The sequence below is a fragment of the Stegodyphus dumicola genome, chromosome 4 (genome assembly GCF_044657685.1).
Source record: "Stegodyphus dumicola isolate Sdum_Otavi_A_Nest chromosome 4, ASM4465768v1".
NCBI lineage: Eukaryota > Metazoa > Arthropoda > Arachnida > Araneae > Eresidae > Stegodyphus > Stegodyphus dumicola.
The window spans coordinates 113,528,898-113,817,255 of record NC_140771.1 but is presented as its reverse complement, the minus strand read 5'-3'; positions in this window follow the sequence as shown (position 1 = coordinate 113,817,255).

Here is a 288,358-nt window from a genome sequence, read left to right as displayed (position 1 = left end):
TACACCTCCAACTTCAAGGTGGTACAACAAATGTTTATCCATGTGTTAATAATAATGATGATGATGTAAGAAATGTTCCAACCTGTAAATCTCGGACTACAAATCCAAAGGAATTAGTTTCTCAGTCTAACATTTATGTGAAAAATGCTATTTCTAATACTGTCGATAACAAAGGGTATAACTTGGAAAAATTGTTAAATGATTATTCATCTGTGTTTTCTAAAAATAAGTATGATGTAGGAATAATTAATATTGAACCTCAACGAATTAATTTAAATTCTGATTTGCCTGTATCATTAAGACCTTATAGAACATCCCCTATGGAAGAAGAGGAAATTAAGACCCAAATTGATCAATTATTACAAGCAGGTATAATTAAAGAAAGTTGTAGCCCATATTCGTCCCCCGTGACTTTAGTACTTAAACGTGAGGAAGGTAAGAAAACTAGATTGTGTATAGATTATCGAAAATTGAATTCCCTAGCTAAAACAGATGCAAACCCTCTTCCTCGCACTGACACTTTGTTAGACAAATTAAATAAAGCAAAAGTATTTTCTACAATTGATTTGAGATCTGGTTTCTGGCATATCCCGATTCAACCTGCAGATACTGAGAAATTAGATTTTTGCACGAATTTTGGATTATTCGAATGGCTAAGACTCCCTTTTGGTTTCAAAAATGCTCCTGCAATTTTTAACAGAACAATTAGACGAATATTAACAAAAAATAAAATTAATTTCGCTTGCAGTTACTTTGATGATATCATCGTTTACTCTTCCTCTGAGAAGGAACATTTGGAACATTTAAAAATTTTATTTGAGGTGTTTAAAGAGGAGCATATTAAATTGAATCGAAACAAGTGTGTGTTCGCCAGAGATCAGATCACATTTCTTGGCTATGAAATAAAAAATGGTAGAATAATTCCCGATAACCATAATATAGAAGTTATTAAGAAACTTAAAAACCCCAGTAACACCAAAGAGTTACAAAGAGTTTTGGGAAGTGTGAATGTGTATCATAGATTCATTCCGAATTATGCAACTATTAGAGCTCCATTAAACAGACTCTTGAAAAAAGATGTCAAGTGGGAATGGGATGACCAATGTCAAAAAGCTTTCGACGAAATGAAAAGAATACTGATTTCCAAACCTGTTTTACAATTGTATGATTCCAGTAGGCCATGTCATACTTTTGTTGACGCTTCTCAAACTGCTGTTGGAGCTGTTTTGAAACAACCAGATGAAAATGATGTCCTTCACCCTGTATCATATCATTCCCGAACTTTAAGAAATTATGAGAAAAATTATACGATTACTGAGTTAGAATGTTTGGCCATAGTAGATGCCCTAGACAAATTATATTACTATCTGCATGGACAAAAATTTGTTATACATACGGACCATGCGGCCCTCGTTTGGCTCAAAAATGTTAAAAATTTAAAAGGTAAACTCTTCCGTTGGTCACTCAAACTAAGTATGTTCAATTATGAAGTAAAGTATCAGAAGGGCTCTACCAATATTGAAGCTGACATGCTTTCTAGACATCCTGTTTCACAGCACCTCCAACATTATGTACATTTACTTGATAGAAATGAAATAATCCAACAACAAAAAACTGATAATGTCTGCGGAAAAAATTACCAAGAGATAAATGATATGATGGTAATTAAGAAAAAGAAATTTTATAAAAATGTAGTACCTAAATCTTTAAGATTAAAATTGTTGAATAAAACCCATGAAAATTTTGGTCACCCGGGAGTTCAAATTATACTTAACTTAATCACCCCTCAATATTATTGGCCTCATATTGTAAGGATCTTAAGTTTTACTAACGTTTATTTTATTTTAAATCTTTACTATCACTTCTTATTTTCTACTTCCGGCCAGAATTATAAGCGTTAAGGATTTTATGCAAAGTTTGTCTGGCGAACGCCAAGTATTTAAGTGTGGCCTTTTTTGCCAAGCAAAAGAGAGGAAGCAGTGAGTTCGAAGCAGGCCGCTTACCTTAGAAGTTACGCAGTTGCTATTTGCCTTCCAGGCCAGAGGTTTTAATCCTCTTGATAAATTAAACGTATTGTAGTGTTCACAGTCTCTCTGCTACATACGCTTCCTGTTATTATAAGGCCAATCTTACACGTGTATTATTCTAAAGTTAGAGTTTAGTTTTATTTTGATATCTTTTACGTTAGACCCCGAGTGGAGGGTCATTGTATTCCGAAGTGCGGAAGTCATTGTATATAAAGAAAAATAAAGGGTTTTGTATACCCTTCGTCTGTATCCTGTCTACTTACTACAATTAGTGAACATAGCTTTTAGTAAGCTCTCTGTTCTTAGTCAAGTCCTTGTATGTTTCCGAAGAACGTTAGAAGAAACATTGAACCTGATAGTGGCGCCCAACGAAGAAGAATAACCATGGCCGAGTTTCAAGAAGAACCTGTGCTGCCTGCAGAAACGGCTCAGAATCCAGAAATGCCAGCTGCAGCCCTGGAAGGATTTGGGTACATCGTCCAGACCATGCGCGCTTCGATGAAACCAGAAGCAACATTTAATGGAAACTCACCGGTAACCAGTTTTTTGGAAAAATTGGATGACCACTTCATGCTCTACCCCGTGCACGAGTTTCAAAAAGTTACCTTAGCTACCAGCGCTTTGAGGGGCCAAGCGCTTAACTGGTTCAAATGTATCGGCAGAAGTCTCTTGGGTCAAGCAGGAAGTCCCACCTATACTTACGAAAATTTCAAGACTGCCCTACTAAAAGCCTTCCCTGTTGTAAGGGATCGTGCGAAATTAGAAACGGAAATTTTTAGCATATATCAACAAAGAATCGAAAACCTCTCGAGCTTAATTTTAAGAAAAATTCACGTTTTCAAGCTCTTGTATGGAAACCGTCCGGATCCTGAAATAATTCAAGTGATTTTGCCGAGGTTACTACCCCAAGTGCAAGGCATTATTGAATTGAGAAATCCGACTACACTGGAAAAGTTATTTGAGCTTGCAATCCAGTTTGAAAGTAGAAGAACGGCGGACGTCGAAAGAAGACGCCAGTATCAACAGCGAAACCAATTTGGTACGCCAAGACTACAGCAAACTCAAGCATACGGCTACGGAGAAAAAGCGAATCAGTGGGCAAGGAAACCCGAGCATTCAAAAACAGCCGGCGAACGTCGACAGTTCAATAGCAACCCAGGAAAAAAGTCTCAAGGCCAGGGGAAAAAGAAGGAAAGCACGGAAAGGAAAAATAATTTAAACTAAAACAGATTTCTGCTGACGAGAGGGTGCGAAAATCCGAAGGCCACGAAAATCCCTCTTCCTACAAGTTAAATACAGTAATGGTGAAAAATTTGACTCTTCCGAAGATTGAAGTCTTGGTGAATAATATCCCGGCCACCGCACTCCTGGATACCGGCGCGCAGTGTTCCTGTGTGGCAGAAGTCTTTTTTAGAAAGTATTTTCGCAAATACCGCATATATAATGCGGATAATACGACAGTATTAGCGGCGCAAGGAAAAGAATGTAAGTGCGTAGGTAAAGTACCTTTATATATCAAGGACGAACAAGTAAAGGTGATGTTTTTTATAGTAAAGAATTTGCAAGCACATTTAATCCTAGGAATAGACTTTCTTTCAGACGCACAAGCTACACTGGATTTTAATGAAGCGTCCCTTAGGCTGACAATGAAACCAGTGCGTGTAGAAAAGGTTGAACCGCCAAGGTTAAATCTTGACCACCTGCCTAATGACGAGCAAGATAGAATCCGACAAGTGGTAAGTGAATTTGCTTCCTTATTTAGTGATATTCCAGGATTTACTCAGGTTACTAACCATAGTATTGACACCGGAGATGCATTGCCAGTTCGTCAAAAACCATACCGGTATGATAAGAATAAGGAAAAAATTATAGAATGGCATATTACCGATATGCTACGTAAAAAGATCATAACGCCCATCTCAAGTAGTTATGCTAGCCCGGTGGTTTTATGTAAGAAAAATAATGATTATCCTTTGGAGCATCCAAAAAGGTGGAGATTCGCTATTGATTACCGTAAATTAAATTCCATAACGAAATATCCGGTATATCCGTTACCGATCATAGAAGAAATTTTAAGGAACATAAAATCAACCAAATTTATGACGACTTTAGACTTAACGAATGGTTATTTTCAAATAGGGGTCAGGCCTGAGGACGTGCCTAAGACTGCTTTTATAACCAAGTCTGGCACTTATGCATTTTTGCGTATGCCGTTTGGCCTTTCTGGGGCCCCAGCAACATTTCAGCGATGCATGGACATTGTGTTAAGACCTGTTCTTGGAAAGTCCACATTTATCTATTTAGACGATATCATTATTACTAGTGATAATCTAGACCAACATGTACAGGATTTAAGACAGGTGTTTTCTTCATTAAATGAGGCCGGTCTAAAAGTTAATGTCGAAAAGTGCAAATTTGCAGCCCTGAATTAAAATATTTAGGTTACAAAATATTGCAAAAAGGGATCGAGACAGATGAATCAAAAATAATCGCTGTACAAAAGTATCCGACTCCAAACACGGCAAAGAAGCTCTCTTCTTTTCTAGGACTTTGTTCATATTATAGGTCCTTTATAAAAGATTTTGCGGCTATCGCTGAGCCATTGTTAAAATTAAAAAGGAAAAAGGCAAGATTCTCGTGGACGGCCGAAGCCAATAGTGCTTTCGAAAAATTAAAACAAGCATTAACGCAAGCCCCTGTGTTGAAATTTCCTGAAAAGGATGAAAATTTAGAAATTTCAGCGGATGCTTCGGATTATGCGGTAGGAGCGGTACTTTCGCAAAATCAGCAGCCCGTGGCATTTTTTAGCCGAACTTTAAATCAAACACAAAGAAACTATTCCGCGACCGAGAGAGAGGCACTTGCAGTTCTGTTAGCAGTGCAAAAGTTCCGAGTCTATTTTGGAAAGGCGCCGATAACAGTATATTCTGATCATGCGGCGGTAACTAGATTGTACTCAGGGAAAAATTTATCCCCAAGGTTAATAAGATGGGCACTCAAGCTGCAAGAATATAATCTGGTAATCAAGCATACCCCCGGAAAGGAAAATATCGTAGCAGATGCCCTATCACGAATTAAATTAGACGAACAGGGTAATACCGTAAAAGTTGCAATGCTTACAGCGTGTACAATAAATTCCCGAGAAACTGTAATAGCCGAACTGGGTAAGGATCCTGAGTTTGGAAGTATTTATGAGTATTTGAAGGATCCTGAAAATTTTAGCCACCAAGATATTGTGGCGATAAGAAATAGGGCGGCCCATTACGAACTAATAGATGGTCTATTATTTTATACAAAAACTACGAATTCCAACAACGAATTTCGACCTGTTATCCCAGCTAGTCTTAGATTAAATATCCTGCAAAAGCTCCATGACAGCCCTTTAGCTTCTCATGCTGGTATTCGAAAAACTATCCAACGCGTACGCGAGGCAGTCTACTTTCCTGAACTGCAAAAGTTAACAAGGGCGTATGTCCAGTCCTGCCCAACATGTCAAGCCGTTAATTATATTAATTTCCGCCCGGCCGGGTTTCTAAATAGTATTAAATCCGAATTTCCAAATGAAATAATTGGCATCGATTTATTGGGCCCTTTCCCAATAAGTCAGTTAAATAAAAGTCGCTATCTCCTTGTTATGGTTGATCATTTTAGTAAATGGACCGAAATTGTTCCCTTAAAACGAGCCTCCGCGAAATTAGTTACTGATTCTATTTTAAATAAATATATTTTAAAATACGGGGCGCCCCTAAAAGTTATATCGGATAATGGTCCTCAATTTGTAAGTAATATATTTGAAGACATGTGCCAAAAACTGGGCATACGTCATTTAAAAATGGTCCCGTATCGGCCGCAATCAAATATAGCGGAACGGGTCAACAGAAATATAGTGAAAATTATTATCCGTAGTTATGTTAAGAATTTTCATAAAAGCTGGGATAACTATGTCAATGAATTTGCTTTCGCCCTTAGGACCGCAAAACATGATTCAACGGGAAAAACTCCTGCTGAGTTATTTCTAGGCAGAAAGATTATAACACCGTTAGATAAACTATTTTATGTGCAACAAAGAGCCCCAGAATTTAAAATTGGTGATATAGAAAAACTAATAAAAGAAGCAAAAAAGAATACGGAAGTAGCACAAAGAAAACAGAAATTATATTATGACTTGAAACGACGGGGAGTAACTTATAAAGTAGGGGATGAAGTTTTAAAAATTAAGCATTCACTTTCTTCAGCACCAGAAGATAAAACTGCCAAATTTTTTCCACGATTTGAAGGACCATATGTTATAGAAAAAATAACTCACGCTGTTGTAGTGTTAAAGGCCAGAAATGGTGAAACCTGTTCCGCAAATATTGATCAAATTAAGCCCTACTTCGATCGTAATAAAATGCAAATCTTTTCAGATCTTTTGCAGGATCCGGCACGGCAGACACCGCAGGTACAAGTTCCAAAGGTGGGAAAACGACAAGTACAAGGGCAAGCCAATGAGAGACAGAAGCAAGTGAAAAGAAAATTGCCCCGCGGAAAAATTGAAGGTAAAAAGAAAAAGAATTCGTTCCACCGTCCAGAAAACAGAGTTCACGAACACCCCCAGAATGAAGAAGGGAGAAGGACGACGTATGTGAAGAGGACCAGGAGAAAGGACGGCAACTATAACCCGGCTTTAAAACGGAAGATCGACTCATCCGACAGAACTCTCCGCAGCAAAAGTCGCCGAACTGCGGAAGGGCCATCAGCGGCGGAGGAAAAAGTACAAGAAAAATTTGAACGGCCAACAACGAGGTCCAAGCAGGATCACGACAGAAGTTTCCCGGTTCCACCAAGACCAGCTGCCTTTAAACGACCAAGACCACAAGCAGAGGAGAAAAGGAAGGTGTTCAAGGGTGGCCGTACTGGTGAAAAACGGAAGCTTCCAGAGGAAAGCACTGAAGGGCGAGCCCGTACAAGAAGGAGGATAAACCAGGCTAATATCTGCAGTACCTTTAAAGACTGGGCCCAGAAAAGGATGTCCGAATATTACAAAGATAAGTAAAATTTTATGTTACTTTGCAAACTTAAGTTAATCTTTCATTCTTACTGCAAGTGGCAGATTTCAAGAAGTTTTACCTCATGCGAGGTCTACCTTTATCGCCAAAAGGGCGAGAAATGAGTTGTGACCGATTTTCTTATGTTTTTCAATTACTCGCGCGTAAAACTAAAGTTGATGTATAATAGCGTTGTGTAAAAACTTAAATATTGTAAAAACTTATTGTATAAATTTTATTTAAAACATTCTAGCAAGAAAGAAGTTTTAGTGTGAAAGACGTTTTAAAATGTAGTATTATTTCAATGTAGAAAGAATTGGCACTTGCTTTGAAAAGAATAGAAGTTAACAATTTACTACTAATGTACGTTTTCAAATGTGTAAAATTAACGGCATGTTGATATGTTCTGTTATTTTAAATGTTAAGAAATACCGTGATATGGTAAAAGTGAAAGTAATGTTAAAAATTTGTTATTCGTGTGACTGTAAAGATTAAATCATGGCGAATATGTGGTAAAGGTTGAATGATATAGTTAGGCTCTCTGACGCTACACTTTAGAGTTAGCCACTTTTAGAATAGTACCTCAAGGTTTAGAGTTGAAAGTAGGGTGTGTTAAGAGGTCTCGTTATGTTGAATTTTAACACGTTAGTGTTTTGATTGTAGGAGGAAGTGTGGCACACGTAGACAGAAACACATTCGTGTTTGGTGTTCTTTTACAACACATGTCAGAGAGCACGGGGAGAGATAATTAAAATAGTCATGAATGAAATAAGAAGGTTAAGAGAAGTATATTCTATATGTTATTTGCAATGTCATTCTGTAACATTTCATTAAACTAGTTTTCCTTCCAGATCTCTGGAAGGAACCAGAATTGAATAAAGCTCCTGTTTAGATGCAGTACAGATGAAAAAAAAAAGATTGTTTTATATCCTGGGAGCTGATATTGTAACAAATTTCTTTCTTTTAAATTTTTCTAGTTTCTAGCGAAGCATTTTTTTGTAAAAGGTTGGCCTCGCGTTAGATTCTAGAGCTAAAAGTTTTCAACAAGGTCGTTTTAGACCTCAGTTTCAAACTAATTAACTCTGGCGGGAAGTATGTAAGGATCTTAAGTTTTACTAACGTTTATTTTATTTTAAATCTTTACTATCACTTCTTATTTTCTACTTCCGGCCAGAATTATAAGCGTTAAGGATTTTATGCAAAGTTTGTCTGGCGAACGCCAAGTATTTAAGTGTGGCCTTTTTTGCCAAGCAAAAGAGAGGAAGCAGTGAGTTCGAAGCAGGCCGCTTACCTTAGAAGTTACGCAGTTGCTATTTGCCTTCCAGGCCAGAGGTTTTAATCCTCTTGATAAATTAAACGTATTGTAGTGTTCACAGTCTCTGTGCTACATACGCTTCCTGTTATTATAAGGCCAATCTTACACGTGTATTCTTCTAAAGTTAAATTAGAGTTTAGTTTTATTTTGATATCTTTTACGTTAGACCCCGAGTGGAGGGTCATTGTATTCCGAAGTGCGGAAGTCATTGTATATAAAGAAAAATAAAGGGTTTTGTATACCCTTCGTCTGTATCCTGTCTACTTACTACAATTAGTGAACATAGCTTTTAGTAAGCTCTCTGTTCTTAGTCAGGTCCTTGTATGTTTCCGAAGAAGGTTAGAAGAAACATTGAACCTGATAATATTAGCGAAGATATTGGAATTTTGTTAAACATTGTCATACTTGTAAACTTAATAAAAAGAAAAAACAGAAAAAATTTGGTCTTATGCAAGACGTACCCCCAAGCGACAAACCTTTCGAATGTCTCTCTATTGACACTGTGGGAGGATTTAATTATTATAATTCTACAAAAAAATATTTGCATATAGTTATTGACCATGCAACAAGATATGTCTGGGCTTTTCCGTCTAAAAGTGTAACTTCAGAAACCTATGCCAATTGTCTAAAACAAATATTTCAAATACAAGTCGCCGAAAAAATTCTGAGTGACAGGAATGCAGCTTTCACTTCCTCTAGATTCAAAAAATTTCTTAAAAAGCATAATGTTAAACAACTTTTAACTTCATCTCACCATCCCCAGACAAATGGTAAAGTAGAAAGAGTAAATCAATCAATAGTAAGTCGACTAAAATGTAAAGTAAATTCTTCTTCTAAAAATGTACCATGGACTAAAGTGCTAGAGCAAGTTGTTATCGAATATAACAACTCCCCTCATACGATAACTAAGTTCACCCCAGCATACTTACTATTTGGTAACCTCCCTTTTGGATCTCCAATTGACCAAAATAAATACCCTTCCTTAAATGAAGCAAGGGCTTTAGCAAAGAAAAGAACTATCGAATACCACCGAAAGAATAAAACTAGATATGACATCAGATTTTCAGAATCTAAATTTCAACCTGGAGATTTTGTCTTTTACGAGGAATTTGAATACCCAAATACTAGAAAATTGACTTCACCCTATTCAGGCCCTTATCAGATTATGAATAAATTATCTGAAGTTAATTATGAAATCGACAGGGAAAATTTTTACACGAAGAAACCAACTGAGATTGTACATGCGCCAAATTTAAGGTTCTATTATCCACCCGAAAACTTTAAATTACATCATGAATAAATCAAAATTTATAAATCAATAAACTATCCATAACCCTTCTTTTAATTTTCATCCTGTTGTCCCCCTTAATAGTTGATTTATCTCTCAGTGTCTGAAAAGTTTGTCTGCCCTTTTCTTTTACTGGGCTCCTTCAAACTTGAGTTTCAGGTTCAATGCACTTTCCGTGTGGGAAACACTCAATTGAGGCTATACTACAAGTAGAGTACTATACCCTCACATTTCCTTGAGCTCATATTTTCCTATGTTTGTGTTATAAATTGTAGCAACAGTTGAAAAAGTTAAATTTCAGTTGTTGAAACTTCTGAATTTCATTTTATGTTTCTGCAGCATCGTGTACCAAAAGACTGGTATGGATATTGGAAGTTAAATTTTGTTTTGTTATCATTAATAAGAGAAAAATAGAGTTACGAAATATGTTAAAAACCTAGCAAAATGTGTATTTTCAACAAGAGTATAAGAGCTCTAGTATCGTGACATAAAAACTCAAATGTTTTCAGTGCCAATGCTGATCCATAATTCCAGCGCTAATTAAATGATCCGGAGATCTCCAAAGACCAGTAAAAGACTGAAGATGAGCCTGAATGGCAACTCTAATGATTGTACGGACTCATACACAAACTGTGAATGGCATGCCCTAAGATATAAACTTACAAATTCAGTTATATTACTATTTCCTATTGCCGCGTAGCTAACCAGCAATATGTTATTAGTGCTTTATTTGTTCTGCACTTAGTTACTATATTATAATTTCATTAATCATTTATTATATTTTATATACTGTATTAATTATATTCAAATATTTTATGTCATATTTTATATAACATTTTGTGTGCCTTGAGGTAAATCCAATAAGTTTTCCTACTCACTTAATTTCCTAATAACTAAATTTTCTGCTCTCACTATGTGGACTGTCTTGGGTCGACGGCCGCGACTGCAAGCCTTTTCAGATGGGGGGGGGGATAATCCATTCTGTTGATATACATATATATATATTTCTGAAATGTAATTTCTCATACATTATTTGTTTTGTGCAGCCGGGGCAACAGGAATGAGACAAATTTTGGAATATAAAGTGGTAGGTTTATTTTAGCATCAATCTCACAAACGTTCTCCTCGTACCTTGAGCAGAAGCCCTACTTATACATATATGTGCGTCACGAGGCTCCTCCAATCAGCGACATTAATTGAAATCACGAGGTGACGCTATCTTCTCATCAGGAGTGTTCTTAAGTACTTTATGTAATATGACAGATTTATGAGTTTCACGATTTGGCGGGCGCCAACAGGTTAATATATTTTATACTAAAGAAAGGATTTCGCCAAAATTTAGGAACAGGGATGCAATTTAGGTAGAGAATCGCCAACACATTATTAAGCAATATTAATAGAATTTAATTTAATCAATTGATTTAAAAATATCATTACAGATTATCCCCCCATCTGAAAAGGCTTGCAGTCGCGGCCGTCGACCCAAGACAGTACAGATAGTGAGAGCAGAAAATTTAGTTATTAGGAAATTAAGTGAGTAGGAAAACTGATTGAATTTACCTCAAGGCACACAAAATGTTTACATAAAATATGACATAAAATATTTGAATATAATTAATACAGTTATAACGTTGCGCCACTCCAACTTGCACGCAACCAAGAGGTGACTGTGAAAGCTTGTATAAAAGATAGAGCCTTGTGAAGGGTTTAAGTCCCTTTTTATTCAACGTAATAAATTACAATTGCGTTTTCTTGACGCTTACAAACTGTGCCAACTTGGCAGTCAAATAAAAATAATAACCTGAAAAGAAAGTAAAGACAAGATTCTAACTACGAGGCTCTCTAAAATAACTAACTCACCGTGTTTTCCAATACCGCTGCTAATTCAGCAGACTTGAAGCTCACTGGAACGATTACCACTACTTCCCGCCAAGCACATAGGCCACAACGCGGGGTTCTTCAATTCTCGCTAACTACCTCCGCGCTCGCTAAGTAAGAATATCACACAGCGAACTCGTTTCCTTGGTATTTAACTCATACTACTTCCGCTGATAATTTGAATCCTTGCGCGTTCTACTCAAAATTTACATATTCTGGCATTGGCAGTTCCAGGGGAAAGTAAGGCTTGACAGGAAAGATAGTTTAAACTTAAAATAAATGTTAGTTAAAAGAAATATAAACCCTACATTTGCCGCTGCCAGAATTTGGAAAACTTGGAAGCAGGTCCTACAAACGACCTGTTGTAAGTTTATCTAATTCTGAACTAACTGGCGAGAACCTCGTTTACACAAAAAAAAAAAAAAATCTAATGTAACAATTATACTAAAATTCTGTTGCTCGTTACAAAGCTTTCTTCTTACAGCAACTTTTCCTGGACTTCATCAATCAATCTTGGTCTTTCCTTCCAGCATCTGGAAGGAATAAGTATCAGTATCTTTCTACATACATTATAATTTACACTTTCTTGACACAATAAATTTTTGTTTTTAAACGATTCGTTTTTCTTAGTTATTGCTTACTTCACATTCATTCAATTTTTCAAGCATTAATTTAACTTTACCCTGGCTCTCCACCGTGTGTGGTGTCAAACGGGAATATTCGTGTTTTAGTCTTACAACACTTCCCCTAACCCTCATGATTTGTTAGAATTCAACGACCAAATAGACACACCTTACTCGACATTCTACAACTCAATGAGCTACTTTAATAGTCTTAAAAATTCAAATGTAGGTGGAGAACCCTACAAAACACATTCATTCTAACTTCCCCCTCATTCATCTTTAAACATGCAGGCTTTCGCTCTAAAGCATGACTTTACACTTTAATACTTAAATTTTGACTTCATTCCTTTTAAGCATTAACTTTTAGCATCTACATTTTTATGCTTCTAGACTAAATTCTACTTTTACATAACCTTCAAGTATTTACATACATTTACAAATTTTTAATACATATGCTTTTTACAATTTACCATAAAATGAATAAGAGAAAATAAATTTTTACTTTACTCATTCTTCGCCAATCTGGCGGCACTGAAAGTAAAATTCTTATTAATACAAGAATACGAAGTTATTTTTATCTCCGGCCAAATTTTGGCTTTAACATAACAGAATTAGTCTTTCGACCAACAGAAAATGCTTGTTTTTAGCTTTTACACTTAAAGAAAATAATACTTTTGCCTTAGCTAAATAAAGTAAAACAAAACTAAGTCTCAACCGAGACATATTGACTTTCGTCAAAACATAGAACTTCGTACTTATGCATAACATTTCGGAACAAAAGAGAAAAATATTTATAGAAGGTTTTAACTTATCTTTGAGTTTTCGATGCTTGAAACTCCGTCATCCGTTTTTGGCAAAATTGATCCCAAGTTAGAGGTTTCATGGATGTCAATCTTCTCCTTAATGATCTCCGAGTGTCGTCCACGTTGCTCTTTCTTTTGCGTCCTCTACATGCTGGCCTCTTGACGGAGTAATCGTCTGGTTGTTGGTCTTTGCGTTTCTGCCTGGGACGGCTGGTCTTGACGTCCTCCGGTCTGGAGTCCTTCTTGAATTTCTTCTGTTCGTCGTATTTTTGTGCCTCCTGCTGGCGTTTCAGTTTCCGGAACGTCGGCCTTGCTGGCACCTGACTCTGTGGCCGTGTGCGCGTTCTCCTTGATGTGTAATTTCTCCTGCCATCTTTTGTAGGCGGTGTTTTTCTCTTTACCACGGTTTCTTTACCCGGTTCATCTGTATTTTTGTTTTTCTTAAACGGAGTTTGAAAATCATTTTTTCTTTTTTGATACCGACGTCCGGGTTGTAGAAGAACTAGGTCTCTCTTCAGTTCTCTGTTTCTTGGGTGGTGGAATAGTTGTTGTAGTGTTTGAACCTTCTACTTCGTTTAGACTTGAGTCCTGCAAGAAACTTTTAAGGATTTCAAAATCATTTGGATTATAGTATTTTTTCACCTGGTCGGGACTTGCTTTACAGATTTCCCCTCTGTCGTTCTTAAGATATAATACTACCCCTTTGATTTCCTGAATTACATAGGGGCCTTCAAACTTTGGAGCTAGCTTTGCCATAAAATTGTCTGAGGCACTTGATAAAGAAAATTTCCGCTTCAATACTTTATCCCCAACTTTAAAATCTGCTTCACGGCGTTTTCTATCATAATAAAGTTTCTGCCTATTTCTTGCCGTATCCGAGGTTTTAAGCGCCTGATCAATCAACTTTTACACATCTTGTTGTTTAAACTCCTGCTCTCTTTGTTGCACAAAGAATAATTTATCTAAAGGCGTAATTAACTTTCTGCCTAAAAATAATTCTGCTGGAGTTTTTCCCGTAGTATCATGATGTGCCTTTCTTAAAGCATAAGCTAATTCATTTATGTAGCCATCCCAGCGCTTGTGATGTGTGCTCACGTAACTGCGAATTATTTTTACTATGTTCTTATTAACTCTTTCTGCTATGTTAGCCTGTGGTCTATACGGAACCATTTTGATATGGCGTATGCCAAGTCCATTGCATATGTTTTCAAATATTTGACTAATGAATTGTTTTCCGTTATCGCTAATAACTTTTATCGGTGCACCGTATTTTAAAATGTATCTGTGTAAGAATGCATCTGCGACTGTTTTGGCTGACGCGCGTTTAAGTGGAACAATTTCTATCCATTTTGAAAAATGATCTACTATTACTAAAAGAAAACGATTTTTATTTAACTCGCTCTGGGGGAAGGGACCAAGGAGATCTATGCCTAAAATTTCATTCGGAAATGTAGCGCGAATGCTATTTAAGTACCCGGCTGGGCTGTAATTAATATCATTTATTAACTGACATTGATTGCAGGACCTGACATACGCCGTTACTATTTTGTATAATTGCGGGAAATATACCGCCTCGCGTACCCTTTTTAAGTCTTTCTGACCCCTAAATGACCCGCTGTTTTCGCGTCGTGTATTTCCTTCAAAATGCTTAATCGAAGCGAGGCTGGGATGACTGGCTTATACTCAAGATTTTCGTTTGTTGTTTTCGTATAGAATAATAAATTATCTATTATTTCATAGTTTTTTGCTCTATTTCTTATCGCATCGATATCTGTATGCTCAAAGCTTTCGGGGTCTTTCAAATAAGTATAGATATTTCCAAATTCAGGATCAGCTTTCAGTTCAGTAATAACCGTATCTCTAGAATCTAAAATTTTTGAAGTCAACACAGCGCATTTAAGTTCATTTCCTTCGTCGTCCAGTTTTATACGAGAAAGTGCGTCAGCTACATTGTTTTCCTTACCCGGTTTATATTTTATTGTGATATTATATTCTTGGAGTTTTAAAGCCCATTTTATTAACCTGGGCGTTAGGTTTTTTCCCGAGTAAAGTCTACCAACAGCCGCATGATCCGAAAAGACTGTTACTGGCGATTTGCCGAAATAAACTCGAAATTTTTGTACAGCCATTAATACGGCTAATGTTTCTCTTTCTGTAGCTGTATAATTCCTTTGTTTCTGATTCAATGTTTTACTAAAAAATGCCAGCGGATGGTTATTTTGCATAAGAACCGCCCCCACCGCATAGTCTGACGCATCTGCTGCAATTTCCAGGTTTTCGTCCCCCTCAGAGAATTTTAAAACAGGGGCATTAATAAGCGCTTCTTTTAATCTTTCAAAAGCTGTGTTAGCTTCCGCTGTCCACGTAAATTTACTCTTTTTTCTTTTGATTACTAAGAGTGGTTCAACAATATTAGCGAAATCTTTTATGAAAGATCGATAGTAAGAACATAATCCAAGGAAAGACGAAAGTTTCTTGGCGGTGTTGGGCGGTGGGAAATTCTTAATAGCTTTTATTTTTGAATCTTGCGTTTCTATACCCTTTTGCGAAATTTTATAACCGAGATATTTAAGTTCTTTAGTTGCGAACTTGCATTTTGAGGCGTTAATTGTAAGACCGGCCTCTTTTAATAATTTAAAAACTTGTTCGAGGTCATTAATGTGTTGTTCCAACGTACTACTCGTTATAATTATATCATCTAGATAAATTAAAGTTGATTTTCCTAGGACAGGCTTTAGAACAATGTCCATAGCTCTGTGGAATGTTGATGGGGCCCCACACAACCCAAAGGGCATGCGTAAAAATGCATAAGTGCCCGATTTTGTTATAAACGCGGTTTTGTGTATATCTTCGGGTCTCATAGCTATTTGATAGTAGCCAGACGTTAAGTCCAAAGTAGACATATATCTTGTCGATTTGATCTGTCTAATGATCTCGTCTATAACCGGCAAAGGGTAAACTGGAAATTTAGTAATGCTATTTAGTTTTCTGTAATCGATAGCAAACCTCCAAGCCCTTTTATCCGAAGGAGGAAACTCGTTCTTTTTCCTACATAGTACGACTGGACTCGCGTACTCACTATTTATGGGCGTTATTATTTTATTCTTTAACATCTCCTGAATATGTTCTTCGATGATTAGGTCTTTTTGTTTATCATAAGGATACGGTTTAGTCCTACAAGGTTTTTCGGCATTTAATTGAATCTTATGAGTCACGATTTGGCAGTTTCCTGGTTTTTCTGAAAACAAATGAGAAAAATTACTCACCACTTGCTGTATTGCTTTACTTTCCTGGTCATTCAGATGGCTAAGGTCCACTTCAGGTGTCTCCACAGGTTCCACCACCCTCTGGTCCATCTCCAACACCACGGAACTATCTTGAAAATTTAATTTGGCCCTCGCGGCCCTTAGAAAGTCCATACCTAAAATAAGAGAGTGTTGCAGGTGTTTCACCACAAAAATTAATACTTTGAGATTTTCCTCTTTTACCTGTAAGTTTAATGATAATTTCCCGATGCAGTGACATGTTTTTCCTTGCGCTGCTATAATTTCCGTATTTCTGGTTTTAAATAGTCGTACCCTATAAAAATTCTTTTTGAAGAAATTTTCACTCATAAAATTTCCTTCTGCTCCTGTATCGATGAGGGCTTCTACTGGTACATCGACAACCAGGACTTGTATAATTGGTAGCTGTGAGTTTTTTACGATGACCGTATTTAAATGTCTATTTGAGGGTTTTTTTAAAACTTCCGGAGTCTGGACCCTCCCTTTCACAGGCCCCTCTACTCGTTTAAAGCTTTCCTTTCAATCTGTGCCTTCTGGGTACGCGGATGTTTATTTTCGAATTTTCTTTTTGGGCCTTGACCTTCGAGTTTCGATGCGTTAGCTTGATATTTCTTTCCCCCATATGAGCGATTTCCATTTCTGGTTTCCTCCTTCCTTCGGGTATGTTGAGAATATGTTTCCCCTCTCGCTTTTTCCGCTATTCTGCGATTTTGAAACTTCACCGCCAATTCGAAAAGTTCCTGAAATGTGCTTGGCTTTCTGATTTCAAAGTAGTCTTGGACAGCGGGTAACAATCTTGGTAATATTATTTCAGTTATCTCCGCATCTGGTTTTTTCCCATACAGCATATCCGTTAGCTTGATTTTTCGTAAAATAAAGTCCGTCAATTGTGCTGTATCCCGTTGATAGAAACTATATAGTTCGGCTTCCAGCCGTGCGCGATCTTTCACTATGGGGAAGGCCTTTACTAACGATTTTTTGAAATTTTCAAATGTATACGTTGGGCTTCCAAATTCAGCTAGAAGAAATTTGCCTATATTTTTCCACCATAGCGCGGCCTGTCCTCTTAGTGCTGATGTGGCGATGGCAACTTTTTGTCTTTCAGGCACAGGGTAGAGCTGAAAGTGGTTTTCTAGACCTTCGAGAAATACCGCCACCGAATTTTTTCCGTCGAAATAGACGTTTGGCTTGATTGATGCTCTCAAAGTCTGGACCAGGTATCCAAATCCTTCTAACTGAGTTGTCATTTCTTGGTGTTGTCCAGCGGCTTCCATCCAGTTTTCGGCCATTTCAGTTCGATAAGTGTTCGGGCGCCAAAATAACGTTGCGCGCCTCCAACTTGCACGCAACCAAGAGGTGACTGTGAAAGCTTGTATAAAAGATAGAGCCTTGTGAAGGGTTTAAGTCCCTTTTTATTCAACGTAATAAATTACAATTGCGTCCTCTTGACGCTTACAAACTGTGCCAACTTGGCAGTCAAATAAAAATAATAACCTGAAAAGAAAGTAAAGACAAGATTCTAACTACGAGGCTCTCTAAAATAACTAACTCACCGCGTTTTCCAATACCGCTGCTAATTCAGCAGACTTGAAGCTCACTGGAACGATTACCACTACTTCCCGCCAAGCACATAGGCCGCAACGCGGGGTTCTTCAATTCTCGCTAACTACCTCCGCGCTCGCTAAGTAAGAATATCACACAGCGAACTCGTTTCCTTGCTATTTAACTCATACTACTTCCGCTGATAATTTGAATCCTTGCGCGTTCTACTCAAAATTTACATATTCTGGCATTGGCAGTTCCAGGGGAAAGTAACGCTTGACAGGAAAGATAGTTTAAACTTAAAATAAATGTTAGCTAAAATAAATATAAACCCTACACAGTATATAAAATATAATAAATGATTAATTAGATTATAATATAGTAACTAAGTGCAGAACAAATAAAGCACTAATAACATATTGCTGGTTAGCTACGCGGCAATAGGAAATAGTAATATAACTGAATTTGTAAGTTTATATCTTAGGGCATGCCATTCACAGTTTGTGTATGAGTCCGTACAATCATTAGAGTTGTCATTCAGGCTCATCTTCAGTCTTTTACTGGTCTTTGGAGATCTCCGGATCATTTAATTAGCGCTAGAATTATGGATTAGCATTGGCACTGAAAACATTTGAGTTTTTATGTCACGATACTAGAGCTCTTATACTCTTGTTGAAAATACACATTTTGCTAGGTTTTTAACATATTTCGTCACTCTATTTTTCTCTTATTAATGATAACAAAACAAAATTTAACTTCCAATATCCATACCAGTTTTTGTACACGATGCTGCAGAAACATAAAATGAAATTCAGAAGTTTCAACAACTGAAATTTAACTTTTTCAACTGTTGCTACAATTTATAACACAAACATAGGAAAACATGAGCTCAAGGAAATGTGAGGGTATAGTACTCTACTTGTAGTATAGCCTCAATTGAGTGTTTCCCACACGGAAAGTGCATTGAACCTGAAACTCAAGTTTGAAGGAGCCCAGTAAAAGAAAAGGCCAGACAAACTTTGCAGGCACTGAGAGATAAATCAACTATTTAGGGGGACAACAGGATGAAAACTAAAAGAAGGGTTATGGATAGTTTATTGATTTATAAATTTTGATTTATTCATGATGTAATTTAAAGTTCTCGGGTGGATAATAGAACCTTAATTTTGACGCATGTACAATCTCAGTTGGTTTCTTCGTGTGAAAATTTTCCCTGTCGATTTCATAATTAACTTCAGATAATTTATTCATAATCTGATAAGGGCCTGAATAGGGTGAAGTCAATTTTCTAGTATTTGGGTATTCAAATTCCTCGTAAAAGACAAAATCTCCAGGTTGAAATTTAGATTCTGAAAATCTGATGTCATATCTAGTTTTATTCTTTCGGTGGTATTCGATAGTTCTTTTCTTTGCTAAAGCCCTTGCTTCATTTAAGGAAGGGTATTTATTTTGATCAATTGGAGATTCAAAAGGGAGGTTACCAAATAGTACGTATGCTGGGGTGAAGTTTGTTACCGTATGAGGGGAGTTGTTATATTCGATAACAACTTGCTCTTGCTCTAGCACTTTAGTCCATGGTACTTTTTTAGAAGAAGAATTTACTTTACATTTTAGTCGACTTACTATTGATTGATTTACTCTTTCTACTTTACCATTTGTCTGGGGATGGTGAGATGAAGTTAAAAGTTGTTTAACATTATGCTTTTTAAGAAATTTTTTAAATCTAGAGGAAGTGAAGGCTGCATTCCTGTCACTCAGAATTTTTTCGGTGACTTGTATTTGAAATATTTGTTTTAGACAATTGGCATAGGTTTCTGAAGTTACACTTTTAGAGGGAAACGCCCAGACATATCTTGTTGCATGGTCAATAACTATATGTAAATATTTTTTGTAGAATTATAATAATTAAATCCTCCCACAGTGTCAATAGAGAGACATTCGAAAAGTTTGTCGGTTGGGCGTACGTCTTGCATAAGACCAAATTTTTTCTGTTTTTTCCTTTTATTAAGTTGACAAGTATGACAATGTTTAACAAAATTTTCAATATCTTCGCTAATATGAGGCCAATAATATTGAGGGGTGATTAAGTTAAGCATAATTTGAACTCCCGGGTGACCAAAATTTTCATGGGTTTTATTCAACAATTTTAATCTTAAAGATTTAGGTACTAGAATTTTATAAAAATTCTTTATCTTAATTACCATCATATCATTTATCTAAATGAGTTTTGTTAAAGTACTCAAGCCATGAATTTATATCCATATCATTCTGCGCGTCAAAGGGAATTATACTTGTTTCAGGTTCAGCGCTAGCTGCCCTTAATGAATCATCAGGATCAGAGATGTTTTCCTTAGCCATTATTCTCTTAATAATACTTTCATAAATAAAACTATAATAATACTTTCATAAATAAAACTAACTCAAAATAATACTCTTTAAATTTTCCCAAAACGATATTAAAACCAAAATACATCCTTTAAATACCAAATTTAAAATACATTTATACCAAAATAATACTTTTTAGAATTTTCAAAATAAAAACACTATTATTAAATCAGTAATTATAATTCAATAATAATAATATCATTTGCATCGCCAATGTTTTTACTAGTTGCTTCTGTTTGACTTATTGCGACGAGAATAAGAGTGATGAAATCGACACAAAAATACACATTTTTGTGCACTCTTGATTAGATTTTCGCAAAACACGATCAATAACCACACAAGCACAAAGCTCTCGAGAGCAACACAGAACGGCGTAGACATAGGGAAAGATTTCCATCCTCAAAAGTAGGTCAACGGTAAGAGCACATTTGATGAACGACGAAATTTCGATGGAAACACAGATCACATATCACAGGAGCAGAAGGATGCTTCTCTGGACGTAAAATAAGCTGCAGAATACCAGAATACAAGTAAGAGAAGGATGATTCTCTTGAAGCAAAAACGCCTAGAGAAAAATGTAGAAACATAGAAGTCGCACAGGGGAAAATTCATCTTAAGTGCGTAACATTTTATCCGTATAATCCTTGGGGTATCTTCTTTTTTAGATAATCCCTTTGAAGGTGGTATCCTACCGGCTTTCTGAAATGGCTTGAGTACTTTAACAAAACTCATTTAGATAAAGATGAAACGTGGAAGCTTAATAATGTAGCTCGATATCTAAAAGGTAATACACTTAGCGTATATGTCAAGAACTGCCATAAAATTACTAAATATGTGGAATTAGTCCAAATTTTAAAGGAAAATTTTTTCGACCCCACTTTAACTACGTTTGGTGATTTTGCCAATTATAAGTACAATCATAAAGAGGACATAACGCAATATTTTCGCAAAAAATTAGATATTGGTAAAAAATTAAATCTAACTCATGAAATGATCTTGGAGGGTCTGACGGATGGCCTTCCTACAGAATTAAAATCCTTAATGACGATCAACGCACCCTCTGACCCCATCTCTTGGCTTACTCATGTCCATAAGCTTATTAAGATTAGAGAAAATAAACAAATCAAAAGTGCACCTCCCAGATTTGTTACTCCGATTGAGAACAGTCCCCAAGATTACAATCGATTTAACAGAAGTAGAATTTCAGCTACTGTGAGACAAGATTCTCCTAGACCCAACAATTTCCAACGTTGATACATATACATATATATATATATATGTAGAATTTGACTTAATTCACAGCATGAGAGCACGAAGTAATATTTAAATGTTTATTTAATATAAAGAAATAAAATAATTAAGAAAAGTATATAAAGATGAAGTTAACGGTATGCAGGATTAACATAAGTCCTTTTAAGGCATAACATCAAGTTAATAACTCTTGAAGACGTGTGAGCCGTCTGCTCACGTCTGCCCTCCACTCTCGACCAGGTCTCAGCGCTGTCTGGGATGATTCTTACTGCGCTGGGTGATGCTGTACTGATGACGTCATAATCGTGGTATTCTAATTCAGCATTGGGCGTTGATGACTCCCACAGCTTCGGCCAGCCTGAAGAGGCATCGTCCTCGATGTCTGTTGAATGGACATCACTATCATGTACCTGCAAAGAGAATAAAAAAAAAACAAAAAAAGAAAGAAAAAAAAGTATCAGGTCCTTAGGCTTTGAGCTGATACAAGCATTAAATCAATTTGACCATGGCTTCATATGGTCGGCCGCAGTAGATGTCAAATTTGGTCCTTCATGGCATCCTACTTTCTCGACTTCATATCTATCATTTAATCGAACAGCTATGATTTTATACGGTCCATGAAACTTAGGTCGTAGTTTCAAACCAGTCCCATATTGAGTTCTCTGATTGGCTACCAAGTCGCCAATCTTGTATAGTTTCTGTTTCTTACGTTTCTTGTTAAATTGTTTTCGATTCTCTTCTTGAATCCTCAAAATGTTGTTTTTCGCATCTTCTCTCATTTCATCACGTTCTTGCATCAATTGCTTTAAATATTCTTCATTCAATATTTCACTAATTCTCAAATCTTCTTTATTCTTCATTTTCGTGCCTATGAGAAGCTCAAACGGTGAATATTTTGTACTTCTCGTAGTTGTACTGTTGATTATCCTCTGGACATCTGGAATATACTTAAACCATTTCGTTGAATCTTCATGTGATAATTTTGACAAAACAGGAATCAAAATTCTAAGAATTCGCTCAATTTGTCCGTTACCTCTTGGAATACCGGTAGTAATTTTGACATGTTCTATTCCTTCTTCAGTACAATAAGCTAAAAATTCTTTCGATGTAAAGACACTACCTTGATCTGAAATGATTCTGGCTGGATTTCCAAATACAGTCTGTTGTTGCTTCAATTTTGAAATAACTTCTTGCGTAGTTGGTGATTTCACTGGATAGAACCAAGTAAATTTCGTAAAAGCGTCGACAACAGTTAGAATGTGTTGGTATCTCTTGTTCGTCGATGGAAGAGGTCCAATAAAGTCGATATGATACGTACTCAAGGGAACGTTTTCTTTTGGTACAGGATGAAGAAATCCTTCTGCTTTTCCTTGCTTCTTGTTGTACAGTATACATTCTATACAGTTAGCAATTACTTTTTCAACTTTACATTTCAGTCTGGGAATATAGAATTCTTGCTCTACAGCATTCACAGTTTTATCTACAGCAAAGTGACCTTTTTTATGTACCTTCTGTATGATTTCATTCTGTAAGGATTCTGGCACTACTAGAAGATCTTTACCATTTTCAAATTTGTACAAAATATCATTTCTCACGAAGAATCCATTTTCTTCTCCCTTCTCAACTAAATTCTTGATTAATTTCACATGTTCATCTTCATTCTGTTGTTGAGCTAACCGAATCTTCTCAGTTACATCGGATGTGTATGATGTTAAAATTAAAGCATTTCTACTTAAAGCATCAGCATGTTTCATTTGGCTTCCTGAACGATGTACAATTTCGTAATCGAATTCTTCAATAAACATTGCCCATCTTGCAATTTTAGGAGTTAAATCTTTCTTATCTAAAGTTTTCTGAAATGCGCTACAATCAGTTACAATTTTGAATTTAGTCCCTAACAAATAGTTTCGAAATTTCTTCAGAGCTTCTATTACTGCAAGGGCTTCTAATTCGTAACTACAGAGTTTCTCTTGCTGCGGTGAAGTCTTCTTACTAATATACTGGATTGGGTGATAATTACCATCATCAGACAATTGGAGTAATACCGCACCAAAGCCTTGACTACTAGCATCAGTATGAAGTTCTAATGGATATCCTTGCCTAAATATGTGTAGAACAGGTGCCTGAGAGAGAATTTCTTTTAATCTGCAAAAAGCTTCCTGTTGTTCGGAATCGAACTTAAAACCAATACCTTTTCTAAGTAAGTCACTAAGAGGTTTAGCTATTTTAGCATACTGAGGAATGAATTTACGAAAATATCCCGTTAGTCCTAAAAAGCTTTGTAGTTGTTTACAGTTACGCTGTTGTGGAAAGTTTCGAACAGCAACAGTTTTGGAAGGTGATGGTCGAATAGTTCCGTTTTCAATTACATGTCCCAAAAATTCAATTTTACGTTTTAAGAATTGGCACTTTTTGAAATTTATTTGTAATCCATACTCCGAAGCAGTTTTGAATACTCTTTCTAATTTGTCTAAACATTCAACTTCATCATTAGCCGGTATGACTATATCATCCATATAAATAATTAGTACACCTTCATTTAACAAGTCACGAAATACTGAATAAATGTACCTTTGAAAAACATTTGGACTAATACATAAACCAAAAGGAGCTTTACGAAATTCGTAGATACCATTATGTGTTACAAATGCGGTATATTTGGTGCAATTTTCGTCTATGTCTACATGGAAAAAGCCATTTCTCAAATCTAGTGTCGTGAAGACTTTTGACTGTTCTAAGCGATCAAGTACTTCCGAAATTAAAGGCAGTGGAAATTTGTCTTTAATAATCTTCTTATTCAATTTCCGATAATCTATACATAAACGTTTCGAATTATTACGCTTGTTACACAAAACAATAGGCGCCGAATAATTAGAATTGCTAGGCTTTATTATGCCCTCTTTTAACCATTCCTTAATTTGATCGTCAACAATTTTTTGTTCCGCGAAAGACATGTATCTTCTATTTTGACAGACAGGAATATCATCGCATAAATTTATTTGCATCTTGAAGTCAGATTGTCTATTTTTCCGTGGTTGGTACGAATTAATTAAATTACACAGTCTTTCTTTATGTTCTGCATTCGAAATATGCGATAAATCAATCTCGTTAACAGAAATAGCATTCACCAGATGTGAAAGGTAATTAAACGTCGAGCTACTTCCGCTTTCGGGACTTTTGTTTACATTAACAGGGACGCCAGACGATCGCGAAGGATCATAAACATTCTTCAATGAGACAGCAATATTCAAATTTCCCATAACGCAACGAACGTTAGAATTTCGAGATGACTCAGCAGTTATCAAGTTTACATTACTTTTATTCCGATGAGAAATTATTTGAAGGCCATTCTCAGTAAAAGAGAAGTTAAACTGATTCAATACATCTAAACCTAATACAATTTGATTACATAATGACTTAACAACATAAATTTTCGTACGCAGTGAAAAACTATCAATTGAAATATCAGAAATAAAAAAGCCGATAGGGTACGTTTGTTTTGATTCAATTCCGTTTAACGTGATATCGCTACAATTTAAATTAGGAGAACCAATCTGCTTGTATAACTCTACGCTGCATATCGTTACATCTGAACCAGTGTCAACTAAACTATCAACTAAATGATTATTTATCTCTACAGTCTTCATAATTCTATCCTTGTCACAAATTAGTTGTAATAAAGCTGCTTGAAGTGTCTCGGTGGTCTGATCTGGACAGTCCGTTGAATAATGCCCGAACTTCTTAGATTTTATACATTTTACACATTTTACACCCTTTGATTTGTTTACACAATGCTTAGAATAATGCCCAAATTCCTAGCAATTAAAACATTTGACCTTATTAACGTTACATTGATTTCGGTTTGATGACGAAAGCTTACTTCTATCTTTAACTTGAGTGTCTACTTTCGGTTTCGGATTTTTAAACTTATCATTGTCCGATCTCATTTTATCATAAATTTTAAGCCTTTGTTTAAATTCAGATATTGTTTCGCAACCATATAGTATAGTTTTCCTCACTACAGAATCGGGAATACCATCAATAACATATTTAATTAACGAAGCATCTTCAATGTTACCTCGCGAACACATTTCTTTCATTTTCAAAAAATACTCATCTAAAGATTCATTAGGCATCAATTTACGTTTACATAACATTTCATGCAACTCAGCAGAATTAAAAGCTTTACCATATTCAGATTTCAAAAGCTTTTTTAACTTACACCAATCATTAACTTTAGGTTCACTCTGAATAAATAGTTTCGCTTTACCTTTTAATGATCTTTTAGCAAAAACTAATTTATGCAAATCACTCAATTTCAAAGAGTTTATAACATCTTCAAATTCATCAATCCATTTATCAACATTTTCATATGCATTACCAGAAAAAGGATTAACAATACTTTCAATATCAGAAAAACTAAGATGAGGTTTAAAATGATCTTGAATTGGAAGCTGCATAGTGTTGTTTACTTGAGATTCGTTAAAACCAGGATTGTCTCTTTGATTATCATCAAGCATTACTTCAGAAAATTTATTAATAGTTTCATCTTCAATATCACTATTTTCTTCATGCAAAATATTTTCAAATAATACAGATAAATCACATAGGAAAGAGACAATTCGGGTTACGACTTCCGTTTTTGAACCTTCTGAATTTATGCACAGTACATTGCAAATTTTAATTAACTCATTCAAAGTAAAACTATTCTGCACTGTATCTATTTTCTTATTAAATTCTTCGGAATCTGGTTTAAATATAAAGCCAGAAAATTCACGTAATCTTTTCCGGTTATTTCGATCTCCATCAGTATTAAAAATAAGCTTATGCAAACTTTTGATTTCAGAACTTTTACTGTTCTTTAAAGCTGCTTCCAATTCTGGAATTTCTACTAACTTCATATTGGAAAGAAAGTTTTGTACTCACCCGACAGATGATCATCGTCAATTGGGTAATCCACACTTTATACGAGTAATCCAACAAATCGAATAACTTGTGACAACAGTTCACTCAGTTCACAGTTCAAAGCACAGTTCTACTACTCGCACATTTTGGAATTCGAGGCCCCACGGTTGGTCGCCATATTTTTTTGTAGAATTTGACTTAATTCACAGCATGAGAGCACGAAGTAATATTTAAATGTTTATTTAATATAAAGAAATAAAATAATTAAGAAAAGTATATAAAGATGAAGTTAACGGTATGCAGGATTAACATAAGTCCTTTTAAGGCATAACATCAAGTTAATAACTCTTGAAGACGTGTGATCCGTCTGCTCACGTCTGCCCTCCACTCTCGACCAGGTCTCAGCGCTGTCTGGGATGATTCTTACTGCGCTGGGTGATGCTGTACTGATGACGTCATAATCCTGGTATTCTAATTCAGCATTGGACGTTGATGACTCCCACACACATATATATATATATACCTAATATCTCTTTATACATTATATATAAAGATGTTAGAGGCTCGATAAACAAAATCATTCTTTAAAAGGGGTTGATGCAAGACAATTCGGAATCACTGTTCTAGAATGAAATATGTTTACAGTGTTAATTCTTCTTTCCTTAAATTAATATTTAAAGCTCAGTTTAAGTTAATTTTTTATGTGTTTATGTAAAGCTTTGAATAAACGCAATAGTTATGTATCAGTTTTATAGGTACGTTGTTACTAGTTTTTATTATATTTTACAGAACTTTGAACACGTTTTAGTTAGTGATGACTTTTTTTATACTTGTTTTCTGCACAGAAAATTCTGACCTCTCTTTTACTTTAGTTAGATTTCAATCATTGTTGCCTTCGTTTACTATTGAAAAGTAGCATTTCGAGTTTGATCTTATTTTATTTTCATTTTTTGTACGAGTAATATTCCTTCAGCTAGCTCATGTTACTTTTAAAGGACAATTTATCGTCACTGCTTTAACGGTTAAATAAGCAAACTTTGAAATGAATTCTTTCTGAAATTTGATTTACTAAATACTATTTAGAAGTCGCCAAACAAACCAAATAAACTACTGTATTGTAGTGTGATATATTGTGAATTAGAATCATGGTCTTGTTTACAATATACAACTGACAGTCATAACAGATCTGTTTCAGTTTTACTATTTTTAAACAATGATTAAAAACTAGAGGAGAAGGAAAAAAGTAAGATATTTAAGGCAAGAGCACTCTTTCAGTCCAAAACGTCTAGAATCTCACTTCACAAACAAAGATATAACAAAGATATAAACAAGGAATTGTTAGTCGTCATTGATAATATGACCAGATTCATTCGATTGTATGCTGTGAAAAACACATCTTCGAAGAACGTACTGAAATCATTGATGAGTTTCATAGAAGAATTTGGATTACCAGATCGTATAATATCAGATCGAGGTTCTTGTTTTACTTCAAAGGAATTTCAAAATTTTTGCAAGGAAAAAGGAATTCTTCATACATTAAATTCAACCTCCCACCCACAAGGGAATGGCATGGTCGAGAGATGGAACAGAACAATTTTATCAACAATAGTAACATCAATGAAAAGTAACGATCAAAAGGATTGGGACAAAAGAATTAAAGAAGTTGAGAGAAACTTGAATAACACAATCAATAAAACTATTGGGAAAACACCATTTGAAATACTTCATGGATATGTACCACGATTTCAAGATGGAGTTTTGAGATTACTTGCTGATGAAGAAGCAGAAGTTTGGAAGGAACCGGAAAAACTACAAAAAGAAGCTAGAGAAAAGATTGTTAGAGAACAAGGAAAAATGAAAACTTATTATAACAACAAGAAATCGGGATCTCTATCATTTGAGCAAGGAGAAATAGTAGTAGTTAAAAGAAATTCAAAATTTACACCAGGAGAACCAACCAAAACTCAACCTAAGTATCGTGGTCCAATGGTTGTGACAGAAGTACTTCCGGGCGACACTTATAGAATATCACAACTAGAAGAAGCCTGCGATGGTCGCTTTTGTTATGTAGAAAAATTATCTGATAGCGTTATAAAAATTAGGTGAATGATTTTATGATTTATGGAAATCTTAATTTTTATTTGATTATGAATTATTTATTTTAAGGCTTTAATTTTGGGGAAAGACAGATGCTTCTGGGAATATTATTTAGTTTAAAAGAGTATTATTTATTTTCCTCTATTTGTAAATCTTGTACAAACTTTTATTCATTGTGAAAGAAGCAGGGAAAGGGAGGCAATTTTCGCCAAGTCATGATTTCGCGCGCTTTAGAATGTTCGAGAAAGAATTTTCATTGTTAGTTGACCTTAAGAGAGGAAAGTACGTGACGGAAAGGTCAAAGGTTGTCTTTCAATGTAAGTCATTCAGGTTTTGGCGATTGAGGGTCCGGTTGTTGGCTAAGTGAAGAAGGGCGCGCATGCGCGATCACCCTTATTTCCGCATTCTGGAGTTGAAAACGAAGATTTTGCCATAATTAAGGGGGCGATAAGTGAAGCCATAGTGGAAGTTCGTTTTGTGAAGGAGACGAAGGAAATTCGAGTTGGATACACACTCACTTTTGGCTGACTCTCGGACTGACTCGCTGATTTTTGGGCTTGCTGGACAAAATGTAAGTGACTCCGAGAGGTGTTTTCCGGCGGGGAGCGGCAAATATGCTCCCCGGCCGCGTTTGGTTAAGAGGCGAGACACACTTACTCTTGACCGGAGAAAGGAAAAGATTTAGTCGGCATCGAGCAGTGCTTCCGGCGGGGAGCGGCAATTATGCTCCCCGGCCGCGGGTTTTCTCAAAATGCGAAGAAAAAAAAAACTGTTGAGCGAATAACAAAAAAATTAACAGAGACTTGGGTCTCTATCTGTATCGGCAAAAGTCAGGACGATGTCCTCTGAACTCCGACTTGAAAACAGAAGGAATTATGTCACCTTAGTCAACTGGAAGCCTGCGTTAGCCGTTCTCTAAAATGCCTAGCTTAATTGTCTACGTTTTCCTTGGTGGAGCTGAGAGTCTGGGCAGACAGCCGTGCGGTGTAAGCTGTTCTCTTGCTTCCAGTGGGAATAATTTGCTTCTATGGAAAACAGTAGCAGGCGTAAGATTTGACGGTATAGCTGATGTAATTTATTGTCGTGCCGTTCGAGTTTCTGGCTTGCGGATTTGCCAAGTGACGTAAGGATAGAGCTAAGATATGAGCTCTCCTCCTCTTCAAGATGTCCACTACAGATGAGTTTTTTTTTTTTTTTTGTTGTTTTTTGTTTGAACTTTAAATCCTCTCATTTCATCATAACACTGGTGCCGTGACCTCTGCTTAGTGGGGGATCGGATCGAGAATTGAATTTGGATTTTGAATTTACCTATTTTGTGTAATTTACTTTTTAAGGAGGGAGCTAAATTTTATGTGCTAGGATTAATTAGAGTTTTTTTGATTTGTGTTTGCTTATTTGTTGATACGAGAGTGATAAAGTTTGAAAATGTGTGTGAATTTCAGGAATTTTGGACTTTAACGTTAGGCACACAGAATTGAACTTTAAAGTTAGGAAAAATATATATTTTTAATGTAGGAGAATAGATACTGTATATTTTTACTGTAGAAAATCCTTGAGTGTTTTCTGGATGTATACTTTTGATTTCTGATTTCTGATACAAGATGGAAAATGAATTATTTCACGATAATCCTATGCTATTTGTGTATCCTTGTAACAAGTTTCGAGTGCTTGTCTTTAAAAACTGGACTCATTTTTTGAGCACTTCTAAGAGAAAGAGATTAAAGACTCTAATTATTTTACTGAATGAGACAAGCCATAGCTATGCGTAGCTAGAAATTTTTTTTTGTGTTTTTGCTACTTATTTAACCTAGAATCTTGTGAAATGTGTAATTGTGAGGGGTAACGTTAGAGAAATTTTGATTTTTTTGAATTAATTGAATAATATTTTGTGAAATGTATGTAATGTTTTCATGATTATCTAGTTTACCAAGTATCTTATTATTTATTTGATTACATTGTTTTGATATGATTCCAGTATATTGTGTAATGTGTTAGAAAATTTAATTTAGTATTGAGCAATGAATTTTATAAGTTCTGAAGGCATAATAATACAAATGAATGAGTTAAAAACAAAATTGAAGGTTGTTTTGCAATTGCAAAATTCTGTTTTAAAGTGAACATGGGTTAGATTTGAATTTTTGCCTGAGATCAGCAATAGTGATGTTTGGTTATTTAATTTTTTTGTATTGCATTCATCAGCTTGAGTGAAGTTCTAATTAGTTTAATGACTCAGAGTAATTGAGATTAGTTATCTTCTGAGTTTTAAGTTTGTGAAAAGTTGTCAGGTGAGAATTGTTTAAACAGTAGAAATTTAGTCTTGTGAATTGTAGAAAGTGAATTTTAATGAGAATTTTGTGACAACGGGAATTTGTTTTGTGAAAATGTTTGAAATAAGTTTGAGAAGATTAGTTACTTATGCTCTGTACTCATGTGTGGGAATTTTCTGTTGATTACAAGTAGTTAGTCTTGAATTTACTAGTGAATCGTAATAGATTTGATTTGAGTTATTGAATTTTCTTTCTTGGTTGGACTTGTTGCTGATTTTGGGGTTAATTCTTGTTTTGGCTTAAGTTTTGTATTTGAATTGGTAGTATCAAGATAGTTGTATCAGGTTTTGTTTTGTTTCTGGTGGTTTCTGCCAAGGTCCGTAAAATGTAAGTTCTCTGATGTTTAGTTTCTGTGGAAGAATTGAGATTTCTGTGGTCATAGGAAAATAGTAGAATTTGAGTTATGGATTTCATTTGTGTGATTTTTAGGGATTTTTTGAATTATGAGTTATGAGTATTTTTTTTAGTTTAGCACTTTTGAGAACTTTGCATTTGTTGCTTGCAGTTAGGTCTTGCGTGAAGTTGTAATGTCCTGAAAGCTCGTTTTCTTGTAAATACTTGCACTTCATGGTGGCACTTGACCTCTTACACCGGGGGGCAAACAGGAACTTGTTATCTGAGAAATCTATTGTTGTATCTCTCATTGTGTTGGTTCAGGATTGTAACGTTTCGGTCAGCGCACTTTTCTTTCCGAGATAAGAGATCTTATGTTCTCTTTCAACGTGTCTGGAGGTTTGCTTGATACGTAAAGTTTGAGTCTGTCATTTATAATACAGCGCTTTTCTCAGCTTACATGGACGCGGTAAAGAGTTACTTTGTTTCTTTTGTTTGGGTGGAGGTGTGCTGAAAGCTATTGCTTAGGTTACTATACAACGTTTTGAAAAAGTCTGATGCAGAATAGATCTCAGTTTTTGCCTAAATTGGGGGTTTGTTTTGAACACTTTTTTTGATTTGTGATATTTTATTTAGTGTTCTAGTAACGTGCTTCAGTCCAGCTTTGATTGATTTCTTTGACTAGTTGAATTTTTTTTTTTGTGGACCTAATGAATTTTTAGAATTACTGAAGTTTTTTTTTTGTTGTCTTACTAAGGGGACTAAAATATGGTGTTGTTACTCACTAGTGTTTACCGTGAGGTTTGAAATTTGTAGCGACACTTCACTCTTGCTGGTTGATTTTTTTTTGGCTTGATTTGAATTACAGTGAAATATTTTTGACTTGATATGGTTCAACGTAATGATTATGTGTGTATTTGTTTAGGTATTGCAGTTTAATTTTTTTTTTTTTTTTTTTTTGTTTAAGTGTCACGGATTTCATTGCTCATTTGAATTATGTGCGAAATTTTTACAGTTTAATTGTATTTTCATTTTATGTGTATATGTGTATCTTGGTAGTATATAGTTTGACTTTTTCAGTTTGACCAAACGTTATTTTGTATATGCATTAGGTTGTATTATTATTATTATTTTTTGTGTGTGTATTGGATAAAATTCTAATTGGTATTTGCACAGCGTATTCGTTATGCTATTTTCGGAATTGATTTTGGTTGAATTGAATTTTTGGACAATCACGTTTTCCTTCTTTCTGATCTTTGTGTGGGGTATTTTCGGCTGGTTCCGAGGTTCCTTGTGTTGTAACGTTCCTTTCTTTTCTAATGCTTGGCCCTGATCAGGCCGCTTCTGTTCTTAGACGTGACTGTTTGGGATTCAATCTTAGAAGTTATTCAATTTCGTAGTACTTAGGGGTCTTTACTCCTTATTTGAATACGTTCATGTGACATATTTTATTTGGAATTGTTTGAATTATTAGTGTGTTTTCTTTTCTCAGGAATGTATTTTATGTATCTGCGGCGCGTTAATTATCGTATTTTTATTTGTTTCATTTTTTTTTTTTTTTTTTGGTGTGAACAATTAGATTAGATTATTTCTTTCTTCGGGTGTGTGTATCCGAACACATTCAGTGGCTTATCTATCGTAAGGGAAAATTGAAAGATAGTCTTCTTCAACTTTGAAAGAGTGATTGTTCTTCCTTGGTCGAAGGTGAGACGTAGGAGGGTGAAATCTGGGTTCTTTTAAGGTCAAGTTCCTCTACTAAGGAGTATTGTGGTGCTGAGTTCACATTCCGGGGTTGGTTGCTTTCATTTTCTCGCGTTGAAGGCTGCAGGGGGGAGTTGTTAACACAATGATTTCTAACGACAGGGTTTTCCCTCGCTTGCATTGACAACTCCGTACTCATTTAATGTACTCCATGATTGTGCTCAGCAGAAATTGTCACAATAGTAGAATGTGTTCGACCTCAGGTGAAATTGTTTACATTAATGGACTGAAGAGGAATGAATAGATAAATAAACGTTCAGAATGGTGGCCACACAGAGACTGCAACACTAGTGTGATGTAATGAACTGAAAAAAAAAAAAAAAGAAATTCTTTTTGTCATTATTGATTGATCTTAGACATATTTTGTTTGTGATTAACGCCTTATTTTTATTTTTATTTTTGTATGTGTTCTGAGTATTTCTAGGTTTGATTAAGTGATTTAATTGATGTTTTTGATTAATTGTTTTTGATGATCTTCCTTGAGTATTTTAATTAGTAATTGCTTTGATTAATCTTGTTGTTTTACTTGCACATTTTGGACTTAAAATTTAATGTGTCAGTAACGTCACTGTTACCAAGGAGTCGTGTGAAATATTGTTACATTATGTTATCCTTTAGCCTTATTGCACAGTATGAGTCATGGTATTTCAAGAAGTGTCTGTCTGCTAAATTTTGGTAAACCAAAATTTAATTCCTTACGGGGAAAGGAATGTTATGTAGAGAAATTACCGGATAGCGTTATAAAAATTAGGTGAATGATTTTATGATTTATGGAAATTTAAATTTTATTTTGATTCTGAATTATTTAATTTAAGGCTTTAATTTTGGGGAAAAACAGATGCTTCTGCAAATATTATTTAGTTTAAAAGAGTATTATTTATTTTCCTCTATCTGTAAATCTTGTACAAACTTTTATTCATTGTGAAAGAAGCAGGGAAAGGGAGGCAATTTTCGCCAAGTCATGATTTCGCGCGCTTTAGAATGTTCGAGAAAGAATTTTCATTGTTAGTTGACCTTAAGAGAGGAAAGTACGTGACGGAAAGGTCAAAGGTTGCTGCTTGTCTTTCAATGTAAGTCATTCAGGTTTTGGCGATTCAGGGTCCGGTTGTTGGCTAAGTGAAGAAGGACGCGCATGCGCGATCACCCTTTTTTTCCGCATTCTGGAGTTGAAAACGAAGATTTTGCCATAATTAAGGGGGCGATAAGTGAAGCCATAGTGGGAGCCCGTTTGGTGAAGGAGAAGAAGGAAATTTGAGTTGGACACACTTACTTTTGGCTGACTCTCGGACTGACTCGCTGATTTTTGGGCTTGCTGGACAAAATGTAAGTGACTCCGAGAGGTGTTTTCCGGCGGGGAGCGGCAAATATGCTCCCCGGCCGCGTTTTGGTTAAGAGGCGAGACTCTCTTACACATTTTACTCTGGACACATTTACTCTGGACACACTTACTCTTGACTCGCTTAGGCACTCACTGCTTGGATTCGCTGACTTTCGGGTTTGACGGACTTGTTGACGGAGACTGAGAAAAAACTTGTGGGTGTTGCGAAGGAGAAAGGAAAAGATTTAGTCGGCATCGAGCAGTGCTTCCGGCGGGGAGCGGCAATTATGCTCCCCGGCCGCGGGTTTTCTCAAAAATGGGAAGAAAAAAAAAAAACTGTTGAGTGAATAACAAAACAAAATTAACAGAGACTTGGGTCTCTATCTGTATCGGCAAAAGTCAGGACGATGTCCTCTGAACTCCGACTTGAAAACAGAAGGAATTATGTCACCTTAGTCAACTGGAAGCCTGCGTTAGCCGTTCTCTAAAATGCCTAGCTTAATTGTCTACGTTTTCCTTGGTGGAGCTGAGAGTCTGGGCAGACAGCCGTGCGGTGTAAGCTGTTCTCTTGCTTCCAGTGGGAATAATTTGCTTCTATGGAAAACAGTAGCAGGCGTAAGATTTGACGGTATAGCTGATGTAATTTATTGTCGTGCCGTTCGAGTCTCTGTCTTGCGAATTTGCCAAGTGACGTAAGGATAGAGCTAAGATATGAGCTCTCCTCCACTTCAAGATGTCCACTCAAGATAAGTATTATTTTTTTTGGTGTGTTGGAACTTTAGGCAAGTTTTTCCAAAAACGTCCTTAGCAGTAAAAACCACGTCGAATCTAAAATTTAACTCTCAGGCCATAAATTGTTTCCCTTTCCTTTTCTTTTAAATCACCAGACAAACCTTAAGTTTTTTATGAATTTAAATGAACAGACTCTCAGATGAGGTTAAGACTTTTCTTATTGTGTTGTAATTGAATAAACTGATATTTAATCTGGAACCTCTTACAGTATGTTTTCTTTATATATTTAATATGAACTTTTCCTTTATATCTTGTATATATTTTATGTTTTCGATCCTCTCACGGCGCGGTCCCGGAATGCATTTTTTTCACAACGCAAAAATGCTGTACACGTTTCACTATACGATCACTTCCTTTAACGGCAAATAGTTTCATATTTAACATTTAACAATATAGGAATTTCAGATATAACATGGTACCTAGAAGTAAAACTATTTAACCATGGGTCGAAACAAAATTACTTTATAATAATTTTGCCACATAAAAAGACTTACTCCCTTTAAAGTCTTTAACAGTTTAGTGTTTCGTTTTAATTATAGATTTTTAATATGTGAGAATTGTAGTTGGTTTAACGAGAGTTCCTGATTAAAAAATATCTAAACTGTGAAAAAAATATGGATTCATTTTATTCAAATGTAAATGAAACCCAGCCTAATTTATGGAAATTTTATAAAGTAAATAATATTCTAGTTTTCTATTATGTGCATTATTAGAATTTTTTTTTTCCAAACTGTAATTTTTTTAATTGCTTAGTAAATGATAAAAGGCAAATTTTTTAAAATACTATAATAATGTTCACATGAATTATACATTATACTGAGTGCATTTTTAAGATGACCTTTGAACAATTCTTTAAAACTTTTTCAGAAATAAATGCTTCTTTGAATTACAATTATTTTATAATAGAATTACTTTATAATGAGTTTAGGATATATTATTGGAATCCATCTTTTAAGAGTTAAATAGAATTTTTCTTCCATACTATTCTCATCGATTACAAATCTCATGAACAAAACAATGGTTTTGTTGAAGGTAAGTGTTGACAAAGCTTACATATATTATTTTTTGCCTAAATAATGATAACAGAAACACATCAATATACGTACATATATGTGTCGAAATAACGTTTTTAATTAATATCATGTCAAATTTATAAGTTAAATTGAACTTAAAATTAGAATTTATGGTCGAACTAAATAATACAATTCAATTCAATTCAAACAAATAGACACAATGAAAATGTCCAATTTCTTCCTTTGCTTCAGAGCTCAGCAATGATCGAGCGGTATGTTTCTGATGTTTGTCTGGAATCAAATCGGTATGTTTGTCTGGAATCAAATCCAGAGAGAACTCTAGTAGTTCTTTCTGGATTTGATTCCAGACAGGCTGGCTGCGTGGGCGTTTTTCCTTAGAATGTCCTCCATGAAGACATCCCTCCTCTTAATTGATAGCCTTTTTGATCTTTGTGGAATCGAATGAACCAAACTTGTAGAGAAATTAGATATTTTTTGGAAGCAGGAATGATGAAAAATTAGCCTGGAATCGAACCGCTGACCTCTGGAATACACGCCCAGCGTTCAGACTACCACACTACGAAGGTATGCCAACGGGAGAAATCTTATACAGTTTATGATTGACTCTGATGGGATAGTTCATTTAAGTTAATCTTAAATTATATATATAAATGACCTCTGGAATACGCGCCCAGGATGCAGACCATTACCCCACGAAGGCGGGAGAAATACATTATATCTATTATACTCTATACCTTATAGAGCTTCTTTGCGAGTGCACAATATAGAGAAATACTAAATTGCATAAGCTGTTATACAGCTTAGACATCTGTTGTCAAAATCTGTCTTTCAAAGTAATATTATTCATGGTAATAACATGTAAGGTATCCTAAGATTTGAACATATTATATTTAGAATCCAAACGTTTAAACCCTAAATTACGGACGCGGAATTTGCTTTGTAGAAAACTGTACAATTTACTGACGCTATTACACTCATGCCCATAAATTAAGGATAATGCAAAATCAGGCAAAAAAAGAGTTAAAAGCATAACAAATTTGACTTATTTGTAAAGCTTATTTATTAAACAAAAGGTAAAGAGCAAAAAAATATGCTATATGTTTGATATTATTAAAAACATTAGCGATTTTTTTCTCCCTGGAGAAAATTACAAAAAAAAAACCTATTTACAAAAAACCAATATTACATGCTTGGTATGATTGTTAATACATTGTATGTCTACCAGATGATGCAATACAGTCCGTACAACGCCTAGGCATGCTGAATATCAAATTATCGATCTGATCTTGGGGGATATTACACCACTCAAAAAGCAATGCTCTCTGAAGTTCCGGTAGACATGTAGGAGGAGGTTGACGCGCTGCAACGTGTCGGCCAAGCATGTCCCCACGTGCTCTACTGGATCCAAGACCAGTGAGAATGCTGGCTAGTCCATACGGGTGATATCCTCCGATTGAAGGCATTCGCTTACGATGTTGCATGGTGAGGAAGGGCGTTGTCATCCATAAACACAAATTGTGCGCCCATGGCGCCCTGAAACAAACCAATGTTGTTCCAGAATGACGTCCCGATAGATCTGGCTTGTCACGGTTCCAGTTTGAACATGCAGATCAGTTCTGGAACCCAGAATAATTCCACCCCAAACGAGCACTTCTGCACCACCGTAACGGTGTCGTTCAATGATGTTTTCTTGGTAGTAACGGGCACCTGGAGCTCTACATATGAACGTCCGGCGAGAATCAGACTGCAAGCTAAACCTAGATGTGTCGGAAAACATCACACAAACCCACTGTTGCGGTGTCCACAATGCATGCTCTCTACTCCAGGCTAACCGCAGGCGACAGTGAGTTGCAGTAAGTGGAACTCATCTGACAGGTCTACGAGCATAGAGACCAATCTGCCCTAAGCGTCTGTACACGGTCTGCATTGAAATTATCGTACCAGTGGCTGAAGACATTACCATCATCTTGGAATCGTTGCCAAAGCCTGGAGATGATACTCTGGGCAATTCCAAGTTCGTCTGATACTTCCAGTTGGGTACGCCCACATTCCAGACGGCCGATAATTCTACCACGTAAAAAATCATCCAAATGCGTCCTTTGTGTCATAACTATTCGGTTATTACACTGAAATGCTTATAAAGCGCCTAAACAATTTTACTTCTTTGCCTGTATTCCTTATATATCACTCTCTTACACTCTCATCATTCTGACGTACCATCGGTGTCATCTGGTTATTTCCTGAAATTTGCATATGATTCTTGAAGATGTGTGTAGTGATTTTACAGGTGATATATTTATTTTAGAGTTCGATTTCCACGTGACTCCGAATTTTCCTTAATTTATGGACATGAGTGTAAATAGACAATATTGATTTGGTGTTAGGCAATGGAATTTGACGCATATTCTATGCATGCAGTCATGATTTAACACTTAATGAATGCCTGATTTATAATATCGATAATCCGTCGAATATTTGCTTAATTAGTCATTTTTTTGCAATGTGTTTCTTTTCAGCTACCTGTTTCTGATAACGTACCAGGAATCACTCAGTATCTCAAAAAATAGTGACATTTTATGAAGAATATCATAACCGAATTGAAACAGTTTTAATGTAACATTTATTTTTAATCTATGCTAGTTTTGGTCTCTTCTGAAACAGATAGTTAAAGAACTTTTATATTATTGCCTGTCTTAACTATTGCATAGCAAACTGCGAATACAAAACATAAGAAACAATAATTTGGTATTCATTTCAAAGAAAAACAGAATACTTCACAAATTAAACTACAATCTAAGGTTAAATTATAGCTAATGTGAAAGTTCAAGTTAGAGTACTCTCTTACTTCTAATTAGTTCAGGAGTTCAAATGAAATTGTTCACCATTTGTAAAGTGACTCTAGAATCAGTATGATTGGCAATAGCATTATATAAAATAGTCTGTTATCATCATTACTCGGTGAAGGGAAACCGTTGTTCAAGTCCTTCTAAGCATTCTAAAATGCAGTACAAGAGATCAATCAGACGTTATCATGAGTAGTGCCAGAATTGTATAGGGCTTGTTACTCTCCTGAATGATTTCATCTGGCACGAATTCATTAATTCAGTTGTCCATTTCTCCCTCTACAGTGTTTTCATGGAAGCTTTGAGCTAATAGATGCTTCCAAACTACTTCTGATTTATCAATGTGTTTAAACTTAACATCCTGTAAATAATTGTTCGTGGTGCAAAGTGATAGATTAACTCGTTTTTATGCTGACATGAAGTTTCTTTCCTTGAGGATAAAAAATTTATGAAGCATGGTTATTTAAGATTAATTACGAAGTTAAGAGCAAACAATAAAAATTCTTATTACTTAAATTTCTATACTAAAATACTATATTATTAATTACTGTCAAGTTCATTTTTATTTATAAAAGATAGCAGATCTGCTAGAAGAAGAAACATTGAGCGTACTAGAATTTTCCGATTCCATATCTATCTCGAGATAACTTCTAGTTACTTGTTCTCATTTTAAAACTAATATCTCTGTTAAGCTGTAGTTACTTAATTTTAGTTGCGTATCCTAATTTAATCTATCTGTGTAAAAGGATGCATTTGTAAAGGGTTTTCTCAGAAAAATTAGTATGTGTTATATGGATCAAGAGGACGTTTTGATCTCACGAATATGGCTTGTTAATATTAATTTTCTAGTATGTCATTGAAACAAAAGAAAAGACAAGTGATGAGCCTTACTTTCTGCGTGTGTTCACCTAAATACAACGAAAGATCACTAAACAAGACTTCAACAAAAATTAGGGTTAGCGGAGCTAGAGAACTCTAATTCACTGACGATGTTTCTTGCAAACTTTTAATTCAGAAGGCGTGATGTTAAAAATAAACAAAGGCAGTCTTGTTCTCAAAGTCAAACTCAGGATCACATTAATGTCATCTTAATATGCTAATCATCGAGCACACGACCACTTTTTAAAGTATTTTATGTTAATTAACATGTTATTAAGATTTAAACTTTTACTATAACTTCTTCTTCCCCGTAGTCCTAGCCAAGATGAAAATTATTTCGTAGAATAGTTAAACTGAGGGTTTTGAATGTTTTAGTGTTAGAGCTTTCGGCAGTGCTGCCTACAGTTAACGTTATACCACCCTGGCGCAATTGAAAATCCCGGCTTTAACTATTTCTCTAACCGACGTTAATATGTGCCATTGAAATATTAAGCCAGATTAAGTAGACCATTTTCTGTAATCACTCACTACGTTACCTTGAGTTGAAACTTCGAATTTTGTGTATTGAAAAATCGCAAGTTGAAGCGTTTTGAGCGTAAACACAGATGGTGCCTTTTGTTTAAACAAGGGCTTAGTTACAATTCCGAGGAAGCGATAACTCGCTTGTCAGTCTAATAAGGCTGTAGGGTTTTTCTTATTTTGCATATCAAATTTGTTTTAAGTGTGATACCTATTCTAAACTGTTCAACTTCCCCTCACATTCTCTTGCCAAGATGTAAACTTAAAATTAAGTGAAGTGCTTATTTAAACGGGTGAATATATGTTGCTAGCCAAGCGCACGTTTCGGTGTTATTTCGCTGTTACGTGAGTAAGCCTTTTGGCCCTATCAGATTTAGCCTCATGCCAGTTAGGTTCTTGTATGTCCACCTCCTTAAGCGTAACTTAAGTGCTATCCTGCACTATTTATTTCAGGTTTGACTTACATTATACTCTACGTTTAGTTTCCACCGCAAGTTGACGGTGTTTTTGTAACGCACGAAGCCCCGTGTCTTTCTGTTAACTATTTTGAATTAATAAAGGGTTATTTTTACCCTTCGTCTGAGACAGTAGTTTTTTCACGCCTGTACGAGAACTCGCCAGGTCGTTATAGGGTCTGTTCTAGTTTATGTGGAACAAGAGAGAAAGACTCAATAGAGTCACAGATTTTTATTTAATTTTCTACGAACTAGGACTAGTTCAACCGCTGGAAAGAAAGGCAGAGGTTTAAAACAGATTTTCCTAAAGCTAGCACTAGGCCTTTGGTCAAACGTTGTTTCAATCTGCTTTTTTATTCACTAAAGTGAGAGATTGGCAGCGTTATGCAATGCGAGATTTAACAAATTTCATCAAAGTCCTGTAGAAAACGTATTGCAATCCAAACATTAGCAAGAAATAATTTTAAATTTTACTCCTTAATTGAGTGAAGTGAATAATGTTCGTTAACAATATTATTAACTGTCAGTAGCGAATTAAATAAAAAAATATTATCAGGAATCTGCTAAGTTTTTAAATCGAAGAGTCATTATGAATATATTGAGATAATCGGTTATGAGGAATTTTCAGACCATTATTGTTTACTTTATTTTTCGCCCTAGAGGACCAAGAATATTGTCCTTGAATTGCTGAAGTATGCAAATCGATTTAAGATCTGAAGATTAACAGAATTTTTTATTATAAGCATGTGGATTTTTCGATATCTACATCATTGCGGATGATAGAATTTTCAGTATTTAGTTTTTTTGACACAGTACATGAAAAGAGTAGCATGATCTTGTGAAATTATATTGTCATTCATTTTTATAAATCCTAAGCCTGATTTTTAGATTCCTTGTCCTAAATGCTTTTAGTTAAAAAATCTGCAATTTTTTCTCTAAGCTTGTTAATAACCGTACTAGAACGACGATATCGGTTTTCAAATGTTTCAACTCTTCGAAGTTTTGGATGGTTTAGATGAAACTTTTACCACTGAAGTGGAAGATGATAGATAATTCTTTATATTGAACATTAATTGATATTACAAGGTATTTCTCCCGCCTTCTTAGCATGCCTTCGTAGTGTAGTGGTCAGCACGCTGGGAGCGTATTCCAGAGGTCATTTTTCATCTCTCTTGCATCGAAATAACCTAATGTCTGTACAGTGGCGCCCTAACTAAAAGGTGGTAAATGATGATTCTTCAGCACCAGGATTTGGCGATTGGGTTCCCTAAATCCCAAGTCGCCCTTTAAAACGGGGAGTATATAAGGCATTTCTCCCGCCTTCTTAGCATGCCTTCCTACTGTAGAGTTCAGCACGCTGGGCGCGTATTCCAGAGGTCCGTGATTTGATTCCCGGCGAAGGCATTGCTCATTTTTCATCTCTCCTGGCTCAAAAATATCTAATGTCTCTACAATATGACCAGCAAAAGTATAAGGAAGCCTATTAGAGATAGCGATACTGGTTTTCAAAGGTTTGAATTATTCGAAACTTTGGAATGTTTTAGATGAAACTTCCGCGAATGAAAAGAAATAGATTTCTCTCATTATTCAAGAATGTATATCAAAAAGTAATTTTCAATCTTTGCTGAACTGATTGTTGTTAGTTTAGAGAAAGAATCTGAATTTTCTACTGTGCTACTTTATTGCAAATTTAGATAATCGCGTGCGTTTATTCTGAACAGTTTTATTTCCACAGTTTTGTAAAAGGAATAGCAATCATATACGTCTACAACGATAGCTGTATCTGAATTCTCGTGTTATATTTTCTGTATAATGAGTAATGATATAAAACTTCCCTAAGATCACGTTTCTGTTAACCTCGACTTGCCAGATCACTCACACTAAGAAGAATACTGTCGTAAATTTTTGTAAAATCAATTTTGGCATTACTGTTATTTTTCTGTCATTTCTATTTATCTAATCATTGTTATAATTGTGATGCAGTGTTAATGCTGCAACGTTTTGGTGTCGAATTCCAATGAAAACTCTAATGATGGAACACTGCATGAAACTTTTATTGAACGCCCAAAAAATGGCTTAAACAATCAACAAGAGAAAAACCTATATCTAAATTCCTTTCTTTACAAATAAATTCAAATATCTCTACGAATTACGGGCGAGAGCAATACGTGGCTCTCGACCCCACATTTGAAACAATGCCAACATATTAATATTATTTTTAACACAATTAATTCAACAACTATTGAAAACGTATTCGGAAGTTACTTAATAATAATATTCATCTTATGCTCTCGAGACATCCTTGTTCATATTAATCTTCAGTTTTTTCTTCCTTTATGCGACCTTATCTACATAATATTGTGTTCTTTCTTTCTTTATTTATTTAATTTTATTCTTTATTTATTTTATTTATTTATGTGATAATTTTAGAATTTTTGTTTGTTTGTTTGTTTGTTGAATTTTCAGCCATACATTTTGAATATATTCCGGTGTATAACGCATACCTGTAATTTCAAACTACATTTGTTACTTTTTAGGTATATTCAACACATAACATGCACCGTTTTCTTTAGGAAGAAATGTGACAAATGATCTAAGATGCTTGACCTGACATGTGATAAATAGAACAATATACGCTTGAAGGGTAAATAATTTTGTAAAGAGGGTGGGTTGTATTCAATGAAGATGTGTACAAGAATGTTATTCAGAAAAGGGAATATAATTTGGAGTAAAAATTAACTTCCGACTCGAATGAATTCGTGGAATTAGGAATTAGATATTTTTTCTTTTATCATTTGAAGCTGAGGTTTTGAAGTGAGCATCAAACACTTTAATAAGTTACATTTGCTTTAGTTGAAATACGGTTTACATAGAGCTGCTTTTAGTAGTAAACATAGCTCCTGCGAAACGAAACAAACACAGTGCTGATTTCAATTGCAAAGTTATTAACTTTGAGAAAGAAAATGCAAATCGTGATACAGCCAGGATGTGTGGTGTTGGTAAAAGCTCTATACGTCAGTGGAAGAAAGATGAAATCACTATCATTTATATGCCAAAGAATAAATACACTTTGCGGAAAGGGGTAACAAAATGGACTGTTCTAGAAGACAGTTTTGCGAACTGGTTCTTAGAAAATCGCAGAATGGATTAATTGTAACAAGAAACAGATAGTGGATTTGCCTTCAATTGGGCAAAAAAGGAATGCAAATGAAAGCGAAAACTTGAAAGCAACTTTGAATTGGTGTAGTCTATTTACGGCACGGAATAATTTAGTTCCACGAAAAAAAAGAGTTTCGCAAAGTCTTCCAAAAGCTTTGGACAACAATTTGACACGTTTCCAGAAGTATATTATTGACCTTTAAAAGGCAAACATTATTTACCTTCACATATTGGAATATAGCTGAAACTCCAGTAATGTTTGGTACGATAGGAAATAAAACAATTCAGGTTAAAAGGAACAATCAAATAAAAAAAATAAAAAAAACAAGTCACAAAAATTCTCATATTGCTGTAATGTTTTCCTACTTAAAGAATGGTAAAAAAATAAAACCCATGATTATTTTTAAAAGAAAGTGGAAATGTAATTTCCAAAATGGTGTTTTCATTAATATTCACGAGGAAGAAAGAATGGACGAAAGCGGTGTAATACTCTGGGTAAAAATATTTTGCTATAGAAATGGTTGGAAGAGTGTAGTATAAACAATGAAAGATATTCCAGGTGATTAACGACATTAAAGTTTTCTTGAAATATGCATATTAATAAACCATTCACAGAAAACGTACAACGGCAGTAAAATAGATGGATATTAAAAGGTGAAAAAGAATGTACAAAAGAAGACCGAATGTGTCATGCCAGTATAGATATTAGTGAGTGAACTGATAATAAAAGCTTGGAATGAAATGAAACCTGACATCAGTTTAAAAAGCAGTATATCAACAATCTAGAGGAAAGGGAATATCCCTCTAGAACTTATTTATGGATCAGAGTAACAATGCTCGTGGAAATGAAACGGAATTTGATGATGTGCCTTGTGACATAATAGAAGACGAATAGGACGATATTTTCATGTTATCCGATAATGAAACCTTTTTAAGTTCAATAAAGTGTGTCATTTCTTTTATGTAAACAACATTTAGGTATACGTAGAAATCTAATTCTTGTGAGCTCATCTTTTCCTTACTTTTGAATCTATCATTTTTGTTTCCAGCATATAACTTAGATCCGTTAATTTGGCGCGTTGTACTCCAGAATATACGTTGAGTGTTTGTTTTTTAAACATAACTGTAGATATTTCAAGTCCATGATCATTTAAATTGCAAGCAATAAAATTCAAAGTAAACTGTGGTTTAGACTGAAACGATATTTTTCGATTTCTCACTGATTTGGGAGATTTTCTGTGAGATTTCAGGAAACACGTGATGCTTGAATCCCTACGAATGATTTTCCCCGAAGCTTTGAGAATCCCGTGTTTCTGAGAGCTAGGGCGTTTTAGTTGTTACTCAGGTCGAAGAGTAGCGGTTCAAACAGATCTTCATAAATAAATTGACTCTGTGAGTAGTTTTGGGAATTTACGATATTTCTCAGGCTCTAAAGAGGAATTGCTTAATAATCGCGTTATATTTGGGCTATTTTTAGCTATTTATTTTGTGGTATGTTATTGTATTTTCATTAGAAAATATTAATTCCTTCCTGCTCAACCAGAGTGATTATTCAAAGCACAGACTTGGACTAGAATTTTGCATCAGCACCATCAGAAAAGTTTGACCATTCGTTTTCTGCTTGAATTAAAGACATCAGTTTAATTTATTTAGATTCTCCGATTTTTTTTTTTTTTTTCAGAATTCAGCAATCAATTACTTACAGGATATCCAACTTTCAATGAAATTTCAGGCAATGACTTCAGGAAATCCTCCCAATTTGCGTAACAATGTGGCGAAGAGAAATCATTTATTTTGATGTTCTGTGTGACGTACGCGGTAAATAGCTTGCAAGAAAATAGAAAGGCACATAAAAATGAAAGCGCACTACAACAATGCAAGGTCGCCCAGGGTGGGAATCGAATGATTACACCATTATTAATGTGCAGTATCGAAAGAGGGTGTAGGGAAAAGAAATGCTCTGTTGGTGGGGGAAAATCTCGAAGCAATCTCCACACCCGGTAACTGAAGCGTAACTCGTGACAAATAACAGCGAGATGAATGAACGCAATACATGGCTGCGTCCGTCGGTTCCTTGTTCTCCGCGTCCCATTACATTATTGGCCTCAGTCAGTTAACAGAGGAATATTAATGGCCACTCCAGCTGGCTTCTTTTCTTTTTAGTAGCACGGAGACGTTGAATTGACAAGAAAGATTACTTACATCCCTCCCTACTTCTTGCTTCTCTTTTCTCGTGTTATTAGCCTTAGTGTGGAATTTTTCTGGAAGTGTTTTCATTTTCTTTTCCTCTACTTTTGTTTCTGCTTTCTGGAAATATGACAGCAGACGAAAAATGATTCTAAAGAGAAGTTAACCCCGTGAGGCATCCGCTATTTTTTTTGCTCCACTCGCTAGACTCTAGGAAGAAACGAAAATCATTCTTTGTAACTGGTGCTATGGTTACTTAATTTTTAGAACCTCGCATGGTTGCTTATTTTCTGTCAGAGATATTCTTCTCAGATGCTCTTTGAATTGATAGCTACGACACAAAATAAACTCAAATACCTGAGAATAGTTTTAGTTGAAATAACGTTTCTGTGTAACATACGTTCTGTGTAGTGAAAAGTATCAAAAACATGTTTCTAAACTAAAACAATACTGCACTCATGAATTTATCTGTAAGGCATATTGTAAATTAAATAAGACTTCTTCATTTAAGTATAAAATTCAATATTAAATCAAATTAACTATCCCATCAGAGTCAATCGCAAACTGTATAAGGTTTTTCTCCCGCCTTCTTGGTATGCCTTCGTGGTGTGGTGGTCTGCACGCTGGGCGCGTATTCCAGCGGTCCGCGGTTCGATTGCCGGCGAAAGCGTTGCTAATTTCTCATCTTGCCTCCTTCTAAAAATACCTAATGTCCTGTACCGCAGTGATTGATTGTTACTGGTGCGGGAATACGCTCTAAATTTAGATAGGATATTAAACTATATTAAGCTTAAAATCATGATAACCGCTGAAGCCGTTGATCTCCTGTGCAATGAGGATCTGTGTAATGTTGATGATAATGACTGTAGGTCCGCGCAGTTAATCACCAAGAAGTGAATTTGCTGCTCTTGTCACATAGTTTAAGCAATTAGAGACTATAATCCTAAAAAGAAATTCAAGATCTCATGATTTTTCAAATCACAATACTCTGAGAGTTCACTATATGCAGAATAGCATAGAAGATAAATAAAAGTTTGCACTTTTTTGCTCAGCTGAAAGATTTGCCATGTCACGTTGATTATAAATGCGTAATAGCGTAAACTCTCAGTGTTGGAAAGCCTCCGTTAGTGATATTTGTAACAAGGTATCTAAAAATTAAGAACGCTGGTGTAGACGCAAGATGTGCAGTAAACTTAGACACATAATTAAAATTAATTTCCGTCAAGACCGATGCCTGTCAAAATCATTGGTCACTGTTAACTTCTGACTTGGTAATTACCGTCAGGACGGTACGGCTATGAACTTGGTAAGGCGTTTGGTAATGAAGCCATGGTAGAATAACTCAGTGTAACAAATAATACCTAAAATTTCGGAAAGGCTGCACAAAAAACGTTTGTAAAATCAAAAACTGAATGAGTACAGATTCATGTATCTATTACTATTTGCACATTTTATGGTGTTCGCAAAAATGTTTTTCTCAAAATTTTACATTTTTGTCTTGAAAAATAAATTTAGTTTCAGTTGTATTTTCACTATTTTTTGTAATTATACGGTTCTAACTAACAGTAACATTCATTTTTCAAAAATAAAGATCAAGCTCACTTTTGTTTGGAAATAATTTTATAATAAAAGTAAGCAGAAATTATTTTATAATAATAGTAAGCAGACTCCTAGCAGGTAAAGTGAGGTTGTTAAACCTTTATATTTATTAAACACCTTTTTAATTAATATAGTTTTGTTTAATAAATTATGTTTATTAAAAATTAATTATGTCCAACAATTAATTAAAATTTTGTCTAAAATGTTTCTTAAATTATTACAATTTATATAATAGTAAATGAGAAACAGGAATTTCAAAGTCAGGTGTTTCAAATAGTGTATTCGTTTCATACTCCATGTTAATTTGAAGCTTCTATTAAAACTTAGTCGTATTTTCCTTTCTCAAAATATTTTTTATATTATGTAACAAATTCTTAATATTAATTTAACGCCTTATCATAAAACTGTTCCCACAGACTTCTATACTGATGAAAATTTTTGGCTGCCATAGACATACCTTTCCACCTTTATTAATAATTCCACCTTTTTCAATAAATATTTTGCTGAAATTATTGAATAAGTTTAATTTTTAAACATTATTTGATAGCTCTAAAAGATGTGGTAGTTAATTTTTCGAAAGAAAAGAGAATAATTTCTTTGATGAAGACATATAGAATATTATTCATTTTGGTTCTGGTATTTTTAACTTGCAGAAGACTTCTTAAATTTAAACCACTTTAGTCTGAATAAAACTCAGTTAACTTCAAGAGAGACGAGGTAATTTTATTTTAATCAGCAAGACAGTAGTAAAAGGACAAGACATTAGAACCTTACCAATAATGATATAAGTACAGTTCTGTGGCGCTAGTACACTGTATAAAGATGCTGAAAGAGTCAAAAATTAAACACAATTTTTCGATGCGAAGATTCTAAAAATGCGTAATTTTTGTGTAGATGAGATAGTCACCCTTTCTTAAAATATGAAAGAAACCTATCTCATGTAGTAATATGTTAAACATATATATGTATCTTTAAGGTATCACTCTGAAGTTTTAAATAAAATCATTTTAATTTAAAATTTATTTTAAAATTATTTTAAATGTTCTTTTCAAGAATATTTGTTATAATCAAACCACGAATGCTAATCAATTCGAAAACTGACCTAAACATTTTTACTTTTATCACTCTAAGCTTTTTGCTCACTACAAAATATGGTATTTCGAGGTTTGGCTGGTCAGTTTAATATTTGGCCAGGATAGAATCACTGTCCAATTTAAAACTCTTGAGCCAAAGAAAACATTCCACTTGAATAAACATAATTTTCCGGCTTTCGTCATATTAGCTGGTCACAATTAGGCATGGAGCGGCATTTAATAAATTAAATAAATTTGGATTTTTTACCATACCGTAAACGCATTTTTGAAAATCTATGGAAGCAAAATCGGTAAATATCTCAAGATTTGTTCATTTAAAAAAAATATATATATATATACATTTTAGTATTATTGTATTCGTTAGTTATGTTATTTCAAGTACTTCACAAAAAGGAAATAATTGCCAGTTTTTGGCCTGATATTAGCACAGACATGTTACTAAAATGATTGAAAATTATCATTTAAATTACACATTAATCTTTATCTGCTATAGTGTTCAGGTAAATATAAGCTTTATACTTTCTAGTAAACTTCAAGTGACACTTCAATTCATTTTCAGCCATCTCATGACATTTTCCAGAAATGCGATGCTTTCCAAAATTCACCTCCTACCGAAATCCATATCCTTCTCAATGAAGATGAACTCAAGCATTTATCATACGATAATATACGACCGGCACACTATAATCGGGAATCGCTTCTGCCATCAGTTGCATTTGTGAGGTGATATGATGAATAAGTGAATGGGACAAATGGTTCCTTAGAAGGAGATACCCACGCCTAATCACGATCTCCATTGTCACCATTCAATTGTCGCAAGATATTACTGCCAGATTTGTAGCTAATAGAACATTATGCGGTTTCATTGCCATTTGCGGTTTTCATTCTTAATTAGTATAATTAAGCATAAATTCATTCATTACGTAATGTGTAAAATTTTTCTTTCGTACTTAAGTAGGTTAGATACAGTATTTTTCATTAGACGTTTCTTTGATTGGATGTTCCAAAAGGTATGCTCTATATAGCTAATATTTCCAAAATGTTTTTACCGAAATGCATTTATCTTGGACTTGGATTGGATTATTCAATTATGGCAAAACACACGAGGGCTATCTGCCTAAAGGGACGGATGCTTTCGTAGATTATTTTCTAAGGAAAGCTGGCTCGTATACACGTTAAACATGGGGAAAACCAAGAAACCGCCCATGCAGCCAGCCTGTTTGCGGGATTCGAACCTCGGACCGAACTACCAGTGTTCACCGTCTTTACCGGTCGGCCGTTGATAGCATTTATCTTGACTAATATATTATAAGCTGACTAGAAGCAAGTATAATAAAGAAACATAATTTTATACCACATAGTATGTAAAGTCAGTGCCTTAACGTTGATCTCTATCATGATTTCTAATAATAATCTTTCATGAAAAAGCGTAGTGTACTGGTTATCGGTACTTGTAAAACCTATGCTGTTTAAAGATGCTACGCATGATTGCAATGTAGTAGAATAAAATATAACTAGACCGAGTTCTGCAATGTAAAACCCTTAACCATAATTGAAATTTATGCTTCAAGTATTTTTGGTACGTCTTTCCTATACGAAACATTCTTCCCACGACGCTTCTTTTGTATTCCCGAATGTGACTCAAAGGAGGGAAAAGAATCTCGAAAGTTTGTCTTTTAAAATATTTATTTTAAAAACTTAATTAGAAATTCTTGATTTAATAGTAAAATAACTGAATCATTACAGCCATAAATTAAACAAAAGCCGCTGGCGCGGCGAGGACGCCAAAATGCGTCTGCTTCCTCTCGCTTACAGCATCAAAACTTAGTTACACAAAGCTCTCTCTTCGTTTTGTTAAGAAACCTGGAAAGAGAATAATTAGTCCCTTATTGCCGGAAACAACACGAGGGGGTTTCCGCTGCACATTTCTTCAAAGTTCTGCTGTCCATTTTGTCTCTGAATAAAACAGGAAGTTCTCATTAAGCACCTGGAAGTCCGAGGGGTGCATATATCTAATCGTAACAACTCCTACCCTCCCCGGGGGGTGGGGGGGTTTCAGAACTCCAATTCCTAGTACCTTACCACAGCAAGTCTTAATAATAAAACTAACTAATAGTTATTAGCACTAATGCTTCTTTTTTTTTTCTCACAACGTGTGCTAAGTACCAAGGATAAACATAACAAGAACTATACCGAGGACAGTAAAAAAAAGAACATATAATCAACATAATACTGAGAAATAAACTTAATTATACATATACAAATAAAGAACGTATAATTTTCTGAAAAATGTAATATACAATATACATTCCAACTTTAACATTAATTATGTTTTTAGCCAGGCTGAAAAGGGAAACCTTGCAGATTTTTAATTTTCCGTTTGTGATAAACTATCAATGATAACCCAACACCTGGATGAGAACTACTACATTTGACTTCAAAATAAACATGTACTTCAAGTTCGCTTTCAGATCAGAAAAAACTACCATTTACATCATTTATGAAGTAGCTATATTTATCCCCTTTGACCCTTCAGTACCATGCACCAGTATAGATAATTGAGGAACTGGGATTCTACTTTCCTTGGTAAATTTACACTCTTCGGTGTCTTGGGCAATTCTCCTACGGAGTTTTTAGGCATTTGCAAACCTTCCGAGTCTGGTTGGTACGAAACGCCATTTAGCTTAACAACAGTTTCTTTTTCGTGCCGAGCCGAAAAAGAACTTAACTCGTTCACATTTCCCAAAGGGTTACTGTGATCGTGTAGCGCTAATAAGTCAAAAGATGGTTTTACAACGTCACTTTTCTTTTGTAGATCAGACAACCGCGTCTTGTCTATTAAGTAGTGTCAGATCGTTCACCTCGGTTTCAGGCAGGGCGAAATTGGCCTCCTTCATCCCTTTTGTTGGGGACGAAACTTCACCTCTTTCAATCATGGAGGTAGGAAGTAAGTCTCCTTTCCTACCTCCAAGCTTTCAATAATGGGGGGAGAATCTTCGCTTGAGGGTTTTAGTTCGCCGCGTTCAGACTCCACCGGACTTTTCTCCATTTCATTCTTTGATTGACTCGGAGCTCGAGTACCTGTTTTCGCCTGAAAGAGAAGTTTATCGTTTGATCTACTGCTAATTTTTCGGCGGCTCTGTTTTCTAACAGATAATGCTCCAATTCATTTCGAATGACCACTGTTTTTGTTGTTACTTGGCCAAAAGTTCCCTCTATTGTAACGTTTGCTAAGGGTAAAAAAATTGGGACCTCATCAAAAGGATGTTTTACCCAAACAGTCTCGCCCGTCAGCATCGAAGGAGTGAGATATTTCTTTATTCGATATACCACAAGAATAACACTTAAGTGGTCTTCTCATATCAAATTGATGCTCATTCTGATTCCGGAGATGTTCCTTTCTGTCAGAGGCATATCTATCTTCCTCTCCACACTGCTGATACTTTTGCGGATCGCTTGAATTTAAATGATTTTTATTTCCCCGTTGTGACTCAGAACTATGAACAGGAGATACCTTCTTCCGGGTTTCACGTACGTTTTCATACTTTTCTAGCATTTCTGCTAATTTATCTGGAGTCGTCATCTTCGACCATTCGTCAATAAAATGCTCCCGCACTTCGACATTTACACGACGCTTCATTTGGTCCGTTATCATGAGATCCTTTAAAAGTTGGAAATCGGTAACTTCCAAACCTGCAATCCATTCTTCAAAATAATTCCTTAATTCAAAGGCAAAATCTCTCCGAGTGGTTCGAGTGTTTTTCTGAGATTCCGTAAATTTGATACGAAATTTTTCTGGACTAAGCTTAAACCTTTTAAGCAATATCCTCTTTACGTAATCGTAGTCATAAGCCTGCTGCTCTGGTTCTCGCATAATCAGCTGAACTATGTCCTTTGGCAAAATTGTCAATAAAACCGAAACCCATTCTGATTGGTGAAAATTCGCACGTTTTGCTTGGCGCTCAAACATGACTAGATACAAACTTATGTCGTTCTCTTCCGGATCAAATTTTGGAATCATTTTTTTAAGATCGTAACGGCTTTTCTTAAGTCCATTTTCTGCATTCCCGCCAGTTACAGAGTCAATTCCGTTAGCGGCTAGTAATCTTAACTTCGATAATTCAAATTCCATTTCTTCTCTCATAATTCTATCTTGCCTCTCTGCAATTCTTTCTTGCCTTTCTTCTTCTTCTCTCCTAAGTCTTTCCTGCCTCTCTTCTTCTTATCTCCTTCCTGCCTCTCTTCTTCTTATCTCCTTCCTACCTCTCTTCTTCTTATCTCCTAATTCTTTCGTGCTCACTTTTTTCTTTCTCAAGCCTCGTTGAAGTGCTATTTTCTAAGAGGCCTTTCACTAGTTCCTCCTCATAGGATTCATTTCCCATAATCAGCTGTCTTAAATCCAATATCCTAAGTTCAGGGTTAACTTTTTCCCCTAACTCTTCACCCAAGAATTTAAGATCCTCTTTTCTAACAATGCCATTATATAAAACAAAATTATGATAACAACTAACAATGTTAGCTCCCTGACACTACATATATATAAAATTGATTTAAACAAATACCATTTTCACAAAGAGAGAGTAAAATTTAACCCTTAATTTTTTTTCACAACATATTCTATAGATCTAAACACAAATGCAAAACATTTTACACCATAATATGCACATTATGCGTTCAAAAACAAATTTGTCTACTTGAGGACTTATGATACTACAGATAATATTACCTCTTAAATGCTTTAAATTCAGTTGCGTTAAACTCAATTGCTTATGATAATACAATATACTTTCATCAAAATTTGAGGTATATTAAAATATGCATTCAAATGTTAATTATAAAAACATATATCTACATGCTCATAACTAAACATTAATATGACAACCGTTAAAATGAAAAATACTGGGGATTTCTAGCATTCCCCTTTTACTCATTGAACAGAAAAAACTTTTTCCATTCTCACACCAATAATGTTTGACACACCTTAACTGAAAATTCTAATATTTATAATATTCAAGACGTCTTAGAAATGAATGTCAGAATACCACCTATCTTTAGAACCTTCAAAGTTACAGTAATTCTTCTCCTTTACACATTCAATTATATAAGCTTAATTTGAACACAACACATTAATTTTTCAGATATCAAAAAATCTATTAACGCAGATTTAAATTCTAAAATTTATACTTCTTATTGGAATATAAAACCCAAACCGCACATTTCTTTAAACTTTGCAGAAAACAAAGTTGACTCAAAACAGTTATGTGAACTTATATACTAAATTACAGAAATAAATTAAATTACTTTACAGCCTCAATATAAAAATCCAAGGTACTTACCCGTCTGGATTGTAGACTTGAATGGTTGATGCTTGGAAACACGAATGCTGTCACAGCTTACGATTTCTCACAACTTAAGATTTTTATGGACGCTGAAGATCCAAGCACTTATATCACAACACACTACAACTTTCACAGCACTGATCACCATACACTTCACTGATTTCTCAGGCACAACGATGATCACACACGTATCACTTTTCCACTACACTATACATTCACAATGATCTGATGATCTTCGGACAAGGCTTGTCCGCACACTTCTGTACTAATTTTTCTCGAACACAACATGATCGCACAATTTATGCTGCTGAAGATGAGCTGTATTCAGGAGACTGTCGTTCCTTTTTATCTGGACTGTTGTCCGTAAACTTTTTCTTGGATTCTATCTCCCTGCTTCGAAGAGCTGTAAATCACTTTTCTGAACTGATGTTCGTAACTTTTCATGCTGCACTTCAGAACCTGGCGGTCTGTAATATCTGCAAAACACTGATGTTCGGGCAATGGCTGTCCTACAAACTTGAGATAAATTTCAGAGCCTGGTGGACTGCAATCTCTGCATGGATTTTCTCATCTGAACCGCTGCCACCATTTTAATAAAGCTGTAACGTCAGCACACCCGTGTTGGGTGCAAGAAAAGACAGGTTGTCTTTTAAAACATTTATTTATTTTAAATATTTAAAATATAAAATACAGTAGACTCTCGTTTTTACGAACTCGTAGGGACTACGAAAACAGTTCGTTAAATCGAGAGTTCGTAATTTAGAAAGGCATCGGAAATTGTTAGTATTTCACATATTAATGTTTTCGAGACAGGTTAGTGATACTATTCCATGCTTTTATTTATGTATTAGGAATTATTTTTTATAGTATTACTACTTAATAAATGATATCCATTCTATTAAACAAACAAGAAATATAAAATATTTTTTAAACGTACCTTTATTAAGTCATTCAGCAACAAAATAATCACTTATCTTTGTCTGTTTTAAAACAACAGATTGTACAATGCAAGACTCCATCTTCTCTATATTTGTTAGCATTTCACAATTATCACTGGCCTCAAAAAATCGTCTAAGTTCTGACAAGTATTCAGCAGCTTGTTTTAAAGTCGGTCTTGGTGTTACTTCATTTTCTTCTTCTTCTTCTGGATCTGAAAGTCTCATTCTCGTTGATTATGCTGCTAATAATATCGTGATCCGATATTTCCTTCGTGCAGATGACATTAGAATCCACATTTAAAAAATCCTCGAATGAAAGTTCTGGCAACTGTGGATTTCTACGGCGAAGTTCATGCATGAGAACCTCATCTTCGTCGTGAGATCTATTGTCATGGATTTCTTCAGTTACGTCTGTTTCTTTAATAAAACCTGCATGTCGAAAGGCTTTAGAAATTGTTTCATCTAAAACATCATTCCATGCACTGATTGATAAATGCATTGCACCAAGAATATCAATTTGATAAGGTTGTTCCCTTTCCAAGCCAAGGATTACTCTTTGCAAGAGCACTGTCTTATATTTTCGCTTGAAACTATTGATTATCCCCTGATCCATTGGCTGTAAAACTGCAGTTGCATTTGGTGGGAGATATTCCACATGGATTGCCTGAAGCCCAGTGACTTCCATGTGTGCAGTACAATTGTCCACGATTAGGAGAACTTTGCGCTTCTCTGCTGAAAAACGGTTATCTAAATCTCTCAACCATTTTTCGTAGATGTTGCCAGTCATCCAGGCCTTATTATTAGCATAATATGCAGCAGGAATCTTCTGAACATTTTTTAAACACCTTGGTTTCAGATATTTTCCAATAAAGAGCAGAGGCAACTTTTGTGACCTAGTCATGTTGGCTGCAATCAAAACTGTAAGTCTCTCTTTAGCTTTATTACCTCCAACACATTTATCTCCTTTGTAAGCTAATGTTCTTTCTGGCAAAATCTTAAAAAACAAAGCCGTTTCGTCCGCATTAAAAACGTCATGCGTATTCAGAAAGAAGCAATTTCAACTTTTCTTCTTTCCATTCATTTGCTGATGACGTGTCTACTGCTGCACTTTCACCACACACTTTCCGGAAACTCAAACCATTCCGAAATTTAAATTTCTGTAACCAACCATCCGATGCTTTAAAATCTTTGATGTTTAATTTGGAAGCAAAAAAGTGTGCTTGTTCTTTAAGTACATTTCCATCAATTGGAATGTTTAAGCTTCTCATCTTTCGAAACCAAACAAGCAAAGCCCTTTCCAAATTTGGGTGTTTTGATTCTCGAAAATATTTTCGAGAGGAGGGTCCACATTCATTGTTTCCGTTTTTAGCTCCAAAGATCTTCTCTCTTCCCTTTAAAATCGTTGATAAACTATTTTTAGGAATTCCCTATTTCTGAGCAATTTGTGTCTTGCTTAATATTTTTTCGTCAACTTCTTTTAAAATCTTCTTCTTTATTTCAACCGCTAAACAAATTCATTTCTTCATTTGCGACATAGCTCTAAGAATCTTACTTAACCAAAACTGGCCCAATCTCCCTCTCGACTAACGAGACTTCACTGATTGAAAAGTCCAGATCAAATGACTATGACATTACAAAAAGCAACAACTCTCTTTTAGAAGCAACCCAAACCCCTTTAACACGAATGGTCTCACCCCCACCCAACAACATCAGGCCGATGCTCTTCTGAGAGCCTCCCACAACAAACAACACCATAAATGTGTCCTAATTCCCCCTCTTCTCCGCTCCCTCCTTCCTTACTGTACTTCTTCGAATGTTTCGCACTTGCTGCCTCAAAATAGTTGGCGATTTCATTTGACCTTCACACTTCGTCCCAATGAAACACGCAGAAGTATGAAAACTGAGTTCGTAAAAAAGAGATTTTCCTGATTTGTAGTTCGTAAATAAGAGCGCAAAATTACATTACATCTATGGGAGTGTATTCGGGACCATTCGCTAGTTCGTCAAATCGAGAGTGTTCGTAAAAAAGAGGTTCGTAAAAACGAACGTCTACTGTATTATAAATATATAAAAATATTTATTTTAAAAACTTAATTAGAAATTCTTGATTAAATAGTAAAATAACTGAATCATTACAGCCATAAATTAAACAAACGTCACTGGCGCGGCGAGGACGACAAAAAGCGTCCGCTTACTCTCGTTTACAGCATCAAAACTTAGTTACACAAAGCTCTCTCTTCGTTTTGTTAAGAAACCTGGAAAGAGAATAATTAGCCTCTTGTTGCCGGAAACCATACGAGGGGGTTTCCGCTGCACATTTCTTCAAAGTTATGGTGTCCATTTTGTCTCTGAACAAAACAGGAAGTTCTTATAAAGCACCTGGAAGTCCTAGGGGTGCATATGTCTAATTGTCACACTTTTCTATTTTCTACTACATTTTCCAAATTTTATTACAATAGTTTAAATTAAATAAGTAATTTTTTTAATATTGTTAAAATATTGATATATGGGAAGTAATATGTCTTATATATAGAAATAATGAAAACTATTGGCTATACATTTCAATAATTTGTTCATTGTCTATCAAACACTTAATTGATATTGTGTTTTATGACTAATTAGTTCAATAATTCATTATCTGTTGTCTATTATTATGTTTAATTGACTAATTAATAAATTGTTTGACTATCTGATAATTGGTATCATGCTAAATTGAGTGGTTAACTTCCTGTATCATTAACTATCGCCATACATTAAATAAAGTAGAACATGTAAACCTGAGTAATTTCGTTCATACTCTGCTATCTGCTGATTGATGATGTGTTACAGAAACTATCTGTTACTGACATCGTAAGTGTTGAACCAGCCTTTGCCGTGTGAGACCAAAAGTAAACTTTCAGTTTTGTGCACGGAAAAATCTATCTTCTGGCCCGCTGGCCGAATAGCTTGTTTTTGCGTAGAAACTGTAATTTTTTTTTTTTTTTAACTGTATTAGGTGATTTATGTTTTTCTATATCTTTAAATTTTTAATGACGGTTTTTTGTGTTTTTATTATTTTTTAACCTTGCCGCGAAGTGAGAACTGAATTAATTGAATGAAAAATACATTTCCAATGAAATTCGAGAGAATAAGTGTTCCATATTAGCAGAAAATACTGTCGCCACTCTGTTTCGGACAGAGGAGAATGCTTACGAGTAGCGCATGCGCATTAGGTAAGCAGTGCTGAATCGTCTGTGAGAAACTGTTTTTTTTTTATTTCTTTAATTTCTTTTATCCATCGTTTTATATTTATTATAGTATTTGAATAGAACATGTCGCAACGATTAGATAAGTCTTCAGATGATAGATTTTTTTTTTGCATTCTGAGTTATAAATTAAATGTTATGTAACGCTGTTAAATGAATCTAGAGCCAGAGTATCGCTATGGTAAACAAATGCAGTGAATTTTAAAAAGCGCATTTATTCTAGTGTGGTTTATGCGCTATGGACGAAGTAGATTTAATTCAATAAATTTAAATGAAATGCAGGAAAAAATACGTATAATTTAATATTCCGTACAAGGAAGTCATGTGGTATACACATCGGATTTTGTTTCTCATTATTATCTCAAGCAAAAGTAGTTTATTTATTCAGAAATATCTGATAAATATCTGATCTCATATATCAATAGCTGAATTTAGATTCAAAATAAAATGTATTTGCAAGAATACATTTTAATTCCTTGAACAATGAAGTTGCTTTCTTGTGGTTCAAGCGCCAATCAGTATAACAAAATGAATCTTCAAAAAGTTTATCGTATAAGGATTTCTTAATAATGTTTTCCATAAACTGGTAGATTTTACCTCTAGTGTATCGCATTATATATTTCTAACTCCATATAATTTTAAATTTCTAACTTAGTTTTGTGTGCTTTATCATGTGCGTTAAATACTAGGAAATGGTAATAATAAAATGCAATTTTGAAATAGATTTATAAGTATATATTTATATTTCACTTTATTCAAATGTAAATGTATTTCGTGTGGTAATTTATTTTTGAAACTTAAGTTCAGAAAACAAATGTAGAAATAAAGCCCAGAAACTTTCGAAATCATTTAGTTTTATTTAATAATACATATTTAGATGTACCAGTTGCCAACAGTAAATACTATTTTTTTCTATTTTATGATAAAATTCATTTTGAAATATTAGACTTCTGCCCAGAGTTTTCAGAACGAAAAATGTATTTATGTATTTATTTATTTAGGTATTTCCAAACTTTTTTGGGGAGAGAGGGATCGATACGATGCTGCATATAAATTCTAGTATTTTGCATGATAACGTAGCTCAGACGTATTCATAATAGTGCATCCGCGAGAAACATGAATTTATAGTGCAACTAACAAAATTAAAAGGTACATAAAATGTGTATAAAATATTTACTGTAAGAATTTCAAATTCATATTGCCTCGAAATAGAATATTGGACCTAATGTTAGGATTATTTCCTGCATCATTGCTTAAAATAAATAATTCAAAATGCGATAAAGTTTACACTGGTAAAGAAATATATGTCATCATATTCAAAGAAACAACTAATTAAGCTTTAAAAATTATTTAAATTTCATTGTAAAACAAAAAAAAAAAAATATCCCAGATTGCTTTTATTTTTTATCAGTTTTAGAAAATATAATTTTATTAAAAGCTTTTTTAAAACTTCACTATCAGTAAAAACTGAAAAGAAGAAAAAATGAGGGAAAAATGAAGAAAACCAATCTGAAATGACAGAGAAACTTCGAAGACTGTTTACAGACATGGCATTTTATTGTTTCTAATAATGACATATCTAGGATAAAAAAATTGATGCTCTGACATATGTTAGCGAAAAAGAAGAAATCACTATTTATTTTTATTTGAGACATCGATAAATCCATTTTTCAGAAAAGTAAAGCGTAAGCATTTCATTGAGGCAATCTTATAGAAAAGGCAATGACATATACAGCAACATTTATCTCGTGATATATGTGAACCTGACATAAAAATCACATACTATCATTTTTGTACTTTACAATCTTCAATGAAACATTAAGAGATCATTTTGTTAAGATCACATCCATTTATTTCCAAGTTCGATTGAAGTGCAATTAATACTGTCAATTTTTTTATGTCAATAAAATATGCCAGAAAAGCAAGCTTTTTTAAAGAAATGGAAGTTCCTATTTTTTGAATTTATATAGATATTTCACTTAAAAATAACTGTAAAAATTTCAAGATACATGTGTTTTGTTCGTCTTACCGTTTTCAGTGTAAAAAGAGTATATTTAAAATTTGTCGGCACTATAGCTCTCAGTTTGGTTAAAAAGAGCACAATGATAATTATTCCCTGCTTCATAAACTAATCGCTGAAAGGGCTGCCTATTGTACGTTTGTGTATCTTTCTTTATGTGCAATGAGTGTAAGATGCATTATACCCAACTCTACGAATACGTTTAAAAAGAAACAAATGATGTTAAATATCTTCACACTGCAACACTACTCTTAAAGCAGTTCTCATAACTGCAAAGTAATGCATGTCACTATCAACTAGCACATGATCAGTTAGGCACGTAATAAATATCTTATGTTAGTTGACAGAAAGAACATAAAAAAAAAAAAAAAAAAAAAAAAAAAAAAAAAAAAAAAAAACTTGAGACGCCTTATTGTGTCAAAACTGATGGAAAACATAAGTATTCGTTGTGCATCAACTCAAGCGATTTCATTAAGAGTAGAATATAGGATTTTCTGATTTGCACTGCATAAGATGAATACGGTTTATTTTCTACAGAAAATGACTTTTGTTCCCTTACCTACATATCCGTAAGTGCTTTATTGAAACTCACTATAATGCCTTATTGAGAATTCACTTCATTTATTCACACTGGTTTCTAATACTAATGCAACATTAAAGTGCTAAAGACGTTTTTAATATTACAAACGCTAAAATTATAATATTGAACTTTCCTTATTGTTTTAAAAAGTAACCATCGAAATTTTGCTTAAATAGAAAGTTATGTATAAAATATTTAAAACTTAAGTATGTTTTTGTTGCTATCATAATCATTTAATCACGTATAAGCATATATCTACTACATAAAATTTTATGTGCCTTTTACATTCTTATCATTTAGTGACAGTAAATAACCCATCCATAAAACGAAACTGGCATTAAGAAATTAAATTATCTTTACTCTCGTTGATTCAAAGGTATAAAGTGGCTCGAAATTAAGCTGGGTAGATGCGAGGACTACAATCATTTTATTGAACATTAACGTAAAATTCCATTATATACCATCAAAATTATAACCAACAAGAGTATGCATCTTTGGACATTTGTCACTTTTACAATTTAGAGCTATGGAATGGCTGCAGCAATATTGTATCATTTCGTCTTAGAGATTGAATGGTTTATTTCGCGTATATCTGGTGGAATAAGAAATTAAAATGTGCCACAGAGTTTGATTACTTAGCCTATTTCCTACAGAAAATTCTAGGGAAATTTATCGGCGGACAGCAAGAAGCAGATATCTCATTAATTCTTCCTGTTCTTCGGAAATGGATAGGTGGGTTGTGCCGGCCAGTTCGAATGAAACGCATCTTACAGTCTTCGAAACTGTAATACCTATTGTATTACATTATCTCAAAGATCAGTGAATGTCATCATGATAAACAATTATTTTCAAAATATTATTAAATGAGATTTTACATTCTATATCAAGGAATGTAATTGTAAGGCTCATTGGGTATTTGTTTCAGGTTTCAAAAATTTAATTACATGATGTGAATTCATTATGTATGACAAACTTCCATTTACACTTTTCTTCCTAAAATCTGAATAAGTCTCAAATGATAGGAAAATTTTCAATCCTTATATATTCATTCTGTGTAAGGAATAGAAATAAGATAAATTTAAAGAAAAGTAATCATTGTTTTTGTGTAGTTTAATTTCTCTTTTCAAGCGATGAATAATTAGTATTATAACAGTTATATACACAGAGTGCTCTGAAAATATCTGGAGAAAATGTAAAGGTTGTGTCATGATCTGCAGAAAGCCACGCATGCGCACCTGAGCCTTGACTTAATGACGTATCGAAAATTAAGCTAATTTGGGATGGTAAATTAAATAATTGCAGATACAGGCAAATAATTAACTATTTTTAAGGCTGATACTGTACTATAAATATATCATACACCGCATGGAAGTATTATTCTCACGTTAGCATTCCAGAAAATTTTAGACTCCACTTCTGAAGATGGTAAACTTAAGTCAAATCTTTCTATAACATATGCAGTGGTTTATAAGTTATGTAATGATTTACTTTTGTCATTTAGTATTCCTAAGGAGTTTACAGAGTTTGGTTTTCTTTGGTAGCATAAACTAGCATCAAACTCCTAACAGACGTGGAGCGAAATATCGTTTCGTTTGAAAAGGACTACAGAGTCTTAAAGGAAACTATTCAGAATTTAAACAAAAACGCAGGACTCGTGCTTATAAAGCAACCACTATTTGTCGCAATGAACATCAAAGCAATAACAATTTCAAATTTAAAACAAAGCTTAGATGTCAAAACCTAAACATTTGATTTAATGCGAAAACTTGATCAAAAAAAGTTGATTCACAATTTCTCATAGGTGTAACAATTAAAAATATCAGCAGCAATAACGCACAGCCAGATAATTACAAAATCAGAGCTAGTGAAACCTCGTAATGTGGCCTCGAGAATTTAAACAGACTTTCGCTTACAATTCCAAACCCTCGACTTAAATACTACCTAACCTCATTAACATTCTATTAAGGAAAAGGAAAGACGAAGTGATAGAAAATATCTAAATCATAAAATAAATGCAAAATCACTTTAACCATACATATTAAATAGAGATAAAAAATTCAAGTTTAATTTTAAATGAAAAAAACGTAAACATTATTGATGCTAGTTTGGTTGAAATGCTTTTTTATGAAACTAATTTTGAAGAAATATTTAGCCGTGATAGGGAAAAATGTTTTAATAAAATTAGAAATAATATAAGAAAATAATAGAAATTTTGCGCTGTTATATGAAAAGGTAGGTAACGATAATTTTAAATTTAACATTAAGCAAAATGGCTTTGTTTCGGATTCAACAAATAAAATATACATCTTTACAAACATGCTGGAAGTTTCTAAGGACAGAAGTAATAATTTCATTATTATTGATATTTTTATACGATAAGATTAGAAAGGGTTCTCCAGTTAATTATTCCCATGGAGAGAAGGAAGCACATTTTGGACTTGGCTCATTCTAACTTATGGGAAAGCCACCTGCGAAACAAGATCACGGTGAGATATTCTTTTCACTAGCCTGGAATCAAGAAAATTGTGAATGAATATCACAAACGTGCATTATATGTTAACGTCAAGCTAAAAAGCGTCCTTTTGATGAAGTTCCTATTACGCCAGTTATACGTCCTAACGAATATTTACATATAATCAATGTGAATATTATCACACCTGTGGAATCAAGCTCTTGGGGTTACAAATATGTGTTTTAATCTAAAATCAACATGCGATACATGCTTTATTGCTGATTTTAACACGCACTGAATCCCTCAGATGCTGCGTCAGATCAACTAACTTTATTTCGTCGTTGATTCGAGAATTTTTGAAAAAGATTGAACCTTCGAGTGAACGAGAATTTTTGAAAAAGTTCAGACGGCTTTCTAGAAAAATAGTGTTTCCAAGGGAATAAGACATCGCACCATCAACGAATTATCGAAAGGTTAGATGAAACCTATCATACATACTTATTGAGATGTCTTTAATTCTACGACTGGTTTTAGTCCGTTCTATATGTTTTGTGGAAGTCTTCCTAATGGCCCATAATATATCTTTTTAAAACACAATGTATTGGTTAAATCCTATTCTCTAATCTCAGTGACTGATTTGAGGATGAAGCTATAAAATCTGTTAAATTGCGCAGGACTTGTAGCTGTTGGCAAACAGCAAACTACCTTAACCGAATGACTCACAATAAACAATTTAAGGTCAGTAACAGAGTTATAAACTTAATCTCTGACAGCGAAACACAGTGAAAAAAAGTTTATGAAAAACAGTTTATTATGACATTTCTCTATGCATATTTATAGCATATTTTGAAATTTATTTATTTTAAAATTAATCTGCAGAAAACTTACTTCTTTTGGGTCTTTGTGTAAAATTGGTCCTAATTTGTTTTACTTTTTGTCTATATCGATCGAAATACTTGGATATTTTTAAATAAACAGTTTTGTGCTACGCGCAATAATGCATGCTTATAATATAGTAGAAAGCCCGGCGGTCATACGAAATGAGCGCTGTTCTATATATTATAAATTGTAATTAAAATGATTTGTGCAAAGGTGTCTGCTAATTCAAACTGAATTACCAAGGGCAGGCGGCGAGGACGTCTCTTTGCTTACTGCCCCACGGGTTTTTCCCTTTCTACTTGTTTAATTGCTAAGTAGAGCGCAATGAAGGAAACCACTGGAGGTAGATTTCTTAAGATCCACCGCTAGCTCAATAAATGAAGGTGATTTAAATAATAAAATGTTAATTCATATGTCAAAGATCTCTTTGTACACAACATTTCTTGTGTAGATCATTCCATCATTTTTAAGCTCGCCTTGCAGAGGACTATCCATTATTTTTAATTTTACGTCCGTTCTTTCACGACCTCTTGAACAGGCAACATAAAGTTGACCGTGTCCAAATGCAGGCTCAGGTAAAAAAGTGCCAACGCTTAAGCGTTTCGCACTGAGACTTATTGATGGGCATAGCAAAGGCAAGTTTTACAGGAAATTGTCTACATCTCAATTGAAACGGCAACCCTGCCGTTTACCGTGGCAACTTCACCCCATTGGCTAGTATAGTTACGCAAGCAACCAATAAACTATCGGCGGCAAAAAACACTTAAGCTGCATATATCAAATATATTTATTTATCTCATTTTATTTTTTTTTTTCATGGTTGCCGGTTGCATACTTCCGAATTCTATTATATATAGATGTTAAATTTATTTATTAATGTTAAATGCACGTGCTCTTGTATTTTTAATTTTTCCGGCTTAGCTTTCTCATAATATTCGTCACGCGCTGCACTGCATAAATAATACAATAAATAAATATAATAAAACAATTTACAGTTACGCAATCAACCAATAAACTATCGGCAACAAACACTTAAGCCGCAGATATATAAGATTTTCTTAAGTTTGCTTAATGAAAATAAAATTTAAAAAAATGTAACCCTGTAAGGATTTTAAACTCGGCAGCGTTAACAGAAAGATGAAAAACATTTTTAGCTATTTCATACTACCTGCCAATTTTTTCACATAATAATTTAAGCATTTTCTTAGTCAAGACTTTGAAAAACCTGTGTAACGACCCGTTTCACCTTCGCGTAATATTTGTGTTTAAATTAAGATTCCAATTATAATTAAAACATGTTATTTATAACTCCATAAGCTCTTCTTAAGATATTTACTTTAGAGGCATTAACGAATTTTTAAACTTAAGTGACATCCATTTACCTTATTTAAACTAAGCGATAATTTTCCAGTCAAAGACACATGATCCTTGTTCTTCTAAGACTCATAAAAGTGTCAGCGATTGTTTAAATGAATCAAAATTTATTATTTATTTACAGGATCGCTCTTTAGAGAATGTGCACTTAGCCTCTGACAATCAGATGGAGTTCCTGTCGTAAAACAGAGGAAAATTGATAACCCGGTTCAAAAGTCCTGATACAGGAGTAGACAGAAAATAGGAGACACAGGAATGGCCAAGGGACAACTTTTAAAAGCTGGTGGTATCATCGAACGTTGTTTATGGAAGCACTTTCATCTTCGACATTACCGTCATAACGTGCTTTCGATGTACCTTATTTTAAGCTTCTCATCCTTCAGTTCTGGCAATGACTCAAAAGGGGCGAACAGAAAAATACGCTATGTTTGTTTAGAGGTTAACACTTTTGCATATAAGCAGGAGGATTTTGTTAAAGTATTTAACTTACACACAGAGAGGGAAACAAATAACTTTTCAGTTTATCCGAGAGGAAAATGTTTATTTATAGAAAATTTCTATGATAGAGATATACATGCTATAATTTCAGTTGCTTGGAATCAAAGTATAATATAATTCTGAGATAACGGTGCCGTACTCATTTTTTATAATCAATATATGCAATATGTAAGCATAAATTGTTAAAGATTTCAAGTGTAATTATTTTCGTACTTATGATGAATATGAGAAAATTAAATTCCTGTTAGAACTGAAAATAAAATTACTATCATATTAAAATTATAAATGCTATAAATACTTGATTTATTGCATATTTAATTAGACTTCAGGGCAATCTGCGCGAGACCAGGAATATATTCGTGGAGAATTTTATGAGGAAAAATGGATGGTTTAAGCATTACACATAACTCAAAAATTAGGTCAGTGTGCAAACAAGTTTAGGTTGTTATCAGTGAAGTCACTTACACTAGCGAGCAAAAAATTAAGCCGCAAAGGGAGCAGTTGCTTTTGTGCAGATTATAAATCATTCATGTCAACCAAGTGGAAACCTTATAATATAGCAGCCTTGGAAAAACCACAGGAGCCATGCAGCCAATCCGCTCGCAATGTAATGAATCAAGGTAAAACTCCTAGTACTCTGTAGTCTTACCACTCGGCCTCTGGTGGGGTAAGTAGAACAGATATTTAAAAATAGAAATTCCATTTTTAAATATCTGTTTTACAAGAAGGAAAAATAATTTTAGTAAAAGAGATCAAAATTAACTTGCCCCTCTGTTACAGATACTCAATATACTCGTATTTATAGTTTATTAAATTTAACTTCAGTTCTGATGTTAAGACATTTTTATACGTGTATTTCATACTATATAAATCATTTTCTAGACTAAATTTATCATACTAATTCAGAAGTCAAACAACAAAAATCAGCGTTAATTTACAAAATTTTCACAGGACTAGTTTCGATGGTTTTACCGAACCATCATCTTCAGCTGCAAAACCGCAAATGAACAAGATAGGAAATAATGTTTAGATAAGATAAGAAAGCCTGGACAAGAATAAGAAAGTGGCGCCATCTGTTGGCGAAACCAGAACTAAAACATAATTTCTCTAAAAACCGAAGGCAAATTTGGATTGGAATTAGAATCGTTAACTAGAACAGAAAGATTTTTATGAATGTGAAATGCCTCTAGAAAATCCAGTTCTCCAATGGAAGATGTTTTTTGAATAATTTTGGCAGCAGAAAAATTGAAAGTGTGATTTTCGGACCAACAATGTTGCTCAACAAAAGACTTCTGTGTTTCCTTTTTTCTAACATATGCCTCATGTTCCTTGACGCGAAATTTTAAGGCTCTCTTAGCTTCAATTAGCTATAAAGTTGCACATATTTTGCAGAAATTTAACTTTCGGGTTGTTTATTCTCCCATCAATAAAATTCCGAGTTCCATACTTAAGGACCCCATTCCGGATATGAATTCCTGGGGTATTTATAGGATTCCTTGCCAGTGTGGTTTAATTTACATTGGCCAAACTAAGAGAGCCTTAAAATTTCGCGTCAAGGAACATGAGGCATATGTTAGAAAAAAGGAAACACATAAGTCTTCTGTTGCGCAACATTGTTGGTCCGAAGTTCTGGTTTCACCAACAGTTGTTGGTCCGAAACATTGTTGGTCCGAAAATCACACTTTCAATTTTTCTGCTGCCAAAATTATTCAAAAAACATCTTCCATTGGAGAACTGGATTTTCTAGAGGCATTTCACATTCATAAAAATCTTTCTGTTCTAGTTAACGATCCTAATTCCAATCCAAATTTGCCTTCGGTTTTTAGAGAAATTATGTTTTAGTTCTGGTTTCGCCAACAGATGGCGCCACTTTCTTATTCTTGTCCAGGCTTTCTTATCTTATCTAAACATTATTTCCTATCTTGTTCATTTGCGGTTTTGCAGCTGAAGATGATGGTTCGGTAAAACCATCGAAACTAGTCCTGTGAAAATTTTGTAAAATAACGCTGATTTTTGTTGTTTGACTCCTGAATTAGTATTTATTCGGCGTGTTATTGTGTCTTAATTAAATTTATCATGTCTAGACATTCCAGCTTACTGTTTCAAAACAAAAACTGATTACTGTGCGAAATAAATTGCGCTCTTTTCTATCCAGAAAATCGAAATGCAAATGACAATTTTAAAAGTGTTTTTGGATCAAAACTGTAAGTGGTTTAATATTGAACAATACATTTATTTCTCATTATGTAAAAGGAAAAATAAGTGATTAATAAGTTAAGTATTATATGAAAGAAAAACTTTTAGTCTCAACAGATTGATAATAGCTTAATTTTTATATGTGCAGGTTGGAGCAGTGAGATGTTAAAGATATATCTGAGGATTATTATGAATATGGAATTTTACACAAAGGACATGCTATGCATTGTCTGAAGATAAATGATACTGCTGATTTTAAATTTCATATGTGGAAAAGGGTAGTTACATATTATTCCATCGACTGTCAAACTTGGCTACGATCGACTTATGGAAGTTAACAGAAATCAATCTTGCGAATTGCTGAAGGAATTGACACCTCTTTTCACTTCCTTGTACGAAGTAAAAAGGAAGTATCGTAATCGCGAAAGATTTCGGGGTATCATATTTCAACTTGACATTTCAACATTTTGACCGCTATCGAATGGAATTCAACGATGTTTTTGCGTAACATCTGTACGTAAAGATAGAATTAAGGACTCTTTTTCTTAAAAAAAATATGAAACTGATTTTAAATGATGAAGGAGTAACCTCAAAACGTTGAAATTTTGTATATAGGACTGCTATAACATGCAGATAAGCACCTCCCAATTTGGTTGCAATCGGGCGCACCAAAAGTATATAAATATATGGGTATACACTTTTACTCGGTCAGTGAGCTCAGTTTCTTTATACTTATATGTTTGTGAATTGTGCATTTTTTGCTTTAAAAATGGTTGCATTGTGTTTTTCTTATCTTCCAATTATCGGTTTTATTCCTTTAGTTAACATGCATGTAACATTAGTTTACATTTGAAACTTAGCAGAATAGTGGATTTGTTGTCAATCTAGAGAAACTAAGCTTCGCAAAAACAAAGTAATGTCTTCTTTTATTATTGCGAATTAAATTATGGTTAATTTATTCTGCAATCATCATTTAAGATTTTAGCTTTTTTTTGCGTAGAAACTGTAATTTTAATTGCAGATTTTTTAAAAACTTTATTTGTGTTTTGTTGTTGTTGTTGTTTTTAACTCTACTTGGTGTTTTATGTTTTCTATATCTTTCAATTTTTAATGAAAATATTTTAAATTTTTATGCATCTTTGCCTTGCCACCAAGTGAGAACTGAATTAATTAGTAGCGCATGCGCATTAAGTAAGCGGCACTGGATTGCCTGTGTATCAGAAGCCTTTTCTAGTTTAGAATGTTACTGTTTATGTCGGCCATATTCAGCTGACTGTATTGTATCCATTAACACATCCTTTTTTCTCCGTCAAGATTCCATAATAATGAAAGTAATCCATTGTTTGCTGTTGCGTAGAAGAGTAAATTTTAATATTTTTTGTTCAGAATGCAAGGAAAAAATACTGCAATATCAGTTAATGTCTGTCCTTTTTCATGAAAGCAAAAGTGTCTTATCAAGAATCAATCGAATTCACATCGAAAGAAAGCGAGACTTTATGAGTGTTGTTATGTCCCGGTTTTTCATAACTGACTCTAACTCGGGCTGCTTGGCGAAAATTTGGCTTTCGATAACGTAATACGCTAGTACCTAAAAATGTTCAGGGACTCCTCTGGATAGGCATTAAAAGTGTACCATTTCCGGAAGTACTTTAAATGAACACTTATTTTTGAAAGAGTAACAAAAAATAAAAAATAATATATGGCAAAGAATAAACCAGATATTAATACTACAACGTTAAATAAAACTACTTATTTCGATTTTAAAAAATGTAGTTACCATAGCCGGTACGTTAAATGTATTTAAATATTTCCAGTTACTTTTCTGAGTATGCAGCGACATCTTTGATGCATTTTTCAAAATGCGAAATGAAATTAAAACTGTATTATTTGCATATTTAATGTTTTACAAATAATTTATATTTTATGAAATTCTAATATGTTCTGAAAATTTTCTAATAGCTAAAACTTTTATGGAAATACACAATTAATTATTGAACCTCTAAATTAGATGTTTTCATTTGCACTTACTAATATCAACTGAGCAATTAAACCATTTGTTTGCCGATTATGAAATCATGAGCTCAAAATAAGGTTGAAATCAAATAACTTTATAAAAGCATGAACTATGGCGCAATATATCTGCAGGTTAGAACTAAAAGTGGAAACAATTTAATATAGTATATCAATATTCAACACTTTATCTCATTTCTAATGTCTCTATATCTATTGCTGAAAGATTTAATACAGTATTTCTACCTAAAATAAATAAACAAAATTTCCATAACATGTGGCTTCACCATTGGTCAAGAGGTTCAAACCGCTAAATGCTGGTAGCGTGGTCTGGCTTCGAATATAGGCAAACGGCCTAGTTGGACAGCAGTTTCCATGGCTTACTCCATGCGTAAGGTGAATACGAGCCAGTTTTCTTAGGAAATTATCTTCGAGTACTTTATTCACGTAGCGTAACCACAATATGTAATAAATAATAAAAAAGCCTTTTGTAGAGTGACATACAAACATTATATAACTGTTAGATATATTAATTATCTGTTGTTGTTGTTGCTAATGCTCATTTGTCTGACCTTTCGCCAGAGCAAGACCACGAAATTCCTCGTGGCAAGGAGCGCAAGTTCACGCCTGTTGTTGGCAACAGCCTTGAGCACCTATGGCAGTGCGATTTATCCATGGAGGTAGGAAGTAAGATGGAGTCGCCCTAAACAAGTTTCTCCGTACCCTGCTCTGAAGCACCGGCGATCCCTACGTTGGGTCATTTACCATTGAGTTCTATGGGATTTGACGCGTTCGGGTGTAAATATTTTCTAATTACGTCGCAAATATACATATAAATGTATATATTTTCTTTTTCTACAACACTTCAGAGTCCTAAGTATGTGAAAACAACATATTTTTAAACAACATTTCATTCTGAACGGAATTAAATGCTATACTTTTAACAGGACAGTTTTCTCAGAATGGTTTAATTTGAATGAAATATTTTCACAAGTTTTCGTTAATTACATTAGAAAAAAAAAATTAAGGTAATTCAATTTTATTCGGTTAAGGTACAAAAATTAAGATCAAAGTTTATTGTATTATTGTTATTAAAATTATGCATTATTTCTTTTCTATTTATAGAGCTTCTTCCTAAAATACTTTCTTAAATATGACATGATTTTTTGGCTTCTTTTAAATCGAAAAATGTAAGTCAATTTATAATTAATGCTCTATTCGGTTCATTTTAAATTAGAGAATTATTAGGAATTAGCGAAATACTTATTTAATTAAATAGGTATTAAATAGTACTTGACTTTCTCTGAACATTTCTGAAAGGGAATAAAATAAGTTTTTTTTTTTTTTTTTTTTTTTTTTTTAAGTATTATTTAAAACTTGTAACTGAGTTATTATAAAATGTAACGGGAATAATTCTTTTAATTATACTTATCAGATTTTTTTTTTACCCTTCATTTCAACAATACATATTCCAAAACTCTTTATTACGTTCTTAAGTGCGCATCTCATAGCATTTGCTTTACAATACCTTTTAACAGATTGCTTTCCAATACGAACAATTTTTGCTTAAATAGTTTTATAACGTATTTGTCAACACGATTTCAATTTATGTTTACAATTCAATATTAAGGTTATTATATATTTAGATAACATTTATAATCATTATAAATTAGATGCATTTAATCATTAGATTTCGTCACAGTACTTTCACAGTTGTTTATAAGTGAATAAATTCTTCATTTCAAATACATTTATAAATAATTTAATGAATATTTAAGTATTTTGTCAAAGGCAGATACATGCTTTTTGCAAGCACATGCATAAATACCCATACATATTTCCTATTTATCATTTCCGGCATGTGCAAATCTTTAATTTCTGTGCATTCACTATATTTTTCGTGTAAAGTAATTTACACTAATTTAGCATACACCCGAAAGTTTTACATAAAAAATATATATGAATATAATTTAAATGAAAATTATAAGTATTATTTTTAATACCCACTCAAAGGTCAGTTTTTCTTCAAAATTCCTCCACGATGGCATCTCTCTCTATAGGCAGATAGCCCTTGCATGCGTTACTCTATTTAATAAAAACTTAATCTGACCTATGTGCCTAATTACAAATATTTTAACATACATAATTTTATATTTACATTTAGCCATCAAGTTTCAAACTTTTCAAATCTTCTAGAAAATAAATTTTGGCAGATCTCTTTTAGCAATTTTCTTAAAATCTATATTTTTGTAGTGCAACAGCTTAGAATTTTATAAAACAAATTCATAATCAAAATCGCTGTTGTTAGTTATCGAAAAATAACCAAGATGTGATTTTTGCGTAAATGTCAGTAAACTATACAAATTGCTATTATCCATCACACTATGAATGTTTCTTTCATGCGAGAGTGTCCCTTTTTCGATTTCTATGAAACTGTCGTGTGTCGAAATACTATCAGAATCTTGTCAAGCGAGCTTCTGAATGTAAACAAAGAACACCCCGTCTGGTGACCCAAGCTTCAAAGCAGTGCTTCACTTCTAGCGCGGAATGGCCCTCCTCCCTTTCCTACCTCCATGGATTTATCTCAGTTCCGTCCCCAATTTTGCTGGACAGCAACCTGAGGGTAAGCGTCCGAGGGCCTCCCACCGCTCTTCCTCTACCTCACTACCAGGCTCTCCAGAGGACTTTGGGTTCGTCGCATATTTAGAATGCCCGCATGCCGCAGGAACACTGTACATTTACACGGACACTGTACATTTACAAACATCTATTTCTCAGGGATTCGAACCCGTGCCCTTCATTACGGCAGTCAGCGATGCTAACCGCTATAACGGTTGGACGGCATTAATTATCTCAACATTATATGCATATTTTATGTTGTGTACAAATTTAGGAGATTTGTTATTTAAGATACATTTAGCTTAATGCGCTATTATATAAAAGTGTACAGAAGTACTTCCAAACCATTACTCTTTATAATCCTTTCTCATTATTATAAAAACAGTTTATGTTATGCAAAGAAGTATACATAGTAGCGAAAGCGAATCATTGCTCTCATTTAAATAGAAGGAAAAAAAACGAAAACTTAGTAAATATCTAAACAAACTATGCACACTTAACTAAATTTTAAATTTAAAGTTTACTTTCATCTACGCAATATTTAATAGTTTCCGTTTCATGATACACGTACATACAGTCCATATTCATTTTATATAAAAGAACAAGATTTCAATTAAATTCCAAAGACCTAAACTGATGTGAGAATCTGCTTAAAAGATCCACACACATGTTCTATTTCAATTGCATAACCTTCGTACATATTTGCGCATTTATTCTACTTCTCAAACTAATTTAACAGGCTGAAATTTCTGCAATATGTGCATCGATTGCAGCACTCTCTACAAATGTTTAAAGAGCTTAAAAGTAATTTAGAAATAAATGCTCCAACTGAAGTTGCTAACTTAACATTCTCCCAAGCGGTTGCATTATTCATGCAGTCTGAATATAACTCCAAGAGTGAAATTGTGACAACAACAGTTAATTTTGCATTTTCGTTAGATAAATTGCACGAAAGTGTGAAAATGAGCATATTCTACATTCACAGAAGTGAATAATGTCTCACTTATATGATTCATTGAAAAATCTGTGTAGAATTAACTACAAAATTTCATCATTGTTACTATACAATTTGCTTCAATAAGTATAGCTTTTTCTTCAGCTTTATAACATCATCACAACCTGTGGGGCTATTGAAGCAGAAAATATGGACCATACAGAAATTGGATAAGCATACTATTTTACCTAAGTTTTACATAGTCATAGGTATTAAAGTAGACATGTAACATACTTTCTGGCATATTTCCCCCCCTTTGCTTTTTAGGATGAGATTTTGAAAATATTCGTATAATGTTTGCCTTCTTCAAAGCATTCATAGAAAGATATCAAGTGAGTTTAAAATGTATTTGTTGATGCTGTAATTATCTTCGCCTTGCTGACAAAGTCAAACTCTCAAAACTGGAGAAAATCACGTACTTATAACTTTTGAATTTTATCCTAGTCTAGTACAATAATCGAACACAAACTGACTTTCAATCTAGGATTACGTCAAGTCAGCTGCACATTTACTTTCTCTAATTATTTACGAATGATTTGAGGCCTAAGGAGGAGTAGAGAAAATAATAAGCAAGGGCAAGATTCAAGCTATAGAGAAGGAGAAATAGAGATATCTTATTAGATATCGTAATGTAAAACATAAATATTCAAACCGGAATGTAGTTTTCCTTTAAAGGCATAATATTCTGATAGTTACTTGCTGTTTATCCATGACTACTTTTCATTTTTCATATTTTTACTGTAACCGTGTCCTTCAGAAATTAAATTATTTGCACAAATATGCCCTGTCGATTTTCAAACAATAAAATGATTTAAAAAATGAAAACGTACAAGAGGAAATACGGTACGAGTAGAGAAAATTCCTCTTGATTGTACTGTAAAATAAGATATATATTTTGTTAGAATTGTAGGGATTTATAAGTATTTTAAATAACCAATTTTATTTCATTTGTTATACTTTCCTATAAGCCTTGATTCCCTTAATTGGCAATGCCCGAATATTTAAATTTGGTAGCGCTCGTGAAGGAATACAAATTCTACCTTGAAAACCGAGGTTTAGAAGGAAAGAGAGAGTTAGGTTATTGCCGTTACCTCTGTTGCGTAAGCTTCTGCTCCCCGAGTTATTACGGGTTTTCGTGGCATAGCTGCTGCCACTAGTTCCGACGCGGGTTGAAGAAACGAGAATTAGCTGAGCCCTGTAGTTTAGTTCTAAGACTTGTGTATATCTTCGAATTTTTAGTTTAGTTCTGTAATTTCAGTTACCGCCCAAGAGGAGGCGTAGCGTGTTAGTGTCGAGTTGACGCACTGTAAATTTTAAAGCGTGTAATTGAAAAGGGTACTTTTAACCCTTTTTCTGTGCAGTTAATACTCTTTCAGTTCTCGCACAGGCGTTAATCAAGTGGACTCTACAGAATTAAGTAAAATAATCAAATTTTGATTGGTGCATTTTTGAATAAAATTTCATCAGTTTTGAAGACGATTATTATTTTGCGGTCGAATTTGCGGAAATCACTATACGAAGAAAGATAAATTCGTTAAAATCTGCTAATCAATTAACTAACACTATGTGGATAATTTTCTTATTTCGTGACACAGTGTATAATTACGTATCAGATATTTGTTTATATTTTTTATCAAGAAGAAAACTCCCGTTTTTTAGCGATAAATTTTAAGGCTGCTATATTTTGAATGATATACGTAAGACCACACTAACAGGAAGCGCTCTAAATTCCGCAAAATTCAAATCAATTATGAGATCGTTAAGTATTGTATAATGAACTTTTCTGATGATTGGGAAAATTACCGAAAGTTTCAGCTTGTATAGAATCCAAGATATTGTGTAAGTAATTGACAGATGGATGGTACGAAATGACAATATTGTGTCTGTGGTTATTTCCAATACTGAAATGTCTTTTATGATAGCAAAAGAAAATTTTTACACTTTATCAATAGTTGTGATATTAAATATAAATATACATCTTAGTAAAAAGGTATATGCGAATACTCACATAACAGGATTAGTCCATTTCTCTTCGAGCGTTAATTTAATAATACATAATACTTTTCTGTAGTAGGCTTTGCATCTTTATTCTCTAAACTTCTCAATAAGAGATTTAACATTGTTTTAAGTCTTTTCAGGTCCTAAGATTAATATTTATCACATCAAAGTTATACAATATGTCTTTAAAATGTGTGCTAATCAATGACAATTAATACCTTTTAGTTAAATATCTTGTCGTGTCTCCCGTAGGTATTGAGAAAGAATCACTAAGTTTCAGATTTCGCCCGTAAAGGATGGGTGAGGCTGCAGCTGATGTTAAACAATAATTAGTCTTGTAACTTTACTGTTGGTATACATCATTCACAAAACTAGCTTTCTACATTTTAAATTTAGTTTGGCGTTTATGAATTTTATTACACAGTGTATAAATCAATGCCCCTTATATATATATATATATATATATATATATATATGATATATGTTGTATATATACTTTCAATTTTCGGAATTAAACTTCCTATCTATGGGTTCACTCTTTTTAGATACTTCCACTAAAATTAATATTAGGATATAATATAATCAATATTTCTTTAGTAAATAAATTTATATATATATATATATATATATATAAATATAATATATATATATATTGTTTTACGTATGCTATCTGAATTTAAATGATGTATATATATATATATATATATACTAAATATTATTGATTATATTATCTCCTAAGTTTAATTATAGTAGAATTATCTTAAAAGAGTGAATCCATACTTAGTAAGTTCTATTTTGAAAGATGTTTTGAAGTAACTTGAATATACAACATTATATATATAAAATTATATATATACCATTATACCATGATTTGCAAATCTAAAAACAGTATTTGTCAATCCATTTTTTTTCTTGTAATTGTATGAAGTAAAAGTTATTCTAAAGAAGGATCGGAATACGTTTCACTGAAAATGAAATTCAGTTAATAGCTTAAAAAGCGTAAATTTATATAACTTAGTAAAAGTGATAGATCACAATCCTTAAAACCAAGCAGTAATCTTCAAAAGAACACTCCAAACTACAAAATTCTAACGTTTCCCTCATTAGGATACAACGATCGCCATTTAAGATGGAAAGCGTTTAGAGAAACTGTCCGTACCATCTATTTGCAAAAGAGTAATTTTAGCCGCAAACTCAATATTCAATTACCAACTCATCCACTGCACTAAATTAAACAACTCTTAGCCTTGATAAAAGCATTTCAAGGGCGATTAAAGCTATTCCGTTTCATACAAACTGAAGGAACGAATTGAAATTAATGAAAGTTCGGTAATTAACGGGTGTAAAGCACGCCATGTAGGTTGCTAATTAAACGCTGTCAAAACTTTATCAAGTTTTCCGTGATAATTATTTATTGGAATAGTTTTGTTGAATACCTTCACACAGAATGTTTAACTACTCATTATTTAATTGCAAGAGAGGACTTCAGCATAATTCAATGATAGAAACTACATATATTTCTCATTCTCATCACAAATATCTTGCATAAAACATATTATAACACATTATTTCAAATAGCCTTTTCAGCTGTTTCAGTAATTTAGTAAATGTTTTTGAAAATCAAAATTTTGTGTTATTCTCTTTGTAATTTGTAAATTTTGTAACATCCATTTTCTCATGTAATTGTATAAAGTATTTTAAAGAGGATTCGGAATAAGTTTCACCTACGAGAATATAAAAATATTTTTTATTTTCAAAACTACTTAATCTTAAATCTAAAATATGAAAAATAACACTTTCCTTCATTTTATATTTCATAATTTTAAATACGAAATTATGAAAATAAACACAATTATAAATAACATAATTTTAAATATGAAATTATAAAAAATCATAGCTTTAAAACATGAAAAATAATACTTTCTTTGATTTAATATTTTCAAATTTACCTTATCATTTTGCATAAAAATTTCCAAAATAAAGCAAAATGTTTTCAAATATACCCTCAATAATGAGTGTTCATAAATCATCTCACTTCATACAATTACATGAAAAAAATGGATTGAAAAATACTGTTTTTAGATTTGCAAATCATGGTATAATGGTATATATATATAATTTTATTATATATATAATGTTGTATATTCAAGTTACTTCAAAACATCTTTCAAAATAGAACTATAGAACTTACTAAGCATGGATTCACTCTTTTAAGATAATTCTAATAATTACTATTCTACTATTTTAATTAAACTTAGGAGATAATATAATCAATAATATTTAGTATATATATATATATATATATATATATATATAATTTAAATCAAGTAATTTAATCAGGTTGAAATATGTAAGGCTAAAATCTAGATAATGTTTCTGGCAATTCGGAAAGTGTTATCAGTATTCTATCACAGTCACTTCATTCGTACTGTTAAATAAGAGCAATTGAGTTTATTTTGTACTCCCGGTTTTAAAGCTTCAAAATGTTTTCCCTAGTTCAAGATACGTTCACGATTACTGTATAGAATCAACGATTAAACCTTTACAACAAAAGGAGCATATACTTTCAATAATGTATTAGATAAATCTTGAAATTTATCATTATCGAACTTAAAAGAGTATAAGTGTACAGGTATGACGATATTCCAAACTTCCTGGGTGGTCACATAAACGCGACATTCACAGAACACATCACAAAATGTCGCATTATCATCCAGCATACTGTCCTCGTCAGCAGTAATGAAAGCGCCTTGTGTTTCCGAATTCAGAAAAACAGAATCTCCTATTGTGGTTCAATGTAAATTTTCATCTAGCTTCAGAAAATCATTTTCAGCAAGAAATCTGTCTAAATTTATGCGGGGAACTTAACTGTATCAGCTGTTTGTATAATGCCTCGGGCAACCTCGCATATCTCTTTAGGAAGTTAAAAATGCTCTTTCTATATGGTTGAAGATGCTTAACAATGATAGTAAGTCTTTAACTACATGAAGTTTGAAAACGTTTTCGAAAGTGGCGAAAATTCATTCCATAGGGTACAATTAGGTCAGGCTCTAAGTAAATTTGATGAAAACATAACAAGCCTTCTTACAACAAAGGTGGTCATATTAGAGTCATATAACACATGATGACGACTTGCAGGCGCAGTATTTTAGGAAGAAACGAGACTTGTATCCACACTTACACTTTCAAAATGAAACATGATATTTTTCAATGAACATTTCCCAAGTTATTCAAAAGTGTGTACTGCTTTTGAAGTAACCTTATGTAGCTGTCATGAAAGATAAAGAATTGCCGTAAAGTACACTACACAGATACGCGATGAATCTCTTTTGAGAAATTAATAACATCATAAAAAAAAACAGTGCTGGCTGATGGCTTCTTTAAGTTTGATGCTAACATTAACATTATTGTTTATATTATGCTTTATAACTTTCGTTGTCATGTTACCATGACAACAATTTTATTACGTTCGTTGTCATTGTTTAAGAACTTATTAAACATTATTTCTGTTTAACATTAAGTACTTTTCTTTTTAACTTGAGTTTGCAAGGAAATAAAGATATTATACACATGCATTCCCTTGGTGTGCCTGGGAGCACACCAGTTCAGTAACTCGTGGATCTCAATACAAGTTAGCAGAAATATATGATTAGCATTTCTACTAAAGCCCATTCTGAGATATTTTTCGGAAATAAGGTGCTGAACTAATATTATAAGTAATAATTAATTGCTAGACATAGACTGACTGGCAAGAACTGTTCGCTTTCCGAAATCTCATGACTTGGAGTCGAGCATACTTATGGCTTGGAGTCGATCAGCTAATTCGAAGATCCGAAGTTCGAGTCCAAATAATGATTTTGTCAGTTTTTCCTCTAGAGTTCGCTGTAAACTTATCTTTTGTGCATTGCTATCTAATTGAGTTCTAAATATTTCTATCACAGTCTTATTGTAAGTCTTATTATTATTATATTAGTATTATTATTATTACAACTTATTGTGGGATTAATGATTTTATCTATTATCTTATTCTGCAACTTAATGTATAAAATAGCTAAGGTTTAGTTTAACTGATAGAAATTTACTTACAAAAGGAATTTATAAACTAAAACTAAAAAATGACTTTTATGGGTAATTTGGATAATTATTAAAATATTTAAAAACATTTTCCCCAAGAACTAAAATCTGGAAATACTCTAGTCGATAGTACAAACATCTAAGATCTAAGATAGTTTGCGATCAGATACATGGGTGTTTTAAACATCAATCCTAGGGAATATTAGGTTGCGAAAGGCATACATATCTTTCAGAATTCAAAATTCAGAACCAAGTAGTATGTACCATTACTCATTTACGAGCTTCTATTGAAGCAGCTGACCGATTGCCATCTCCAACCTTTTGCAGAGAACAGCCATTGATTCTCGCCTTCGAAATCTTTCGTCTGACACGATCTGAAATCTGAACTTGATGGATGAGCAGAATGTGAATTGCCAAGACTTTGCAACGGCATTTTACTTTTTTTCGATTCTTTCCTCCAACTGCCTAGTTTCATTGGCATTCATTTGCAAAAGTGTCGCTTCAATTTCGATCAGTTACTTAACGGGTTTATAAAAGATGTTCCTAGGCGGCGCTGAATATCCCTGCGGGATGCCTTCAGACGCCATGTCTGATTAATGGCAGAAAGTTGCGTTGTTTGTGCTTTAAATGCTTTCTTCTTGTATTTCTTCATTTTTGTTTCAGCAGCTGTCAGAAGTATCTTAGTTATTTATTTCGCATCTGAACTGAAGTAGAATTGTCTTAGAGTATCGAAGTTTAGGTCAACATGACGCCATTAGCATTTACTCTCATGACTTTCACAATTTATTACATTTGAGTTCTTCTGTGTAATTTTTCGCAAGTTAATTGAATTATTTTAACGCCGCTGACGAAAGCAAGTCAAGAAACAAATACTTTCTCTAACAAGTTTAGTATAATGAATTATAATATAAAATTTTGAATTGTGTTCACGACATTTATTTTAAGAGAAACGATGAATTTGTTATTTTATTTATCAGCAACGTTTAGTTACTTTCAGTTATCGTAATTATAAACTGATATATTTTTGTTCATTCAAAAAAATCTAAACATCAAAATGCGGATACCAGAAATATAAGACTGCAATAAATATAATATTCCGCTTTTCAATAATTCCACAAATTTAGATCGCGGTGTGAAAACCCATTATATTTGTGTTAAAATATTGTGCAAATGTGGATATAAAATATGATATAAATTATGAGTAAATTTACGAAGTACATTAACGTTTAAGTATTCATTGATACTAATTTCTTATAATGTATTTATAATTTAATAAATATGATTGTGTGATTTGTGCGTGATTGTAAATAATTCGCGCTTAAATCTTCAAATATTGTTTAATACTTCATGATTAGACTGTCAAATAAGGTAAACGTAAATGCAGCTGTGTGAGGGGATATTAGATTAAACGGACAATCAAGTAGAAACTAGTAGGAAAGAAGCACCAGCTAATCTGTAAGGTAAATAGTGATCGTTTCTTTAAGGGATGGATTTCTGAGTTCGATTTCTAGATAAAGTCGTGATCTACAAAGTTATACAAAACAAACCAATGATAGTTTCTTCATCTTTTCTCATGTTGAAATTGGGAAAAAACAAATTTCTAATCTTATAATATAGTGCAATTGCTAAGTTTTAAATTTAAACAGAGATATGAGTTTGATGATGAGTTCTTACGACAAAACAGTTTTGCCTTTGTGCAAATATTGCTTACAATCAGGATTAGCAGAAAGTGAAGATTTCAGCTCAGGAAAACAAATTAAGAATGTATTTCATGATATTCGTGTTTGAAAAAATAGGGATTTAATACGTGTTTCATCGCTAATCATTCCCTTTTTTTCCTAACTAATTTTATCGTCCGAAAAATGAATGAAGTTATTTCCTAGAAAGCGGTTACAGTAAAAACATAACACATGAAAAGTAGTCATAGATGAGCTACTGGTGACTGTCACAGTCTCATTTCTTTAAAATAAAACCTACATTCCAAAAAAAAAATATATATATATATATATGGTAATATTGACATTACAATATCTGACGGATATCGTAATATATTAGCGTATATTAAGATTGGATAATGGATATTATAATATAATTATTATCTTTATGAACGGAATATAATAACAGGCGATATTTGACGGTGATTGAGCCAGAGCTTCTTAGCTTCTTAAGTTCCAGGAAGGTACCCCACATGAATGAGTCTTGACAACAGAAAGGAAGATCGGAGGAGCGAAGCAGAGAGGGAACGAACAAAAGACGCGGATTCGGGAAGATCGAACACATCACCAGTAGGTGAGATTACAGTGAGCTGGAACGTAAATAAGAAATGTACGGTAAAATAACATGTTTGGAAAGTTTTTTAAGATTTAGAAAACTAGCTTAGTCCGTGTAGCTTAACCAAAATTCTGCACAAAATCGTTTCAAATCATAAATTCAACGTAAATTAAAATGTATAAAAAGCTAATGCTAATAAAAATTAAATGCTAGGAATAAAAATAAAAAGAATAAAGGAATACAATTTACAAATAACTAGCCTTCAGAGGGAAAATTTGTAGAGATAAAAACCTAGGGTGAAAATACGATATGAAATTCGATATACATATTCTCCCTACCCATGTTATTTTTTTGTATTCTGAAACTGAATATGTTTATGAACTGAAACTTTCATTAAAATAAAATTGTATATGAATGTTTTTGATACATATACGTATACACTCTTTTGCAAAAGAAAACGAAACACCAAGAAGGACTTTTGCTATTATGACGAAATTTGGTATGCAGAAACATCTTGATCGAACATGCAAATGATCAACATTTCAAGGCAAATGAACAGGAATTGCGATTAGAGCGCGCATTTCTAGTGCGCAATTCGCAAAGTATAAAAAAAGTAGCCAGAGAAGGAAAATTTATCTTTTTTTTTTTTTTTTTTTTTTTGTTGTTGTTCTTGCTGTTATTGTAATTTTGTAAAGAAGCGGCTAAAGATGTCATTACGATGATATCGAAGACCTTACAGACAATTAAACGACTGCGAACATGGTCGCATTGTAGGGTTGCGTGAAGCATGGTGGTCATACCAAGCAATAGGCCGCCACCTGCAGCGTACAGACACTGCTGTGCAAAGATGTTGGTAGCAATGGTTGCTACAAGGAAGTTGCAGACGAAATGAAGGCTCTGGAAGGCCAAGGAGCACAAATGCGAGGCAAAATAGGATGATTGTTCGCCAGGCCCGAACCGCCCCAAAGGTATCATTGTCGACTATTCAACACACTACAGCCACGTCTATACCTCCCGTGGTACCGTCCACCATCTCACGCTGCCTGTCTGAGGCGAAGTTACACTCGCAGAGGCTTTGACCCCACAACATAGGTGGAGTCGTCTGGTGTGGTGTCGCAGCCGATCATCATGGCTGCCATCAGACTGGCATCGTATAGTGTTCAGCGATGAATCCCGCTTCACTCTTGAAGCAGGTGACTACCGCGTTCGTGTCTGGAGAGGACAGGGCCAGCGGTTCCAATCAGTTTTTGTTTTACAAAAGCATACAGCTATAAACCCTGGTGTGATGATGCGGGGCTCTATACTCTTCCTTGGCCTGCAAGGTCACCAGACCTTTCCCCAATAGAGCATGTCTGGGGCATAGTATGCCGTCAGATTTGGGCAGCTCAAAATATAGCAGATTTGAAAAACCTCTACCACTCCTTGCCTCTACGAATTCAAGCATGCATTGCCGCCAGGGGTGGTTCGACTAACTACTAATTTGTTCACTCAGTGGATGATTGTGAGCCATGAACAGGTACTATGATCTTGATATTTTAATCATTTTATTATCTGTGTATGATCTATACACATATTCATTTTCATCAAAATAACCACTTCCTTCATGGTGCTTCGATTTCTTTTGCAAAAGATTGTATGTCATTCTTAATAGGTAAACTAAATGTGATCTACAAGAAGGAATAAGATTTTAGTTACTTACATACTATCGCAACCACCACTGTAGAAGTAACGAGCTTTAATGTCGCAAGTTAAAATGTTCCAAATTCTGGCAACCATGCGCATAACCTTTCTTCAGACAACAATGCTCATGACAATCTTTCACCCAAACAATGGTGTCATTTTTGCATAAGCGCTTTTTGTTGTATTCCAAGTTAAAAAAATTTTTATAGACAAATCATGATATTTTAAATTTAAAAAAAAAATTTTAATCTATTCTTGTGGAGTTTGCAGCAATTGCGAAAATTGCGGTAAAATTTCTGCAGGAATACAGAATCTTGCCAAAAAATCGCTAAAAGGGAATAATGACGACATGCCTTTTTAGATAGCCGGTACTGCCAAGGATTCCGCAATTCCAAATCTGTGCAATTCTCAGAAATTTTTAAGTGAAAAGAGATCGCTGTGAACATGGGGAGAAGAACCGCATAAAAGCACTACACAGTTATTTGACGAGGAGTGTAAGTTGTTATTTTTTTAATCTATCATATGCAATGTAACAGCTGTAATGCAAAATAGTTACGTAATAATTTGCATTAAGATTATAAACATAATTTTGTAAAAATTTAAGTTTGTATGGCAAAATGTTAATTCTCAAAAGAGTGGCATTTAAAATAATTATATGTACATTTTACAAAACAATGAAATAGCAATAGATATATATGCACAAAATGATTTTTAAATTTTATCACGAAATTATTGTGATTATTAGCAGCAAAATGTCTATCAGGAAGGCCATTAAAAGTAATAGTATAATTTCTATCACTCGATCCAAAACTCAAGTCTGTGGCTCTAACTATTTCGTGATTCTTCCTTGAGCGAATATATGATCAGTTTCGGAAAACAAAATATGCAACTCTTCATTTAATTAGAATAAAAAAAGATATTGCCGTTATTTTTTAAGTAAAGCAAAAAATCAATTTAAAAACCACAAATATCTCAATGAAATAAGAGAAAAACTACATTTAACATTAAGGGAGTTAAAAATAAGCTAAACCAGGTGAACAAAACAATTGCAAACAAAGGCACAAAGTGTAAAGTGAAAACTTCGTTCTAAGGGTAAATGTAAAAGCTGAACTATATGTGATATTTTAATGCTTTAATTATAGCCTGAAATGCTTCTGGAATACAAATGCATCATTTCAAACAAAATCAAAATATGGAAAAAGTTAAAAACATGAAAAATATGCTGTAGAAAAGCAAATACATACTTTTCAAAAATAAGTTTAAATTATGAGGTACATCTTAACTGAGCTTAAATCTGTAAACAATAAATTAAGAACATCCAATGAGGCACATAAATTCCTAATAATATAGATTTTAAAATACTTTACTGTCCTGTATATTGCTTAATTCATTAAATTTTTACGAGCTTTCAGCCAAGTGAGGCATTGACTATTTTCTGCACGTAATGGAGGAGGAGAAAAACTTTATTAAAGATTAAAGAGAAGTAGGCCAAAAATCTTCCCAAAAAATGTTTTCCTAGCACGATTCAGCAGAGTGCAGCGAAGTTTTTTTTCAAAACTGTCACGTCCATTTAGGAAGGAAACTGTTCTAAAGCTGGTTTCTTCTCATGTCCAAAACTTTGGCACTTAGTATTCGAAGTGCTCGCAATGTTTTTATCTTATATTTTTATAACATTCCCTTGTTAACCGTTGTCTGTAAACTTTTTTGATCATGTACCATAGCTAAAAGAAGTGTCAGAAATAACTCAAAGTAATACTTCTACATTCAATAAAAAATTTTAAACGTATTTTAGACATCCAGCTTTAAAAATCGAAAATATTCTTTTTTTCATATTTTCTGTTTATGATATTCAATAATAAATGTTAGTAATAAACAAGTTGTTATAAATTTATGTTAACATTGCTTTTAACAGCTGATGGTAATTTATTAGACATTCAGGTATTGTTTCAAATTTTGTATCGTCAATAAATATTTTTACAGAATTTGAAATCTTGTGGAGGTTCTAGAGATATACTTAAGGCATTAAATTTATACAGGGGCTAACCAGAAACGCGCACAATTTTTAAGAAACTGCTGCTATTTTTTAAATTATTAAGAGCGCAGAAACATACGGAAAAAAGTCAACTGCATAATCTTACTTAATTTCGCTGCTTTAAACTTCCTTTAAAAATTAGTATTTTTCTCTGTCTCGCTTTGAAAATGCTAAAAGTAATTAAGATATTATGACAATAAGCTGACATTTATTTAATTAACCGTTACTAACTAACAAATTGAAGCAATGTAATTCGATATATAATTGTTCTAACAGCTACTGCACTGGAGACATAATGCAATTATTGCATTGTTCTAACAATTTTTTCATTTCGTCAAACATTTACTGAAGGTATTGCCGAATATAAGCATGCAGAAAATGTCACGCATTATATCTGATTAGCTTTATGAGTACAATTCGAAAAAAAATCTGAAATTTCGTTTGAAATGGAATCATTTCCATAAACATTCAATACACCTTTTTCCCTCATGATTGAACGTTGCTTTATATACTGAACATACACTTAATAATACGTATAATAAAATTGTTGAGGAAAATGTAGAAAAGCTCCTAATGGTAAACTTAATTGTGAAGCATCACTTAATGAATAAATACGCAGTACTTACGCTCTTACAAACTCTGCTTGCTTAATGCGTGGTGTTACTTCAATTAAACTTTCTAAGAATGTTTATCAGCATGATGCACAAATATTTTGACAGTTGTATATAGATGGCAAATAATACACATGTGGGAAGGTACTAAAATATGCATGCCTACGAAAGGTGGAGGTAGTGTATGGATGAAGCGGCTACAATTACAGCTCAATTAAATTTACTGTACTTTAAAAGAAATCAATACATCAAGCTATTACCATCGCGGGGGTAAACACTGTTCTTCCTCTACTCGACAGAGGAGGAAGTGAATATATGACGTGTGGGTGTGGTGTATTTAATTATGGCAAAGCAAACTAGGGCTATCTGCCTCAGGGGAGGGATGCCTTCGTGGAGGACTTTCTAAGGGAAACTGGCTCGTATACACGTTACACATGGGGAAAACCACAAAAACGCCCATGCAGCCAGCCCGTTCGCGGGATTCGAACCTCAGACCGAACTACCAGTGTTCAGCGACTTTACCGCTCGGCCGCTGGTAGGCCTATGACGTGTGGGAAAAGTCTCTTCATAAGTACTGATTGCGTTCATCTGTAGAGGTTTACCACGTGCTAATCATTCTGCCATTATGGACGGAAGGTGTTTAATATCTGGATGTCACAGCAGATGAATGAAACGTAGGAAACTACTGAACTCGAGAGTCATCCAGGAATTGTTGACGCTTCTTCTACATATTGATCCTGTTATCTCTCTGATAACTTGTCGGTGCAGAACTGAAACGCAAATCTAATTCCGATTCTAGACCATAAGATGTGGTACAGATTGTTCGACGTATTAGAAATATGAGTTAGGATTGAATAGGAATGAAATCTAATAACACCACTTAGTATGACACTACATGCTAGAGCGGCATGCCTATACAAAATGAGAGTGTCGAATGCCGCTGGAAATGCTGCACAGGTGTAATGCAATTACAACACAGCAAATGACTTTTTATGCATCCTTGTTTCTTTTGTTTTATAATTAGTTTTTAGACTTGAATAAGTTATGAAAATCTTAACATTTTTCAAATGTATCCATCTGAGATAATTCATGTCTTCCTCAAAATTAATCACGGAATAGCAATGAACCGATCATGGCAATTTGAACCTTAAAGCAGGGCAAACCTTTATCCTAAGTTACAGTCAGTCACCTCGAAAACCTCTATGAATTTGAAAGAATAATACAAGTTCTTCATAAATTAGAATCCATTTATAAATATTAGGAATATTTTTCTTCTTGAAGTTTAAGAACTTTGCCGATGTAGTTTCTAATATTAACAACAGTATGGAAATACTCAAAATACGTGGAAATTCTAAAAACACAGAATACTCTAAATATATGGTGTTTATGTCGACTACAACCAATATAAAATACTCCTTTGGTTAATATTAAAACAATAACGTTAACAATGATTTTAAATAAATATTTTATGCATCAAAATATATTTATCTTATCTCTCTTCTAAGTAGTTATTCCTAATTTACAATGAGAAATGCAATACCTGAAACCTTAAAATCAACTTGCAATTATTCATTTACGCCTTTTCTGGTCTTTTCCTACAGGCACTCCTCCAAGCAAGGAGATGGAAAAGGAATTCATCTTTTCTGCTTTGTATTAAAAGCGTTTCTGATTAACTCTTTTAATTATCGATTTTTCTTCTTATTTAGAAACTGCATTTCCGTAAACTATTTTGCTCTCAAGTCTGTCGAAATCCCTCCGAGGGAATCGCTGCATAGAATAATTCTGTAAATCACATTCAGAAAATTTGTCAAAATTTCACTAAGCAAAATTTCTTTGCTCTAAATGAATAGCAGAAAAATTTTTAAAAAAGTGAATATCTTATTAATTCGGAATCCAAAAATAACAGTCTAAAAGCTAAGTAAAAGACCTTTTAAGCAATTCGAGTTTTTCTAGGGAAGAATTCATTTATGATTTAGGTTCAACAAAACTGCGGGGAAGCAGGTAGATAGTGGTTAAATGTTGTCTATGTCGCCGAAATTAAACCTATTTTTTAAAGTGACTGCTGTGTTAAATTAATTGCCCACTGCTAGAAATGAGTCAATGCAAGCCTTAAATGTAAGTAACATATACTGCATTTATTTAAAAACCTTGTTTTCAAAAGCTCCTGAAAAAAGAAACCTTTGGTCAGGAAGTAAACCGTGTTCTTTTAGTAACTCATAAATAAGGTACAGGAATACTTATCACAAAGTTGTAAACTTTCGGAATATTGTATTTCGCCTCGTCCTAATTTAAACCTAATTGATCTATTTTTCCTTTTAGAAGTACAAAGATAGGGTCTTCAGTGTTACAAAACTAGTTACTTTTAGAGAGAATTTGACATTTATCACTGACATTGATCCGTTATTCTGAGAGTAATAATTTAAAACTCTCAGTGAATTTATTAATGTGTGTTTATAAATGCTGTGAAATTTTAGAACTTTACTTTTTTTGGAAAAAATAATTAGAAATAAACTTTAAAATTTTTCACTCAGAAATCATTTCAACTTTTATGTGGGGAGAAATTTCCTTTATATTATAATAAAGTATTATATCCTTTATATTATAACTGTATCCTTTGTATTATAACTTTAAAATTTGCGTAAATTTCAAAATTTTAATGGTATTTGAATTGAACTTTATTAAAATAAGAACACCCAATAGAAAATATTAAAAAATAACTTCTGTAGGAAAAATATCAATTAACTATCGTTTCGAAAAATATCATATATGCCTCTGTGTTCCGAATAAACCTCTACGACTCTAAAGAACTTCATTCTAAAGAAATAAATACTTGCATTAACCAAAGCTAGGAATTATTCATCTCGATATTACAAATAAAACATTAAATCACACTGTTGACAGAACTATGCTTTCTGTGAACAAAAGTAACAAAAAATACAATAAGTTGAAGACTTTTGGAACTAATAGAATATGCAGTAAATCAATGTTAAGTCATAACAACAAAATTTCATTTCTTTGCGAAAGAAAGAAATATTAGTTCGAATAATATTTCTTCTTAGCAAATAAACTCCATTTTATTAAAACATCTCTGCCACCTGCTATATATTTTTAAGTGTGAAAAACAAGCTATTAATTAATACTGATAGAAATGGAAAAAGGCTTTCTGTGAGCAAATGTCCCTTATACAAGGCGAAGTGAATTATTATTTAATTCACCAAGTAACTTTACTGGATCTATGTCCAGATTATGAATTCGAAAATTTAATTCAATCCGAAATTCCATTCAAGACGAATATTTAAATTATTTTTCACACATGTCGGTTATATCACATTGGATGACCTATGTTGATTATAATACCATACACTGACCTATATTGTTTATAATAGAATAGCATTTGTATGCTTTAAGGGTATTATTATTGACAAATACAAACATCATTCTGTTGTAACTTAGAGGAGTATTCATATATTTAATAATAGTTTAATAAGCTTGTATATAATAAATGATTAACATCAGGTGGGTGGTAAGAGTGCTGAACACTGGTAGTTGAACTCGGACTCAAATTCGGGCCAACAGGCTGGCTGCAGGGAAGTGCCCATGGTTTTAACTGATGGGTAATAGGAACTAGTTTCATTTAGAAACATCTTCTACTAAGTCATTCTATGTTTTATGCAGATAGTTTCTTGTGTCTTTGCCATAATTCACATAATCCCTAGTCTTTTAGCTATAATAAATCCTAGAAATTTTAAAGTACACGAAATCCTTGATTTGTAAAAAACGTACAAATTTTGTAAAATATTTTCTGAATGGTTGAAACATATTAGGTTCCCAGCTTCTTAAAATAATCTACCAAATATTAGGAAAACTTACTCAAGTCTGAGGCAAAACAAAAATCTGTAAGTGTACCATTGAACTTTTTGTATAATCTGCGCAGAGCAAATATTACATTAAAAGAAACAAATGTGTGGGTAAATATATCTTAACTTTAAATACCATACCGAAATAACATAGTGTTATATGCGTGCGGGTTGGCAATGGATAGAAAGCATACGGAACCGATGGTAGTTTGATAAAATTTATTTTCCCAGAAGAAAAAGGTTTTTTTTACAGTACTGCGCGTGAATTATTTTCCAAAAGATCACACACACAGTTCTGGAAGTTTTCACAAAAGTGCTCGTATAGCTCTTTTTAGTATGAAAGCGCATAATCAGTACTTATGACTTCAAACTATTAAAAATGATAAAATGCTTCAATGTGTAAGTTAGCGTTCAGTCAAGAGTGATCTCAGGATACTCTCATAACTCTGGACTAAACTTCGAATTAGATCGATATTGGGATCAGCAACGTTATGTCATAAAATTTGCGAATTTCGCAATGTGTCCGACTAATTAAAACTTTTGCTCTAAAGGCGCTTCACGAAAAAATAAATTAACTGAGATTTTCAAAAGAGAACATTTAATAAATGTGGAAAGGAAGGAGAACATCTTCTCATAGGTCTGAGAGAACAAACTAGAGTCATAATGAACTGGAAAATGAGTGGAAATTCATAACACAGATGAAAACGGATGCTCTCTCCGGTCTTATATACAACGATAGAGAAACGTCCATTACCAAGAAGGTGCTAGACAAACGAAATTTATTTGTTAGGCGTGTTTATACATCTGAAAAATGATGTCTACACATATTCCAAACTAGGCGCATAAGTGTGGCGCTAGTATCGCCACTATGCAAATCAGGTTTGCTTTAAATACACATTGTAAAGTTCATGAGCGTTATTTATCGATGCGATTTGATGTAGTAAGTTGATGTTTGTCAAGAATGCCTTTAAGAAGACGAAGAATCTTTCTACAACTCAGGAAGTTTGCACGAAATCGTGTAATAGGGCTACGAGCGATATTGCAGAAAGACTTAGCAGAACTGTATCCAATGTGCATGATTGTTGGCTGCAGCTGTCAAGGTGAAGTGGTTCAAGGAGATCGGCTTCCTAGAGGCCACGTGGAACTACTGAGAGGGAAGACCATCCTGTTCAGCGTTAGATCGTGAAACATAGTACTGTGTCTGCAGCAGAAATTCGATCTGCAGTTCTCTCACTGTGACACAACGAACTGTTACGTATCGGTTACTCAAAACGCAGACGCTTTGTAGCGTGCATTCCACTGACACCAAATCTCTACCTTTGAGACGTCAGTGGTATCAAGCTAGAGCTCATTGGAGGATGAAATGGTAATCTCTTGTGTTTTCTGATGAACGCCTGTTCTACTTTGGTGCCAGTGATGGCTGTGTGTTGATTATAAAGAGGCCAGGTTAGTGCCTGGAACCAATCTGTCTGCGGCCTAGATATACTGAACTTACACCTGAAATTATGGTCCGGGGAACAATTTCGTATGACAGCGGGAGCACTCCCATGGTTACACCATGCGCCCTGACTGCAAATATATGCGCCAGTCTGGTGATTCAACCTGTTCTGCTGTCATTCATGAACAGTATTTAAGGGGGTGTTTTCCAACAGAATAACGCTCGCTCTCATACCGCCGTTGTAACCCAACAGGCTCTACAAACTGTCGACATGTTAACTTGTCTTGTTAGATCACTGGGTCTTTCTCCAATCGAGCACATCCAGCGTAATTCACAATCAGCATTAACCTCTATTGATTGACCAGGCATGGAATGTCGTCATATAAACTGACATCCTGCACCTGTACGACACAATGCACGCACGTTTCCATGCTTACATTCAAAATTCTGGCGATTACACTGGTTATTAATGTAATCCGCATTTAACACTTGAAATAGCTCTTCTTGCGCTTTCTTTAGCCTGTGGCCTTGAAAATTTAATCGGTTACATATATTCCCTGGACAAATGTAATTTCATTACTCTACAATATTTTTATATTTTTTCCCTTAAGCTGGGACTTTTTTTCCGTCAGTGTAGTTTGCTCCTCTTCCATTGAAAATTTCCAGTACCTTCGATTTCTCGAAACTTCTGGAAGGAATATACAGTTACAGTTCTGTATAGGGATCAGAAATCTATAGTAAATTTCATTTCTTGAAATTAATGAAAGGCATATACGGGGAAAGTTACACTTAAAGGCCGAATACTGTTACAGTTGCATATAAAGATCAGTTACGGTTATTTAATTACAATACCAATTACAGTTATATAGGTATAGGGCACAATATCATAAAATGGTCCCCAAATTTGGATACCTGTTAGTGATTTCTAACCAAATGTCGCAACAAAAGACAAAATTTAGTTGCCAAAACCATCGCCAGCTTGGCGTAATCTCGCTAGATTAGCGAGGTAGCTAGGTGATTCTGTAAACTTGTTTTTCTAGTGGCGCTTCGCATTTTGAGGCATTTCCTGTTTCATTACACAAGAGCTACTACTATTTACATATAATGGCTTTAAAATTATTTACATGTATGCAAAAACCGTGACACTAGCTTTGGATTTAATCAGAATATTCACAAAATATTTAATCCCAATTTTAAGGAACTTTAATGGGAAGAAAAAAAAAAACTATGGGAGTTTTAGAAAATGAATGAGATAATTTTGAGTCAACATAGTAGTCGCATTCTAAACAGCAAAAGCCCTAAGACTGTTCTTGGAAACAGTTCAAGTACAACATTTTTATTTATGATAAAACAAATTCTGCTCTCATTCCACGGACCTAAAATACACATCTAGCTAACTCAAGATTATGTTGTTGCAGGTTATTATTATTTTAATTAACCGGTTACTGTGATTTAGATTTTTACTATAACTTCTTTTTTGCGTTTCATCAAAAGAAAATAAATCAGTTAGAGAGTTTTTGTATTGTAAGAAAGAGCGTGTTTCGACCTCTCGAAGCCACTTTTGTGGGTTTCTTCAGCTCTGGTAAGATTGTAATTCTTCGGCCTTGTGTTATTGCTACCAACATTTATTGGTTAAAAAGGTGAGAAATTTTAAGCCAACTTAAAGTTAAATTGCCTAGTCTTTCACTAGTAGGTTAAGTTTTAAATTTTGAATTTGACTGTTACTTTAATTTGTTTCGTCACAAGCGGTGGCTGAGGTTGCAAGAACGAAATGTGCGTTTATATTCAAGTTTTTATTTTTATAAAAAGCTTATTTTAACCTTTTAAAGACTCTTTCGTTAACTTCAGACACATCGTTAATTAAATCTAAGCCTGCTAGGAGTTGGATACTGGTTTACCAATAAAAATCAAACTCAATATAGTTATTCACTAAAATAAACAAAATTGTTATTATCTTTATTATACAACATATTTTAATAATATAAGAACAGTAAAACTCCTGCGGCATTCTCAGAAAATGCGTTTCAGCAATTTCATGAAAGAAGAAAAAAAGCGATGTTGCTAAACAGATTTTAGCTCTAATGTTTGTATTGATAAACATGAAAGAAGTAACAGGAAATTTTGCTATTTACCCATGTTCATGTAACTATACAAATAGAAATTCCCTATAGCACTAGGGAAACGGAAAGTTCCAAAGCTACTAGACAACATTTTAGATAATTTCACTGAAGCATAAACCTTCAGAGACATCACCTGGTCTTGGTTTCTAGTTTCACGTAACTTATTTTAAGCATTTTAGCTCCGCGTAAACTGCGGTAAAAACATTTAGATCACATATATAAAATATATAAAAAATGGTTTTACTAATCCTCTAGAGTAATTTCTGAAGCCATAAAATGCTTCTTCAACTGCAAATTCCGGTAACTTCTTGAGAAGTTAAATAATTCCAGGAACTAGGGGAAAATACTGACTTAGAGCACAGACGCTCAGAAGTAAGACCAGTTTCTACGTTCTCCACGGAAATCATTTGCAACGGAAATTCTAGCCACGTATCGCATGAGTCGTCTTGAGTCGCAACAGCTGGAAGATAAGAATTTTCAGGAAGCAGAATAAAATAAAAGAAATTATGTGCCAATTGCATACTTGAAGTTTGTTTCACCAAGGGAGGAAAGAGAATTCCATAGACAGCCAAATCTTTAATCATTCTGTCCACATTTTTAGATCCATGTACTGTATTTATATGTTTATTCATTTATTCTGGGAACTTCATTGTCATTGTAACAGACGTATTCATACTTGCTAAAATTATTTTGTTTGAAATGCCACATATTTCATTTAGTGTAGCAATCGCAAAGAAATGCTAATGACTTTCGTTAGAGAGCTTTGGATCAGTCATGATCGTTTATTTGCTTAAAGCTTCAGAACTTATCAAGGTTATTTATTCTTTCTGTTGTCAATGCTATGTTTCATGATTAGTTTTATTATGGTAAAAACTGCAATTTTATACTCTTATTTTACTTCATATACTGGTGACTTTTAGTTAAAACTTACGAAACCGAGTTTTTTACTTTAAAGTTTTATTATACATATGCAGAGGCTTTCGAAATGTTAGCTCACTTCCTACAAATCTCTTATAATTTATAAGCACAAAATGTGTCGTATATTATGTAAACGTAAATTAACAAACAATTTGTAATACTAAAATAATAATAGTGACTTTCATCTTTAGAAATGCTAATATCAAGAAATCCCTAATTTTTTTTTTTTTTTTTTTTTTTTTTCATTGAGACTTTTTTTTAAAGGAATGGTTTTCTTCATTGGCTGCCTTAACACATTTCTCTACAGTATACTATACAGTCATAATACAAATAATTAGATATTAAAGATAGCAATTAAATTAAGAATATAAACAAAAGCTTTGAAAAAATAGTTTATTAAGTTTGATTACTTTTGTATTAACATTATTATTCTATTCTACAAGCATAAATAAGTTCTCAGAAACAAAATCGCAGATTCTAATTGCAAAGTGCAGTGTTAATTAATATGATTGTTACGCTTGAAGAATTACGCTTGATTGTTACGCTTGATGCAATTTTTTTAATATTTGGAAAAAAGTTGCTTAATTTAATTTTTAATTTGTTCAAAATTATTCACTCTATTTCTTGGTTTCCATTCTACTTTTACCTTTTTCTTTATTTTCTTTTTCTTTTATTCTGTTTGTGTTCTTACGTTTTTCGTACTTTATATTGCACTTATTGCATAAACAATTCAAAGATTTCGTAAGAATATTACTTATTTTGAAAGCATATTAAATAATTTGAGTATATTTCCCCCTTATATTTAATTATATATGATGTCTTACTTTAAACGTAATACAGCTTTATATCAGTAAGCAATTAATTATTAATTTTACTAAAAAACAATTTTAAAATATAGGATATCTTGATTCTGTCGAACACTGCCAGCGCATATATGACTATCGACCCCTTGATCATGACTGACTCCGTTTAAAATTTCATCGAACCCGAGGGAGCCAATAACGAGCCCACTGGGAGCCCTTGGAATATAAATTCGACAAAATGAAAGCATGATTTTCTAATGAATTTTTCAAAATTCTAACTAATATAGTTTAAATCTCAACAATCTCAACAAATAAAACTTTTTCAAATATGAACGCTTAGCGGCCTATCCACTCAACCAATCAAATTGAAATTCCAGATATTGTTTATTGACTGTGTGCGTTAGAGATTATTATGATTATAAACAATAGAACTCTCACGATTGCCATTACACTGAAAACATTTCGAAATTTTCAAATGGTACAACCCACTTTTATCCTGCGCAAATTGATCAGCGCACTGAAAAACATAAAATACAGAAAGAGAGTCTTTTATTGGAATTGCAAGCTTTCAGCGTATCCATCTGCACAGACGATAACGCATTGCATGAGGGAGATTGTTGACAGCAATGACGAACGTAACATCACAGTAAGAATCTGTACAACTTCACGTTTTATTGCGTCTTTCAGTTCTAAAAAATCTCATGGATTTGATGTGCACACCTTAGATATCAGATAACACCAAAACCAGATATCCATACGAGTAAGGCAGGGCGACTGGGTTGGAAACGAAATTACAAAGTTATGGCAGATGACTCTATCTCCAAAGTGTCGTTAAATCTCCTGCCAAACACATGTGACGACGTGTGGATGAGCACCACCTTGCATACATACAATGCAATTAACAACTTTTCGCTGCTGCAATTTTGGATTTACGTAATTCTGCAACATTGCTGTGTACCGAGCATTTGTGACAGATCATGTTTTCGAAGAAGTACGGACTGAGAACGGATATGCTTGCGATGCCACCCCACACAATCACTTTAGCTTTCGTTCACAGGCTCTGGTCCCCCATCTTGAGGATGTTCGTCAGCCTCATGAAGGCAGTTTTTTGAGTTTACGTTCCCAGTTAAGGAGAAATGTGGTTTATCCGTTCATAATATCCGCAGCGGTCACGTGTTATCTTCATAACATAAAATAAAATCGCACTGTCGAGTATGCTTCTCTAGTTTGAAACATCTGGACCTGATAAAGAAACAGCCTCAAAACAGAGCGCAAATGTTTCAAGACTGTGGTTTTCAGTACATTCAAACTACGGGCAACATTTTCTGCAGTATCCAATGGACCTGTAGTAATTGAGTTATAAGCTTCCGCCAGAACTTCAACAGGAAATGAAGGTGATCCCGGATCGTGGTCTGTCACTAGTGCAGTTTTGTTTACAAAATGATGTATAGTTTTTGAACTGTACTCAGGATCTGGTTGACTTTCGTTTTAATAACAAGGATTATCCTCACAAATATATTTATTTTATTATGCATTTATTAATCATTTTGTTGTTGTAGAGGAGCAATCTGGCTCCAAAAAAATTTTAAATTCTCAATCACAAGGCTGTAAGATCTGTTACAGCAAGTACACAAACAAAAGAATACTCAATTCAAATTACGTAGATAGAGAGTATAATGCGCTAGCAGCGCCTCCTGTCGGCAACTCTTAATCACTACTGAACAGTTTTTGCAGAACATGGGCCTCCTCTTAGCTTATGATTTCGCCGATATACGTGCACTGCTTCGGTGGAATTTTTCGCGTTCAGATAAAACAGCTTTATCAATTCACTCGTTGTAAGTTTATTTTGTTCGCACATTCAAACACCTGATTGAAGAAAACAATCTTCCCACACATCTTATTAAATGTTTTCTACAATGTTTTGCACATGATGTTTTCTGATGCTTCTATTGGCAATCACTGTGAACTATGCAAAGTGCATCCATGCACCGCCTTTTTGTGTTGTCGTTGTTCATTTATAATGTTCTGTTATGCAAATTTTGCGCTCCGGTATTTTCAGGCCATTCTTGAAATTTTTTTACTCTGGTCCTAGTGTACGGTACCAACCCATTTATGGTTTTTCAGTACTCTGACCATTTTGCGCAGGAGAAATGTGAGCGTTAAGATTCGAAAAATTCGAAATGTTTTTACTGTAACCGTAAGAGGTCTATTGTTTTAGATCAACACAACTTGTTCGCATATCTCTAAACAGCAATATCTGAAATTTTATTTCGATTGAATGAGCGCAGGCGGCTAGGGTTTCATATATCAGAAAGATTTTTTACGACCGTCTTGTATATAAGATTGGCTACTATATGATTCTGAATAACAAATCATGAAGCTGTAGCTGTGCTGTAATACGTCTAACAATATTTATTGCTAAGCAGTCCGACCAAGCTGTTATCGCCATTTTTTAAATCAGGGTAAAAATACTGTCTGATTGTTTTATCCTTTCGATCTGCTATCATAGTAATTCGTGGGTGTAGCCAAACAAAAGTCATAGATTGATGGTGTGGTGCCTGTTTAATTCTAATAGTTACTTGTATTGTCATTATGAAGATAATCATCATCTGAAACTCAATTAGTATTAAGGTATGTAGCTTAAACCTGCCACAAGAAAGAAATGCTACTTGAATTCTTTCAAAAGGAAAGTGGCTCGCATTTGATTTGCATGAGTTGAAACAAAGAACTTCCCGCTATCTCTCTCTCTTCAGCTGCTGGGAATAGAATCCGGAATAAAATAGAAAGTTTATCAACTCGAAATAATATATTATCAACTTGAACATAATAATAATGTTTTTCGAACTCAATCGTTTGTTAATCTAAATCTCTCCTCTGTTGCAGCGGATGATGAAGGTTTGTTATATTCCATAATTTTCTGGGAGACCTTCATTTTATAATATATTATATTATATATATATATATATATATATATATTATAATCTGAAATATAAGTAAAAAAGCAAAATTAAAGCCAAAATAATTTTAAAAAATATTTAAAAAGATGTGCAAACATATAAAAGATTTAATTCTCGAACTAATCTACAATATCATTTAAATCCAGAAGTATAAGCAAATCAAGTGCAAAAACAATCCATGAAAATAAATTCAATAATTTAGCAAATTAAAATTAATTCAAACATTTTTTTTTTTTTTTTTTTTTTTTTTTTTTTTTTTTTAAATTCATAAGTGAATGACTGTTGAGCAGGCAGGAGACAAACTTATCAAGGGGAAGTTGCCTCCAAACCTAACTCTCCAATCATTCAATTCGTGTTTCGTCAATGTAGGCAAGGGTAAAAGTCAAAACCAAAAGTAAAAAGTGAAGAATGTCCAAAAAGAAATACCAATAAAGTGGTACCCTTATAAATTAGCATTTAAGAATTAAAGTTCTAAAAAGAAAAAAAAATTAAAGTATTCTTTTGATAAACAAGCAAGTAAAGTCAAGTATTAAATTAAACTTTTTAAAAAAAATTAAATTTAAAAAAAATAATTTTTTATAAAAAATAATTTAGAAACCAATGTATTTTAGAACCCCTTGTCTACAGAAACCTCCCCGACACGAATATGCATATCAATAAAAATAAACTAAAAAAGAACTAGACATAATCCATACAAACCAATAAGAAACAAAAAGAACTAATTCACAATTTTTAAAAAACAAATATATAAACTTAAAATATAATTACATATCTATAAAATACTTAAATACTATATATATATATTTTAAATACTTATTACCTACTATATGAGCGTTGTAGTCTGCAAAAGTGTTTTTAAAGAGAAGTAAGTGTGTTCTTCAAATTAATTATATAGATGGCGCTTATGTAGGTAAAGTTGAGTGCCAAGCTGCTATCTTTGTAATATTAAAAATATTTTTGCAAACATTAAAATAAATAAATCTAGAAAAAATTAAATTAAATTAAAGTAAAAATTAAAAATCCTAAAAATATGCAATTCAAGTTTTAATTTTAACGATCAATTATTTAGGGAGTTAAGCCAATCAAGAGATGTAAGTTTCCTTGAAGTAAAATAGAGTAAATGGTAATGTGAATTAATAAATGTATACTGTTTGTAATGTGAAATATGTTGTCTGTTGAAAAATTGTGTAAATATTGCAATGCAAAATATTAACGTAATTAAGTAAAAATGAAATGTTTTAAAATTTAAGTTTAAAAGTAAAATTTAAAATGTCAAAAAATGTCCTAAAATTTGTATAAAACAAAGTCCTTATAAAAAAAAAAAAAAAAAAAAAAAAAAAAAAAAAAACTAGAAATTTTCCAAAAATTCCTTAAAATTTAATGAAAGTTAAATTTAATGAAAGAAAATATTGAAAGTTTAATTAACTTGATTTCAACTGGTATATCAAAACTTAACTAAATACTGGCTAAAGTATGGAAAATTAGAAGAAGATTAAATCTTCACTCAATTCGGGCTATAATTGAGACTTTTGAAAAGAGTTGGCCCTTTATTAGTAAAAGGAAATAATCCAGTATTGATTAAATATACATATTTACAAATTTATTTACAATAAAAATTTACAAGATAATTTCTCTACTCTTCTATATCCTTCATTACCCTCCAGCTAAGGTTTAAGATAATGTTATCATATGAAAAAGGAGCCAAAAAATTATAAAGTAAAGTTAATGCCTGCCTTTTTAATATATAAATTGATAAATTTTGGTGGTACTTGGTTATAAACTTGAACATTAATTAACTTTATTATTTCTTCCTTTAAATCGTCTATTTCAGTACATATATTTTTTATTCTGATTATTTGGTTATGAAACGTGTTTTCTATTACTTTTCTAGAGATATTAGAGTTCCAATTAATTAGTTTAATAGTATGAAATTGGAAATTCCTTCTTTTATCATATAATTTAATTTTGCTGTGTTTAACAATTTGCAGGTCTAGGTATTCAATAATATCTTGATTCGTATTCGTTTTATTAAGTGTTAAACTATTTGGGTAAATTTTGAATTGCTCAAAAGTAGAATTATTATTGAAGGATATAATATCATCTATGTATCTAAAAGTATGAGCAAATAGGTTTAATTCATTTTTATTTAAACTTAGTTGGAATTTATATTCAAAAGTAAAAAGAAATAGGTTACAAATTTGTCTAGAACTGTTTATTCCCATAGGAATTCCTCTAACTTGCTGAAAGATCTTATTATTGAATTTAATGTAGTTATTAAATAATGCACAATTAAATAATGCACAATTTTAATTTTGGCTTTAATTTTGCTTTTTTACTCTTATACATGTTTTTTTAAATTTAAATTTAAATTTAAATTTCATTCCTTTCAGCAATGGCACAAAGAATTATTTAATTAAATTTGTATTTATTTAATTAAATTCAATTTATTCTTATGAAACAATATATATTACATATATATATATATATGTGTGTGTGTGTGTGTGCGTAAGATAAAAATGTATGAATCAGAATTATAATATAACTATAAACATTAATTATTCCTCTCTATTCTAAAATCGTAATAACTTATCTGCATTGCGTCATTCAAATTAATCATGCGATCTTATGTAACCGTTAATACCAGATGCCTCTTGACGACCAATCACCGAATTGTAAACCAAAACTTTTCTCTTCGCGTGCTTCCATCTTTCATAACTACGCACTTCAGCTTTTGCTCTCTACTGTGCTAAGATGTAATTTCGCTGGCTTGCTTTCTATCCCAACAATATCAAAAATGTAAATCTTCTGTGGAAAGGCACGACTAGAGTGCCAAGTGATTGTGGCCACAAATATCAATTGGAAATAAAAATGGAATTAAAACTGTCTCGACTGCCAAGTTCTTTAAATACTACGCAATCAAAATTCTTCTTCAATATGGGTCTAATCACGCATCGACACTGCTCCGGCTTTTCTTTGTGCTTTTATTATGACAATTAAGTCGACAGGATAGTTTCCTGCAGCCTGAAACCTCAATGGAAAATTTAATTCAGCTCTTCAAATCATCGTTTTGTGATAAATCCAAGATAATGTGAAAGAAGTGAATCATCAAGTTTGTTTTTTCAGTGTTTAAAAAAAAATAACAGATCATTCTTCTGCTGTGGTGTTTTGCAAGTGCTTCAAAAAAATAATCACGCGTAGTGGTTACAGATTGAAAGTAATCTCTCGATAAATTGAGAAGTTCGAATGCCTAGTGAAAAAGAAATCATCAGTGAATTTACCGTTTAGGAATTAAGCATTACAGCGGGTTCAAGGTCGATCCGAGTTAGTGTTTGCAAGTATGTGCGACAGAAAATTATTTGCACTTCCGCTTTTTCAACAGCTCAAAAATTATTACATTCGTGTGAATCTAGCTCAGGAACTAAATTATTTAATGTGCTTCGGATTCTATAGTTTTCATTTCAACTTTGGTTAAAATTTCTGCAATTTGTTTTGAGAAAATCTGAAATTCTTGTTCATTAATTTTTCTAATTTTTCATAATTATGTGTGAGCAAATTAAGTAACGAATTTTAAGCTATTTAAATTATTCATAGGGAAGGATATTAAGATAAGTTTTTATGTTTTTGAAATTTTGAGAATTTTGAATATGAATTTTATAATTATTCTAAAAATAAAGGTGTAAAAAATAAGTGAAATTATTACAGATATGTAATATGAAATTATGGTAAATGCATGTTAAATTTATGGGTGATTGTACGTTAAGTATAGTGTATGTCGAGGGAGCTGGGTTCTTAAGCAGAGGCCTGTAATTACCTCTGTACAGTTGTTCCCTTAACCCTCTTCAAGTAAGATAATGTTGGAGGCTCTCATTTTATGAATGTTTGTAATTTTTTTATATTATTATTATATTTTTTTATTATGGAATGTATTAATGCAGTTCTCAAAGGCCAGTTACCTTAATGCAAGGAACGGAGGCCTTTTCAATTAACTGCCTAGGCACCCTGTGCCACCAGTGCAGAGAACACACTGGTTAGCTCAAGAGGACAGTCCTATTGATGAATATGTTTGTTTAGTATTGCGAGGCTTTCCAGTTTGGTAAAATAAGGAATTGTAGATGAAAGATAATAACGGTGAAACCATAATTTCTGAAACTGTTACTCCTAATATATTTATAGTGTTAAATTATAATTTATCAGTATAGAAATAAGTATCATAAATATTTATGTGCATTACATTTAATTATAAGTAATGATTATGTAAAAGTTTATTTTGTGATATTCTGTAATTACAAGAACCTTCCCTGAAGAATTATGATTATGTGAATTCTCAAACAAAAAGACTTTTGGACTGAAATGCTGAAAAATTCAATAGGACTCTAAAAATTAAAAATTTATTTTAAAAAAATGATATTTATAAATTATACTTTACAGGACAAAAATTTTATGATTTATTTATTTTTATTTTTTTTTTCACATTTGCTAGTGTTTTAACTCTTTCTCTTTAAAAAGGCTTCTCTGTCGCTACGCCTTTTTCTTTTTGAAGGGGGGAAATATGTAAGATAAAAATGTATGAATCAGAATTATAATATAACTATAAACATTAATTATTCCTCTCTATTCTAAAATCGTAATAACTTATCTGCATTGCGTCATTCAAATTAATCATGCGATCTTATGTAACCGTTAATACCAGATGCCTCTTGACGACCAATCACCGAATTGTAAACCAAAACTTTTCTCTTCGCGTGCTTCCATCTTTCATAACTACGCACTTCAGCTTTTGCTCTCTACTGTGTTAAGATGTAATTTCGCTGGCTTGCTTTCTACCTCAACAATATCAAAAATGTAAATCTTCTGTGGAAAGGCACGACTAGAGTGCCAAGTGATTGTGGCCACAAATATCAATTGGAAATAAAAATGGAATTAAAACTGTCTCGACTGCCAAATTCTTTAAATACTACGCAATCAAAATTCTTCTTCAATATGGGTCTAATCACGCATCGACACTGCTCCGGCTTTTCTTTGTGCTTTTATTATGACATATATATATATATATATATTATTGCATATGCATTACATGCATAACGGGATATGGATAATATTGCATGAAAAAAAAATTTCCTTAACTGCAAAACCATTATTTTCATGTTGCAATATCGTTTCCTGGTATTTGATTTTTAAATGTCTAGTTAACTGCCATTTCATTCGTTTATCTCTTGCCTCGGCTGCGTAGACTATGGTTAAATTTCAATCCGTGCAAGTTCATCCTTTAGCGACTATTGGCCATGTGAAAGAAGTATGTGTATTCCTCATACCGAAAAACTCCATCACAAGTGTCATGGAAAGACAATAAGGCTGTGCATAATTTAACAAATCTAATATATAAAAATACTGTCTTTGTTGTCACTGTTGTCATACATCACTGTTGCTTTATACATATTTCTTCGATTTCACTTTGACAAATGTTGTTATAAACATAATACAGACAATGTATTAAAATATTAAATCCCAAAGAGCATTTCTAGTCCATGTCAAACGGATTAAACTCGTGCAGTTAAGCATATTCGTAGCAATTTTTAGTTAAAAGTCTACCTGAAGATAAAAAACATTTTTATTTATTTCTTAGAGGTTTCTATAAATTTTAGAATGGATGACAAATTTTTTAGTTCAAAATAAGATCAATTATTTTGTTAAAATCTTATCCCCTTATTTATTTAATCAGTAGACCGAATCATTCGCTTCTTTATGTTAGTATAAATAAAATCCTTTCATTTGTATAAATAAAACGTATGTCGATTTACTGACGCAGGGGCAAACGGAATGCTCACAGGTAAGTACATATATTGTACAGAACACGCTTTTGGATTACTGAAGTTTATTTTTCACGTTTTAAGTGATATTTTCAGAGTATTAATTTCCAAATGTGGCCATACTTTTTATCATGAAAAATGCGGTGTCAGACCGAAGTAGTTTTAACTTACTTCTCCGTAATAAATAATTATCTGCGAGCAAACGGTCTAAAAAGGAAAATAATATCATTAGAAAAAAAAAACATGTTTAAAAAGAAACAAGGTCTTAACAGAAATGCATACCTCAGTAAATCGTAAGGAAACTAACTACTACTATGAAAACTAATTTTGTTTCCATGTGTGCGCTTCGAACGACTTATTGTTCCATCTTGAGCAACTAGGTTTAAACTTACCATTCTAGAAAATATTAAAAAATAAAAAAGTGGAATGCTTGTTTTAACAATAAGATCATATTAATTTCATAAAATGCAGTAATTACTTACTCCATTTGTTACCTAACTTCTTGCTTCACATGCGCTTATGCATTTTTAGAAACTGAATTTTTGAGAAAATGTGCATTTAATATCTCTCGCCGTCAGGTGTCATTAAAACAATATGAGTAAAGATTGTTTCTTACATTTGCATGATATTCATCATTGTAGATGTATTTTATAGTACAGTTTTAAATTCTTTCACATAAGTGTTAAAATTTATTTACAATGGAGGATATATGGGGAAGAACAAGTGCTCATTTTAAGTAAAATCAATTAGAAATGAATGAAATGTTTCGAGATTACTTGCATAAAAATTCAGAACTTAGTTTTTGCTCATCTTCGACCATACAAAGTAATGTATTTCGTAAAAATCTCGATTTTTATATGCTCCCTGTGACGTACTTCGAAATGTTGGATGGATGGAACTGCCTACTATATAGGCCAGCCGCTGCAATCTGCAGGGGACGGCCGAGAACAATTTCTATTTCCCCTTCATGTTCCGAGTTGTTAGCCACCAACTATATGGATTTATGACCATCTGTAATTGCCCCGAAAACTCTCCATTTTTATCATTTCACCCGACTCCCACTCCTCAGTAGCTCTCCTCCCATAGCTTTGATACAGTTTCCTATTGAGAGAAAATTTAATTCTCTTATCCAAATAGATGGAGGACGAGAATCATTTTTCTTATCATCGAACCTCGAACGGGATTTTTCTCCTGTTACTTTAGAGTTTTTATATCTCTGATTATTGCTTTAGCATCAAATATATATATATATATATAATACACATAGCTAGAAAAAGAAAAAAAATGAATGCAGATTTATTTTTAAAAGCGATCATAAAATTAATGATCGTTTCGCATGTGTACATAATTAAAGAGAATATATGCAATAATGTTACTGTATTAGCAAAAAATTGTGCGTTGGGATTTTTTTATGCTGTAAATGTAGTCCGTGTAGCTTCGAGCTGGCTATTGTAAGAACATAGCTCGTATATCATAAGTATTTGAAGCTCAAATATCGCAAGTACATATACATATAAGACATACGCAAAACATATAAGAAGTAAGATGTGTTCGTAAGTACGTGTTAATTTTTTTTTTTTTTTTTTTTTTTTTTTTTTTTTTTACATTTTTATTAGCTTTCAGTTTTTCCTTCAGTTCAACGATCTTCTCAAAAAAAGAATTAACGAATTAAAACATCAACAATTTTAACATATATCTTGAGAAAGTATCAATATTTACCTTCATTCTTAATGGTGTGTCATTGCTTTTAGAGGATTTTAATTTGAGAAAATTCAGCTTTTTAATCGTAGCTAGAAAAATCACAGTTTTTCCAAGTAATCACTTAAGAAAACTTTTGCTATTTTGGAATGTAATTAATGAACTGAGGTCTCTGAGGCTTTTTGCACTTAGACCGGAACCTGCTGGCATAATCTCCTGTGACTACATTCCCTGTTCAACAACTACTAGTCTTTTATTATTATTATTATTTTATTATTATTGCGCCATTATGGAGCTCTGGTTTGCCCTTAATAATGTGCTTGGTCAAGCGAATTACATGCCTTCGGAAAAAGACGAATTTCTGAAAAAGATCTGTCAAATTTTATTCTTAGATATAACACCATGAGATGTAACACTATCAAATTTTGCCCAGACTTTTCCTTTGTCCTTTATTATATACAGTGAAACCATTATCATTACTTAGGTAATACCCGAAAGGATAGTACCCTGCAGAAGTTATAGAATGACAGTTTAAAATCTGTAAAATTTCATTGTTAGTTATAACAGCATGAGATGTAACACTGCCAAGTTTTGCCCAGACTTTTTCCTTTGCCCATTATGATATATAGTGAAGCCATTATCATTACCTTAATACCCGAAAGGATATTACCCTGCAGTAGTTATAGAATGACAGTATACGCTGCACATTATCAGAAACACTAATCTCATTTCTTCTTATCTGTTTGGAATATGTCGTTTGAAAGCAGTTTTCGACACACAGTTACACTTAGTCACACACAGTAAATGTAGTATCGCGGTACACAAAGTTTCCAGGCAATTTTGAAAAAAAAAAAATAAATAATATTTAATTTAGACAACCCGACTAAAAATGCCCCATAGAAACCAGTAAAACTTTTTATGGGTACCCATAAGATTTTATGGGTTTTTATTGACTTTTTATTGATGGTGGTGTGGTTTCTGTTGGTCTCTGTGGTTTTTTTTTACTGGTTTCAAAACGACCCATAGAAACCAGTAAAACTTTCTACTGGTACCTATAGAATTTTTGATGGTCTCTATTGACTTTTACTGGTTTCTATTGATCTCTGTGGGTTTTTTTTACTGGTATCAATTGACACCCATACAACCAACATTCAATGGCAGAACTTTGTACTGGTTTGTATAGGTTTATATTGATTTTTGCTGGTTTTCTTACTGGTATCAATATAATAATAAATCTTCTGTTGGTTTATATGGGTTTGTGCTATTTTTTTATCTGACGTTAATATACTTCTTGTAAACAATAAAATTATGAAAATATGATCTCTTTAAGACCACCAGAGTAACCTGTAAACGCAGGTGGTTGTTTTAGAGAGGGTTTTTACTAAATATGTTATTTTTTTTATTTAATTTTTTTTTCGGAAACAATAACAGTAATCATATACATCACACACAACGAGGTCTCTCCAAGGCGACCAGCCGCAAATAAAAATTCATCTTTGCAAGTGGTCACCTTAAGAGAGGTGATGCTCAATACCAATAGATACTCACGTTCTCAGAGATACGTTTATCTTTTAGAGGTGGTCATCTTAGGGAGATTGCATCCACGGAATGAATCTCTCTAAGGCGACCAGACACACTTGCAGAATTTTCTTTGTGAACGGTCGCCTTACAGGGAATATTCAATACCAAAGTATACTTATGTTTTCAGAAATACTGGTTTCTTTCAGAGGCGGTCGTCTTAGGGAGGTGGTTTTTGCTACGAGTTGGTTCTCTGAATACACACACATAAGCACTTACATTTCTGATATTACAAATAAACACCGGTATCAACCAACATCTCTTTAACGCGAACAAGTTCATTCACAATCGCAAAACTTTTCTCCCTGTTAACGCTGACGTGAAGAAAAAAATTCCCCCTCCCTTTCCCACTCTCAGAAGTTTCCTAAACAAGCAATATGGCGCCGCTCTAGTTATTGTTGTGTGATGGTGGGGTTATTTTCTTCGTGGTTGTAGTAATGCAATATATTATTTATTAGGATTGACCGTATTACAAATGTTACTATGTTTTACTGTTTAGAAATTAGTAATAAATAATAAAATACCAGCACTGACTATGAATATACCACTAAAGCCATGCACGTGTAATCGTGTCTAATGTTTGAGAGAACGTTGCTGATAACTGACTATTTGTGAAATGGAGTTTCTGAGCGTGAAATTGATTTTCCATCTTTACTTTTATTCTGAAAAACAATGTGCTTAAAGACTGAAAAGTGATTATTTCAGGCTTGATAATTTGTTTCAGTGTGCAGATGCAGAAATGTAGTTTTTGCATTCTACTGAAACTGTACTTCGGAAAATTTATTTTTTTGATTACAGTTTAGAAATACTTTTTTAAAGCTTGTTCATGTAGATGCTTTATCATTTGAATATTATGTACTAATAAATTTGAGCATACCTTACTTAAAAATTATCTTGCATGATTCAATTTTGAATTTTTCGACTAATGTGATGTGGCCGAGCAAAAAGGATGTTTTTTTTATGTTTTAAAAAATGTACTAATTATATTTCGCGAGCAAAAAAGGTAAGTTTTATTAATGAAATAAACATTGAAGTATTTAATGTGTTTATTACTTATTGAATGGGGTAGACAAGACATACAAGCTTAAGGAATCTTTTTTCCACTACTAAAATTATGTGAAAATTTAGATGATCATATTAGCTTACATTGTTTTTTCTTTTTGGTCTATTTTTCTTCACAAGTATGAGACTAGAACCAAATTTTTACATTAAATATTTTGTGCTATTTTGTTAAAACACATATAATCATTTTTATGCATACTTTAATTTTCATTATTATTAGTTTGATGAAGAAAATTTCAAATGTGTTTTTCATAAATTGCTTTTGAAATAGAAGTAGATTTGTGAATAAGATTTATGTAATATTAAATGTACTAGTCTTGGGAGTATAAAAAGTGAATTATTTATTTGAAAACAATTACATTTAGTTGAAACCTCATATAGTGGTTATTTTCTTAAATGACCACCTCTGATAATGGCACATTTGTCAGGACAATAATTAAATAACAGGACTTAAAAATCATTCATAGTTTTGTCAGGCTACAGGAAACTCGCATTATCTCGAATTGTGGAGTTGATTGTTTTAGGAACGTTTTGCTGTATAATCAATTGACTTCGGTGTAGTAATTTTTACGTGGGTATGAATTTTGCAGAAGTAATTGAAAGTTTTTACGAGACATTTAAAACCAAAGCTTTTCGGATCATGAGTCTTATAAGGGCACTGTTATAGCATTGCTTTCAAATATAGTTAGAGTAATATTTAAACATTTATTTTCGGAATCACTTCCACAGGGAATCCGGTTGTTCTCTGCTGATGAAAACCCATATAAATAAATCTTCTGTACAGCCTTATACAAATTCAGTTAAAATTACTGTCATTACAATTAAGCGAATATAGCCACATTTGTTTACAAAAAGTTATTATTGCTAAATACTGCACTATATCAATTTCATTTAGCATTGTAATTTCAGAAAATGCTCAGCATGAGGTATTTTTATATTATATAATCTACTGTCAAAAACAATAGCTACCTTTTCAGTACTTTAAATTTTACTATTGAGAATTTTTATGATTCAAAATAATATTTCTATACATTATTTCAAGTATTCTTTCTACAATAGAAATCTAAATAACTTGCACCTAAAACACTGACTCAAATTTATTCCAATAATGCATCGCTTTAATTAAATTTATGTTCCCTTGAGATGATATATGAAAAACCTTGTGTAATAATAAATTATTAATATATATAGGTAAATAGTATTTTTATATATTTTTTCGGGTAAAGTGCAGAATCGCCCACTTATTTATTTGGCACTTTGTACAAAAGTAAAGGAATTGGATTTTTGTCAATTTTCTTTTGACTTTTAAAGTGAAAATAGGTTGATGTGAACATGAATAAAGTCAAAGGAGTGCACAATGGCATTTTTGTGCAATTCTGAGATGTTTTTTTAAGTGAAAATAGGTCGATGTTTACATGGATACCGAGTATGTGCAATTCTTAAAAACACGCCAAGCATTGGGCGATTCTACACTTTCCCCATTTTTCTATAGGAATTTAGTTTCATTAAATTAGTTATTTAGTATAATTATGTGTATATGAGTATATTCATACTTATTCACATAGATGGAATTTTTACAGTACGAAAGTTTATCTTTTTTACATCAAGAACTACATATACTATAAATACCCATTATGTTATAGATTTTATTTATATAAAATCTGTGGAAGATTATATAGCACTAAAAGTGAGATACGGAATAAAACATTATACGCTATGAGATATTTTCTTAATTCCCGAACTGCGCGTTGAGAATTGGTATTTGTTGAAACTTGTAAATTTTTTAAAATTCATTTTGTTACAATATAATTTATTGTATTTTGGGTACTATTAAGTTTATTATATGTTATCTTCATGTTTCATTTATCTTTTGAGAGATACAGGTAACATTCAAAGTATTGTAATAAGGGGTCGACACAGTGTTTGTATATTATTATTTCTTCACTACATTATATTCTTGGATTCATCCTTTCTTCCACGCAAAACATCTATGTGTATGCATGTCATAATAAGCTGCAGGGTGTTACTATCATCGGCAAGTGAGCTTTAAGGGGATAGCAAGTATGCTAAATTTGAACTCTATGTTAAGTTTCTAATTTGCAAGTCCCGTATTCTTTTTGCTTGCTTGTTAATAATGTTTCTCTTCCTGAAAATTTGGGTTTTTTCTAGTTTTGTTTTTTAATTTGGTTTAGTGCATTGTAGGTAACTTAAAATTTAAGCAGATGCTAGAAAGTACCATCCTTTGGCAATACATTTCTCATTAGGTATCAAATTGTTAAACAAGCTGATGTGATTAAATACAATTGTTTAATTTCCGAATTAAAGAACTGAAATACAGAAGTAATTGAAAGTATATGCAGTGAGGTACAGTACTATATGTATATATTTATAATGAAATCAATAACATATATACAGTCAAAGTAATGATTCGCAACCATCAAATGAAATGATATTATATATATATGTAATAGATTCTGTAGTCGAATACAAGCAGCTGAATCCGTAATGAACAGCAAGAATTTTGATGGCTTAGAGATGTTGAAACTCCAATCCACAATGAATAAGAAATTTGGCAGTCGAGGTAGATTTAATTCAACTTTCCTTTCAGCAAATATGTTGCAGCCACAAACAAGTTGGCACATTATTTATGCCTATTCCAAAAATTAACATTTTTGATAAATGTGTAGTAAGAAACAAGGAGCAGACAGACTGCAATCCAGCTAATACAAAGCGTAAAAAGCAAATCCGTTACGTTAAGGGTGAAATCTTAATTCAGACCGAGTTAATTTTCGTTCTCGATGCATTTTTACTCGTCTTTGATAGTTAATACTGCTGTAAAATTACTATTGGCTGTTTGAGTTTTAGTTTCTTTTACAACATCAAATTATGTAAGAGTCATATGACATGAATTAATCTCCAAATGATGCAGTGCAGAAAGATTACTGTTTTTAGAATAGAGAAGGAAAATTAATTTTACGCTGCTAATTTAATCTTTTGCATATTCCTTATTTTTCTTACATATATATATGTACATATATCATTCGATGAATGTGAATCATGACTTTGGGTATTATCTTTCTATTCATTTTATTTTCAGAATTATATAAAGGTAGTTTAAAATTTTGTAAAGAGAATTTATACAAATATTTTGTAATATGCTTATAGATATTGACGTGCATTAAGAAGGACGGGCTCGTAGGCTTCTAGATATTTTAAAATTTTTATTTATTCGCATTGAGTTTTATTTAAAATTACTTTACATGCTTTCTCCGCAATTTAGTTCTGTACATTTCATCAGTGCTAATTATGTACTTCTGCTGGTTTATGTTTTTATGGAAATTTGATTTACAGTTCTATTTTTGTGTATTGTTTTTTATAGGGATTCTGTATATGGATACCCGTTCTATGTACGATTCTATGTATGGATACTCCACTATGGTATAATGCTATTGGTTCTGTTTATGGGTTTTGTGCAGCGATTTTTCCAAGAGGTACCTTTATTGGTCTGTGGATTTTTGTGTAGTGGTTTTTACAGGATTTGGCGTATGGGTGCCTGTATAGGTGTACATGCTTTTGTTTACTGGTTTTTACAAGGCATAGACCTACGGAATATCCATTTTTTTAATGGAAATTTGGCCAATGGATATGCATATAAAGTTTTGATTTTTGGCTATGGGTTTTTACTGGGATTTTGTTTATAGTGCCTACAGTTCTACAGAGATTTGGCCTACTCGTAACCGTACAGTCGTACGGGTTTCCGTTTACAGGTTTTTTACGGGTATTTCGCCTACAGGTACCTATACAGCCGTGCAGGTTTCTTTCTATGGGTTTTTACGGGTATTCGGCCTATGGGTACCCGTACAAACGTACAGGTTTCTTTTTATGGTTTTTTACGGGTATTTGGCCTACGGATAACCGTACGGGTTTCTTTCTATGGGTTTTTACGGGGATTTGGCCTACGGGTACCCGTACAATCGTACGGGTTTCTTTCTATGGGTTTTTACGGGGATTTGGCCTACGGGTACCCATACAACCGTACGGGTTTCTTTCTATGGGTTTTTACGGGGATTTGGCCTACGGGTACCCGTACAGTTGTACGGGTTTCTGTCTGTGGGTTTTTACGGGGATTTGGCCTACTGGTACCCACAGAGCTGTACGGGTACCCGTAGGCCAATTCCCCATAAAAAAATTTTATGGGTTTCTACGGGGCATTTTTAGCAAGGAATGCTTTTGTCATAACCTAGTAGTAGATAAAATTTTGAAAATTCTTAAAAGTAATTTTAATTAATAGTGAAATATACACTTGTGTACAAATGAGAAATTGACGGTTGAAATGTATTGGATCAAAATTATAAATATTTGAAAATCTCTAATTATATTTTAATGACATAATGGGTTTCTCTTGTTTTTATAATTTCACTGAGTCTTATAATTTTTTTTCAGATATTTGCTTCTTCTTTTTTTTATTTTGTGATAAGCTCTTTCTATAAGCTCATTTTTGTCGGAAATTTTAAACTTATTACTCTGTCTTGCAAATATTCTAAACAGCTTAGATGCTTTACTAAAAGTAGATATTTCGAATACCATGTGGTAAGTCATACAGAGTCTACGGTTTTCAAATATAAGCATTATGTTTAGAATCACTGTCATGATAAAATTTATAATGCGGTAATACATCCATTTTAACTGTGTGTTTCAAATTGTGTTTTAATGTATTTCAATACATACATTTATCCATATTGTCTTTAGTAAAATATAAAATTTTGAAAGCCTTAAGCACTCTTACATTCCAGACTATCTGGCTACTTACACCGTTTTTTTACTGAAGGAGCAATACGTATTCTTCATTTGCATAGTAGTGTGTTTTTGCTAACCGCTTGATTGCATCACTCTCAAAATTATTAAATTTACATTCATCTGCAACTATAAACGAATGCCAAAAATATTTTGAATTTCTTATGTATTTTTTTTTTTTTGGACGTCTTATCCAACTGTAATCGTACCATTCAATTAGAATTATAGAGAAATGCTATTAGAAGCAAGAATGTAGAGTTCGTATGTTTGCAAGAAGGTATATTGTAGACATCTTTTAGTCGGAAAGATACGAATATACGACAAAATTGAATATAATTTACTAATTAAAATGAAATTTAAGTAAATTCTGATTCTTTTAAAGTAAAAATGGTAATAAATTACATCATTCAGTGTAAAACTTTAATTAACTTTTAAAATAAATATTCTTTAAAAATAGTAGACTAGAAAAGATGCTCAAAAGGTGGTCAAAAGGATTTTAATAATGTTATGTAGATATGAGTCGAAAAATCCATAAAGTTGAATTTTGTTATTTAAAATTACAGAAAAATGTTTAGGTGTGTGTATGTATTTAATAATGGCAAAGCACACTAGGGCCTAAGGGGAGGGATACCTTCGTGGAGGACTTTCTAAGGGAAACTTGCTCGTATACACATTACACATGGGGAAAACCACGAAAACGTCCATGCAGCCAGCCCGTTCGCGGAATTCGAACCTCGGACCAAACTACCAGTGTTCAGCGACTTTACCGCTCGGCCGCTGGCGGGTAGAGAAAAATGTTGAAAAAGGAAGTAAAGGAACTATTCTTAGAAAAGTAAAAAGTCTTCACGTCATGGGCTTATCATGACGACTTCGAATATAAAAGGCGCCTCATTAATAACAGAATAGTAATTTTAAAAAAAAATAATAAATAAAGAATAAAAAGGAAAATCCTATAAACCCTTAAAATATCCTTCTTTATCCTTGCCTTTTGGAGCTTTCAGATAAAAAAATTATACTTTTAAAACGTTTTATAGGGTGTAAACTACTCCAGATTTTTTTCATAGACTATTGATGAATTTGAAAGGAATTTCGCTTTCTTATAAAATTTTGATGAAAATTAGAATTTCTTCTTTTCGTGTTTCTATTTCAGTGTAAACTTTTTTTAATTCTGCTAATTTGATTAATAATAGTCTTTGCAATAACTTTTTTCAGATATGTTGAAGTACCAATTTATAAGCTTGCTAGTAGAAAAATTAAAATATTTTCTTTTATCAAAAAGTTTAATTTCTGTTAGATTATGAATATTTAGATTAAGATAAACTATTTCTTCTTGGTGTTTAATTGGTCTAGGTTTTAGACAGTCTGGCTAGATGTTGCAGTTTTAATGAGATTATAATTATCGAAAGTAATAATGTCATCAGTATATCTGTACGTGTGTTCATATTTACTGAAATCGTTATCAGAAAAGCCCTTTAGGAATTTGAATTCTTTAGAAAATAGAAATAAGTTACAAATATTAGTGGAATATGAACTTCCCATTGGAATTCCTTGTATCTGCAGGTAAAGAAAGTTTGAATGTTTATAATTACTGTATAGCGAAAAGTGTAGAAATTATTTCCATTTTTGTAAATCCATAATATTAGGTATTTCAGGAAAAAATTCTTTCATTTCGAAAAGGCTTTCGTAGATTTCTTTGAATGGTAGAGAAGTGTAAAGGTTTTCAAAGTCAGAGAAGTTAAAATTGTAAAAACTTTTAAAATTACTAACTTCTTCAATGATTTTCCAGCAGTACTTTTTACCGGCTTGTTCAAAAACTATATTGCAAATAGTTTTAAGTGGATGGGTAAACTATTATCAAAATTTTTCTTGAAGTTTCTGATACTTTTGGCTGTAAATCTAAATTTGACAAGACTTTTATGGTAAAATTTTGATTTGAATTTATTACGTTTATTATTATTTCACTTACGTTTTCATTATCTAAATAGATTTGTCTTTGTTTAAGGTAAACGATTATAATTAGAACTTACTTTTTGTTTTTTCTTGCTTTGGTGAGGGGCCAGAGTTTTCGGGTGAACTATTATGATTAAAATATATTGAAATGGTTCATCGGCTAATTCTGAATACAAAAAAAGCAAGGATTTTTTCGAGGGAGAGATTTCAGTTGATTTCTATGTTCCTCCTCCTGACGAAGTGGCACTGTAGTTGATTGAATTCATTTTCTATTATATTTGTTTTTCTTTAAGTTTCTTTAATTTTTGAATTGGGGTATTGCTTGTTTGAAATGTCTTGGTTTTTAACATTTTTTTAATTCTTTATTGCATTTTTAGGATTTTTTGCAATGTATGACTTATGAATTTCAATTTTCGGCCTTTGTTAAAAATCAGTTCTTAATTTTTCACTTTATATTTTCACTGATATATATATATATATATATATAACCTATATTCCATCTGCGTTTTAATTAACTAAGCAATATGGTAAAGTTACATTTCGGAAGAAACCTTAAAAATATCCAGATAACTTTCCGACGACAGCAGTGAACGGAAAGAAATCCGCCATATTTTCAAATGCCATGGCCTTCTCTTTTCACTAAGGTACCCGTCGTTATTGGACCTATTGAGGCATCAAAATAGCATTCCGTTACTTTAATTTTCGATTTGCAACCACATTCGAAGACTTTTCGAGTATAAATAATAAAGAACTTTTGACGTTATTCTACTAAGGAAAAGTATCGAGAAAAGAAGCAGTTAAGGGGGAATTCAAGCCAGGTCTTTTACCTTTAAAAGAAATAAAAAACTTCTTTGATAGAATGTTTCTATTTAAAAACTATTCCTGTTCGGTAAAATGATTGTTTGTTTTTAAATATTGTTTTTCTACCTTTGACTGTTTTGCATACTGTAAAAGCTGTTATCTTCCAATTATTTTTGTTCATAATTCAGTTGTTTCTCTTTTTGGTTAAACAATCGTAAATAAAATGACGTTTATTAACATACTGATTTCTAATATGCACAAAGTTTCATTTTAACAACCAAATTCTTACTTTCTGGAGAAATATTTGGAGATCACTATCAAGGAAATTCAGTTTCAGTTCAAGCGTTTTTTTTTTAATTAAACTAATTAATTTCGCTTGTTTCGTAGGATTCTCGAATTAATGAATGTTTAATATGCATTAGCCACTTAGAGATTCCTTTCTGAAAAACGATAAGGAACAACAAAATTGCTAACGCGACGAAAAAAAACTTACATCAGGTGCTTCGGTTACAAGCTAATGAAGCGTGCGACCTATAGGGTTTGAAAATGGAAGAGAAAAAGAAATATTAACAGTCGTTTATCTTTATTCCCATTTAACCACGGGAAGTAAAATCTGGGACAAACGAGTTATATTCATGGAAGGGTGGAGATATAATTTTTCTTCCTCAAACATAATTCATTTGTTTTTCCGGAGGAAGTTTTTGTAGTTGTTCCTGAATCATGTCTAGAAATATTACAATGAGTAACTTTATTCTAGAAAATAGTTTTTCTCCGCGTAATTAACTTAACTCCAGATACATAATAGAGTTGGGTAAAGGGAAAAAAATTACATTTTTAAACGGAACTGTACGTTTAGGGAACTGAAAATTCTTCCAATGCATATATTCGCTCCTTCCTTATAAAAAAGAAGCTTAAATTACTTTCTAAATATGTAAAAGATATTTTCTACTGTGTAAGAGAGGGAATTATTAACCGAGGCAATCTAATTTGCAACAAATAATAAATAGGGTTTCCAAAATAGAGTTCTTCAATATAATTTACCTGGAAATTGTTTTACGTGCTGAAAAAAACGAACTTTCTTAATAGTCTCGCGTGTATAAAAAAACTGCATAATCTATGCGAGAAATATGTCTTTGAGAACCATATAATTGAAGCTTGAAGCTACTTTATATTTTGAAATTACAGTAATAACTATGAAATGCTGGAAAAAATAATTTTTTGCTGTTGCCATTGGGGGTACTGTAAAGCATACCACAGTGTGACAATAGTAAATTATTTTCGTTTTCTTTTCAGTTATTTTGGTTAATTAGGGGCAAGTTATATGTATATTCCAAGAAGTGTTGTAAAAAGTAAGTACGTACAAATCCATGAATACCGGCAGTTCAATCTGGGTCTGAATCTCGGAGAACAGACTGGTTATGTGCCTATTTTCTTGGTTTTCACAAACAGTGAATAAGAACTGATTACACTATAGAGGATATCCAGCAAGAAACTCCTCCCTTAGAATATAGCCTTCGTGTGATTTGTCTGATTAAAATCAGTTATTCTGTTAGCAATTGAACGCACCGAAACATATTATGTCTACAACATTCGAAAAAAGATTACTTTTGCTACACTGAGATAGGGTCTGACTCAGGAGCCCCGAACTACTGAACGATAGTTCAACGAGACGCACCGAAAGCAACTTCGAAAAAGAGGCTTTGGTAGGTTTCTCAGCGGCGAAATACTGAGCTTTGTTAATTTCACTCAGGTATGAATAAACACTTCTTATTAGAAAAAGAAAGGTTAGCGTTAAATTAATACTGAGCGACACATTTTTACGTTCTTATTATATTGCATAAGTTTAAATCAAAGTTCGAATCTAGTTTAACAAAACGGTACCTCATTGTGAACTACAGGCCAAATGTCTGGTAAAATACCTGATAGGGGACAAAGCATATGGTGACTGGGAAAAAAGGGGAAAATGAAAGTCTAAGCAGTGGACAGAGGCTGCAATGATGCGTGGATGGAAAGTCACGTCATTCATTACAATATGCTTTGTTTACCCACGGCAATATAAAAGAATAAACAAATTCGAGAATCGCGCAAAAATAATGAGTGTAGAAAGCTATTTAACAAATAACCTAATTACATTGATTTGAAATATCAATATTTACCCATGGTTTTATGTAAAATATCAATATAAAATTCTCGTATTTTACTTTCCTGAAAATAAACATAGTATGTAGGAAACTGTACTTAGTTAGAAAGTATAAAAATCTTCAGTTCTAAATTTTACTCAAAAATATATATGTGAAACTGCTCATCTAGAATGTCATATTATTAAAAAAAATAGTGGTTGATATTCTATTAACAATCAGAAAGAAGTTTTGATTACCAATGGTAAACTTTCTAATGAATTTGATCACCTATGACAAACATTTTGTTGAAAATTTTAAGATTTAATGAAACCTCCAGAACATTGCTACAAAATATATTTTTACCCTTAATCTTAATATTCGGAGGCCAATCTTTATCCTGAGCAAAATAGGGTGCAAATGTAAAATTTTAAATTAGGCAGAATGTAGATGTTTTAGGGGAATATGTTTAAGATAAGGGAGAAAAAGGTCCTGGGGAAAATTAAGAATTGAAAAATTTTGAAATGAATTAAAAAAATAAAGAAGAGGGGCCTGTGTCTGATCATTCTTAAAAGCAGCAGCGTTATTCAAAATCGCATGCATACTAAAGTTGCTTTTTGACCTAATTTTAAATGGTTAAATAAAATCGAAAGAAGCTGCGTTGACAAATTTTTCGGACATTTGACAATTTTTATAATTTATTTTGACTTTATTTGGCGACTTTATTTCAGTTTTAAAAATATTCGATAATACTTGGATAATATTAACCGATTAATCGCTATAAGCGACATATTTTTCTTGTTTCCTTTATAAGCGGACAGGGAGTCCCTGGTAGAAGAGAGGTAAAATCGCTGATAGTTCGGTCGGGGCTCGAATTCTTGCAAATAGGCTGGCTGCAAGGCCGTTTTCGTGGTTTTTCCTATTTTTAACGTGTATACCATCTAATATCACTTAGAAAATCCTCCACGAAGGAATCCCTTCTCTTCGACATATAACCTTCTTTTGGTTTTGCCATAATCAAATAAACCAAACCAAACGGAAGGGACTTTTACAATTGGATAAAAATATCCAAATGATAACATTAATCATGATCATTTAAGCGAAGTCAAATTTGCTTGAATATTACTTACATTGAGCTGTGTAATATTTTATAGCACTACTTCTTCTCAAAGGGTTCTAATGGCAAAATGATCATACACTTTAAAATGTTTATTTGATAAATTAATGAAATGTTATCTACTTAATTATGAAGATTCTTTGAATGCAATTTCATCTACGTTAAATTATCCACGTTTTATAACTAGCTAAAAAACTAGTGTAAACTACAATGCCATTATTATTACCTTTCTTATTTTTTGCGTAATTGATTTCGGCAAAGAGATTAAGGTACTATAGGCGCTCGTTTTCCGGAATTACTTTTGAAAGGTATCTGCCTCGATATGAATTATGCATTTGTAAAACTAGACAAGATAATAATTTTCTAAAAATTTAACGTTTTAATTTTCATTTAGCAGTTTATAGGTCGCTAAGTTAGAAAATAACATGTGCAAAAACTCACTTTCAGAAAATCGAGTATATTTAATGTGTTCAGCGTTACTAAACAGATTCGATCTTCCGAAAGTGGGTATGCTTTCAGTCTATTACTATTTTTTAAAGAAGCAAAGATTTTATCCATAAAGATGACTTTTTGATAGATTATTAAGTACTATTTATTTAGTAAGCGAAAATTATTTGAATAAAAGTTTATCTGAACAAAAAGATCCCCATATTTTAGTTAAGTAAGCGGATTAGTTTAAACTATGATGCTGTTATTATTGTTTTTGTTATTTTAGACCGCGTAATTAATTATGGCAAAAGAATCAATATATATTATCGATACATAATGGGACAGCTGTCTTTTAAATGAATCACTTTATAAAGGTATCTGCCGCTTATTGAATTGCAAACGAAGGCATGTATGCAAATCTGAAGAAATCAGTCCATTCGGTTTCAGGAAACAAACACGAATCAAGCTAATATTATAGTTTGTAACCGCCTGTCTACTCATTCTTGCTCCGAACATATTAAAATGCACGAAAGGTTTGGATATGGCTTAATTTTGCAATTTACTGTCAAACCATGATCACTCCATTATTGTTTCAATTTAGTTCATTGCAAATGCAGATATTACTTTTAGCATAGCTTCCAGAACGCAGAGATAGATATAATTTTAAAATACTTCATTCATTTTTCAATGAAAATGAGCTGTCAGTACCATATTTCAACGTTGTACTAATCGGTAACACTCTGGTGATTAAAAAAACTTTATTGGGAATACAATCGCGAATGACAATTTTCATAAAAGTACTAGAAAGCCTTCACAGGAGCTTCAGATTTAGTGATACGTTGATCCGCGTGATGCCACTGAAAGAGAGTTTGTGGAGCTTTAAAAATCTGACACAAGATCACTTGCTTCAAGCGCATTTTAGAATTGTAAGACTCTCAAAATAGATTATACGGTTGAACATTCTGGTTTAGATAATAAATAAATATTTTTAAACCTTTATTTGATGAAATTTTCCATTGACTTAAACCAAAATTTAAATACATACATTCGGGAAATACATTCTTCACTTAGAAGATTTTGTTTACAGTTCATATACTCGTAAGAAATTCAAAACAAAGAGGGAAAAACACAGAATAAAAAATTTGATTAATGTCTTTGATTTCCAGGGAACGTAAACTATAAACCATTTGACAGAAAAAGGGCATTGTATACATGCAGGAATGACATTAATACATTTTGTTTCAAAGTTCATCTAATTAATCAGTTATTTTTATGTTAATTTCTGTATTTTCAACTTCTTCGTCCATCATCACCAAAGTTCAAAATGGGGTAGATTTAAATAACGAGCATTGCTTTAAATTAAATGAAATAGAGTATAAATTAAATTTACATTTAGAGAGCAATGTTTACGCAGGTATTCATTTGAGAAAAAGTTAATGCATGAAAAAATTGTGATGACCAAATTACATTCTATTTATCTTATCTTGTGCTTTCCATATGTCATAGGTTCACATACATCGTTCAGCTATCCTGTTAAATGCAAGTAAAGCCTTAATAAATCGTTTTTTAATTTATTTACATCTATTGTTCTCTTTGGAATGCAAAATTCCACGATGTAGCTACTGCAAACATCTGCAGTAATACTGTTAGATAATTCAGATGCCTCATCTGAAAAGATGTATCCTGATACGAATACTGATTATTCTTCCAATGCTTCGTTATATTTCATAATTACGTTTGAAACTAATTTTGATACATTTTACGGCCCTTGATGCAAGCAGTCATAAATTATACGTTTACATCCAACACGAGAATTATATTCATGAATGAAGCAGTCATTCTGATTTATTGCTTTATGGAATAACAAATGACAATACTAACTACCATTACCCGGCCTAACTAGATTAATATTTTTATAAAATGCAATTGACCCCATGAGGTCATCCATAGGCGTAGCAAAAGCCTTACATTATACTATGTAACTACTGCAAACATCTGCAACAATACTGTTAGATATTGAGTAAAAGTTTACCTTCAGGATATCGTTTAATTTAGATTTTATTTCACTTTTTATGAAATCCAAAAAAATGTTTTATAGTACCACTATTTATCTTTTCGAAGAATCTTTGAAAAACATTGCTAGCAAACATTTACAAGCAGATGTTTAAATGTCTCAAGGAAAACACTATCAACCTACTGAAAGCAAAGCACAGAAAATACCAAAAAAACCAAAACTTAGAAGTAAATCAGTCTTAGAAGTAAATCAGCTTCCTTTATGTTGCTTGCTATAGCATGAAATTCATGACTAGGCAGTTGGACTACAATTGAAGGTTTACAGACACCATTAAAATTTTTAATATTACGACAAACAGTACGCAGAAGGAGACTAATGATTTTTGTTTCACTGAAACTGCAACAAAAGAAAGTTTGCCTGAGTTGATGCAGTAAACTTAAAAATTAGTGTCAACAACAATGGACATGTGTTCTCTTCAATTAAGATTCAATTTTAAGGCTTTACATATGGAAAGAGACAGTAATACGCATTTCTCCTACCAAACATTAGGCGATACAGTCATTACGATCACGCAGGTGTGATGGTGCGAGAAGAAATAGTTATCTGTGGATGGACTACCTGGAAAATATTTGAGACAAAATCTTTGTTCCTACAAATATTTATAAAGATTGTTACAATAATGGCGACTGATTTTTAAGCGTATAGATCTTGTTTTCTTCCTGGATTTTCTGAAATCTCTCTTTTTTTTTAGAAATTTGTTTCGATTTGAAAGAAGCAAATATGTTAAATGCAGTCTTAAATTATAAAAGGAATTTTCCATTTTAACAAGACAGAATATGTAAAATAATATTTTAAGGTTAATTTGTAAGAACTTCTTAAATCGTTTTGGTAATTTACTACTTCCGGCTTCAATTTTAAAACCACTACCATACTTAATCTTTCTAATGTATATCATTCCTTCATTAACAGCTTCATATGCCATTTATAATAGTTCATTACACCAGGGATTCTCAACTGGTGGTACGCAAGAGAAAAATAGGTGGTATGCAAAGAGACAAAGTATTTTTAACTACTGAATTTAAAAGTCAAATACCCCAACATCCTGTTTAAGTTTTCTCTTTCACACACTTAATTTATGTGATATGAGCTTTCTTCAGAGTTAATAGCTGCTCATAGACTTTAGCAAAATAATCCGTTTTTATTTTCACAAATATTCGTTTAGCCATAAACATAATAAAATTTCATCATAAAGGATTTTTTAAAAGGTGTGATCGAAATGGATGTTGTATTTAAAAAGGAATAGAAATAAGTTCCTATAAAAAGATAACACTATCTCATTAATTCTATTAGAGTTGATCTATTTGTTAGCATGTCTACACTTTATTCGCCGACATTTCTAGGCTCGCATTGCTCTTTTAAATTAGAATAATTTTATTACGTCGATTTGCTATCTCTAACAGGAAGTATTTTGTCTTTCTGTTGTTTTGTATTAATTACTCCTCTACGTGGTTTGAGAATATTGTTGTTTGTTTTGAAAGAACTCGTAATATATTGTGCATTTAAATATTTGTGGAAAAAGTAATAAAACAAACATATATATTCTAAATAGAAAATTGTCTAGGACTGACTAAGCGAAAAAGTGATGATTCACAAGTCATGATCCAAGGACAATCTACTAGCACTAAGAATATTGAAAAGAAAAATTGTTTATATAAAATATAATTAAAATTATTTATCATTTGGGTATACTTGGAATGGAGATGAAATGGACCCTCAAGCTCAATGTGTTGTTTGCGGAATATTATCCAATCAAAATAGGAAACAATTGTTTTTTAACAGACATCTTAAATCTAAGCATGCTAATTTAAACGACAAATCTGAAAGTATTTTAAGAGGAAATTATCAGAGTTCACAAATAGTAAACAAGTAATTCAGTTTTGTTACTTAAAGAGAAGAAACTTTGGAAGCTAGTTACCCAGTAATCCTAAGAATTGACAAGAGTGGTCAGGGTCACACTATTGGAGAAAACCCTATACTACCAGCAGCTAAAAATATAGTTTTAACATTATTCAAAGAAAATGCGGCTAATGAACTTAATAATTCTCCGTTATCAAATGACACAATAATTCAACGAGTTCATGAAATGGCAAATTCATAAAAGAGACACATGTTCCAAAAATAAAACACAGTAAGTATTTCGCATTGCAGTTGCATGAAAGCACTGATAGAACAAACTTTGTTCAATTATTAGTTTAAATACGTTTTGAAGAAAGCACGAATTGCCGAAGAGTATTTATTTTGTGAATATCTTCATGATACAGCTACTGTAAATGAAATTTTCAAAGTAATTGACATTTTTATGTCTAAGAATGATATTCCTTGGAATAAATGTATTGGTGTATGAAGTGACAGAACTCAGGCCCTAAGATAGGGTGACCAGATGTCCCGCTTTTGGCGGTACAGTCCCGACTTTTAGCAATTTGTCCCGCGTCCCGCGGCGTTTTAAAAAAGTCCTGATTTTTTGGAATGAATGCACGACAAGCTAGGGAACGGCGGGAGAATACGGGTTTCGGGGGCTATGTGGCTACTTCGCCAGGATATGAGTCTTATATTATTTTTGTTAATTTTATAATGTTAAATTTTAATAATAACAAATAATTGTTGACAGCTGATTATCGAGACCTGCTTATCAAAGATCGCATTGTTGATCAGTTGTTAGAATTCGACCATTGTTTGGACCATTGTTTGGACCAAGTCCACCATTGTTTGGACTTATTAGCCTTTTTTGGTATTGGCAATTTTTTGGCATTGAGAGACAGTTACATTTTGTAACTGTCTCTCAGACCATACACATCATACTGCGTGCTAGTGCTAGTTAAACAAGTGATGTCAACTAATCAGCTATTCAGATAATTTAGGTACGTACTTTATTTCATAAAGACATAAATGTTCTTGAATTTAACAGACATTACTTTTATTATTTATATTTTATAATGGCGGCAAAAAATCTAGCGTAGGCTTTGAAAGTGACGCGTACAACTTACGTTACGGCAAATTCAGGAGAAAATAATACAAGTTAGTATTGTTATTATTTAGAAAGAAATATAGGATTAAAATTAAAATAATTTTAAAAATATAGTTACTTTATAACAAACAAATTAATTTAATTTTTAAACTAACAATAAAATATCTTCATGCAATTATGTACCTACTTACAGTGTTTTTAAGCAATATGTCTATAAATTTTTATAAATTACTTCTTTATATTTTTAAAATAAAGAACTGAGGTAGCAAATTCAAAGATGATCTAAGAAATGAATTTTCTTTTCTTAAAAAAATACATGGTAAAATGTGAGAAATGTAATGGTGAATTTTCTATTTGATCAGGCTGGAAGAATGCTATTTTAAAGAACTCGGAGACACAGAAATATAAAAGATATTTAAATACTACTGTATCTTCCCCCAAAATTAAGGAATTCTTTCGGAAAACAATTTATGGAGACGAATAAAACAAATTAGCGTTAGCAGAAGGACTTATGTCTTTTCATGATAAAAATCACGATTATTCCTTCAGATCTTGTGCATCACAACTTGTCCAAACGTTATTCAACAGAAAACTACATCAACCTACTAAAAGAATTCACTCAGATGAGAAATATGCCAAAGAATAAAATAATACTATACGTAATATTTTAATGTATTATATTTGTAAATTGCACTTATGTTGAAATAAAAAAATATATATTACAATACCATATTTACGTTTTATGAAATTTGTGTTGCTCCATATAGAGCAAATTTTTAATCAAGAATTCTCCCCCCCCCCTCAGTAAATGGTGTCCCGCTTTACCAATGTTAAAATCTTGTCACCTTACTCTAAGAGGAAATATACGGATGTTATTTCTGAATGAAATAAAGAAAGTGGCACCTGAAACTAAATTTACTCACTGCTCCATTCATCGGGAAGCTTTAGTAGCCAAAACAATCTCCAAAAACCTGTGAACCTCATTTTGAATCAAGCTGTGAAAACTGTTAATTTTATTAAAAGCCGATCTTTAAATTCAAGAATGTTTACGATTTTATATGGGCAGTGAACATGAAATGATTTTGCTGCATTCCGAAGTAAGGTGGTTATCCAGAAGGAAAATTTTAAATCGTCTGTTTGAACAGAAATTAAAAATTTCCTCTGTGATTCAAAATTTGATTTGTAAAATGTTTATTTAGTGAATTATTATTGGCACGTTTACCATATTTAGCTAATATTTTGGAAAGTTTAAATGAATAAAAATTAGGATTAGTTCATTAGTGTTAGTCCAATTAGGATTAGTGTTAATTTATTTAATATTAGAGATAAAATAATTGCACATAAAATAACTCGAGCTAATAATCCAAAAAATTGTATAATAGTAGTTTAAGCTTTTTACCACCTTTTAGAAAGTTCTCTAACCGAAAATAATTTTAAAACAATAAAAAAAAATCTGAAAACTTTCAGACTTTACATTGCGCCCAAAAGGGCGTTTTTTTAACGTTTCTATGTGTTACCTTTATTTATTAAATACCATGCTCTTCTCACTTAAACCATAAAATTCAGTTAATATCGCAAAATAATTTTAAAATGAGCATAACTTTAGAATTTCCGGTACACAGTCTCGCGCGCTGAAGGTAAAAATGTATTTTTTTTTTTTTTTTTTTTTTTTTTTTTTTTTCCCGTATAGTTTAGCCATTTCTCGCTTTGAAATCATTGAGTTTCTTAATAAAAAATTCTTTAATGTTTAACATAATACGAAATAGATAATAAAACAAATTCCAAATTAGGGCTTCCAGATACCCATATTCACTGGAAAATTACGTTAATCAAATTCTGATGGCTCTAAGTACCTTCGGTTTTTCACAATGCGAGAAATATACATACATTTATGTAAATTCTCCATTATTTAATTTCTTTAAATATAATACAGGGCTGTAATAGTTTGTGCAACTGTCTGAAAAGTGAATCAAAGCATAAAGTGAATAGACGCAAAATGATAAAACGTAATGAGATACTTTCCGCAGGAGAAGAAGAGGAAGAATTAACTTGCTTGTTTACAATAGCTGTACGTAAGTCACGTGATCTCTGATGTAATCTGCATTGTTTGGTTACAAAAGCTATATATATGTCACGTGATCAATGAGGTCATCAGAATGTATCTCATTAATAGCCCTTCTGGGCTGACAAAAGAGGAATTAACGTAACATTAAAAATCATTGTTTTTCAATGATAATTAATTCCAACATGTATTTTCCCCTGGATTATGAAAACGAAAACTGGATTAGAAATCAATTTTGCTCACAATTGCTTTGTGTACCTAAATGTTTTTCTCGTGAAGAAAAAGAACAATTGAGAGAAATTTCTATGATCGAACTCTAATTGGAGATTTCAAAAATAACGTATTTGTTATCTTCTGGCTGAAACGAAAAAAAAAAAAAATTAAAGACATTTTCAAATAAAGCTCTAAAATTTATATTGACTTTTTGCAGAACCTATTTGTGTGAACAAGGATTTTCTTCCATGTTAGATTTGAAAAATAGACATGGAACAAAATTAAAAGGGGATCCTAATTTACGGTTGAAACTAAGCGAAATAAGATCAAACATAAAGAGATTTAAACTTCTTAAACAGGGAGAAATTTCAGACTAAACTTTAATTAAAATAATTTTAAAAATATAGTTACTTTATAACAAACAAATTAATTTAATTTTTAAACTAACAATAAAATCTCTTTAAAATTAAATTATTATAGCGTAAATTTTGAAAATTAAAATGGTAATTTTGATAATTAAAATTAAGTTTTTAATCTAATATTTTTAAGCCAATAGGTTGTGCAAATGGCAATATATATTTTTTAATATCTGTATTGAGAAATTGAAAAATAATCATTGTAGTCGTGGTACTAAAGTTTTCTATTTTTGTTTAGATGGTACTTGTTAGTCAACAAATTGAAAATCGCTGCTTTACGCACTAATAGAAATATAAAGTAAGTTCTTTTATCTACTGGCTGCATAAGCAACAAGTTAAATTAAAGCGTATATAATAGGTGTTTCAATTACTAAAAGGAACACAGATAACATCTCTTAAAACCAAATAATTTCTGTACTTCAGACTTTTATTTCATGCAATTCGTAATCTCTCATACTGGGTATCATAAAAAACGTGTGTATCGTTATAGCTGTGCGCATGAGGAATGCATTGATATCGTGAATCTTTTTAATATAAAACTTGTTAAACTCACACAAAATATAACATAAAAAAAATTCGGAAATCATGATGTCGAGTTTCAGCTGCCGACTACGTATGATCAAATTCAGTGGCTCGATGTGGCCCTCGTCTTTACGTTCGGGCATAATAAAGGACTTTTTTTTCAAAACAGATTGAAAAATAGATTTAAAATGGATTCAAAAGAGATATTTTATGACATTTGTGTGTGTGTTTGTATGTATTTCGGATAACTAAAAAACGAAATTAGTTGTAGAATATTGAAATGCCTTTACCCGGGCTTAACTTTCGCAATCGTTAATCGTAGTCATATACTTCCAATTAAAGAAGCGTTTTAAATGACGAATATATTTAGGTTTTTGCTGTATCAAATTTTGAAAAAATTAATTCTATAAATTGAAATCTAACTTTTTATGTGGTCTCCCGTATCCTATACTTATATTTGGTAAGTTTTTGTTTACGAAAAAAAATAGTCTTAAGAAGTTAACTAATTAAGAAGAAAAAAAGCTTCAATGGAGAAAAATCGTATTTCGAAGCATAAAAGGATTGAAGGTTACAATTTGAGTCCCGGGACGTTTCCGTCGGACCATATACACTCCTGTCCAAAATTATGTTTACATGCATAAATTCACGGATTTCTCAGAGACTATGACTTATAATTTAATGAATTTTCGTGGAATCATACATAACATGATGACACATAAATGCAAAAGAAACAATTGAAGATCACCTCATATGATATAAAATTGTAGCATGAAACAATAAAAATGGTAATAAAGTGTGACAAAGAGAGCTAAGAAAAAAAAAAAAGGAATGATTAAGAAAAAGGATTAAGTCTTACGAATTTAATATAGAATATGATCTCCCCTGACTTGTACACACATATCACAACGTGTTTTAAGGCTAGAAATAACGTTGTTAACCACAGTTTGGGGAATTAATCTCCATTCTTCCAGCAATGCCGTCTTCAGAGCATTTACATCTCTAGGAGGAGGATGTATACGTGCAATTGCTCTTCGTAGTCCCATAAGTTCTCTATCGGGTTAAGGTCAGGAGAGTTTGGTGGCCAAGGTATTCGCTTAATGTCTTCACTTTCAAGGAATTCATCAATGAGGTTTGCTCGATGTGGACGGACATTATCATCCATAAATAAAACGTCAGGTCCATATGCACCCCTGAAAAGTCTTACATAAGGATCTAAGACCTCATTCCGATATATCTGGCCTGTCACAGATCCGCTGCTGAACAGGTGTAGGGGCGTACGTCCATCGATCATTATTCCACCCCATACCATCACACCTCCACTACCGAAACGGTTACGTTCCACAATGTTCGAGGGATCATTTCGTGTTCCTGACTCCCTCCAGATGTAAACACGTTTAGAATCACCATTTAAACTAAACCGCGACTCATCGGTAAAGAGAACATGGAACCATTGATATTCAGTCCAGTTTTGATGTTCTTTACACCAATTAAAGCGATCCCTCTTTTTCTGTGAAGACAGTAAAACACATACCCTTGGCTTTCTGGCATAAAAGCCTTTTTCATTAAGCCTTCTGTATATTGTTTGCCGTGATGCAACAGTTCCAGTGGCGGCTGCAAGCTCTGAACTTAACTGGCGAGCAGTAGCCTTTCTGTTACGACGGGCAGTTAATGCCAGATACCGATCTTCAGAAGCAGTTGTCATTCGTTTCCGACCTTGTCCAGGCCTCCTTACAACACTTCCATCATTTTGAAACTGTTTACATAGCTTAGAGACTGTCTGTCTTGAAATATTCAGACATGTGGTTGTTTCCATGATTGACTGCCCTGCTTCTCAACGGCCGATAATTCGCCACTTTACAGATTCTTCCAAATGATACTTCGAAGCCATAAAAAATCGCTTTGAGTCCCTACACACTGAAATCAAACGCTATGTTGCAGAAATTCACTCAAATATTCAGTTTGCGCAAAGCGCTTGATTCACCCTTGGATGACGTAACGCCTAGATTTGCATATCACAAACCGTTTGATTACTTTTGATTGGATAATGCTAATTAGGCTTGGTTTTCACACATTCCCTGCAAATACGGATCACATTGATTCGATATTTCATTGAATATCGTCATTTTTGGGTATGTAAAGATAATTTTGGACATGAGTGTATATTTTGCCGTATATGCAACAACAGAAGTACTGAACATTCAGTACGCTTAAAAGAAAGTTATTGGCTTCTAACTCTGGTTTCCTCTAATTGCGGTAACTAATCAAATAAGTTATGTTTTATTTTTTTTTTACTGGTGTTGTAACGGAGAAACTTTTATTCCGTTATCATATGTTTTCTTTTGCGCAATAGCGTTACATATGTTTGTAAATGCTACATCCAATAAATTATTTGTCCCATCAGCTGCCAAGTAGTTAAGATAGCTGAGCTTTGGTAATTCAAACTGAGTTTGATCCCAGGCAGTCGGTTTGATTGCATGGTCATTTTGAGCAATTTCTTCCGTGTGTAACATGACTACAAGCCATTTTCCCACATTATCTCGGTCATATAAGAATACTCTTACCCAGTTTTGTCTAGTAACAGAAAAGGTTTTTAAAATATACTTGCTCCCCTTTCTTATTTATTCAATTATTTATTTAGTAAAATTTTGATGAAAATAAATGAGCATTTACCAACCGTTATGATAATTTAAGTGTTTTAACAATCGGTAACGTCATGCCTTTCCGCAGGCCTAAATATCTTGTCTGCTCATGTTATAAAACGTAACCAATAAAGAAATACAATGCATGCAGTGCATATTGCCAGTTTTCCGTTCGCGTTTCGGTCTAAGTTATTCCATGGAATGAGCATCTTACACTCAGCAAACAATGTAACTTTTAATATATAATTTTTTATAAAGTTGTATATTAAAAGTTACGTTATTTGATAACTGTAATTTTAATATACAATCTCAAATTTGATAATCTCATATATGCAGCCGAAGGAACAGAAACAATCAGTACATATATACTTTTAAGTTAAAATATCACGCCGAATAACAATTATTCGGGGTAATAAGGCAAATTGGTAAAATCCGTTACACGTTTCATACAAAGTGCAAATTAATTCTCCGAGTACTTTAAAATATGATCCATAGAAATGATGTTTGCGTATAGAGATTTTCGGAATGAAATGCGAAAACAATTAATGAATTTCCTAAACAGTGCTTGGTTTTCTGTGAAGACTGTGATTTACATTTTATTATTTTAACTGCTTAAAATAATCTTGCCAATAAATGCTTATTTCATGTTATTTACTTGTGTGGTTAACTGCCTAATTTTAAGTTTTATGATGGCGAAACCTCCGTTAATACAGATAAGAGGAAAACTAGAGGAAAGCTTTAGAAGACATAATTAAGATCAGATCTGAACTACATTTTGTTTTTCAATAGAATTTAAAATATTTTTCGAGTTCTTCTGTTGAATTTATTCATTTGCAACAAAAGATGGTGTGGTGTATTTAATTATGGCAAAGCACACTAGGGCTATCTGCCTAAGGGGAGGGGTGCCTTCGTGGAAGCCTTTCTAAGAAAAACTGGCTCGTATACACGTTAGACATGGGGAAAACCACGATAACACCCACGCAGCCAGCCCGTTTGCGGGATTCGAACCTCGGACCGAATTACCAGTGTTAGCGACTTTACCACTCGGTCCGTTGCACAGAGAAAATCAGTACACATGTCCTTGTCTATTTCCTTTCATCTGCCCAGAAAATATGCAGCTAATAGACTTATTTTCTATTTTTGTTCAGTGTTTCGAAATCTGAGTAAAATTACTTCCCTAGTTTTGCAGAAAAATAAATTGAAGAAATGTATATCATTAGCTCTACTTTAATCTCATTTGTTATTAAGTACGTAATATTATTGCAATTTAAAGTAGTAAAATTAGTCAAGTGTGATGAATGGAAACTGTATGTACAATGATCGAATTATTTCAGGAAAACGTTGATATTGTTTTGATGTTAATTTTATTTGATGATGCTCGTTTGATACTCTTTTGATGAAGTAATATCATTTTTAACAAACACTAAAGTTAAAGGTTTTGATGATCAGTTTATGTTGATATGACGAAAGAATATTAAAAGGAAACGGAAGGTGTTTAATTAAGTAAACGAAAGATATTTAATTTTTAAGAAAAGTGTTTAATTGAAGAGTATTGTTTTGAAAACTACTATTTTGAAATGAGTATTATTTTGAAGAATTGTTTGATAAACATTTTAAACACTTACTAATTCGACTATTCTCTTAATCTTCAATACTTTCGTTTTTAACCAACAAACTCTTTTGCTCATTTCTTTTGATGCATATATTTTGAAAGCATTATAAAATATTATTTTAAGTTATTTAAAAATATTTTGATATAATATCTCGAAGGAATATATTTTCTATTCTTAAGGAATATTTTAGAATTTGTTTTAACGTACGAAATTTTGAGTGTGTCAGCGTTATAGTTATTAACATTTCTTTAAGAAGAATATTTGTGTGAAAATTTCTTAAAACTGATAAATAATGGCCACCCTTAATGATTATCCCAACACTGCACGATCATTAAAAATTGCCAGTTCACAACAAGTCAAGCTCTTACATCGTTTAAGTTTTCACACAGATGGCGATAGACAAAATCGCGCTCGAATGCGTAAATTTTTAGGATTTTCCAAAACCATTTAACTTAGAAGATACAAAGCAAAAAATAATAAAAGGATTTTCTTTCATGCATCTAATTGCTATATGTAATTTACTATACTTAGAAGTTTATACTGATATTGAGAAGTGTGCTAACACAATCCTTACGAATTTTACTGACATGTCACTATTAAAATCAGATTTGTCTGACGATAGTAAAGTTGATGACGAACTTCTGGTGGAAAGTTAAACCCCCACGCATGTCGTCGCAAAAGCGAACATTACTCAAGCACCAGATGAATCTTTCTGCAAACAAATAGAAGAGAAAACCTGTTTTGATAACTCTTCTGGAAATTGATTACTTCTAGCTAATAACGCGTACCCTCAAAGTGTTTCTTTTCAATGTTTTGGTCTCAAAGATATCGTCGACCTGATTAAATACTTTTCCTCTCGTAATAATTACAACGTTGAAACTTTTATTTCAAACATTGATATTGATGACAATTTTAATCTCTGACAATAATTTTTTTTATCAGATAACGAACCCTGTTCACCAAGTAACTTTTGTTAAGAAATGTCTAACAGGTCCAGCTTTAATGAGATCAATTCGTGGAATTGTTCATTGGGAACATTTAAAAAAAAGAACATTTGTTAGATAAATTTTCGGATAAAATTAACAGCCTTCAGTTACCTCAAATAATAGAATCTCGTGGTATGAAACTAGACGAAATTTTACAAGAATATTTTTAGCCATGAGATATCTCGCGTATAAAGGTTCTTTGGATGATTCTTCTCTGATTGAGTATATTATAAACGGTATCCTGATTCATCAAAAAATAAAATAATTTTATACGACTGTAAATCCATTCCTGAATTCAAAGGAGCAGGAAGAAAAGACTTATAATCTAAGGTAATTATTTGTCTCTGGCATTTCAGCGGATACTACAATTTTTCAAATTGCTGAATTTTTTCCAAAAGCATTATAGATAACTCTGAATTTAGCACCTGTGTATCGAATATAAGTTACATACAGCAAACAGATACAGCTGAAGCTTTTGAGGAAACAAAGAATGTTGAAATAGCTGGGACAAAATCTACTGTTTGATATTCTTTAGCTACCTCACGCCCAAAAAATGGTAAGAAAAAGGCCTGGGAGCATTAAGGAAGAAAGTTTAAAAGGACTCCAAAGAAAATTAAATTACAGACACAGTGAGATGATGAAAAAGACATGTTAGGGATTGGAGCTAACCGGAACATCCTCCGTTTACAAGAAGAAAATATACTACAGTAAAAAAACGTCGAAAACCTGCCTGTCAATACAAGCTCGGAGACCGAGTGCAATACAGCGCTTCCAGTTTGGACATGGACTGAAACTTCGTCCCAAATTCTTCCGCCGTTATGAGATAATGAAAGTCCAAGTGCTAGTAATGCTAACTTGGTAATATCTACAGAACTTGGCAGTCGAGGCAGTTTTAATTCCATTTTTATTTGCAACTGATATTTGTGGCCACAATCACTTGGCACTCTAGTCGTGCCTTTCCACAGAAGATTTACATTTTTGATATTGTTGAGATAGAAAGCAAGCCAGCGAAATTACATCTTAGCATAGTAGAGTGCAAAAGCTGAAGTGCGTAGTTGTGAAAGATGGAAGCACGGCGAAGAGAAAAGTTTTGGTTTACAATGCCAGTTTCAGTTCCCAATTATTACGTCATCAGAGCTGCGCGGGCCATAGAGTGATCTAGAAATGACGCAATGCAGAGAGGTTATTACGATTTTAGAATAGAGAGGAAGAATTAATGTTTATAGTTATATTGTAATTCTGATTCATATAATTTTATCTTACATATATATAGATATATATATACATATAACAAATTTAATCTTTTTATAAGTAACTTGAAATTTTATCTGATTAAATTAGTTTTATATATAAATGAATTTGTAAAAAATCCCTCCAAGTACGCCAATATTTTCCAAATATATATATTTTTTTTTTTTTTTTTTTTTGCAACGCATTAAACAAAGTACAGGGCATCGTTATTCATTTAACAAAACAGTATCTCGGGGATTAACAGTGAAAATGTATTCACGCTTGATTTTGAATGCGATTAAGTTACATTTACTATGCAGATTAACATTAGAGCATTTATTCCTCCTGTTTTTCTCCCTCCATTCCGTTACCCATGCTCTCTACAGCCTGATTAACATAAACCAATTTTCTCTTTCGCCCGATCTTACTCCGCATTCTGTTTGTTACACACCTTGTATAATTTCCCATTGAACAAAGTTTTCACTGTTTTTTGCTTCTACTGTTTTCTGTAGCCTTTTAGTTTATTATCGATGCTTTGTTTTTATACTTTGTCATTTTCTTTTTAACTTCTTTTCAAATATAATAATCGTTTTCAATCCTTCTTTCACAAGCTACTTTAGAGCGGAAAGAAAGAAGGTCGACTAAAGTATTTTTCTAGTTCCATCGTAATTGAAATGTCTTTAGCACCTGTTTTGCAATTAATTGTCACTGCTCCTCCAAAACTTTTAACTGATATTTTATCATTTTTCACCATTGTTAATTCCTGTTCTTTCATTTGAGTGCAACCATTAGTATTATTCGTACAAATGTAAAAGCTTTTGCTGTATGTGAATTGCGTTTTAATATTTTGTTAATAAATTGAAAATCACAAAACGACTTGCGAAAATAATATATTAAAGAAATTAAATTTAGGTTTTCACAATTTATTCCGGCCTCAGGAAAGAATTTTATTCCTAAGAAAATGTCAATAATGGCCTCAGGAAAGAATTTTATTCCTAAGAAATGTCATAATTTTAAGAATATATATTTAAACAGTTAAAAAAATATATCTGTAAAAATTGAGAAACTTCTGTGCTTTGCATTTTGAGACCTTGCCTTCGTTTAGAATTGAACTCACTACCTCACAACCCAAAGCAACTTAATTTAACAAAACTTTTGATGGGAGTATTTCTGTTTTTTTTTTTTTTTTTTTTTTTTTTTTTTCTGCTGAATACTTGAAGTATGGCGAACGAACTTGAATGAATGTCTAACATTCTGCAAAACTGTTGTAAGTGATGTATATGCTTCTTCGACAAAATACGTTTAATAACATTTCCAAAGTACTAAATGCTCCGCAATTTTTGTCACTTTTTTTAAAAATTGGAAATTCTTAGATTCTTAATTTCTCCTACATATGATAAAATAAATAAATGACAAAATATTTCATTATATGAGGTATATTCTAGTCACTCATATGGTAAATAATAGCCTTTATACTATTGTTTAGGCACAAGGCATTCAAAGGTAATGCTTAAAAGAATATTTGGTTATTTGCATCTTTCAAGTCCAAGATCTGATATTCCTTTCAATAAGGTCATTCCTCGCAATTATCTTATGTACGACTTCAAATCGGGACCCATTTTCACTAGGTCAAATCAGAGCCTTAATTTTGTACTTCGGCTTTATGAATGAGATTGTGATCGAGAGCAGCAGCTTAAATAATCTTTCACCATCATTCAATGGTACACCAGCCCTCGAGTCGATATACGCACATGGGATGGGCCTCAAACAATTGGTTTTAAACAACAGCTCACAGTGGCTGCAGCATTTCCCTCCTACGTCTGCGAAGGAAGCGAACAAAATGCTCCAAATTAAGCATAAAATATGAGCAAACTTGGCAGCTTGAATTAAAAATATATAAAATTTTTGTTCTACAAACGAAGCCTAAGGGTTATTGCCTAAGGCCTAAGTGCTAATTCACAAAATAAAGCACGCGCTATATCCAGTAAGAGTAAAGAACCAAGGTGTTATGGCTTTGGAAATATAGATCACAAATCGAACTCATGTACAATAAGAGTAAATGATTTAAGTGTAATTTTTTTGAGTCAGAGTTTACGATGGATTAAATGCTAATTCCACTAAAAAACTTTCAGTAACATACATTGCAACAGACAATCAAAAGATACCACTGGAAACGAAGAATCTACAGAGACCACCGAAGAAGAGGAGAAGTTTGAAATTCAGAAGTCAATTAGAAAAATCTAATCTAAAGACGCGGATATGGAAAGCAAGGACAGATTAAAATAAACTAAAGAAGATGACAAAAAAGAAGCTGAAAAATAAAATTCAGAAGTTCCAGAAAGAAAAACGAAAGTCTTTGATAATGAAATACCGATTTTGATGATTCCTGATTCAGACTTTTCCCGACTTTACAAATTTTTCCCGATTTGACCAAAGGACTATTCTTTTAAAGACGTGAGTTATTTTAATAAGAGTGAAGATGATATTTAAGAATGAAATGTATCAAGGAAGACGGCTTAAAAAAGACAATTTTGAGAAAACGCATTGGGATGACGGATATTGAGCGTATCTAAAAAGTACTTGGAAGACGTATCGAGACGATATTAGAAGATGCATTTATCCATACAACATCACAGAAGACGTGCTTATGAAATATATACATTCATATAGACTGTTAAAGATGAACGAAGACAAGTATTGAAGGAGACATAAAGCAGTTATTTCTGAAAATGTAAAGATAATTAGGTAAGATGGCTTAAATAACCCTTTTAAGACGACGTTTCCCTCAGTGCAAACTAAAATTCTGTTTTTATTCTATTTTGCAGATCCACAGAAGATGATGATCTTATTACTAGCTTCCATGGACGCAAGCCATCAGGAGAGACGAGCAACTGTAGGATGTCATCGTCCAATACAATCAGATGGCAATGCAAGCTGCGTGAAAGAACTCTTGGTTTTCTGGCGATTTTTTGGCAGATGCTCCGGCCATTAAGACGAAGACAACATTAAGAACAAAGACTCGTCGATGACACTACGTTCTAAGAAGCAAAACGTATATATACATATGTAAATAATCTCATCTGTTTCCATCTACGAATATAAAGTGTGTAGTAACTAAGATACAATAACACGCCGAACAAATTTTATTAATTTAGAAGTCAAACATAAAAAATCAGCGTTATATTTTCAAATTTTCACAGGACTAGTTTCGATGGTTTTACCGAACCCTCATTATTACCTGCAAAAGCACAAATGAATGAGATAAGATATAATGATTAGATAAGAAAGCCTGGGGAGGAAATAAACCACTAGCGCCATCTGTAGATGAAACCAAGATTAAACATAATTTCTTTAAAGGCTGAAGGCAAAGATGAATTGGAATTATGGTCGTTAACTAGAACAGAAAGATTTTTTTGAATGTGAAATGCTTTCAGAAAATCCAGTTTACCAATAGAAGATTTTTTTTAATAATTTTGGCAGCGCAAAAATTAAAATTGTGATTTTCGAACCAGCAATGTTGAGCAACAGAAGACTTTTGTGTTTTCTGTCCTTTTTTCTAACATATGCCTCATGTTCCTTAACGCGAATTTTTAAGGCTCTCTTAGTTTGGCCAATGTAAATTAAGCCACACCGGCAAGGAATCCTGTGAATACCTCCGGAATTCATATCCGGAATGTGGTCCTTGAGTATGGAACTCGGAATTTTATTGATGGGAGAATAATATTGATGTGTACTAACTATTCGTGTTTTCATTAGACACTCAAAGTATTTATAAAATGGACTAGTTTATTAGTCCCTAGACAACCATCCCTGAAGTATGTTCACAGAAAATAAATTAGCTGTGATCTCATATATATATATATATATATATATATATATATAAGCAAAGTAGTAATTATAATTTTTAAAAAAACCAATTTTGGTCTCCGAAGAGCCATTACATTATGACCACCCTGTTAACATGTAGGACCACATTTGGTCCTCAAAACTTCCAGCACCTGGCGTGGCATTGAATCCACAAGGTGCTGATACGTAGTCTGAGGTATTTGGTACCAAGCGCTCACCGACTGGTTCTGCAATTTTAGCACAGTGCAAGTGGATAGAGTGGCAGCACGAATTTAGTTTTCTACTCCCTGACAATTCAATCCTATTGACATGGTACATTATCCTGTTGGTAAACACTATGCCCCGCCGAAAATACTGTTGTCATGAATGGATGAACCTGGTCTGCAACGTTATTCACATAGAGCACAGACGTCAAGGATGGTTCTATCATGGGAATCATGGGCCTAATGTACTCCATGAAAACGTTTGCCTTCTCATAATACATCAGCCACCGGTTGTCTCCATCCACCTGTGCATCCGAGAGACAGGGTTTCGTTTGGAAACAGGCTCACACGCCTGTCGATGTGATGGACTAGAAAACGTGATTCGTCGGACCATTCAGCTTTCTTCCATTGTTCAATGTCCAATTCCGATTTTTGTTGGCCTATTGCAGACGCAGCTGGCGATAACGTGCCGTAAGTGCAGGGACATGCTTCGGCCTATGGCTGCGTAGCCCTTTACGCAGGAATGTACGCTGCACAGTGTATTGCGAAAAACTGCCTGGGTCGCCACTGTTGTAGTTGGTGGTGATTTCGGCTGTTGTAGCTCTTATATCATGGCGAGAAATGAGTAGAAATCTCCGCTCTTCTCTAGAATCAATGCGCCATGGAAGACATACTGCTCGCAGGTGACTTGTCGTGTTCGATATGAGCTCACAACAACTGCACGTGAAAACCCACTAAACGCGACGTTTCTGATATTGATATTCCTAGTAGCCAAGGCATAATGATTTGACCTTTATCGAAGTCTTATAAATCAGCTGCTTATCCCATTATGTCGTTGATCGCGCTATGTTTGGAAACACAATGAATGGGCGCTTTATATGCTCCAACATCAACCACGCACACGCAGTGGTTTTGTTCCCGGGCGATGGAGATGGAGGGTGATCATAATGTAATGGCTCTTAGGTATATATATAAGTATATGTGTGATGAAACCAAACTTAGAAGTTATGACGAGCAGAAATTTGATGGGCCCACCAGCGGCCGAGCGGTAAAGTCGCTGAACACTGGTAGTTCAGTCCGAGGTTCGAATCCCGCTAACGGACTGGCTGCATGGGCGTTTTCGTGGCTTTCCCCATGTGTAACGTGTATACGAGCCAGTTTCCCTTAGAAAGTCCTCCACGAAGGCATCCCTCCCCTTAGGCAGATACCCCTCGAGGCTTTGCCATAATCACACACACACACACAGAAATTTGATGGCGTAGAGGTGTTGATCCATAATGAATAGGAAACTGGAGGCGAAGGCAGATTAAATCTTCATTTTTTATTCCAGCAAACATGTTGTGGCCACAAACAAGTTGGTACATTAAATGCGCCTATTCCGAAAGATTTACATTTCAGAAAAATTTGCAATAAGACAGAAGAAGCAGACAGACTGCTGTCCAGCTAGGCCAAAGCGTAGAAAGCAAATGCGTTATGTTCAGCGTGAAATCTTAATTCAGGTTAAGTCAGTTTTGGTTCTTAATGCATTTTGTTTGAATAGTTTATATTACTGTAAAATTACTATTGGCTGCTTGAGTTTCAGTTTCATTTACATCATGAGAATTATATAAGAGTCATATGACATGGATTAATCTAGAAATGATGCAGAGCAGAAAGAGAGGTCACTATTTTTAGAATTGAGAAAAGAAATTTACATTGCTAATTTAATCTGTTACATATTCTTTATTTTTCCCACTCTTACACATATATATTATATGTGTGTGTGTGTTTCTTTTTTTTCCAATTTTTGGATACTTTTAAATTTTAAGGATGCTAGACTTAACTCCCTTTAAATGTTCTACTCTAATCAGAGCGAAATAAAATATTTCTTATTAGGACTATGAGAGGTGACAGGTGAGAGCAGGTCCGGACAACCGGACGATTTACGCTTACACAGACTAATCGGGTATCGTTCGGATCCCGCAACTGTCTGAAGCTACGCTCCGAAAACAATACAAGGGCAAGTACATGGCCATACAAGGTCAAGATATTTCTGCATGCGGCATTAAACATTTCCCTGGCTACATCGCATGTTAACACATTGCTACACTTTCTCGCTACACTATACATTTCATAGTATGCATTGCGTTGATCATTGCACTGTACTTAGGCACATTTACAACTCAATGCTACACTTAATACACTATATATTCTTTGCAACATATTACGCTGAACATTATTCTTGACAATTCAACATAGAATTTGAGCAATGTAATTGATTAAATAAGACATAACTTGATTATATAGTACATAACTTAGTTACATAAGACAAGCTTAAATAAGTAACTTGAAAAGCAAAATTGCACATTGTTATATACAGCATAATTCTTAATACAAAAAGCTTTTAAAAAACTGTTAGAAATGCACATTGAGAGAAAACAAATTACAGACTGCAAAAACATGCATTCATTACTTACTCCTGTGATTATCACATGCAAAGTACAGGTGTCTTGTTTGGCAACCCATAACAGTTTGTACAGGAAGCATAATACAGTCCATACAGGGGAATATTCATAATTGCTTTGCTTAATATCTTTCATCACGTTAACTCTACATGTGCTAGATACCTTAAATACTATACTTGCCATGCACTATACACTTCATAATATGCACGTTAACACACTGCTATATATAAATCACTCAATACACTAAAATTTACAGAATGCAGTAATATTTACATACATATAACTACTATAGTACTTACATTCTGTGCTCTTGAATACATTAAGTTGCACTACTACAGTTATAATTACTATGCTTCCTGCGGCTCAAACCATAGCTCTGCATACACTTACACATTTTAACGAGGTACTATATACAGAGTGCTTCACAATTCAATATTCATAATACTCTATACAATATTCTATTTATAAAATACACATGCTTACATTATTGCACCCATGCATTAGTGTGTTCATTACAAATATACATAATTAAACTATTTACGTTTGGATAATATTATATAATATTTACATTTGTTTTCCGTGTTCCCATCCTACTGTTACTCTGCTCACTGACTCAAGATGGGCATCTTGCAGAGGCCACTGGAAACCAGTGTACATTGATGCTCTGATTCTCTGGGAGATTGAAGTTTTTGTTGTGGACTGCATAAATCTAGTCCTAGAGCTTCAAGTTTGTTCATAATGCTTTTTTGAGCTTCTTGAGATAGGCCGGCTGCTTAATGAAAAAGAGTTTATACGCAATGTCAGTATCAAGAAGCCTCATGTGCCATTCTTCTGTAAGAGCGCAAGACGTAACGTAGTGATCAGGTGTACCTACGTCAATACAAACACAATTATTAGTTGTTGATATTCCCCTTTTATAGAAATGTTGGGGAAATGGTCCGTGGCCTGTGATGAAACGGGAAAGAAAAGGGGCTGAGATGAGTCGATTTTGGGAAACTCTATGGACAAAGTCGTGGATTCTAAGGCCTTGCGATATAGAGACCCATTCTTATTGACATTGTTGCTGAGATTTAATGCGGTAGACTCGCTTCAAGTAAGATTTGGGAAGCGGGATCTGGACATCTTGCGCACCGATATTCTTTGCAGTTTCATTTGCGAGAGTGTTTGCATCCTCATTACCCCGGTGGCCTGCGTGCGCTTTAATCCATAAAATCTGAATGTTGCAGTCATGCACATTTTCTTTGAACAGGCGTTGTATATCTGCTATGATCGGTGATAGATGGAATGGATCAAGAAGAGCGAAGATTGCTGAGTGACTATCTGAGAAAATGCATACTTCTCGGTCAACAAATTTCATAGATCTTGCTATAATCTGACGCAATGCTACTGCTTCTGCTTGGAATCCTGATATATTAATTCCAAGGTATCATTTTCATGTTTCTGAGACTTTATAATGAGATTGAGAAATAAACGTTGATTTTTGAGCCATCAGTGAACATGCTGATGGTATTTGCACCGCCTGTGTCTCTTACCCGTATTTCCTGAGACATAGAGGTATGGGCACGAATGCCCAACCTATAACTAGCGGGATGAATTTTGAGCTGAGTATTTTTGTTCTCAAAGTCTGATGGTGCAAATGTAGTAGAGACAGTTGCCTCTTGTAGCGCGACTATTGGCAAAGGAGTAAGTCCAGCTAGAACCGTTACCGCTGCTGTGGCCGTTGTCCAGTGATAGCAATGACAAAACGTCGTTAGATGATATTAAGTAAACTCAATTTCCTCGCAGTCATGGGTAGAGCCCAAATAGCTGCCCCATACAAAACTATTTTTCTACTAATGTCTTGTAAACAGTCTTGAGGATGTGGGGTCGTAATCTCCAATCTTTGCTCTACATATTTTTAATGCTAACCGCTATTCATGCAGCTTTGACACTTTGGTCTTGCAAGTGAGGAATCCAAGTGAAGTTTTCATCCAAGATGAGGCCAAAGAGTTTTAGCTCCTTGACCCTCTTGACCGTCACTCCTTTTAGCTTGATGCAAGGGTATCTTATGATAGTTTGTTTGGGATTGTGAAATATTATGTATTTAAATTTATCCTGTGATATTTTAAAGTGTTTTTCAGTGCAGAGGTTGTCAAAGAGCGAGATAAACTTGTTGCAGATTTTCTCCAATTCGTCCCTGCTGTGGCCTCGAATGACGAAAGTGGCATCATCTGGAAAGGCTACTGTCTTTCTATGCGGCGGCCAACGTGCATTCAGTATGGAATTAAATGTGACGTTCCAGAGATGTGGTCCAGCACAGGCCCCCTGTGGACAGCCTCGTTTTTGCTTTTTCTTCACTATGCCGCCATTATAGACCACGGTAAAAGTGCGGTCGCTGAGATAACTTTTAATTAGTTGTAGAAGATTAGTAGGCACGCTTGTCGCATGGAGAGCTTCAATGATGACAGGCCGCCACAGGGAGTCAAACGCACTCTGTAAATCAAGGCTGAGGACGGCCGCATGACGGTTATCTTCTTTGATATTTTGAACTTTAACAATGTCAAGAGCGTTAAGAGTGAAAATGTTCTCCCTAAAGCCAAACTGCGCCTCTGAGATGTGGCCAGTCAAAGTTAAATGATGCTTGATCCTGAGTATTGTCAGCTTTTTATAAATTTGGCGTAAAGCCGAAAGAAGACAGATGGGGCGGAAGGAAGAAGGATCTTCTTTGTCTCTTCCGGATTTCTGAAATAGGACCACTTACCACATCTTAAAGGACTTAAGAAAATATTGCAGAGAGAGGAGCTTATTGAAGTAGGTGACGATAAATTTCGGATTCGCTTTGTGCACCGCTCTAATGTTATCGTAATCTAGAGAGTCGGGAACCTGTAGCTTTTTTCTTCGGCAGATTTTGCATAATTGCATTTACTTCTGAATCGGTATAAAAATACATCATTTGGAGTGTCTGATATAAGCGAGAACTCCGGATGCAATTGCGAGTGTGTTGTGTCATCCTGATCTGAAGGAAAAACTGCATCCAGGATTCTTCTTATGGTTGCTTCCATAATACCTGACTCTCCATAGGCATGACCATGAAACGTGTGATGTGGCATCTGTTTAAAACCTTGTTGCTGGCTATTTGGTACAGAATCTCATAGGTATCTATATGATCAGTTCAGAATGTTTTTCAGCTTTCAAGTTTGGCCGGTAATATGGCCTTTTTATACTTGGCCTGCGCTTTATTATATCCTATGGATAATTATTGTTTAGCCTCCTGATCTTTTACTGCTTTCATGCGCATGCGCATAGCTCTGGTACGACTACGCTGTAGAGGTCTCTGGTACACCAGTTTGCAGCATGTAGCATTTTGTGTTTTGAGCGCAAAGGTACTGTCACAGATAATTTGGAGGTCACTGATAAAATTATTGGTCAATTCTTCCGCGACCTTGACTGTTATGGTGTCTGGCAGCTCCATTAATAATCTGTTTAGTATTGGACGCGCTATCCTAGAAAATTGAGTAGTTTTACTTCTGGCAGGCTTATAGTGCTTCATTACTAGCCTTTCATGCTGTTGGCTTATACTGTAGGTAATGTACCTATGATCTGAGTTGGTATTTGAATCCTCAACTGTCCAATTTTTTTATATTTGGGATTAGGGCTGCAGATGAGAGCTTTAAATCCGGCCACTCTTTGCCATTAACGGTTTCAAACTTCGGCAGGCATTCAGGTTCATTATGAATGGATATATCATTACTTGCCACAAAGTCTTCTATTGCACGTACTCTCAGATCCGTATGTGGATATCCCCAGATTTCAGCATGCGCATTAAAGTTCCCCGCTAGAAGATGCTGTTCGTTGTGGTAATCAGCCAGAATACTTTGTTGTAGATCTAGTGATTCAGAAATGTCTGCCGTGGGAGGGATGTAGATGTTAGTAACTAGTATTTTAAGATTTTTTGCCTCAATCGCCATTGTTACTGCATCTCTGGTAGCGTTGATGATAGTGGGTGTCCATTTTTGATTACAGCAAATAGTAGTTACCCTTGGGCCTTCTCCATCATGCGACTAGATGATGGTCCACATTAGGATCATGACAGTTAATTAGGATTATGACAGTTAAATTAACATTTATATACATGAAAAGTAGTTTGTGTGACTCTTGCATATCCTTGCTAAGAAAAATGTTTATGTAATCAAGAGCATACTAATTTCTGTGTTCCATGTTACATTTTGAGCAAATAGCAACACATTTTATTTTCTATTTTAGTTTTATTAATTTATTTACTTTTCGGATACTAGTACACTTTATATTATATGAATGTGCATATTATTTCATTTCTATACGGATACTGTTAAGTGTGAGAAAATTTAATAGTAAATTTAACAAATTTAATAGTGTAATTAAATTTGAAATATCAAACAATGATAGAAATCTATTGAAGAAATTTATTTCCATTTATGAAGTCCAAAATGTAGAATTTTGGTATAGAAGCTTACATTTATTACGTCCGTAAATGGGAAATAAATTAATAAGCAAAAAATGTTGTGGATCATTTACTTCTTTTTTCTAGAAACCTATTATTTTTTAATAACATATCTTTTTGTTGTGGATGCAATTGTATTAAATTTGCTATGGAGAAAACTAGAAATTAATACTTTTATGAACGAGGTTCTGAGCTATGTCACCTGTCATCTGACATAACTGCCTTATAATTGCATATTTTTATTTGATGATATTTACTGGAAATATTAACTTTGGCAACTTGTATTTAATTTCATTATGGTCACTGTCCAGTGTCATATAGACTTTTAGAAAAACTGTAGCTGTCATACCATAAAAAGTAATAGAATGTTAGAAATATTTAAGCAACTGCAATGAACACAAGAATAATGCATCATTCCTTATATCTCTAAACTTAGAAAATGTCATTAATCACCTCTTGGGAAATTCTATGTAGTGACATGTGGAGAACATGGTTTAGTTTAAATTCCATTATTTGAATTAATGATACACGCTATGCGGAAGACTATTTGCTTGGGGACAAGATCTTTTGCGCAGGGACGTTTCAAGCATTGTTACATATTTGCTTTACAGAGGGCGGAAATCGCGTAAACTGTGAGCAAGTTCAACCTTGCATAACGATAAAATGAGGGTGTATAAAGCTTTACTCACAAAGTAGCTACCGTAAACGAAAGCTGTTGGTTAATGATGTAAATTGTTAACGAATTCTAAATTTGAACTGAAAGTAAACTTATACTATATTTGTTTTCCAGAATATAATCTCCGTAGAATAGTTTTATCTATATTCTTAGCAAGCACTGTTTGATATAAGCCGGCTGACCAAGTAGTTCTTATCTTTAGTCAATTTGAACTTATAGTATTAGTTAACTGTTTACAATATAAAATTTTTTCAGACTTCTAAAAGATAACAAATACAGAAAACGATTTCCTTGTCAAGTGTAACAGTTGAACAATATTAAAATTTATTAATGATAAAAAGTAATCGAGAAAAGAATAGTTTAAAATTTTTTGCCAATTAGAAGTGTATTTTTTTTAAACTAACATATGTGCACTGCTTGTGGCTAATGCAGTAAGCAATGTTAGTCTGAAAGAGTATCTGTTACTAGATTAGTATATGCTGCTTACACGTTTCCCTTGATTCTTTAAAGTTGTGCATTAATTTATCAAAATATGATACTTCTTATGAAGAGCAATTTTAATATCAGTCAATGAATAATTATTTATAAAACAAGAAAACAAATCAGACATTAAAATCTTTTTCATGTTAAAAATCTAATATTGCCAAAACATTTAAACATTAAACCCAAGGAATTAAAAACAAATAAAATAAACATTTATAATACATTACAGTAATTAATTGATCTATATATGAAATACCTAACTGAATTGCTGTCAGTGTCTTACTTAAAATGTTTTCATGTCTTTCCAAAATTAATATGTTTAATTTAGCTAATTGAGTCTAACGACTGTTTACTAAGAATTAAATTGAAAAATAAATAATTGATAATCACGATAAAAGCAGTTGTTAAAACTCTCATAGCATAAATAAATATAATTCGTAAGAACCTTTTACTTCTCTCAATTAATTCTGAAATGTTCCTCGTTTCAATAAACAGAATTCTTTGAAGAATGAGACTTTTTTCTAACATACGTTAAGCATAAATTGTTCTTTAATATTAATTTTGTTTCAGTTTGTAAAAAAAGATCTTCAGTTACCAAAATATTACCAAGACTCAAATATATGTATAATCGTGTGTTTATTGCTCTTATGCAACTTGACGGAAAGACAATATGATACATATATATTATTCTTAACAGGAGGTAATGGATGGCGATACGTATGTTTTTTTAATATGAATTGTTTAGTATATGTTTCTCAATATGAATTGTTTAGTATATGTTCTCAATATGAATTGTTAAGTATATGTTTCGTAATATGAATTATTTGTTATATGTCTCTTAATATCAATTGCAAATGAATGCATTCTAAACAGCTATAAAAAACTGCATTTTCTTGTGAAATGTTGTTCTTTAACGAAAGTACAAGCATTTCAGAGTAGCGAGAATTTTGCGGTAACGGAACACGTATAGCACTGTGCAAGTCATTAAAGTGGTTTGATGGTCACATCTTTTGATAGTTTTGAAACGGCTGCCGTATTGTCTTGTGACAGAGCCTTTTAATCTGTGTTCATTGTTTCAATATAATTTGACATTAGCAAGGTATTTACTAACAGCTTCATTGTGTCCTTTTTGAGTTGTGCCTTCTTACAGCATAATATTCCATTCGTACATTTTTTGAATGCATAACTTAAATCCTACCATTCGTTTTTTGCGTTTAATTCTTCTTCCAATAAAGTTTAGTTTTATGTAATATACTTTATTTTAATTATTTTATTTTATAATTGCTTGATAGATGAAATATGTATCATTTTAGTTTATTGGCTGTTCGCAGTAGGCATAATAGTTTATTCGTCTGTATAATGACATTGTACATGACATTGTATGTTATTTGGTTAATTTATGCCATTATTATTATCGTTTTACGTAGCATTTTATCATTAGATAAAAACTCATGTTAACTTCCTTTTGTAGTTAAATTAATCACTCGTAAAATGGTTGTAAAAGACAAACATTTATTTGAAGATAAATTTGAATAACCTATACGTAACGTATTCGTAAACGTACATAACATAACAAACGTACTTACTGCATCGTACCGTTAAACATTTGAAGCGTACATCATCTGAAAGTATATATTTTTTTAAATTATAAATAGAACGACATCCAGAAATTAGCTGTAGCCATTTTCTCAAAAGATATTTTGTGTAATAACAATTAAATAATTTACAATCGTTTTTACATTCGACCATCCTGACTTTTCAATTGTCCTCAATTAATCTTATCATGCATTAAAACTACAAATAAACAACAACAAAAATATAATAATAGGTAGAAAAAAAATGAAATATAATTTCAAAAAAAATTCTATAAGTCCTATACGAAGTCTCTATAGCGCAATGGTTTGCGCACTGTTCGCTTGGGCCTTTTAAGTTCATCATCGTCTTCGTCATTATCGTCATCGTCATCATTGTCATCATCATCATTTGCTTCTGCATTTTTCCAAGATTTTAGTTGACTTACATGAGCAGTTGATGCATAAAAGTGTTAAATTGCTTAAGTTCACGCCGGGAAATAATGTTATGAATCTTACTTCACGGCACCAATGTTATATAGAAGAAAGTTTCGCCACCAAGGTTAAATAGTTTACTTCTAGGTACCAGTTATATCTGAAATTCCTATATTGTTAAATGTTAAATATGAAACTACTTGCCGTTAAAGGAAGTGATCGTATAGTGAAACGTGTACAGCATTTTTGCGTTGTGAAAAAAATGCATTCCGGGACCGCGCCGTGAGAGGATCGAAAACATAAAACATATACAAGATATAAAGGAAAAGTTCATATTAAATATATAAAGAAAACATACTGTAAGAGGTTCCAGATTAAATATCAGTTTATTCAATTACAACACAATAAGAAAGGTCTTAACCTCATCTGAGAGTCTGTTCATTTAAATTCATAAAAAACTTAAGGTTTGTCTGGTGATTTAAAAGAAAGGAAAGGGAAACAATTTATGGCCTGAGAGTTAAATTTTAGATTCGACGTTGTTTTTACTGCTAAGGACGTTTTTGGAAAAACTTGCCTAAAGTTCCAACACACCAAAAAATATAATACTTATCTTGAGTGGACATCTTGAAGTGGAGGAGAGCTCATATCTTAGCTCTATCCTTACGTCACTTGGCAAATCCGCAAGACAGAGACTCGAACGGCACGACAATAAATTACATCTGCTATACCGTCAAATCTTACGCCTGCTACTGGTTTCCATAGAAGAAAATTATTCCCACTGGAAGGAAGAGAACAGCTTACACCGCACGGCTGTCTGCCTAGACTCTCAGCTCCACCAAGGAAAACGTAGACAATTAAGCTAGGCATTTTAGAGAACGGCTAACGCAGGCTTCCAGTTGACTAAGGTGACATAATTCCTTCTGTTTTCAAGTCGGAGTTCAGAGGACATCGTCCTGACTTTTGCCGATACAGATAGAGACCCAAGTCTCTGTTAATTTTTTTGTTATTCGCTCAACAGTTTTTTTTTTCTTCGCATTTTGAGAAAACCCGCGGCCGGGGAGCATAATTGCCGCTCCCCGCCGGAAGCACTGCTCGATGCCGACTAAATCTTTTCCTTTCTCCGGTCAAGAGTAAGTGTGTCTCGCCTCTTAACCAAACGCGGCCGGGGAGCATATTTGCCGCTCCCCGCCGGAAAACACCTCTCGGAGTCACTTACATTTTGTCCAGCAAGCCCAAAAATCAGCGAGTCAGTCCGAGAGTCAGCCAAAAGTGAGTGTGTATCCAACTCGAATTACCTTCGTCTCCTTCACAAAACGGGCTTCCACTATGGCTTCACTTATCGCCCCCTTAATTATGGCAAAATCTTCGTTTTCAACTCCAGAATGCGGAAATAAGGGTGATCGCGCATGCGCGCCCTTCTTCACTTAGCCAACAACCGGACCCTCAATCGCCAAAACCTGAATGACTTACATTGAAAGACAACCTTTGACCTTTCCGTCACGTACTTTCCTCTCTTAAGGTCAACTAACAATGAAAATTCTTTCTCGAACATTCTAAAGCGCGCGAAATCATGACTTGGCGAAAATTGCCTCCCTTTCCCTGCTTCTTTCACAATGAATAAAAGTTTGTACAAGATTTACAAATAGAGGAAAATAAATAATACTCTTTTAAACTAAATAATATTCCCAGAAGCATCTGTCTTTCCCCAAAATTAAAGCCTTAAAATAAATAATTCATAATCAAATAAAAATTAAGATTTCCATAAATCATAAAATCATTCACCTAATTTTTATAACGCTATCAGATAATTTCTCTACATAACATTCCTTTCCCCTAAGGAATTAAATTTTGGTTTACCAAAATTTAGCAGACAGACACTTCTTGAAATACCATGACTCATACTGTGCAATAAGGCTAAAGGATAACATACTGTAACAATATTTCACACGACTCCTTGGTAACAGTGACGTTACTGACACATTAAATTTCAAGTCCAAAATGTGCAAGTAAAACAACAAGATTAATCAAAGCAATTACTAATTAAAATACTCAAGGAAGATCATCAAAAACAATTAATCAAAAACATCAATTAAATCACTTAATTAAACCTAGAAATACTCAGAACACATACAAAAATAAAAATGAAAATAAGGCGCTAATCACAAACAAAATATGTCTAAGATCAATCAATAAGATAATTAACGCACCGCAGATACATAAAATACATTCCTGAGAAAATAAACACACTAATAATTCAAACAATTCCAAATAAAATATGTCACATGAACGTATTCAAAAAAGGAGTAAAGACCCTCTTAAGTACTACGAAATTGAATAACTACCAGGAATGAATCCCAAACAATCACGTCTAAGAACAAAAGCGGCCTGATCAGGGCCAAGCATTAGAAAAGAAAAGAACGTTACAACACAAGGAACCTCGGAACCAGCCGAAAATACCCCACACAAAAAAATCAGAAAGAAAGAAAACGTGATTGTCCAAAAATTCAATCCAACCAAAATCAATTCCAAAAATAGCATCCAGAATACGCTGTGCAAATACCAATTAGAATTTTATCCAAGACACACAAAAATAATAGTAATAATACAACCTAATGCATATACAAAATAACGTTTGGCCAAAAATTTACAAATACTTCCAAGATACACATATACACATAAAATGAAAATACAATTAAACTGTAAAAATTTCGTACATAATTCAAATGAGCAATGAGATCAGTGATATTTAAAAAAAAATTTTTTAAACTGCAATACCTAAACCAATACACACCTAATCATTACGTTAAACCATATCAAGTCAAAAATATTTCACTGTAATTCAAATCAAGCCAAAAAAAAAATCAACCAGCAAGAGTGAAGTGTCACTAAAAAAAAATTCAAACTTCAAGATAAACACTAGTGAGTAACAACACCATATTTAAGTCCCCTTATTAAGACAACAAAAATTTCAGTAATTCTAAAAAACCCTTAAGTCCACAAAAAAAATTCAACTAGTCAAAGAAATCAATCAAAGCTGGACTGAAGCACGTTACTAGAACACTAAATAAAATATCACAAATCAAAAAAAGTGTTCAAAACAAACCCCCAATTTAGGCAAAAACTGAGATCTATTCTGCATCAGACTTTTTCAAAACGTTGTATAGTAACCTAAGTAGCAGCCTTCAGCAACACCTCCACCCAAACAATAGAAACAAAGTAACTCTTTACCGCGTCCATGTAAGCTGAGAAAAGCGCTGTATTATAAATGACAGACTCAAACTTTACGTATCAAGCAAACCCCCAGACACGTTGAAAGAGAACATAAGATCTCTTATCTCGGAAAGAAAAGTGCGCAGACTGAAACGTTACAATCCTGAACCAACACAATGAAAAAGATACAACAATAGTTTTCTCAAATAACAAGTTCCTGTTTGTCCCCGGTGTAAGAGGTCAAGTGCCACCATGAAGTGCAAGTATTTACAAGAAAACGAGCTTTCAGGACATTACAACTTCACGCAAGACCTAACTGCAAGCAACAAATGCAAAGTTCTCAAAAGTGCTAAACTAAAAAAAATACTCATAACTCATAATTCAAAAAATCCCTAAAAATCACACAAATGAAATCCATAACTCAAATTCTTCTATTTTCCTAAGACCACAGAAATCTCAATTCTTCCACAGAAACTAAACATCAGAGAACTTACATTTTACGGACCTTGGCAGAAACCACCAGAAAACAACACACAAACTTGATACAACTATCTTGATACTAATAAGTCAAACCAAAACAAGAATTGACCCCAAATTCCGCAACAAGTCCAACCAAGAAAGAAAATTCAGTACCTCAAATCACATCTATTACGATTAACTAGCAAATTCAAGACAAACTACTTGTAATCAACAGAAAATTCCCGCTCATGAGTACAGAGCAAATGTAACTAATCTTCTCAAACTTATTTCAAACATTTTCACAAAACAAATTCCCGTTGTCACAAAATTCTCATTAAAATTCACTTTCTACAATTTACAAGACTAACTCTATTTCTACTGTTTAAACAATTCTCACATGACAACTCTTCACAAACTTAAACTCAGAAGATAACTAATCCCAATAACTCTGACCCATTTAACTAATCAGAACTTCACTCAAGCTGAAGAATTCAATCCAAAAAAAATTAAATATGCAAACATCACTATTGCTGATCTCAGGCAAAAATTCAAATCTAACCCATGTTAACCTTAAAACAGAATTTGGCAATTGAAAAACAATCTACAATTTTTACTCATTCATTTGTATCATTATGCCTTCAGAACTTATAAAATTCATTGCTCAATACTAAATTAAATTTTCTAACACATTACACAATATACTGGAATCATATCAAAACAATGTAATCAAATAAATAATAAGATACTTGGTAAACTAGATAATCATGAAAACATTACATACATTTCACAAAATATTATTCAATTAATTCAAAAAAATCAAAATTTCTCTAACGTTACCCCTCACAATTACACATTTCACAAGATTCTAGGTTAAATAAGTAGCAAAAACACAAAAAAAAATTTCTAGCTACGCATAGCTATGGCTTGTCTCATTCAGTAAAATAATTAGAGTCTTTAATCTCTTTCTCTTAGAAGTGCTCAAAAAATGAGTCCAGTTTTTAAAGACAAGCACTCGAAACTTGTTACAAGGATATACAAATAGCATAGGATTATCGTGAAATAATTCATTTTCCATCTTGTATCATAAATCAGTACGTCGAAAATCAAAAATACACATCTAGAAAACACTCAAGGATTTTCAACAGTAAGAATGTACAGTACCTATTCTCCTACATTAAAAATATATATTTTTCCTAACTTTAAAGTTCAATTCTGATTGCCTAACGTTAAAGTCCTAAATTCCTGAAATTCACAAAGATTCTCAAAATTTATCCTCTTGTATTAACAACTTCATTAAAACAGTAAATTACTAAAAATAGGTAAATTCGAAATCAATTACTGATTCGATCCTTCACTAAGCAGAGGTCACAAAACCAATGTTATGTTAAATAGAGAGTTTCGAAACCATGGTTAAATAGTTTTACTTTTAGGTACCATGTTATATCTGAAATTCCTATATTGTTAAATGTTAAATATGAAACTACTTGCCGTTAAAGGTAGTAATCGTATAGTGAAACGTGTACAGCATTTTTGCGTTGTGAAAAAAAAATGCATTCCAGGACCGCGCCGTGAGAGGATCGAAAACATAAAACATATACAAGATATAAAGGAAAAGTTCATATTAAATATATAAAGAAAACATACTGTAAGAGGTTCCAGATTAAATATCAGTTTATTCAATTACAACACAATAAGAAAAGTCTTAACCTCATCTGAGAGTCTGTTCATTTAAATTCATAAAAAACTTAAGGTTTGTCTGGTGATTTAAAAGAAAAGGAAAGGGAAACAATTTATGGCCTGAGAGTTAAATTTTAGATTCGACGTGGTTTTTACTGCTAAGGACGTTTTTGGAAAAACTTGCCTAAATTTCCAACACACCAAAAAAAATAATACTTATCTTGAGTGGACATCTTGAAGTGGAGGAGAGCTCATATCTTAGCTCTATCCTTACGTCACTTGGCAAATCCGCAAGACAGAGACTCGAACGGCACGACAATAAATTACATCAGCTATACCGTCAAATCTTACGCCTGCTACTGTTTTCCATAGAAGCAAATTATTCCCACTGGAAGCAAGAGAACAGCTTACACCGCACGGCTGTCTGCCCAGACTCTCAGCTCCACCAAGGAAAACGTAGACAATTAAGCTAGGCATTTTAGAGAACGGCTAACGCAGGCTTCCAGTTGACTAAGGTGACATAATTCCTTCTGTTTTCAAGTCGGAGTTCAGAGGACATCGTCCTGACTTTTGCCGATACAGATAGAGACCCAAGTCTCTGTTAATTTTTTTTTTGTTATTCGCTCAACAGTTTTTTTTTTCTTCGCATTTTTGAGAAAACCCGCGGCCGGGGAGCATAATTGCCGCTCCCCGCCGGAAGCACTGCTCGATGCCGACTAAATCTTTTCCTTTCTCCTTCGCAACACCCACAAGTTTTTTCTCAGTCTCCGTCAACAAGTCCGTCAAACCCGAAAGTCAGCGAATCCAAGCAGTGAGTGCCTAAGCGAGTCAAGAGTAAGTGTGTCCAGAGTAAATGTGTCCAGAGTAAAATGTGTAAGAGAGTCTCGCCTCTTAACCAAAACGCGGCCGGGGAGCATATTTGCCGCTCCCCGCCGGAAAACACCTCTCGGAGTCACTTACATTTTGTCCAGCAAGCCCAAAAATCAGCGAGTCAGTCCGAGAGTCAGCCAAAAGTAAGTGTGTCCAACTCAAATTTCCTTCTTCTCCTTCACCAAACGGGCTCCCACTATGGCTTCACTTATCGCCCCCTTAATTATGGCAAAATCTTCGTTTTCAACTCCAGAATGCGGAAAAAAAGGGTGATCGCGCATGCGCGTCCTTCTTCACTTAGCCAACAACCGGACCCTGAATCTCCAAAACCTGAATGACTTACATTGAAAGACAAGCAGCAACCTTTGACCTTTCCGTCACGTACTTTCCTCTCTTAAGGTCAACTAACAATGAAAATTCTTTCTCGAACATTCTAAAGCGCGCGAAATCATGACTTGGCGAAAATTGCCTCCCTTTCCCTGCTTCTTTCACAATGAATAAAAGTTTGTACAAGATTTACAGATAGAGGAAAATAAATAATACTCTTTTAAACTAAATAATATTTGCAGAAGCATCTGTTTTTCCCCAAAATTAAAGCCTTAAATTAAATAATTCAGAATCAAAATAAAATTTAAATTTCCATAAATCATAAAATCATTCACCTAATTTTTATAACGCTATCCGGTAATTTCTCTACATAACAGAAAGGACTAAGGGTAAGATGTGTGAACTAGGAAATAAAAAATAAAATTCAACTTACCCCAAAATGACAACATTGACTCGTTGAAACAATTCACAATTTATTAGTTAGCCAGACTGTAAAAGATATATATCAAAAGATATCATATTGCCAGACATAAAACAACTAATACAAGGCGCACATGAAGCTGCTCGTGAGTAACAGACGAAGTCCAGAAGAATCCTAATTAATCCGCGAAAATAATGTCCTTACATGAATAGCATATTAAAGTTGAGTTAGCTGCATTGAAGTCACTTACATTTTTGATGAAATTAATTCAAATGCATTTCCAGTTCGGAATCTTAGACCTCAAGAACTAGCATGTGGCTGTGTAACTACTTGGAACGAACAAGAGTCCGATGAAATTTTTTGCAAAATATCTTTTCGTCACAAAATATTATCAGAAGATGGTTCTCGAAACCCTGCCTTTCAGGCAGTTAACCAAAAGAGTTCTTTTAATATGGATTTAATTCGATGGTACTCCAAAGATGAAAAATGGCTAACTCACGCAGCCAGGGAACGAGAAATCTCGGAAAAGTGAGGACTCGGCCAGGACAGCCCAGAAGGGTGTCCTACCTCGACGAACTCCAGCAGCAGAAGAGAGCGAGAAACCGGTTTCGTCCTTCAAACTCGCCTCGTGGTCAGTGCCGGTTGCAGTTAACATCTCATGTGGAGGCTTGCCTTCACACTAACGAAAGTCCTGGTGGCAAAGAACGCAATTTTACGCCTGTCGTTTCCAACAGCCTTGAGCACCGTACAAGTGACAGTGCGATTTAGCTCAGTTCCGCCCCTAATTTTGATGGAAAACTCCCCTACCATCAACCTCTTGAAAGGACCTTCAGCTGGCTGCATATTTAGAATGCCCCCATTCCGCAAGGACGCTGTACACTTACAAACATCCATGCTTTCTCCGGGATTCAAGCCCAGGCCCTTCGGCACGGCAGTCAGCGACACTAACAACTATACCGCTTGGGTGGCCTCACCTTCTATACTATTTGCTAAAGCGTGTCGTAACAAAAGTGCCGGATTTAACATATCCAAAACATACACTTTTTTTAGAAAAGTGAAAAATATTTGTTTTACATACTCACGATAGGTAAATGTTCCGACTTACGTACGAAGAATAGTATTCTCTGTGACTTGCTGTCTAACACAATCAATCTTTCGATGAAGTTCCTAATCACGTTTTCACGTATCTGCCTGTATGAGAGCGGGTAATGACACATTGAGTTCCTCTTTAAATTCTTTCGTTGTTAATCTTTATAGGACTTTTAAGTTTGGATTAGTTTTGAATTGTCCGTAATATTTTTTGAGAACAATAGCGATATTTTCTGGCTGGATGTGATTTAATGTCTGCTGTCGAACCTGGGTCTTCAAACTTCTTAAATCAATCTATGAAGAGTTGTTCCATTAGGTGCACTTTTACGTTCAAAGATTGCACGAAACTTCCTAACAGATTGTGCATAGAATTCTTTATTCTTTTAATGAGATTTTACTATCAAAACTTGCTGTTCATTTCCATAACGCTCCATTTCTAATAAGTCGCAACGAAGCTGCGAAATGTCAGGTCAGTTCAAACTCCACATTCTGAAATAGGAACATTTTCCTATTTTAAGCTTGCAAAAATACTTTTTACTGCATACTGAATATGGCGCTTTGGTTGGGACCTTTTATATTTTTTACATCAAGATATGTGAAGTAATAACTCCCCTTTTCTGCAAATCGAACTACACATATTCAAGTGCTAGATGAAGGTGCTAGCAACCATACTACAGCTAGTATTCTATTCTACAGCTAGAACAGTATTCTACTTTCCAGAACACTATTCAGTACGGAAAGAAACAGTATTTTATAATTACTACCAATATTATTTAAATAATTAGTTGAAAATTTATAAGGAATAATTCTAGATCAAATACACTACGGATAGAGAATGTATTAAGTGTTAAATTACCCAGAAAAATTAAATTACTTTTCAGGTCATATGCGCAGTTTAGTAAATTCAAATGCAGCTCACATTTACTTAGAGAAGGGGTGAACTGAACTTCATATCCCGATCATACTTCCTTTGCAAATCTATCTGATTACTTCCACAGCACAAAAGATGCTCATTCATTTGATTACTCATAGGATCACATAGGTCTTTTTTATCAAACAGTTTATGATAATTAACATTATAGATTTAAATAATAAGTCCCTGTTAATTCTAGGGAATTCTTGATTTATTCAAGGTCCAAAAAACGGCTGAGCGTAACTGAACACCAGTAATTCGATCCACTATCAGTCTCCAGGTGAGTGGATTGGCTACATGGGCGTTTTCTTGGTTTTCCCCATATGTAACGTGTATACGAGCCATTTTCCTTTAGATGCAAAAGAAGAATGTCTCCACGAAAGTATTCTTTTCTTAAGTAGAGAGCCCTCGCATACTTTAATAACATCAAAACAAATTAGACTTTATTTTTTCGGCATCTTAGTATATGAAATATAAGCATATAATCAGATGATATTCTAACTTGAACAGAATAAACGTAGGGTACTTTGCAAAGATATTGGTAGAACATATATACTAGTTAATAGAAATAGATTTATTGCTGATCGGATTTTAGAAATTGTAATTATGAATGATAAGGAAACTGCATTTTCGAAGACTACTCACACAAATAAGAATGAAAGTTTGTGTAGTTATAAAGCTAAAGCTTATTGACGGTTGCTGTAATTATCAAAATATTTTTCATAGCTTGCTCAAGCAACTGAGTTGGGGCTATTGCCAATAAACCTAATAAATATAACGTAGTGTTAGAGCCAAGGAAGACGAACAGCTCATGATGAATAGAGTGTTAATTTATGGATCTCAAAGCACCGAATTTCAAGAAATGGAAATGAAATAGTATGCTGCTGGTAAATAATATACTATATATTCCTAGGCCAGCTTAGTTTCTTTTCTATCAGTCTGTAAATCTGTATCGTGCATCTTGAGCACAAGCTCTATAAGACGAAAACTGGAATGGTAGCCAATAGAAATAGGCTAGATATTATATTATATCAGCAAGGTACATGTTTTCGAGGAAGCGGTGCCAGCACATAAATATATTTATTTGGTTTCTATTATCATTTTAGTTGTAAACTATCAGGATTGGTTAAAGACATATTTAAGTCGACCTATACTTATGTTGACTAATATCTGTATGTTGAGTTCGATATACTGCCAAGAATTTAAGACAGCATTGTTGTTATCTATAATGTTGAATATTCAAATTACATTTCTTTTCACATCCCACAGGTTACAGAGGCTTTGCGAGCATACTCAAATCATTCTCTAAATAACCAGAATTCAGCAAAACCTATGGCACTAAGGGCGTGTATTAAGTGTGAGATATATTTTTTAGTAATGTTTTCCATAACTGACGAGAAATGGTACAGCTATTAAGTTATGCCGATACAGGAACGTGGAAAACGTGCAATATCTCGCCATTTGAGCTGCGATCTCCAAATATGCGTCAAGCGTGCTTCCAGTTATACCCCGAAGTCATGCGGAAAGAAGGGAGAAACTATCTTCATAATCCACCTTTTAAAGGACGACTGGGGGTTGAGTACTCAGTCTCCAAATCCTGGTAGTGACGAATTATTATACATTATCTTTTAGTTCGCGCACCACGTGTAGAGTCACAAATTTAGAATTATTTCGATGTCAGGAAAAAAGAAACTGGCAGTGCTGTCGCCGGGATTCGAATTTCGGACATCCAGAATGCGCGTCGAGTGTGCTTTCAGTCACACCACGGAAGCATGAGAAAAGAAGGGAGAAAATACCTCATAAATTAAAATAATGTTGGAGTAACAAATGCGAAATCTGCTTTAAATTTGAGATTAAGTAGTATATTAAACAGCTAAGCTTAAATGTTAAATTCCGAAATTTAAGAACTGGAAGAATATATTTTTTTTACATAAATATGCATATTATTTTATTTAAAAAAGATACAAAATGGTGAATTATAAAGGCTGAATTTTGTCAATTAGTAATATACTTTATTAATAAGCAAACATAACTTTCAAAATGCATTTAATACAAAACTAGTCATCATATAAATATGAAGAGATTACAAGTATCAGAGTATATTTTAGTAACAATAGGCATTTTGTGTCTTTGTTAGACATGATTAAGCTTTAATGAGCTGCCGTGAAGCTTCAAGCTTCTTTCAGTTTGCGTTCATCTCGAATATCACATTTATTTCACATTTTATTATAAGATAGGGATATTAAATTGATTTATAATTAAAATTATACTGTTATATCAGAGACTTGCTACTGTTATATCAAAGACTTTCTCCATAAAATAAAAGAAAATTCCTTCCTCTACATATGTATTTAGTTCTTTAAAAGACATAGATGTAAGATTTAAAACAACACAGTAAGTATATTTATGAGGACAAAAGAAGTAGCAACATACCAAAATTGCTTTCATGCGTTTTTGAATTACGCATGAAAGCAATTTTGGTATTTCATATAAGTATAGGGTTTTACGATATCAATAAACTTATGTTAATGCTCTGCAAACCCTACTAGACGGGAAGTGAGTTATCGCTTTAGTGTGAAACGAATAGCCAAGTTTCAGAAAAGTTATTCTTAACCTTTTTATTCCATGTCTTAAACGAATAGAAAGCAGTGCTTGTACTACAGGCGAACCTTCACTATTTGCGGATATTTCAGTTAACATAAGATAACGTTAAATTCAATTGCAGGTAACGTAGTTGGAGAATGCACATATAACAGCTTAATTACCACTGTATATTCTAAACACCTCTTACTAAGGCTGAAGCAGACAGAGCTGGAGATAATAAATAACAGAAAAAAAACTGTCAGAAGCTTTTTCTCCAACCATTTAATTCCTCAGCTTAAATACCCAAAAATTAATTTGCATTTTGGGGAGGACTACGGAAAGAAGAAGTTAAAAAAGTAGAGGTTAGAAGTTAGTAAAGATTAGATTTTTATAACTAGTGAATTAACTATACTTGTTTGTGTCTTTATAATTTAAAACTGGTAACTAAATTAATTTTTATGTATTAATGATAAAGATATCTAAATGAAATTCAAATAAGAGCGGTATTCGTATTCATTAGATTTTAATTAATCTAGTTTAGGCGAATTCTTGGAGACGTCTCAAGACGTGGTGGACAGAATATACAGAACTTTGTTTTCAGGTATTTTGCACATTTTGCGACATCAAAATATTCCTTTCTGATTATATTCTTGCAAGAAATAAGTTGATTGTGAGGAAGCTTTACAATTTCTAGCTAATAAAATTTATGCTATATCTGTAAGTTATTAAGTAACTTGTAATAATTTATTTATGTCACTGTTATTTTTGAAACGTTTTATTTATTAATTTATCATTTATATCCGCTAGAATATTTTACAGAAAAAATAATTGCACATTTAGTGCAACAAGGATAGTGGTTTTCTTTTCTAAGCGGAAAAGGTTTTAGTAAATAAATGCTATATATAACTTTCGCCAATCATTCTTATCGTATAAGTGCGAAAACATTCCTAATATTATCAGTTTATTTTTTTTTACTAGAAATTCGAAGATAAAAACTAAACAACATCTCAAATTTTCGTTTCCAAGAAGTTTCGACCTTTCCTTATCTGGCCCGCAATCTTCAACCATCTGTCTCGTTTCTCAGCAGGGATCTGATCCAGCAACCTAATTTATGTAAAACATCTGAATAAACATGACTTTTCAGATTGTACCTGCGACAGCAAGTGAGGTTTGACAATTCCTCAGGAGCGTAACGTTATTTATCTTAAGTCAACCGTCAGGGGACCTAAGAATATCGGAGACTCCAGTTACATGAATAATTGATAAACGCGGGGAATTTTTTTCTGCCTCTACGGACAAGGCGATATAGAGAAGAGAATGAAATTTAGGAACTAGAAATGTACAGTCGGAGGCTTTGAACTGCTTTCCTTACTCATGCGAGGGCACGTTGTTTTTAAGGAAGCTACGTGCTCAACGAAACAGATGAAAGAAAAAGTGCCTCGGGAGTTCTACGAAAACTCTATGCCAGAGAATTCACATTTATGAAAGTTCCCGGTATATTTTCGGAGCAAATTATTATTTTTATCTCACTGCATAACATGAGTAATGTTAGCTTAATTTTGTTATGCAAGCTAAGCAAAGTTGGTGGCATTTAACTTAATTTCTAATAATAAAACTTTCAGTTAATGTATGCTGTGTATGCGTATGATAGATATTAATTTCTAAACATCTACTTCCTTGCTTGCATATATGTGTTTATGTTAGATGTAATAACTTAAAGTAAATAAGGAATTTGTGTTTTCGAAATTCTTTAAGAAATAAGCGAATAGGAATTTTGAAATTTTCCTACAGATCTACATTCTCAAGGGTTGGTGATTTGTAGTATGCTACCATATACGTAACGATTCGCTTGACTTTTCTTGAATTACTTGTTATTGAGTTTTCGTTTGCCCTTTGGTGCACCAAGAATGATCCGTGGAGGAATATATTTCATGGCTTTTTTTAGAGTCCTGCATTATATTTGAAGAAATTAAATAATGAAAAATCTGCATAAATGTATGTATATTTCTCGTATTGTGATAAAACAACGGTACATAGAGTCATCGAATTTTGAATAACGTAATCCTCCAACGAATATGAGCATGTGGAAGACCAAATTTGAAATTTGAAATTTGTTTTATGATCGATTTCTTATTTTTTAAAACTTTGACGAATTTTTGATTAACAAACTCAAGGATTTCAAAGCGAGCAATGGCAACGTTGTGCAGAAAAAACATTTTTATCTCCAGCGCGTGAGTCTCTGTATCGGAAATTCTAAAGATATGCTCGTTTTAAAACTATTTTGCGATATTGCTGTTGCACTGGATCTTATGGTTTAAGTGCGAGGAACATGATATTTAATAAAGAAAGGTAACACACAAAATGTTAAAAAACGCCCCTTTGGACGTAATTTAAAATCTGAAACATTTCAGATTTTGTTTTTATGCTTTTTTATTCACATTTCACTTCTATTTTCTTGGATAATATTTGCGTAAATTAAAAAAAATATATATATTCATAGGAAGCATAAAAGAATCCTTCTGACGTTATTAAACTATATAACATAGCATACGTAACACATATCTAACCTAATTAACAGTAAAACTTGTGTTAGTTAGTTAAAAATTCAAATATTAAACGTAAACGTTAGTTAAATGTAAAGGTATGTTGTAAGTTCATTAAGCGGTTTTCAACAAATGCAGAGTAATTTTTGCATAAGCTCGGAATGATGGGTTTATTTAACCAAAAGAATTGTTTAACTTATATCTATAATGCATACTTTATTAATTACAGTCCTAATGTAAAGACGTAATTCATCAAACACAAACAGAGTGACGTGTAGCATACAGCGAGAGAGAAACAAATTTGCTCTTAATAGGGGCAAATAACGAAATCTGTTCTCTCATTAGGTAGTTTAAAACTCATCCAACCAAAAGCAAAAGGATGAAAGTTCTAAACGTGCATTTTCAAACCGAAATTTATTTATTATACTAGGATTATTATATAGATGAAGGTATGTAAAAAATATTTGCGGTCAGTATTTGGTTCAAACATTTTTTTTGTCCTTAGGCTAAGTACGAAACTGCATTTTTATTTAACTGCGGGAAGACTACTTGAATTATTTTTATTCCATATGTGGTCGCCATGTTAACAAACGCAACCAAAACTTCCCCCAATGTTATTTAGCCAATAAATAATATTATGATAAGTATATTCCATCTACACTGTTTAAAACAGAAGACATATATCATTTCGTGTATCACATTTTTTTAGCCAATGGCGGGCATTTGCCTATTCAAAGTACTTGCTGCTCCTAAAGCCAGAAGGGGTGGCCATTTTATTGTAGAGGCACCAAATAGACGGCCGTCGTTGCCTTCAATGAAGGGACGGACAGTTACACTCATGCCTTTTCCGGGATTCGAACCCGGGCCCTTTGGTACGGCAGCAAGTTTCCCTAACTACTATACTGTTTGAATGGCTTATATATCATTTGACTACTATTCAAAGTAATAAAATTAATTTAAGCGATTTAACTTATTTTATATTTAGTAGTATTTGGATATATAGAGAGTTTTCGATTAAAATTGATGCTATATTCCTGAACCATACTGGTTTGATTATCAATAAATGAAAAGAAGAACATCAAAGAATATGCGGACTCATCGATCATCTTTTAGAAATATACTGCCACCTTTTCTGTATAAAATCTGTTTTCCTGACAAAACGTAATCAAAACAGCAACAAACGGCCTGTTATTCGCTGCACCATGTCTCTACTTCAGTTTGAAATGTAATACGTGGTAAGACAAGTGATGACCAGATGTACCACATTGTTGCTTATTCCTCTATTTTGCTAACTTCTGCATCATGTTCTATTTTTTGGGTGGACACCAGTCTTAAATTCGAACTTGAAAAAACATAAATACAATACTTAATAAATAAATAAGTAAATAAAAGATCCCTCTTAAATCTTTAAAGGAAGCTTAAAACAAATGAATCTTATCATTCTAGAAGAATCATGAACAATTTTCAAGTTTTCCCAAACTCTTGCGAGAACCAAAACTTTAGATGATATTTTTGGCCATATGTAGTTGGTTGCTAGGTAAGCAATAACTGCCAAATAATGCTTTAAATGTACATAATTTTAAATACTTAAGTTTTAGCTATGCATCTGTTTATAACTAAATTGTACCTGATGATGGGCAGTTTGTAAATGCAGGGTTAATAACACCGCATAATAAGGATTTCAGGAAGGTTAAAATATTACACAGAAGAAGTCATTCCCCTCTTTATACAGTTTGCTTTCTTATTTCTAAATTGAGTACAGAAGAAACTAAATCGCAAGTTCTGTTATAAAGATCTATAACGGTTCCAATATTTAAAATTTTTTTTTTTTTATTTTCCAAGTATAAAGCCATAAAATCAGTGTGTCTCTGTCACTTCTTATTTGAACAATAAACTACGTATTTTTACTAATTAGACAAGTTACTTAAATTTATGCCGCGGAGGGTTTATGTAAATATTCAAATAAAATCTGCATACAAGTTAATTGACAGAAGCTAAAATTTATATCCTAAGAAGTTTATCAAATAACTTTAGATGTTAGACAAACAATGGATTTAAAGCATGGGAAATTTTGAGCGATTAATCATTCTTTTGTTTATAAAAGACTAATTCGAAGAGGAAAAAAAAGGCTGTATTTTTATAAGCCAGTCATTAATTAATCTGCCATCATTATCTTCCACTATTGTTATACTTTAGGTAAGGAAAAAATACGCTTTTTTAATTTTTTTACAGAATAAACAATCATTAAGGAAATTAAAGTCGAGGTAATGTAAGTATAGTGTTACATTAAATGTTTCGTTCGTCTCCTAAAACATGATATTTAACGAAAGCGTATCCCTAAAATACCGTGGTATATCTTCTCCATCTACTTTATCTAAGTACTTCAAGAAAGGGAGTTAAAAAGAAGGTGGTATGCTGGATAAGTGCCTAGCATGATTATATTAATTATCCCTTGGAAACTGGAGGCATTTCATCGATAATATTATTCAGAAGAAAGGCAATTTATTGATCACAGCAGTGTATATTTTTGGCTTGAAATTTTCATTAATTTTCGAGATTTTTTTTTACTCTGCAATGTGCATATTCGTTAAATGATAAGGTTAGTACACGCAGTTAAAGGTTTTTAAATTCTTCTTGGATGGAAGATACTTTTCAGTGAATATCGTTTTTATTACATTTTCATCAATACAAGGAGTAACTTTTAGAGCAGTAAAATAATAAAGGTTACGAGTAATATAAAACAAATAGTTTGTTTATTCGATTTGTTAAGCATATTATACCAAAAGGTGTATCATTTTCTTGAAATTTCTGAACAACTATTTATAAAACTTCGGTTGTTGAAAATTACTCTAAAACAGTTACAAGAATAATGACTATGAGTGAGAGAAATGAACTTGAAAGAATAATAAAAATATTTATGAGAAGGAACACATTTATTAGCTTTAAATTTGATGTCCATTTATTTATCTTCAGGATTTAAATTATAAGTAGTTTTTATGTTATTAAAAAAGAAGTTCTGCACTATTCATATACATTCGAAATTTCTAGAATTGGGTTTTGATTTGTAAACATGCCTGGCAGTACGCTAGAAATTAATAAAATCTGTAAGCCCCATTTGTCAGCGATTATAGATGTCACTTTATTAAGAACATCATCTACTCAATTTTATATTCTTTTTCTTGGATAACAGAAAACAAACCAGTGCTATTTGCTTAAAAAGTAGGCCATAGTTGAGGATTTTTTAAGCCAAACTGGTTCATATTTACATTACGCATGCGAAACAGTACGTAAATCCCATGCAGCCGGACGTTTTCAGGGTTTTGGTCTCAGATCGACTCGTCAATGTTCAAACGTCTTAAAGCTTGACTGCTGCTGGGCTGTCAGTTTTAAGAAGCTGAAGTTAGTTTATTTCTCTATACTTACAGAAAAGCAACAATCAACTTTGTCAACTATTTTTCGGCACTAGAACCAGATTTGCAAATGACATTCAGTTCATCTCACAAATATTCTATAGTGTTTATATTGGCGCTCCGAGGTAATTTGTTCATTTTTACAACAATCATGTTACTACATAATCATGTTTAATAGCATGTGCTTTGTGGACTGAAACTCGTTTTGAAGCAGAAAAGTTCCTCGCAACACAGTGTAGGTAGTTCGAATTGTCCTTCAGAAGAGTCAAGGAACAAAAGCCCAACCATTAGAAAAAGAACATTATACTATTCTTCCTTCAAATGCTGCATTCTAAAAATAATAATTTCATAAATTTTGTTCATCTGGCACTTTCCATAATCCTACAGTGACATAATCCTACAGGTCTTCCCGAGAATGTGCCGGGATTCGTCATTCCACAAAACACTAAAAAATATTTCAAACTCTAGTAAAATCTAAAGCCAGGCATTTAGCCTGGCTTTAGATTTTACTAAGATATATTTTATTATTAAGAAAAAGAGTTCTATATTTTGGTGATGCTAAGAAACATTTAAAAGAAGACAAAGACATTTTAATGTAAGGAGTTCATAATCAGTGCATTGAAGGGAAAATCATGGAAACTTTACTGCAACTGCTTCATTAGCTGTGATTTGAAGCCATTTCGAGCTACCTGTGATCAACGGTTTCAATGCTTTGCCGTCGGTGGGATTGCATTTCTGAAGCTTGTAATTCGAATCAGTGTGCTATTTTAAAATGGTGCTAAGTAAATTATCGTTTTGATCACTTTTTACTTCATCTCATCTGTGACATGCATTCAGTTCTCAAACGGCATATTTATTATCTCATAAAGAATGCACTGTCCGTAGTGCGCTGAAATAATTACATCAGCCTACAATAAAATGATTTTCAGAATTTCATGTATACCGAAGTAATTTCTCAAAGATTACATTTTCATCAATTGCCTTCAGCATACACTGTCACGCCAGTCGACAAATGTACTAATTTTTGTGTGTGTGTCCGGATATTTTCTCTGATTTTTAATAATAATTAAATATATCAAATGCTTGAAATGTATTAATTAAATTTTTTTGTTTCTCCAAATTAAATTTTTCTTGAGTTCGTATTAAAATATATTAAGAAACATAAACCGTTTATTTTTCGGCAAAATTTTGTAATTAATCTTCAGCAAGAATTCAGTTTTAAATTATTTCTTTATACAGTCACGTACAGATTTAAAGAGCCTAGATTAAAACTTTTTATAGATTTAGTGATTTTTTCCCCGGCTAAAAATGTTTATATCTTTATTCTTTGATTAGATTGTTATGACCTTTACTGAATGAATAATTTTACGATTTATTAATGTTTAAAATTCTAAGATTTTTCATGAAAGTGCGACAGAATGCATATACGAGTATGTCTAAATAATAACAGATTTAAACACTGAAGCAAGATTATTCCGAATTTTCTTTCTTTTTGGCATTATTCAGCTTAACAAAGGGAATGCGAGTTTTGATTTGTCACATCTACATATACTCATGCTTTTAGACCTTAACTAAGTAATGGATATTTCTTTGTTCCTCAATTTTTTAATGCGCCTGACTATTTCAGTATTCTAATTAAGATAAGTTCGATTTCCTACGACTCGTTATGACTCGTTAGATTTAATAACCGATAGCATTACATTACGTTTATGTTTTATTACGTTACGGATTTAATTGTGTAAATTTATATATTTATTTTATATAAAATATATATTAATTATCACTTCTTAATATAGCTTGACTATAATACTTTTAAATGAAAAGAAAATGATAAAAATGCATCAAAGCCCAAGAATTAAATTTAACTCCGACTGCGTGAAACGTAAAAATTACCCTGATAAATGACCTTATTATTATCGTAGTAAAACTCGTTGAAGATTCAAAATATTTTATTTACAGAAAGTGAATATTATTGCTATTTAATGTAAAATTTTAATTTATATTCTCAATTATGCATTTTTGGGAAACAATCTTGACAAATCATTGAAATGACATATTTTAGATACATAATCCCACTTAGGTACATATAAAATTTTTCTTAGGCATAAAATCATTTTGAATTTGCATTGGTAGTTACACATTTATTTGAAAATGTTAATGAACCTATTATATTTTAAAATGCAGTATTATAGCTTGGAAAAAATATAATTCAAGAATATTTAAATTCTTAAAAAATGTAACATATTTTTAAGAAAATCATTATGACATAAAATTTAATGTTTGTTTTAAGAATGGAAATTTCGAAAAATGTAAAAAAAGGAAAAATCATTCTATTAATATATTTTCTTTTGATTTTTAACTTTTTGCAACGTAATTATATTGAAATAACAGATGTGCAGTTTCACATTCCATTTTACATTGTGGTTGACTATTGTTGAGTGGTTTCATAAATAAATGTTTCAGCGCTTCGAAGAATTATTACTTATCTTCTTATTTTGTTTTGTGCTTATTACGTGCTGCGCCCTTCGGAACCCCACGGATTTCCCGTGGAGGTTCTTCTTAAGGAAAACTGCTTCGTATCCTCGTTACACATGAGGAAAAACAAGAAACCAGTCCGTACTGAACTGCCAGTGTTCAGCTGTTCGGCCGCTGGTGGGCTATGTATTTTGTAAATATTTTAAATACCCTTATACATATTATGCTGTATCTGCATAATTCTGTGAAATTTTCTACACTTCACAAAATCACAACGAATAAGGTCTTTTGCCCCTCCAATTCACAAGTTCTACACAGACGGCATCAGTAATGCGCAACCGACAGAGGAGCATAGGAGCACTATTGCGGCAACACTCACCAATATTCTTTATGCAGTCTTTCAAGTCTTTCAAGATGACAATACATTGGACGCTTCCAATGCAGAATATCCAGCTTACTTTCTACACTCCACAACAGAAGATGACGTGTCATTCATGCAGCCTGAAGTATGCGCTGTTTTGCGCAAGCTACCGAAGAACAAAGCCCCAAGGCCTGACTCGTTAGACTACAACATCGTCAAGGCGATGCACCAGGCAAAACCAAGGTTTCTCAAAACTTTTTACAATAGGTTGCTGCAACTGTCTAATTTTCCTAATCCCTTTAAGAAAGGGCAATCAGTTAATACCTCATTAGTCTGTGTAAGCCGCCCGGGTGTCCTGATTCTGCTTTCAATTGCCAATTGCACTTCATTTCCAAAATATAGTTCTTCAAAGCATATAATTATATCCTTCCCTCCGATTTTCAAGAATTCTACACCAGCAAAAGTATTTTTGAAAGCTTCGATTCATCCATAAATATGCTCAAGTTAATGTTTCTTCAAACTGGGTTATCAGAAAAGTAGTTTTGTTGATATCAGACGTAATTCTGAACACAAATGCTTATGCATTAATACTGTTGACGTAAACAGAGATTAGAAAAATATTAAGTATGAGTTAAAAGTTATTTAAAAGAAAAGTGTTTTAATAAATTGTCTCCTTGAACAAGGGGAGTGTCTGTCTTAATTTACAAACGTCTTGTACTTCCAAAATAAACGTGTTATGGAATCAGAAAAATTAAAACTACTTTGTAAATCAAAATTGAAAAATCTTTTTTTTTAAGCTAAAATGGTCTTAATCCTCTTTAAAATGATGCGAACTTAATCGTAATCTTACTATATAAATACTTAAAATACTTTATCAGGATATATTTCCTTTTGCGAAAGCATGTGATATGTTAAATATTTTTCTAGAAAATACTTGAAATACTATGTTAGGAAATATTTCATTTTTTGAGAGCGTCTTATATGTTGAATTTTTTTCTAGAATTATATGCAATGATATAGGAGAAGAAATAAAGTATGCCCTGCAATTATGCTATTTATTTTACGAATAAGAAGCTTCCAGTCTTGCATAAAATGAATCATACACAACCCATGGCATGAAAAAAATAGATATATTTTTCATCTAGCCGGATTCTTACAGTACTTGTATAAAGATAGCCAACTTCGAAAAATCGGGAAATATACTAAGAAATGAGAAATGATGCAATAGCTCAATAATTTGAGTACCCGTATATTATTTATCTAGTTATGCTCATGAACAATTAATTAGTCTGTTAACAAAAATTTTTCACACGTTCATGTAAAAATAAGAAAGTATCTTAACTTTAAGGTGCAAAGACGAGGAGACAATTGTCTCATCTCAATTTAAGCACTGCGCCAATGCGATACATTGTCATGAGTGATTAAAAGGGAATCAGCAAATGTTATTTTGTATAATGAGTCGCAATGAAGAGTTAATAAAGCCTGGAAACCTACACATATGTTTTCCAAGAGATAGTCAAGATCAATCTCCCTTTTATGAAATAAAACGAAGAATTCATGCGACTTATATGACGATCTTTAGCATCTCTCCATAATTCGGAATCCTAAGCTTGCAGTTTTTCGCATACTTAGGGGAACTTTCACGTCCAGGCATTTTGGGCTAAACTAGTCCTCATAAAGGAAAACTAACGCGCAGTCTGCGTACGCAGGAAATAATATATGGAAACAAAACTTTGCCATATGCCTGTGGTAATTTTCAAAAAATAGGCTCATGATATATGGGTAATAAATATCATGTTTGGATGCACTTATAGACGGTCCAGTCATTTCTTCATATTTCCATATTCGAGTTCTGTCGAAAAAGTATCCGACGTTAAAAGTAGTGATCCTAGGCTGGTGACACAGTGCACAGTGGAAGAAGACAGATTAATGACGCATGCCGGAATCCTTTCCTTCCGTTTTCGAATGTGCCATTCACTGCTCGCTTTTCGCTGGCTGAGTAGCTTTCCGTGTGTTCGCCGGATTTTTTATTTCTTTGATGCTGACTGAACGAGTTGAGCAAAGGCATTGCATTAAAATTTGTCAAGAAGTCGGTGATTCTCAAATCGGAAAAGTTCGCAATTTTTATCAGGTGACCCATTAATTACTATATTACGGGGGTAGGACAAAGTAAAATGGCCGCACATCAGTGGAGATTAAACAGATGGAAGACCACAAACCGCTCGAAATGCAGCTATTGTTTAGAGGGTGAAGATAGTCGTTTGAATGTATGAGATTTGCCGAAGAAGCTGGGATCACTAAACGTTCTGCACACGCAATTTTGCATGCTCATTTGAACATGCGCAGAATGATTGCGATATTTGTGCACACGTTTCTGTCGGTAGTACAGAAAGAATTCCGTTTGGAGGTTGTATCATACCTGCTGAACGTTCCCAGCACTGATCCTGAGTTTCTTAATACACCGTGATAAGTGGAGATAGGGACGGAAATAAGAGCACAATCGTCGTAATGGAAGCATTCCGAATTTCTAAGGCCGAAAAAAACCGGCATTTGCAAATCAAAATCAAGGTGTATAGTTTCTATCTAACTGTGTTGTTCGATATCCATGACATCCAATATACCTAACTGTGTTGCTTGATATAGCTATGTTGAAATTCTAGCTGTTTGATATCCGTAAAACTGTGCATCACGAATACGCACCGGGAGGACTAACAGGGATATGACAGTACGATCAGCAAGTTTTCCGCTGCCGCCGCGATGCAGTCGGCGTGAAGGACAAGACCTGGGGGCGGTGGAAAACGAGCAGTTGTATCATGGCAAGCTCCAGCACAATCATCGCGCTTGATCGACATTTTCTTTGAGAAACATGGAATTCCAGTCCTTCACCAACCTCGCTACTTTTCAGGCATGGTTTCTTAAATTGAAGACGACATTGAAAGGATACTGATTTAACCCGGGAAGACGTGCGACACTTTTAGCTACGCGAGGACGGGCGTCGGGCTCCTTAGGCCCGAAGCGTTATTTCTTAACAAAACAAAAATAACATTGCTTGTATAATTGAAAAAAAAAAAACATTTAAATAATAAAAACGGAGTGTATAAAATGTAAAAATATACTTTTAATTTAATAAGTCTAAGAAAATTGTGTTTTAAAACTATTGTAAGACTGAAATTATTTATCATTAACAACAACAATTAAACTGATTTCGTTTTGAGCGCAAATGAAATTTAGTACTAATATATGCCATATTAAATTTTTACAGCAATAATTTCAAAAAAAAAAAACTTACATTTCACATTTGTTTTGTAAATAATCGTGCTGTGTTTACCACATACATTTTGCTCGCACATAGCGCAGCAAATTTGTGATTGACGGTCCGTTACGCCAAGACTGTACACTTTTTGCAATTTTCAACGAACTTTTCAAAGGCATATCTTATCGTAGGCAGTTTATTTATTTCCCTTCTAGAAGGGCGATTTCTTATGTCATCAAATCTCAAACATCTCATTAGAAATAAAAAATGTTTGTTAAACTATGTTCGATGAAAACTGTCAAGCACTTCCATCAGAACATTTACGTGAGAAACTTGTGGAGTCCTCCAAAATAAAGAAGACCGATAAATGCTCTGATTTCGGTAATATTTGTGTATTGAGCATCTCTCTGTCTTCCAAATTTGACGGCAATGGATTCTATATAAATGTTCGCACAATCTATTAGAACTTTTACTATTATTTTATCCATAAACAGTTGCCAAGAATTCATAGGGGAGGACACAAATTTTGCTTCACAAACATTTCCGAGCAATTTTCTCACAGTGTTGTGAGCAAGAGTTCTCACAGCAGGTCTTGGTTCTTTTTTATTCCATTTTGCCACATTATATTTGCCAAGATAACAATTCGCTGACGGACAAAGAATTACTTAATTCATTACTAGATTTATCGCTTGAGTCTAATGCCTCTTCAGAGTTCGAATGGTGATCACTAAACTGTTCTTCGCCAACTATTTCTTCTTCCTTCTTCATTAATTGTATGTTCATCAGTCGACACTTAGGCTAATAGTTTTTGTAGTCTTTTCATTTCATCGTCATAACTGAAATAGCAAGACCTTTTTGCATCTGCCTGATCTCTTTCACAACTTTAAATGACAATACGAGCGCGCGCCTCGGGGCTGGGAAGCCCGGTTACTCAGTTTCTGAAAAAAGATGAAGGGTTAAATTCTGGAAATGCTTGTGCATGACAAGTACATGACCTTAAACGCAGCTACTGAGAAGGTCGAAAAAGTTAATCAAAGGGAGAAATTTTTGTATTACGTTTTTGTAACGACCGGGCCTCGCAGGCCGACGCGCTTTCTGGCGGGTTAAGAGTAATGAAAAGATAATGCCGAGCACCACTCCCCTGAAGGGCTGTGTGTGGGGTAGCAAAGGGTCTGCCTACTTTGAAGGGAATTAGGATTTCAATCCAGTCATATAACTAATCAATTTTTCCCGTTAAAAGGTCGACTATGCTTTAGAGAGCCTTCGTACTCTTCACGACCACTTAAAATCCGTCATTCTGCTTATATTTCTAACAGTAAACCTTTTAATAATATATAATAGTTTCTAGCTGAATAAAGTAATAATACATACATTTTAATTCATGTAATCGTAGTCACTACATAAAGGTTAATATAGACGTGTCCTAAGTCATTTGAATAATGCTAAAAGCATGCAAAATTGCAGAAAGTTTTAAATATGCTCAAAAATGATGCTGAAGTGCTTTAAATGCTTAAAGGTTGCAGCCGCTCAGATTATGGAACTGCAGTTCTAGTGTTAACCAGTAACACTGTTAAGGTAACAGCTTTATGCTTTATTTTTAACAGGGAAGCCTTAAAATAATTTGAAGTAGACTGAGCTGGTGGGACAGGGAACGCGGGAAGATAAATTGTTGCTTAAGATCTGTCCTTTAAATGATGTATGAGCTTACCACGTTGATGATTTTCCTGATTATTAATATACTTATTAATTGCAATGATGTTTCACTGCCTTATTATGACTTTGAATGGATAATCACTATAATTAAAATGTTGAAATCCTATTAAGCCTTTCTCCTACTCCATTTACCTAGTAACAATTTAAAGATTTGGAAATGCTTCGTATGTAAAGGAAACATGAAAATCTGAAAATCCTTTGGCAAAAGATTCAGAGAAAAATTATAGCTAAGATATTTATTTTGAGCGATTAAAAGTAACTGCTACTTTCTTTACGCAGCTTTTTTTTACGCTGCTTTCTGCTACGCAAGATATTGCTGGTTCTTTATGAATGGGCAGAGAGAAAATTAACTATTATACCTAGAAAAGTTCGCTAAATCAAAGAGCTAATTCAAAGAGCGTTTAAAAGTCAGCAACATCTGTCAAAGCGCTTTCCATTACACTGAAATTTATGATGAACTTTGTTAAAGTAAAGGGTGCAAAAAGGACAAGATTTGAGACGAATTTCCTAACACACAGAATAGATTAAATTACGAAAGGTATCCTCAAGGGACGATGGATTAGAGCCTTTCCTTGCTTAGAAATCTACTTATCAGCTGAATCCGATTAAAACTTACATGTCGTTTATTTTTTTATATTACTTGCAAAAATTTCTTATAGAAGTAAAAAACAAAGAATTATCAAAATATTATGGATTGATCTTTGGGAATTCATAACATAAACATAAGGCATGAAGGGCAACACGCATTTAAAATTTTACTCTTGTATTTCAACCCATATTTATAACCCTACGGATCTCAAAGTAGAAATCGATAAGCAAAATGCTCTCTTTCAATTTCAGTGTTACGTTTGCTGGAGATCAGAATGCTTAATGAATTCTGCAGCGTCTATTCAATTTCAGCGTCTTCAGCAGAATTTCTCTGACCAAGGAAAAATCATTTAGGTTATTTGTTGTTTCAATGCACATGAAATATATACACACAAATATAAATAAACCACACGAAATTTTTGCGTCATAAAAACATCGAAGTACTAAATTGAATTCAATAATATATAAACTGCAGTTCTAGTATTTTGAAAAATGTGAGAAAGAAAAAGAAGACACTTTTTGGCGTATAAACTACAAATGATGGGAACGCAAAATATCACTCTCTAAAGCAGTTATTCTTTTTTAAATAGAGAACAAGAAAAACGCTTATCAGGAATACACCATATTGTTGCTCATATATAAATAAATACTAATTCCATGAGTATTTTTGAAATACGTCGGAAGAACATAGTAAACTATCACAAAATTATTTATTCGTATTTTTTATATCTGATATAATACTTTTGAAATTATTTTTTTTTTCCCTTTGAGAACATACAGACTCCCCGTGCACCGCATATTTACAACACGGGGCTTACAGAAGTAAGTTAACTAGAACATTAAAGGTTACATGTATAAATAAACATTAAAAATTACATGCATAAATAAAGCGAACAGAAGCAGAGAACAGCAGTCTGGACTTCACGAAAACAGATAAGTTCACTGGCCAAGTCACTCCGAACATTTTCAAATCGTTCTGTAAGCATAATCTAGGGCCATCAAATGTAGGGCACGAGAAAATCAAATGTTCCACATCCTGAGGAACTCTTTTTGAACATTCACATAAATTGTTTGATCGTAGATTAAAACGAAACAAATAACTTGCAAATTTACCGTGACCAGATAAAAACTGAGACACTTTAAAATTTAACGATAGGAAAGACTCGGAATTCAGTCTATGGTAAATAGAAGGAAGGAACTTTTTGGTGACTTCAGCATTACAAGATGAAATGTATTCATCATTCCACATAGCTAAAAGCTTTTTATAATGAAAGGACTTCCAATAACTCTTTGGAATGCTAATGTTGATATCAATGGGTAAATTTAAGGCATCTTTAGTTAAGAAATCAGCTCTTTCATTTCCGTAGAAACCATGATGAGCACGTACATAAGCAAAACAGATATCAATACCTCTAATTCTAAGTGAACTAACAGTTACTAGGGTTTCGATAACTAATTTATCGCAGTTGGTAATACTGTTCAAAAGTTGAAGAGAAGAAAGAGAATCAGAACAAATAAGGTACTTTGAGGATGTTTTTCCATGATCCTGGATCCATTTGACGGAAAGATAAATGCACAGAAGTTCTGCTTGAAAAACTGTGCATTCATTCCGTAAACGGTTTCTAAGAAAACAAATCACGGAATGGCCTTCAAAAAGCACAAATGCAAGGCCAACCTTGTTGTTCATCTTGCTGCCATCTGTAAAGAAAACCATATGAAAACTTATTTCAGCAGTCTCTTTATAATCGCAGAAATTTATGGGTTCTAAAGAAGCGGGATGAGGAAGATCAGTGAAGGGGACAATTCCATTAATACAGTCTTCCGAAGCATGAGTTGCCAATGGCTCAAAAATATTGTTCTTATATGCAATTTCAAAATCAATAGGCGGAACTCCTGCAAGAAAAAAAGTAGCCTCATAGCTTAAGGTTCTATAACCACTAATAATACGAAGAAGAATTCTCCGTTGAATCTTTCTTAAATTTCTTTTGTTAACCTTCTTAGCAAGAACATGTCCCCAAGCACGACAGCTGTACGAAATGAAAGGTACATTTTGACATGAGTTTCTTAACTGCTTTCACTGCTTATACATGAGTTTGTTAACATCGTAGCTTACTCCAAAAGTACTTTTGGCAATTCCGTGAAAGCCATTAATATTTTTTTCACATTTAGCAGAAGGAAATTCGATGTGCTTTTTTCATATTAATGTTTGGTCAAGACTGACACCAAGATATTTAACATTTTATACAAATTCCACCGGAGAATTATCGAGCATCAAAGAAGCAATATTTTGTTCATCAAACGTACTGGGAACAAGCATAGCTTTACTTTTTGAAGGACTGAAAGTGAGTTTATGAGAAATCGCCCAACTGGAGACAAAATCTAGAACTTCTTGTGCTCTCAAAAGAATGTTATTCAAAATCCTTCCTTGGAAAATTAATAACATTAAATTAATAAGTCGTCTGCAAACGCAATTTTTAAACAACCGTCGAGATGGCTTAAAAGATCATTTATGCTTATGTTCTAAAGAGTAGGACCGGATACAGAGCCTTGAGGACAGCCTTTTTCTAGAGAATAAACCTTAGCTTCGTTCCCAAGCTGAAGCTCAGCACTCCTCTCGTTCAAGAAGCTTTTAAGAAGGTTATAGATATTATATGGTATACCAGCATCTTTTAAAGTTTTTAAGATAGATGGACACCAAGCATTATCAAAAGCTCATTTGAAATCCAGGAAAATAAGAATCGTAGTATACTTCATTTTCTTTGCACACTGCAAGATATTACAAAGGCGAATATTGGCGTCTTCAGCGAACTTCCGAGGAGTAAATCGGAACTGAGAATCATTATAAAAGCATTTTTGTCTCAAATACCAATTTATTCTTTTAATGAAGAGAGTTTCAAGACATTTTCCAAAGTAGGCAAAAGACTAATTCATCTAATATTATCAAGATAAGGGGTTCTTGTATCTAAAGGTTTAGGAATCAAAACAACCCGAGCTCTCTTCCATTGTGTTGGAAAAACTGCTAATTGTAAACAAAGGTTGAAAAGTCTGTGTAGAAATGTGCTATCCACCGCATGAAAGTGCTGTACAATTTCATTAGAAAGAGAGTCAAGCCCAGGTGATTTGTTCTTCTTGAGATTTTTAATAACACTGTTAACTTCTGAAGTAGAGAACGGACAGTCCATAAAAGAAATATAAGGTCCATCAGACTCAGTGCGCATAGTTCTATGAGAATTTCTATCATCACGCGCATTATCTCTTGGGAAATTCTTTGTCATTATAGCAACAATTGTATCACTCAAACTCGAAGTAACACTGCCATCCGGGAGTTTAATTCCCGAAATCTCAATCCTTTTCGCAAAATTGGTCTTAACCCCCCATACTTATATATAGATTTCCAGACATTGTGAACAGTAATAGTTGAGAGAAAATTTCTCCACGACTCAAGCTTAGCATTAGCTAATTTAGCCTTATACTTATGCCGCAATTCGAAATATTTAATTTTATAAATATTTTTAAGAAGACAGTTTCTTTCTCTCTGGAATCTACGCCTAGCAGTATTTACATGCTTTCTATAACAATCAATTTCCTTAGACCACCAAGGGACCCCATTCTTCTTACTTTTCTTCATCGGAATTGAAAGTAAAGCACAATTAAAAACAACGGTAAGATGCATGATGAATTATTCTGTAGACTGAATTCCATTTTTCGGAGAAAAGACAATTTTTTTGAAAACACTTATTATTATTAGATTTCTCCTGCAAACTTTCAAATCCATATTCATTTCCTGTTGAAATTCCTATCATAAATTACATTATAAATAAAGTTTTAAATTAATTCTTTTAATGTAAAGGAAAAAGTAAAAATTTTCGTTGGCTTCCGAATTTAACCGATATTTAACAGAGAACTGAAGGAAGTAAATATATGCAGTATGAGACTTTATTTTATATCGAAGAATGTGCTGATTAAGGTTTTTGCATATATGGAGTAGAACATATATTTGACACCATCTAATATAATCATATTTGTTAATGGCTATTTTAAAATAACATTAAACAATCAGAAAATATATTTCAATATATAAATGGAAAGTGAACTGCGCATGCTCGTGCCATTGTTGTGTGTGTTTTCTTGAGCTCTGATTTTCAGCTTTATTTTGCGGTAATTAATGTGTGTAAACTATTTATTGTTTATAATTTTATTTGTGCAAGTGCTCTGTTTATATTTGTGCTATTTGTTTCAAGTTGAAAGAAGTATTGTTAATATTATGGCTCTTGCAAGATTTCAGTATAGTTAAGCCTAGCTTGACGATTTGTTTACTTCTTTGAGTAGTGCTACTAAGTAAAGGAATGCCAGGATGGACGAAGCAGACGATGATGCGTTTTATAGTGTGCTTAAATGTTGCTATGATAAACTTGAAACGGCTATTCAGTCAAAGTGTAATATGAACCAGAATATTCGTGAAGAGGCAAGGCATGCAATGTGTGAGTTAAAGTGTTTGATTACTAAGAATTTTGAACGTATTAAGTCGTTGGGTTACCGTGAAGCTTGTAGGGAAAGTCTTAAAGACATTTTCGTAAAACCAACGTATGCTAGTGCTGTGCTGCCATCTCCTGTGAACAATGTGAAACTAAATTCTTTAAGTTGTCGTCTTGTTATGTCTTCGGAAAATCGTTCGTCAGAGGATATTAAACAGATTCTTAAATTACAAATTAATCCTGTAGAGAAAAAAGTGGGTATTCTCAATCTAAAAAATATTGGAAATGGCAAGGTATTGATAGAATGCCCCTCTGAAAATGATTTATAAAGGATACAATCTGAAATTCAAGTAAAATCACCGGAATTAACTGCTTTTCCTTCCAGACGAAAGAATCCTACGATCTTAATAAAAAATGTCCCTAATGAGATACTAAGGGATGAGAATGTTCTCGATGTTTTAAAAAATCAAAATCCCGATTTTATTGCCTCTGAAAATAAATGGAGTGAATCTCGAATTCGATTTACGTTAAGGAAATTTCAAAATACGAGGCATTTAGTTGTTGAGGTGCATCCAAACATGCGTAGAGGTATTTTACAGGAATGTAGACTAAAAATTTCTTGGAGCATCTGTACTGTGGATGATTTTGTCGTGATTAATCGGTGTTTTAATTGTTTAGGATATAATCACCGTGCTAAACATTGTAGAAACCTACGCGCTTGTTATTTCTGTGCATGTGAACATGAAAGTAAAAATTGCCCACATAAGAATTTGAAAGTCTGTATCAATTGCATTAGACGCAATCAAAAAATAAAAGATGAGGAAAAAAAAAATTAAATGTAAGCCATTTGCCTTCTTCTGAAAGTTGCTCTTGTCATGAATTTATAAGAAGTCAAAATATATCAAGAACAAATTATGGATAATAGTCATGATTCTATTTTAAAATTTGTTTAAATTAATTTACATAGATGTAAGGCTGCTACTTAGCAACTTGTTTTGAATATGGAGATAAACAATGTTTCTGTTGCTTTTATTCAAGAACCTTACTGTTATCATGGTCTTCTGCCTGGCTTTCCGAGTTCCTTTAGGTTATGCTATGATTTTAACTCAGAAGTCATAAAGGCTGCTATTGTTGTTCGAGCCGGATTTCTACGTTTTTGGATTTGAGATTCATGGATTATAATATGGTGACTCTTGATATTATTTTTAAAGATACAAAATATTTCCTATTTTCATACTACTTTGAGCCCTCCCGATGTATTGAATTTGATTTGCATAAAATAAGTCGGGTCTTCCAGGCTAGGGATCTTGCAAAGCTTATTTGGGGTATGGATTCCAATAGTAAGTCTGAGTCCCTACAGTGATGCTCGAGGAAACAAGCTTGGAGACTTAACTTACGCGTGATCAATGAAGACTGCGGCCCTACCTTTTGTTCGGAACAGGGATCAAGCTATATAGATGTCACAATTATGGGAGCTGATTTGCTAGCAAATGTTACCCGCTGGTGTCTCTCGGACTGTGAATCATTGTCAGATCATGCACTGATTGAATTCGACTTATCTGTTTCTAATGCTTCTTTAATTGCTGTCAGTATATTTCTGTTTAATACAAAAAAAGCAAATTGGGGATATTTTGAAAAATATTGTACACAGTATATTTCTTTCATCATTAATGGTTTGGATTCTTGCTCGAGCACTGACTCACTTAATGTGATTGTAGATTTTATGACTTCAGTTATTTTTCGGGCATGTATTAAATCTATGCCTACTAGAAGGACTGGTAAGCGAAAAGTACCTTTGGAATTTTCATTATGGTTTGGAATTGGAAATTTCCATTATGAGAAAGAAAGTCAACGCTGCTAGACGGAGGTTCCAGAGGACTACTAGCAATGATATAAGGGACTGGTATAAGCGGAAATACCTTGATTTAAGGGGACTCATACACCTTAAACCCTTATGATCTTCGAATAGGTGACTGTTGCAAGAAATGGAATAACTTATTTATTTTAAAAGCAATTACTTCCAACCTTTTACAGCTGACTACATAATATAGCTGCTTTGGAAACTAGTAACCAGAAAGTTTGTGTTGCCACAAATATTTTTGTAATTTAGTCCTCTTTGTGACAAAATATTTCGCCATGTTTCCACCTTGCGCGCATGATATTCTAAAAATGGCTAACGGTACATACTTGAAATTGGATGGAATTTTTTATATGGGCACTATTTTCTAACTAAACCAAAAATCTGATGAATATTTTAATATTGAAAAATTTTATGGACGAAAACATTACAAATTTTTTTAATAAAATACATTTCATAAACTCAACGCAAAATAAAGTAAAACTTTAACATGAAATTTTTAGAATTTTAGGTTCACAAATGTTTCCAAATGTTATAAAAGCTATATATTAAATATGGAATTAAATTATGAAACAGAATATTTTAAACTGTGCGCGAAAGTTGGAAACTTGACGAAAAATGTTCTCACAAAGCGGATTTAATTATAAAAATATTTGTGGCAACACAAACTTTCTGATGACTATTTCAGAAAGCAGCTATATTCTGTAGTCAGCTGTAAAAAGTTGGTAGTAATTGCTTTTAAAATAAATAAGTTATCCCAATTCTTGCAACAGTCACCTATTCGAACATCTTATGGGTTTTAAGGTGTATGAGTCCCCTTAAGGAAAAAATACAATGAAATGATTATTGAGGCCAAATTAGAGTCTTGGAGGAAATTTCTTTCCGATATCAATAATGATAATGTGTGGAAAAAAATTTACACTTACGGTATTAAAAAAAAAAATTATGAGGAAGATTGAGATCTCGGGCCTTCGGCTTTCAAGCGGTAACTTTACGTCTTCCTTGGAGGAAACTATAAACTTCTTGATAAAGCATTTCCTCCTGATTGTGTGAGGCTTGATAATGACTTTCATACTCAGTGGCACTCATCTGCTCGCAGTAATTGTGCGTCTCAGATTGATCCTCTATTTTCGCAGGCCTAGGTTGATGATGTAATTCGTAATTTAAGGCTTGCCAGGTCTCCTGGGCCGGATTCTATTCCCAATGAAACAATAAGATACTTCCATCAGCTTTTTCCTGCAGTTTTTCATAGATTATTTAATATATGTTTGAATCTTGGTGCTTTTCCACGAACTTGGAAGAAGATGTGATACACAAGAAATTATTATTAATTATTCGTTATTGTGATACACAAGAAACAAACTTTTACTGTTCCACATCTTAGGTGTATCTGTCTGTGAATAATCTTAGGTGTATCTGTCTTCTTTCTTCTTTAGGTAAATGTTTTGAAAAACTAATTACTAACAGAATTACTTGGCATCTACATAAAGAAAATATTCTTAGTGCTGACCAATATGATTTCATTGCTCAAAAATATGCTGAGGATGCACTTCTGCGTCTTCGCAACATTGTGCAAAGGGGCAAGATGAGAGGTTTGTACACTATTATAATTTTTCTTGATATTGAAGGAGCTTTTGATAATGCATGGTGGCCTGCTATTCTCAATTTACTAAAACAAATGAAAATACCTCATAATGTGTTTAATGCTGTTTCTGATTTGCTGAAAGACAGGACAGTCGAGCTTTTCTTGGGTGGCACCTCAAGTGTTCGTCGACCTCAGAGAGGATGTTCACAATGCTCTGTTTCCGGTCCCAAGTTTTGGATTATTATTATGAATGATGTCTTACAGAAACTTTCTGATCTCTTCAGTTGTGAAGTCATTGCCTTTGCAGATGATTTGTTGATTTGTATTCAAGGAAAAGAAATGCAAAAAGTTTTTCGTCTCGCCCAAGATGTTTTAGACTTCATTTATCACTGGTCAATAGATTTTAAGTTAAACTTTAACCATGCAAAATCCAAGACCATGTTTATTGATAGAAAAAATACTACTTATGAAGGATATCAATTGCTTTTAAATGACAATATCCTTGAGAGGGTGAATGAAATTAAATATCTAGGTGTTTTGTTGGACAGAAAATTTAACTGGAAAAATCATATTTCCTACATTTCTAAAAAAAAAAATGTGAGAGACTTCAGCGTGGGCTGAATCTAATTGCATGTAATAGTTTTGGTGTTAAATCGAATGTTAGCGCAATTATTTATAAACAAGGCATTGTACCCTTTATTTCATATCGATGTAGAGCTTGTGGATTGGCTCTAAAAAAGAAAATTAGCTCTAAGCGCCTGCTTCGAGTTCAAAGACGAATTTTGCTGCGAGTTATAAGTGGTTACCAAACTATTAGTTACAATGCTGTTTTCTCTCTTGCCGGATTTCCACCCCTGGATTTGTTTATTCTGACCTTTATAGATTACAAGAATAGTCTTGCAAATTACTCCAATTCTCACTTTGATTGTTTATTGCCCTTGTCTGTTCTACCACATCCTTCTGTAAGACAACCAGTACGGATTCTGGATAGTATGGACACTGATGTAATTCATTCTCATTTCTGTTGCATACAGATGGTAGTAGGATTGATGATAAAGTTGGTTTTGCTTATGTTATTTTTGAAGATGATATTGAAATTGAGTGTCACCAATTTCGCATTAGAAATGAATGTACTGTATATATTTCTGAGCTTCTGTGTATTAATTTTGCAATCAAGTGGATAATTAGCCAGGATGGACGTGGTTCCAGCTACTTAATCTGTACGGATTCACTCTCTTCCCTGGAATCTCTTAAAACTTTTATGCAATAATATTATTGTTAATATACAGCAGTCTCTCGGTGATCTGGAGAAAAAGGGTATTTCAGTGCTTTTTACATTTCTCCGTGGTCATTCGGGTAATTATGGAAACGAGAGAGCTGATTGGCTTGCTAAGAATGCAACTAAGAATGATATTAATGTTGATGTAAATATTCCAAAATCTTATTTAAAAAAAAAAAAAAAAAAAAAAAAAAAAAAAACATTCTAAGCTAAAATGATTGAGCGGCGGAACTGTGATTATCCTTTAACTACTGTGACTTAAATTGTCGCATAACTATTGTGAGCGGTCTTTCAGACCGCTTCTGCTAAAAACAAAATAAGATATTGTTTTATTTTTCTTATTTGAATAAACGTTATTTAATTTCATATATTTATATTTTTCATGAAGATATAAAGCAGTTTTTATACTTATCAGTTCATTAAAATAAAATACTATATACTATGATAATAATTCCTCCGCTTACGTATCTGGATGGAAGAAGTAATTTTTAAAATTCAATTTTTTTATTTTACGTTAAAATTTCGATAAGAATGCTTTAAGAAGAATATAAAAAATTAATTTTTATTTTAAAAATTATAATTCAAGCTGCATTTTATACATGTTTTTCTACTGCATTGTAGACACACTGGTTCTTTGCATTCTATACGTTTGTAAGCTGTTTTCCTTTTTTTTTTTTTTTTTTGCTTGGTAAACAAATATAGCACGTTCTTTTTTTTAATCTAATTTATCGTCTTAGATCACAATGTTTCCTTCATCATCATTTATTCCGAAAACTCCTCTTATTGTAAGTTTGAGTTCTTTAGGTAAAAATGATGAAGTTATCCTCCGTTTCACATAAGACTACACCAACTGAATTGCTAATGAAATCTTTTTGTTTCATTTTCGGAGTCAATGGGATAAGATTTTAATAATACGAGTGCATTTAATGCACAGATATCCAAGTTTCTGAAGAATATTACCATAGGCCAATATCGGGTTCTAGGAGCAGTTGTATAGATTGAACGAAGAATAATATTGTGACTACGAGTTCGAACACCCTTGTTGGGCTCTTGAATGGACCAATTGAATTCATTGTTTCCAATAAAAAAGTCTCTTGTAGAAGGAGAACATGGATTTTCATTTTCATCGGCAGATATTTCTGAATTTGTGTCGTGGTCGCTTTCAATAATTTCATCATAGGAACTTTCATCAGAGAACTCTAAATTAGACCAATTTCGAACTATTTATTAAATTTGGTCTTGGGTAAGATATATAGAACGTTTCCTGCACGCATTTGAAGTAATTTCAAGGATATTTATAAAAAAGTGAAATATGTAACAACAACGAAAAGTGAACTTTATCGGGCCGAAATTTGAATCGTATCTGCTGTGTTCGGTCCCACAGACCACTGAGGGGGAAAATTTTTTAAAAAATAAAAGAAGAAATAGAGCTAGCCAAATGCAACTTGGTATGTGACCTTGGACAACTGTTTTAGGACGGTACTAAGAATGGCAATACCCATTAATTAATCTAAGAGGTGAAAGCATTTAATGGAAAATGAGAGACCGCTCACAGCAGTTAAAGGTTATATCTCTTCTGATAAGGGATCTGTTACAAAAACGTTCTTCCCAACTATTTTTGAAAGACTGAGTAAGGACTTGTTGCTCAATTTGAAAGTTACGCAATTTTTGTCTGGACATGGTAAGTTTAATGTTTATCTTGAACGTTTTAAGCTGACATCTTCCAATTTGTGTAATTGCAATGTTAGCGTTCAGCAAAGTGTTTTCCACCTGCTTTTTAACTAATGCAATAATGCAAGAAATCTTTTGAAATGTAGATTAAAATTAGTTGGAATTCATTGGCTGCCGAAATGTTATGATTTTGTATCTTCGACTTCGGCCTACCGAACTTTCAACGATTTTGTTGATTTTTATTTTAAACATTGTTAATGATTTCTTTATACATTTTTATACTTTTGTATTTACTTGTGTTTTTTTTATTTTTGTGTATGATTTCATTGTATTGTTGAAAACTGATGATATTACTTACAATTTTGCGTTTTTTATTTACGATTTGTAAGTATCGTGTGATACTTTGTGGTGCACCAGGATTTTTTTTTCTTTAAATAATAAAAAAAAAAGATATATATATAAACGGAATTTAGCTAATTTATTATAAAGAAACATAAAAGCATTTATTTTCAGGTCATTTTAATTTGTGAAAACCATTTATAATTGATTGTCTGCAATCGTTATGCAATGCATATATGAACATTTATAAACTGCTCCTATTCGTAGTGTTTCTAGAAAACCATGATCGACCTTGTACCTCTAATCTAAATACTCGTAAGGTATCTGATACCTCCGCGATTTCATCATTTTTATCTTCGCTAAATAATTAGCATAATAATGTGCTCAGATTTTTTTCAGAAAGCGTATGGTCAATATGGCCTTCTCTTACTGATTCAGAAAATATCCACTGATGGTGTATTTAATTATGGCAAAGCACACGAGGGCTATCTGCCTAAGGGGAGGGATGCCTTTCGTGGAGGACTTTCTAAGGGAAACTGGCTCGTATACACGTTACACATGGGGAAAACCACGAAAACGCCCATGCAGCCAGCCCGTTCGCGGGATTCGAACCTCGGACCGAACTACCAGTGTTCAGCGACTTTACCGCTCGGCCGCTGGTGGGCCAAATATCCACTGAATCTTTAAATTCCTCACAATTCACTCTAGTTGAAGACGTTACTTTAAGTTCTTCAATTTCCTCGATTTCATTATCTATTGAAAGTTTTGCTTGCTAAAAAAGGTTATTCAGGAGATTTAGTTTCTTTGACAATTTATTTGCAGTTATATCATAATATCTGTGTTCTAAAATATAACATTCATTCCCAGGCCTTATGAGTGCCCGAATGGTTACAACAGCTAAATCCTGGGAGTTCCTTCCAATGTGAATGGTTTCTGCAGGGCTGGTTTTTGTGATTTTCCAAATGCGTAACGTGAATAGAAGCCAGTTTCTCTTAGAATTCGTACACGAAGACATCCGTTTTCGTAGGCAGAAAACCATCTTGAACTATTTCATAATCAAATACGTTATCTTAAACTAACCTAAAACTCATCTGATGGTGCTAGTGTGTTTTTTTTTTTTCGATCTAATAATCCCTTGACTTCATGGCTGAACTATAGCTATGGTGTTTCTTGACAATTATATTACTTTAATATATTTAAGAGCAACGTTTACATTCTGCGCTGTTCAGTTGTCAGTAAGAAGAATGATATCATCCTTAACATCATTAGTCCATTTCAAAAATGTTTCTTAAAAAGTCATTTACATCATCCACGCTTTTGAATTATATGTTTACTGAAAATTATAAGTAGCCGCAAAACTCGTAAACCCTTTAACGCATCGGGGATTTTCTTTCTTCTTCCGATAACTAATAGTATTTGTATTTGCACATTTTGATACATCTGATGCAGTCAAAAACTGTCACATGATCATTCGATATTTTGCATGCTTTTTGCCTTTTAGCTACAAATAAATATGTATATGGAAGCAGTGCATATAAATCTGTTTAATAATAAATCTGTTCGATAATATAAATCTGTTTTTTCGGCATTATACATTTCAGGATAGCACTTCGTAAACGACTGAGGCAATTCATTTGACAATCACATTCGCACAGCAAGTAAATCAACCTCTTCTTCTTCACGATAAATACGTTTTTAGCATTTATGTTCTGTCTTTTCACTGTCGGCTAAAGCAATAATATGTTACTACAAAATAATCCAAATCTTCAGCGTTTTCTCCATACTGCGACAGTTCTTTTAATAGGCATACATTTCATGATTTCATTTCCATTTCGCTACTATTTACAAATAATAACTTCACGATTTTTAATAGTCTAGCATAAGAGGTTTAAGAAAAATGTAACTGAAGACGCTGGTCATACCGTTTGAACAATTCGACTTTATCTTAAAAAGTCAGGTCATAACGCCTTTTGATAGATAAAAATGATTAATCAGCTTAAAATAATGACAGTTTTGTGAACAAAACATTCATAAGAATATGAAGCTCAATGCAAGCAAAGAGATATTTTGGCACGAAAATGAAAGATCATTTAGAATTCCAGTCCATTAAACAGGTTATTCCAAGCGATCTTCCTAAAACTTAGAAATTCAGCTAATTTGTACACGAATGTCGTAAAAGAAAAGGAAGCTGCCTGCACACTTAATCCTACACTTCGCGTCATATTTTGCCCTTTAGTAACTTCTATAAAATATTTTGATCACATCTGGTGATTTTATTTTATATTTAACGGTTTTACTTCACTTAAAAAATTCATTTTATTATATTTTGATAGCGTTAATCAAATTGTTAATCACCATAAGCAATGTACTTTCTGTATTTTCGTATAAAAATAGACAGTGTTTCCGCAATTAGATAAATGTACTCGAATGATAAAATTAATCGCGATCACATTAAACGGCGGCTACTATACATAATGTTCCTTTTAGTCTTGCAGTAAGAATACCGCATGCAAAAGAAGCAAATACGCATAAATTGGGAATATTTCCTTTCTAACGAATCACTCGAATCTTTAAATTTTATATTTTGCATAAATATTATTATGTTGTTATGAAGAAGGATGGAGACATAAATCTCAAATGTTTCAAAGCGTACATGTGCTTGCTCCTCAATTCCGAAACTAATTTTTTAAAACTATGCCCAAGGCCATAACGGAATAAAATATTTATTTATTATTCGTTATGTTTTTTTATTGTTCGAGTGACTTCCACTGCTTGTTTTGTGTATCATTTTTCAGTATGATTCTCAAGCAATATGCAGTTTTTTGATTTGAAATTATACAACTTCATTCTCTTTATTTTGTTTTTATTTTGTTCCTTTTAATCTTTTCTCCTTCGCGCAGAAATGTTTAGCTTTTCATCCTCTCGAGTGAGCCCTCAAGCACAAAATATGACTGAAAGCTTTAGGAAAGACATTTAAACATTTTATGTTTTAGTTTTTTTTCCTCCTCTTTAATCAATACGATCTTAGAAACCTTAGTAAATTTAGTTTTTCTATTATTTGTGCTATCTAAAATACACAAAAATATATTATTTTTTAATATAAGCTATCGGAAAGGCAAAACAAATTAATCTTCTTTCAATATTTCTCTTTTTTAAACTATCCAAGATTTTTTAATTAAAAGACCATAGATCGAACAGGGATTATCTTAAATCAATAAATTTGCCTTGCGAAAGCTTATGCACATATTTCAAAACTATGAACTTTATCAATTGCAAATTTTAAAAATTCAATTTGTGTGTAAAACTGCTTAGCTTTCATCTCGAGAGAAGCATTAAAGCACAAAATAGGAATCAAACCGTTGCAGGAGACACTTTTTACATTTTTTATTTCTAATTTTATTTCAGATTTAATCAATAAGATTTTAGAAATTCAAATTATTCCCTTTATTTTGTTCAGTCTATAGACCGAGCCTTTAAAAATTGCACAAATGTGCATTTCTGGTATTGAATGAAAATTATCTTGAATTTATAATTTCCTCAAAATTTCATTTTGGATTACTTTGAAAACGTTAAGTTTATCAAGTTGAATCCTTTTAATTCTATAAATCACATTAATATAAGACAAATATAAATTTTAACAAATATTACTATTTTATTTTCATTCAGATGAAATATTTTTCGGAAAATGTGTTACGTACTTGGCTCTGAAATACTTTTGTACGAATTATCCAGAAAGTATCAACTTTCGCAATAAGAGATAATATTCTTGAGGTCCAGGTTCGAGTATTGGCGAAGGCATTACACACTTTTCCGCTCTTGTTTCAAAATAACCTAATGGCTCTTCAGTGGCGCCCGAACTGAAAGGTGGTGAACAATAATTTGTCAACGCCAGGATTTGGAGATTGGATCACCAGTCTTCCTTTAATAGGGAGTGTATACAAGGTATTTTCTCCCTCCTTCCAGCATGCCTTCATGGTGTAACGGTAGCACACTCGGCGCGTATCTTAAAAAAAAGTTAATCACTAAAGCTAACAGTGTATTGAATAAAGTCTAATGTAACAACATTGTATGGATGTGTAGTTGAAGCTGGAAGTATTCGTACACGTTTTGTTAAAATTACGAATTAAATATCTGTTTGTGAGAATAACTTGTTACGTATTGATTTATATGAGAATTTCCTTTTTTCAGCTCTAATGATAAGTATGCATACGATAGTGGATATAAGTCGTGAAATGTTTGTTCAACAAACGACCATCGTATTTCTTCCTTTAAAATACGAAATCATGTCCTTTGCAAAACTACAGAAAGGAATACCTCTCAATTTAACACATAAGCAGAAAAGAAACAAAGCTGAAAAGATAAGATAGCTGAAAGGTTAATGTCTTCAGTTCTTTTCGAAAGGCAGTTTTTACCCAAAGAAATTAGCTCGTGTATATAGTCTCTCATCGACAACAGTTTTCGGAGATTTGGTTCGATATCACTGTTTAATGTGATATTCTAATGAAGCATAATTTAAAGCTTAACATGGATCAATAAGGCAGGCACTCTCATTTTGCATTGCAGTACTAGACACAATGCCGTAAGTATGAACACAGAAAAACTTACACGAGTTACATAATACAATTCGTTCTCAAGTGCCATGATACAGAACACTTCTTGGATGAATTTATGCATTCTTTTATAAAAGACTTAATCCATGTGATGCAAAATGTCTTGTCCAAGTAAGGAGGATGCGTTGACCTCTGTAATTATAATCCTGAAAAGATAGATTCAATTTATTCAGGTTGCTATTGGTTTCAGTATGAAGCTGAATGCAAAAAAGACTTCATCGATGAGATGCTGTTTTAAAAGCATGAGATAAACCCTTAGCTTTAAAATTAACGCTTACGGCATAGGTTTTCATTGTATAACGACCTGTAAAGCAAATTTATCTATCATATTTAATTTGGTTGAAATACTTACATAAAAAACTGAAAACTTCAAAGACGAGGAAGCATTGCTTTATATTATTGACCTACATTATATATCTCTAGGTATTGCACAGAATTACCAGTTTCTGGTAATGCAGTAATGTAAATTTCAAACTTTGATTGTAAGATTTTAGGTTACTTAACCAACTAATATTTGAACCACCAAAGTCTTCTTTTCAGAGTCCTCACTAGAATGCAAATTAGTTGTCGAATACTTAAGCCAAAGGATTGAACATTTTAGCGTTAGTGCTTTTGGCCGCCTCGTAATACAATTACGTACTATCGCCAGTTCTGCGGAAGATTTATTCCGGCTTTAGTCATCTTACTAGCCGACATTTAAAAACGCACCGTTAATTATTTGAAACATATTAAGTAGAATATTGTGTGTATTCTAAGATTACGTTACCTAAAATGGAATTAAACTTCATCTAATATTATTTTAAGTACCCGCCAGTAGCAGAGTTATATTCTGTGATTTAATTATTACCTGCTGTTAATATAAAGCTGTATAAAAGGGCTATTTTAAACTTTCTAAGACTTTGTCATTTGAGTTTAGGCTAGAGCGAGAACTGGCTGGTCAGTCTAATAGGATCTGAAGGACATTGAGTTAACTTCTAACCATAATAGATTCCTAAACAATTACACGTGTTTGGTATTTATAAACCTAAGAAAAATTTTTCGTTCTGCCTTAATGGTACATAATAAGTTAAATTTGATTTTTAGAGCTAAGCAAATGTTTCAACGTATGCTTAATGTTGCTGATTCTTTTGCTAATTCTTTCGATTTCGTGAATTGCTAATTCTTTCGTTACTATACACTCTTTCGTACATTTAGAAGACGGTCCCTTAGACAAATGCGGAGAAGACTCAATTATCTCTTCGCTACTGTGAACAAATAGAGGGGAGAGTGCAAGCTGATGTTAGCTTATGCAATAGACAGGATAAGGTTTCGTCTTTAACTTTGGAACTTTTTTTTTAACTTTATTCTATTTTACTATCGTTAGTGCTGAGGCAAAAAACTGCATTCTAGATTAAAAACTCGAAAAAAAAAAGGGCCATGAAGAGCACTTTTTTTTATTTTCCAGTCGGTAAAATACCTAAGGAAAACATAAAAAATCCATTACATTGATAATTAGTAGAGTAAAAACATAGAGGTAGTTTCCTTTAACGTCCGAAAACGAAGCCGAATCCTCTGAAACGCAAAATGGCTCAAATATCTATCTGGTTTCTTCAAACGAATCCGATGAAATAAACTTTTTTGTCGTTCAACCGCAAGTTTTTGTCGAACCAAAACGAGCTTTTACTTCAGTTTTTATGTAATTAATAGCCAGGGGATAGGAAGGGCTACTTTCTTTATTGAGGTTTTCTGTTAAATTGAAACCTTATCTACGAGACTTCATTTCATTCAAAAGTTGTTTTCCTCTTTTTTCTTCTTATTATGAAGAAAGCGATTACATAAAACAACATCATCATCAACAACAAGAATAAATGTATTTTCTAATAAAATCACATCTATATATACATTTTAGAAATAAATACATGTAACATGCTAAGTGGTTTAAATATTTAATTATATTTATCCCAATAAAAGATTAGTATTTATCGCAAATGATTTTTAATTAGTGGAATGTTCTTGTAGACGTGTACTTTTCCTTTCTTTTTTTTAGTACAGAATATAAAAGATTTGAATGTAATATTACATTAATAATTAAAACTGTTTTATTATCAAGCTAATATCAGATGTATCATCTTTTAATTTAATATAAAAGATTTGAATGTAATATTACATTAATAATTAAAACTGTTTTATTATCAAGCTAATATCAGATGTATCATCTTTTAATTTAAAATCGCAAGTAAAGTAAAAATTTTCTTAATTTTCATAAGTTTTTTACTTTAGTTTGGACTTAAACTTACTATTTTATGCGAAATTAAGTTCTCTACAAAGAAGAAACAACAAAGTTTGTAATTAGTGTACTCAGAAATTATGTAAATAATAGTTACTTCACATAGTTTTTAGGAACCACAATAAGAGATGCTATATTTTTGTAATTACTTAGAAAAGCTTAAAGAAAATAAATGATATTTGAAGGAATGTCTGAAGAAATATGAAGCATTTTAATTAAAGTTGATTGTTTGTAATATAGTAGGTATTTAATACACGATCTGCCTTTATTTAAGATATGAAATTTCTTTACATATTTTAAATAAAATTTATAATATTGAAACGTTTAGAAATGAGACACCATTCTTTCATCTATAATTTTATCATTTTTTTCTTGCTTTGACAAATCCAAATTTATGGTACTTCATAAATTCATGAAGAAATCTGTAGTTTGGAATGGCAGTATTTTAGCAAAATGAATCAAAGCATTTGTTAAATTTTCTTCTTAAAAATTGTCTATCTAATCTTTACTATTGAGTTTTAAGTAAATTTCATCATTTTGCATGCTTGACATTGAATAAAGTATAAATTTTACCTTGTAGTTTATAAAAGCATTTTAAAAGAAATATAATTTATGAAGATTATATAAAACATCTTTATATACTGAGTATTGATATTACGAGCTTGACGCAAATTTACTTCTAATCTAAGCAACCTAATTGTAAGTTGTTCGTTGCGCAAATTTGTCTAAATTTACCTATTGCTGTTTTCGAAGCGTCCATTCAAACTATAGATATTTCAGCCTAATAAGAGAATGCTAACCTTTAACTTGTAAATTCCTATCTCTCACCAGCGTGATGCTACCGTTTTAAAAATTTACTGAAATATTCAGCATCAGAAAACTTTGCATACGTGAAGGTCAGGTTTTGTTGATCATTAGAAGAACAGGTATTCATATGTTGTAAAGGAGGCTAAATAAATACCGGCTGCGTGTTCTATTTAAACTCATCCTAAATTACAGTCTTGTAACGATTATAAAAAAAAATGAGAGGTAGAAAAGAACTAACAAAAAATAACTACATTTTAAACAAAACCCGAAAGTATAAAAAGAAAGTTTCATTGCTTGTGTCACAAACGTAGCATCGCAATGACACTTCCCATAACAATATTAAAATTCGTAACAATGTTGTAATAGAACCACTTCCAAGCTAGAGCGCTCTGGAATTGCTGTATGCGAGTATTTAGTTAAAATCTAGATTTTGCAAGCTAAGTGAATGATATTATTGCTTAAATATTGGAATGACATTAGAAATAAAAAATTATATTCATAGGATACAATACGTGGAAACAACAGACTACTCTTAATGCCATCGTGGTTAATGTTATAATTCGACATTGCTGTTGAAAGTCGAAGTCCCACCTATTTGCATTCTCAACTCTAAAACACGCATCATATATTGTGATCAACCAGTTTCTAAGTTTTCCCTTTTTAGTAGTTTCATTTATATTAAAATATAATCATTTTCAAAGTTTATGGTTTGTTTTAATTCTGCTTTCGGATTCTTTGGCAAGTGAGAAAGAAGTTTGAGACAAGAGCGTAATAAAATGCGCATAGAAGATGCACATAATGGCTCAAGATTCGATATTTGAAATATTGAAAAAGCTAAGGAGATATTCCAGATAACTATGGATTTCCAATTTTCCAAATATTTAGCAATTTAATATATGCAACAAAATTACTTTTAACTTATAAAGCTATTAATGGGAACGTTGATACCTTCTGCACCATTTGGGATAACAAATGCATCTTTAAAGCGAGCATATCTTTAAAATGAAGCTCGTATAGTAATACGTGTTAAAGTTTTATTTTAATTTTAAAGTAATTTATGAATTTAATCGTCAGCAGATTATTAACTTGATTAATCCCTGCTTTTCAAAATACATGAGAATAAAACTTTTAAGAAATTATTCATATACGATAATACTCATACGACCCATATTCTTTTTAATAAATGGAACGAAACGAATTAAAATAGAAATATTCAACAAAAAATAATTTAATTTTAACCTTTTTCGTATTTTATGTTCAGAAATACACATTTGTGTAATTTTTGGAGCCGCAACTAGGAGACTGAACAAAACAAATAAAATAATATGAATTTTTCTGCTTTTAATAATTAAAACTGGACTAAAAATTAGAAATAAAAAATACAGAATAGATATCTTGCAAAAGTTTGATTTGTATTTTGTATTTTATTGCTTCTCCAAATATTAAAGCTAAGCCTTTTTACATGCAAATTGCGTATTAAAAATATGCTTTTGATAAAGTTCACTTTCTTGAAATTCGTGCTTAATGGCTTCGCAAGCTAAGCATATTGATTTAATATAATTATTATTCGATCTGTTGTCTTTTTAATCAATAAAATCACGGTTGGTTAAAAAATGAGAAACGTCGAAAGAAAAGTAATTTGTTTTAACTTTTGGATAGCTTATGTTAAGAAACAATATACTTTTATATATTTTAGGTAGTATATCGTATAGAAATGATACATGAAATACAATGAGTTTCGAAGATCTTATTGACTCAAAGGGAAGAAAATATTAAGACATAAAAAATTAAAATGTCTCTCGCAAAAATTCCAGTTATATTTTGTGCTTGAGAGCTTCTTCGAGATGATGAAAAGTTAAGTTCTGCAAGAAAGGGAACAGATTAAAAGAAGGAAAAATAAAGATGAAGAGATGGAAGTTCTATAAATTCAACTCAAAAATTGCATATCGTCTTAGAGGTCACGCTGAAAAATGATGTAAAAAATAAGCAGTAGATTTCACTCAAAAAATAAATAAATAATAAGGAATAAATAAATATTTTATTTTGTTATGGCCTTAGGCATTGTTTTAAAAATCAATTTCGGAATCGAGAACATTAGAGCCAGAAAGTGTGTGCTTTTCATAAATTTGAGATATTTGATTATCTCTGTTTATTTTTATAATAATGTGATACTATCCATGCAAATTATAAATTTCAAATATTCCAGTAATTTGTCAAGAAGAAAATGATTTCAGTTTTATGTATAGCTCTTTATTTTGCATGCTGAACCCTTTCTGGATATCTAAAAATTGCATGATTGTACTTTTGACGTCACTTTGTTAAAGCGTCACTTAATGTTATCATTCGGATATAGTTAGTGAATTACCAAGTCCGTCCCATATTTATAGGAAAACTTGGAAAAACATTGTTTACGATGTTCAACAATTCGGTTAATATTGTCAAAATACTATAGAAATGAATGTATTAACTGAAGAAACGGAAGTCAAAGAGAAGGTAAAATCGCCATATGAGATCAACTATGAAATATATCTTAAAGTATACGATAATATCGCCAAACAGCTTCATTTTAATTGGGACTCGGTGCCTTTTGAATAATTTTTATTATTTAAATATTTTCATCCGATTCTTATGAATATTATTAAATTCTTTTGTTAAACAAAATAATTTTAAGCTGAAAAAGCCTGTAATGATTTTTAATTACAATTTTTTTAAGAAAATTTAAAAATTCAAATGCCTTTCTTCTCTTAAGTGTTTCAATATTTTCTTCCTAAATATTTGTATTGTTATTTGTTATAATGTTATCAATAAATATGAGGATCTATTTTACAATTAATGTATTAGTTTTTCAGAAAAAATAAAAAGCATATTTTTAGGTAAAACCTTTGAAAAAACACGATCTCAACTGCATTTTAACTTCCAATAATTTTTCTTTTCTATATTTACAAAACTCATCTTTCTATTGTGTACAATTTTAAACAATCATTAAAAATATTAAATATTTTATTCCATATTTGTCTAAGTTTTTGGACTTTAAGTAAAAGGATTCACCGAAAAACGCAAACTAAAAACATGCAGTTTACAGAATGTGAACTGTCTAAGTGGTCATTAAATCCTTTCCAATTTCTTTAAAAAATTATACTGAATTACAATATATATATATATATATTGATATATATCTATACAAAAATATAGATAACATAAAACCTATTACTATTCAGTTAGCTAATATAAATATAATTTTCAAGTTTTTATTCCAAGTCTTATTTGGCCAGAAATATTGCAAGAAAAATCATAAACTGCAAATAAAATTTCTCATTATCAGTTTTTGTTTAGTAAAACATGTTCCAAACAATTTTAATATATGAATTAATAATAATGTATTTTCTAAAATATTTACAATGAATATTAAAATATTTATAATCAAGATTTAATTTGTCGTTTATTCTTTTTTTTTTTTTTTTTTTTTTTTTGAAAAAAGCAGAATTTTAAACTTGAACAGACAAAAATATTTTATTTAAAACTGCTCAGCAGCAAATGTAATTTCTTTTCTTTTAGACATTTCTGCCATTTGCTCTCGTTTATAAACTGCATATAAAATTAATTTAAGATTATTTTAATTAATTAAATAGATTAAGGCTTGTTCCAGCTCGATTTTAAATAATACTAATAATACTAATTTAATAATTTAAATAATACTACTAATAATAAATATATTAGAAACATAATTATTCAAATATTTTCTCGCAATATGATGCTGAAAATTGATCAGCATAGACAAAAGGTAAGAAATTTAGAACACATTTTACACAAAGACCCCAAAAAGTGAGATTCAATACTAATAAATTTCAAGAAATCTAATAAATGCAAAATGAGAATTAAAGAAATATAAAATCAAAACCAAAAATAATAACTACCTCAAACATTATACCATTACCAGAAATAAATATAAAGAAGAGGAGTTCAATTAGATCTGATGTAACGTTATGAAGAGTAGGATACATGAGACTCAGTTACAATCATCTTCCCACTTGAAACCTTTGCGCTTCTATATCCAAAATAAGCTGATGAACTATTCTAAAGTTTTTAAACATAACAGTTCATTCGAAAATTTATTTCATAGGTCTTTAATTATCATTTTGGATTTATTGGATTTTTTAAAAATTTAATAGCATCGAATTTCACTCTTTTTGGTCTGTGTGTAGAATGGGTTTAAATTTCTTACATTCTCTCTCTCTCTCTCTCTCTCTCTCTCTCTCTATATATATATATATATATATATAAGTATATAAACCTGCCAGTTCAAAAGTGAAAAAAATTATTATGAATAGTATTTAAATAAATCGTTTTATACATACAAACAAAAATTGCTGATAGTTTCTGTCATACTTAATTACGTTCTTTTTTCTGTTACACTTATTTTTAATAAGTTACTGAAACAATTAAGAATAAAAAAACTGAGGAGGTGTGCCAATTAAGAGATTTTCAAAATTTTTAAACTTCTTTTTATACCGTTTATTATCGTGACATCGCTTCAAAATTTCTCTTCAGTTTAGAAAGTGCATGTTTATGAGAAAAAAATTTTAAATCTGCATTTTTGTCGATTTTGGTTTACTAAATCTTCTTAAAGTAACCATGTGCAAAGATGTCGGTTTTCTAAATTTTAGGAAGAACGCCTGGAACAACTAGTTTAATGGAGCCGATTCTAGATGAAAATGATTTTTTGGGCGAAAACATCACTTTACTTGTGTTGAGCTTCACACTTTAGTGAATGTTCTGTGCAAAAACAATTTGTTATTTTATTCTGTTTAATCATTTCTATCAGGGAGTGCAGCAAAAGACTCAATGTTTTGAGTTTAAGGGACAGTGTTGAATTGTTAAACCGCTATGATCAACTCCCGAAAACGAGTCAACAAAATGCTGCTCTTGAGTTAAATTTTTCCACCGCTGTTATGAAAGAATTAAAGAATCGGGAAAGTAATAGGGGGATCGGAAAGTAATGTCGCTTTCTTACATTAAATTCACACGAATAAATTTTAACACGTTTTTATTTTTAATCAATAATGTAATCACCCTCGTTATTAACAAACGTTCGTCATCTAGTGTGCAGATTTTCAATCCCCGAACAGATATAATCAATTGCTTTTTTAGTAAAATATCTCAAGATGGCTTTTTGGACATCATTCAAATTTTCAAATTTTTTGGCACTAAGAAAATATTGTAGGAATCGAAATAAATGGAAATACGAGTGTACGATATCGGGCGAGTATGGTGGATGATGCAGCACCTCCCATCAAAATTCATTCATTTTTCCAGTGTCCATCTTGCACAGTGCGGTCTTGCATTGTCGTGTTGCAGAATGATTCCTTTTCTATTGGCAATCGTCGGATATTTTTCGATTAAAGATTGGTTCACTCGATCCAATTGTTTACAATAAAGATCTTCATTAACAGTTTGTCCAGGCTTCAGCAATTCAAAATGAACAATTCCGCGAATACTCCACCAAACACACAGAAGCGCCTTTTTGGGATGTAAACCTTTTGTAACCTCTATTAAAACTGCCTATTGCGTTTTGGATTATCATATAGGACCCATTTTTCGTCTCCAGTAATCAAATGATCCAGAAACGGTTCTGTATGGTGCCGTTGAAGCAATGCGTTGCATGTGATAGATCGGTTGGCTTTCTTCTCTTCGGACAGATTATGGGGGAATCAAACAACTGTTTTGCTTGTTTTTCCATTCTGCTTTAAATGTTCTTGGATGGTCGAACAAGGTTGGTTAAGATTGTTTGACATGGATTTGCTTCCACTTCTGCCTTTAGCATGTTGTTGTCGACATGCGCAGAAACGACATTACTTTCCGGTCCCCATATTATTATTTGCAAATCAAATCAAAATGGGATGTAAACATGGAATGTATGGATAGAGGAAAGATCATAATGTTGAAAAAGCATTGGAGATATTATTGGACAAATGTTCGTTTAAACGATAAGGAAACAGTGATCCATTGATACTGCAAATAGGTTACTAATTCGGCATAAAATTGTCAAAGATTATTTTGTGTCTAATTAGTAACCTGTTTACAATATCGTTTACTGCCTCGGCATGCATATTTATTTAAATATTAAAGTTCAAAAGGATCAGAAGCCTAAACTATAAAGTTTAAAATTTATAAAATATAGAATAACTTTAATTTCCGGAAACAATATTAATGGGGACTTTTGCGGCAATCAAGTATTAGCGTTTTTTTTTTTTTTTTTTTGTGAAAGAAAGGCTCTGAAAGTCCACATTTAGATGTGTCTAGTTATATTTATATTAATGATTTAACTTACATTATTATTTAACAGGCGTTTTTATGAAATAATGTTTTGCAAGAAAATGTGACCTTTCATGTACCCAGAATTTTGATTTCTGGGATGTTTAAAGACTTTTATGCACATTTTTGCAATGTCCTTTTTTCAAGATAAATTTAAAATTGTATGTCAATATATTTTAGATAATTTTATACAATTAAGGATTTTATTTGGATACCAGAATTTTTCCTTGACAAATTAATTTCAGTTATACATAAATTTATGATTTTTGTACAGTAAAAAATTCCATTTAAAACAGCAGTTTAGTGTTAAACTAAGCTGATAGGCCTTGTCCTGTAATTACATTACATATAAAAAATTTACACATATTCAGTAGTAATGAGGAATCCAGGGTATTTAAAACTTGCGAAAAAATTATATTGATTTAACTGTAAGAAGAGGAAGCTTCAAATTAAATTGTAAAAAAAAATGAAAATGCTTCGTTTTTATATCTTATTAAAAGTAATCATGAAGCACTTCTGAAAATTAATTTTTGATTCCTTTTTATGTTCTAATGAAGCTCTTGCAGTTGTAAAATAATGATTTAATTAAAATAATATTCATAAAAATGCTTGGGTTTAATGAAAATCGCCTTCAATTTTTCAACTGTTTTACATTACTACACTTTAATGAAATGAAAATTATACATAATGTATTCCAGTCATCTTTAAAATTCAAATATATTTAAGAAAAAAAAAATTAGCATTTTTCAGAGGCCATTAGGTTCATCACTTAAATCTGCTGTTTATGAAAGCAAAAAGTAATAAAAATCCTGTATGCTTTCTAACATAATTGTCTCCGTTTTCGATTATAAAAATAAATATCAACCAATTATTTAATATTTATCTGCTTATTACATCGCATAATTATTTTGACGAAACCTTAGAGATTTATCAGTCCCTCATAAACATATTTATCTTTGGTCATAGATCTATAAAAATCAATAATATGTCTATGACTTATTTGTCTGCAAATCCAGGTTTTAAAAGAACCCCATTAGTATATTTATCATTGCTCATAGTTCTACAAACAGTGGTTCATTATTACTTTGTCTGCTATATCCCAGATTTCAAAAGGTTAATCAGTAGACAAATATAGTTTCATCCTACTTTTCGTGGACCATCAAACACACGTTTCGAAGACTTTTATACCAAGAGGCATTACGTTACCCTATTACCCTACTCCTCATAGACATGATGATCACTAGTTCTACAGATTTATTTAGGTTTCGAAATCAACTCATTAGCATTCTTTTGAACAGCAACTTCATGTCAACCCCATGGTAACACGGCAAAATAAATATCAATGATGTAGAATCAATAGCCTATTTTTAATCCAGGAGATGTGAAAAATGTGAAATTCCCTCATCGGGGCTCGAACTTGGAACTCTCAAATGCGTGCCGAGAGTGGTACCATTACACCACGAAGACCTGCTGGAAGGAGGGAGAAAATATATACTCCCCCCTTTTAAAGGACGACTGGGGATTAGGGGCTCAATCACCAAATCCTGGTGATGACGAATTATTGTACACCACCTTTTAGTTCGGATGCCATTTAGGTATTTTGAAGCAGGAGACATGAAAAATGTGCAATGTCCTCACCGGGACTGTAACCTGGATCTCTTGAATACGAGGCTCCATTACTCCACAAAGGCATACTGGAAAGAAGGAGAATTTTTTCTTTTTTTGATTTAGAATCAAAATGATTACCTGCGCTTCAGTTCTCTCTAGAATTTCATGAGCTACATTTTACCATCTTATGTGCAATAGTTAAGTTTTCAGAAATTTTGTAACACGAAATATTTTTAACTCAAACTTTGAATGCCACGCATCAAAATATGAGAGATTTAATACGTAAAGGATTATTGGAGTATTTAAAGAGAGTAAGATATATCGTGGGCTATTTCAAACTCAGCTCTCAAGCGTTCACTTTGGAGTTTCGATCGAAGAAACGTCCCATCTCATGGCATCAAATAGGAGAGTCCAGGATTTAATATGAATTCTTTAAGCGATTGAAGAATGTTTCTGGATTTTCTTTTCCAAAACATTTTTTTCCTAGACTGGACACACATTTTCTACGCCTGAATACAAGAAGTAAAATAAAATAAATAAAATATTCGGTGCAAATATATTGGAATTTTAGATAGTAGTGATAAAAAAAGTTAGCCGTATGCAATATTGGAACTGGGAAGTACATGAATTTAAAGCTTCGAGAGTTTTTTGTCCCTAGACTAGAAATCCATTATCAGTTCTAAAAAAAGGACTCCACAGCACAAAAGATAATATTTATCACTCCTATGCAACTGTTCTTGCAATTTTATGTATTTACAGAAATGTGTAATTATGTAATTATTAAAAAGCTGAATGTATCGCTCTTTTTCTTTTCAGTATAAGTGATTGTCTACATCAAGCGTTTCGAAGGTTTTAACTGCATTGGAATGGTGTGCTTGTATTTTAATTTTCAAGCATATCTAGTTCTAGTTATTATACTAAAAGTAAATATTCAGAATGACAATTTTTGTGCTTTTATGTTGTAGCAATTTTTCGAGAAAACAAAAATGTATCGTATAAATGTTATGTCGTTCATATTATCAATTTTTTTGTCAGCAAATATTTCCATGAATGAAATATATCGAAGATTTGATAATGCGCTATCTTTATTTTTATTTTAATATTTCTTTGATTTCCATGAAACGAAAATTGCCAGTGATTAGTCATTAAAAGTGTTCTGAGTTTGTAATTTTATCTTCTGGAAACACTCTATGAATTCTTTAACTGCTTTGGCTAAATGCTACGCATTTAAATAAAATTTAATGCAGTTTCTGTGAGTCACTGGACCATCTAGAAATATCATTTATGGCTCCAATGCTTAGTAAAAAGATTTTGGTTTTTTCTTTTTTTATTTACTTGCATTTGCAATCCCCAGATTGCGAACAACGTTTTAAAGGACATTTTATTTCGACTTTTTAATGTGTTGTTTGTGATGAGGTTTTAAGAAGAACCGATTTTTTAACATCAGTTTTCCTTAAAATGTGTATACGAAGCCCTCAATTCCTTGCAAGATAGCTCTCAAGTATTTTGCCGCAATCAGATCAACCAATAAACAAATAATTCAATTAATGGCTATTAAGGATTGCAGCTTTAATATCACAAAATATAGGACCTTTCTTTCATATTAATAAGCTTAAATTTCCGTTTATAATGTTTTGATTAATATTTCGTTTGTTAGCCGCATAACAGATGCCTTCATAGTAAATGAAAGAAGCAGAAAATATATTGCTCTTTTTATTTCATTCTTACGATAAGCACAATATGACGGATCCAAATGTTACTTTTCATGTTAGAGGCTGATGTGTTTGGTATTGTATTGCCTTAGAAATGCATTATATCTTAAAAATCTCCATTTTCAACCGTTTTCAAAGTAAACCAGTATTTTAGATTCCTTTGAACAACTTGAATATTCCTAAAACGCATATTTATTTTCCTGAGAATTAAATACAAGAATCAACTATGTTCATTCATTTTGGATGGCTGAGGCAAACTCAGATGTTCCAATAAATTCGTCTCAATGAGAAAGGTAAAATTTTTATAACTGTAATTTGAATTAATAATTTATTTTTATTTAACGTTAAATAATACTTTGCTATATTTATACTACGTCGAAATTCATTTTAGGACACTTAGGGTTATACTTAAGTTACTGCTATTAATACTTGCATAATTTGAATGAAGACGACTGATGTAGAAACGATGGAGCACAATGCCTTTTCATGGAAACACCGTTTACTTAGGGATAATTTCTGTACAGCATCTATTATACCCATTTTGGGTGTGTAATTAAACAAAATTCAATCTGAGATTTGAGCTGGTCCGTGGTATGATTTTTGCATTTTGGAAACCTCAGTTGAATCTTTTCACGAATGGCAATGGAAACTAAAAAAAAAAAAAAAAAAAAAAAGCACTAACATAGACTGAAATCTATTTAATTCTTATGTGTAGTTACGTGTACTTCTCATTCATCTCCTCGACAAAATTATTAACATGTTTATCATTCTTATTTTAAGAAAACATTAATATTATTTTTAATATAATAGTTCAGAAAGAGAGTAAAGCTATTTCAGAAATTTACAAAAGGCTTGATAGTGTAAGATAAATACACCATTAAAGTAAGAGTTTGATTTACTTGATTACATCAAAACATGCGAGGGCTATTTGCCTAGAGGGAATGATGCCTTCGTGGAGAACTTTCTAAGGGAAAGTGTCTCATGTGTACGTTACAAATGGGAAAACCACGAAAACGGCCATGCAACCAACTATTCATTCAAGGAAAAGAAACCATGTATAACTCAGGTATCAGCGACTTTGTTGTTCTGCTGCAGTTTGGTCGTAAAAATGATTGAAAAGATCGTATGTAGTGATTGCTATATTTTGCCCACAATTATCATTAGGCTACTCTTAATGTCGTGTTTTTATGACTATGCAAATCAGCTCCAAACGGTTAAAGACCACATACGTTGCTAAGATACAAGGAACACTTAAATTATTTGCTTATTTATTTACCTTTCTTTTTGTTTCAGCCACTTTCTTTAAAAGTACATAATTAAAATTTATCGCATTAGAGGCTTAAGAAACTTTTTTTGCTTTGTTTCATAAATTTTTACTTCAAATACCTTTGAGGGAAAAGCGTATGGGAAGCATCTTTGCCTTTTTCATTTAAAAAATAAATATATAATATTAAAGAAAAACTCTTCTCTCTTCGTTCGACGTTACGCGTAATCTCATTTGTTGCGAGAAAAATACAGCAGAGAGAGAGAGAGAGCCGTCAGCTATCAAAAAGCAGAAGGTATCATAAAACTCATCCGAAAAAGAACATGCTTCCCAAACACGCTGCACTTTAATGATCAAAGAAAGGAGGGGGATGCAGGAGAGAGTAATCGAAATTTGTCATTTTGATGGATATTAGGCAAAACTCAGCCCACTAATGGCTTAACTGCCTCAAGCACACCGCGAGAAAGGAAGCCGGTGGTTTATCAACTGTTTTCTGCCTCATATCACCTACACTTGGTTAACTGGGGACAGGAATAAATGTTGCGAATTTAACTTGGAGGTTGCCTCATATGAGAAAGTAAGGCATTCGATTTTCTCAAACAGTTTGCATATTTCGTATACTTCTCTGATGATGATCTCTTTCCTTTGCTTCATTTCTCGATGGAATGGGTAAGAGGAATTTACACATAGAATTTATCATATTTTAATAAGCACCTAATATGTATGAATTAAGATCCATAGATTCAAATATAATAAGCCAAAAACCTGCACAGAAAACTGGTGAAATGTTTTAAGTTCTTTAAATTTATAATTGCTCTTAGAATGGTATAAAATAGTTCACAGGGAAAAAATCCTTTTTTTCCGCAAAAGTCAAATTTTGATATGCATCTAAAGGCTAGGTGCCGGAATGAAATGAGAAAAGTACTTCAATAAGTAACTGAATTGGAATTATCCATTTCATCAAAACATTCAACCCGGAATTGAAAGTGTTTTTAAAAGCTACGTTTTGGAAAGGCGTGTGTGTGTGTGTGTGATTATGGCAAAGCCTCGAGGGCTATAAGCCTAAGAGGAGGGATGCCTTCGTGGAAGACTTTCTAAGGGAAACTGGCTCGTATACACGTTACATATGGGGAAAACCGCGAAAACGCCCATGCAGCTAGCCCGTTCGCGGGATTCGAACCTCGGACCGAACTACCAGCGTTTTGGAAAGGTACCTGCAGCATGTGTAATTTAAGGTGAAATTATCATTTTCTGCAGAGTAAGCTAATTAACCGTTTTTCATTCTATTCATGATCCTTCTCTAGGAGCTCCGATTTATGTAAGGTTTAATAAGAGTAACAGTATTATTTTAATTTGATGATCGGATGTAAGTTGAAACAGTAAAAATCTCTATGCTGCATACCAAATTTGGTCAATGATTCTTAGGTCAAAAGACAGCTTGCTAAAGATTCCACTTCAGTAAAACTTGGTGTTCTCAAACAATACAACAATTTTGTAGCTTTTTCTTAATGTTTGAATATTTTTCTATTTTCTTGGCATAAGAAAATGCCGTAAGGTAAGGAACATTCAGAAGTTGATATTTTAACATTAAAGTTTCAAATTTCTAACATCTCGCTAAAGAAATATAAACTAAGATTTGTTTATTGTTACTTGTATTTCCAACAATGCAAATTTTCGGCGATAGGTCTGTACGATAGAATACATTTCACGTATGAGTACTGTTATAAGGTATTTCTTCCGCTTTCCTGGCGTGCCTTCGTGGTGTAGTGGTTCTGCACGCTGGGCCGGTATTCCAGAGGTCCGTGGTTCGATTCCCGGCGAAGGCGATTGCTAATCTTTCATCTCGCCTGCTTCCAACAAATATCCTAATGATTTACACTGTTTTCCCATGTAATTTAAAATTGAATTCGTTGATATATTGTTGTAGATGCTAATTTCCATAGCTATTCGCTGTTCAATAATAAAGGTTCTGAGCAATTTTTCTCATTTCAAAGAATATGACTCTCTCACAGAATAATCTCAACAAAACTTCCCACTGTTGAGCTGTTGAATGGCGGTATCATAAATCAAGGCAGGATATTCAGCTTTGATCTCTAATAAAATTCATGAAACTGGTGATGATTAAATACCCAATACTGAACAAAGCTTACTGATGATACAATTGGTTCAGTAACACATAACAGACCGAGGTGATTCCCACTAAAAGCTTGTTGGAGAATAATACAGTGAATTTTCAAGTGTTTTAAACATTTAGCATCTTCACAAATCTTAAAAATGTGTCCAACTAGGCCTTTGCCCTTTCCACACATATTTTTTACACCATCAGCTGCGACACATTTTCAACTGATTCCATTGCAAATTGTATTGTGTTTTCTCGACATCCTTTTGAGGATATCCCTCGTAGTTGTTCCACGCAAACTGTTCCTAAATGCTAATTGTTCAATCACCTTGTAGAGTTGCGTGCCTCCAACCTGCACGCAACCAAGAGGTGACTGTTGAAACTGGAAAATAGACAGAGTCTTGCTAAGGGTTTAAGTCCCTTTTTATTCAACTTAAGAAATTACAATTGCGTGCTCTTGACGCTCACAAACTACGCCGACCCGGAGAATAAACCTAGATAAAAATAAGAACCTGAAAAGAAATAATAACAAGTCTCAAACTACGAGGCTCTCTAAAAGTAACTAACCTCACCGCGTTTTACAATACCGCTGCTAATTCAGCAAACTTTGAATATCACGTTGAACGAATAACAATTCTCCGAGGCAAGCACACAGGCCGAAACGCGGGGTTCTTCAATTTCTCGCTAACTACCTCCGCGCTCGTGAAGTAAGAACAGCACATCTCGAACTCGTTTCCTTTCTATTTAACTCAGAATTCTTCCGCTGATAATTTGAATCCTTGCGCGTTCTACTAAAATTTACATACTCTGGCATTGGCAGTTCCAGGGAAGAGTAAGGCTTGACAGGAAAGATAGTTTATACTTAAAATAAGTGTTAGTTAAAATAAATATAAACCCTACATTTGCCGCTGCCAGAATTTGGAAAACTTGAAAGCAGGTCCTACAAACGACCTGTTGTAAAGTTTCTATAATTCTGAACTAACTCTCAAGAGCCTCGTTTACACAAAAAAAAAAAAAAAAAAAAAATCTTATTTAACAAAATGTATACTAAATTTCTGTCGATACTTATATAAATCTCTCTTCTTAGAGCAACTTTTCCTGGACTTCACCAATCAATCTTGTTCTTTTCCTTCCAGCATCTGGAAGGAATAAGTATCAGTATCTTTCTAAATATATTATAATTTACACTTTCTTGACACTGAATAAATTTTTGTTTTTAAACGATTCGTTTTCCTTAGTTACTGCTTAATTCACATTCATTCAATTATTCAAACATTAATTTAACTTTACCCTGGCTCTCCACCATGTGTGGTGTCAAACGGGAGTATTTGTGTTTTAGTCTTACAACACTTCCCCCTAACCACAATGATTTGTTAGAATTCAACGACCAACTAGACACACCTTACTCGACATTCTACAACTCGATGAGCTACTTTAACATTCTTAAAAATTCAAGTGTAGGTGGAGAACCCTACAAAACACATTCATTCTAACTTCCCCCTCATTCATCTTTAGACATGCAGGCTTTCGCTCTAAAGCATGATTTTATCTACAGTTTAATACTTAAATTCGAATTCATTGCTTTTAAGCATTTACTTTTAGCATCTAAAATTTTATGCTTCTAGACTAAATTCTACTTTTACATAACTTTCAAGTATTTACGTATATTTACAAAATTTTAATACATATGATTTTTACAATTTACCAGAAAATGAATAAGAGAAAATAAATTTTTACTTTACTCATTCTTCGCCAAGCTGGCGGCACTGAAACTAAAGTTTTTATTAATACAAGAATACGAAGTTATTTTTATCTTCGGCCAAATTTTGGCTTTAACATAACAGAATTAGTCTTTCGACCAACAGAAAATGCTTGTTCTTAGCTTTTATACATAAAGAAAATAATACTTTTGCCTTAGCTAAATAAAGTAAAACAAAACTAAGTCTCAACCGAGACATATTGACTTTCGTCAAAACATAGAACTTCGTACTTATGCATAACATTTCGGAACAGAAGAAAAAAAATTATAGAAGATTTTAACTTATCTTTGAGTTTTCGATGATTGAAACTCCGTCATTCTTTTCTGGCAAAATTGTTCCCACGTTATAGGTTTCATGGACGTCGATCTTCTCCTTACTGACGTCCGAGTGTCGTCCACATTAGTTTTTCTTTTGCGTCCTCTGCATGCTGGCCTCTTGGCGGAGTAATCGTCGGGTTGCTGTCTTTTTCGTTTTTCTCTTGGACGGCTCGTCTTGACGTCCTCCGGCCTGGAGTTCTTCTTGAATTTCTTCTGTTGTTCCTGGTATTTTCGTTCCTCCTGCTGTCTTTTCGGTTTCCGGAACGGCGGCTTTGCTTGCACCTGACTCTCTGGCCCTGGGAGCGTTCTCCTTGAAAATTATTAGAATTTATTAGAAATTATTATTATATTAGAAAGTATTATATTAGAAATTATTATATTAGAAATTATTTTCTACTGCGATGCGTTGTAGGTGGTGTATTCCTCTTTACCAAGGTTTCTTTACGCGGTGGCTTTGCATTCTTGTTTTTCTTAAATGCTGGAGTTTGAAAGTTTTCATTTTTTCTTTTTGGTACCGTCGTCTGGGTTGTAGAAGGGCTAGGTCTCTCTTCAGTTCTCTGCTTCTTGGGTGGTGGAACAGTTGTCGTTATTTCTGGACCTTCTACTTCTTTTCGACTTGACTCCTGCAATAAACTTTTAAGGATTTCAAAATCATTTGGATTATAGTATTTTTTCACCTGGTCGGGACTTGCTTTACAGATTTCCCCTCTCTCGTTCTTAAGGTACAATACGACTCCTTTGATTTCCTGAATTACATAGGGGCCTTCAAATTCTGGACCTAACTTTGCAGTAAAATTGTCTGGGGCACTTGATAAACAAAATTTCCGCTTCAATACTTTATCCCCCAACTTTAAAATCTGCTTCACGGCGTTTTCTATCGTAATACTCTGTTTGCTTATTTCTTGCCGTATTCGAGCTTTTAAGCGCCTTATCAATAAGTTTTTGCACATCTTTCTGTTTAAACTTTTGCTCTCTTTGTTGCACAAAGAATAATTTATCTAAAGGCGTAATTAACTTTCGGCCTAAAAATAATTCTGCTGGGGTTTTTCCCGTAGTATCGTGATTTGCCGTTCTTAAAGCATAAGCTAATTCATTTATGTAGCCATCCCAGCGCTTGTGATGTGTGCTAACGTAACTGCGAATTATTTTTACGATGTTCTTATTCACTCTTTCTGCTATGTTTGCCTGTGGTCTATACGGAACCATTTTGATATGGCGTATGCCAAGTCCAGTGCATATGTTTTCAAATATTTGACTAATGAATTGTTTTCCGTTATCGCTAATGACATTTATCGGTGCACCGTATTTTAAAATCTATCTGTGTAAGAATGCATCTGCGACTGTTTTGGCTGACGCGCGTTTAAGTGGAACAATTCCTGTCCATTTCGAAAAATGATCTACTATTACTAAAAGAAAACGATTTTTATTTAACTCGCTCTGGGGGAAGGGACCAAAAAGATCTATGCCTAAAATTTCATTCGGAAATGTGGCGCGAATGCTATTTAAGTACCCGGCCGGGATGTAATTAATATCATTTATTAACTGACATTGATTGCAGGACCTGACATACGCAGTTACTATTTTGTATAATTGCGGGAAATATACCGCCTCGCGTACCCTTTTTAAAGTCTTTCTGACCCCTAAATGACCCGCTGTTTTCGCGTCGTGTAATTCCTTCAAAATGCTTAATCGAAGCGAGGCTGGGATGACTGGTTTGTACTCGAGATTTTCGTTTGTTGTTTTCGTATAAAATAATAAATTATCTATTATTTCATAGTTTTCTGCTCTACTTCTTATCGCATCGATATCTGTATCTTCAAAGCTTTCGGGGTCTTTCAAATATGCATAGATATTTCCAAATTCAGGATCATCTTTCAGTTCAGTGATAATCGTATCTCTAGAATCTAAAATTTTTGAAGTTAACACAGCGCATTTAAATTCATTTCGTTCATCGTCCAGTTTTATACGAGAAAGTGCGTCAGCTACATTATTTTCCTTACCCGGTTTATATTTTATTATTAGATTACATTCTTGGAGTTTTAAAGCCCATCTTATTAACCTGGGCGTTAGGTTTTTCCCCGACTAAAGTCTACCAACAGCCGCATGATCCGAAAATACTGTTACTGGAGCTTTGCCGAAATAAACTAGAAATTTGTGTACAGCCATTAATACGGCTAATGTTTCTCTCTCTATAGCTGTATAATTCGTTTGTGTTTGATTCAACGTTTTACTAAAAAATGTCAGAGGATGGCTATTTTACATAAGAACCGCACCCACCGCATAGTCCGACGTATCTGCTGCAATTTCCAGGTTTTCGTCCCCCTCCGGGAATTTCAAAACAGGGGCATTGATGAGCGCTTCTTTTAATCTTTCAAATGCTGTATTTGCTTCCGCTGTCCACGTAAATTTACTTCTCTTTTTTTAATTACTAAGAGTGGTTCAACAATATTAGCGAAATCTTTTATGAAAGACCGATAGTAAGAACATAACCCAAGGAAAGAAGAAAGTTTCTTGGCGGTGGAAAATTCTTGATTGCTTTTATTTTTGAATCTTGCGTTTCTATACCCTTTTGCGAAATTTTATAACGGAGATATTTAAGTTCTTTAGTTGCGAACTTGCATTTTGAGACGTTAATTGTAAGACCGGCCTCTTTTAATAATTTAAAAACTTCTTTTAGATCTTTAATGTGTTGTTCCAACGTACTACTCGTTATAATTATATCATCTAGATAGATTAAAGTTGATTTTCCTAGGACAGGCTTTAGAACAATGTCCATAGCTCTGTGGAATGTTGATGGGGCCCCACACAACCCAAAGGGCATGCGTAAAAATGCATAAGTGCCCGATTTTGTTATAAACGCGGTTTTATGTATGTCTTCGGGTCTCATAGCTATTTGATAGTAGCCAGACGTTAGGTCCAAAGTAGACATATATCTTGTCGATTTGATCTTTCTAATAATTTCCTCTATAACCTGCAAAGGGTAAACTGGGAATTTAGTAATACTATTTAGTTTTCTGTAATCGATAGCAAACCTCCAAGCCCTTTTATCCGAAGGAGGAAACTCGTTCTTTTTCCTACATAGTACGACTGGACTCGCGTACTCACTATTTATGGGCGTTATTATTTTATTCTTTAACATCTCCTGAATATGTTCTTCGATGATTAGGTCTTTTTGTTTGTCATAACGATATGGTTTAGTCCTACAAGGTTTTTCGGCAGTTAATTGTATCTGACGCGTAACTATTTTTCAACTACCAGGCTTTTCTGAAAACAAGTTAGAAATATTACTCACCACTTGCTGGATGGCTTGACTTTCATGGTCATTCAGATAGCTAAAGTCAACTCGCGGTTGCTCCACAGGTTCCACCACCCTCTGGTCCATCTCCAGCACCACAGAACTGTCTTAAAAATTCAATTTGGCCCTCGCGGCCCTTAAAAACTCCATACCTAAAATAAGAGGATTTTGCAGATGCTTGACTTCAAAAATTAATACTTTGAGGCTTTCCTCTTTTACCTGTATGTTTAATGATAATTTCCCGATGCAGTGACAGGTTTTTCCTTGCGCCGCTATAATTTCGGTATTTTTGGTTTTAAATAATGGTACCCTATAAAAATTCTTTTTGAAGAATGTTTCGCTCATAAAATTTCCTTCTGCTCGTGTATCGATGAGGGCTTCTACTGGTACATCGCCAACCAGGACTTGTATAATTGGTAGATGTGAGTTTTTTACGATGACCGTATTTAAATGTCTTTTTGAGGGTTTTTTTAAAACTTCCGGGGTCTGGACCCTCGCTTTCACAGGCCCCTCTACTCGTTTAAAGCTTTCCTTTCAACTTCTGCCTTCTGGGTACGCGGACGTTCGTTTTCGAATTTCCTTTTTGGGCCTTGACCTTCGAGGTTCGATGAGTTAGCTTGATAGCTCTTTCCCCCATAAGAGCGGTTTGCATTTCTGGTTTGCTCATTTGAAGATTTCCTTCGGGTACTTTGAGAATACGATGCCCCTCTAGCTTTTCCCGCTATTCTGCGATTTTGAAACTTCACCGCCAATTCGAAGAGCTCCTGCAATGTGCTTGGGTTTCTAATTTCGAAGTAGTCTTGAACAGCAGGTAACAATCTTGACAGGTAACAAGATTATTTCAATAATCTCCGCGTCGGGTTTCTTCCCATACAGCATATCCGTCAGCTTAATTTTTCGCAAAATAAAGTCCGTCAACTGTTCTATATCCCGTTGATAGAAACTATATAGTTCGGCTTCCAGCCTTGCTCGATCTTTCACTATGGGGAACGCCTTTACTAACGATTTTTTGAAATTTTCAAATGTATATGTCTGGTTTCCAAATTCCCCTAATAAAAATTTGCCTATATTCTTCCACCATAGCGCGGCCTGTCCTCTTAGTGCGGATGTGGCAATGGCAACTTTTTGTCTTTCAGGCACAGGGTAGAGCTGAAAGTGATTTTCTAGGCCTTCTAGAAATATCGCCACCGAATGTTTTCCGTCGAAATTGACGTTTGGCTTGATTAACGCTCTCAAATTCTGGACCAGGTGTCCAAATCCTTCCAATTGGCTTGCCATTTCTTGGTGTTGTTCCGCGGCTTCCATCCGATTTTCGGCCATTTCAGTTCGATAAGTGTTCGGGCGCCAATGTAGAGTTGCGCGCCTCCAACCTGCACGCAACCAAGAGGTGACTGTTGAAACTGGAAAATAGACAGAGTTATGCTAAGGGTTTAAGTCCCTTTTTATTCAACTTAAGAAATTACAATTGCGTGCTCTTGACGCTCACAAACTACGCCGACCCGGCGGTAAAATAAAAATAAGAACTTGAAAAGAAATAATAACAAGTCTCTAACTACGAGGCTCTCTAAAAGTAACTAACCTCACCGCGTTTTACAATACCGCTGCTAATTCAGCAAACTTTGAACATGACGTTTAACGAATAACAATTCTCCGAGGCAAGCACACAGGCCGAAACGCGGGGTTCTTCAATTTCTGGCTAACTACCTCCGCGCTCGTGAAGTAAGAACAGCACACCTCGAACTCGTTTCCTTTCTATTTAACTCAGAATACTTCAGCTGATATTTTGAATCCTTGCGCGTTCTACTAAAATTTACATACTCTGTCATTGGCAGTTACAGGGGAAAGTAAGGCTTGACAGAAAAGTTAGTGTAAACTTAAAATAAATGTTAGTTAAAATAAATATAAACCCTACAACCTCAAATTCAACATTGTCCCCTCAGATAAAAACCAGCAATTTGGCAGTATCAGTAATATCCGTATAATCATCAAGAAGAACGAAAATTATTTGAAAATTTTTGCTTCGTCTTTTAACTGACTTTTTGATGCAGCTACCAATTTCCTAAATTTTTTTTAACAGTTGTAACCATTGTTGTAACAATTGTCCAGATCCCTTCATCCGCACTTGGGAACAAAATTAAAATCACTGGCGGAGTTTAAACAGACTGATAAGCACTATCTTTAAGTAGACCAAATGCTCTGTCGGTGGAGTAAAGTAAACCTATACTAATTACTATTTCTTAATAGTATCCATTAAAAAAAACCTAATAAATGAATTCAAATGCATTTTAGAATCTCGCGAACGGGCTGGCTGTATGGGCGTTTTCGTTGTTTACCCCATGTGTAACGTGTATACGAGCCAGTTTCACTTAGAAAGTCCTCCACGAAGGCATCCCTGCCATTAGGCAGATAGCCGTAGTGTGCTTTGCTGTAACTGAATAATCCTAATTCTAATCAAAATGCATTTTATCCCCAAAAATCTTTGCATTAGGTATTTTTTAAATATCACGATGCACATCGACACATAACAGATAAATGTAATCTAAAAGTTTAGAAATAGATTCACATAAAAAATAATAAAAAAGTTCTGAATAACCCAATCATCTGTATTTTCTTTCTGGTCTGAAAAAAATTGTTAATTCTTCACCCTTTATTTATTAATCCAGTAATAAATGTTTTTAAAAAAGAACTTAATTTGATTGAATACTTGACTATTTTTATCTAAAATCACAAATTATTGGCCTAATGTTTTTGAAGGCTACATAATATTTCATGACATGGTACTTTGTACGTTAACACTATCCAATTGCGATGTAGATAGTACATCTAATCGCCTTTTATTCGATGTTCTGTGTAATACCTAATTCACTTTTATCACATCTTTCCGAACTAGCGTCATTCACTAGTTGACACTTTTTAGAGAATCCTATGAGAAAACAATAGCTAAACCACTTATCGATATCGGAAACTGATATTTGGAATTAAAGATCTTTTCCACGCAACAATTTAACAAAACTGGCTTACTTATTTTTCTATACGAAATGTTATTGTTGATTAATTACTTTACGTTTAACTGTAAGATTATACTGGAAACATGAAAAACAAATTCGCTTTACTTGTGTGAAGAATAATTTTCTTTTAAATGCATGGTATTCACATCGCGTATGTACCACATATGTCGCTGGCCAATACGATGGGTTTAATGGGTGCCGGATATAACAATATAAAGTGTTAACTAGTATAAAGCAGTTAGTGGATCACAGATGTAACCAGCGTTAGTACTGAAAAAGGCTAATGTGGTAGCAGGAGTAAAGAACATTTTACTGCAGTTTCTTCCATTACTGGTAAATTCCGCAAACTCATATTTTAAAACTAAGTTTAAGGCACAAAATATCATGATTAGTTTGAAACTTGAAATACAAAAGAGAGCATACGGAAATGGTGGCGTTGCTTGACTGAAACGATTGCTATTTTCATGGTATAAGAATATTATATTGAATGGTATTCATATATAAGAATGGTTATGATGATGTTTGCCGGAAGAATGGTTAGGTGCATGGTTTCCGAATTTTGGCATTTATTCTGAAAATTTGACTACTTTTATTAAGTTCTTTGAGTTAATACGGAATCATTCCTATAAAGTATATAAGTTTAGACTTTGACTAATTTATGATGATTTAATGTATTTCAAATCTTTATAAGTGTATCCAGTTATTGAAGAATAAAAATAAATCTTTAAAGAAAAGACGAAACAAAGTCTGAAACCCGTAGTTACTTATATCTGACTATTTATAAACTGACAGTCAGACAGAAGCGCTTCTGCAAAATTTCTATTTTTGTCCTTTTATATAATACCGAATGAACTGCGTAGGAACAATTTGCGTAAGCAAAACAATTTAACTTATTTATACAAAAACAATTTATTAATTTATAATTAATTTAATTGCATGTTCCTTATTTATGGTTTTAAAAAATATATTTAATGAAAGTAGAATATTTATGTGCGTCCTTCTGCGATAAAATTCAAGAACGCAAACAAAAATTACAACAGTCGGGTAATGATTTCAGAAAAAAGTCGAATTGAATTGCAGTATCAAAACTCATAAAATGTTTAAATAGAATATAATGAACTTCTGAAGCAAATGGATTAATTTATGATTGCGATAAAATGTGGCTTAAAATAAATAACAGAAACTATAGTTAAGAGTAGTTTATTTACCGGAAATAGTCAGCTTTAAGTGTTAACTGAATTTTTTTTAAACATTTTAATGCATTTAAGTCCTTTCGCAAAATTAAACTTAATTTTGTTCCTCCTGTTGTAACCATTAATATATGAATTGTTTTACTAATCAATAATATTAAAAATCATTAATATATAAATTGTTTTATTAGACTTTTACAAAAACTTATTTGAAAGGACATTAACTCACGCAAGAATTTCTGTGGTCATCAATTAGTTTCTTCTATAACTGAAAAATTGTGATTTTGAACTTTATGGTCGAGGTTATGCAAGAAATTAAATTATTTGAAAATTTATCAAAACAAACGCGGCTAAGTGGTAGAATGGAATTATGCATTCGATTTACGAATTCAGTAATGTAAATCACGAAAACTTCGCTATACAAGTATTTTATGTATTTAATAAAATAACGCTTTTTTTACAGAAATTAAATAATTTTAAGCGTTTACTAAGTATTTTTATGCATAATAATCAAATAAACGAATTACATGTGCTTTATATTATTATTATTATTATTATTATTATTAATACAATTCTATTAAATCTATCTAAACTACTATATTAAATCTATCTAATTTACCAACTATATTAAGGCCATTAGTTCTTCGAGCTTACCCCATCAGAGGAAATCTTCCTACGTCAGCATTATTGATTGAAGTTGGCTTTAAAAATGAAAATTATGATCTTTCAGTGGATACCTACCAATTGCGGCATTGTTGGGAACAAGCAGTCCGACTCATTCTCAGAAATGGGCTCGAGACTATTACAAGCGAAATTTTCAACATCGTTTTTCTATGCTATCAAGATTTATTAAGCAAATAATGAAAAAAAGTATAAATTTCAAATTTAAGATAGGATAACGTTTAAATATTGGAGAATGGAATATTTCTTAGTAATCCCCAGCAGTCACAGCAGGAAGCTTTTGCTCAGTTTCGACTCTTGAATGGACATGACACTGCTTGGCACAGCACCTCCGTCACTTTGGAATCTTTTCGAGCCCTGGCTGCTCTCTTTGTAATCCCTATTCCTATTTATGTACCATTCTTATGCATAAAACAGACAAACCATCCTACCCTTGCTTGAAAATGACGGCTTATCTCATTTCTACCACCTTCTTCACGATCTAAGAAACGCACCATAACAACAGCTACAGCATGACCAGAACTTCGTATTTTGTTCACATACGATAAACCATTATCTTCCATTTGCGGAAACTTAGCTGTTTCCCACGAAACGAGTTCCCCTTTCATCTTACTCTTTGAAGTTCATTCTTCTACATTTTCTGCAGTCATGCTTTGGATTCATTTATGTCAAAATGACATGGTTCATCATAGAATCGGATAAATTTTAGCTTAAATTGTGCAACGTAGCTAAATCGTTTGCGTGATATTTACCTCCAAAGATCTGAAAACACATCTAAGCGAGTACAGCCCTATGTAATATTCACCGAAAACAACTGAAGTTTTACTCAATCGTTAAAAATGCTCTATTATACTGCACACACTGTGGCGTTGCCGTATGTTTCTATGTACCTATTTCTAATCATTCTCGATTATAAGCCCCATTCCTTACACACTGACTGCTATATCGATAAGCCTGAGTTTGATTCTACAAGAAAGGAATGGATATTTGTAAGCCTACGTTTGTAGTGTCTACGCAGCAAGAAGGCAAACAAAACACACGGCGAGCCGAAAATCCTGTAGAGATTGTTGGTAGAGAAAGAGAACTGGCAGACCATCAGATTGCCTCCAGGATGTTCTCCCTCAAAACCGGGACGAAAGCTTATCAGTTAGCCTCAATCGTATACAAGTTCAGCAATACCTAAGTCATCTGTGGCACCGCAGACGGGCTGACCTAACTTGTACCTAATACCTGCACCTGTGATAAAAGTGCGGTTTATGCTCGAAAGAATACAGTACATTTTAAAATTAGAACAGGGAAGAACTTTCAACTTGAAACCTCTAAAATTTTCAAAAAATATATGTATATATGTAACGATATGAGTTTTGGGAGTTGTTTTGCACGAAGAAAAAGGTCAAACGAAAGACGTGTTTTTTTTTTTTTTTTCAGACAAAAGCAAGCCAGAAAAAACAATTCGAACTCACTGATATACTATTTATAGCCCGAAAACATGATGTTAATCCTGATTGGGTTACAGATATCGCAGGGCAGAGAAATTGCAGGGACAAATTCGGCATTAAATTTTGGCTTAATATTGATGTGCAGTCAAAATATTTACTGAACGGATTGCTCTATTTGGGAAAAGACGAAACAAGACCAATTGGAGAAACGGTGAACATGAAGCCTTTCGCTTGATGGAACCGCCGAAATTAGTAAAAGAAATGAGGAATTCAGGGATAAACTGCGTTGTCACAATAAATCGTTCAAAAAGAAAAGTACCTTGTCCTTTCAAAAATACGAGGGAGGAACTCTCTTCTAGTAAGATTGCTACACATGACACTATGAAGCTTACATCTTATCAAGGAAAAAGAAACAAGAACGTCCTGCTCTCCTGAGTACCATGCGTCCGACATTAGAAATCGCATTTGATGAAAAAATATACCGAAAGTTGTAAATTGTTACAATTCGACAAAATATAGAGTTGATGTTTTAGACCCGATGACCAGAAGAGACTCAATGAAGTCCTCATCAAACCGTTGGCCAGTTCAAGGTTCTTTTTTTAATATTCTTGATTTGGTCGTGATAAATACATGGATATTTTTCAAGGAAACAACTAGATATTAGAATATCAGCCGTAATGATTTTATTTTGAATACGGCTGAGGAGCTTCGAAAGATGTATATTCCTTCCAAAACTCACAAACCTTCTGGTGATAGTGTTGGTGTATTTAATTATGGCAAAGCACACGAGGGCTATCTGCCTAAGGGAAGGGATGCCTTCGTAGAGGATGTTCTAAGGGAAACTGGCTCGTATACACGTTACGCATGGGGAAAACCACGAAAACGCCCATGCAGCCAGCCCGTTCGCGGGATTTGAACCTCGGACCAGTGTTCAGTAACTTTACCGCTCGGCCGCTGGTGGGCCCAAACCTTCTGTAGCTAACGAAAAGAGAATTGTTACTTGCGTCAATCCTTCCAGTAAGCGTAAACAACGTCTAATAACTATTTCAATACTGTAAGCAATATGTTTGTGGAACATCTACAGTTAAAATTAAAAGTTAGTAATCTGTATGCATTGCAAAATCGATTAATGTAAGTACTAATACGTGTAATTTTTAATATATTTATTTCATATTGAAAACGTTTATGAGGAAATTAATTAAATGATGAGAAGTTTAAAAATATCTAGAGTGACGTTTTTCTCTTTCAGCTCTTTGTTGTATTAAATTATCCCTCCATTAATAAATTTACTCAATTTGCTTAATTTTGCTCTTTGTTACATTAAATTATCGTTCCGTTGCATATATTTATTCAATTTACTTTATCTACTTATTAAAAAAACAAAATAGATCGCTATAAGCATTCACCATAAATAATATTAGCAAAAGGCGAGCCTTTTCTTCTATTTGGAACAAGTAGTCAAAATGACCGCTGATAGTAGTGTACCGTAATGCTACTGTTAGTAAGTTTTTGCGATATAGAGCTATTTAACGAATATCAAAATTTCCAAAATACAGATTTGAAACTTTGGAAAGTGATCAAGCTCATCGATTCAACACACGGAAGTATAAAACAAAAAGAGATAAAGGGCCAAAGCAAACGTATTCTGGCTATTAGTACGAGCAAAATTAAGTACATACGCATTAACACAACTAACTTGGCGCAATTTGGCGATTTCGTACAGATGAAAATGTAGAAGTTATTTATCGGGTGTAAGTTGGTAGTTTTCGCAGCTTTTTTTTAAAAGATTCTCAGATTATCGATATCTATATTACCCATTATCAACATATGAAAACAAAAACGTATTTTAGCAATTCAAAAGACAAATTTGAATTATTCAATAAGGCTTATATGATACATTAAACAAATAAAACATTTACGATGTTTTTCAAATCTTTGTGTAATTTTTTGCGCTGTTTCTCCCAAAACACTCAGCGATCTGATGTCGCTTAAGAAAACATCAGCGAATTGCGGAGATTCTGCTTCGTGCAAACCTCGGTAACAGCGAATATTTCGATAACGCATTTCCTCCTTGTTCCTGCAGAAATGTTTCAACAAAATTCTGTATTTCTTCAGAAATGTTACCGCAGTTTCCTTCATTGCTGGCAAATGTTCCAAGCTCATCATTTTAAAAGTAAGTTTAAGGCAAAAGATATCACGATTTGTTTAAAAGAAAAACCTTTGGAACTTGAAATACGCTGAAATAGAGAGCATAGGAAAATATAGATGTTGCATGACTGAAAGTCTGTTATATGCATGGTTCCTGGAAGAATGATTATGGACATGGTTGCCAGATATAGGGCATTCTGAAAATTTTGCGACCTTTGCTTAGTTGAATTAATACGTAAGTATCCAAACTTGAAAGAAAATATTTAATAGAACTTCTGAAAATAAATTAAATTCCTAAAAAATTAGTTTGTGCAGTAAAAAATCATTAAAGGTATAATTTGTTTTACAGCAATTGCAATTCATCTACAGAATTAAATTACAAGCTTAAGAATTGGCCTTCGGCGGCCGAGAGGACTGCTGGACTTTGCCGCCAGTTCGACTTGGATTCAGATCTCAATGAACGTAGCAGCTGGTTATAATCGTTTCTTATAGTGCGCTAGAATTTTACTGCTTTTTACTTCCTTGTACGAAGTAAGGGATGTATTATAATCGCGAAAAATTCCGGGTACCATATTTCAAAGATTTTGAGCATTTTGACCGCTATCGAACGTGATTCAACAATGGTTTTTCGTTAAATCTGTATTTAAGGATAGAATAGAGGACTCTTCCCCAAATCAATTATAAAACTCATTTAAAATGTATTCGGAAGAGATTGTTTCGTGGCTTCTGTACGCATGTATGTATGTATCTCGCGTACCTCAAAAACGAGTAGCCTCAGAAAGTTGAAATTTTGTATGTAGGACTGCTATAATATCCAGGTGTGCACCTACCGTTTTGGTTGCAAACGGCCGCATCAAAAGTAAATAAATGTATATATATGTATACCAACTCTGTAACTCGGCTCAGGGAGCTAAGTGTTTTTTTATTCTTATATGTTGGTAAATTGTGCATTTTTTGCTTTAAAATTATTTCATTACGTTGTCCTTATCTTGCAATTAAGGTTTTTATGACTTTAGTTAATCTGCATACAGTATTTGTAAAATTATTAACAATTTAAAAGTTGTTTAGTGCCGCTAAGCCTAATTCTTTTAACACAGCAGCCATACTTGTTTACACTTGAAACTTAGTAGAAGAGTGAATCAATTCTTTCTGCACCATAAGAAGTATCGCTTCGTTTTGCCGAGTGGGACCAAAAGGAAACTTTTAGTTTTCTGCACCAAAAAGTCTGCTTTATCGCCTGATGGCAGAATTGCTTGTTTTTGCGTAGAAACTGTAATTTTAATTGTAAACATTTTTTTAAATTGTTTTATCTGTACTTGGTGTTTTATGTTTTTCTATATCTTTTCATTTTTAATGAAAATATTTCAAGTTTTTTTGCATTTTGGCCTTGAGACGAAGTGAGAACTGAATTAATTGAATGAGAAATATATCTCTAATGAAATTCGAGGAAATAATAGTGTTTCGTATTAGCAAACAATATTTACGCCAGTTTGTCTCGGAATGAGAATGTTTACGAGTAACGCATGCGGGTTAGATAAGCGGCGCTGAATCGTCTGTGAAAACTGTTTCTTTTTTATTTGCTAAATTTCTTTTATACATCGTTTTAGAATAATTACAGTGTTTGAAGAGAACACTTGGCAACTTTTAGATAATTCTTCAGATTTTACAAATTTTGTGCGTTCTGATTTATAAAATCACTGAGATGCAATGCTGTTAAGTGAACCACCAAATTCAACTAAAAAACCTTTAAATGAAATGCAGTAAAAATGCATATAATTTAATATTCCGTACAAAGAAGTCATGTGGTGTACGAATCAACTTTTTTCCTCAAAACAGCGTGATACATCAGTGAGATTTCGGATGATTATTATGATTATTTTCCCCGAAAAAATCGTTATTTGACGAAATAACTTACAAGTGTGTGTTTATTTTTCAGAGCCAGTTTTTTCAGCTGATTGAGGGTAGGAATTCTTTTGTTACTTGTAATTTACTTTGAAGTTTTAACATGGACCCTTAGATCTTGGTCATATTTTTTTAAATCTCAAAATCTCAGATTTTTTAGCTTAGTATCCTTTTGGGTAAATTATGCTAACTTATATTATGTCTGCTGCATAGGTTAATTGACTACTACAAAGAAACTCTAGGGGTATTTTGCTGTCGAAATTGATACCTTGAAGGAGGAATTTTATGAGGAACTGCCTCGCATCCACTTTACACATGGAGAAAAACTACTATGCATGCAACTTGCCTATTCACCGGGATACGAACTCAGATCGAACTACCAGTGTTTACTATGTAGCAACTTCACCGCTCGGCCTCTGTTCAGTGTCTACTTTATAATCCTGAAAGAATGCCCAGAACATTGTATATCAAACCAGCAGTGTACCACCAAATAAAAAAAGGAGTTTAAATTTAGAAGTCAAAACATTATCTCTAATTTTTAGGCCCACCAGGAGACGAGCAGTAACGTTGTTGAACAGTTTAGTTCCGGCCTGGTTTTCGATTCCAGTAGAACAGGCTGCCTGCATCGGCGCTTTCGAGATTTTCTACATGCATAACGTGTATGCAAGTTAGTTTCCTCTAGGAATTCATCCACAAAGGCGTCCCTGCCCATAGCAGATAGCCCTTGTTTGGTTTGGCGTAATCAATTAATCCACACCAAATCTCTAATTTTTAGATCTTTGATAATAATTTGATTGTAAGTTATCTGACGTTTGGCGTTTTGAAAAATAAAAACATTTACAAATAAATAAATGGAAGGAAAAAGAAAATAACTAATAGTAGCAATTTATTTTTAGTGAACATATAATAAAGCAATATAAGTAAAATATAAAGAATTGGATTAAGCTTAACTTCAAAGAAGAGCTTGCAATGCTTTGCAAGGCGAACGCTGGGCGAATATTCTCTCGACCTAATAAGGTTATTGCGAAAAACGAATTCTTCACCTTTAATCGGGCGCAATTCTTTTTATATTTCTATATGTATTTAATTATGGCAAAGCACACTAGGGCTATCTGCCTAAGGGGAGGGATGCCTTCGTGGAGGACTTTCTAAGGGAACTGGCTCGTATACACGTTACACATGGGGAAAACCACGAAAACACCCATGCAGCCAGCCCGTTCGCAGGACTCGAACCTCGGACAGAACTACCAGTGTTCAGCGACTTTACCGCTCGGCCGCTGGTGGGCCGATTTCTATACGACATTTATTTATTTAAATTGAGAATAATGTGTAAGTTTATAACTTATTTATTCAGAACAAAATTTTCGTGTAACGCTATATACCTGTTAAAGATTTTAAGTATCAACAGAGTATAAAATCACAAAGCTAAGACAAAATTTATCAATACACGAGCGCAGTGAGTCTGGCAGGCTAAATGCAAAAAATATTTAATTAGAAAACTTCAATAGCAAAATTTATTTCTGCAATATCTGAAAATATGTTATTAGATTATTACGATTGTATTTTTTATAAATAATTTGAGTGAAATTATATGTGAAATTGTAGTATCATTTGTATATGTTGTTTGGAAGTTTGAAGAAACCGAAGCTCTGCCGGGAAAATAAGATTACATGGGCAAGTCTATTTAATACCGTGGTAAAAGTCTATCTCCCTAATTTGGTGAAATTTTCCTTAAACTGGCAGTGGTTTTTGAAACTAATTTTTGTCGCCAAATTTTCTAATAATTTGGCGACATTTTAGTCTAGTCTCTGCGTAAATCTAATTAATACTACTAGAGCTTTCATCGCGGCTGGGGGGAAAAGTATCTAAGATCGGAGAGAGCATCAGTTTCTCAGTTTTCAGTTTAGAGCTGATTTCGGAGCTTCGCTCTTTGAATGCCCTATACAGAGCGTTGTGTTTGACGTGCCTAGCTGTTTGAAGTGGTAACTACTGATTTTGGTCTGACATAATGAGAAAAGCTGTACGAGTACATGAGTACAAAGGTGCTGAAGTATAAAGTGTTTCTTGTAAGAAAATGCATTTAATCAAGCTACCATCGGTTCTGTACTCATTCAGTCCATTATGAACCCATAGGCTCGTAAAAATATAGACAAAAAATAAGTAATATAAAAAATATATTTTATCTATTTTTTATATTTTTTACAGCGAATTCTGAAAGAAATTCTTTTAGGTGACTAAAAGCATTTTTTTTTCTTTTTCTTTAGTTTTGTATAAGAATTTATCTGCTAATTTTATAGTTTTCTTTCTGAATTGTAGAATGAATTATATTTTTCCCTAAATCAAATTAGGGTTCAAGTAGTGAAGACTGAAGTTTTACTGAACACTGATTCAACTTTTCCTATCAAGCTTAAAGCTTGGAATTATTAGAAAAAAAAATCAACACACAAACAAACACGAAAAAAATCTTTTTTAAAAAATTCATTTAGAAATACGTAATATTATGAAAATTAATTGCTAAAGCAATGTGGCTTGGTGTATAGGCCTTTGTCTTTTATCGCTCCAAACTTTGAAAATGCTCAACGTGTGTCAGGCACAGTAAAACCTCCGCTCTGACTCTGGGGAACAGTGGTAAAGAATCATTCAACGTGAAGTACCCCTGAGGATTCAAAAGGTAATTTCCCCGGACACGGGGCGCTCCAGCTCAATTAATGTCAGCTATCTCTCAGGTATCGGCTCAGTAGCCATCAGATATTGTAATGTTAATAATATTACTATGTATTCTTATTCATACCTTAAAGAAATATTATTGTGATAGTTAACTGTAGTTTAACCGTGACATCGTTCATTTGTTATATTCTTATTTAAACCGTGTTTTTCAGAAATTAAATTACTTGCATTTTTTTCCGTCTTGATTTTCGAACAATAAAATTACTTAAAAAGTCGTCCAGACGATATAGTGGCTAGGGAAGCCTACGTGAGTACCGAAGGGCCCAGGTTCGAATCCCGGCGAAAGAATGGATAGTGTATAGTGCATAGTATAAATATATAGTGTCTTTGAAGCAAGGGGGTATTTTGCATATATGGCAGGTCTCTAGAGAGACCAGTGTTATGGAATGAGGGGTTCGGACCAGTGTCCCCCGGAGTGCTCTCCATCAAAATTAGGTACGGAACTGAACGAAGTCATACTGTCACCTGTGTGGTACTCAAGGATCTTGCCAACGACAGGGCACGCTCTTGCTCTCCTTACAACGATTAATTTCGTAGGCTTCTTCTGACGTTACTCTCAGACAAAAGAGATAAATCACTACACAACAGCACAAAATTACTTAAAAAAGGGGGGAATAAGTGATGAAATACCGTATCAATTCTAAGCTACAGTGCCATGGTTTGCTTAGAATAATTAAATAATCTGAGGATATCCTGTATTCTAAATAATTCAGTCATGTAAACTTAGACGTCTTTATAGACAGCATATACAAGTTTTACATTTCTTTCTTGCTGTTACCAGGTCCTTGGACTAATATTTTCCAAAATAAGACATTTTGAAATCCTGCGTTTTATTTGATGTAGCAATTGCATTTATTATCTCTTGTCGCAAACAATCAAGAAACATTGAAAACGACATGATATGAAGTAAAGAAAGAATTAGAAGCTAAAGTAGGAGAGGGTAAAAGAAGCCGAATTTCTGCTGGGAATCTGATTTCTGAAAAAGAAATTTCCTTTCATCTTTCAATATTTCACCGAGTTTAGACAGAATCAGAACATCAAAGGGAAATCTTAAGCAATTAGTACGCATAGTAGTGCAGCAAAGAATGGGTTCTCGAAAATGCAGGATTTGACAACTAATATACATTACAAAAAGATCAAATAACGCTTTCAGAGCAAAATATTTTAATCATAGGGGAAGAGTTCTTATAGAAGTGCATTTATATGACTCAGATTAATAATGTTAGATCTTTCAACTGAAATGCTTTGATATTATGAAAGGGGGTCTAACAATGATAACAATGTTTTAATGTCCATAAATATAATTTAGATCTTAATATAATTAGCCTTTGAACTATGAACAAAAATATAAGAGAAACTATTTATGTAATGTACAGGGCACGATGATATGCTCTTTAGAGAGAAACTAAAAAGAAGAAAGAAAGAAAAAAAGCCGTTTCAAAGCAACCTTTGATAAAATGCTTACCGAAACGTGTTTCATAAATTCCACTGTAAAAAAAAGAACATTATAAAGTTTATCTGCAATGACTCTTTATTGCATTCCTTCATGTAAATTCTTTGTTATTTTTTCGTCGCCTTTCACCAAAATGCAAATTAAATTTCATGTGAAATAGCAAGCAACTTGAAAGTCAGAGAGGAAGCTTTGGCAGCGCGTCTTATAGTCGTTTATTTTCTAACTCGTCTGCCTCTATCAAGACTGATTGTTAGCAGATTATATATAACTTTAATTTTAAGATTATTTGCTATTTTGTTTAACAGGATTATTAGTCCAAAGGGGCTTTCTCCTTGAAGGACTATTGTTTTCGTTTTGCGATTTTTCGTTGAATCACTATAAATGTCTGTTTCACTTTTCAAACTATTGCCACCAAATTTCTGGCATTATATTTGAACAAATATTATAATTAAATATCTGCATAAATGTATGTCTATTTCTCGCATTGTGATAAAACAACGGTCCATAGAGCCATCGAATTTTGAATGACGTAATTCTACTGCGAATATGGGCATCTGAAATCCCAAATTTGGAATTTGTTTTATTATCGATTTCATATTTTGTAAACCTTTAACGAATTTTTGAGTAACAAACTCAACAATTTAAAAGCGAGCAATGGCAGCACTCTACGGCGGGGGGGGGGGGGGGGGAGGGAACAAACCTTTTTATCTCCAGCGGGCGCAGAACTGTGTATCGGAAATTCTAAAGATTTTCTCATTTAAAAATTATTTTGTGACATTGCTACTGGTCTGAATTTTATGGTTTAAGTACAAAGAACATGATATTTAATAAATAACGGTAACACACAAAACGTTAAAAAAGCGCCTCTTTGGACGTAATTTAAAATCTGAAACCTTAATTTTTGGTTTTGGTGGGGGGGGGCTTGTTTTTGGCTTAAATGGACTAATGTCTTTATTTGGATTGAGCATTAATTGTTACTTAAGGTTTGGATCTAGCAACTAATTTGATGCTTACTCGGGAGTAAGATGAAACACTCTCTATTAATTTAGTTATTGGTTTATCTCCTTGACAAGTCGATTGATCTGCCATCAGTGACAATAGCTACTTTCTCGATACTGAAATATTGGCTTTTTGGTTTGGTATATTTGCGATTAAAGATCTTTCTTAGCAGATTTTTATGTTTTTAAACAAGGAGATTGAAATTGCTATTTAAAATACTACTTTAAATTCTGACTAAATTTTTTTTCATTCATTGTTTCAAATTGAATTTGTGTTCCTTGGAGATGGTATATAGAAAGTTTTCTTATCATAAATTGTTATTATTATATATATGTAAACTCTTATTTTGTTCATGAGTTTTCAAAATTCGATTTAGATTTGTTAAATTTAATATTGCAAAGATGTTGCACATATCTGATAACGAACAAACTAAAGCTCTCATAACTTTACTATTTGCACCATGGGATAGATCGAGAAAAAATCTTTTAAGTGAAGTTTGTTGAAATTATTAATGCAATTTCTGAGTTTTCGGCGAATTTTTAGAAATAGCTTGTTGATGCAAAGGACACACATTTACTAATTTCGTTACATCCAACGATCGATTCCCAATAATTCGCCAAAAAATCAGAAATGCAAATTAGGTTTTATATGAAATAGCAAGCAACGTGTAATTCAAGGAGAAAGCTTGATCAGCCCGCCTTAAAGTCTTTTATTTCCTGAATCGTGTGTCTCTATCAAGAGCAGATTACATTGGAGCACAGAGCAGATTACTGAGGGTTAGCAGATTACATCGTTGAAATAAGATTTTTCAATTGATTAATTTAATTTACAATATCTCGTTGAGAATAAAAAAAACGAAAATAAAGTTAAAAGAATGCTTTTTCAAAATAACCTTTTATTTAAAACTCGTAAAATAATTAATGAACAAAAAGAAGGAAAAAAATTGTACAGCTTTATACGAAAATGATATTAAATAAATCTGAATGCAAAATTCCTCTGGAATTTTAATATCATAAAAAAAGCGTGGGTGTCTAAATACGAAAACATATTAAATAAATTGCATTAACAAAAACATGAGCAATTTATAAATTTATAAAGGGTGGCCCACGCTTTATTATTTAGGATATTAAACTGTGGATGAACTTTGTAAATGTAATTATTTAATATCTTCAATCGTGTTTATTTATTTTTCATTTATTCTGATTATTTTATTGTGTATTCTAAAATGAAAGCCACTGAGATTTTTATTTTATGAAGCTATAGTGTTTCAATTATGAAATTATTGAAATTAAATTTGTTAAAATGAAATGTAACGGTCACGCCAACTTTGGTGATTTCAAAGTTAAATTATAAGGTATTTCTCCCGCCTTCTTAGCATGCTTTCGTAGTGTAATGGCCAGCAAAGGACACATAACAGTTCTTCTTCTGCCAACAGCTTATAGACAGGGTCTTTGTATTAACAAGGTTTTAAGCACCCTATCCTTCAAAATTTGTAATTATAATGGGTGTTAGTAACAGCAGTTGCAATAAAAAGATAAATCCAATTACAGGTTAGATGTTTCACTGATTTATTTAATATAAAAATACTACATTAGTAATATTTGTTGTAGAATCAAACTATTATTCCGAATTAACTGAGCTTTTATCAAATGGGGATTTTTGAAACTGATAGAAGTACATTGGTTGGTACTGTATTACCCAAAATGTAATTATCCAAGCTTTGATTATAACTTCTTTCTAAGATTTCCGTTTCTTAGATCTAACGTAATGTTGATATTCAATTTTTTGTTATATTGTTGCTACATTTGGTTTCAGAATAAACCTAAAACTGTTGCTAAGGTGCTATATTTCAAATTGCTGCTACATTTTGCTTCAAAATACTCTTCATCTTCATAGCAGAAGCAACGCATGTTTGAGAAAATCTAAACTTAAATTGAAGTATAACATATAAAAATATCTTTAACGTCCTCCAACAAGAAAACAAAGCCTATTAAGTTAACATTCTTTGATTTCCAACGGCATAATCGATCCTATTTCATTTCCAACATAAACTAGTATATGAAATCAGAGAAACATTGTTATCTGAAATTATAGTGTCAATTCCTTTGAATCCCAACAATACTTCTTGATAACGACATATTCAATCTTGGTTTTATTACAATTATTAATGCCTTCATCATGCTCAATAATTTTCAGACTTAGTAAATTACTACTTTTTGTTTGGCTGAAAATATAAGTCGTATGAATCAATACTATTCGAGAATTCTGAATAAATATGAGCAGATGTTGCTTTGAAATGTGTAGCTTTGAAACAGATTATAACAAATCTTTAAGCAGCTAAAACGAATTAAAATTTAACTCAGCAATAAAATAAATAAATAAAATACATTTTCTCATTATTTCCGAAAGAAGTTCCCGAAAGAGATGTTTTTTTTTTCTTTCGTGAGAAAAACTATGGAAATTTCTTATGTATCTCAACCTGAAATGATTAAAAACAAGCTCTCGTAACATTTTGAACGCACAATTTATCAGTACGTGAGTCTTCATGGACACAGCCTCGCCACTATTTATAGAAGACTAGCAAGTCATATTTTTTATATCACAGATTCGCTTATTCAAAATGTGCGAAGCAATTACATTTTTCCCCGGCATGAAAAAAATCTCATTCGATAGAGTGTATAGTGTATCTGCCAAAGTCTTTTCACTCACTCATTTTTCTTAAAAGATTTCGTGAGGCTTGGGGTGTTCATTATTCCCATGGAAAAAAAAAAAAAAAAAAAAAAAAAAAAAAAAAACATTAAAACTATATGTTTTGTTCACCTCTACGGAGGAAGAAAAGTTGTTGCTCTTCTGCAGGCTTTTACATAAATAGTGCATTTATGAAACATTCGTACACTTTTTTCTCTCATTCTATGTTTGAAGAATGATCTCGCAAACTCAAGCAGAAAAATATTAAAACAGAGATGTATTTTTTGAGAAGGAGCCAGTTGAGATCATACATACGTTATACGCGGAAATCCTTTGTTGTTTTATCGCTAAAAAATATCCATTCTTCGAAGTCTGGACAATGCGTCGACTTTTCAGTACACACGAAAAACTATTTATCCCACAAATGTCTGGCTGAGAAGTTTAAAATAAAAATTGTAAGCGTATAGAAGAAAGAAGGCCATGAAGTAAAATAATATGTTTATTGTTTTAAAGAAAAGACAACAATAAGCTTAAATATTTATTTTTAAACATTTTTCTTTACTACTATCAGAACAAGATGCTTAGAAACTAGATTCAAGCAATGAAATAAAGGAAAAAGTTTGCTTTTTCCAGAAGTAACTACTGAGGTGTTCAAGAAGAATTATTGTGTTCTAGCAATATGTCGGAATCGTAATAGTTCACTAACCTGGCATTTAAGTACTAGCTGTGAAATTAATCCAAACAGTAACACAACCATTAGCTGCTTACAGTTGTTCTCTCTTGTGTAGCTTTTATTATTCGACGGCGCTGTAAGCATCCCAAAGGTGCTATGTCAATCCGCGCCGTTATCGATGTCTTGAAAAATAAGGCAACATCTTTGAATGCTGAATAGTAGTCTCTAAAGCCAATTTGTGAAGAATGCACAAAATTGCTACATTCTAAATATCAAAGCAATCTGGACCTAACCATTTGTTTCGTAGCTTTCTTTATGATACTAGTTAAAAATATAAGTCTGCAACTATACTAGCATTTTCAATATATGCTCTTTTTTAAACTGGAAAAAATTGTGACATTAGTTGATATTAAAAGGACTCCTTCTATACAACTTCGATTTTTAAAGATTAAATAGGGCTCATTGAGATTTTGATACCACATATTCTAAGAATTCAGGGTGCCTATTAATAGTGTCTAAAATCTTACTTTTTATCAATTTCCTGATATATTTTTGTTAAGGTTTGCCAATTCAAATCTAGAACCGAAGATTTTTGTAGTTAAGACTGTTTCCAAATTCTGAAAAGGCTTCTGCAATATTCCTACAACTAACAGAACAAGTAAGATTATTAAAAACTAAATTTACCATCTATAATATAAAATTATAAAAGTAATATTGGAATCGGTTTAGTGTGATAGAATACTCAAAATCTTCAGAAATATAATATATATTGCAACTATGCTAACTTGTAGATTAAAGGTAACCATGCATATTGATTAATAATTCGTTTTCCTTATATAAGAACATGAGATAAATTTCACAGCAGGGGAATTTTTAAAATCCCAGTTGTAGACATATACTTATACACATATGATTTTTAAGTGATCGAATGCATGCCAGTAAATCAGTTTTAACTATATAGATTACATCTTTTGCAGAACTAGGATTTCTATAAAAACATAAATCACGAAGCGTTATGAATTAATCTTAAATAAATACACTTTTAAATATCCATATAATAACTAACCAGAAATAAATTTGTGTATGTATGTAATTCATTTTAAAATAAAATGTCTGTCCTTGTTATTATAATTTCCCATTATCGTTAAAAGGAAAGTGATTCTGTGGCACTAAAGAGGTTGATCGAGTAATGATCTTCAGACTAAAATGAATGCTCTTTAAAAATGGGGTAAATATTTTTGATAAATTTATATGCTTGCAAATATGTATGCAATTTAACATCACTAGCAGATGCAGCTTATAAGCTATATAATATCAGCATTTCTCTTTTCATAATGATCGTTACAGGCAGAAAATTTCCCTCATCTCTCATTGCAGAACAAGAAACAAATCAAAATATTTGCACAAACAAAGTGAGATATTCTTCAGGAGAACTGATGTGCAATCTATTCGTACAAAACCTGTTTCATAAAATAAGCTGAGAGCTAACCAAAAATAATATTTTCCCATACCGATGACAATGCGGAAAACAGGAACAGCAGAAGTTTCTGTTGATTTCATATTAATGATCCAATTACTGTTAGGAAAGAAACGAGAGATGATGATGCGTTTGGAATATTGATGGAATGGAGGCTGAAAGAGTGGTCAGCGATTTGATGAAGACCGGTGAAGGAAATGATGACTATTCTATTACACTTGGCTTTCTCCTAGGAAATTCTTCCGACATAAGGCATAGGGCTTAGTTTCTGAAGAAAAATGTGAAATATTTCTAATGGCAGGGTAAGAGAAAAACTGAAATTTTTAGAGGAATAATTTGAAATTTGAAATTTAAAAAATAAATATTAGCGCTAGTGAATCATAAACGTAAAGAGAGACAACTATGAATATTTTGAACATAATATTTTTTTTAAAACTTTTTTATTCTATTTTGCTTATAAAGATAGTAAATAGAGGTCTGCTGTTTTAAGATTTCTCATTTTGAAATATGTAAAAATTATAATTTTTTATGTATTTTAGATTAACATATTTACCCTATTTACTCTTAAAAACATGAAAAGATAACCTAGTGCTTAAGCTCTTGAGTATAATATTGTATCTGTTTATAAAACCTTACAATCAATTTCATGATGTAGTGAATGATTCAATTCATGAAATGGCTTAGTTCTTTTGGCAATTTACTGGATGTAGGTTATTGGAAAAAATGAAATAACTGGTTTCGAAGAAGCAATAAATGCCCAATCGTAAATAATTAATTTGCTATAAAATTTCTAATTCAAAATATGACAGTATGTATATTTTCAGCATCATATGTTGCCAAAAAGTAATAATACGGTTAGGTTATTTGGATATTGGAAAGTGGATTTGTTGGCAATCTAGAGAAATTAAGTTCCGCGTCAACAAAGATAACGTCTTCTTTTATTATTGCGAATTAAATCATGCTTAGTTCATTCTGTAATTATCATTTTAATTATTAAATTATCCCATATACGGACTGAGCATAGCGTCCACAATAAATTAAATCAGTTTTCACGCCATCAATGTCTATTTGCCGAATGAGACCAAAAGTAAACTTTCACTTTTGTGCACCGAAAAATCTGCCTTTTACCCCGTTGACCGAACTGCTTGTTTTTGCGCAGAAACTCTGACTGTAAAACTTGTTCTTTAAATTATTTTGACTGTATTTCTGTTTTTAATTTTCTATACTTTTCACTTTTTAATAAAGTTAATTTGAGCTTTCATCTGTTTTTGCCTTGTCGCGAACTGAGAACTGAATTAATTGAATGAGAAATATATCTCTAATGAAATTCGAGAAAATAAGTTTAAACGAAATACAGGAGAATAATAAGGGAATGCGGGAATACGAAATGCAGGAGAATAAACGAAATGCAGCTTGTATTTTAATATTACGTACAAGGAAGTCACATCAGGTTTTCTATATTCAAATTTACGAAAGTCCACAAACTTATTGTCTCGTTTTCAGAAAAAAATTTGATCATTCATTATTTAGTAAACTCATTTATTTTTATAATGTCTCAAACAATCGATTAAATGATAATTGTTGTTATTTTCTTATTATTTTAGGACAGAGATTTCCCAACCCTATGCCCCCAGGCACCATTGTACTCGCCAACGGTTAACATGTGAGCGCTATTGTGAGACTGCAATAAAAAATATTTAAGTTTTCAATAAGATGTTAACCATTTTTTATAGTTAGAAATTAATTAATAAATGCAAGCATACTTTTTAAAAAAAAATAGTTGTTTATAATTATATGTTTATGATTTTAAATGGACTTACCAGACGTCACGGTTTGCTCAGGATTGTTCCAAAGTGAAGGCAGGGTTCAGGAGTCCCAGTCAATTTTTTATTTTGACGCTGTTATTTGTTCAAACTTTAAAAAGAAAGCCAAATATTATTATTTTGAACAAATGAATATCATAGAATCAAAGTACAGACCTTTACTTAGAGATGAATATCTTGATGATTACTTACGATTAGAAATATCATTGTGCTCTCCTAATTACGAAGCAGTGGCCTAAAAATGTAAAACTAAATATTACATTGACTTGACGAATTAAACTTTTATGAAGAATTTTTATACCAACGAATGTAAAGCAAAGAATTTGTAAACTTTTATCTGTACTATTTAGCAGTTATTTAATTTAAGTAAGAATACACATTCATATCTTAAAATTGTATTTCTGGAATAATATTTTGCAGTGTTATGTATATTATTAATTATGTAAACCCACATACTTACTTTGAAAGAATAAATATCCCGCCACCTCATCGACATTCGAGAATGTGCTCTTAAATAATTGCAAATAAATCATTCATATGTTATTTATATGTAAATTATCAGGATTTCTAATTCATTACAAGTATTTCAAGTCGGTTTATACTAGCAGAACATCTACAAAGAGGCTAGTATTATTTAATTGATAATACCTATGTTAGAGTATTGCATACTAATTTTCAATACAATCAATGATAAACACACAAATACTGATATAATATTTTAATAGACTTCTTTATTCATCATTAGACTGCATTGAATCGATAATATAGTGGTTAATGAAACTCTTTATACTAATTTTCAATACAATCACTCTCAAAAACGCAAATACTGATATAATATTTTAATAGACTGCTTTATTGATCATTAGACTCCATTAAATCAATAATTTAGTGGTTAATGAAACTCTTTATAATTAGTGGTTAAATGAATCTCAAAGTATATTAAATTATGACTATAGCTAAACAATTTATTTTAAATCAGGATGTTACAAATGAAACCATAAAAATGCTCAGACTCTGAGGAACAAGATTTTTCGATTCAGTTTTTTTTCCCATTTTTTATCATTTTTAATTACCTCTAAAACGAATTTTAGCTCTCTTTGCTGATAATCGTCATCTGTTTTCATTTTATAACTCAAATGTTTAAAAGATCTTCGTAAACATGTTCCTTTTAAATTGTGTAAATCCACGAAGAAAGAATCTAAACGCAAACGCGGAAGTATGCGATTATTTCCCCAATTTTGTTAACTTAACCGTAAAGGCCGTAGCCTTCTTGTTTAATCAAAGGAAATGAACTGATTAATCAAGATCAATGAGTTTGTAAATAGGTAAAAACGACCGTTATTTTTAAGTGTGATTAATTAACAAATTAAACTTTTTATCAGTTTATCTGTAGCAATTAATTTTTGAGTTAATGGTTTATCGTTTATCCTTCCATTTATCGTTTCTTCTTTTTCTTAAAGTCAGTTAAATGAAACACTGGAATTTACTCCTTTCCTGGTAACTTTCTCCTGGTACTTACAAATTTCTGTATAGATTTATACAATATCAGTAGGTATTAGTAAGATAGAAAGAAACAATAAAAACACATCTAACTGAAATATCATTTCAGCTTTAACTTGCTGGTTTTGCTAAAATTTATGATTTAGATTTCACTAACAATTATATTTATGTTAATTTCTTTCCTAAGCCCATTCGACACGATATTCGCTCACCAGGGGCTCATGCAAACTTTACAGCAAACGTCATACGTTATATTTAGGGTATAATCTTAACCAAGAGTTCATCGTAACTTGTTTTCTAGTGCCATCTTGTTTCAGAAGCCACTCGCAGAGTAAGATGTAGAGCTACTGAAAGTATGGCTCGAGTAAGTTTTCGAAGATGGGTTAGTTCCCGTTCGCATATTTCACAAGTATACATCAGCGTAGCCACTGAGGGAGGTGTTTCGAAAATGGACCAATGAGCTGCTGTTGCTCTTGTGACGCTAAATCTTCGTGCATGTGAACATATGTTGTTTAAGTTTTAATTTGCATTTTTTTTTGCAGATATAAATATATGGCGCAATTGTAGAAATCTTGTAGTGCTTTCGTTTTCTGAATTTAATTAATCGCTGACATTTCACTTTCGCGAATTTTATCACGCATTAATATTTCGATTGATGTTCACGCCATCTTATGTGGATAAAAAGAATTCAAGTGTATATTTTTTTTAATTGAGCTGAGAATGACTGAAAGGGTGGGTTACAATGAATTTAGTGTTTTCTTATTTCAGTGCTTGCATTCTTTTGATTTTTAAAGTAAGATAATACATATGATCTGATTATATCCATTGCTAACATTAAAAATTATATGTAAATAAATTGAATATATTCGTTGTGAATAGTATAAATTCACTCTGTTTGAAGAGTATTTCTTGCGTAGACAGTACATTTAAGAGTGAGCCAGATATTAAATGTGAAATTTAACACACTAAATGTATACGAATGCAAATTAGTAAAGTTCACTTTCAGTAACATTCTGCATTGGTTATTATTATAGAATTTCTTTTTCATATAGACTGCAATAAAAAGTGCTGACTTCTATTTACATATATAACTGGTATAAATATTTTTCTCATAGGCATATTTTTCTCATTTACATATAATTTTTATGTAAAGATTGTACTTGGGCTGAGATGTTTATCACATAGTTCTTTTCTTCGCATCTTATTTACCACTTATTAAGTAATATTTCACATCGATATTTTTACGAAGTATCCAACATGTATTTGTATTCATTTCAAGCAGGTAGTGAAATCTTTACAATTGCCTATATTTGATCTAACTTTGCAATGAAAAGTTTCAGAAGCCATCGATAATGCTTTAATTATTTTGTACCGCAAATTGCGTGGCAGAATATTTTCAACCATCTTGCTTAAATCTTAGAGCACGCGAAAGGTCATGTGACATGACTGAAATATAACTGGATGCTCCCTTAGTCCATCCTAGAAGCCACTCTACCGGTGGCTACACAGATGTGCACTTGTGAAATATGCTTCCCGTTCAGTTTTAGGAAGGGTTGTAAATTAGCATATTTCCTGCTATTGTAGTCATGTTTTATGACAGGGTTACAAATACCCATCTTTCTAAGTAACTTTATAAATTCCGCTACAAATTTGAATATTCCGTAGCGATTTTGGGCTGGGCCTAGCAACAACAGAATGCTTCACCAACTGAGTACAAATGCTGATAGTCATCTAACAGGCAGTACAGCAACTCAACTGGTGGTAAGTAAGTAAAGTAAGTTATGTTTTAATTTTAAAATAACAGCAAGTAGCTATACTGCAAAATGCAGCGAAGTGTCACACCTTAACTTGCTTTATTTATAGTTTCTAATTTCTACCCCACACAATTTCGCTAATAAAGTTTATTTGGATTGTAACTTTCAGTCTTATTTTATCTGATATTAGTCAAGGAACAAGAGGAGAAAACGCTGGGCATAACTTCTAGGACTGGACGTGCAGTGTAAGAACAGTGCGATTCTGGTCACTTATTTTTTATGTATTATCTGTTTTAGAAAAGTAATTTACTTGCTTAGTTCACTTTCACGAACAAGTTTCCGTAATACAGTGTCTAGGAAATTTCTCTTTCTAGAAAAATGTTGTAATAAGTACTTAAATGTATGTGTTATGTATAATCATATGAATATCAATTTATCTAAAAGTAATCCAGAGTAATAAAATAGATTGCAGTTGTAAAGGAGTTATGTTGCCTATAATTCAAAAGATCCTGTTTCAGTATTGTGGGAATACATCTGGAAGATTAATTTTTATCAATGGGTGAGAAAACGGTTTTCGATGGCAAAATGAATGAATGATTTTACTAACCCGCAGAGGAATGCATTCTTTCTCGTCAATTCCATTTTGGGTTTGGAGAACAGAAACATGTATCTTCCTGGCAGGTAGCAAAAGGGTTACAGATACTTGATTTATTTAATAAACCCCTTTACATTTCTTAATAAATTCTCTTACTAATCTTGTAAGGTATCTTAATTCAAATTAATTTTTAACTGGCCTTTATTTGAGAAGCTGTGTTGTATTCCCTAATTTCATATTACGTTTCACAATTATATTTTAAATGTTACTCAAAAACTGTTCCAGAATTCAGATTTTATTTTAGCGCTTACTACAAACAGGCAAGAAGTATTCTAAAGATAAAAAATAAGAATGACATTATTAATTCAAAATCCTTACCAAAAGTAACTAATAATCTTGTTTCCCACGCTTCGAGATTCAAGATCATACTTAAAACACTATGCAAACTTATTAAACTTATCTAAATTTTACTGTCCCCCAAATTAGTGTCTTCCATCTCACTAAAATAATTAATTCATGTGAATCAGTGTGTTTCCTTCCCAAGTTTACCTGTTCTTAAATGCTATTCATAGCGTCAAAAATTGTTTTGAAAGAAGTTCATAAGCAGTATACCTTGAGGGATCGTGTTTCTAAATAATTAAACACTACATTTGACAGATTTATACTATTCAGAAAAGTTTAATTTCTTAAACAGTGAAGAACAGAATGATACTTAAATTCAGAATCATGATACTTAGATATCACTTACGTCAGATAGTTGATATGTGAAAATTATTCTCACCTTGAAAAATTCAAATACAAGTTAATATATCTAAGATAAAAAAGAAAGCAAAACATCTAGAAATGTTTCACATTAAGAAAAGTGAAGAAATTCAGGAAACATGTTCACTGATAATAATGGTCTGAAAATAAATTAAAGGAAAATTACTATCTCAGTGATGTAAAATATAAAGACACTAGCAGCTACGCGGCCAGCCTTTGTCTGGGTTTAAATGTACCGGAAAAGTGCCTAAAGGGAACACCAAACGTTAAATTTAAAAACTGCGCAGAATTTTACTCTGCAAAACTTCATTAAAAAACCCTCACTAATTAAAAAAATGTATTACATGTAACAAAATTACAATGAAATAAGCAATATCCCTTAATACAAATATGAATTATTCTAATAAATAAATTAACCAACTTCCCGTTGCAAAATCTTAAAAATTAAATGGTATAAAGGAAGTTAAGAACTTTGTTTCCTAAAAAAAAATATGCAAAACTTTTTATATAATTAAAATTATATATAATTAAAACATAATATAAAAAATTACAATCAAATATGCCATTAATCTCATTTCAAAATATACACACCTCTTTGCCATTAGCTAATAAAGAGAGAGAGAGGGAAAAAAAGAAAATTCTTCCTGTTGTGCCTCGCGGGACTCATGCGCGTCAGAATAAGAAGATTGCGATGTGCGTGTTGGGTGCCCAAAAATCAAAAGAAAAAAAAAAGCAGCATTTTAGCTAATGTTTTCAACAGTCAGCAGAAAGAATTGAATGAAAAACTGCTTTCAAAACCACATTTCTAAAAGAATGAAACTATTCAAAATCATGCGATAAAATCGAAAAGATAAAATAGAAACAAATCTGATTCGAATTTTGAAAAACTCGCTTCAAGGTGCTTCTCTTGTCTAGATGAACTTATATACCAAATTTCGTAGCCCTGGGTCTACCAGCTTACGTGCAGCACGAACGAAAGACACACAGACACTTTCTTTTTTTATATGTAGAGATTATCAGTATTATTTATTAACTATAAAATCAGTTCAAATTAACGGCTAAATCCCTATGGATAATAATAAGAAAAATTGAGAAAAACTACAATATAAAGCTTTTGATTGCCAATAGAATTCCCGATGAGAATTTAGTATCATTTTGAATTTTAGAAAGTTGCAAAACAGTGCTGCATTATAAAATATAATATATATTAATTATCCTAATAAAAAATTAGCCAACTTTCCGTTGAAGAAAACAAAAATCATGCAAAGCTTTTCAATATTTTACAAACAGTGAAATAAGCAAAAAATAACATTAAAGAAACTAAAAACAGTAAAAATGTATTATATATATATAAAAAAATCACACTGAAATATGCCAATTTCTTAAAAACAGTGACATGAGACGATGAAAAATTGTTGCCAAACTCATATTTCTAAAGGAAAGAAACTATTCAAAATGATGTGATTTCATCAAAAATCTATCAAAAACAATAAGAAAGGAAAATTGTTGACAATATCACATTTTTAAAGATGCAGGATGTGAGAAGTGTACTCGTAAGCTTCATTAATTTTTTTTCAAAAATACAAAATATTATCATTTTTCCCAAATTCTTTTTGTAAAAGCAGTCTCAAGGATGAAAGTTTAATGTGTCCAAAAATCAAAGAAAAATATACTGTACATTTTTTAAAATAAACTTTTTAGCAAAAATCCCGTTGAAAAGGTGTTAAGCTCCCTTTGTTTAATAAATTCGTATTTAATCGATTTATTGAAACACGAAATTTATTTTAAGTTCGTAAAATAGCTGCCTGCGTTTCATGACGATGTGAAAATGGAGTGTGTAGAGTAAAATATCGCTTTCCTATAGCCCATTATGTCTCAAAATGACGCGATTTCGTCACAAAACATAAAATAAAGAAAATTCGAATTCGAATTTCGAAAACATCACTTCGAGGTGCACTGGCCCTTGTCTAGATGCACCTATGTACCAAATTTCGTAGCCGTGGGACACACACACACAGACACACACACACAGACAAACTTATTATATATAAAGATTATATAGTGTTTAAAAGTTATTTTTATGACTGAACCCTATGCCACCCTTCCATATCTAAAACTTTGGACACCCAAAATAATCATATTTTTTGTAACCAGATTTCCTTTAATTATTGCCTTTATTTTCTATTTTATTTTAAATCTTAAAGCAGTAACAAATGCATTTGAAGCATAAGACATGTTGCTGGTTTGAATGTGCTTTGCAATTGGTTTAACTGTATTATTTATTCTGTTCAGTTAAAATCACAACTATTATTATCTGCAACTAAAAATGTTAGACTGATATCACAATGTACTGAATTCCGTTTAGTAAAATTATATAATAACAAGCTTATAAGTAAAATGTTTAAAAGTGACTAATAAATTTAAATGTCTAGTTTTTTAATAATTCTATTTAATCTACAATATGACAGCAGAAGTTTCTAGTTTATTCAGCTATTAATTCAGCGTGCTTGATATCCCAAATTCCAGTGAAATTTACGTTACCTGGAAAATAATATTAATTCCTTGCTTTAGAGTTCCGAAAATCCTACGTTTGGTATTGTGATACTTTTATCACTTTGCTTTTACTTATCGCTTTCTCTTGATTTCATTAGTTTGCATTTGTTTAAGACTTTTTCTTCATTTAAAAATTTTCAGTCAATATGCTTTCCTTTCATGATGCAGGTTGATAGGCTATTTTTATATGACTTCAAGCGTACATTCAGTCAGTAAACATACAACAAGATTTGTGTAAGTTACTTAATTGGAAAGAAAATATTGAATCAGTTGCAATGAACCTTTTATGACATCTCATGTAACTGAAGCTTTGTTACCTGTGCAAAAATAAGGCAAACAAGAACCTAACTTTTGTATTTACTTTAGAAACTGATTTAGTTTTTCACTTCTTATTTAATTTCGATAAAAGGATAAACAAGATTTTGCGATACTTATTAAACTGAGATTTAAGTAGGGAAGTCAGAGATAATCAAAAACATTTCTTGATTTTGCACAACGTAATCAGGACTGATTACGTCGAAAGCATAAATAATACATCAGATACATCAACGTCAAAATAATACATCAGATTACGTATTATTTTTACGTTGAATGAAATAAAATAAATTCTTACGATCGTTGATATTTGTTTAAATGGTTATTCCAGATAAGAAAGAAAAATTAGCAATTTATTATAAAAATGAACTGCACACAGAAAAATACACAATTAAAAATATCTCAAGAAAATCGTGCATATTAAGCGTGCCATTCTAAGAAGGTGATGCATGGGCAGTTTCAAAAAACGCTTTCAGAGTAACTCTAAATTGCAATTCCGCTAATGTTAAATCTCACAGCTGAGTAACAAACTAATAACACCTCGTTCGGGTTTTCAGAGACGTATTTACATAGTTCAAGACCGAAAACTTCTGAAAAAATGGATCTCTAAGGTCCGTGAAGAGCGTATGGGTTGTTATATATATTCTTACTTGAGTTATTTTTACAATTTACGAGTATAATTGCCATAACTCAGAACCGAAGAATCAACAATTCCATATAAGAAATAATTACTTATTAGAAACATTTATGGCCACAAATGCAAAACAAAGCCTAAAACAATTGAATTGAATAAATAAATATGTAGTATTATAACAGCTTATTAAAAAAGATGTAAGTGTTTATAGATATACCCAATAATATTAAGAGCTATACAAAACAAAGCATAAAACATTTAAATAAATATATGCACAGTATTATAACAACGTTATAAAAAAAAGCATTTGAATGTTTATCGATATACATAATAATATTAAGAGCTGGGCCAAAGAAAATGCAAAATAAGGTCTAAAATAATTAAATAAATAAATGAACAGTATTAAAACAGCGTAATAAAAAAGATCTAAATTTTAAAGATATACACAATAATATTAAAAGCTATATGCGACCTTGCTGCAATAATTTCCCTATGTATTTTGCAAAAATACTTTGATTCTAGTTTTTAATTTCATTTTTGTAAATTAAGGCTAAAATTTCGTAACTTTCTTATTTTTTTGTTTTCTTGCATATGAAAATCAAAATAAGAGCTGCACTAAGCAGTATGGTGTATGAAGGGAGAACATAGTTCCTTCTTCAAAGTTTATTACATTTTCGTTAAGTTAATCCGTACTAGTTATGTTACCAAAAAGGATTATCTAATACTCAGAAGCCTTTATAGTAAAAGTATGTCGCATAAGGAAAAGCTTCAGTGGAGATTTAATAGAGCACGGACAATTTTTATAAACTTTCATATGCCTAAAACAGCAGTTTGTATTTAGATCGCTCGTCAAAGGATAAAGGTTGATAAAAACATTGCAATAAAAATAAACTGGTGATATTAAAAAGCTAAATTTTGAGCTTTAATTCTGAACATCTACTTTCTTACACGAATAAATTTTTATATAAATTTACAAGAATATATCTTTTAATTGAGCACTATTCTATCTTCAAGAATACATGCTCCAGTGAGTATTAATTGCGGTTAAGTTAAGTTTCTTAACTTTTTCAATTTTTTTATAAATATTATTATAATTTCACTACAGTAAGGGAAATAAATTCAATTCATTTTGTACTATTGATGTCTAAAAATTAAATTGCTTGTTGTTAATAATCTGGAAATTTACAGAAATGCGCTTTAATTTATGACGGTGATAGCTGATGATTCGTAATCTCTACATGTAATAAAAGAAAGAGTCTGCCTGTGTGTGTGTGTGTCTTTCGTTCGAGCTGTGCGTAAGTTACGAAATTTGGTACATAGGTGCAACTAGACAAGACCCAGTGCACCTCGAAGCGATTTTTTCGAAACTAGAATTCAAATTTTTTTTATTTTATGTTTTGTGACGAAATCGCGTCATTTTGAGACATAATGGGCTATAGGAAAGCGAGATTTTACTCTACACATTCCATTCTCACATCGTCGTGAAACGTAGACACTTAGCTATTTTACGAACTTAAAATAAATTTCGTGTTTCAATAAATCGATTAAATACGAATTTATTAAACAAAGGGAGCTTAACACCTTTTCAACGGGATTTTTTCTAAAAAAGTTTATTTTTAAAAATGCACAGTTTATTTTTCTTTGATTTTGGACACGTTAAACTTTCATCCTTGCGACTGCTTTTACAAAAAGAATTTTGGAAAAATGATAATATTTCGTATTTTTAAAAACAATTTTAAATGAAGCTTCTTAATACACTTCTCACATCTCACATTTTTCAAAATGTGATTTTGGCAACAATTTTCCTGTCTTATTGTTGTTGATAGATTTTTAATAAAATCGCATCATTTGGAATGGTTTCATTCTTTTAGAAATATGGGTTTGGCAACAACTTTTCATCGCATTTCTTATCTCACTGTTTTTAAGAGATTGGCATATTTCATTTTCATTTATATATAATGCATTTTTATTGATTTCTTTTAATGAAGTTGTTCTGCAGAGTAAAATTCTGCGCGGAATTTTATGTTTCTTGAGTTGCTTTCATGTTATTTTTTGCTTATTTTCCTGTTTGTAAGATATTGAAAAGTTTTGCATAATTATTTTACTTCAACGGAATGTTGGTTAATTTTTTAATTAGGATAATTAATATTTGTATTAGTTTATTTCATTGTAATTTTTTTCTCTTGAAAATATAAGATAAAATATTATTAATTATACTTTGCTTTTCAGAATTTTTTGTTTTTTGTATTCTTTTATGTTATTTATTGCTGATTTCACTGTTTTTAAGATATTGAAAAGTTTTGAGTGATTTTTTTAGGAAACAAAATTCTTAACCTCCTTTATACCATTTGAGTTCTTAATATTTTGCAAAGGGAAGTTGGTTAATTTATTTATTATGTTGCTTATTTCATTGTAATTTTGTTATACGTAATAACTTTTTTATGAAGTTGTTCTGCAAAGTAAAATTCTACGCAGTTTTTAAATTTAACGTTTGGTGTTCCCTTCAGCCATTTTTCCGGTACATTTAAAAGCCAGACGAAGGCTGGCAGTGAAGCTGCTAGTAATTAATATACTATGCTGCCGAATTCAAGAAAGTCAGAAAACTAAATCAGAACTTTTAAAGAAGAAATACGTTGATATCTTTGCATTTAATTAGAGTAACAAAGGTTTAAATATTGAGAAATACTAGGACATTTATAAAAAAAGCAAATTATTATAAAAGCATGAAAACTAAAGAAATTTCAAAAGAAAATCTGAAAGTTTCCAGATTTTATATCACGCCTAAAGGGGCGTTTTTTTTATTTACAGGCACATACATGTTTTGAAAGAATCTGGGCTGTAATATTTTATTTTTTAACAAATCATTATATTTTTTATCCTTGTTATTGCAGTGGCAAAGCTATATTTGTTTCTTATAACCGTTCTTGAGCAACGACAGAAATGTTTAAACAATTGTGATTCTAAACGTTTTACCAGCTAGTAGATGTATGCAAATTTGTAACTAAAGTATTATATTCAAATTATCTATCTCCGTAAACTAAAAATTAAACTGTGTTTTACTAAGAAGGTCATCTGCTATTTTGTTAAATACTGCAAAATACGTTACAGGGCTAAAGCCAATTTCAACTTTGAAAATATTTTAAAACAGCGTATCTTTAGAATTTGTGATAGTCTCCCGCACTGGAGATAAAAATGGTTTTTTATTCTTTACCGTATTGCAACTGCTGTCTTTGAAATTCTTGACTTTTTTAATTAAAAATTTGTTAAAGTTTTACCAAGTATGAAATAGACAAAATAAATTCCAGATTCAAATTCGGGCTTCCAGGTGCCCATGTTCGTATAGAGGACTATGTTATTCAAAATTTGATGACTGTAGATACCAGTGTTTTTTACAATACGAGAAACATACATACATTCAGGAAGAATCTTCGTTATTTAGTTTCTTTAAATATAATACAGGGCGCTATTATTTTCTTACAAGAATCTGAAAAATGATACATACCATTTAAGTAATTCAAAATGTCGTTTTGAAACTTACAGATCATATGAGATAACGCCCCTTTGGGCTAATAATAATTTGAAAAATTGAGAATGAAATTATATGTCACTCATTCAAAAAAAATTATTCCCATGACTATAGATATTTTAAAAAATCTTATCGACATCGGAAATGATCATGAATGATTTTAATTTATACTCTTTAATACAGTTATTCTTTCAATAAAACCATTACGTTTCTAAGTCAAATAATTCTCTTTTGGATTTGATGTGTTTGCAATTCAATTTTCAGTTTGTTGGTCTTATTTTTCTATATAGATTTATGTCATATCTAATATTTTCTCTTCTAAATTTACCTTCCATTTGTCGTTTTATTTAGAGAAGGAACATCTAAGTACGCGAATCTGCTGAATCTGAAGATAGATTTGCTATTTAAAAACTATCGAATCTGCGAGATTTGTGTTATAATTCAGATCTTTCAAGTTATAAATTGAAATTAAGAACAAGACATTCAAATTCAAAAATTCAGCAGTTGTTTGATTTAAAAATTTGCTATAGATAAACATAAAAGTTGTGAATTATTAATCAAGTATATTTCGTGAAATTATATTGCGAAAATAAATCTGAAGAAGTTTCAAGAGATCTCATTTATTAGTCCTTTTACTAAATTCAATTAGAAATATATTCTTAAATTTTGTCTTTCATTAAACACTATTTCATACTTTTCTTTAATTTAATTACCAAAGTAAGAGATTTTTCTTTCCCTTTTGTTCTATTTTATATTCTTATATGAAATACTATTTTCGATTCCGAATTTGAATATCGTTTCAGATTGATATTGAGAGAAAATGTAGTATACGCTCTTCTTTAGTTTTCATTTATGAGTATTGTATTCTATAATTCGTTTCCATCTTTGATTTTTCTTCGTATTTTCTTATTACATTACCTTATTTTATTTTTTTTTCATTTGTTTCTTTCTGCACTGAGCTTGAACGCTTGCAGAATAACGAAAAGGAAGTGGGATTTTTCTAATAAAAAAGCGTGTAAAACAAATAAGAAATTTAAACGGCATTGTTTAAATTAGCAATTTAAATAAATTTCTAAATCTTCTTTTATTTTCAGACTCATATTTCCAACTGCAGTTAGGAAAATTTGAGGAAGATCTAAATTTTCTGATAAAAAGTCTTAAAAATGAGGACGCATATAAAATAAATTTTTTAACCACACACTTTTTAAAACAATGACCAGTCTAAATAATATGAATAAATTAAAAATAATAACAATTAGACAGCTATGAAGAAAAATTATTAAAAAAAAATGTTTAAAGCAACGGATGAAATTAAAAGCGCAATATTTAAAATAATAAAAATTATATTTTCTGGAGAGAATTAACAAAAAATGTAGAGCCATTTGGTTATTTTGAAGCAGGAGACATGAAAAATATGCTCTCTTCGGGACTTCAGCCCTAAATCGCTCGAACTCGCATCGCGTATGGTTCTAATTACGCCATTAAGGAAAGCGGAAAGGAGGGAGAAAATACCGTATATACTCTCCCTTTTTAAAGGCCGACAGAGGATTTGGGAAAATCGCCAAATCCTGGTGGTGGCAATTATTATCCACCACCTTTTAGTTCGGGTGCCTCTTGTAAAGTGTCATGACTTTATGGTGAAGCATGGTATGTGCAGTACCCTCGCCGCGGCTCGAACTCTGGACCTCTCGAATACACGTCGAATATGCTTCCATTTACAGCACAAAGACTTACGGAAGAGAGGAAAAAAGTACCTTATATATTTTTTTTTTGTTCAAGTCAAGAATTAAAACTTTCCAGATATCCTAACCATGTCACAAAAACTTTGCTTTCTTTCCTTCATTATTTTCTGAATTTCATTTTTTTTATCATATTTAATTAACTCGTTTTCATAAAAATTTCCTTTATTTTTTTTCTTATATTTTTTAAATCTGTCAGTCTGTAAGTAAGAGAATCGGTGTTTAAAACTTAAAAAATAATAAAATTCTCTTCTGTAAATGTAGGATAATACTCCTTAGTAAGTGCAAATTTTGGATGGTGTCGCCGATTCAAAATCTTGTTTTTTTTTCCCCTCTGGGCTTATACAAATTCATATAAACTACAGCTTGTTAAGGATATCATTTTTGTAATTCAATGATACGAATTATAATATTTTTTTAATTATTTATCTAACACATCTACATATCTCTTAGTCCCACTTACATCCATGTATTTTCGTTTAAATTCTCATGAAAACTTACATTTTCTGTTGAAACCAACAAATATTATTATCATTAAACTATTGTTGAATATCTTGGGAATTCATTCTTTAAAAATCATTTTAAACGCGATTTGTGACCTCTTCTCCTATTTTTGTATTTATGGGGAATAGCCCACTTATTTGCATTTGAAAGAGTGTCTCATTTCAAATGACGATTTTGCTTATATGATAAGTCTAACAATCCATCTTTCTAATCCCCCCGTGGGATTTGGAATTGGCGTCAAAATCTTTTATTACTATATTGTTATCACATAGATTATTTCTAGTGTTAGTTTCTCTATTTTTAAATAACATTCGTCAGGTTTGTATGTTGTTTCAGCCACTCTATTTATAGACTTAGACCATTCTTTATAAGTTCCAGCAGGCATTATTTTCATTTTACGCCATAAAAGCTGCGTCCCAGGCTCTATAAGCGAGTGCCCAATAAATGCATTTCAAAGAATGAATTGTTAATGAGTTTATCAATGTCACCTTTTCCCTTTTTCAGTTATATAAACAGTGGGTAAAAAAAAAAGTATTGGCAATTGCCTGTAACTGATCATATTTCGTAACAAAGGTAATGCTTGACAATTTTAGCTGGAAATAACGAACACACGAAGTAATAAACACAAAAACCTAGTGAAACTTTCAATTTAATATGCCTTTTACACAAAATATACAACAAGAACGTAAATTTGCATGTCAAAAAGTATTGGCAAATTCCCAACTGCTATGCAAATTTTATTATGTTGAGTTTACGTGCTTAGACTCGTAAGAAACCCTTTTAATATAAAGTTGGCAGTGCTATTTGAAAACTTTATTTTGCTAATACTGTGATATACTGTCTTCGAAGTCGAAGGAATTGGATGTTAATGTTAAAAATATGATTATTTAGCTCAGAAATGAGGGTTTAACTTACCATGCTATAGGATTAAAACTGAGCATAAGTTTATTTACTAATAGAAGCATTGTAAAAATTTTCAAAGAGACAGATTCGAAAGAAAATAAGATTAGAAGAGGATGGCCTCGAATATTTTCTGCAATATAAAACTTATCATTATCAAATAGGTTACTGAAAACCGTAAAATAAGTGCATCTCAGTTAGCCAAAGATTTTGCTATTACTTCGCATAAAACTTTTAGTACACAGACTATACGGAATGTTTGATATAGACGAAGTTATTATGGAACAGCAGCTAGAAAGAAAAATTTCATTTCAGAAATAAACAGGAGAAAGAAATTGAATTTTGCATTTAATTTATCAGACGAATTTTGGAAGACAGTTACTTTGTGCGACAAATTATGCAACGAAGTTTAACTTCTTCCAGAGTATGGACGACAATACGTGTAGAAAAGGCCTAACATTAAAGTGGCAAAACAACATTTTACACCGACTGTAAAACACGTTGGAGGGAGCGTCGTAGTTTGGGGCTGTATGGCAGCCAAACGGAGTTGGTAACCTGTGCTTCATTGATGGTATAATAACTGCACACACGCGTACACTGTGAAAAGTAAAGGGACAGTTCTATATCTCCCTTTTTACCGGGCTGATTGACGATATTCATATTGCGTTGTTCATGTCTCGAAAGCTCGACTTAGGATATATATAGATTTATATGTAGCAATGTTCTAACATTTTGACACAAAATGGGACTTTTTCTGAAATAATATACGATTTTTTTTTTCATATTTCGATTATGCTACTCGAATTAGGTCTAAAGATTAAATTTTGTTAAATTTGGTGTGAAATTTACGGAGAAATTCAGAAATTTACCTTTGCACATTTTTTTCAGTTTACGCCAAGAATAATTCACTTGACGAATATATAGCAACCTATTCTCCTTTCCCTTCTATTGTGCAGGAGTGGAAAAAATATCACATCGTTCCTACCTTTTTACATTGTGTATGAGCCCGATAAAACTCACATCGTATCTACTTTCGAATAATTTTAACAATGTGCCTAAACCACATTTGATGTTATTATCGCTTTCAACAAATATGCCAAATTTCTAAACGCACTAATCTATAATCTCATGTATATATTCGGAAATTTTGAATAGAAAACTCTAATTGTTTTGCAGGTACGCTTAGAAATGCATCTACTTTATGTCGATGGTAAAAGTTTTACAGATTATAATTCAAAAATTTCTTTGAAAAATTTATAAAAATTATTTAAAAATACGAATTTTAAAAATAAAACATAAAAAATGGGCGAAATTTATTTGGAATGATCCTAAATTTCGAAATGCGAAAGGAAGAATCTAGTAAGTTTAATAAAAAAAATGAGATATTATAAATATATATCAAATTCAATTAACATTGAGGAGCTAAAATTTTGAGAGCTAATTTTTTTAAAAACTACTGGTGCGATTTCCTCAAAACTGGGCAGTTTGGCATTATTCAAGTCAAAGAATGGAAACATGGAAAAAAATTGGAATGTCATTTCAGAAAAAGTCCGATTTTGTGTCAAAATACCTATATTAGAACAATGCTATTTATAAATCTAATACATATCCTAATTCGAGATTTCGAGACATGAAAAACACAATTTGGATTTCGTCAATCGGCCCAGTAGAACGGGAGACACAGAACTGTCCCTTTTTTTGCTCACTGTACTTGGCATATTCCACCATAACATGAAATTCAGTGCCAGAAACTTGGCTTATGCTTCAACAGGACAATGACCCTAAGGATACAGTGAACCTCACCTGGCAATAGTTACTCTATAACACTCCCCTCCAGTTAAATACACCGCATCAATCATCTGGACATAAATTCAATTGAAAATTTATGGCACAAATTTGGACCTAAAAGTCAGGAAAGATACAATTTGGTATAAAGTTGAGCTTAAGCATATACTCCTGCGAGAGTGGCACAAAATTCCCAACAGGACTTTGGTTTTCTCTAAGATAAATAGATTACAAGCTGTTATAAATGCAAAAGTTATGAAACCAAAGAATTAAATTTTGTTCCCACATTTTGCTGCATGATCTTGCTAATATTTTTTTGACATGCGAATTTACGTTTTTGTTGTATATTTTGTGTAAAAGACACATTACAACGAAATTTTCAGTATATTTGTGTCTTTATTGCCTCGTGTGTTCATTATGTCTAGCTAAAATTGTCAATCATTTCCTTTGTTAGTTAGATTGATCAATAGGCAATATACGTAGGTAATTACTAATACTTTTTTTACCGATTGTAAAATGTCCAAAAAAATCTACAAGATAAGCATTGAGATATGTTTTTAGTCCCTGAAAATAGAATTCCAGATGGCCCAAGACAAGCTAAATTACTAACAACGTTATATGATAAAGAAAATATTGTTATTCATTATAGAAATTTAAAGCAATATTTGAAATTTGGGAAAGTTCATGGAATGTTGGAATTTAAAAGATTTCCTTTTGAAAAAAAATATATATATATATAGAGATGTGAATACAGAAATGAGAACTAAAGCTGAATTTTGTAAAAGGTCTATTATAAATAGATGAATAATTAACTGTCTGGAGAAACAGTGGAAAACATTAGACAGAGAATTGACGTGAGGTTATGCTGTAATTATGAAAAAGTTACAAATTAATTGCTAAACCAAACTTTAAGCTGTGGACTCTATTTGATGAAAATTTAGTTGCTGTTCATATGAATAAATATTCAGTCACCTATAGTAAACAAATAAATCCTGAAATGATAATTTTTTCATTTATAAAACAATTAATGTATGACTTTCATTATGATATTATAAAACTTAAATATTCGGATGATATTACGCTATTGTATATGGATACAGATAATTTCATATATTTTATGAAAACTGTGTATGAAGTATGAACTTTTTATGATTTTTATTAACATATGAAATGTATGACTGATTATTTTCATATATCTCTTAATCTAAAAAATCATAAATATAACATCCGACAAGTAAATGAAAAGGAGTTAGGAAGAATAAAAGATGAATATAATGTCCTAATTTTAAAAGAATTCGTTGGCTTAAGATATATAAATGCCGATAAATTTTAAAATGTTATAACTAAGAAATAGAAAAGTGTACAAAAATATGTCATTAAAAACTAAATTTCATCTGAAGATTATAAAGATTGTTTGTTTAATAAATAATTATAAAACAAGACTTATATTCTGCGACTTCTGAAAATTGCCAGTACGAGTAACGCGCCTCAGAAATATGAAAGTTTGCAGGAAAAGGCTGCTAGATACCGGGAGAGGAAAGACAGGCAGCCAACTACTATTCAGATTTGCTTATATTCCTACTATGTTTTAAATGAATTACAGTATTATTTCTGCAGTACTTAAGTAACAATATTTTAAAAGAACTTCAGATAAAATTTTATGTCTTTACTCACTTTTTCACACTCGACATCATCATGAATAAAAATGTAATTTTATTTCATACGGCGCGCACTTTTTTATACTGAAGACTCACTTAATAAACTGAGTCTGACATCCCTGCTTTCACTAACGAAATATTATATAATTTACCTTTTCTCCTTTCTGCCCCTTTTCGCCAAGAGCTTTGGTCATTCCAGAATTATACAGTTTCAGTGCCAAGCTGTTTGGAAATTACAAACACGTGTGAGGGTTTGGCCTGCGGTCTGCTGCCTTGCCTATTAAAACAATGCCTGTTGGTAATGCTAATGCTGGCCTTGCTACGAGTAATGTAGATTGAGGTTTCCTCTTGTTTTGGTAAGTTTGTGTTTAAATGTTTGTAGCAACTAACACCTACTATGAAGGTTTTGATCTCTGAACAGATCCAAACTGTTGAATTGATAAAAATGAAGAAAACAGCTTGCTGAAACAGATCCACGTTGACTGGTAATTTTATATCTACATGTTTTTGAAGCTAATTATTCAAAATAAGTGAGAGGGAGTAAACGTGAAGAGTGTTAATTCTGTGTCCGTTTGTTTGCTCGATAGATATTCTGGTGATGATAATTCACCTTACAGAACATAAGTAAGTACATTACTTTGATATTTACCTAGCTAACATTATTTTGAACCCACAGCAGGTTTTAACAAACTTCACATAGTTAGCCGTATTTTACTAAGACGACATACTCCGGTTCTATTTACTTGGTGTAGGAAGGTAATCAGGGGGCCTTGCAACAGAAAGTCTGCATAAATTCTCACACTGATGTTGAATACTTTCTTAAAACTTCCATTACAGTTCGGCTATAACATCAGTTAACCATGCAACGGGAGTGCTACTATCTTTCATATCGTTCATATCGGAGATGATATGAGCACAGTGAGAGCATTAGGAAGGTAATTCTGGTTACTAGATTAGTTAATGGATAGAGATATTATCAGCATAGTAGTTAGCGCGCCAGGTGTTATATAATTTGTCCCAGATGCAAATTGTGAAGAAAGAGCAGAGCTTTGTAAGCTTATATTGTCTTTGCCACACGGCTCCGCTTAAAGGACCTTCTAACTGAAAGTCTCTTCGATAAGCTGGTAAGGAAGAGGGTTAGACCCTTGTAACCGCCCCTAAGCGTGTTCTCTATTAAAACTGGGATGTTCCCTAGGCCTTGGACAACAGTAGACGCAATCTTCCGCCTCTAGGATGCAATGAATTCTTGGATTTCATCTGGACTATGTGAAAAAGTATAACAAGAACGGAGCAAGAGATGGGAGGAAAATTATAGTAAAAACCAAACACAGATTTTTTTTCTTTCTTTTCCTTTTTTTTATATTGGCAATTAATGTGAAGATTATTAGATGTATAACTTATTTTAATAATATTATGTATCTTTAATTCTTTTGTTTTAATTGCTAAATTAAACGTAAATGGTAATTTGAAGCATTCGTCGAATGTTTTTTCTCATGCTCTTTGCACGGATACAAACTAGTCTTAAAAATAATTCATGGACCCTTAAAACAGTCACACGGCGTATTGTCTCGTCTTATACGTTTAATGAAAATAGATTCGACTAGGCGAAGTTTTAAAATTAATCTTTTAACGAATCGTCATCCAACAACGACCAAAGAAATAACAGATCAATCTTCGCAGCTTTTGAGGAATTCGGCCACAAATGCTCAAATAAAATTGAAATAGGAATTATTAAGATTGAGATCAACTGAAACTGAATATTTAACAGTTAAATTAAAGGCTTCGATTCAGGCCCTTCACGAACAATTACGGCTAGCAAAGCTAAGCCGATTTGAATAAGCCAGATTCTTGGATCTTTACTCTTTGGGTCGCCTCTTCTGACGCCTTCACTGGTGTCAACGATAGATGCTCCATTTTAATCACGACTGAGCTACAGACATTCAATGTTTCTTCTTTAGCCTCCGTTTTCTAATCCGTGGAGAAATTAAGGAAACGAGATTCCCGAACTGGTTTCTGCCATTTACTCTCTTGAAGTAGTAACATATCCTCACTTTTTAATCAAAACTTTCATTAACTTCCCATTAAGATCCATAGCAGGGATCCTCAATCAGGTAGGAATTCCCCCTAAAAGGAATTTCGTAGCCTCAGCGTGGGAAATGTAGTCAGCCTTTTATTTAACTGTTAAATATTCAGTTTCAATTTAAAATATAAAACTTAGTTTTTTTTTCAAATTTTTGTATCTATCAAGTTTTTCTGTATTTTGGGTTATTTAATTTATAAAGTTCATGAAAGACATCATAAATTTAAATCAATGTATGCGCATTCTTCGAGTTTTGAAAAGGAGGTTTTAAATAATCTCATATGACATTCTAGTGATAGGGATACATGGGGTAAAACAGGTGAGAACCACTGATCTATAGAAGGTTGACATTTTGTAATAATGCCGTAACTATTACAAAATAATGTCATAACTAAGGGGAAGGGATGCCGTCATGAAGAACTTTCTAAGGGGAAGTGACTCGTATCTACCTTTCATATGGGGAAAATCATGAAAACATCCATGTAGCCAAGCCGTTCGCCTAGAATCGATCTCAGGTCATACTACCAGTATTCAGGGACTTTACTACTCTGCCGCTGGTAGAATCTCTTATGCTCTATTTCTTTTCCTCAAATTCATATCACATAAAAAGAACACTCATATTTTAGAAATATGATATCAAATGAAATAGTGATATTAAAGCTAATGAAAAAACTAAAATATTAACTAAATGAAGCTAAAATATTAACTATCAATTAAAAGAAAAGCTTACAAAGTAAAAAAAATTGCCTATTTTATTAGAAATACCTTTTGCCAGCTGAATACTGAACAACTTCATGAGTTGTGTGCTACGAATATTGAAATAAAGCTTACATAAAATTTTAAAAGCTCTATTACTGCTTGCACGAAAACTAAGGCTTTCCTGAAATACATACTAAACGAATTTTAACCAAGCTAAAAATGAATACTTTACTTGCTAATGAAGAAACTCAATTCCAATAAAAAAGAAGCTATTTTTTAAAAATTCTTTGCCTTCATATGACCCTTGGGACCCAAATGTGAAAAGTTAATGTTAGAAACTGCTTCGAAACTACAGTAAAATATCACATCAAGATCACCCGGATCTATAAATTATAGCTCCCACTATTAAATGCCGAACATTAAAACAGTCTTTTAATGAGCTTTAAGTTGTTGCGGCTTTTAATTTCATAAGCTGCAGTGTAGCGTTAATGATGAGTAGCTGCCACAACTTAAGATGCTTTTTTATTAATTTCAGTTCGTTCAAATGTGCATGTCCACCAGTATTATGCCCACCATAAATTATTCCACTTAATAATTCAGGACACTCTTAAAATATGTCCCTTTTCCTTCCAGGCTTTTAAAGTCCTAATAGAAGCTGCAGAAGGTGTAAGTTGGAAATTTTATTTAATGGTAAGGAAATAATGAACTTAAGAAGGGACCTGCGTCATTACGGATTATAATTATCATCTTAAGCATAAAGGTTCTCATTTTATAACTTCGAGTCTAATTAAATGGAATTATTTCCCTGATGTTTCGGACTGCTAACCTTGGGCTCCATTCCCATTTCGACACTCCCATTATTTTGGAAAACGATCGTGGAAAGATATTACCCTTACGCACATGGAGTAATTCTCGGAACTGAACTTCGGAGAAATAAAGTTATTTCTACCAAATGTACGGAGATATATTGCAAAATTACGGGATAGTTAGTAGGTTACTTTAAATGTATGGAGAGTAGTTAAGGAATATACGATCAGATATTGGAATGATGGGAGAAACTAATGTGAAGATTTATTTAATCTCTTTAAATGTAATTTGCATTTCTTTTACAAAACTTTAATGCAATTCATTATCATATTTTGGAGATTTCATGCATTTCTATTTGAATTAGTATTTCAATCTGCTGAAATAACTGTGTTGTAATTTTGTATTTCCCTCACTTGTAATCTACAAAAAATATTAATTTATTATTCCTGAGCTAAACTGAATACGGCTGTTTTTACGCCGCGAGACAGATACAAGGGATTAATTAACCTATCGGTCTTCAGTAGAAAGTAAGATAAAAAGTAGGCATACAAAACACGACTCAGCCAGGAAACTATTGCAAGTTACAAATAAATGTGTTAATAAAAATATGTATTTCAACATGAATACACTAAGTTATAAATGTATTTTCTTGTAGCTCAAAACATGTCATAGCGAAGAGTCAATCCTTACTTTTCGGCTGAATATTGTCTCAATTAAAATGCGATTTTGAGAGCCTTAAAGTATTTTTGTTGGTTGGGTTGTGTCATTTGGTAGATAAGAAAAACGCTTCAATATTTTATAAAGATTCGTAAGTCTGAATGGTGCTCTTGTAAATTTTTATATTTTTCTCTCATAATGCTTGCAAGCCCAAACTGAAAACTACAACTGATACCATTCAAAATTAAAGAGAAAAATAATAAAAAGTAATAGTAATAAATGCATTGCTAATTTCAACGAAATAACATTCTAAAATGATGCTGATAACGCAGATATACTTATTTCTGTAAACCCCGTATTTTACATCTGTAGTGCACGGGGATTCTGTATGTTTTCAAATTAAAAAAAAAATAATTATAACGCAGTTGTGGATCTCACAGGCCACGCAAGTTAACGTTTTATGAAGATTCCTAAGTCTGGGTAGAGTTTATGTTAAATTTTATCTTCCTCGTTTATAATTCTTGTAGGCCGAAACTGAAATCTAAAGGGATTTTCTTGAATACTTGTAGGCCAAAGTTGGAAGCTAAACTTGAAACTACTGAAAACTGAAGTGGAAACAAATAAATTCTAAAAGAAGGAAACACATTGCCACCTGAAACAAAATAACGTTCTGAAACAACGCTGATAACACAGATGGGGATGTGAGAGCCTCATATGTTTAACTTTTCATGAAGTTTCGCAAGTCTGTATGGAGATCATGTTTATTTTTGTCTTCCATGTGTAGGACTCACGTTTCTCTTTTGTATCATGAGAACCGAAAGTAGAAATATTTACTTGAATATGTGTGGCAAAAGTAGATTATATTTCGCTTTTTTGCTAGAAAAAAATATAAAATACTGGTGGTTCATTATAGTATTTGCTAGCGTTTTAATGAATGAATTCGAATCAACTTATCTCTAGATTCCATCGTTACTTCAAATTTTATCTTCCCTTATATTTATTCATAATTCCTGTATCCCGAAAATGAAAACTAAACGTGAATCCTTGTAGGCTAAAACTGAAAATTAACGCGAAACCACTGAAAAATAAAGTAAGGTCTAATAAAAAACTAACATCAATAAACGCACTGCTAATGCGCAACGAAATATCATTCTGAAATGATATAAATGGGGACCTAAAAGCAACGTGCCAAATGTTACTCCATTGCAGTGTTGCTAGATTTATAATACAAAGAGAATACAGTGCAAATAGTTAAACGCATAAAAGGTTTTCTAAATAATTCATGCTAAGAAGAACGCAGCGCAATGGATGTGAATTAAAATTTGTTAATGAGATAAAACAATAATTCGGGAACCGATAGAGTCGGAATAGTAACAATAGTTTTCAGAAACTTATGTGAAATTAAAAATTTATGCTTGAAAAGATAGTTGCGTGACAGAATTATTAAAGCTTTTACTGCAATTAAACATTTTACTTTTTGGAACGTTTTTATGTTTAAGCGTGCTAACATATTTTTCAGTTTTCAATTTTATAGTCTAATAATACCTTTTCCATTTAGGTTTTTCCAATCTGTTGCTATGAAATTTCGTTCGTCAAAAAGTAATTTAATTCATCTTGTATTTTACATAAGGAATGCAAATAAGTAATTTATATTTCCTGTCATATCATAACATCAATACATGTCTGTTTTGGGATAAATATGCATAAGTTATCCATAAATTACACTCGATTACACAAATTTAATAGCTGTATTTATCCTTTTGTAAGGCTCACGTTTTTAAGATTTTATTTATATATTATTTTAGGAAACGCTAAAAGCAAATAAGTCATGTTAACTAAATTTCTTAGCAAAATGATTTCATAAGTAAAACCAGTAATGGCAAATCAAAATTAATTGTTACGTTTCTTTAACCTCTGAAGCAAAGTAAAAAGTTGCTGTATGTTCACATACCTGTACTATATTCTACTCCGTAACGATCTTAACAATGCTACACACTAAGTAGATTATGCAAGAAATAAAAGCTCTACTGTCAAAGGGGCACAGTTTTACTATATGTTTTGTAACTTTTCTACAGCGATACCGCTCAAACCTTCCGAGCACTTAGACATCTGCAGATTGTCCAAACGTCTGCGTCCATTTTCTATCGGGTACTTTCCCCATTATGTTAGTGCATGTCTGATTGGTTTTGGAAGTTGTTAAGTGAGCCAATAATTCTTCTGAAGATACTAAAAGTAGCTCTATTATTTGAACGTATCTTCCCTCTACTTTGTTTTGTATCAACATTTAGCTACTGATACTCGCAGTTTCAGTCCTGGCCTAAGGGGAAACTACAGACAGTGGGTGAAACCACACATTGATCCCCAAGAGAGAAGTAATCGCTGCATTGAAGTAGGGGATTATTAGCGGGGTGCATTTTACATGATATGGGGGAAATATAGCCATTATACCTGAAATTCACATATACGGGTGTTTCAGACGTTTGAGAGAACCAGATTTTGCCCTCGACCGATGCGAAAGAGTTAAACTTATTTTTAATAAAGCTGGAAAATTTATAAATATTACGTAGATGATATAATAACTTAGTTAGAAAAACTAAAAACATGATATTAAAACTTAATTGTTTAGAAAAGAGCAAGTATATGGATATATTCAATAACATAATTTACAACGGGATAAACTATTTTATGAAAAATATTAAATCTGGTGTAAAATATAGCAGCAGCATATGATTTTCCACAGAATATTCCTAATTTTAATAAATTAAAATTAATCTATAATATAATCGTGTGAAGCGTGTTGGGTAGAGTTAGTTGTCACTGAAAAATTAACGGAAACACTCGGCCATCATTTAAGCATTTGAGCCTTATGTGCTTTTATATTTGTGCTTTGAATTACTAGAGTCCTATCAAAAGTAATGCAAATGTCAGCTAATTTCTTATAAACTGATATTTCTTATAAACTGATATTTATCACTTTGACTGCAAATATTATTAAAGCGACTGTTCCTTTACATAAGCGCTTCATAAAATTTTTATTACTGCAACTGAATAATGACTAAGAAAAACAAACAAGGTGATAACATTGAGCTACAAATACAAAATTCCGCTGCAGCATTTTGACTATTGATATTCAACTTTTATTATAATTTAGAAATAACAAATTCACTACCGAATAATTAGGTTTAGTACTTTTATTTTTTTTTCCTCTCAAAAATGAGCTGCTGCTTAAAATGATATAAATAATAGAATTAAAATTCAAAAACAAAATCATCGTAAACAACTACTTGCTGCCATTCAGTATAAAAGAAATTTGAATATCAATATTAGCAAAACGCTTAAGATAATTTTACAAAATGATTAAACATATGCAATAGTAAAACACTTAACATTAAAAATGCTTACTCGTGCAATAGTTATATTACTCGTGCAGTATCTGAGCCACTACAGTGTCATCCACAGAATGCTACAGCATATTAACAGAGACGATTTCACTGAAAAGAACAATCAGTGTACACAGATGTGTTAAGACGTTTGAAGAAAAGCAGACGCATTTAAGGTAAACCATGCAATGTTACAAATTCAACTGTAAGCACTAATGATTCGTGGAGACAGTCTCTGAGCTTTCTGTGCAAGTGGGCATACAGAAATTAAAATCGAAAACTTAGATCATCGTATAATCTGTGTAAAGTGATATAACCGATAAGATGATAACCGATTAGAAGGAAGAATGTCAGGTAATTTACTCTGTCTTGAAACATTTATAGCTAATAATGATGCGCCTTTTAAATTTCATTACAGAAGACAAACCTGGAATTTCTATCAGAATGCAGAGGCAAATAACAGTTCAGGGAATGACATTATCTTTTTCCCGTAATTCTTGAAATGTTAATTAATAAGTAAGCATTCTGCACAAAATTTCACACGCAGAAATTTATAGTGAAAAGTTCCCAGTTCGGGAATGACAAATGCATCACTCTCTTTCATGTTTTGTAATAGGATTTTATGTATTATAACCAGTCGAGTGTACATTGAGCCATTTCAATGTTTTTAGAAGGTTACTGGAAAAGACATAAAAAAAACAGGAATGAGATCCATATTTATCATGATAATATACGTCTTCGTACGTTAGCAATAACTCATGAAACAAGGATATTTGGCTAATAGTGGTTTCTGATCTCCCACCCTCGCACTTTTTACTTCTTCGTTCAAATAATGGGCATTATGGGAGAGAGTGATACAAACAATCTAAATGGAACTGTAAAGAAGTTGGTAAAACAGTAACCATTTGGTTTTATCCCAGAGATGATTCAAGAGTTGTGTTCAACGAGTTCTCAAATGCATTGTTTGTAATTGAGGATATGTTGAATAATGCATTCATAGCTCAAGTTTCATTTCAACAATATGTGGATTTCGGAAGATTTGTAGCAGATCTAAAAACGCTAGTGTGTCTTCTGCAATACTTTAGGTACCGCCCTAATATAATCTTCCCAAACACAAATATTGAAAATTTAATACCTTTTGGAAATGCACCTCCTTATGGCGAGCACATAATTTAGATAAGTTCGTTCTTGTTTGACGAAATAAGTATATGCTATCTCGTGAGCTCTTAGTTGTTTCCCAGTCAAAATATACTTGTTTCTAAAGAAAACACATAGAAAGGCATAACACATAGGCATAAAAATTTAAATAGCAAATATTTATATCTGAGTATATATGCATTCCTTTTACGTGTTAATTTTAGGGTACATACCCAATTTGTGATTAACCTGATGACATTGGAAAGTTGAGCTATGAAATAGGTAATAATATTATCAAGTTATATTAAAATACTACTGAATTTCTCTTATTATTTATACGCTGATAACATCATTCTTCCTTAATTCTAATTGCAGCTCTTCAAAACCCGACACCGTTAATTAAATATCTTTTTAATGCACAACTTTAAGAAATTACGAAAATATTAAAAATGGAAATTGCATTTAATTCTCATGTTCTTATAATGCTTGTTCTTTTTATTGCTACTATCTAAATATACATTACTATTTTAGAAACCTTGGAAAAGAATCGTTTTTCCCCTCAATGCTTCTTCAAGACAAAAATGAATCCCAGCAAGATTTCCTGTTGTTATTCATTTATTTGGCCTTGCTAATGGATTTTGCAATGAATATCTGCTTTCATAATAATCTGAAGTATGCTCAATAAATGCAAATTTTATTCACTTTTTAAATTTAAAAGGGCTCGTGTGAAAACCTTTCTTTAAAATAAGGAATACAAAACTTAATAAATGTTATTCAAGTAACAAAAAATGTACGTTTTCAACAGGATGCCTTTTATTCAAATCGTATGCCTATAATTCTGTTCATTGAAATAATGCTTTATGCAAACGCTATGAATTAATTATATTCTATTATAAATCTTCTTTTTTGAGTTAGTGTAAAATTTCTAATTACTGTTGATTCAATATTTTTTTGTATTCCCAGAAGCACGAAAAATGAAACAATTATTAGGAAGCATAAATTAATGGAAAAGACATTTTGTTTGTTACAAAATAAATAACTTCAGTATTTTTAAACACTTCAGTGTGTAAAATAGTGAAGTGGAACTTTAGTATTTTTAAGAAGTTTAATTCTCAGAATTTTGGATGATGCAATATAAATTTGTATAAAATCTGTATATAAACATCAGTTCTGAAAATGTCGAAAGTGATATCATTCCATTTAAATACAGACAAGAAGATACTTATATTTCATTTTCCAAAACGTTTTCTAATAAGATAATTATTTATCTATTGCTTTATTATATTTTCCGAAAGGTCGAATACCTGTATTTTAGAGTGGGTCAAAAAAATAAAAAGCAAAATTTCGGAACGATTTAGTGCAGAAATGTTGCCTTTTGTAATATGAAGAAAGATGGCATTAAGAAATCTAAAATCGATTAACAGCTTCCGTTCCCTAATCGTACTTAAAATTTAAGAAAAACTGCAAAAATCGCTCATTTTTTGTAGTTAATACTTTTAAATTAAATAGTATTAAATTGATTTTTATGCTTGCTTTACGGTGTAACTGAAATAAATTAAACTCCCAACAATAGTCTAATTTTCTCCGTTCGCGTAATGTCTTAGAAAAACAGAAATTTATCAGTTTTCTGCAACTTTCATGTGCAACTCTTTATCAGCTTTGCTAGAGGACAAGACAACCCAGAAATCACCACGTGGAGGTGGATGCACGACGAGTTCATTCCACACTCTACCCAACCAATCATCCAATACTTGTGTGTAGTATTTACATTATATTTACAAAGATTTTTCATAGAGCAGGAATCTTTCGCTTACTGTTTTTAGTCCGAAGGGGCATTGTCCCTGACGGTCTATTGTTTTCGTTTTGCGATTTTGCGTCGAATCACTGTGAATGGCCGTTTCACTTTTCAAACTGTTGCCACCAAATACTATCGCCCTGTATTACATTTGAAGAGATTAAATAATGAAGAATGCATAAATGTATGCATGCTTCTCGCATTGTAATAAAACTATGGTATCTAGATCCATCCAATTTTGAATGACGTAATCCTACTGCGAAAATGGGCATCTGGAAGCCCATATTTGAATTTTGGAATTTCTTTTATTATCGATTTCATATTTTGTAAAACTTTAACGAATTTTTTATGAACACGTTGAGCCCGGCGCCGAATTTGCGGTCCTTTCCGTTCAGCCGGCTCGAGCGATCAAGCGATGCAATGTTGCAGGGTGATCTGTGACTTCCTGAACTGAGTAGAGCTTATCTGTTGGTGAGCTTTGTCGGCTATCGACATACAAGCCCTGCCTGTGCGTGACAAAGCTCGTGGTCGCGAATGTTAATACTATACAGTATTAACATTCGCGACCACGGTCGGTCCGGCAAACCGACGCCAGCCCAACGAAAATTCCAGTGCCGGTCCCCGGGGACCGACGCCTGCCGCACGGAGGTTTCACTGCCGGTCCCCAAGGACCGGCGCCGGGCTCAACGTGTTAACAAACTCGAGGATTTCAAAGCTAGCAATGGCAACGTTATGCAGAAAAAAAAATTATCTCTAGAGCGTGACAAACTTCCACACGCTTTTAACCGTGACTATAAAAGAAAAGAAAAGAAAAATATATCTCCAGCGCGCGAGACTGTGTATCTGAAATTCTAAGGATATGCTCAATTTAAAACTATTTTGCGATATTACTGTTGAATTGAATTTTATGGTTTAAGTGCGAAGAACATGATATTTGATAAGTAATGGTAACACACAAAATGTTAAACAAGACGCCCTTTGGACGTTATTTAAAATCTGAAACCTTTTCTTTTTCTTTTTTATACCTGCTGCACATTTAAAATCTGATTGTTTCAAAGAACGAGACAAAACCTACCCCGATTTCAGTGTTGGTTGGATATAGCCATCTCTAGCTTCATGTTCATACATTGCATTTGAGGCCTGTGTCACAAGTTTGATGCACCTCTTTACAGCCTGGATCTGACAGGGAAAATTTAGTATTTTTCTGATGGGCGTAGCGTCAGATTTCATGAGTGGTTTAATATCATCTTCACGTAGGTTCTGCATCATTCGGGAAAGATACACAACACAAGAGTTCCAAACAATTTTAATGTAATCGGAAGCTTGAAAGTTTTCCTTTGCGGTTGTACCAAATTTCTAGCATCGATGAGAGGCAAAAACATTGCCCCTCGGGCTTCGGCAGAGAAGCGCCAACAATTTTATTCTAATATTTCGATCATGACTACTGCCTGCAATTTTCCTTCATAATCCGCTACTCCGTTAGCATGAAGATTCTACATCGATTTGGGCTTATTATTTTGCCTTCATCTTAGTTTAGAACTGTCCCCGTCAGTTTTAGACGCGGATTACTAATGCTGTTAGCTTCTACATCTTCATGGGAATTAGTCCGGCCGCTACCCTTTTTGTGGTGCTGAGGGACCATCTACTGGAAGAAGCCATCAGTCGTACTCTGGGAATTTTCAACATCTGGCCGGTTAACGAGCCATGCCTCACATCTCAGTCCTTGTAGATCTTTCTACGTTCACCCCGTAAACTTTGCTGTATTCTCTCCATATATTACCCTAGCCTGGTTCGTGCTGCTGCGTCCTGAGTTGGATCAACGTCCAAGATAAGCTATCTTTCCTTTCCGGATTATGTTGTACCTTTTAGCAATGTCTTCAATACAGTTTCTTGAAGGGGAATTATTAATTTTTAATTAAATTAACTAATTCAAGTATGAAACGAGTCAAATAGTGGGTGTCCGAAATTAAGATACCTAAAAAATTAGCTGAAAGGGCCAAGTTCCATTGTAGAGTTCTTCACTTTGTCAATGTAAATCTAGGATTCTCCACTGTGTAATTCTAATTTGCAGTTGAACGTGAATAGTCTTACGAACTGATAAGCGAATAATCGCTTAAGTTTGTGTAACAAGAAACACCAAGATGGAAGGGTAAATAACCATTTATTATTCAAATAAGATTTAACAGAACTCCGTCTTAGAGTGCACAATAAATGCCGACACTTGGGCTTTAAGAGGCTAAGAAGTAAACTAAAACTAAACTAAAGAAATATAGCCGAAGCTATCAAGATTCTAACCGAGTTGCCCCCTCTTAAATCTAATGGACTACGAAGCTATCAAGGGCCTGAATACAGCCGAGCTCATCAATACTCATCTGCCATTTAAACATTTCAGCATTTACAGTCAATTTACTTGGTTTCCATTCATCTTCCTCATGCCCTGGTCTTCAGTAGAAATGTGTTCGTGTTTATCAATTTCCGAAATTTCTCCTATTATAGGAATTTTTTTGCAACTCAGTGCTCGTGGATGATCATGAGCTTTCCGCTCGGCCTCCACACCTAACTGTTTATAACTGTCTTGTCAATTGATCTGATTTTCCCCCATTTGTAATTCCTTTAAAAAAAGTGAACCTCAACTGGAGAACAGGAATTTCCTTTGTTTTGTCACATAAGCACTTATAATTATAATTACACATTGACACGCACCTGGTGCGTTGCAGCAGTTTTCAGCATTTTCAGCATCTGGTGCTTGTATATGCACTCTGTCATCGTGAATTTACAAGCAGCGACGTCAAAACGTGAACCATCTGAGCGTCACGGGTTTAGCCCTGAAATTTCAAAGTTCCTCAAAATGTCATGAATAAGTGATATTTTCTTGATTTTAATTAAAAAATGACTCTTTCATTTTGTACCTTGATTCTTTTCTTCCAATATACATCCAACTGAAAACAGATACATTAAAAGCTAGCAGAAATTTTCATGTATAATGAATGTGAAAGCAACCTTCTGTACGGAATTTTCCGGCCGTAACGTTGAGAGGGTAAAATAAAGGCTAATATTTGTCGCATTTACCTGACTTCCTCTTCTTAATATAGGAATCATGATCAGACAACAAAAGAATGGGTGCTTTATCATACAAGCATTTGAGATTTTTTGCAACCGTAGAGGCTACTTTAGAGAAACTTACTTTTTTGTTGTTTGTCACGAGTGACAAATTATCTCTCTCTTCAAAACAGCATCTTAGAGTGGGATTTGCAGAGTGATAGCAGCTTTTGCTCCTTTTCGCGTTAAACAACGCAGATTTACTGTCTTGGTAACAGAATATATTTCGCCACCTGCAATTATGACAATGGAGAAGGGAATGAGGTGAAAGACAGAATGACCCCCTGCCGAGACAGAGTCCCCGAACATGTTTTTTGAAGCTAGCCATTCCAAGAGAGGACAGTCGTAACAATGGATGCACCTCCTTTGCCAAAATGAAGCTCGCTTTTAAGTAAGTTCCCTAACATATATACAGTTATTTCTTAATACAAATATCTTAAGCATTATAAATTATAGTCTTTAGTTAGATTTATGTGTAAAAAAATTAAAGGATGTAATAAAAAGTGGTTTTAATTTGCTCTTTTTTTATGGTATCTGTAAATTTGCTTTTAGTGTAATGCTGTAACGTAGTTTTATTTATTACATACTGCTAACAAGATTAAAACAATATGGATGGATGATACTTTTTGTAAACACTTCTTAAAATTACTTTTATTTTCGTACAATTTACACAACACTATCGATTTTAATTATTTAAATTCAGTTTTGCATGCATTTTTAGTTCAAATAGGCAGAACAGAGGTGAAAAAGAAATCCATACTTACAGTTCTTTTTTTTTATAGCATAAGTGAGCAAATTGTTTGGTAGAATTGCAGCATGTCAGCAAGAAATAAAAATCGTATACTTTACTGAATTCTCTGGTGAAGTCGTATCGTTTTCAACTTATAGTACTTTTTTAAAATATTTTTAATGTCATTTTTTTGTCATGCCATTTTATTGCCATATTTTTAGTGTCATATTGTCCATTTATATATGTATGTATACATATATTTCGTAATAAAAAGTTTTTCATGCATTGCTTGTTTTCATTTATATTTAAATTACTTTGTTCATGGAAAATATTGTAATTCTACAGTTATGCTAATGATTTCTACTTAGATTTAATCAATACATAAAACACAAAAGAATTTTAGGCAGAATTATGAAAAATGAATTTTTAGCTTACACATGTCAGCTAATCCATATTATTTAACTTTAAAATTTACTTTATTCTTTGCATATGAGACATGGAATTAGAATTAGCATATATAAAAATAAGTTATAGTCTAAAAATATATGTAATCATTTATTCACCTGTAATGATTAATGTTTAGGAATTTGTATGCATATAACTTCTCGAAAGTAAAAAGCGTTATAAGCTAACTGAAGATTTTAAGCTTTATTCATAATTTGGGGTAACAGGTTAATTGATTTTAAGCTCTTCATAACTTTGTAATAAGAAACAGAAACATTTCTTTCTCAATATTTTGTGCAATATACGAAGTTAAAAACAATAGTATGAGAGTATTTTATGGTTACTTATTTTCTGAATCTCATATATTGCAAATAATAATTTTCATGTAAGAATTCATGTATTTTCATGTTTCATGTTCTGAATAATTTTCATGTAAGAGCAACGAAATTCACATTGTTTTCTTATTTCAATGTACATTAAAATTTATTATTTGATTTTTTATGCATATTATGCTCAAGTAGACAACCTACCAGTAACATCAATTCACAAATTGTATTAAAATGTTCATTTATATGCAGCATTTTAAGAAGTTAAATCTAGCAGATTATAGTACAGGTTTACTGAGACATATATATATATATATATATGATCAACTGTTTTAACACATTCAAATTTTCATGATTAAAAAATTTTTCAAGAAATATTTTTAATAAATTAATTTTTGACTATTATGATTATTTAATGGAAAATTTAGCTTACATAATTGCATGTTCTAACGTTGTGAATGAAAGCTATGAATAATCGTAATTTTTTTTAATTAAAATATGTATACAAAATTCAGAATGTATATCACTATATATGATTTTTAAATTTCTTTTATGAAACTTGTAGGGACATTAGGTATTTTTTTGTAAGCAGGCAAGATGAAAAATATGCAACCGCCTTCGCCTAGAATCGAACCACGGACCTTTGGAATACTCGCCCAGCATGCAGACCACCACACCAAGAAGGCGGGAGAAATACCTTATAAACTAAGCATTTTTGATTTCTCAAATCAAATTTTGAAAATTTTAGAAATATTTTTCAAAGTTTAAAGTTTTAAAGACCTTATTCAAAAACCAAGTTTTCAGTCTGAATTTCTTGCTATTCCAGTTTTTATGTATAAGTTGCATAGATTTTCCTTACTTTTATTACTTACTACACACAGATAAAGGCAAAAACTCTGTTTCTGTAAAATAAAATATATTCAAATTTTATTTTGCAGAATGTATTCAAAATAATTTCATATCAGAAGTACTGTGAGATAGTGATAGTGTTAAGTATTTCAGAATGTTAAACTTTGTAACGTGACACCGAATTTTCAATATTTTAATGTAGATGTCATTTTTTGAAATATATATTTCGTTAGATTTGGAAAGAAAAAATATAGGTCTAAACAATGAAGATGTGATTGTCTTTAAACTGTGCTTTTTATTTCAGTGATGGTCTACTTTGATTCATGATCTTCATCATCACCAATAAATGTTTTTGTAAGTGCATAGGTAGCAAATCTAAACAAATGTATATGTCAGATATTTAAAACCACAATAGCACGTTAAAAAATAGTGAAAATTTTTTTTCAAGAGATAATATTAAGCAGAAATCTAAAACTTTACCTTAGCCATAAACTTTACATACAGCAAATACCAATTTTCAGCTTGCAAATAAAATAACTATAAAAAAAGTATATAAAATCGCACCATCAAGGAGTCAGAGTATTATAACTCCTTGTAATGTGTGTCGTTTCACCCGAATATCGGACGATATCTCGCTATCGAAAAGAGCGAACAAAAAAAAGGTCACTCCTTTCTTTGTGTGTGTGAGAAGGGACCACTTTTTACTAGAGCGAAAAGTCGCTCCTTCGAGGTTGGTGCAATTTTGGCATTAGAGGGATGTGGGATGTCACACATTTGGAGTCGGATACTACTTTTTCGAATTTAGTGTGTAAGCACACATTCATATATTGACAGTTTAATTGTAAAGGAAACTTCGTGATTCACCAAATATAGAGCAATAAAACGTCTGTCTAGAGTCAGCAATCACACTTCTAGTGATTATAGTTAAATGTCTTGTTCATCATTAGCTAATGTAGAATGAGCATTAAACAAACATAATACTCGTTGATGTACAGCCCACACGTTAAAAACTGTACGAAAACGTTTACCATTTAACAGCGAAATAACACGAAGGCCATTATAGAGCGTTGAAGCACGAGTTGGTGGGCAGAGTATAGAAGGATTACGTCATGGTTCAATCCAGTTCAAGCGAGTTTAGTCCATTTCAAGTGGGTTCTGTGTCGATTTGTTCTAGCAAACTGGTAAAAAGAGTAGAAGAGTTCTGGCCATTAACAGACCAGAAAATAGTTCGACTTGTACGATGACAATCGTAAAATATGATTGTTGTATGTGATAGTCATTGTCCTACTATGAAATGGCACCTCAGAACATAACTACTTTTTGTCAGCTCATGTGGACGAAAATAAGACAGTTTTCCATCGCGGCCTTGGCAACCCCAGGCAGGCATTTGCTAGAAATCGTGGTTCAGCGTTCAGCTTGAGTTGGGAATAATCGATGACGACAATTTTACCCCAGTAAATGAGACTGCAGTGGCACAAGCTTAGAATTAGCAAACGTACTTATTGTTGTGCACAGGTGAAGGGTAGTCGACGCAGCTACATTCTTGACGCTGTGCTCTCTCATGGTTCATACATTTCTGTCAACATTGTGGAATAGTGCATCACCCCTACCAAATACTAAAGAGATTAGTGGATTTCACTACCCTTCTATTAGGCCGATTGTGTATTTTCTATCAACGTATGATCATACTGTGCGCCAACCGTTTACGAGATATTAATGCAGTTGAAGCGCACAGGGGTATCCGGAAATTAAAGACATTTTGGAAAGTGGATATATTAGTATTTTGTTTATAATGTTCACAAATATAACAATCGATTTAGAATGTAAGGACTTTTTGTTTAACGAAGTATAATTATAAAATCGCAGCAATTAATTTTACCATCATTAAAGAACTTATAAAGCTAGTTAGAGAGAATTGTTTTGCAACAGTTGTGGAAGCATAAGCAAGAATACTCAATACAATTTACAGGAAGGAAAAAAATCAATCCATACTAAATTTAAAACGAACAAAACATAAAGCAGAAAATTCAGACAACTAAAGTAATGTGTTTCAAATCCAACCTATTCAATTAACACAATGGTATTGCAAGTATCAGTGTACGATTAGGTTAAAGCTAAATCTCTAAAGCGTAATAAAAATTTTAAAAAATACTTCAGAATTTTAAGCTCTGAATATTCACAAGAGAAATTCTAAAATACAACAGGCTTGAATTTCAGTTTATTATTAGATTCGGTTTAAGAAAAGGTAAAACTTCAGAGCTTCGTCACTTGAGAATGTTGTCTGCAACTGAAGAACAAGCATCTGCACGGCGTTTATTGAACCCTAAAATTAGAAACTCCGAGTGTGCTTCATAAGTTATTGAAAAAAATTATATAACTTTAATTTATTGAAAAAACAAACGGTTTGTACGGATAGAACCTTTTTTCAGACTGGTTGAAATATTCTTACTCGCACAAGTTTGAAGTCGAGAATAACAGGTCAAACGGCAATACTGGAAACTTTAAAAATTTTCACCGAGTGAAATTTAGAGTTTGAAGGGTGGGCGTTTAGCGTTTGATTATTTTGATGTACGTTTTATTGTTTTGAAATGCAATCCTAGTGTACAAGATTATGAATTTGCTGTATGATTTTTTCAAAGACTATACAGTAAAAAAAGAAGGAGAAGAAGTGCAATCCTTTTCTTTCACGGTGATTGTGCATATTGTTATTCAAAATTAACAAAACGAAACACAATTATTAAAAACAAACTGAGGCTACAAAACAAAGAACACGCATAAGATGTACATGAAAGCATTTAAAAAACTATATTAACTTGCTAAGCACAAGCAATGCACACACTTAAAAACAAAACATCGCATCATCTTTGCTGCAGCAAATGTAATTATTTAATTAGATCTGTGATCTTCTACAGAAAATGCATACTTCACCTTGGTTTTGCGTACTCATAATTTGCTACTTTAAATCATTTGCATACTCATAATGTCATTCATCTAAAACTGACCTCTTTGAGACGCAAACAACTTCTCAGCTTCGGATAGACAAACATTGACATACATAAATATATGTCTAGAGCTACAGCACTTTCAAACAACTTCATTAACAGAACCTCAGCTGCGTATCTATGCATGCTTACAGAACTTTCATCTCAGATATGGCGTTCGGTAAGATCGTTTCATGATTACTTTATTAAAAATCTCAGCTGTGGAAACGGTGTCTTTTATAGATATGCGATAAATGATTGTGTGTCTCATATTCTCTAGACTAATACCCCTAAAATCTTTATATGAAATCAACCTTTAAACATTCTAGAGCTGTGGTCTTGTCTAGTCAGTTTAGTTCCAATGACTGAAAAGACAGTGCACTCTTAAATGCTTTCCGTGGAAAGGCGCAGAAAGCAGTAGACAGGGTTGTGATAAGGTCAACTAAAGATTATTTCCGTGCTTTTCTAAGCAAGAGATTTGCTTATTCGAATATCAGTGACTACTAATCCCATGCTAGCTGCCTAGTACTTGAGTTACAATTTCTAGTGTTTTATTTTTTAATATTACAGTACTTCATAAGCGGATAATATGCTAATGATAGTTTTATTCATAGTATGATAGAATCTCTGCAACACAAAAGATATAGGACCAGATGAGATTAACTCATGGACACACAAACTGATACGTCTTAAAAATTAATTTCCTGCATTTGTCCCAGCCCAACTTAGCACGTTACGTATAATAAAGAATTGAATTTAACTCACTGATACATAACACTATATACGGAGTCATACAGAATTGTATATAATATATAGTTGCACACTACCTACCAATAACTATTTGGACACATGTAATAGAAAAGAAAAACCAAAACTTATTCATATTCAATAGTTAGTAGAGCCTCCACCAGCGACAATTACAGCCTCAACCTTTTGGAGCATGCTTTGCACGACACTTTGTATGACAACTATTGGAACTTTCTTCCACTCGGCTCGGAAAAGATATGTAAGTTCCTTTACCAATGTTGGACGGCACCCCTTAATTCAGCGATGCAAATCGTCCTAAAGGTTCTTGTTAGAGTTCAGGCCAGGGCTTTGAGAAGGTCAGTTCCTTCGGTTAAACTTATCGTCACTATACCAATGAATGGTGGACCTCGCAACGTGACAGTTGGTGATATCGTCCTGAAAAAATATACGTTTCAACCCGTAAAACGGCCACAACGTAGGAATTACAGTGCCATCGAAAATAGGGCAGTAAACGTCGGCGTCGAGTTTACCATGAACTTGGACCAAGCTTTCAGTCCATACCAGAAGAAACACCTCCACATCTTAATTCAATTTCCACCGAGCTTGACTGAGGGTACATTGCATTCTGGCAGGAGGCGTTCTCCAGGAAGAAGCCAGACTCAGACCCTGCCATTCGAACGTTAGAGGGTGAACCTGGTTTCCTTGCTTCAACTCTCCTCTTTTCCAGTGATCAATGGTTCACTGTTGACGTGCTTTGCACCATTAGGCAGAGCAATTGGACTTTTTGATCAGAGTCTTATCGTAAGAAGCACGACTATGAAAACCAAGCAGATGAAAACCAGCATTGCTATGGATGGTTATTCATCGAAACAACACTGCCGGTTGCTTATTGAAAGTACGTGGGCCGTCGGTTGGGTGCTTTTTTTTTTTTTTTTTTTTTTTTTTGAATTTTTCTGGACAGCACTTGTTGGTCCTTATTTCCCAGGGTCTGCTGAGTTGAAGCACATTCCAATAATCACCGCTCAACTTCCACTTCTGAATTACAGAGGCTACTGTGGAATTTGAGTAATTCAACTGACTAGATATGCTCCTTAAGGATCGGCCATTTTGTGATACCTGACGATTACGACTTTCTTGAAATTCTACAATTTTGCACTACGTGGCGTCTTGCATGCCTCCAATGCTGTTTCCTACAAGATATCTAATATTTAATCCGCTTCGAGCGGGATACGTATCAGGACAGCAGATATCGGCATTTGCATGGGTGTCAAAATATCTATTGGTACATTCTGTATATCTTCATTCATACATATGTAAGGCATATAAAATAGTTTGTTTAATTTCATTTTGTTGTCTAAATACCTTATTGTATTCCTTTGTATGTTATTGTATTTTTCTCTATATTATTATGTATATAATGTTAGTACATTTAATGTAAGTATGTTAGTACGTTCAGTTATAGCAGCTTGCTGCCAAATGAACAATGAAAATACAACTCCAGATATACGATGCCTTTGACCTTTTACTGAGGATGCTTCCTGCCTACCAGGTACTCTCCCACAGTGGCGGGCGCCGGACAAAAGCGATTAAGTTATGGTTAATAGATGTTGCCCTGTCTTTCGTTAACAGTCAATTAACAATTTCACGCTTTCAGTTAAACAGTACGATCGTTTACCTCGTTTTTACTGCTTTGAAAACAGATTGCATAATCTTGGGATTGCGTTTAAAGAAATTGCGGAATCTCTGGATATACTTGTGCGTGTTCGATCCGCTTCGAGGCTACGACTACTCTTTGTTTCTAACATTCATTTAAAACATTTCTCTTTCAGATGTGATAAACTACATCTGATAAATTCTTTCAGATTCACCATATTATATTTAACCAAGACATGCGCACGACGTCGAATATATTTTACGTTTTCATTTGATCCCAATCGCCTTATTTACATATTTTGCATGCAAATACCTACACATTGTTAAAATTTTGCCTTCAGTATATTTAACTAAAATGCAAATTGCAATCAGTGGAATCTGCATTAGTTTTAGTGTTACTTCTGCAGTGTTATCTTTTAATATCCGTTCCAGCAGGCTTACTCCTAAAACGTAATAATGCAAGAGAAAATAAGAAATGTTGATAAAATTTTATTTCTAAGCGAAATAGACGGAGAACATTTGACAATTTTTAAATGAAAAGAAAATTCTACTAGTATTGATAGACATAAATTCGGGAACAGCGATATGAAAGAAATACATATATAGACAAATCCATATGTAGATGAGATTCTGTAATCAATAAATCATGTAAAGATTTCTTTAAACATAATAAACTTGATCTTACGACTGTATTTCTAACTAATGCCCGATCCGGATGTTTTATTTGTTGAATCTAACTAAAGGGCAGAAAACATTCGTTGCTATTTTTCTTTTAATGAATCTATAAGTTTCAGAGCAAATAGAGGAATAAACGAAATAATTCAGCTTTTACGAAGGTACAAAATATTATCGCTCAAAGCAAATACTTTTTGTTCGTGATAAATAGTTATTTTAATAAATAAGTAAAAGTTAAAAATGAGCTAATCGGTTAGTAATCTAAAATAAAACATTTTATAAGTACTTTATTTTTTATAACCGATTTTTATTTGGAAGCTAATTTCTTTCAATATAAACAGTATCAGTTTTCTATTAGGTTAAATTTATAAATGTAATAAAAATTAATATAGCTTTCTTCAATACAGCAATAAGTAAAATTTCATTTTGCCCGTTTTAAGGAAAACACTTAAAAGAGGGAACATAACTCACCCAAATAAACATGGGGGATTCGCTACTTTTCTTTGAGTGCTATAGTCCTTTTTGAGTGGGAGTTTCGGTAATCGTATCCCTGGGGATTGTGAATTTCATTGTAACAAAATATAAGATTTTGATAAAGTTTAGCAGGTTTATATGTGCTAAAAGCGTTTTATTTTTTGTATTAGATTTTTTTTTTGTTTTTGTTTTTTGGGGGGATTTCTTGTTTTGATTTCGATTTTTGCTTAATATACAAAAGCTATTTTAGAAGAGGATTGTATCTTACTGTAATATACAATTCAGTTTGAATTCAGTTATTGCTGGGAGAATGAAATGTAGAAAGAGCAAAAAATCTCATGGGTCTTGGATGGCCGTTTACTTTTAAGGATTAAAAGAACAATTCCTGGTCATCATAACATGATATAAAATAAATTTACGCAGTCTAGAATAGTAACTAAAGTCTGTTGTTGCTTCGATTTGTCTAATGTACTTAATTTTAGATAAGGGTGTAAATGCCGTCACATGAGTGACACGGGAAAGACGCCTCGTCAACAGTGGCGAAAATTGGAACTTAACGCAGAAGCTCAAGCGTGAGAAATACCCTTAGTTTGAAGAAAAAAGAAATCACTGATGAAAGCAGCCTTTTCTTACTAATACTTGGATGAGTTTGCTGAAGGGATTCGCTTACCAGAAACCAATAGACTGACGTGCGGCAAAAAATATAGGACTATAAAAACAACTAATAGACTTTGGGAAACAGGATTAAGCAGCTTAGACGTCAATTTCGCTGGTCCCGACATGAACACTGATCAATACTGGTTTTAGTGTACCCAATCCAGTATCCCTCTGGCCATTGGCGAGCACATCAGAACAGGATGTTAGATTGTTCGACTTCTTTTTGTTTAAAGATAAAGCTACGTCTTTGTGACCACCATTTTAAGAACCTTTGGTAATATTTTCTCTTTTGCAGAATAGCCAAAAATTGAGATCATGCAGTAGTGGACAAAAAAGAAAAAAAAAATCATTGATCTTAATAAATAAAAGAAATTCTGAAAGAAGAAGGTAAAATTAAACTTAAATTTTTAGAGACTTCGAAATGTGATATTTCTGCTGAATTTCATCAAGCTAAAATAAAAAAAAAAAAAAAAAAAAATGTTAGATGAGTAATTTTTTTTTTTTTTTTTTTTTTTCTGTAGAAGTATTTATCTCTTTGAAGTAAGTAATTAAACGTGTTATTTTTTAACAAACTGCATTTATCTAATGCACTTTTTTTGCATTTGCAACTAGAGTTTGCTGGAACATATACTTGCAATCAAAACTTTGAAACCAAAGGAAAATTAGAATACATGTGTACTACATTTTTAGTAATATAATGTATAGCCTCTGATGGCCTTTCCAAAACAGGTAAATACGAAAGGACAGCGAAATCCTCACCCAGTTTCGAACTCCGAACCATTCTATTGCTAACCGAACCCGATTTTCAGTTACATCCCGAAGATACGCTGAGAGGACAGTCAAAATTCCTTACATTCTCATCCACTTAAAGTGTGACTGACAAGGAAGCAGGCATAATCTTTAAATGCAGGTTGTGTTGAATAGCACCGAAATCAAATATACAGTCTAACATTTTTTATTTCGAACGCCACAAGTAGAATCTGTTAAACGTTTCAAAACTGGGAAACACGAAAAATTCACGAATGTCGTTTCAGTGTTAGAAACTGAGACCTTCCGATTGCTAGCTGGAGATACATTCTAGTTACATTATCAATTCACACAGAGATCACGGAGAAACAGATCTAGCGTCGTAAACGTTTTGAGTAAAATCGTAAACATAGAAGGTTGTAAGGAATTACAGGCATTCTTTTTCGATGATATTGTGGAATATTGCTTTTGTAGGATCAACAAGTACAATACATCCAAAATAATCCAAATAGAATCCAAATAGAATCCAGTCATCCCTCAAGCTATAATCTGAACATTACAGGTACAAGCAGAGGCTTGGCCAACAGCTATATGTTGTTATAGACGGTCGATTGAGAAATTGTTGACCCTAGCTAACTTTTAAACTTCCTATTCCGACCCAATTTTGAAAGCGAACGCTTCAGAAGGGGGCAATCAGAGGATCTCTTCCACTACCCTCATCCTCTCGAGAGTCTGCTCGTCGTGTATTTTGAGTTCCCATTCCCAAAGAGACACTATATGCATAAGAACATCCAAATATTCGATGGAATTCTCATGGCTATCGCTACGGAGTAAGCGTTGCTAAATAATATATCTGCCGGGTAGCTTAATATGAGTAGAAGATTTTTCATAAATTTTGTTGCCAAAAAAAGAAAAATATTCGAATGAGTTTTCAACCGTTTCAAGTTTATTAATACTATTCGCTTAAAGATGCTAAACTGTGAAACAGTAATACCTGGAATAGCCCGAGTTCACGCATCAAAAATCTAAAACAAGATTTTTTAATTTCCCTTACGTCATAAGATTTTCTTTATAATATGAACGTATGTAATACATTGGAAGGTAAACATATAATTACATAGTTAGTTTGTTTCTGGAAGAATATAGCTACTAACGCATTGCTTTGGATGTGCGTGTAAAACGGAATCCAAAAATAAATCTATAATCATACGTTGAATGAAAAAGAAAATAAGAAAAAAAAATTCGTACATATTTTTAGCCGTTTATTAACAGTGAATATTTTATTTTAGTTATAATATCACTCAGAATTTTATGTATTCTTTTAACTAGAGCATGATTTCCATAAGGTTTTCAGAATCCTCTAATTTTCTTTTAGGAAACACTAACAATTACTTATATGATTATGCATGAAAAAAGGAAATTTCCTTTCTCTTGTTTTGCTTCTCTAACGTGCATTTTCGGGTAAAAATATCGTACACTGTGAATACTTTCCAAAACATTAGAACTTGCTCTGTTCAGAAATTAACCATTGTTAGTAAAGTGAATTCTAATTTAATCTATTCGATTGAAAATAAACATGGCCCACCAGCGACCGAGCGGTCAAGTCTGAACGAGTTTCGAACTCTAGCAAGCGGGCTGGCGTTTTCATACTTTTCCTCAGGTGTAATGAGTATACGATCGAGTTTCCTCTATAACGGCCTAACGAAGGCATCCATTCCCTTAGGCATATAGCCCATGAATGCTTTGCCAATTATGAAATAAACCAAACCAAAAAACGAAGCAAATATGATAAATTTTGGTTAAACCAGGAATGTTTTAAATTCATTTTCTGTTATTCAAAACTACATTATTGCGCATTTATATTTCTAATATATTGTATAAATTAGTACATGATAAAGTATACGTATGCGGGATTCGTTTAAAAACAGTAGGGATTTGTTTAAGTACAAAATCATTTCTTGCCAACATATAAATTGTTCAATAAGAAAATTTTACAACATATTCTATATAACGTTTTCATATGTTGAAAAGGTAGCAACTTCAGTATATACGTAACAATTCGTAATTGAGTATCTTGACAGTATCTTGTAGTACTATATTCATTGAATGTTCACAGTGCAGATGCATAATTAGCAGTTGTTGTAAGTGCTAATGTTTATTCATCAGTAAAAGCACTTAATTTTACCATTTTATGCTGTAGTTACATTTATAACCATGTACTCAAGTTAATGTAAGTTCGAAACTTGCATTAACGGAACACAAACAAAAATAATCGAAATATCCGATATACAAAATTTATAATAATAGCATTAATAATAATATTTTGTATTCACTGTAATGTATTACGTACGATTTTAATAGTTTCATTGAACACAAATAATATGAGAAATATATATCCTGGAAAATACGTATCTCTCAGATAGAAACAGTGACTGTAATAAGCAACGTCAAAATGCCAATCATACAGTAATGTCTTGTCAGATGAAAGGAACTGACTTAACAGCATACTGCTAGTGATACAAAATTTAAACTTCAAAGTTTGTGTCCATATTTCTTCTCCTTTTAAGTGTGTAATATTTCGGAGAATGGATACATAAAAGTGACACTGCTGATGTTATTGGACTCCTGCGTCGTTCAGATACAAGCATACATCACATCGGTACGGAAGGCACTTCAGTATCAAGGAACGATCGTTCTTTCTCTATTCTTATGAATCTATGCACTGAAGAATGGAAGATGAGGATGTGTTCAACTATAGTATTTCCTTCCTCTATATTTCAGCATTCGCTCTGAATTATTTAAAAGGCAGTTATTCTCATCACATGAGCTTTAAACTTTAAGTGTGTCTTAATATTTTCTCACAAATCTCAGATATTAGCTAAGCACAGACAGAAAAAGTTGCAAACATTATGTCAAGTACGTTCAGTGTAAAAGATGGCGTAAACATCTACATAAACTTTGTCTATATTTGTAAATGTGTAAATTGTCAAATTAAACTTTAATATGACACACATATTTATGATTTAAAATTAAGTATAATTCAATCTATAACTATGGTTGTGTTGGCAGAAGCTACATTTGGGCGGATATTGTCACTGTGGTTTCTTCTTTAAGGGATAAAACTATTCTTCTGTTCTCGTTTTTCTGTTCTATTGATCAAGAAGCAAGAATATGTTGTTCGTTGAATCAAAGAGCTAATGTATATGTATCTCAAAATGCATACAGGTTTTCTGTGAAATCAGTATAAATGCTAACATATGCTCTGCTTCATTTTAAATAGCAACGATCGTATTTGAAATGAAAAGTCACTTAGCCGTATCATCAAATAGACCTTAAAGCTTATTCAACATCTCTAAGTCTTACAATTGAAAGTAATTCACACTGTGTTTTGTGGTTGGGTATGATTTCTTTTAAGTTAAATACCTATTTGTTGGTGATTTTAAGGAGCTGTTGGGAGATACATCCTTACAATCATGTTTCTTAAACCAGAAGAAAACATTTTTAATCAAATTTAACTTAGAACATCTAAATTGTTTTCTTTCTCAAGAGTACTTATTATAAACTAAATTTTTTTGATTTAGGGACCTTAATTGTACTCTTATTAGTGTACACTTTACTTTCATTCCTTGAGTCTCGCGTTAGATCCTTTGCACTTAACTTTAAGCTGAAACATAATTATATTTTACTAATTTTACTTTCATTTCTTTGCGATAATAAATTTTTCATTTGAATGCTAGTATAAAAAGAATACTGAAATATTTGAATTGTATTTTCTCTTGATGATTTGATAGAGGTGTGTATAACTAATATTTTAAATGAAGAAGGAGATTCAAGTCTATATCTTAACATTTAGTTAATTGCGCCATTATGTGTACATACGTTTATTATATAATTTTATAAATTATATTTATATAGCTCAATATATGTTTTAGGAAATGCTAAGAGAATTAGACACAAATTGATTTGTACACCTAAGAAACTGAAATGCACATTTAATGCCAAACCATTGTTATTTTTTTAATTAAAAATATATTAAAAAGAATATTCTGATTTATAAATCTTGATTTCTATTTTAATTTTTCGTTTCTAAGATAAAAATATATGTCAGATATTTTTATGCAAACTGATACTGTTTTATTCTGGAAACGAAACTTTGCCTGACGGAAATGTAATTGGAATTTTATAAAATCATTACATCTTAATTTATTTCATATTAGTACTTTATAAGGTTTTTATCCCGCCTTCTTAGCGTGCCTTGGTGGTGTGGTGGTCTGCACACTCAGCAAGTACTCAAGAGGTCCGTGGTTAGATTCCCAGCTGTTAAAATGAAATTTGTGCTTTTATCTAAAGCGCAGCATGTTTTGCCCAATGCCATCTCTTCGACGACTACTACATTAGCATTTCACCCTTTCCAAAAGTGATTGTTTTCATCCTTTTAACAAAGATAAATCCTGGCAAACTACCTGTGAAGACCTTTCGCTTTTAACCGCTGAACTTTATGCTAACGTAATAAAAGAACCGACTCATTAGAGAAAAGCAAACATGAACTGACATTACGTTTATAATTTCGCTAATTCACTTGCGCTTATAATTATTTTGTGGATGATCTGAAACCTAAAGAATAGAAGAGACACTAATAAGAATAGGCGATATTCAAGTTAAAGAGAAGTAGAAGCTAAAATATGCTATTAGAAACTGTAATATTCATATTATTATGCATTCTTAATGGAATATAGTCTGCTTGTAAAGAAATGTTCATATTGTAACCACATCTTTTAAAATTAAATTATTCGAATAATTTTCTCCTCTCGAATTTGGGGCGATAAAATTAGTAAATGAAAGGGGGCGAAAAATACGAGAGAAATTACGATATTTCATATTGCTATCACCTGTTTGAACAAAATTGTTGCTTTCTGTCTCACACATTCAATGGGAAATTTATAAATCAGATATCTCAAATGATTGATAAATTGTTACCATATATCGCAAACCTAAGTTAATGTTATTACTAACATTTATATAATGAATAATTTACTTCCTTGTGCCTCATTCTAAATACTCACTGCACTGCTACAACATTACTAAAATTAAATTAATGGCATAAATATTTATGCCATTAATATATATATATATATATATATACAATTCATTTAAGAAACATATTAATATACATTATACATAGAATTTATTTAAGAAAGAACAATATTTTAAGGAACAAACCCTAGTGTACTTCTCTAACTCAGGAAAATAATTTTTTTCAAAAATAGGAGATATTATATTATGAAATACGGTTTTCAGGTTTATCGAAAGAAACATACCCTTCCATTAATTTCTTCCCTTCGCTGAAGAAATGTGATATGTCTAATCACTTTTCCGGACGAAGAATTTATCCGATTTCTAAGCTGCAGTTTCTTACACGATTTTAACCGGATCATTTAAAAATTCTTGTTTTGCCGTCCACGGTTAACTTTTGACCTAATTTTATGGGTTGGTGGATTATAGCTGCTGCGAGTGAGTGCTCCCTAGCGTCTTTCTAAGTATACGTATTAAAAGAGTCAGAATTTTTGGAAGAATGATAAGGAATAGAATAGAACTTAAGACACTGATTAATGTATTAAGCAAAACATAATTTTTTGTTATAATAAAAAACTGGTTGTATTACAGCAACTTTCTTTCATGAAAATGATGAAATGACCCACTTGTCGATTTTTTGAGATAAAAGAACTTCATGAAAGAACACGGTTAACGTTCTTTCTCCCATTTAATTTATTTCTTCCTCGTTTTACCTAGTTTACTTTTTTTGTACTTTTTTACAAATTTTTTACCGTGTACAACATCTATTACAAGATTTCCTTATGATGAAAAGCAAAATGTTGAAGAAAGTAAAGTTGGAAATAAACAAAAGCTGATGACGTGATGATATATTATGGTTTGAGGCATTTCTTAGCTTATTTATTTAACTTTGTCCTTGGAATCTAATCCTACCTCTAAGAATGGATTCACAGTTCTTAAGACGCAAAGATTTGTCATATAATAATTGATATTGCTTGATAAACCACAAAGATCGAGAACATTCCTGAATTATTTTACTCTAACTGTGTAATGATTTGTATTATATTCTGTCCAAAGGTTCGTAATCTTATCAGATTTTGTAAAAGAATTAAATATTTTCTTTGAATTATGTTTGTTGTATGGCTGAGGAGTATTCAGTTATCGCATAGTAAATAAAGCACCGATATCAGTGATAACTTGATTCGAGAAGGTGATCAGATAATGAAGCATAATGTTGGACTCAACAGCTAAACTAATTAAGAGTGTATTGAATGTAATTACATATCTCATTTACTAGTTACGTGTTTAAAAATGGGCATTCTTTTTCAGATTTCGGCAGAACGTACAACGTAGCTATTACATTTTAAACGGTTATCACAATACATTCGCTTAAAATCAATTTTCCTGCCCGAAAACTTTCCTGCCTTAGAAACAAAAGGATTCTGACTGAAAGCTAGAATAGACTCACATCTTTTTTCTCATTGTTACTCTCACCAAAGATTCCATTCGCTTGAGCTTATTGTATTATCCTGATGTATAATGATTCCAATTTATTTACAGTTTCAGGAATACTAAATATAATCAGTGAGTAATAAAATCTCATGTCCATTGCAAATGCTCTTGCAACTTCTGAATAGTTTTTATTAGTGCACTGTTTTATTCCAGCTAAAAATTCCTTTAGCGTAGGGCCTAATATTTTATTGATGCAACTTAAATAAAGAATTCGTTTAGTTAAAAAATTACAGCTTAATAAATGTTGAAAAATCGCAGATTTTCACATAAAAACCTATGATATTCGGTAATTAATATGTAGATTGTAATGTCTCATAATTAATAAATTATGAGAAATTACCGCCGTTAAAATCCTGGATATTATATTTTACAATATAAAACTTATTACCTAGGGATCTAAAACTTAATATTAAATATAAAATATTCAAAATTATATTTTGTGAATAAATTGTTGATTGTGACTATTAGTTCCATTTATTCTGAAACATTTTTATAAATATTTTTTTATTTAAAACATTAAATCATTTTTCTCTAATAACTGAGAAATTTCATAAATATGTTTAACACAATTTAAAGGAGGATTTTTTGACATTTCAATAAAATATTCAACATGATTGTTCTTCAAGTTTGCAACCTGCATAATATAATATGATAAGACCAAAGAAAATACTTTTAATAAGATGCAAATAATATAAAATGTCTAACATATATTTTTTAACATATACAAATGCAGGCAAGAATGTTTTGCCTATTTTCTAAATTATTATTCATTTTTTTAGTGTAAGTGTATAAATCACGAAGATGAATTAATATGATTAGATTTATGTCATGTCATGTTTGGTTTCTGGTTCAATTAAATTGAAGAATTCATAAAATTTTCTTCTTCGAATTTCTGCATTAGTGCTGACTAATTTAATTTTAGGATCCATTTATTAGCATACGCATTTAAGGATCTGCACATATGTGAGATAATAATATAATACCAATTCTCTCATAATGTCTTTTAATGAAATTTTCTGTTACTTGTTTATGTAAATTTGGGTTACACCAGTGTTCATTGTCTTCATGTTTACTTAGAGAGTTTTCTCTCATCTTGATATTTAATTATTTCATCCCAATCTAATGCGTTTCTTCGATAACATTATTTATTAATTTTTGATATCTAGAAAAATTGATTTCATATTTAATTTTTCTAAACTTTTATAAAATAAAATTATTGTTACTTAAAGTTCGATATTCTGAAACCATATCCCAATTTACTTTATCTTTGTTATCTAAAATGAATTTTTCAGATAATATTTGATATCTAGATGTAATATCCCAATTAATGAGATTTTCCTGCATAATCATAAACGGTTCAGATAATTTTTGATAAGCGGAAATATTATCCCAAACCACTCTATGTTCTCGGATGAAAGATTAAGTGAATTTTTATATCTACAAATCAAATCCCAATGAACACCAATGTCATACCTTCTAATTAAATCTTCAGTTAAAACACTGCTTCTAGATACCTCATCCGAATTATCTTCCACTTATTTAGATTATAAATCATGCTTCCCGTCTAACACTTCAATTTTTTAAATAAATGTTCATTCAGTACTAGACATTTTCTTTGTTCCAATGTCTGCTTTAAACTCATCAATCTTAATTTTATGTGCGAAAAGAAACTATTTTTATCCACAGGTGTACCCGTTTAATTCGAATTTCAAAAAAATCTAAAAGGAAATTTTGAAAAAAAATATAATGGGATTTCAATATATTAATACATTAACAATTTAGAATCTTTACCCAATATTCCCTATTTTATTAAATTTGAAAAAGGAATAATACTCTATTTATTAGATTCAGTAGGAATTGCAGCATTTCGATTAGTAGCACGTCATCTTAATAATATCAAAAGCATATATTTTTGCTTCGCTGTCTTGATCTTTTATTGAATTTCCAGCGTTTTCTATTCTTTTCCTTTTTGCATCTATAATATCTTTAATTTGTAAATATTTATACTCAAATTTCTTTTTAAATTCTAATATACTTTTATTTATTAGAATATGATCAGGATTTTCTTATTTAATCGCTGCTTCTGTGGCTCTAATATGTCTTGCATTTTGAGTATAATTTAGCAGAATGTTTTCTACTTTCGTAATGTTTTCATTTTTCAGTTCAAAATAGTGATCTTATATATATTTTAATGCAAATTACTATTAGCAGCATCATGATTATCCACAGAATTTAGAGAACTTTTTAAAATTTTATTCTCCATGTCATAATTTCCATCATCCGCTAATTTAAAATCAGTACCAAGATGACGTTTTTCTTTCCTCTCATTATCAAAAAGTGGATAATAGCAGCTATTTCTTATACAGATAATTTTACAGATTTCTAGAAATCCAAATTAATATCCCAAAAGTACTTTTCCTGAGAACTTTATCAGGGTTTCCTCTAAGTTCTGATCTTCTGAAATTTAAAATTTAACTCGAAATTTTCTATAAATTCTTTTGATATATCTTGATAGCTAGATGTAAGTTTGCAGTGAATTTTTCAATGAATTCTTATGTTAATATCTGATATACATAAATACATTCCAATCAACATTACGTTAAAATGTTTCAGTAAATTTTCTATCAAGTTTTAATTTCCAGAAATATGTTTCCATTTCACCTTAACTTGATAATTTTCAAATAATTCTTTTGTTAATTTTTGAGATTCAGAAGTACATTTCATGCCAACCTTATCTTGAATTTTTTAATAAATCCTTAAACTTGTCTGCCATCTATTTAGGAATAAATTTAGAAACTCCGCTATTTAAAAGTTTTCAGCACTCAAAAAGTATAGTATCATAATGATATAAAATTCTTCTTTTAGCAACACTCAATTATATTTTTTAATCATTTCGCTTACTTTACATTTTTGTCTTTTTGAATTTGAAATTGATTATTTTTAGCCCAGATGGGCAATTTGCCCAAAATACCTCTTAATTTCGTTTGGGCATTTTGAGTTGATTTGCTATAAACGGCGAAAAACTCTCTAAATTGCTGCCACCAAATATTAGAGGCTTATATTTAAAGAAATTATATAATGAAGAATCTGCATAAATTTATTTATGTTTCTCGCATTGTGATAAAACAACGGTACGTAGAGCCGTCAAATTTTGAATAACTTACGTCTCCATAAGTATATGGGCACCTGAAAGTCCAAATTTGGAATTAGTAGTTTTATTATCTATTTCATATTTTGTAAAACTTTAACAAAGTTTGATTAACAAACAAAAGGATTTCACAGCGTGCAATGGCAACGCTGTAGGAGGGAAAAAAGTATCTCCAGCGCGCGAGACTGTGTATCGGAAATTCTAAACAAAACACACAAAACGTTAAAAAACGCCCCTTTGAGCGTAATATAAAATCTGAAAGCTTCTGAATTATTTTTTTCTCTTGTTATTTTATTTTTTCCTTAAAACTGAGTGTTTCACTTTCATTACTTATTTTAAAACCTTTTACATTTTTATATTAGTATTTAAAATATAGCTATAATTATTAGAAGCACCAGATATCCGTAATTTTATATATTTATTTTCTTCCAATTCATTACCCTATTTATCCAATAAACATCCCGTTTATATATTATTAATATCATCATCAATATAAATAACAGAAACTGTATCATAAAATAATATTCTACTTTGTAATCTATGTAACATTTTATTAAAAAATAAAATTAGTCTTATTCTAGCAGAACGGGTCGTAAAAGCTGCTATATAAATATATTTGTATTAAAATTATAATGTACATATTCATCTTATAATTTATTTCCACATATCATGATATTCATAAGTCTCAATTATCTGATATAATGAGAAATATAAAACTGAATGGAGATTTTAATGAAGGCTTTATAAGAGATGGTATATGACGAAAAACAGCAGTGTTCTAAAAATATGGATTCCTTTAAAATACATATTTTCTTTCTTCAGTAAATGCTAAAAAAGAACTTATAAATTTTGGAATTCAACTGCAGTTTCAAAGAAATAGGTGTAAAAATATGATATAAAATAAAGAAAAAGATAATTATTAAAGAGCTACTGAAGATTTAAAACTAGTCTTAAATCATTAGCAATTTAAAAATGGAGCAAAGATTGCATCTGAAAATTTTAAAATGAAAAAAGAAATATAAATTGAGTGGAATCAATTAAGAATGATGAATTCTCCTACGTTTTCATCTTCGTCTGTTACCTGTTAAAAAACATCTACTTCAGATATTGTTTTTGAGCTTATATTTTGTCCATTTGATCTTATATATATTATAACTAAGTAAATTTTGAGAGTGTCTTAAAATATTATAAAAGGACAAAATTTTTATAATGAGCTTCATATGTTTCATATTATAGGAAAGAGTTATTTCTTTAGACACAATCTGATGAAATCTACACATCTTTTTAAAAAAATTATCTATGCCTTATAGTATGGGACATATGCTTCTCTCCTTTCAATAATCTTTCTACAATCATTTAATAAATCTTTAAAGCCTATTTGTCTTGATATGAATGTATCTTCTCTTAAAATATCATAGTTTCTCTCTATTTCCGAACATATTTTTAACAATATTTTTAAAAATAATGTGCAGATTTGAGAAATTTATTCCTTAAAAAATCAAAATGTTAGCGTTTGAGATTTTGATCCCCAAAATGTATGCTACTAAACTAACTCTCTCTCTAGAAATGGATATTTTACCATTTAATAAGTGAATCTAGAAAATTCCTAGCATATCTGTCTCTACTAAATAGTGAAGTTATAAAACGTTCTAACAGTGCCTTCATTTCCAACTAGTCATTTTAGTTAAGCGTAGGAAAGCAGTGATGTTCTCTTTAGAAATATTTTCAACTCATTGATACCAAACGTTATCTAATTCAAGCATTTTTCTTCGGAGAATGCTTATAATATAAATAGCGTCTGTCAGTATAATCAAGGCTGTCACTAATTATACGTAATCAAAGAAAACAATCATTCAGTAAACACTTCCAAAGCGCGCATTTGTGGAATGCGATTTTGCACCTTCCCGTTGTCTTAATTATTTCAGCTTATTTTGTGAAAGTTTAAATTTCATTTATACCCGTATGCTACAAAGTGCCATTCGTGTTGTCGCAGAAATGTTCTATTTACAAGAGACTACCACCGTTACATCTGGCATTTTGGAAGAAATTCAACATAGCCTACTACATAGAAATGATTAAATTTACAGGCAAATAAATAAATTCATCAGGAGTAAATGCTCGCTGGCATCAGCTTTCACCAGTTGACAAAACTTTTAGAAGTTATTATTAGATTGAGAATGATGCCAAAGTGCTACGCAAATTGGAAAAGCAGTTAACAAAGAATTTTTAGGTATGAAAGAAGGAGAAGTCAAGGAATTAATCAAGAATGGCAATAGAAAAATAACGATT